The sequence below is a fragment of the Rattus norvegicus genome, chromosome 2 (genome assembly GCF_021556685.1).
Source record: "Rattus norvegicus strain SHRSP/BbbUtx chromosome 2, alternate assembly SHRSP_T2T, whole genome shotgun sequence".
Lineage (NCBI taxonomy): Eukaryota > Metazoa > Chordata > Mammalia > Rodentia > Muridae > Rattus > Rattus norvegicus.
Window position 1 is genome coordinate 48702279 of NC_141535.1, and position 288358 is coordinate 48990636.

A 288358-nucleotide genomic window follows, 5' to 3' on the forward strand; every position below is an offset into this window, starting at 1 on the left:
ATGTGATATATGATGTATGATGTATGATTATGACATATGACATATGATATATGATGATATATGATATATGATATATAATAAATATATAATATATAATGTCTTCTCTCTATAACAAATAAGTGTGAAACACTGCCTCCCTGTGATTTCAATGTGTGCTTCTCTAATCACTAATGGGATTACTTTTACACCCCTATCAGGCACTCTATGTTGAAATGCATTTATCTTTTGACCATTTTTTTTAACTTGAATCTCTTTTTACTGTGGATGAATGAGAGCAGAGTACCTATGAGAATGCCACAACGAAACCTTTATACACTGACTGAGAATGACCAAGAAAGAAACAATGGTGTCATAATTGGGAAAGGGTGGCTTTCTTTGGAGATCATCTATGGTCAATGGAATCTGGAGAGATGACTCTTAGATGCCTCACAAAGACTTAGTGTATATTCTACTGTATGTGTGGACAAAGAAGCAACAGGTGTTCTAACTAGTGCTTCACACATGAAGAGCAGTGTGAGCTATGATGATGGTACCTAACTCCCAGGGTAAGGATTATCCTAGAGGAGTCATGTAATGGGGAAATAACTGTAACATATGTGTTTTCTTAGGGAGCTTGTGTCCTCTGGGTTCCACTTTTGACTTTTGGGATGTGCTTAGTTGAATCTTGCTTGGCATTTTCTCAGGTACATTTACTTTGGTACATGCTCCGAAGAAGACTCTATTCTCTCAGGGATAGGAAAATGTATTAAAAATTAAATCAATTTCTTCTTTTCTGGAATAATGGTTTGCTGAAGTGAAATATTATTGACTAATATTGAATTTGCAGATAATCTTTGGAAGTGTTTATTGCATTGAAAGCATATTGGTTAAAAGTTGACCAAAAAATGATGCCATGCATTTACTTTTTTAAATTTAAAAAATGTTTAAATTTTAAAATGTTTAAAAATTTAAAGTTTAATTATATTAAAGTTTGTATGTCTAAGTGCGGCTATATTTGTGCGCTGTCTGCATGTCTATTGCCTGATGAGGTCAGCACATAGCATTAGATGACCCAGAACTGGAGTTACAGATGAATGTAGATCCCATATGTGTGCTGGGAATTGAACTCTGGTTTTCTGCAGGAGCAACAAGTGCTCTTAACTACTGAGCCACTCTCCAGTCCTTACATTTTTATTTGTAATAGCCACTAACGTTCAGCAGATAATAATTAATTTATGCCATTGTCATTCACTCTTTACCTATAAAGATGGAGCTTTATAAAAAGCCATTGTGGTGCAGCCCTGCTTAATGTAATTTTATTCCTATGCACCTCTTGCCTCTCTTTATAGACATCTCTCTCACTGATACCTATACACAGTTAGGAGACTCTCAGACAAGGACTTGTAATCTTACCCTGCTCTATCATGCAGGTTACATCAATGTCTGGAGAAACATGATTTTTCCAAGTGGTTTTATATTTAATCTATGTTTCTGGATGAACGATAATTAATTTGGAAGTGTGTATTATTCTTTTCAACGTCTCTATTTGTCAGGGAAACATAGATTTAATCAGGAAGGAGGTTGTTATTAATGCCTACTGCACTGAATTGTTAAATAAAAGCAGAAAGCATCTGTGTCTGATAATTTGTATTTGGAAATGAAACTCCTTGAAGGTAAATGTGAATATTTAGGCAGGTTTGCTTAACTCAATCAATTTATGAAGGCATTCTTATGCTCAAATGGAAACTTACAGTGGATGGGGCTTACAGAACAAAAGCCTGTCATTACAGAGTGTGTAAAACTTCATAGCTGTCTCGGGGAATGTGATCTGATTTTGTAGCTAGTACCTCCCTGTCTCATAATTTTCTAAGCGTCATTAACACATTTCAGAAATGCAACTATATTTTATGTTTAAAATGCTTTTATTTAGAACAAAATACGGAAAAGGAAGGAAGGTAGGAAGAAAGGAAAACCAATTCTACTATTAGGAATGAGGTAAAGAAAAAGCATTTCTTAACATGTAGAGCCACATGCCATAATTGTGGCAGTGCTGCCAAGGGTTGCTATTATGTTTGAACGTAAGAAAATATGTCCCACTAGACTAGAAATCCCTACATGTTCAGCACACTAGACATCACAAATGCTGCTGTGCTATTAGGAGCAAATCCATGTCCTTTGTGCTGCTCCAGGTTATCCTGAAGTGCTTGAACTTTGATCACATGACAGTTTTAAACCCACAAGAAACTTGAACTGGTAGCTAAGTAGCTGGTGGCAGGGGCACGTCCCCCACCTTTGGCCTTTCACTCTCACCTTTCTATTTCCCTGACCCCTTGAGCTTTCCCTGAAAAAGTTAGAGCTTATGGCACACAATGGGATGCTATGGAAGGTTGTTGGGAAGGACAAGTTCCCAGTGTAGCCCGATAAAGGATCTGTGATGCTAAACCCAAGGACAGATGCCACCCTTCACCCGTATACTTTTCTTTTTTATGAAGGAAATATTTCACTTCTTATAACAAAGGCTGTAGAGAATTAACATCTCCAAATTTGCTCCACAGTTAAATGCTGGCATAAAAGGAACATTAAACTGTCTGATGCATTTTAGATGACAAAAAAATTGTTTGAAACTTTCTAAAATCTGTTTATATGAAATTGGGTTTAATTTTTCTAGATTCCATTCAATAGAACATAAAAAGATAATATAATTTCATGAGAATTTCGTATATGTTCATATTTATTCCCCGCCTCATCTCCTAACTCCCCCAGATCTATTCCCCACTTTTCTCTCCCTTTCTAATCCACATAGTTCAATTTGTACTGCCCAGGTACTTGTCAGTGTTGTTGGGTCATCCCCTGGTACATACTCTTTAGAATTTTATTATCAGTGTAGCTGGCTAAATAAATGTCATCTGCCTAAAAATGGACTTCCTGGCTATGAGCAGTCATTAGTAGGATTTCCTTAGTTATCAGACCCTTGGGAAGATCATTTGGCACAACTGGCTGTTGTGGGTGAGGCAAGGTTGTGTTTCAACCTTAGACAGACCTTAGATCTAAATTACTTAAGACAACAGAAATGATGTTTTACTCATTCAAAGCATGCTAGGAAACCGGGTAAGCATATCAACTAATGCTAGATGCTCATCCTCTTCTCTATAACACGTGGCCCATCTTTTGGATGTCTGGACTGCTGATCAGTTGCTTGGTGATGCTTCTGCTCATCCTTGCTTTACTTGGAATTGACAAACCATTTCCACTATTAACCCACTGCTCAGACTTAGTATTGCACCTTTGTTTCCCTGTAAAATGGTTGAAAACTGATGGCAAAGAGATCTGTAGTCTGTGGCAAGCATGCGAATTACACGCCACAGGCAGGAGTTAATTAATTACTCACTCTAAGCAAAGAGCTAGAACAGAGCTGTTTTAGAGAGAAAGAAGGGTGGTTTATCAGTACAGAGAACTTCTATTTGAAATGTTCTGTTTTTTGAGAAGGAATTACCTTGATTTGTTTCAGGTTGAAGATCTGGCAGTTATGGTTGTGTGAGAATTGGTTGGTCCCAAGAATATCTCCCTGTAAAACTGTGTCAGTTTCATTCCTCCCAGAGTAAGAGTGCTTACAAGGACATAATTGTCTCTGCTTTCATGCCATCTGACCTGAGTGGTTGGACGTACCGGCCCTCCGGTGAAGGTACAGTCTAGAGTTGAGCTCCTCTTGATGTTCATGACTGTTATGGTCAAGTTGCTTTGATATTTTTCATAGTTCCACCCTTGAAAAGTTTTCTACACATTTTTCTATCTTGTCTAGACTGATTTTCTACCAACCTAAATGATATCATTTTAATTGTGAAAAGAATACATTCTCTTGTTTTTTTTATATATTTGTGAGCACAAATATATTATATATTCATAGATTCAACATTTTTGACCATCTTCCTTGAAGCTAAACACACTCAAAAATCTTGTTTTTATATAAGTCATCCATCTGAGGCAAAATTAAAAGAAGAAGAATAGGACTCTGAAAATTATAAATAAAATCTGTAAGAATCTAGGAATTTTGAAAAATAAATCAAATGAACAACTGGATAATTTTAGAAATAATGTATTTAATCCTTAAAAACATAACTTATATGTTAAACATTTGAAAAGGAACAAAATAAGAATCAGTACGTTTAAGATTAAAAGACTGAAATCATTAAGAAACATACCTTTCACATTTAGAAATGAAACAAAGGCAATTTAAGAAATAATTAAATAATTGATAATTTTAAAACATGTGTCTAAAAATCCTAGTCAAAAAGCAATCAGTGTAGAAAGTTAGGACATTCTAAATATGATAAAAATAAAAATACATGCTAAAACCTTTCCCAAGAGCCAAGCCCAGTTATGGACAGCACTGAGCACTCAGATGAGAGAAACTGAAAGGCTCCTAGTTAGTAAGTTATCCATTCACTCTGAGACGTGCAAAACACATTTTAAAAGGAAATTAAATGTAAGGCTTGGCAGAAGAAGAAAATATTTAATTCCAAACAGAAATTAATAAAATATAAGGGGCTGGGGATTTAGCTCAGTGGTAGAGCGCTTACCTAGGAAGCGCAAGGCCCTGGGTTCGGTCCCCAGCTCCGAAAAAGAGAACCAAAAAAAAAAAAAAATAAGGGAAAGAGTTTAAATTGCAATATCTAGATTCAGTGTCTTTTTCTAAAGGGATAGAAAAATAATGATTTGGTCATCTCAATAAGTGAACAAAATAGCCATTGACAAAGTAAACTGATACCTGACAATTGTCACACAAAATTCCTAAAGAGACAACAAGGATGATACTCACATGAGTTGGGAACATGAGAATGGTGTCCCTGTTCACTACCAGTATTAAAAAAAATGTGTTGACATTTATTCTGGAAGTGCAAATCAAAGCTAGAATGTGACTATTGTTGTAAACATATAAAAAATAAAACAGTCTTTTACCTGCTCTAGGTCCGGCACCACAGTGCCCCAAGATGTCTGCTGGATATCTTAGTCTCAATCAACAAAGTGTCTCACCCACTCTGCTCCATCCCATATCACTGCCAAAGGCCTCTCTCTGAGCCTGGCCGCAATTTCTCAACCTATCTAGTTCCCAAGCTGGGTTTCTATGCCAGAAACACACATCCCAACTCCATGGCATCCCACACACTCTCACAAATTTAATTCTCTACATGAAAGAACACACAACACAATAACCTCTGATCCAATTGATAAGATACAATTGCCCACCTAAACATACAAAGCCCGATACACATCCATGCCTTAAGAACATTCGTAACAACCTGGAAATACAGAGTGGAATCTTAACATCAGCCTCCATGCTCTCTCCACCGCGGCGTCTCTCCATTCCTCCTGTCTCTTCCTCCTTTCCATTCCAGTCTCCTCCCCTTCTCTCAAACTTTTCTCCAGCCCATCCTTCCTTTTCATCCAATGACAGGCCTCATTCTATCTTGTACCCGTCTCACCTGTGTGTGACATCATCCCACAAATGAGACCATCTTACATCCAATAAAATGACTACCAGAGAAAGGAAGGTGCTAAAAAAAAAAAAGAAAGTGTTGAAGAGGTGTTGTAGATTTGGAGACACTGGAACTCACAGTTGGTCAGAATTTAGACAGAGCCTCTGTAAAAATAGAGAATGTCTGTATAATTCAGCAGTTCTCCTCTTGGAATTTATGTAATATAGTTGAAATCAAAATCTCAATGACAGCTTTATGCCACAACAATCCTATCAGCGTTGTTCACGAGTGTCCAGAATTTTAACTTGTTCTGAAACTTCCAATTTGGATCTGTCTTGGAGGATTTCTAAGAAGGTGCTGTATCCTACTAATGAGTGTCTGAAGGTGGTCGACTTACGTTACATTGATCTTGAAAAAAAGTCTTCTGTTTTCTTGTCAATCAATGGTACATGTTCTGTGGACCATTGCCCATAGAGTACAGGAAGTGTCCTGTCCCCATATTGAATACTTCTTCCTTCATTTACATCAGTATCCAGTTCCTGTCTTCCTAAAAGAGCGATCCTCCTCATCATAAGATCATTTTGGCCCAGGAAACATTTTCGTCCTGAGGATAATTTGTGTGGCATTTAAAGAAGATTTCAGATTTCATTTGACATTTCATAGTTAATACAAACCAACACAAACAACAAGAGTGAAAACCCTGATTTGTGTTCTTATCTTGATACATATAATTGGACCTCCTTTTACATTCCTTTTGGCAATTTGCCTTCCCAATGGAATGTATAGTCTATTTACCTTCAACCTAATTATGGAGAAAGCAGAATTCGCATTGGACACTTTTCTGTATTTCTTATGAACTTGGTCTATTTTGATTTATTTGCCCATGATTGTTATTATTTCTTTTCCTTCTTCTTCTTCTTCTTCTTCTTCTTCTTCTTCTTCTTCTTCTTCTTCTTCTTCTTCTTCTTCTTCTTCTTCTTCTTCATCATCATCATTGTTAAATGTTATGAGTATATACTTGTTTTTGTTGCTGCTCATGCTATGACATGTATGTGGAGGCCAGAGTACAGTCCTGAGGGAAATACTCTCTCTTGTTGACTCCTTATGTGACTTCCAGGAATTGAACTCAGGTTATTAGATTTGTGCATTAGGTGCTTTTTCTTGCTGAACCATTTTGCCTCCCCCTAATTCCTTTCTCTTTTTAAAATTAAGTCTATATTTTCTTGGGTACCATTTTATTAACTTTGCCATTTCACTTTTTCTTGAGTGAAATTCTTAGTGCTCTATTCATGAATTACACTCAACATTCGCCTAGAAAGATGTTACTTGGAATTAATGGAAATGAACACGGGTATTGAAAAGGAATCTCTTTGATGTGCCTTTGTTCTTCCTTCCTACTATGACTACTATTCAAAGAGTACCTTTGCATATGTGCACAACACAGTTAAATAATTGCCTCTTTACACAGCACTTTTTTTTTTGGTTCTTTTTTTCGGAGCTGGGGACCGAACCCAGGGCCTTGGGGTTCCTAGGTAAGCTCTCTACCACTGAGCTAAATCCCCAGCCCCTTACACAGCACTTTTTAAATCACACAAAATATGGAAAATAATAAATAAAGTTATACTCATAGCTGAGGCCTTAACTTTACACAAAGAATTATGTAGAACTGAGATAAATACAGTAGTGAAAAAGAGGGCATGACTTTGAGGGAGAGCAGGGATGAGGTGGAAGGAGAAATGGGAAGAGAGAAATATAATGAAATTACAATTAAAGAAAACAAAAATCCATTCATTATGCATAATGGTCAATGTATTAAAATGAGGACACTGGTCACCTAAAATTATATTAATAGGATATTTTAATTTATTTATATAATTGTCTTATTGCTGCTTTTCATTTCCTTATGTAGAAACCAGTTATCATGTGATAACTTGAGAACTAATGTTGGCTTAAGAATGACCTATAATCCTTCTTGTAGAAAGTAAATAATTTAAAGAAACTGACATGTACTTCATGCATACAAAATTTGGGAATGATTTGTTTGTTTTATTTTTCTCAATATGCTTTTTCTGAATTACGGAATTAATAGTTGCCAATTGTTTGTTCGCCAACATTCTTAAGTGGCCTGTTCCTTTTTGTCCATGATTCCTTTCTCTTTCTTTGGCCTTTTTAAAAAAATATTATTGGATAATTTTTATTTACATTTTAAATGTTAATCCCTTCCCTGGTTTCCTGGCCATAAGCCTCCTATCCCATTCCCCTCCCTTTCTTCTATAAGGGTATTCCCCTTTCTCAACCACTCCTCCCTTCTTGCTTCCCTGCCCTGACATTCCCCTACACTGGGGGAGTCCAGCCTTGGCAGGACCAAGGGCTTCTCCTCCCATTGGTTTCCAATAAGACCATCCTCTGCACATATATCGCTGGAGCCGTGGAAGTCAGGATGTCATTGTTTTTGATAGCTGAGTAGTACTCCATTGTGTAGATGTACCACATTTTCTGTATCCATTCCTCTGTTGAAGGGCATCTGGGTTCTTTCCAGCTTCTGGCTATTATAAATAAGGCTGCGATGAACATAGTGGAGCACGTGTCTTTTTTATATGTTGGAGCATCTTTTGGGTATATGCCCAAGAGAGGTATAGCTGGGTCCTCAGGTAGTGCAATGTCCAATTTTCTGAGGAACCTCCAGACTGATTTCCAGAGTGGTTGTATCCGTTTGCATTCCCACCAACAAGAAGACATTTTACTTACAAAGATCCCTGGCATGTGATAAGTTGCCTATTCTTGCCGGCTTCCTAGAAACTGTCTTTGTCTCTGATCTTTATCAGTTTAGCTGAGATATTACAGATCTCTTTCATTTTATCCAAGTTAGAATTGGTTGAGAATCTTGGGTATCTTAACAAAAGAAGGAAGAGGAGTAAGAGCAGGAGGGGGAGGAGCAGGAGGGGGAGGAGCAGGAGGAGGAGGAGCAGGAGGGGGAGGAGCAGGAGGAGGAGGAGCAGGAGGAGGAAGAAGAGCAGGAGGAGTAAGAGCAGGAGGGGGAGGAAGATGAGCAGGAGGAGGAGGAGCAGGAGGAGGAAGAAGAGCAGGAGGAGGAGGAATCTCTTACTGGCTTGGAACTCACTGAGGCCTATCTCTCCAGTGAACAACAGGCGTAGGAGTGAGTGGGTGGTGGGTGGTATAGGGAGTGGGAGATGGGGTGGGGTGGTGTTGGAAATCCCCTTGTTTATGCTTCACAGTGAGGAGATTACAAGCATGTTCATCACAGCCGGTTTTCTCACATGAATACTGGGAATTAAACTCAACTCCAGCTTCTTGAACACTAAACGTGTTCCATGAAACTGATGGGAACCTTCATAGACTGGGTTGTCTTCTCTGTTTTCTTTGGGAATTTCTGAAGTTTATTTTTGCATGTATATTAATATCCCATGTGTTCCCTTTCCTTAACTTTCCTTTTTCTAAGTGTCTAATACAGTTGGACCTATCCTTGTTAGCACTAACTAGAGCTATACAAAATGTCTTACCAACGTGCCAACATCATGGCCTAAACATGAACTAAAGAAAGGATGGTAACTGTGGCCATTTCAAGTGGAAGGTGGAAAGGCCATGAGGCTTCAAGCCTACGAAGGAGCTGCTGAGAGCAAGAGAACTAACTTGCCCAGGGAAGAGCACACCAATTGGTTACCAAATGCTAACTGGACAGTCCTGAAAACATACATGTGAGAAACATAGTACTGATTGACTAGGTTGCATTTATATATTAGAAATACTTATGAATATACATTCACATTTAAAAGCAATTAATAAAAAAGAGGCCGTAAATTTGAACTGTATCTAGGAGGGGGTATATATATGAAGGTTTACAGGGAGGGAAAGGAGAAATGACGCAATTATAACCTCAAAATAAAAGGAAAACAAAGTACTATGAATAAATGAAAGCAAACAAATGCATTTTTATTTCCTAAAGTCCACTCTAGAACAGCCAGGTCTTCTCTGCTTATGTAAAACTGCCATTAGGATATTATTGCAATTCCATATGCTGTTATCAAAATACTTGGGAGCATATCCTAGAGCTGAACTTACAGGGAGTTATGAACTACTCCCGACAATTAAACTTTTTGACGAAAGGAATTCAGCTTCTATGTAGATACAGCAAAGTTCCTAAGCATAGAATAACTTGGAAATGCTTAAAAGGAATCGAAGGGATAAGAACATTTCATTCGTCATAGAGAGATTCTTCTGGGTTGCAAGTTGTGAAGGTTCACTGGAGGAGATAGGTCACAGGTCCTGGCTGGCCAGGGACTCTGGCTTTATCCCTGGTAACTTACTGTGAAGGGCTCAGAACTTTAAAATACCTTTCATAGCAGGGATTCCTGCTTTCACCGTGGCATGATAATAGAAGAGATAGCTCTTCTTAATGTGGCGATGACAACAGTTAGTGAATCACTGAAAACCTCGGCAAACCTCACTGAGATCCAAAAGTCCTTCTTATCCAGAGATGCCTTAAATGTTTAAATAACCTGGAGAAGACTCAGAGTGTTGAGAAAAATGAACAGTAATCAATAGGAAAATCTTTTCTTCTCACCTGGGGAAATGGTAGCCTTGAAGCAAAAGATAAATGACAAAAATACAGGCAGGTTGGGTGACTGATGGAGGCTGCTAATCTCAGCCTCCAGGAGCTGAAGCAGGAGGGCTGTGAGTTCAAGGACAGTCTAGGCTACTAGAAAGACAATGTCTCAGGAGAGGAGAGAGAGGAGTGGTGGTGGGGGGGGAAGAGAGTGAGAGTGAGAGAGAGAGAGAGAGAGAGAGAGAGAGAAGAGAAAGAAGAAGAGGAAGAAGAAGAAGAAGAAGAAGAAGAAGAAGAAGAAGAAGAAGAAGAAGAAGAAGAAGAAGAAGAAGAAGAAGAGGAAGAGAGGAGAGGAGAGGAGAACTAGAAAGAAGGAAAGGAATGAAAAAAGATAGGGCTGGAGGAAATAAGGAAAGAAGGAAGGAAGGAAGGAAGGAAGGGAGGGAGGGAGGGAGGAAGGAAGGAAGGAAGGAAGGAAGGAAGGAAGGAAAGAAGAAAAGGAAAACCAAGACAGTTTTTTCAACCTTCTGTAAACAGTCTGATGTCTTTGCCTTCATACGTTAGTGGGGGAAGCTTCTGCTACTCTACAGCTTCCAAGATGCTCTCCTGAACTGCTGCAGAGCACTGTGGGAAATCATAACCTGTTCTCCACAAAGTACAATGCTCATGCAGATATACTCTGACAGTGTTAGCACAAGACTTACACTGTCACATTGTGATAGAGCTTGATGACACTTCCCTGCAAACAGTGATGCTCAGAACAACACCATAGACGAGACATTTAGTGCCAACATAAGAAGTTCAACTCACACAAAACAGATGCATCATCTCACTTTGTTATGTCAAATTGGCCAACCAGAATAAACGAAATGAAACAAAACTAAAGCAAAAACCTGAAAGCAGCATATGTTGGTCGGATTTCTTCAAGGTGTAGATTGGGGATTAGGAAGAGTGAGTCTTAAATATTACCCCTTCCACCTGCTTTCTCTTTGGTCTTTAACTCTTTCCTGTGGTTTCTTCAATTGTTAAATGGTACTAATAAATGTTAAACTATTTATTTATGTTTTTATAGTGATCAGAAGTTTACTGATGTACTGTTTCTCTCCTTGGTGGTCATTCCTATTAGGATTAGTATCTTAGTCTTATGTCTGAAACACTAATTTTCAACAAATAATAGTTTCTTGTCATTATATTATATCCATTAGTTCTAACGAGTAAAGTATGAGTTATCAAATGGACCACATCAGTGAAGTACTAGATATGAGCATACTTATTTTTATATCCACCATGGCCCCTGGTTGAGGGATTGGGCTACCCACTCATTTCCAATATTTAACCCAGAATTGCTCCTGTCTAAAGGAAATATGAGGACAAAGAGTAGAGCAGGCTGAAGGAAAGGCCATCCAGAGACTACCCGATCTGGGAATCCATCCCATATGCAGACATCAAACCCAGACACTATTGCTGATGTCAAGAAGGGCTTGCTGACAGGAGTGTGGTATAGCTGTCCTTTGAGAGGCTTCGCCAAAACTTGACCAATACAGATGCGGATGCTCACAGCCAGTCAGGGACTGAGCAGTGAGACCCCAATGGAGGAGTGAGAGGAAGGACTGAAGGAGCTGAAGGGGTTTGCAACACCATAGGAAGAACAACAATATCAACCAACCAGACCCTCCAGAGTTCCCAGGGACTAAACCACCAACCAAAGAATACACATGGAGGGACCCACGGCTCCAGCTGCATATGTAGCAGAGGATGGCCTTTTTGGGCATCACTGGGAGGGGAGGCTCTTGATCCTATGAATGCATGCCCCAGTGTAGGGGAATGCTAGGGAGGTGAGGTGGGAATGAGTTGGTGGGTGAGGGAGCATCCTCATAGAAGCAGGGGGAGGGAGGATGGGAGAGGAGGTTTGTGGAGGGGAAACTGGGAAAGGGAATAACAACTGCAATGTAAATAAAAATATCCAATAAAAATTGTTGTGGAATAACAAATGTACTCATCATTGATATTTCAAAAGGGAATTTTTAAAATCTGTTACCTTAAAATGTCTTTGTATATGACATTTTATTTTTCTATCATGTGTTTTCCTCTAAAAATTAGAATTTAAATTTTGAAAAAAGAAAACAGAAAACAAATGATGTGATTCGAAAACCAACCTTATCCCCTGAATCTTATTGGATCACATAGTAATGCATATCAAATATGTGTGTTATGAAGTCAGTTCTGGTTTATTTAAAACAAGTAAAGGTAAACACACACACACACACACACACACACACACACACACACACACACACACGCAAGAAAAGCACATCTAATTCTTTGAACATAATTGCTACTTCCCTTCATCGGACTTACTGTATGCCTAACTAGAATCCTATAGAACAGAATGACTTATATTACCTGACAAGTCTTCAGAGCCAATGCAATATGACCTTGAGGACTGCCTGAGAACCAGCAGCTTAAACAATGCAGCCAAATTTCTATAAATAAACAAAGGTGTGGATGGGTAAGGGCATTCTCAACAGCTTACTAATGTTTCAAGGATCCCCGTCCTGTGTTTTCATTTTCCTTATTTATTGGAATTGGATTGTCCTTGTGCATGGTCATCAGGAGAACTTGAGTTCTGAGCCTCAAACCTCTATAGAAAACAAAGAAATGAACGTGAAATTAGGGAAAAGCTTCTCTGTGCGTGTGCATGTTTGCATATGTGAACATATATGAAGACCAGAGGTTGATGTTGAGTATTTTTATATGTCAATCTCCACCTTACAATTTTGTTTTTTAGGTTAAGTTTTTCACTGATTCTTGGGTTCACCATTTTTGTCAAACTGGATGGCCAGTGAGCTCACAAGCTCTGCATGCCTCCACTCATCCATTGAGTTATTCATGCACACACACAGTGCTTGGCTTTTACTTAACTGTTGGGGATTAAAACTCAGGTGCTCATGTTTGTACTGGAAGCACTTTACCTCCATTTAGCTTTTCTTTCTAGTTTAGTTGCCCATAATTGAATTTTATATGTAGTCTGCATAAGTCCCTGAGTAAAAGAGAATAAGAAGGCAAAATATGAATATTCTCTGGGGTTATTACTTGACCACAGAATCTACACTGGGCTTCTAGTAAGGAAGAGAAGGCAATGCTTTTTGAGTTGTCACCATGAGGGACCCTCAGAAGCTGGTGGTGAGCCCCTTCCTGGGAAGAAACTCAATCTCTGTAGCAAGGATGTCAAAACATTGTCTTGGGCATCAGGTAGCATAGAGAAAGCCCCAGAAGGTCAGTATGTTTGATCTCTGTTCTGACCTATGAACAGAAATGGGCCATGCTGGGATCATGAGACCCCTGCCTTAAGATAAGGAACTCTCAATTCTCCATTTCACATTCCCTACCTGTGTCCTCTACACATTATCACCTCTCTTTAAGGCTCTCATTCTCAGGCACCATGCTGGTATACTGCCTAAGTAATAGATGGTAATTTTCCACATTTCAGTTATAGGAAAGTATGCTTAAAGCATCAAGATTTCAATAAGGATTGGTGCAGGTTCCCAACCTCACCAGAAGGGTATCTTTGTGCAATGGATAGTGGGTAAGGAAGAAAGTCACAATTGGTCACAGTGCAGATAAATGGGATATCACTACCCACCCCCCTCAGTACGCAGAAGCCATTTCTGAATAGGGAAGGCAGAAGGATTGTAAGATCCAGAGAGTAACAGTGGCTTGTGGATCTGACAGAATCCCCATCCTCCTGTACTTACAGCAGCCGTGGTTGCAGACATAAGACCTTCACAAGATCAAACCAGTCATTATCCTAGCATGTAGGGGATGGGAACATATGAGTCCACATATGTAACCTGGGAGCTAAGGAAAGTTGATGGTTTCTGGGGAAGAGAGAGTCAGTATACTTTTGTGGCCTCTGATAGGTTGACTGCTCCAGCAGATGACTGCACATCCCTGAGTTTCAGGGAAGCATTGGATGTATTAAAAGGAAAAGGGTATACAGAGGTGGAGCATGGTGTTGGGAAGTGACAGTGGATCTTGGTGGAGTTAGATGGAGAAGTGGGAGATTAATGTGATCAAAATATTATGTATGGAGTTCTTAAGGAATAAAATCAATATATCAATTCTCGCTGTCCATCATTAACTCCTTTGATCAATCTGAGGTCTCAAAGCAGAAAACCTGTTTTTACAGAAAAGGATAGACATTTTGTCTGCTCTTTGTGGGTCTTGGGTGTGGATTGGCTGCATAACATTTCCCCCACCTCTGCTCTTCACATGAACTTCCTTTAGATGCACCCTGGTAGTTTTCTCTGCTGTTACATTTGTGAATGGTGAGAGATGCTCTCCATTCCTGGAATCTGCTTCTGCTTCTCAATCTCCATGCTCATCTTTCCAGTTTCTCTCTCACATCAGAATTCTGGCAAAGGCTAAGGATTGCCAAAATCCACTCCTTGGTGCTTTTTGGAAGACATAAGGAATGGACACACCACATCACATTTGCCAACATCAATAAGAACTGGTTGATTACAGATAGTGGCCAATAATAGAATGAAGGGAGGAATCAAGTAGCTGACCTTGAGGACGAATGCTGAAATGCTGACGACCTGGATTTCTCAGGTGCATGGGAAGTTACACACACATGCACACACACACACACACACACACCACACACACACCACACACACACACACCACACACACACACCACACACATACATATACACACCACACACACACACCACACACATGCACAACACACACACACACATACACACACACACCACATGCACACACACACATACACACACACACATACACACACACCACACACACATATACACACATGCACACACACCACACACACACATACACACACAGACACACACCACACACACACACCACACCACACACACACCACACACACACAACACACACATGCACAACACACACACATACACACACACACACCACATGCACACACACAGACACACACACCACACACACATATACACACATGCACACACATACCACACACACACAGACACACACACACACACACCACACACACACACACACCACACCACACACACACACCACACACACGCACCACACACATGCACAACACACACACATACACACACAGACACACACACCATACACACATGCACACACACACACACCACACACACATGCACACACACACACACACAGATTTAATTTTTTCTGAACTGAAAAGCTGTAGAAATGTCTTACTTATCTCTGTAAGAATCTGAAATTACTCCACAAAAAAACATGCCTACTGATCTGCAGAGCTTCAAGGTTGCCCTGTTTCTGTTTGAGATCATTCGCCATAGACATTTGTCAGCTGCTATATTTACTTGTGTTTTAAATACCCCAAATCGCTATTAGTTCTTACCCTGAATTTTCAAGATCATTTTATGTTATGTGTTTCTTTTATACAAAATCAATGCAAGCGATCTAGGCATGAAGCTAATTTCTTTTCACAAGTTAACTTTTTAACCAGCTCCCTTCCCCAGGTACTGTTGATTCCCTTTGTCATGTGTAGTGTTTTACCTTACTTTCATCAGGCAGTTTTAATCTTAACCCTAACACTTAAATTCTATCGTCTATTTTTCCTTTTGTCATTCAGATATTCCATTCTTTAAGTATAGCAGACAATCTAAAGAACCACAGAAATATATTAAATCTAAAACAATACAATGCAATGCACAAAGAAATATAAAAATAAAAAATACAAACAAATTGGCATTTCCCTTATATTCTCATTTTCCCGATTCTTAATTGTTTAAAGTATAAAATACTCTGAAAGTAATGTCTGAAATGCATGTTTAAGCGCCAGCATTTGATAATAGAGCATTAAAAGAGATAAACACTAACAACAAGGAATAAATCAAATTTCATTTTTTTACCTTCACTTCATAGAACTTTGACTTTTTTTTGTTATGAGTGGAGAATTTAATATGGCTATTGTAGAATTGCCAATCTCTCGTAGAAAGCAATATATATACATAACTAAAAACATTTATTCAATAAAGTAATTTAGAATTTTCATTAGATTTAGACTACTGTAGAAGCAAATATATGCAATGAGGTCATTCTGTCTAGACAATCTCTATTTAATTTTCTTACCCCAAATCAAGCAAATTACTTATCTATAGATCTAGGTTCGCTCTTCAATATCCACCTGGGTATTTTGACTCCCACACAATCCCATAGTTTAGCTTCAGTCATACCTTGTCATGATGACCCTCTTTGCAACATCTTTGTTATGTAAAAATTAGGCCTCTGATAATACAACTTTAGTCAGTGAGTTGATAATTTTTCCTCAACATCTGTGTCAATACATTGAGTCGTTCTTCTGAAATAACCACTAATGAACAAATTGTGTGGGCATTTATATCATATACATTTGCATATACATGTAAAAATATTAAATGAGATAAGGTTTGAAATATCAGTAAATATATTCACATGATAAGTAGTTTTGATGTAGACATCTTAAAACTGTGAAATAATATCAAATTGGGCCTTAGAACAATACTCAAGTGACGATTATTGATTTTAATTTTTTATTAGGAATGGAGATAACTGTGTATTTTAATGACTATAATCTATTTACATCCAATCTATATTAAAAGCGATTGGTCCTTGCTGTTGTTGGGAATTATTGACAGTTGTTCTTGAAATGTTTTAATGAGGCCAAGAATTTAACTTTTTTTTCCTCTATTTTGGGAATTACTAAGGTGATTTTTTTCCACACAGGAGGTTACGGGCAGTAATTTCTGCAACCCTTAGGGAAAAAGTTTAATTCTGTGAAAAAGGATTTCTTTAAAGTTCTTTGAAAATGATGTAAAAAAAAAAAACCAAAAAAAACCAGGGTTGTCTCAGCACTAATTCTTCTTCAGCCTGAAGATTTGGGGTCACGTTGGTGTTGCTTCAAATCCAGTAATGCCTTTGTTTGCTGTTTGAGACTTGCGTGCTAGGAGGATTTCATGAGGATCCATATAAATAATCTTTCCTAGAGTTGCGAACAATTTCTCCCCAAATGAGGTCATGCTGCTGAGGAATCTGACAGGCACTGTGTTCACCTGATGTTGTCCATCTCAGCAAAGCACAGACAGACAGTGCATTTTGTTTATTTTTGTTGCCATTGGCTTGTCTGTAGTAGGAAGAAAGGTTAATATTCTCAGACGCATTATCTACCCTTAGAAGCCTCTACCGACTCACCGAGCATTTGCTTACCACCTTGATGGGCAGTGATAATTTTGATACGACTTTACATTTCCCAAATGGGTCTAAGTATGATAGAAATGAAAATATACTCAATGTTCCTCTTCGTTATGGTATATTTAAGGTTTGCTCTGGGTTTTTCATAATTGAATAAAATGTTTCAAAAAACAATCATGTACAAGTCTGTTTCATTTTATATACAAATTTGCACTTAAATAAGTATTTTAAGGCTTACATGACAACTCATACATTGATGAGAAGGTGAGTATTGTCGTTGTTGAACTATCACCTAATCTGGATTCTACAAGTACTTGAAGCAAATATACTTTTATTTAGTATGACACTAATTCTTTGCTAACTTAATTTGTGTGACTCCATCAAATTAAAATGATTCTCCATTTATTTTCTTAGCCAAAAAAAAAAAAAATAGGTTGATTGACGGCAATGCTTTTGTTTCCTCAGCAGTGTGGCAAGATAGAGAGGACAGTAAAATGCCCAGTCAAAATAAAACATGCTTCACTTATTCCAAAAGAGGGCAGCACAAGTCTGGTTTATAGACATCTGATATGGATTTATGTCTTTTGGTTTCTGTTTCTCTCTCTCTCTCTCTTCTCTCTCTCTCTCTCTCTCTCTCTTCTGAGTAATCATTCCTATTTTAATATCATGCATTCTGTTTCACTGCTAAAGTATAAAGAAAACAAATATACAAGAAATAACAGACACTGGTGAAAATGTTTAGAAGAGAGAAACAGTAATGTTACTACAGCAGGAAATACAAAGGGGTCAGAGGACAAAACCTCTCCACGTTAGGATTTTCTTTGGTACACAGCAATTAAATTCAATCAAAGCTGAAATACTTTGACTTCATTTTTCTCTATTTTCACATTATTAAAATAAGTAGTCACTGAGAAGATAACCTGGATATCCATGAACAATCAACGTCATGTCCTGTAAAACTAGCCCTGTATTTTTTATTTTTTCATCAGGGTGAATATACTTTTTAGCAAAATTTTATCATGACAAAGAGAAAACTTTTTAAAGTGACATGTCAACTCTGAATTTCCACCTGTGTGGAAGTGTGTCAGATGTGTGAAGATCAGAAGTCTGTGGGGCATCTACGCTTTGCCGAATTTCTTCTGAGCAAATCTAGACCGGAACTGACTGACAGGAAAAGAGGAAGCAGCAGGTACTTTTCACATTTTCCCCACGCACAGGCTATGCTTCAAACTCTTCTCCTTTCGACACTTGAAGACTTATTCTCCTATACTTTGGTGCAATGGCTAATATTAAAAAACACCAGACCTTGCAGTTACACAGCTTGTTAGTCTTGGATTTGAAATGAATGAGAAGTAGGACAAATGCTTCATCAGGCTCCTGTCAGCTTGCACTCCTTGTCTCAGAATTTTTGTGAAAATAATAAACGAAAAAGAAAAAAAATACAAAATGTCAAGTCCTTTGAGGTTTGGAGAAGTGACATAAGTTTTATTGTCACTGAGTCTTAGATTAAAAGTGGATTAAGACGAAGTTGGCTATAAGTGCAGGCCGTGCCCGCAGTGGAGGGTCAACGTGAAATGCACTCAGTGATATCTTTGAAGTTTTGTTTTAACCTTACATGTCTTTTGCTATAGAATGGTTTCCAGTTTTGTGTTCCTGTGAGCTTGCCGTTTGTGAGAAAGTGTGTGACTCTCTGCACTTGTCTATGTGTGTTTTGCTTTTTCTGTGGCTAATTTTATGTTTGTTAGTGTTACTTTATGACTTTTTTTCTAATGAGAGAGAGCAGGAAAGAGCGTGGATTTGAGAGGATGGGGAAGTAGGGAGGATCTGGGAAAAGTTCAGGGAGGGGAACTGTAATCATAAAAATTGTATTAAAGATCTATATTCAATAATTAAAAGACATTAAAAGATTATGAAGTAATTTATGTCTTTATGACATATGTCTTCATGACAATGTCTTTATGACAATGGTATTTTATACAGACACCATGTATATTGCTAAGAATACAGTCAAATTGTCATAATAAGAGATACCATTGCTCTCAATTTTAATTTTAATTTTTATAACTTTTTAGACTCATGTTCAAAAAGTTCTCGGTTTGGAGCCTAATATAAAACAATCCTTAGATTACATGCTTTGTGAAGTAACTATTGTGTATGAAGCTATGACTGCCCCGCGCACTTACACATTCTTTGCTACCATTATTGCTTTCAAACCACCATCTTCTACCCCAGCATAAAAACCTGCTTCCATAAGTCATCACTAACAGTCATGTGTTACAACATCAAGAGAGCATGAGGTAGGACGGCTGGTCTGACAGAACCATTTTGCAGAGCCAGAAGCACAGGGAGCACAGACCTTTACTGAATGCCTATCATGAGAAAGCAGAATGTTCAGTGTGTTGTGTGGAATCATTTTACTTCGTCCTTAGGGGGGTAAAACTGAGGCCCAATAGGAGAGTAGCTGTTGGTCATGATGGGAAAAGAGTGATCGCCACACTTTTTTAAAGCAAGAGCTCCTCATTCAATTGACATAGTAGCTAAGAATGCTTATCTCAGTCCATTCTAAAAAACAAAAACAAAACCAAAAACTGTTTTGTTTTCTCTCTTCCCACTCCATGCCACGTGCTTAAAGCTGTATCTCCTTTATAGGCATCGTCTTCAGTGTACTTTCTTAAGAAAGACTAAAACTGTGGCATGCCCCTTGAAGGGTGGGTTCATCATCCTGGAATCTATATTTTAAAATGTATCCAGCATTGTTATTTGAAAAATTTGTCATCAATTATGGGATTTCTAATGTCAACAAGCATAAGGCACACAGAGAGGATTTGGCAGTACGGGTCTAGGAACAACCTGTTCTTTCTGGGATCTTCAAACAAAAATGTGTGCATTAGTTCTGTGGGAACTAGATATTTATACAGCCAAGCCCAGCAACGTTGGCTTTGGCGCATGCTGAGTTTCAGTTCAGATGTCGTGGACCAAACCCAGTCTATATCCTAAGTTCTTTCTCTACCACCGTGCTGGTTTGAGTAGAATCGGCCCCCATACGCTCATAGTTTTGAATGCTTGGTCACCAAGAAGTAGCATTAGTACAAGGTACGGTCGTGTTGGAGTAAGTAAGCCTTGTTGAAGGAAATGTGGCACTGGCGGTGGGGCCTTAGGGTTTCAAATGCTCAAGTCAGGCCCAGTGCCTCTCTTTTGCTACCGCCCACCACTCCGGAAGTAGAACTCTCAGCTTCCTTCGTGCAGCATACTTCCTGCCATGGTGATAATGGACTAAACCTCTGAATCTATAAGCCATATTCCAGCAAATGTTCCTTTACAAGAGTCGCCGTGGTCATGGTGTTGTCTATTCACGGCAGTACAGCATTGGCTGCAGCAACCCCTGAGTTATACGCCAGACCTTTATATTGTCAAATGAGGTAAACGTGGGCCATCTTTCAGAAAGTGAAAGACAACCCAGAGATTAACCCTATGAACTAAATGCTGTTCTTAACTTCTTCCCACTTTACAACACGGAATCCTGAAGTCCTGGGTGTAGTCACATGGTCAATGATATAGAAGACTACAACAGATGCTGTCAATCTGACTTTGGGTTCTAATGATTTCCTATGTCTCCCATTTTCTGCTTTACCTCTATTTTCTTTATCAAAGTTTGCTCTCACCCTCATTAGTCTTCAGTGCCTACATTCTGTCTGAAAAACATCACTTTATTCTTTGATGACAGCCTGGTAAGTAGGGAAAATATGTTTGAACCTTTGTATAAACTTCATACCCTAATTTCAAGCATAACAACATCTCATAGGTCTCTCAAGACTTCTCAACTTTAATAAGTCACAAAAATTATTATTTCACAGCCATCAATACTTTTCTCCTGTGCTCCCTATTTAAAATGCTCTCCATTCATCACTAGGTTAAGTAACAAAGTTGCTATTAATTCTTCTCAACATCATATTTGATTATCAACTCTTTTCTTTTTATTTATTTATTTATTTTTTTATTAACTTGAGTATTTCTTATATACATTTCGAGTGTTATTCCCTTTCCCGGTTTCCGGGCAAACATCCCCCTAATCCCTCCCCCTCCCCTTCCTTATGGGTGTTCCCCTCCTCATCCTCCCCCCATTGCCGCCCTCCCCCCAACAATCTAGTTCACTGGGGGTTCAGTCTTAGCAGGACCCAGGGCTTCTTTTCTTTTTAGAGAGAACCATTTTCATATCTTAGGTTAGTCTCAAATTCTTGATGTAGTTGAGAATTGCCTCTGACTTCTGGTCTTCCTGACTATCAAAATATATGCATTAAACTCTCATTTAAAAATTAAAAAGAGAAAAGCATAAAAAATGTTTGAATGAATTTTAACAGAGACACATGCAATGGTTTCAATGGGATGGCCCCCATAAATCTTTGACATTTGAAGACTTGGGCCATGGCTAGTATGTTTTTAGGAAGAATTAGGAAATGTATGTGCCCTTGTTGTAGACGTGTACCACTGGATGGGGAGTAACGAGGGGGGCTGAGGTTTCAAAAACCTCCCTCCATTGTAAATTCATGATTCATGTTGCAGTTGTAAATTCTCAGCTGTTTCTTCCACCAAGCATTTTCTGCCCCCTCTTTTTCTGACACCATAGATTCTGCTAACCGTTTGGAACCAAGAGCCCAGTTAAATGCCTTTTAAATATATGCCTTGGCCATAGCATTTTTTCACAGCAATAGAAAGGAAACTAAGACAGCGCAAATGTCCAAAACATGCTTATTAAATGTGGAATCTTTTCCCAAAACACTTCCATTTGACAAGAGTGATTTAGTATTCGAGAAGGTGTATAAATATAGTAAAAGGCACTTTATCATCATGTCAGTCGCAATGAGACAGACTTCATCCTGCACCTTCTGACTGGTTCCAGCCTCTCGCCTAACACTTCCTCCCATCCCTCGCTTAGTGCCATGCTCTCCCTCGTGTTTAGATGCTGGTTCCTTTGATTTGCTGTGTTTTCCTGGAAGAGGAAGTCATCTTTTTACCACTCCCAAAATTTCATGGCATCCCTACCTTACATTTTTAGGGAAAATACACTTGGTTTAGTTAAGCTATGCTAATTGTTAATACCCTACCTGCCATTACAGAAGGGTAGCTTTTAAACATTTACCAGTTTACAAAAGGAAGTCATAAACATTTAGTTTTATGACATTTGTCATATGCTATTTTGATTCCAGAAACACTATTCACATTGTCTTTTGTGGATGGACCCTGCTAAATTGTAAAAAATCTCTCAGGTAAAATTACAACTGTACATTGTATTTCTTTTGTGTTTTCACCATTTTGGTAAAAGATAAATTTATATTATAAAGGAAAGTATCCTGTGCTTATAAAGATTCATTTTTTGCAAACACACCTATATGATAATGCTTGTGTAAGTCTTATTCTGTGTGAACAGATGATTGTGTGAGGTTATTCATTAAGCCCATTTAATTGGTGATGGAAGGATGTTATGAGCAAATAATCCATTTTGTTCATGGTGCCTGGAATTTTATATTGGCTCAGAGTTTTATTAATAATAGTTACTGAAGTTCAGATGAATTAATTTCTATCCCCACTGAAATGATTTACTAATCATTTCATAAAGCCCCACTATTGAACATACCATGATTTCTTAGGTATTGACTTTTATCCAGAAACTATTCTCTGGTATCTTATACAAGATGGACTCTATATTTTTTAAGATGTTTAAAATTTATAAACATAACCAAACAAATTGTTTACTTCTTTGTGTCCTCTAATACAATGACTGGCACAACGCATAATGTCTATACCCCTGAAAATACAGGAATTATGATAAACAGAAATGGGAAGTTCTCCATACATTGCAAATTAAGTTTTCTGACAGATTAAAGCATTTGACCATCTCACGAAGAAAACAATCATCAAGAATCCATAGATCCTGAGTGAGGAAGAAAAGTAGGCTCCTCTTAGACACAGTGCCTTATAAGATTTTACTCTAAGACTTCGGGTGGTTTTATTCTCACTTGAGACTTCCTTTGATTAAATCGGAAGAAGCGTGCGCACCAGCTTTTACAGAGGCTAATTATGTAGCTGGATGTGGCCCACATACAGAATCTTGAATGTTTACAGACTCATTTTGTCAGCAGTTTTCTATGCTCTCTAAAAGATCAGCATCTAATGGGATTAAGCTGGATAATCAAATAACAAACAGACCTGGGTACACAGTTTGCTGTTTGTGGAAGACTTCCTTGAGGATTATAAATGACAACTGTCTTTGGTTAGGGGCAGAAGTCACTGTGCTACTCTGCAGGACATTTCTGCTAAGTCAGCATCTTAACTTGAACTTGAGACTCAGCTGGAGGAGTGAATGAAGAAGAGACACGGGGGCTTTGCTTTACTGGATTAGAAAATATCACATGCTACTTTCAGCCAACAGCAGATTTTGAAGTAATGAAAGGGAAAAACAGAACCAAACTAATGCCTAGGATCATGGCAAGATAAGTCTTTAATTTCTCAACAGAATGTACTCTGGGCCAACCCTTTGGGCATAACAATGAAGTTTGACTTGTGTTCCAAAGAGTGCTTGTTTTTCCTCCACATGGTATATGCTAAAGCTGTTTTCGTTTACTAGGTTGAGCTGCTATTTTGTCTTTGCGAAGAGTTATTATTACTATTTTCTGTGTGAAACTGACCAATTATGTACAGTTGTTTTACTTAGCATGTAGATTTGAAGTCATTTGAATCACGAGTCAAAAAGTTCATCTGTTTGCCCCATGCAGTTGCCGTATACTGCCTAATGTATATGTGCCTGCAGATGTATTTACAATATGCAATAGCTTTCGAATGTACTCCTGTTTTCTTGCACTAGACCCCAAAACTTGATTTTATTTTTGCAGTTGGGAATGTAGTCAAGGTAGGGTCTGAACCTCATATCACAGGCTTGCCTTGGAGTCATAGCAATCCTCCTGTCTCAGCTTCCTGAGTGCAAAGATTTTACTGCTGTACCCAGGCTAAAGTTTGTCATTTTTAAACATTTTTATTGGGTATTTTATCTATTTACATTTCAAATGTTAACTCCCTTCCAGGTTTCCCCTCTGCAAACCCCCTATCCTATCCTCCCTCCCTCTCCTTCTATGAGGGTGTTCCTCACCCACCAACCCACTCCTGCCTCATCACCCTAGCATTCCCCTTCACTGGGGCATCGAGCCTTCAGAGGACCAAGGGCCTCTCCTCCCATTGATGCCCAACAAGACCATCCTCTGCTACATATGTGGCTGGAGCCATGATCCCCACATCTGTACTCTTTGGTTGGTGGTTTAGTCCCTGGGAGCTCTAGGGAATCTGGTTGGTTGATATTGTTGTTCCTTCCATGGGCTCGCAAACCCCTTCAGCTCCTTCAGTCCCTTCTCTAATTACTCCATTGGGGACCCTGTGCTCAGTCCAGTGGTTGGCTGCGAGCATCCGCCTCTGTATTGGTCAGGCTCTGGCAGAACCTCTCATTGCTTTATGGCAATGATTTTGGCCATAAATAATATAATATCAAGAGTCCCCTTATAATATCAAGAGACAGACCCATGGCTTTTCTCCTTCTGGGCAAAGGCTGTAGCCCTGAGATGTGCTCCCTGCTCCTTATGCCATGCCCTCTATTAAGTCATTTATTAATTGCTGGCTTTATCATTTGTTTTTGCGTTTTTGTTGTTGTTTGACCTCACAGCATCCAAAACTATGGTATCCATTAGCATTATCATAGGCTGAAACTTGTATAGGGTGATATGGCAACAAAGATAAAGGCTTTCTTGGATTCCCCACATCCTTGTATAAGATTTTATTTCCTTCTAACACTGGGGGTTAGATTCAAATTCAAGTTAATATATGATATATTTTACATAACATATATGTAACGATATAAAAGATTAATTATCTAAGACAAGAAAACCATGTACAGTAAGCACAAATTAGTAGTGTGATCATTCTATATTCTTTAAGAGGTACTTACAAATCATGTAGTTTCATATAAATGGAATTCATCTTTAATTAGGAATTTAAGTAGCTTAGAAAATTGCTGATTCACTGTAAATGTCACCCATGAAATATATATAGGGTTGATCAGTCTCTTTATTTTTACTAACCTAAATGTTGATTCTCGATACATATTTAAGCATTTGTGTGCTTTCAGATGGACTCGTCTTTTTAAAAATTTAATAAAAATCCACTCCACTGAGTGAACCATATTTGTCTGACAACTTGTTAACCAGCTGCACATTTAACAGCCATAATAAAACATACATTCTCCAAGGTTATTCAGGGACCTCCAGTCCTCTTTCATTCCTGGAAAAATAATATGTCATGACAGGGCATCTTAGAGCTGGGTCTAGGTCCTTCAGAGCTGAGCTAAGAGAGAGTTCCTTTGTTGTCATTGTTGTCACAATCCTAAATAATTTTAAAACGCTGTTGCTAATACACAGCATATAGAAGTACTGTTTGAAAGACCAGCACTTCAATTCACTTCTAATATAATTATTGTCAAAAGAAAAGTATAAAAGACAAAAGAAATAAAATTATTGTATACATGAGATTTACAAATTCTTACTCAGAAAGAAAAACAGGTTCTATAATATGGATATAGTCACATACCAAATTCTCTGGCTCAAAGATGGTTGGAATAAGAATTCCCCAACCCACATAGCTCATATATTTGAATGCTTAGCCTTGGGGAATGGACCTGTTTGAAAAGATTAGAAGGATTATGGGATGTGGCCTTGTTGCAACAGGTGTGACCTTCTTGGAGGAAATGGGTCACTAGAGGTAGGTTTTGAAGTTTCAAAAGCCCACACCAGACCCAGGTTCTCTCTCTGTGTTTCTACTGCCTGTAAATTAGGATGTATAACACTCAGCTACCACACCGGCACCCTGTCTGCCTACCTGATGCCATGAACCCATCATGGTACTGGACTAAGAATCTCCAAAACTCTAAGCAAGCTCCATCTTAAATGCATCATCAGAGTTGCTTTGATCATGATGTCTCTTCACAGCAATAGAACAAGGACTCGGATCCTGGCATATTAAGATTATTGTGATTAATTTCTAAAACCTTATATATATATATATAGTTATAAAAACAGACGTGAACTTTGTCTTTTCACTAGCTTTGGCTACATACCTTCTTACAGGCCTTCTTAGTACATACCCTTAGTTAGATAACGCTCAAAGGTACCCCAGGAGTGATCCAAAAATAGTCATATTTAGGTTTTTTAATATTATTCAGTGATGGATCTACTCCAATGCAAAATTGAAATTAAGTATTTTATATAACATTACATTTATGTCTTCAATTTATGGGCACAATCTTTTAAAATAGAAGCACTATAAATCAATTTCTAAGTGTAATTTTTGTTTGAGATAGGATCTCAGCTGAGTGTTCTACATCATAATCTAATACAACTTTGTAGCCCAGGTTGTATTAAAGCTAACTCTGTAGCTCTTCTAACTTAAAATTCATCATCACCTTACTGGTTAGTACATTTCGGCTAGACTCAGTTCTAAATAGGATGTCTCTAAAAGACACAGAGATAAAGCCCTAACTAACATCTCTCACCATAAAATAAAATCTCCAGTGCTAGGAATGGGTTACATGTAATTGAGTTATTGACCCAGGGTTCCCAATGGACACCCCCACACACCCCAGACTATTACCAAGACTATTTGTTGCTCTTCTTAAAGTGATAATAAGGCTATACTGAACTCTTTGAACATGGAGACATTGAGCTAGTGCTTATCTAGAACCCTCACTCCAGTTGACTTGTGTTCAGGGTACTGGAAAGTACTCTGCATGACCTCAATGAAAACGTTAAATACTAACTCAGCTGCAAACTCATCAGTCTACCACAGTGACCTGCCTGTCAGATGGGCTGGAGCAATAGCAGTACAAAGCTCGTGGGAATAACCAACCAATATCTAATTGGGTTTAAGGTCCACTCTATTATATGGAACTCATATCCAACACTGCTTGAGTTGCCAAGAATATAAAATGAAATAGGTCATGGATCTAGAGGAATACCAAACAATACTGTTCTGCTAAAGGGACATAACAATAAAATGACTCCTAAGGACATTCTTCTATAGTCATGGATCAATGTCTTGCTCAGCAACCATCAGAGAAGCTTCCCTTGTAATAGATGTGAGCGAATACGAGGGCCCACAACTGGACAATGTGCATGGAGTGAGGCACCTTGGAACATTCTGTCTTAAACAGAATGTCTTCACCAATCCTGCTCCATCCCCAACCCCCAGAGCTCAGGGAACTCTGTGGAAGAGGAAGCAGAAAAATTGTAAAAGCCAGTAGGAATGGACGACACCAAGGAAACAAGCAACTCCAGATACAACAGGACTGACACACATGAATCCACAGAGTCGGTGTGCACAGGTCTAAGCCAAATGGAGTCCCAGTGCTGCAAGCAGAGGTAGACACATGCACCCATGGCTAACCCAGAAGCTATCGTCAGTTGATAACCAAACAAACAAAATTGCTTTCCTTCAAAGGAATCTACCTGGGTATACAAACCACACATAAAGCCAGGCCCCAACCCCAGAAGTAGATAGAGAACACCAAGCAAAATCAGTGGTATTTTGTTTTACAGTGCTTTGTAAGTGGTTGTTTATTTATTCATTTATTTATTACCTTACAAATATAGTGCATTCCGACTTTTAATGGGTTTTCTGTGAGTGAAAATATATGTGTCTTGACCTTTGTTGTGTTTCTCATCTTAAGGATGTAAATCACACTTTACACTTAACATTTCTTGTTTTTGGGAGTTTCAGTGCCTTGTATTGAGGAAACACAATCAGTCACAATGAGGCAAGCATATGATGGATGAGTGATGTGCCTTGCCAACATTATATCACATCTTGGGTCATGTGAACATAACATCAGAGAACTGGGTCTTCTAGACCCAGTTGAGTGGCCCCAGCTGATGTCATAAATGGCAAGAAAGAATAGTTCCTTTCAAGCTCAACTCATTTTTCAAAATTATAAGCAAATGAGTGATTATGTTATTTAAGTCATAGAGGGCTTGGGCACCCTGTTATGAAACAATAGATAATAGAAACCATGGAGATGATGTTGCAGAAGAAGATTAGAAAATGTGGCGCTTCCAATTCACATTAAGAAGTACTGCTTTGCAAAGGAAAATGTCAGATGATATGATTTGCAATTTGAAACTGTTATGATTGCATGGTGTTTAACAGATTGGAACTGTCATTTAAGGGTAGAGAGGCAGATCTAGGAGGATGAGTTATCAAGATGCTGTGTTTCTCTGGTGAAAGGTGATACAGGATCAACATAGCAAGTTGATGTAATGGAGTCAGGGATATATCATTTTGTCCAATATACCCACAATAAAACAGTGCATCACAATTTTTCTGAGAATGTGGATAATTCAAAAGCTAACTTGTTTTAGTTACTGACTACCTTTGGATTGGTCTGATTTTCCCACTTGTTTCTCTAAAGATTCATTGCCAGGGGAATCAGAAAGCATTCTTAGATGCACCGACAATTTTGTTTTTTGTTTTTTTTTTTACTGTATAGCATCCAGTGTATCCTATCCATATCTGAATTCCTCACATGGGGTAATGAGTGAGGGACAAAGAAAAAGACGGAAGCTATTCTGGATGAGGCAGAGAACCAGTTTGTTACATGTCTTGGTTTATCGAAGGTGGTTCAATTCAATCTCATGAGTGTATTAGACATGTGCTTTAGCTAGCAGGTAAGAAGCTTTTATAGCAACCTCTATTTGAGTCTGTAAGTATGATGCTGGAATATTAGGTGAAAAAGATAAACCAAGTTTCATATAATCCTAAACGTCTAGTTTCTGTCTACTGACTGCACGCTTGCTTAAAACATTTTACCATTTGCTTAAGAATACATTGAATCATCCAGCAAGAACACACTAAACTTGCTACTTTTACTAAGAGCTGTGTCTATCATGTGAGTGTGTTTATGTGCTGTGTGTACACGTGTGTATATATGCTCATGCTCTCTCTCTCTCTATCTCTCTCTCTCTCTCTCTCTCTCTCTCTCTCTGTGTGTGTGTGTGTGTGTGTGTGTGTGTGTGTGCACGCAGTCCTTAATAACATCATCCTTTGTGGCCTTCATATATTTGAAATTTGGAGAAAGAAGTGCATTATTTAAATTGAAAATCTAAATGAGTTATGGTACAAGTCAGATGTGTAAAGAAGACCAATTCAAATAATTTTAATGTTTGGGTTTATCCAAAGCCTCGCTATCCCTCTCAAAAACATTAAACATTATTGCTAGCAGAGAGTTCGTAATTTTCAATTTCTAATAGGTAAGTGTCTTTGATGTTCAAAGGTCCTGGAAAATGCCATTTGCCCTGAGCCCCATTAATCTGTTACTTAGCGAAAGAGCCATAGACCAAACACCTGGGTGCTAGCCCACCTGTCTCTGCTGCCTGCAGCCTTCAATGCATTAAGCGAGTCACAATCTCCTGTCCTGCTCCTTTTGTTTGTTTGTTTCTCCAATCTTGTAACCATCTGGCTTCGTTATTGGTCCACATCATACAGTAGATTAAGGGAGATGGCCGTGAATATGAAGGGTCTGCAGAGGAAAAGTCTCTAAAGGACAGTTTCAAATGGTTTATATCTATTTTAAATGTCATAATGTGAGGAATCATATATAATATACACTTACTACAAAATATATGCATATTCTTTGTTTTAGTATCAATGTTAAAGGTCATGTTTAAGTGATTTTTTTTACTTTACAAGAATAATGAGGTGGGCTTACAAATTAATCCTGTTTTCATTTGGGTTAGAGTTTAGAAGAATCACGACTGGATAGATTTGATAAAGGTGGGGTATGACTGTGTGCTTTTGGACAAAGGGTTTCACTGAGAGCAAAACTTTACAATGCGGGAATTTCTGAATATTAATTTAAAGTGGCAGGGTTTCAATACTCCAGAAAATGAGGGGTTTTTTTTGTTTTTGTTTTGTTTGTTCTTTTTTTGTGAAGTAGCATCTGCTGGTACTGAGGACACAGGGGCTTTTTCTCAAACTCCTGTGCACGTTTCCTAGTGAGCAGCACTCTGGATTAAGTATCCTGTGTTTTTCTTTCCCAGTTCGCATGGTTAAAAGTGTTTTCAGCAAGGTAGGGTTAGCTACGTTTCTGATATCAATTAGAAAGTCATTTTATACCACACACCTGTAGTGACTTAGTACACAATTATGGACTAAGGCTCATTCTCTACCTTTTCCTAAACTACATTTATGATATTTTTGCTGTTGTTGTTGTTGTTGTTTAAAGAGAACTAAGATTCGCTAATGTTCCCAGGGAGTGAGGTTGCGGGTCGTGCCTCTTTAATGGTCTACTACTCTTGTGAGAAAAGAATGAGTTCTTTATTCCCTTTTTTCCTACAGGAAATCTGACCCTGTCACTAAATAAGAGACTTGGAGTTGTGAAGCCTGAGGACATAGAGATAAATATATTCCTGCAACTCTGATGACGTCATGGGTACTTGAAAAGGAATGTTTTTTTTTTTCAGACCTTAAATTGGTTGAGAAAGTGAAACATATGTTATTCTGTAAAACAGTGGGCATTTTATTGCTAATCAGAGGTGAAACTATATTTTGAATTCAGCTGAAATGTCACAATAATCTTCTCCTGGTGACACAGCCCACCATCAAGTGCAGGAGATTTGGATGTTATTTATGTATAATTGACCCATGTTTTGTTTTAGTTCAAAAGATAAAAATAAAAGGCTATTATTAAGAGTTTTTAATCAATATCCCTTATTTTCAACTATAATACCAAAGTATTAGGCTTTACCTCTAACAATTATTTGTGTATAGTTGATATTGTATTTTCAAATAATTATTTCATGAGAACATTCTGATAGATCCCCAACAGAAGGATATATACTTTCCAAGGGTTTCCATTCTCTTAAATGCTATAAATTTGAGAAATGGATGCTCAATTTTGTAAACTTAGATTGTAACTTCAATTTTTTTAAAATCTAAGTTTGTTGTTGTTTACTATAATTTACTGCACAGCCTTGTTTTAATTAGATAATCAACCTAAATAATTATTAACAACATTGATAATATTATAATTTTGTTTGTTTGCTTTTAATTCAATATCCAAATACAAGATCAAGTCACAAACAACAAGATGGTTGGATTATGCTTAGATGAGATAAAAGGCAAATTTCCATCCCTGAAGCACTGTGATGTATTCACAGTATATTTCCATTTATTCTTTGCAAATCGGTTCAGGTTTTTCTTTTACCATTTCTGACATAGTAACTGGTTTTCCTTCTGCCCCACTCTCTAGTCTTTCCCTTCTATGGTTTTGCGTATCTATGAAAGCACACATCAGCCTGAGCTATTTCTTATTGGAATTTTGTACAAATCCTGTGTTAAGAGTTCTTAGGTGTTAGGGATGTTCAATGTAGAAATAGTATTTGCCATTACTTTATTTAAAAACTTCATTAACAATGTTCATTCATGTCTGTAAAGTATTGATTTTTTCCCCCACTACCATAAGACTTGCGTTGTCTTGTCGACTGACATGGGTCACTGAGAATTCAGGACTTTGGAATATTTGGTCATTATTGACCTGAAGAATTTAAAAGGAACCTTAAAGAGGTTGTCTTCATTTCCTATTAAGGATTCAGTGTTTATCTCTATGAATGTCCTTAGGTTTCAGTACAGAAAAGGGCTTCGCTGATGATAATCTGTTCTCATTCCTTATCTAATGAAAAAATCAATTCTGGTTTCATGCATGTGTGCCTGTGTATATGGAGAGTCTATTGTATTTGGTATAAAAACGAATGAAAGCATTGTCCTCATTTAACCATTGCTATTCAAGTAACCTGCAACATACAACTTTTCAGTCAACTGACTTAATGGTTCTTAACTTCCAAACAGGCTAAGTGAAGATCCAAGGTCCCAGTTATATATAGACACATTTTCAGTGTTCAAATATAAGTCATATTATTGGTCAATAATAAATGACCCCCTTGCTTTGCTGTTTCGGGTTTAACTTATTTATTTTCACAAAAATACAGACATTCCTATGTAGCTAATAGTCTACATAATAAATATATAGTAAGAAACTGCCCTAAACACCCGTGTTTGGGCACCATTTCAAAACAATGAGGTTATGATCTCTGGGGATGGGGTCCTATTGTAGGTAGACTACCTCTAAATTTTTATGGTACCACGATTCAGAAATCCACCAGTTCTCCAAATAGCACACAGAGACAGGAACAAAAACTAAACGAAAGACAGTAAAAGATTTAATACACAAATGGCTTCTTCCAAATAAAATCCCTTTAATTTATGAAATACTTTTTAAAAAAAATTTTTTAGGATGACCCAAAGAATACAAGATCCTCTAAATCAACATAATCAACGCATATGACTTCAGGCAGCATGCAGAGTTTACATGGGTCTGCAGCAGTGTATATCTTAGTGATGAAAGGCAAAGTGAAGACATGCCCCAGACCTCACCCAGACATTCTCTCCGATTGGAAATCAGTTTGAAATAGAAATTTAGTTTCCTCCAAGGGAATCTTACTGGGGAAACAACCTGCTCTTAAGGTTAAGCTGGGAGCCCATGCAATGGCAACTTTGGAGGTTTTCAGTCTTATAATATCATGTCAGGATCTTCCTTTTTGTTAAAAAATTTATATAATATATTACATATATTTCGTTAAATATATATGAAACCAATCTTCTTTTTACCCCCCAGGTCCTTTGCTTGTATTCGTCCTTCCAGTTTATTGGTTTTACATTCTCCTGGGTGTGTGGAGAAGTGGGTCTTTGTTACTTGTGCCTTTTTTCTTTCCTTGGACTCTTTTCCTTCTGATTGTTTTGTTCAATTCCAACATGTTATTTTTTAATCTCATTATATTATACTTTATTATCAACCCGTAGAAGCCTGTTTGTTTTCTGATGAGAGAAAGGGATGGAGTCACGTGGTTGGGTAGGTGAGAGGAGCTGGGAGGTGTAAGAAGAGAGGAAAGCATGGTCTTAATATTAACATATCAATGTTAATGTGAGGAAACAATATCCACTTTTCACTGCAAAATTACTGCAAAAAGTTGGCTTGGGATTAGGGTGGCTTCTAGATAAATTTTCATAGGTATTGGCCACCACTGTAGATAAGTTATTCAGGCACAGTATTTAACTTAGGAAGATCAGTCAACTCGTAAAGGCCATGCACATTGGTGCAGGAATACTCTGTGACAGCCATGAGAAGAGTAAGTGTAAAGCCTTCTATTTAATCGCTGGATTATCTTCATGCCCCCTACACATTGATTTTCCAAAACAGCTATTACTTTCAATATATCTCTGCATTTGGCCATTAAAATGCCTGTCTAAAGAAAATACAGGGACAAAGAGTGCAGCAAAAACTGAAAGGAAAGGTCATTCAGAGTCTGCCCCACATGGGGATCCATCTCATATGCAGCCACCAACACAGTCACTATTGCTGATGCCAAGAAATGCTTACTGTTAGGAGCCTGATATGGGTGTCTCCTGAGTGGCTCTGCCAGAGCCCTACTGATACAGATGAGGATGTTTGCAGCTAACCATCAGACTAAGCACAGGGACCCCAAGGGAAGAGTAAAAGAAAGGACTGAAGGAGCTCAAGGGGTTTGCAACCCCATAGGAAGAACAACAATATCAACCAACCAGACCTTCCAGTGCTCCCAGGGACTAAACCACCAACCAATGAGTATACACGGAAGGCCCCATGCCTTCAGCCACATACGTAGGAGAAGATGGCATTGTCTGGTACCAACATGAGTAGAAGCCCTTGGTCCTGTGAAGGCTGAATACCCCAGTGTAGGGAATGCCAAGGCAATGAGGTAGGAGTGGAGGGCATGAGTGGGAGCATCCTCAAAGAAGCAGGGGGAGGGGTGATGGGAGAGGGAGAACCAGGAAAGGGGATTACATTTGAAATATAAATACATAAAAATATCCAATAAAAAACCAAACCAAAACAAACAAGAAAAGATGCCTACACAAATAATATTTACTAGCTCTTGAAATGAATGTGCTGATCTCCTATAAAGTAAATGCCACACGGTGAGCTGTAGTTACGTTTGCTGATACCCGTCATCTTGTTATTTGATCTTCTCTAGTGTTTAACAGAAACCGATGCAGATGAAGTTCTTGGAGCCATGGTTTAACAAAATAGCCAGAAAAACATTAGAAAAGGACATTCTTTCCATTACAATGGTCATGGGCTCCAAGCATTCAGATGACGAGAGTTTCTAGAACTGCACTTCTTTGCTAGGTATGACAACTCTCCATACTGTTCAATCTTCTACAACTCATGCTTCAGTGGTAAAATTGCAATTTCCCTTTTTATAGCACCTGTGGAAAAATTGAATGCAGAAACATGTGTGAAGAAATCTTGGCATGTAACTACAACTCAGGCACTGTGCACATAGAGAGAGCTACAGTTGACATTTTGTTGTAGAGCCTGGGTCTTAGTGGTGCCTGGGTCTGGTCCATTGTACTGTATGTACTGTTGCTGTTGGTCCCTGGTACCAATTAGACAAAGCACCATTTTCAAGTTATTGTCAAAACATTAACTGACAGTGTCCAAAGCTCACTCGACATTTTCTAGTTTAAGGAAAAACAGCACAAAAATCACGAGGAGGCCAAACAGAGAGAGACAAAGGTGCCTCAGGGTTTGCCCTAGACCACAGTGACATGGAAATAAAGTCTTTACAAGGAAACAAAAACCAAAAGTTAATATTGTTCTATTAAGGCTGGAGAGATGGCTTGGCATTTAAGGACACTTTTTACTCTTTTAAAGGACCTGGGTTTGACTGCTAACACCCATACGGTGAATTGCAAGCATTTGTGACTCTATTTCTAGAGGACTAGACATCTTCCTCTTATCCCAGAGGGAAACAGTCATGCCCATGGTATGCATATGTGTGTGTGTATGCATGCATGCATGCATATATGTATGTATGCAAAACTCATACAAGTAAAATGAATAAATATTTTAAAAAGTTGCTATCGTAGCTATGATCAAATCATAGCTATGGTCTGGCATCTCCTATTCATGCATTGTTAGAAAGAGAAAAATATTAGCACAACAAGAGAAACTTGAAAATGGCATTAGCAGAACTTAAATCTGGACAACTAAGGGCATGAGTTTTAGAATGTAATTGTTTAACTGTTTTCAATCAGGGAGCCTTTTCCTACTTCTTGAAGTTGTGCAATAAAGTAATTATCACAATGATTTTCTGAAAACTCTCTCTCCTCTCTCTCTCTCTATCTCTCTCTCTCTATATATATACATGTATATATATGTATATATGTATGTATATATACATATGTATATGTATATATATATATGTATGTATATATATGTATACATATATATGTGTGTGTACATATATGTATATGTGCGTATGCATATATATTCATGCACACAAATAATTTTTCTGTATTAAGTACTCACAATTCACATTTTATTGCTAAGACCATTATAAATAGGATTGGCTGCAACAAAAGATCCATGTCATTACTGCAGTGTATAACATATGTTGATTTTTTTTTTGTAAAGGCAAAAGGACCTAGAAATATTGGAGCAATAGCAGCATGCATTGAACATATTGGCTGCTGTCTCCCCAGTGATGGAAACATGAGCACTGAAAGGGTTAATGGAAGCTTTAAAACAATACTTGCCTTAAGTGTCAGTGGTTTTTATGGCTTGCTGGAGCCTGAAGCTCTATCATTCTATTTCCCTTGTGTCTTGTCCATGTAGTCTAGGAACTCCAGCCCTCTACCTTGGATTAGCAAACACGAATTAACAATGCTTCAGTTGACCTCAAGATGTCCTACATAAAAACCAATACAAATAATACCTTTTACTTTTCTAGCTATCAAGTTTTAGCAGAGTGTTATTTTTGGCAGCAAGTGGCCTTTGACATTACTTTGGAACGGCTTTCTTTGGTTGAATCAACCTCAGGTCACTGGAGAAGAACAGAAGCTTTGAGGCTGACAGAAAGAAAGAGGTGACTCGTGGGCCAGCTTCAAAGCACGGAGCAGGTGCTTATGAAAAGCCATGTCCTCCAACTGGTACTCTAAGCCCACGTTTCATTACTTTGAGGGGACCATCGTGTTCACAAAGCATGAAAAGCCTTCAGTCTGTTTCTGATATATTTTTTAAAAAGCATCTTAAATTAATAATTTCTCCCCAATGCCCAATTTCTTTATTTAGGATGAAGTAGATAATTATAATTAAATGACAATAGTAATAAAAACTATTTCATTTTGTTATAATATTAACTGGCAGGGCTTTTTGTATGTTTTACTATAATTCTGGATTTTTGAGGGGGAAGGGTTTGCTTGGTTTTTAAGAAATTAAATTGTGGTTGCTTTGCTTTTTTTTCAAATACATTCTGATCAAAATTATATCTGTTGAGAGCTAGAGTTTTTAAAAAATCCTTAGTGCACTAAAATTTGAGGCTGCACATCAGATTATATTATTAAATTGATACTTTTCTGTCTCAAATATAAAAAAGAGCCAGCAGATTATCTGAGGACAGAGAAAATTCCTTTTATTTTTATGAACTAATATTAATAAGTGCTATATCACTGGGGCTGATGGTGTATGAAAGTGTAATGGTTTACTATTACATCATATTCACTTTTGCTGAATACATGAAGTTGGGCATTTAAAGCAATGATTAACAACCATTAATCAATAGTCAGTTTTTCTGTATGGTATGCTCTGTTAGCTTTTTTCCACAACTGTGAAATGTCCTTTACCTAATTGTGACACTTGTCTTCACCAGTTTTTTATCCTCAAATTGGCTTGTCCTAAGAGATTAGAATAGATACCTCCTTCCTGTCCTTTGGAAGGAGCTCTTGTGATGCCCACATTTTAGGTGGCACAGGCTTAACACAATCTGATGCTGGCATCCAGTTGTGAATCTTCCCATTCAACTGCATAACCCACGACAGGGCACTGTGCTTAGATTTCTGTGGTGCAGATACTTGGGGTTTCTGATCCTAAGTTTCATGCTAAACAAAATTTGCTCAGTAAATTTTTTTTAAACTCATCATCGTGTCTGTAAGGAGCAATTTATTCAGTGCCTGAGAGAATTCAGACACCAGACAGTTATATAGATCAAAAACCAAAACCAAAACCAAAAAACCAAAACAAAGAACCTGGTCAAGGTCATTTTTGCTCACTTCATCAATCTGCTTGTAATTTGTTTGCAAAGCCAAAGTTTATGTTTTTACAGTATCTGTTTTAGAAAGAGTTTCAAACAAGAATATTGTGTAAATAATTTTTCTTTGAGTAAATCTAGACCTCACCAAGTTGATGAGTTCTCTTCTCTTAGTGTTGTTTCTTTTCCTTACTAACACTGTTCTTTTGCTCAAACATTTTTCTCCATGTTTTTAAGAGTCAGGTCAACTGTTGCACATCTTCATTTTTTAAATAAAATGTAATTGTTTTAAGATTAAATTATTCTAGCAATATAATTTTCTATAAGGTAAATGATTATAAATATTTTTTATAAAATTTAGTTAGTGCAGACTTTTCACATATAAAGTTTGCAATTAGTCAAAAATCATAATCTGTTTGTCATACTGTTTGTCAACAACCTATCTTTCAAATCATCACCATCTATCTGTCTGTCCACCTACATATCTAGCTATCTGTTAGTCTGTTTGCCTATCTATCTATCTATCTATCTATCTATCTATCTATCTATCTATCTATCTATCATCTGTCTGTCTGTCTATCTATAATCTACTTATCCATTATTTATCATATATATATATATATCCATATATATTCTACCCCTCAGAGCATTACAGTTGCTCAGGAATTTTATCATAGACTGAAATGTAAATATTTTCCCTTTAATGATGCTTAATCATGATTTTATTTTATCTTGGCTTCTTTACATTAAATTTCAGCACATTTTAAAACTCCAGAGGAAGAGCATTATATTAATTGATGGTTTCTAGTGTTTGAGATTCATACTACTGTGTTGTGGTAGATAACTTTTTAGACTAGCAGCTGCCAGTGGGCTGACAGCTGACTACTCCATGTAGTTTTGTGACCCAAGGTCTCTGATGAACAGAATGCTGCTGCTTGAAGTATATATATATATATATATATATATATATATATATATATATATATATATATATATATATTTTCTCTTTTGATTTATTTATAAACTGGTAGAGATTAGAACTTCTGATTTAATGTAAACTTTCCATTATAGCTCAAACTTTATACTAAAAAGTCACTTTGTAAGGAGTGATTTCACAATATTTATTTTAATAATGAGATTTCATTCGAGTTCCAGACACTTGCTCAGAATGAAGAGTTTGTGAGTTGCCTTTCTGTTATGCATTCTGAACTTATATTAAAAAGTATTAGCTAGTTACATAGTTTCACTACACTAATATGAGAGTGGCTTGTTAAGGGCTCCCTTCTTCATATGTGTTGCAGCAACTTTTAGTTTTCTAAAAGAGCTTATCATGCAGTAGGAAACACTTTTCTACCTCTCCCTTCTGTGAAAAGGAAACAACTAGGCTGTGTGTCTGAGTTTTGTGAATCTTCAATGAGTATACTCAATGAAAATGCAAGCTAGCTTTTAGAGCAGACTAATCTAAAAATGCAACCAGACATGTTCACTCTTCTGTCAGAAGAAAACAATACTTGTTATTGTAAAGAAGTCAGAGCTGCCAGGAATGGCGCTAGGGTAATGAGATTATGTCTACCTTAGTTGTTAAAGGACACAGAAACATATTCCTATATGCTTACTGTTGTTTTGTAAGGACATCCAGGAATATGGTGACAAAGACAAAGTTTGTGTTCTCCTTTCAAGAGCGATGCTAATTTTATAGCGTGTCACATAAGCTACTTTCATTTTCAAAGGGCTACTATTTTAAAACAGCCTTCGGTATAAACAGGAATTTTATTTCACGAGTCAAGTATATTTAAGTTTTGTAATCTAGATAAATTAAGAAGAACATCTCAGATGGTGAAAACATTTCAGATGTTTTCATGTCTTCTTTTTATTAAATGAGACTTGACAACATAGTCTCTATCTTATCATTGAAAGACAGTCCTTTTAGTTTCACTGCGGTAATATGAGATTTGAATGCTACTCTGTTTCCAGCTTTTATATGCTAGGCAAACAAAGCAAAATGACTACTGTAAGTTTGACTCACTTCGACAGTACACATACAAATATAGCTTGTATCTTTCAATCTTTGCAAATGACATCAGATAAACAATAAAAATTGTACTTCAAATATATCGATGTCTTAAAATGCAAAAGGTTCCGATTTCACCTAATAATGCTACCCACTGGCACTCATTGACTTATAAATGATTTATAATATGTTTTATAACAAAAAATGTAAATCAATATATAGCAAGTTGACATTAGTCATGAATGAATTCATTATTCATAAGCTAGCTCAGGAATGGAGACCTCAGTGAACTTATTGATTAAGGTAATTATTATTGGTTTCAGTAAAGATCTGAATACCCTCAAATGTAAACACAATGAACGTGATCCGGCTGCGTTGTAGTTGTATGGCTGTGATAGCAGACTAGGCTGACAGTCAGTAAATGAGAGGAGGTTGTTCCAGGAATGGCTTGTGCCCAAGAGATGTATTTGATCCAGAATTGCACCACATAAAACAGGGTCATTGATGTTTGGAGGCATCGTCAGACTGAAAGTAAAGTTATATCGATTGGGCCTGCGATATCAGAGGCTGGAGAGGCGACTAAGTGGCTTCCTGGAGAATTACAGCAATGCAGGACTTCTGAAGAACTGCAGACGTTTCTAGACTCAGAAGAGCAGCGTCCACATTTAGAACACAGCACTCCCTGTTAAATTTCTTTCTTCTTGCATCCTCTTCCTCAGTTACAACTCCTTAGGCATAGGTTGTCTCAGTAGAGCAAAGAAAGGGAAGCAGACACAGGACAGAGGGAAAAGAAACAAAACCGATGTTCTTTCTCATCACAGCATTTGAACCCAGGACCAATAATTACAGCAAAAGTGAGTGCTTCTTTACTTGTGGGATGAAAAAGCTTGTGAACTAAATGTTATTGGAAGAATTTGTGGTCTGTGAAAATAATAACCGACTTTGGGACACAGTGAAGATTTGGGACAAAAGGGAAGAGAAGAATCATCATGTATGAGGGAGTTGGAACATGCTGTGTTGGGAAAAGATGTGTTTATTTCACGCTGTGTCTCCCGGGGTGACGTTTTCCAGCATCACACCATGGAACAATTTTTGACGCTTAAAACCACAAACACCTAGTTTTTATTATTTTGTGATTTGTGTAGTCACTGGTAGAGTAAATAGATCAGCGTTAACCAATGACCCACAGACACTAAATGGTTCAGAGAAGAGGCATTTAGATTGTGAGTTCTGGGTAATCTGAGTTGTGATAGGTACCTACTCTCCCCCTTCCTCATGAACTCATCATCTTCTCTGTGTATAACCAATAATCATCCCTTTCTAGGTTGTTTCTCTCTCTCTGTAGATCTACTTGAGACATTTAGTTCAGTGCTTGGCCCAGTATGGACACATGGCAGGAGCTTAAGAAGTGCATGTTTAATGCCAACCAACCAGAGCTTCCAGGGACTAAGCCACTACCCAAAGACTATACATGGACTGACCCTGGGCTCCAACCTCATAGGTAGCAATGAATAGCCTAGTAAGAGCACCAGTGGAAGGGGAAGCCCTTGGTCCTGCCAAGACTGAACCCCCAGTGAACGTGATTGTTGGGGGGAGGGCAGTAATGGGGGGAGGACGGGGAGGGGAACACCCATAGAGAAGGGAAGGGGAAGGGGATGTTGGCCCGGAAACCGGGAAAGGGAATAACAATCGAAACATAAATAAGAAATACTCAAGTTAATAAAGGAAAAAAAGAAACGCATGTTTAATAAACAACTACACCAATAAATACATGTGAAACCTATGTCTAGGAAACATGCAATTGAGGGTGTTGCATTTAGTGTCTTCATCCATCGAAGAACACATTCTACAAGAACACATTTTTTCCTAAAGAAGATAATTTGCACCTTTTTGTCTCTCCTCCTATATGTGATGCAGCAAGTACTGAGTTTGAAGTTATTGTTACTTTGTTTTGCTGAAAAAAAATGCTTGCCTTTCTTTGAGAGGATAATTGGTTATCAGAATTAAGAAACTCGGAGCGTCATAGTGATTAGAAATTTTATTTTCATAGTGGTTGGCATTAACACAGAGGCTGAATCTGGCTGTGGTGTCACCTGTCTATAATGGCATTTGCGAGGCAGAGTTGAGAAACAAGTGATCGAAGACAATCCAGCCTATAACCTGTAGAGTGAGATTCTGTCTCAAGAGTACAGGAACTCTTTTATTCTTTAGATTTAGTTTGTTATCCACAATTTGAAACACTCGATAGTCTCAAAAACTTGAAATCCCAACCCCCATTCTCTACAAGAGTAAATGTGTAAGAAAATAGGAAATGAGATCTCACATATCCTCTCGCAGCTGTTCACTCCCCCTGTGACTTTGGCAAACATTTTTTGTTCTATTCACTTGTACTAGTCAGGAAGTTGTCATAAACACTAATTGAATTATGATTATATCTTCATTTTGGATATGCTAATCTGTGTTGAGTTTGAATTTTCTACCTTAATATCACACATTGCTTGAAAAATGGAGCTAAATGAATTGAGAAACTGTGTGACTGTAACATAGTAACTGTTGCTAGGGAAATAATTCCGTTGTAAACATTTTGGTGATAGGTGAATTGGAGTAAAGGTAGTTTTCAAAGAGAAATGATAATATTAAATTAAGCATATAGTTCTTTCTGTAAATGCAAAATCAAATGATGTGTACTATAAGCATTATGGCAAAGTTTAGGGACCTATTAAGTCAAATCTACAATTAAATAGTTACAGTTCCTTTTTGTATATGTTACAGAATGGGCAAATTATTCAAACAAATTAAGTAGCCTTCCACATATGCTAATAATTTAATGAATGTGAATATTTAGGAAAGAAAGAATTTAAATAATATGTATAAGAATGCCAAGAGATAAGAGTGATGTGTGCTCAGTCCTTATTGTCTATTCTTTTTACACAGCCTTCTTCTGGTAATAATAAGTCTAACACAGTGTGCAAGAAAAAGGAAGTTTGCAAAAATATACAAACATAAAAGTATGAAAGTATCTTAAATAAAGTCTCCTCCTAAAAATGGGACAACGCTTCTGCTGAATAGCATAGGCTATCAAATAAAAAGAATGCTCAGTGTGAGGTATGGGTTACCCATTTTTGAGTCCCATAGAGTTTTCTCCCTAAAAACATTACAGACATGATAGTCTGTTGAGTACATGAACTTCTAGAGGCTGTGGACAGATGTTCAAAGCACATAAAACATTATATCTTTTGAAACCCTATCATGGAAGCTGGATGGCCTCAGGAAACTCCACCCTTAGCTGAGGATATATTGGAAACCGAAGGCTACTGGTAGAAAGAATGTCTAAACACAGTAGGACTGACCCACATGTGAACTCACAGAGACTTGAGCAGCATGCACAGGACCTGCATGGGTTTGTACTATATAGGGTCCAAGAGCTGAAAGGACAATTAGACACAGGCTCTCATCCTTAACCCACAAGCTATCTTCCAATAATACCCACATGCACATAAACAATTTTCTCCAGGGAGTCTCAAAGGGGGATGCAAACAACCTATTCTTGAAGGTAGGCCATATCCCCAGCACTAGATGGCCAACAGTAAAAGAACTCAATGGCTGTAATACAGCAATCTGAATTTTACAAGAACAATAATTATAATAAGCAATTCTAGGCTTTTCAACTTCAAGGGGAGAAGCTTTGACTATGTCTAGCCCATCATTTCAAGAATATATAATTTTCAGCATGTTTGTAATATAGCAATGTGAATTTTATAAGGACAATAGCTATTGTCACTGTTACTCATTAAATTCCAGAAACCGGAGTTTAAAAATTAAGGGTATTAATTTTTAAGCACAGTGATTTATGTAACAGTGAATATTAGTGGCAACGATGGAAACAGAAAAGCCAGTTAGCAACTCATGATTTACTATACGACATGGAAACATTTGGTGAAGGCTGGGTAAGAGAATGGACATTACCAAATGTTGTCAATCAACCCAATTCTTCATAATATAAAAGGTGATGAGGCAGTATGGTGGCACGTATCTGTAATCCTGTGTCCGAGAGACTGATGATGAATGGCAATTCCACAATGGACAATGCAGGGAGGCATTCTGTCAAAACAACAACATCCACCCAACAAACAATGAAAGGGCACCATTGTTAAGGTAAAGGGAGTTTTGAAATGTTAGAGACAAGAGACACTTTTGTCGTAGGCTTCATAAGATAATCAAGAAATTCAACAAAGAAACTTGAGCAATTCTGTGATTACCACGTATTTTGGACAATCCAGTGAAGTTCAGGATGTTTTATTTCATGTTTTTAAATGCTTTATGCAGTTTGACAGCAAAAACAAGTTAGTGACCGCCAGAAGGATATTTGAAGATAAGATTTTTAAGGCGGTAGCTAAAGTGTCCATGGGAATTAATAACTCAAATTATAAAGTAAGAACAAAATAGCATATTTATAATGACTAAAATAAAACCAGTGTCCTTGGATTGAATGTTGTGTAGGACCATTGCAAATTAAGAACATAAATATTAATAAATCTGTCATTTTATATTTGAATGTATATAGGAACATACACATGGATCATTTTCTCATTTGCATGTTTATATGCAAAGACAAAGTGAATTAATACAGAGTGGCTGCTTAGCTTTTAAAATACTGCATAAATGGAAAACTAAAAACCATTAACAATAGATCAATTGCATACACTATATAAAATAATCTGCCATTATTTGAAAGCTACTATGTATAAAATAATGAAGTTGGCTTCAAATGCAGAAATGAAAGCCATAAATTGGTATAGCTTTTATCAAAATACTTTAAAAAATTTAAAAATACAGAGTAGAGTTGTCTAAATTGAAGAAAAGGATGCTAATATGTGAAATATGTACATGTTGAACATCAATAAATTTAAGTGCATTTCTGAAATGAATATGGCATATTTTTATATAAAGAGAAAGATACTCATTTTACTATTTTAAAGTCATATTTATAAACACATTATTCACTTATCTCCAAGAAAAGTAACAAGAATATATTTCTTTTACTAATGATGTATTCGATAGTATATTGGTACAATTTTTCCAGAGGGTTTAGTGATGAAAGACTTCCTTCATAAATTTTATTTCCTTTGTGTTATTGGACAAACTAAGCCTCCATAAGCCAGAAATATACAAGGCAAAGTAAATGTATATTCAGTTGAGATTTTCTAAATTCATATGCATGAATGAGAAGTGATGAAATGAAGTTAAAATCAAGAAACTGACTTTAATCATTTCCCCAGGCAGAGTTTGTCTTCCCTGTCAACTTCAGCCACTGAACGTATTTCCTTCCTCACTGTATTATATGTTCTAAAATCCCAAAAGGCTTTTTGTTCGCTCAAACTGTATTTATCTAATGCCTAGCATACGTCGGGCACCCTACTAGGTGTTAGAAAGGCTGCTAATATTATGACATGTACTTCTAAGCTCCAGAAATTTGACTTTTACTAGCAAAAGAAAGTACATGTGTTTGCTCCTGGTGGGCTAGAGGCAGCCATTTACTTCCTATTTATGAACAGTTTTCAAGGTTGATTTCTTTACAGCTCAAAATTTGACCTCTGTCTGTGGTTATAATTGTGGTTTTCTCCTCTATCGAAATTATAGATACTTCCGTGGAAGAAATTAGGACAGAGATGTTTATCTAGGCCTCCTTTTCTTCTTCTGAACAAGGCTTTTCCTCTAAATGCCTACTATGACACAATTGTGTATATGTCTCATATAGAAGGGTGTGTTTAATTAGATACCATGAATTTTCTCTCTCAGCAATATTTTTAGTGCATGCTATAGAGAACTTCTCTAGAAGATCTCCAGGTTACATGATGGTTCCTCTGAATTTTCCCTGTTTCTTCTCCCAAGCATATGGTAAAAACCATTCTAGAGTCTCTGTAAGTTTATTCAGGTATTTTTTAAATAAATAAAGCCAGCATTAGTCTTTTTTTCTTTTAAAAATAGTTTTGGATATATATATTTATTTTATGCCATTGAGTTTTACTTGCTTGAGTGTTGTTCCTGGTGCTGGCAGAGATCAAAAGAGAGCTCAGACCCCATGTGACTAGAGTTACAGATAGTTAATAAGTTGCCCTGTGGGTACTGAGAACTGAATCTAGGTTCCCTGCAAAAGCAAGTGCCATCTCTCTAGCTTGCATTTGTCTGTTTTCCCAACGCTTTCCAAATTAGTCTCTGAATACTTCATCCAGGCTGCACTCTACATGGGAACTCTTCCTCTGCCATAGCGAACATGTACTCCAATATGTGTATACACCACGTATTCCTTAAGCATTCATTCATGAGTTTGGTTTCCACTTTCCCTGAGCTACTGTGAACCATGTGGCAATGGACATGGGATTCAAATATTTGAAGTCCTGACTATCATTATTTTGTGCAAGTTCCTAGAAATGAGACCAGGGACTCCCAGGTCTACTTTGAACTAATTATAAGAATGTTGACACTGTTTTATCTGGTAAGTATGTTGTTTTTACCCCACTAACATGGATTGAAGAATTAGTAGAGGGTATTAATTTATGAAACTCTTAGACAAAATGCCTAGGCAAAAATACATATTGGGTGATGAAACCCCAATACCAACTTTGTAGAACAACCCCACAGAAAAGAAAAGAAAAGAAAGGAAAAAGAAAAGAAAAAACGTCGTAACTTTGTGTCCTCTGGAAAAGAAACTTCTAGTTTTGCTATTGTGATTTGTAGAAGAGGTAACTAGAGTGTCCTTTTCTTGTCTACTGTGGAGTTATGGCGCTGTTATTGAAAATCATTTGCCTTTATATGCACAGACTTATTTCTAGACACCATTTCCTTACACTTGGTTGTACTTCTGTCCGTATTCGTTTAAACTGGTGTGGCTTACTGTGTCTTCACAGTAGATTTTAAAACTCAGAAGTGTAAGAACTCGGTCTTCATTCTATCTCAAGATTATTTAGGCTAGTGAGGCATGAGGGGACACATGTTTAATCCAAGCACTCAAGAGACAGAGGCCAGTCTGGTCTGCAAAGCAAATTCTAGGATAGCTGGGATTACACAGAGAAAACCTGTCTTGAAAAACAAACTGAGTCACACAAACAAAACAAAAAACTACAAGCAAACAAGATTATTTAGCCTAATTAGAGCCCATCATAGTGCCAATTAAATTGAAGGAATTATTTCTATATAAATAATTATAGCATTTTAATTTAAACAGAAACATTTTATAAATTTGAGGTAATGTAGATATTTAAAAAATAATTCTTTCATGAATACAGAATTTCTTTTTATTTCTTCAGCCCTTGTTCACTCTTGTAGGCTTTGTTTTTTTTTTTTTTATTATCTTGAGTATTTCTTATATACATTTCAAGTGTTATTCCCTTTCCCGGTTTCCGGACAGACATCACCCTCCCCCCTCCCCTTCCTTGTGGGTGTTCCCCTCCCAAACCTCCCCCCATTGCCACCCTCCCCGCATAGTCTAGTTCACTGGGGGTTCAGTCTTAGCAGGACCCAGGGCTTCCCATTCCACTGGTGCTCTTACTAGGATATTCATTGCTACCTATGGGGACAGAGTCCAGGGTCAGTCCATGTATAGTCTTTAGGTAGTGGCTTAGTCCCTGGAAGCTCTGGTTGCTTGACATTGTTGTACTTTTGGGGTCTCGAGCACCTTCAAGCTCTTCCAGTTCTTTCTCTGATTCCTTCAACGGGGGACCTATTCTCAGTTCAGTGGTTTGCTGCTGGCATTCGCCTCTGTATTTGCTGTATTCTGGCTGTGTCTCTCAGGAGCGATCTACATCCGGCTCCTGTCGGTCTGCACTTCTTTGCTTCATCCATCTTGTCTAATTGGGTGGCTGTATATGTATGGGCCACCTGTGGGGCAGGCTCTGAATGGGTGTTCCTTCAGTCTCTGTTTTAATCTTTGCCTCTCCCTTCCCTGCCAAGGGTATTCTTTTTCCTCATTTAAAGAAGGAGTGAAGCATTCACATTTTGATCATCCGTCTTGAGTTTCGTTTGTTCTAGGGATCTAGGGTAATTCAAGCATTTGGGCTAATAGCCACTTATCAATGAGTGCATACCATGTATGTCTTTCTGTGAGTGGGTTAGCTCACTCAGGATGATATTTTCCAGTTCCAACCATTTGCCTACGAATTTCATAAACTCGTTGTTTTTGATAGCTGAGTAATATTCCATTGTGTAGATGTACCACATTTTCTGTATCCATTCCTCTGTTGAAGGGCATCTGGGTTCTTTCCAGTTTCTGGCTATTATAAATAAGGCTGCGATGAACATAGTGGAGCACGTGTCTCTTTTATATGTTGAGGCATCTTTTGGGTATATGCCCAAGAGAGGTATGGCTGGATCCTCAGGCAGTTCAATGTCCAATTTTCTGAGGAACCTCCAGACTGATTTCCAGAATGGTTTTACCAGTCTGCAATCCCACCAACAATGGAGGAGTGTTCCTCTTTCTCCACATCCTCGCCAGCATCTGCTGTCACCTGAGTTTTTGATCTTAGCCATTCTCACTGGTGTGAGGTGAAATCTCAGGGTTGTTTTGATTTGCATTTCCCTTATGACTAAAGATGTTGAACATTTCTTTAGGTGTTTCTCAGCCATTCGGCATTCCTCAGCTGTGAATTCTTTGTTCAGCTCTGAACCCCATTTTTTAATAGGGTTATTTGTTTCCCTGCGGTCTAACTTCTTGAGTTCTTTGTATATTTTGGATATAAGGCCTCTATCTGTTATAGGATTGGTGAAGATCTTTTCCCAATCTGTTGGTTGTCGTTTTGTCCTAACCACAGTGTCCTTTGCCTTACAGAAGCTTTGCAGTATTATGAGATCCCATTTGTCGATTCTTGATCTTAGAGCATAAGCCATTGGTGTTTTGTTCAGGAAATTTTTTCCAGTGCCCATGTGTTCCAGATGCTTCCCTAGTTTTTCTTCTATTAGTTTGAGTGTGTCTGGTTTGATGTGGAGGTCCTTGATCCACTTGGACTTAAGCTTTGTACAGGGTGATAAGGATGGATCGATCTGCATTCTTCTACATGTTGCCCTCCAGTTGAACCAGCACCATTTGCTGAAAATGCTATCTTTTTTCCATTGGATGGTTTTGGCTCCTTTGTCAAAAATCAAGTGACCATAGGTGTGTGGGTTCATTTCTGGGTCTTCAATTCTATTCCATTGGTCTATCTGTCTGTCTCTGTACCAATACCATGCAGTTTTTATCACTATTGCTCTGTAATACTGCTTGAGTTCAGGGATAGTGATTCCCCCTGAAGTCCTCTTATTGTTGAGGATAGCTTTAGCTATCCTGGGTTTTTTGTTATTCCAGATGAATTTGCAAATTGTTCTGTCTAACTCTTTGAAGAATTGGATTGGTATTTTGATTGGGATTGCATTGAATCTGTAGATTGCTTTTGGTAAAATGGCCATTTTTACTATATTAATCCTGCCAATCCATGAGCATGGGAGATCTTTCCATCTTCTGAGGTCTTCTTCAATTTCTTTCCTCAGTGTCTTGAAGTTCTTATTGTACAGATCTTTTACTTGCTTGGTTAAAGTCACACCGAGGTACTTTATATTATTTGGGTCTATTATGAAGGGTGTCGTTTCCCTAATTTCTTTCTCGGCTTGTTTCTCTTTTGTATAGAGGAAGGCAACTGATTTATTTGAGTTAATTTTATACCCAGCCACTTTGCTGAAGTTGTTTATCAGCTTTAGTAGTTCTCTGGTGGAACTTTTGGGATCACTTAAATATACTATCATGTCGTCTGCAAATAGTGATATTTTGACCTCTTCTTTTCCGATCTGTATCCCCTTGATCTCCTTTTGTTGTCTGATTGCTCTGGCTAGAACTTCAAGAACTATATTGAATAAGTAGGGAGAGAGTGGGCAGCCTTGTCTAGTCCCTGATTTTAGTGGGATTGCTTCAAGTTTCTCTCCATTTAGTTTAATGTTAGCAACTGGTTTGCTGTATATGGCTTTTACTATGTTTAGGTATGGGCCTTGAATACCTATTCTTTCCAGGACTTTTATCATGAAGGGGTGTTGAATTTTGTCAAATGCTTTCTCAGCATCTAATGAAATGATCATGTGGTTCTGTTCTTTCAGTTTGTTTATATGATGGATCACGTTGATGGTTTTCCTTATATTAAACCATCCCTGCATGCCTGGGATGAAGCCTACTTGATCATGGTGGATGATTGTTTTGATGTGCTCTTGAATTCGGTTTGCCAGAATTTTATTGAGTATTTTTGCGTCGATATTCATAAGGGAAATTGGTCTGAAGTTCTCTTTCTTTGTTGGGTCTTTGTGTGGTTTAGGTATAAGAGTAATTGTGGCTTCATAGAAGGAATTCGGTAGTGATCCATCTGTTTCAATTTTGTGGAATAGTTTGGATAATATTGGTAAAAGGTCTTCTATGAAGGTTTGATAGAATTCTGCACTAAACCCGTCTGGACCTGGGCTCTTTTTGGTTGGGAGACCTTTAATGACTGCTTCTATTTCCTTAGGAGTTATGGGGTTGTTTAACTGGTTTATCTGTTCCTGATTTAACTTCGATACCTGGTATCTGTCTAGGAAATTGTCCATTTCCTGAAGATTTTCAAGTTTTGTTGAATATAGGTTTTTATAGTAAGATCTGATGATTTTTTGAATTTCCTCTGAATCTGTAGTTATGTCTCCCTTTTCATTTCTGATTTTGTTAATTTGGACGCACTCTCTGTGTCCTCTCGTTAGTCTGGCTAAGGGTTTATCTATCTTGTTGATTTTCTCAAAGAACCAACTTTTGGTTCTGTTGATTCTTTCTATGGTCCTTTTTGTTTCTACTTGGTTGATTTCAGCTCTGAGTTTGATTATTTCCTGCCTTCTACTCCTCCTGGGTGTATTTGCTTCTTTTTGTTCTAGAGCTTTTAGGTGTGCTGTCAAGCTGCTGACATATGCTCTTTCCTGTTTCTTTCTGCAGGCACTCAGCGCTATGAGTTTTCCTCTTAGCACAGCTTTCATTGTGTCCCATAAGTTTGGGTATGTTGTACCTTCATTTTCATTAAATTCTAAAAAGTTTTTAATTTCTTTCTTTATTTCTTCCTTGACCAGGTTATCATTGAGTAGAGCATTGTTCAATTTCCACGTATATGTGGGCATTCTTCCCTTATTGTTATTGAAGACCAGTTTTAGGCCGTGGTGGTCCGATAACACGCATGGGATTATTTCTATCTTTCTGTACCTGTTGAGGCCCGTTTTTTGACCAATTATATGGTCAATTTTGGAGAAAGTACCATGAGGAGCTGAGAAGAAGGTATATCCTTTTGCTTTAGGATAGAATGTTCTATAAATATCCGTTAAGTCCATTTGGCTCATGACTTCTCTTAGTCTGTCTACATCTCTGTTTAATTTCTGTTTCCATGATCTGTCCATTGATGAGAGTGGGGTGTTGAAATCTCCCACTATTATTGTGTGAGGTGCAATGTGTGTTTTGAGCTTTAGTAAGGTTTCTTTTACATATGTAGGTGCCCTTGTATTTGGGGCATAGATATTTAGGATTGAGAGTTCATCTTGGTGGATTTTTCCTTTGATGAATATGAAGTGTCCTTCCTTATCTTTTTTGATGACTTTTAGTTGAAAATTGATTTTATTTGATATTAGAATGGCTACTCCAGCTTGCTTCTTCTGACCATTTGCTTGGAAAATTGTTTTCCAGCCTTTCACTCTGAGGTAATGTCTGTCTTTGTCTCTGAGGTGTGTTTCCTGTAGGCAGCAGAATGCAGGGTCCTCGTTGCGTATCCAGTTTGTTAATCTATGTCTTTTTATTGGGGAGTTGAGGCCATTGATGTTGAGAGATATTAAGGAATAGTGATTATTGCTTCCCGTTATATTCATATTTGGAAGTGAGGTTATGTTTGTGTGCTTTCATTCTCTTTGTTTTGTTGCCAAGATGATTAGTTTCTTGCTTCTAGGGTATAGCTTGCCTCCTTATGTTGGGCTTTACCCTTTATTATCCTTTGTAGTGCTGGATTTGTAGAAAGATATTGTGTAAATTTGGTTTTGTCATGGAATATCTTGGTTTCTCCATCTATGTTAATTGAGAGTTTTGCAGGTACAGTAACCTGGGCTGGCATTTGTGTTCTCTTAGGGTCTGTATGACATCTGTCCAGGATCTTCTGGCCTTCATAGTTTCTGGCGAAAAGTCTGGTGTGATTCTGATAGGTCTGCCTTTATATGTTACTTGACCTTTTTCCCTTACTGCTTTTAATATTCTTTCTTTATTTCGTGCGTTTGGTGTTTTGACAATTATGTGACGGGAGGTGTTTCTTTTCTGGTCCAATCTATTTGGAGTTCTGTAGGCTTCTTGTATGCCTATGGGTATCTCTTTTTTTAGGTTAGGGAAGTTTTCTTCTATGATTTTGTTGAAGATATTTACTGGTCCTTTGAGCTGGGAGTCTTCACTCTCTTCTATACTTATTATCCTTAGGTTTGATCTTCTCATTGAGTCCTGGATTTCCTGTATGTTTTGGACCAGTAGCTTTTTCCGCTTTACATTATCTTTGACAGTTGAGTCAATGATTTCTATGGAATCTTCTGCTCCCGAGATTCTCTCTTCCATCTCTTGAATTCTGTTGGTGAAGCTTGTATCTACAGCTCCTTGTCTTTTCTTTTGATTTTCTATGTCCAGGGTTGTTTCCATGTGTTCTTTCTTGATTGCTTCTATTTCCATTTTTAATTCCTTCAGCTGTTTGATTGTGTTTTCCTGGAATTCTTTCAGGGATTTTTGCGATTCCTCTCTGTAGGCTTCTACTTGTTCTCTAAGGGAGTTCTTTATGTCTTTCTTGAAGTCCTCCAGCATCATGATCAAATATGATTTTGAAACTAGGTCTTGCTTTTCTGGTGTGTTTGGATATTCCATGTTTGCTTTGGTGGGAGAATTGGGCTCCGATGATGCCATGTAATCTTGGTTTCTGTTGCTTGGGTTCCTGCGCTTGCCTCTCGCCATCAGATTATCTCTAGTGTTACTTTGTTCTGCTATTTCTGACAGTGGCTAGACTGTCCTATAACCTGTGTGTCAGGAGTGCTGTAGACCTGTTTTCCTGTTTTCTTTCAGCCAGTTATGGGGACAGAGTGTTCTGCTTTCGGGCGTGTAGTTTTTCCTCTCTACAGGTCTTCAGCTGTTCCTGTGGGCCTGTGTCTTGAGTTCACCAGGCAGGTTTCTTGCAGGGGAAAAGTTGGTCCCACCTGTGGTTCCAAGGCTCAAGTTTGCTCGTGGGGTACTGCCTAAGTCCTCTCCGCTGTGGCAGCAACCGGGAAAATCTGTGCCGCTCCTTCCGGGAGCCTCCGTGCACCAGGGTTTCAGATGACGTTTGGTGTTTTCCTCTGGCGCCTGGATGTGCACAGAGTGCAGTCTCTTCTGGTTTCCCAGGCGTGTCTGCCTGTCTGAAGGTTCAGCTCTCCCTCCCACGGGATTTGGTTGCAGAGAACTGTTTATCCGGTCTGTTTCCTTCAGGTTCCGGCAGTGTCTCAGACGCAGGGGTCCTGCCGCTCCCGGGCCCTCCCCTATGGGAACCCAGAGGCCTTATACAGTTGCCTCTTGGGCCAGGGATGTGGGCAGGGGTGGGCAGTGTTGGTGGTCTCCTCCGCTCTGCAGCCTCAGGAGTGCCCACCTGATCAGGCGGTGAGGTCTCTCTCCCACGGGGTTTGGGAGCAGAGAGCTGCTGCGGTCCGGGATCCGCCGGTGTGGGACTTCCGGTAAACACAGGAAGTGCCCGGCCTTAGAGGAATTTTGCCTCTGTGTGTCCTGAGTTCACCAGGCAGGTTTCTTGCAGGGGAAAAGTTGGTCCTACCTGCAGTTCCAAGGCTCAAGTTTGCTCGTGGGGTACTGCCTAAGTCCTCTCCGCTGTGGCAGCAACCGGGAAGATCTGCGCCGCTCTTTCCAGGAGCCTCCATGCACCAGGGTTCCAGATGGCGTTTGGTGTTTTCCTCTGGCGCCTGGATGTGCACAGAGTGCAGTCTCTTCTGGTTTCCCAGGCGTGTCCGCCTCTCTGAAGGTTCAGATCTCCCTCCCACGGGATTTGGGTGCAGAGAACTGTTTATCCGGTCTGTTTCCTTCAGGTTCCGGCAGTGTCTCAGGCGCAGGGGTCCTGCCGCTCCCGGGCCCTCCCCTACGGGAACCCAGAGGCCTTATACAGTTGCCTCTTGGGCCAGGGATGTGGGCAGGGGTGGGCAGTGTTGGTGGTCTCCTCCGCTCTGCAGCCTCAGGAGTGCCCACTTGATCAGGCGGTGAGGTCTCTCTCTTGTAGGCTTTGTAATATAAGAGTTTCACGTCCTTGGCCAAATTTATTCCTAACCATTCAATTATGTTGATTCGATTATCATTGTTACTGCTTCTTTGATTTTATTCCTGTTGTTATTGAGTGAGTGTACAATAGACTCTTATAATTGAAACTTTGCTGAATTTATTAACCTCTAAATTTTATTTTTAGAAACTACATTTAAGTTTATATAATCTGTAAGCAAAGATGATTTAGGCGGTTTTTTTTCTATTATTCTTCTGGTGCTATGCTGAATAGTGAGAGTTGGCATCCTGTATAAACCTAAAGGAAATGGTTTAATTTTTCATCATGGAGTATAATGTTAGTATTTGGTTTTAAATATATATCACTCATTATGCTGAGATGAATTTCTTTTGTCCGTAGTTTATTGACCGCTTTTATCATGAGAGATTATTTAAGTATGACAAGTTTTTCTAAATGTATTTGTAGGTTTATATAATTTTTATTCTTACTTCTGTAATATAATTTATCATAGTTATATATATATATATGTAATTATGAATCATCCTTGCATTTTGGGGACAAATTTTAATTAGTTGATGTGGGTGATCTTTTTAAAACTCACCTGAGTGAGTGTCTATGTTTACAGCTTGTTTGTCCCATCAATAAGCTTATTGACAGGTAAACTCATTATTTCCTTAAATGATTTACACATTTTCACTCACTCTACACAGTACACGGTGAGGCTGATGGCTATATAGATGAGAAAACTTTTTTTTTAATTTTTCTGTCAATTTCATGCACATAGCTATACATTTTGTTATGGTCATGTTTACCTACCCATCACTCTATTGTATCTTCTCACCCCTACTACTGATAACCTTCTGCTTGTCAAACTTGTTCTTCCATTTTTGCGTCTAACCAGGTCTTGGTTAGGGAACCACAACATCTCCCAGTTCAAGAATGCTATAGTCCTGTCATATCTAGGGGACAGGCAAAGCTATAATAGTAATAATAACAACAACAACAACAATAGAAAAAGAGAAAGAGAGAGAGAAGCCAAAGTCCTTGTTCCTACTGGATTCATTTTTTTTCTTATTCATAAAAATCTCGACTTGTGAATGTTCTGATTAGGATGATCCATTCCATAGATGGAAAGATGTTTCCTTCCATCCATTCCTTTCTTCAGCTGGAGGTAGAACCCCTGTGTTGTGCACCTTAGTCTTGCTGTTGATAGCAAAGTCACTTACAACTTTCCTGCCATGACAGTGGTCCATGGTCATCCAAACCATTAAGCTGTACTTCTTTCATTTCCTAAATGAGGTAAGACAGAACTCAGTTCCTCAGTCTACAGTCTCTAAGGACATAATGTTGAATGCATAGTTCCCTTTTATCTTCCTCTCTTGGGATGAGTCTCATGCCTAGTATTGTCTCCTGTAATGACTTGTGATGCTTTAGTTAAGCAGTTGATGTAAGCACCATGCAATGAATAGCCCTTCTGTCCATTTCAATTTGGTAGCTCTTGGATTTGTGGTCATCCAAGACACTGTCTCTTCTATGAATTCTCATATATTTATACTGATGCATGTCTAATTCTTTAATTTTTATTTCTGTGGACAACTTGGTCGAAGACTTCATGTTTTACTATCTTGCTGGATCTTGCTGGATATTGTTCAGGAAGGATATACTGTCATTAGACGTTACATGACTCTCAGTTCAGTAGCTCTGACAGTGTCATAGTACTATTATTTTATATTAGTTCAAATTCAATTTTTGACTATTGTTCATAAACATTTCCTTGTAGCCTTTAAATTAATCTTCTGGAAAACTAGAGTTGCTTCAACCTTTGCATTTTATTTATGAGGCTGACAGTTGGGGGAGTGTGCTGTCTTGGCATCCACTCTGTGAGGATTAAGTCTTGGCCAAGCTTGTTGGTTTCTGGTTCTTTTCTTCATAGTTCCTCCACGTGATTCCTTCAGGTGTCTCATACAACAGAGAAGGTCCTGGAGGTAGTCTCTCTGTGGGACAGTTAAATAAACCCTACGTGAGTAGTCCTGAAAATTCTTATAGCCCACCTGGACAGGTCACCAGAGTGACCACCCCTGGGTCAGAGTGGAAAATGTGAAACATGTGCTTCTTTACTTGAAGCATATGAACTAAAAATACTGGCATTTGTGTCAATCTCTCTCAGTGCATTTCTCTCTTTTCACGTATATACCACATGTTGCTAAATAACTGAGAACTACAAGTAGTAAAATATTGATTTCTATTACCTATCTCTCCAATGGGGTTGGGGATATAGCTCAGTGGTAGAGCGCTTGCCTAGCAAGCTCAAGGTCCAGGGTTCGGTCCTCAGCTCCAGAAAAAACAAACAAACAAACAAACAAACAAACAAACAAAAACCCAAAAGATCTGGGCTTCCTGTCTGCTCCTAGATGGGGAGTATAGAGATCTGGTTTCTAATATCTATCTCTCCAAAACATTGAAAGACTTATCTCCATGTAAATCTTAGAATAAAATGTCATGTTGTAGTTTCATACTATTTCTGTATAGCACTGGACTGTGAGGCTATTTCCTCTAGCCACTTATATCCTTACATATATAATACTTATATGCATGGTCATAAAGTATTTCTCCTTATAAATTCACATTCTTCATAAATTGGTGGTTTGCATCCTACTTATTAAAACTTTCTTGTTCAAATACTTCTAGTTTTGGTAGATGAAAACCTTACAAGATGGCCCATGTGTCATGTTGATGTGATATGTGATATTACTTTATTATTTTCAGAAATATATATATTCAATAAGAAAGAGATATTAGAACAAGGAGTGGCTGTGAGAGGTGAGGAGGACACATTGAGTAGCAGTGTTGCTGTTCCCTAAGCCTCTTTCTAGCATGGACACCAGCCCCTGCACTGGACCATCTGAATTCATCTTAATAACTCACTTTTAACTTGATTATCTCTTCTGAAAGCTCTACTCCAAAACCTATAAGATTTTCGTGTCTAAACTGTTAGTGATGTCACGTCTTCATTTTTTATTTTGAGATGCAATCAATACTACAACTTTATTCATCCATTCTATATTCGTTATGTGTCAATACTGTGAGATCTTTCTACATTTCCAATTCTGTTATTCGTGTATTCCCATGGACATGTTGATAATATTAAGAATGCAAACCTATAAGCAGTTTATGAATCATTGTTTTTATAATAACTTTCATGTCCAAATCGTTATGGATTTGTTTGGTTATGGCCCTTTTCAAAGTGAATTTGGTGTCATGTTAATATGAACCCTCATTCACAGAGCAGTTGCTGTTTTCAGGAAAATGTACTCTAGCTTATCTTGTACTTAACCTACTGTATGCCTGGACTCATTCACTTTTTAGAAGAATCCTGATTCATGAAGGGTAAGGTAAGCATCTGAGCTCACTCATAGATATTCAGTAATATATAAAACCCAAACTAAGATTAAGTCTAATGTCATTAAATGCACATTAGATAAGTTCATACAATAAGTCCAAAATTATTGAAACATGGAATTCTAGCAGAAAATGCTGAACCATTTTATCATTATTTAAAAACACTATGGAATGAATTAGTATTAGACTACATTAGAAACTCATGGGATATTGTTTTTCAAATGTAAATTATTGAAGTGCAAAGTCACCCACAATATTTTCCCTATGGGTATATGTGCAGAGAATATACTTTTCTTAGAGTGTTTTTTTTTTCTTCAGGCTCCTAAATGATTTCTTGGAAAATCAAGTTATAAATGACCTTTGGAGTAGTGTGTAACAATCAGAAATAAAATGAAAGGATAAATTCAAATTCTGCTGGATGAACGGGGCATATTGCTGACATAAGTTGTTAATAATGGAAAAACTGACCAGCAAAGAGACTCAGTGATGTAGAATATGTCTGAAAGCATATTGATTCTTCAGTACATTAATCCCTTATAGATAAGAATTAATGTCAAAGCGTGAGCCATGGGCCAAAGGATAAGATACTTTCAAATGCATTTTCTGTGCTCACAGTATGCTCCTCTGTGTCAACCCCTGGTTGTTAAACAAGTCAGATATTTTCTATTTCTTGAATGTACGGTGCATCAGGGGGAAAAAGTAGATTTAAAAGGAACTATTCCACTTCAGCATTTTAAAGAGGAAAGGAAGCAATTAGTAGTCTGGGAAGAAGTAATTTATCATTTCAAGTAAGAATGGTTTTAACGAGAAGCACACATGTTATGACCTTGAAGTCTCTCGTGTAGCGTATCGGGCACTGCATGTTGCAGTGAGTTTTTCAGTCATCATGCTTGGTAGTCATTGTTACTGCCACTTTGTACTTGTGTCAGATTAGTTCTGAGATGCAAGTTATTTTGATTATTCAGTACAGTTTAAGCCAAAGAAGATCCAGGACTAAAATTAAAAGAAAATGCTTAACTCGAAAATTCTGCACATTTTATGACTTGGTATCATTATCCCTTGTACCAAATCTAGATCTAGATTATTTATTCCAAAGTATAAAAATGATCCAAACAAACCATGGCTAAGACCATGGATTGTTCAGCATGTTGATATGGAATTAAATATCAGCTATTACACATAACAGTGATTTCCAATTGTGGGAGAGTAGTGCAGATCTACCTTTCATGTTCTTTGAGCCACTAAAGATTCTGGATATTATATAAAACAGAAATGTAGTTTATAAAAGCGAAAATGGCTAATGAGATTGAAATGGCAATGGCTGATGGGAAGGCTAGGCTTTCTCATTTCTTCTGGAGATCAGAGTTTAGTGTACTGGATGCTGACAGGATGATCGAGGGCAACAGGAAGGTCAAGAAGGGCGTTATATCCGGAAGCACGGGCCAGGCAGGCCGGCCCACCAGTGTTGAACACTTTGTGTAGTGTCTGTTACACTCTTTCTGAGCAGTACTGAAAACACTTCATGGCTACCCCACCCTCAGCAGCAGAGGTCAGATGCAGAACCTAGATTTGTACTTTTTCTAGGATGCAATAAAATACCATGGACCTTCTAATGGTGGTGTTGGAATTCAGGCTCAAAGCCAGACTTGATTTTATCCAACAGATAGTAATACTCCATACTCTGAAGAATAGACTGAGAGCAGTCTGGACTTTAGCCCAAAGCCATGTTTGTTGATGCTTTATAAGAGGAAGTCTAGCAGAATTTCCCATGACACCATAGCAATGAAGAAAACACATACTATGGAGACCATAGAGGGAACCATGTAGACAAACTTCTCTTCCCAGTAGTGGGTTGCCTGATCTCTATCATATCCATTAGCAATCAGGAGCCCATCTGTCTTTCCGAGTCAGTGAATGAAAGTAAACTTGGGGATCTGGGTTCCCATCGAAGTGAGCAGCAACTCACCTAACACACCACTCTCCACACCATAGTATTGTCAGAGGAAGTCGGCTGAGACAGGAGATTCAATGATATCCAGAATTTATATACCAAACATCCCCACACATCAATTGTCTGTTATACCAAGAATGAGAAAAATCTTAACTCGACTGAGAATAGATAATCAGTATATATTTAAAACAAAGTGATAGGGCTATTATTTTGCAAAGGACTTAAAGCAGCAACGATGTTCAATGGCAATTAGCTGTTGCGGGAGGATTAAAAGGGAACGTTTTCTATCAGTTCCCGGGAGCTGGATCCGCTCACTCTGGCTGCTACTCTACCATGCAGTCAGCAAGCCGCCTCTCCAGGCTGTCTCCCTTTAGCCATGCTCTCTGCCAGGTCCCCTAGGCGGTAGTTATCATGCCAGGCGCGCGCGCACATGTGCGCATACACAAACACACACACACACACACACACACACACACACACACACACACACACACACCCCTCTCGTTCTGCAGGCCCTTGTGCGTTCTCACTCCCTGAGTGCAACAGAACCAGATTCAAATGCTCCAGCTGCTTTTCTTTCACATGATGTCCTCTTTAGCCTCATAAATCAAAGTTCCAGAAATTTGTAATTTAGCAATTAGATTTACTTGTTAAATTCCCAATCCACAATACATCTGCACCACAAATTCACTACCAATTAATAAAGATGTAAACCGCCCACCTAGACAGGACAAAATCGACCCAGTCCACCAGGATCTGGATCATCCTGCTCTGTTGTCTCCGTCTTGATTTTTCTCCTGTTCTTCCTCTTCCTCCTCCCTCCTTCCTAGATTTTTTCCTGCCTACCCTTCCTTCTCATCCAATAATAGGCTACACCTTATCCTGGACCCACCTTGCTGTGTAATGACCTCATCCTGCAATTAGCACTACCTGTGAAACAAATAAAAATAGCGAAGAAATAAAACATGTAGATAAAAATTTTAAAAAGGGAGTTTCTTTTAACTGAGAAATGGAATAATCCAGTTGGAAATATTTGTGGATTATCAAAGAATGCCAGCCTCTGCCAGGTTGAGCTTGGGTAGTGGCAGCCAGAAAGTCAAACACGCTGTGTCCTCTCATTTGTGTGTCCTAGATTTATATAAAGATAGCTAAAATCACCTATGCCAACGTGACACGAAAGTGGAAGTGAAATTATCTAGGAGATCAGAGGAACATGTTGAGAGGGGATAGTAAGAAAGGAGAGAAAAGGTATGTCATTATTTAATTCCAGAGGACTACCTTGCCCTGGCGTCTGTCTGCTACGTTCTAGTCAGGGCTTCTTGGAATTTCTCGGACTCTGCTGTGGCCTCTTTACCCCTTTGTAGCCATTCCATAACCTGCATATATATATATGGGTACAGACATATTTGATGTGTCTGATCTGAGGATCAGCTGTAGTGGTTGAGAGTGGAATTCCTGAGCGTCTGTTCACTCAGGTTAGCTATCACTGGAAATCAGGACCATTTGGCAAATAGTAGCTAGCCACAGATACTAATGCAACTTCTCCATTCACTTCTAGTCAACACATTCTGACATCATGGAAAGACACAAGCAGATTTATCTATATTCTTGGCCTAGTGATCTCATGACAGTGTGATAAATTATTAATTGAATGTTCAATAACTTCCTTGAAACATTAGAAGCCGATACCCTTTAAAATTACATAAAATGCCTCAGATCTTAATGGTTTTTTTTAAAATAAAAAGTGCTAAATAATTACAGTTCCTTTTACTGAAGTTTCTTTTTAAAGTGAACTGTTTCACCCAAAAAAAGTACAATTTAATAATACAGATTCGCATCCAATCCATATGCATTTCAAGCAAGCTGCTACGACTTTAAATAGAAATAACAAAGAAATAAGTACCTTTTAACATAATGTGTCGCTTGCTGTTCTTTTTCCATATTAAAAATATAAATACAAGTTGCAAATGAAATAAGTACCTTTTAGCATAATGTGTTGTGGGAGTATTTCATTTCCCTTTTCTCTTGAGTGATTTCTTCTCTTGTTTTTGTTGTGGACTTTTTCTTTTCATACTTTGTAAATTGTATCTTATTAATACCTCATTGTTCTACCATGTATTTCTTTATTAACATCAAGCTTTAATAGGGTGCTTCATTTTGGAGCTGTATTTAACTTGATTTATTTTCTTTCTTTCCTTCTTTCTTTGTCTTTGTCCTTTTAGATCTGGAACCTGGCTGTAGTTTTTACAATTGGATCTTCGTTCTGTGATCCATGTAAAACAAAAAGGACCATTGTGTGAAAAGATTAAATTATTATTTCTAGACAACTACTTTTGGCTACTCCTTGTTGATAAATGGTACTTGCTTACACACATTTGTTGCCCAAAGCTACCTAAGTGATGAGGATTGAGCCTGTGCAGTGACTGTCAAATTAGCTTGGGAGAATTGTTGTCCTCTGAAACTTGGCATAACTATCTGTGCTGGATGAGTCTCATTAAATATATTGCATTTAAATATTTTCTGGAGACAAACAAGTTTTTTATTGGATATTTTATGTATTTACATTTCAAAAGTTATCCCCTTTCTCCCCTCTCCACATCTCTCCTTCTCCCTCCCCCTGCTTCTATGAGGATGACTCCACTCCTGCCCACCCACTCCCACCTCAACAGCCTGCCATTCCCCTACACTGGGGAAATGAGCTTTAACAGGAGCAAGGACTTCTACTCTTGATGCCAGACAGTGCCTTCCTCTGCTACATATGCAGCTGGAGTCATGAGTCTCTCTCTGTGTACTCGACAGAGAAGTTCTTAAATACTGTGTTCCACTTTCTGAAGTTTTCAAAATGGTGGATTATGTTTTATTTTGTTGTTCAAAATCAAACGAATTTTGTAACTTTAAAATTCATCAGTTGAGACTGCTAGAAGAGTCTACACAATCTTGTGATGGATCTTTTGGCTTCTAAGTTACAAATGCTTTTCGTTACGCCTTTGCTCTCTTTCTTTTTTCCTTCCTTCCTTCCTTCCTTCCTTCCTTCCTTCCTTCCTTCCTTCCTTCCTTCCTTCCTTCCTTCTCCTCCTCCTTCTCCTTCTCTTCCTCCTCTTCCCTGTCCTCCTCCTCCTTCTCCTTTTTTTTTTCAGTTTTATTTTAAAAACCAACAAGGCCTGAAGAGCTAGGTCAGCAGTTAAGAGCACTTACTGGCCTCTTTGGGTTCAGACATCCATGTGGTACATACAAGTGCACTCAGGCAAAACACATACACATTTAAAAGTAATTTTTAAAAGTAAGAAGAGCCAGGTAGTGGTGACACCTTTAAAAGCAGCATGTGGGAGGCAGAGGCAGGCAGATCTCTGCCAGTTTGAGGCCAGCCTGGTCTACAGAATGAGTTTCAGGACAGTCAGGGTTACATAGTGAGAAGACCATCATCATCATTATTTTATCATCATCGTTGCATCATCATCGACATCATCATCATCATCATCATCATCATCATCATCATCATCATCATCATCATCATCATCATTAAAAAGAAAAACCAAAAACTGTCCTCTGAAGTTTTGCTACCTCTAACTAATTCTATTTTCCCACTGACAGCTTGTTTGGGAAGTGTGAATGCTTGATCAGATTTTGGGTTGAAAATTTTAAAGATATTTCAGATGCCAATTTTTATCAGGGAGCTAACAAATTATACGGTTGTGTTTCATTTTGTACGGCCCTTTTTTTTTCTCTCCTAACATGGCCTGGAAAACAGACATATTCTTGTTTTATAGTTCTTTCTCTGTTTATTAGCTGGGGTATTTCTGTGTGAAGACATACCCTCTGGGGAATTGTTTGGTTATTTGTGGACACAGTTTTGATGGAAAAAGGAAGTACAAATGCTGGCTTAGTTTTCATTGTTAGTCAAAATTCAAACTTGTTTGATGAAATACCAGTTGCTTGTTTAAAAAGTAAACAGGTATTTTCTGTAGTGTTCATTTCTCTATAAATAAAAATGAAAAATTTTAAAAGTTTTGTCAAAACTTTAAAAGCTAACCTTACAAGGTGAAACTAAATAGAGTTTTGTTTTTTGTTTTTGTTTTTTTTGTTTTTTTAATTTCCTGGATGAGAAAGGTTGTTCAGGCTTTCGATTCTGCTGTGGTTCTGGATGGTCCTGCCCTGGGAGAGCCTTTATCCCTGGTCCTATGTCTGGAGATAAGGCCTCCCATAAGGCTGTGTCCATCACTCCATGGCTAGCAAGCTTTAAATCATGCCCAAAGCACAAACCAATGTTCATCTTCCTGGCTGTGTGCTTTGTAGTTTAAAGAAATTTATTTGCAAATAATTCACTTAGGTCAAAGATAACAATTTTAAAAGCCGGAGACTCTGTTCAGATGGCCGAGATGTTGGTGTTTTAGACAAATGGTAACATTTTAGGTGGGACCAGCCAGAAACCTTGCATTTTGGCTGCTGCAAGAATGAAGATGATCATTTGCAATCACGATCATTTTAAGAGACGACAGCCCAAGAGAAAGAATACAAACCACACAAACATACAAGCACAACAATAACAACAACCCTTCCCCCTCCCCGGAAAAACCAAACAGCCTACCAACCAACTGACTGACTTGAGGATGTCTACAAGGCCTCTTTAGCCCATAGGTGGATGAGTTCTTGAGAACCAGTGACTGAATGAACACAAGTACAAATGCAATTCGCTAGCAACATAATGTTGGTCATGTAAATGTAAGTGTTTTAGCTTTCCACCTCAGCATATGTGATCTCCAATGACCGAAAGTTCTGTTTTATGAAACCTGTACATCCGAGCTGCAGAGCAGTTCTATTTGCGTGCAGGACCTCGGTAGTTTGGAACGGTGTGCAGCTCTTTGTCTTTTTTTATTTATGATGGTGGAACCCAATGGGTGCATCAAATCGGCATTCTTAGCAAGGAAATTCTTAGCAAGGTGCTGTTCTCTTTAAGCTTTATGATGAATTGTTACACAAGCAACTACACCTTCAGGAGATGCCCTGTATGCTGAGGTAATGTGCTGGTATTTGAATATAAAAATCAGTCATTCATATTCATGGGGGTGTGCGACTGGGTACAGAGGCAGAGAAGTCACTAAACATCAGAAAGCTTATACACCCAGCCCACCCTACAGCAGCAGGTCAAAGGAACTTTTAGCTTTGTCTCCCAGGATTTCTTTCTATTACAAATATGAAAGGGTGAGGGGGGTTGCTTAAAGAAAGGGTCTGGAATTTAATAATAATATAAATGCTGTCCAAGACCGTGTACTGCTTGATGGCTCCAGAGAGTAGAAAGAGATTACGTTAAGGCATAAATGGAGCTTTAACATTTTTAAATCCAGGAGGTCTAATCTAATCTAATCCTCTTCAATCCAATTTTTAAAACTGCAGCCTAGACATCAGATTAAAGTGAGTGCTTTACTTTCTAGGCCATTTTAAACAGACTCAGCATCTGTGCTTCTGAGCATCCATGAAGGGCTTTAAAAAACAAAACAAAACAAAACACTGATTTAGAAGAAACAAAAATAGAATCAATCACAGACACGTGAGCACATACACACATGTGTATAGAGGTATGCACCCATGATTTTGCTAAGACTTATTAAAGAATGGTTGCTATATACTCATGAGTGCACTGACATGACCAATAGCTTAGAGGACACTGTACAGATAATACCACCGTACGGTCTGAGTCAATGGCGTCTGTTTCACCTTGTGCCCAGTGCCCGGTGCCCATTGCTGCTTCATTTTACATCAAGTTCACTTCCCATCTGAGGGCTGGAGGCCCACATGTAGTTTAGCAAAGCTGGCTCCACTTCCAGCCATTTTCAGTTTGCTTGAATTATCCCTTATGTGAAAGCTACTGCTGGGTTAATTAACTTTAATTCTCTTTCTCGCAATCCCCCAGCCAACACAGGCCTGGAGTCCTTAGAGGCTCACACACCAGGCTCCCCTTCCACCCTGCTGCCTGCTCTTTAAAATCAGCCTTCTGCTCTCTCCTTGCATCTTCCGTGTTTATTACAGGGGAAAAAACAAAAAGAATAAAACCTTTGCCATATGACTTTTCTTATATTTGTCCTGAAAACCTTTTATACTCAACTTGAAATTACGATACATTTCCTGAATGAATAAACTCCTAGGACCTTTCCCGCATCACCCTCTAGTAGTTTAGTCTAAAATTCAGTCCCATTGCTTTCTGTGATTTCAATTAAAATAATTTACTTGGGTGAAGTTTGAATTCTATTATTTTTTGTCCTTTCCCCCCCTTGTGGCCAACTGTGCCGTACCCATTTCTAAAAGACGGATTTATTCAAATCCAGATGTTTAAGGCAGGGGTGGGAGGATGATAATCTTGCTAAATTTTGACACACATTCTGAAAATTATTGAACAGCATGCCACAGCCATTCACTGGTTCCTGAATGACTGCACTCTCCAGTTGCAAAGCTGGAGTCTAGACCCAGGAGTCGCAATTTGCTGCTGCAGGGTTGCAGGGTGCTTTGTTCATTCTGCTGGTAGCTGCTTCCTGTGGTGACTCATACTCTAGGACACTCTGTAACACTGGGATCCTAACAGTAAGGCAGACTCCCAGACCTTAGACACTACCTCAGAAACCCACATCTTCATAGAACCTTCAGGCAAATTGTGTATACATTAAAGTTGGAGAAGCAGGTTTCTAAAGTACCACCAGTCCTTCTTCAAGGACAGTTGGCAGGCTATCTCAAATGCATCAATGCTGTGTTGAAGCCATGTACTTACATAAACTTAAACTCCAGTTTCAATTTCTGTGCTTAAAAACAAATCACTCGCTGATTTCATGTGTGTGTATGAAAGCTATCTTTAATATATGCATGCATATAATATGTATTCAATTACATAAACACACATATATTTACACACAAAAGACACACATAAAGACTGTAATTTATACTTTACTGCGTGTATAATACATACACATATTTGAAAAGTAGTTCATCTGAAATAACTCACCTACATTTTTAGTACAATAAACGACAGTGATATGTCACGAAATAAGCAAAGATTAACTAAGCTCCACTAAAGCCTTCAGCTGCTGCCCTCCTTATGGATTCCTGTGTACTTATGAAACCTGCTTCAGGGTCTGTTTAAGCGCTAGAATAGCACTGAAGAGAATTACCTTCCGAGGTGACAGGATGTTAACAAAGGAATTCCATGCAGAGGGCTGGTTTGCCAAGCTAACTTTTTGCTTCTTCTCAGACAAGCAACTTTCTCTGGAACAGAAACGATCTCAACCCTCAGTGTGTTTCTATTTGTAATGTCGACTCTCACATGAGTCACTTCTGTATTAAAGTTCTTTCAGCATTTACCTCTTTAAAATACAACCCCTTGCTTTACCTTTTACATTTCACTTCACATCATTGTAGGCAAATGGGAGATCCCCACCCTTTTATCTAAATAAGGAACCCATTCAACATCTCCCACTTCTCCCAGTTTCTCCTGTGTAGATTCTTTTCTACAAGAGACACCAACAGCACCCAGGTTACGCATCCATCCTCAAATCTGAACATTGGCTGACGTCTCTCAAGGTCAGTGGTCCTCAACCATCCTAACGCTTCGATCCTTTAATACATTTTTCATGTTGTGGTGACCCTCAACCATAAAATTATTTCCATTCTTACTTCATAGCTGTAATCTTCTTCCTGTTATGAATCATAGTGTAAATGTTGGGTCTGCAGGATATTTGATATGTGACCCCTGTGAAAGGGTTCTTGATCCCAGAGGGAGTCATGACTCACCAGTTGAGGACCACTGCTCTAGGTTCTTTCTGAGCATAATCGGTCATCCATGTCCTGGGTTTCTCCACAGTATCTGATGGTCTGTTTATTCTAAAGTAACTGTGATTATCACATTTGCCATTCTTCAAGGCATGTGCAGGATGAATAATTTTCTGACCACAACTTACTTCCTTGTCTCTGGACTTCCTGGGTCCTTTCTCCTCATCTTCCTTGTCCTATCATCCTCTCCTACACACAAATCCATTCATTCCAACTCATCCAGTTTCCCAAATACTCACTGCTCTTCCTCTTTGTGATAGCATTAAAATGACCTCTCTAGAAGCTGAAAACTAGCAGACTTACTGAACAAAACTTCTCCAGAATGCCATTGACCAACTTCACGGTTTGAGCAGTTTAAAAGAATGAGTTTATGAGTCCCACACCCGCGGATCCCGGCCCGCAGCAGCTCTCTGCTCCCAGACCCGGTGAGAGAGAGACCCAACCGCCTGGTCAGGTGGGCACTCCTGAGGCTGCAGAGCGGAAGAGACCACCAACACTGCTCACCCCTGCCCACATCCCTGGCCCAAGAGGAAACTGTATAAGGCCTCTGGGCTCCCGTGGGGGAGGGCCCAGGAGCGGCAGGACACCGGCCTGAAACACCGCCGGAACCTGAAAGAAACAGACCGGATAAACAGTTCTCTGCACCCAAATCCCGTGGGAGGGAGAGCTAAACCTTCAGAGAGGCAGACAAGCCTGGGAAACCAGAAGAGACTGCTCCCTGCACACACATCTCGGACGCCAGAGGAAAAAGCCAAAGACCATCTGGAACCCTGGTGCACTGAAGTTCCCGGAAGGGGCAGCACAGGTCTTCCTGGTTGCTGCCGGTGCAGAGAGCCCCTGGGCAGCACCCCACGAGCGAACCTGAGCCTCGGGACCACAGGTAAGACCAAATTTTCTGCTGCAAGAAAGCTGCCTGGTGAGCTTGGGACACACGGAAGCAGAATTTCTCTAAGACCGGGCACGTTCTGTGTTTACCGGAAGTCCCACACCCGCGGATCCCGGCCCGCAGCAGCTCTCTGCTCCCAGACCCGGTGAGAGAGAGACCCAACCGCCTGGTCAGGTGGGCACTCCTGAGGCTGCAGAGCGGAAGAGACCACCAACACTGCTCACCCCTGCCCACATCCCTGGCCCAAGAGGAAACTGTATAAGGCCTCTGGGCTCCCGTGGGGGAGGGCCCAGGAGCGGCAGGACACCGGCCTGAGACACCACCGGAACCTGAAAGAAACAGACCGGATAAACAGTTCTCTGCACCCAAACCCCGTGGGAGGGAGAGCTAAACCTTCAGAGAGGCAGACAAGCCTGGGAAACCAGAAGAGACTGCTCCCTGCACACACATCTCGGACGCCAGAGGAAAAAGCCAAAGACCATCTGGAACCCTGGTGCACTGAAGCTCCCGGAAGGGGCGGCACAGGTCTTCCTGGTTGCTGCCGCTGCAGAGAGCCCCTGGGCAGCACCCCACGAGCGTACTTGAGCCTCAGGACCACAGGTAAGACCAAATTTTCTGCTGCAAGAAAGCTGCCTGGTGAACTCAAGACACAGGCCCACAGGAACAGCTGAAGACCTATAGAGAGGAAAAACTACACACCCGAAAGCAGAACACTCTGTCCCCATAACTGACTGAAAGAGAGGAAAACAGGTCTACAGCACTCCTGACACACAGGCTTATAGGACAGTCTAGCCACTGTCAGAAATAGCAGAACAAAGTAACACTAGAGATAATCTGATGGCGAGAGGCAAGCGCAGGAACCCAAGCAACAGAAACCAAGACTACAATGCATCATCGGAGCCCAATTCTCCCACCAAAACAAACATGGAATATCCAAACACACCAGAAAAGCAAGATCTAGTTTCAAAATCATATTTGATCATGATGCTGGAGGACTTCAAGAAAGACATGAACACACTTAGGGAAACACAGGAAAACATTAATAAACAAGTAGAAGCCTACAGAGAGGAATCGCAAAAATCCCTGAAAGAATTCCAGGAAAACACAATCAAACAGCTGAAGGAATTAAAAATGGAAATAGAAGCAATCAAGAAAGAACACATGGAAACAACCCTGGATATAGAAAACCAAAAGAAGAGACAAGGAGCTGTAGATACAAGCTTCACCAACAGAATACAAGAGATGGAAGAGAGAATCTCAGGAGCAGAAGATTCCATAGAAATCATTGACTCAACTGTCAAAGATAATGTAAAGCGGAAAAAGCTACTGGTCCAAAACATACAGGAAATCCAGGACTCAATGAGAAGATCAAACCTAAGGATAATAGGTATAGAAGAGAGTGAAGACTCCCAGCTCAAAGGACCAGTAAATATCTTCAACAAAATCATAGAAGAAAACTTCCCTAACCTAAAAAAAGAGATACCCATAGACATACAAGAAGCCTACAGAACTCCAAATAGATTGGACCAGAAAAGAAACACCTCCCGTCACATAATTGTCAAAACACCAAACGCACAAAATAAAGAAAGAATATTAAAAGCAGTAAGGGAAAAAGGTCAAGTAACATATAAAGGGAGACCTATCAGAATCACACCAGACTTCTCGCCAGAAACTATGAAGGCCAGAAGATCCTGGACTGATGTCATACAGACCCTAAGAGAACACAAATGCCAGCCCAGGTTACTGTATCCAGCAAAACTCGCAATTAACATTGATGGAGAAACCAAGATATTCCATGACAAAACCAAATTTACACAATATCTTTCTACAAATCCAGCACTACAAAGGATAATAAATGGTAAAGCCCACCATAAGGAGGCAAGCTATACCCTAGAAGGAGCAAGAAACTAATCGTCTTGGCAACAAAACAAAGAGAATGAAAGCACACAAACATAACCTCACATCCAAATATGAATATAAAGGGAAACAATAATCACTATTCCTTAATATCTCTCAATATCAATGGCCTCAACTCCCCAATAAAAAGACATAGATTAACAAACTGGATACGCAACGAGGACCCTGCATTCTGCTGCCTACAGGAAACACACCTCAGAGACAAAGACAGACACTACCTCAGAGTGAAAGGCTGGAAAACAACTTTCCAAGCAAATGGTCAGAAGAAGCAAGCTGGAGTAGCCATTCTAATATCAAATAAAATCAATTTCCAACTAAAAGTCATCAAAAAAGATAAGGAAGGACACTTCATATTCATCAAAGGAAAAATCCACCAAGATGAACTCTCAATCCTAAATATCTATGCCCCAAATATAAGGGCACCTACATACGTAAAAGAAACCTTACTAAAGCTCAAAACACACATTGCACCTCACACAATAATAGTGGGAGATTTCAACACCCCACTCTCATCAATGGACAGATCATGGAAACAGAAATTAAACAGTGATGTCGACAGACTAAGAGAAGTCATGAGCCAAATGGACTTAACGGATATTTATAGAACATTCTATCCTAAAGCAAAAGGATATACCTTCTTCTCAGCTCCTCATGGTACTTTCTCCAAAATTGACCATATAATTGGTCAAAAAACGGGCCTCAACAGGTACAGAAAGATAGAAATAATCCCATGCGTGTTATCGGACCACCACGGCCTAAAACTGGTCTTCAATAACAATAAGGGAAGAATGCCCACATATACTTGGAAATTGAACAATGCTCTACTCAATGATAACCTGGTCAAGGAAGAAATAAAGAAAGAAATTAAAAACTTTTTAGAATTTAATGAAAATGAAGATACAACATACTCAAACTTATGGGACACAATGAAAGCTGTGCTAAGAGGAAAACTCATAGCGCTGAGTGCCTGCAGAAAGAAACAGGAAAGAGCATATGTCAGCAGCTTGACAGCACACCTAAAAGCTCTAGAACAAAAAGAAGCAAATACACCCAGGAGGAGCAGAAGGCAGGAAATAATCAAACTCAGAGCTGAAATCAACCAAGTAGAAACAAAAAGGACCATAGAAAGAATCAACAGAACCAAAAGTTGGTTCTTTGAGAAAATCAACAAGATAGATAAACCCTTAGCCAGACTAACGAGAGGACACAGAGAGTGCGTCCAAATTAACAAAATCAGAAATGAAAAGGGAGACATAACTACAGATTCAGAGGAAATTCAAAAAATCATCAGATCTTACTATAAAAACCTATATTCAACAAAATTTGAAAATCTTCAGGAAATGGACAATTTCCTAGACAGATACCAGGTATCGAAGTTAAATCAGGAACAGATAAACCAGTTAAACAACCCCATAACTCCTAAGGAAATAGAAGCAGTCATTAAAGGTCTCCCAACCAAAAAGAGTCCAGGTCCAGACGGGTTTAGTGCAGAATTCTATCAAACCTTCATAGAAGACCTCATACCAATATTATCCAAACTATTCCACAAAATTGAAACAGATGGAGCCCTACCGAATTCCTTCTACGAAGCCACAATTACTCTTATACCTAAACCACACAAAGACACAACAAAGAAAGAGAACTTCAGACCAATTTCCCTTATGAATATCGACGCAAAAATACTCAATAAAATTCTGGCAAACCGAATTCAAGAGCACATCAAAACAATCATCCACCATGATCAAGTAGGCTTCATCCCAGGCATGCAGGGATGGTTTAATATACGGAAAACCATCAACGTGATCCATTATATAAACAAACTGAAAGAACAGAACCACATGATCATTTCATTAGATGCTGAGAAAGCATTTGACAAAATTCAACACCCCTTCATGATAAAAGTCCTGGAAAGAATAGGAATTCAAGGCCCATACCTGAACATAGTAAAAGCCATATACAGCAAACCAGTTGCTAACATTAAACTAAATGGAGAGAAACTTGAAGCAATCCCACTAAAATCAGGGACTAGACAAGGGTGCCCACTCTCTCCCTACTTATTCAATATAGTTCTTGAAGTTCTAGCCAGAACAATCAGACAACAAAAGGAGATCAAGGGGCTACAGATCGGAAAAGAAGAGGTCAAAATATCACTATTTGCAGATGACATGATAGTATATTTAAGTGATCCCAAAAGTTCCACCAGAGAACTACTAAAGCTGATAAACAACTTCAGCAAAGTGGCTGGGTATAAAATTAACTCTAATAAATCAGTAGCCTTCCTCTATACAAAAGAGAAACAAGCCGAGAAAGAAATTAGGGAAACGACACCCTTCATAATAGACCCAAATAATATAAAGTACCTCGGTGTGACTTTAACCAAGCAAGTAAAAGATCTGTACAATAAGAACTTCAAGACTCTGAAGAAAGAAATTGAAGAAGACCTCAGAAGATGGAAAGATCTCCCATGCTCATGGATTGGCAGGATTAATATAGTAAAAATGGCCATTTTACCAAAAGCAATTTACAGATTCAATGCAATCCCCATCAAAATACCAATCCAATTCTTCAAAGAGTTAGACAGAACAATTTGCAAATTCATCTGGAATAACAAAAAACCCAGGATAGCTAAAGCTATCCTCAACAATAAAAGGACTTCAGGGGGAATCACTATCCCTGAACTCAAGCAGTATTACAGAGCAATAGTGATAAAAACTGCATGGTATTGGTACAGAGACAGACAGATAGACCAATGGAATAGAATTGAAGACCCAGAAATGAACCCACACACCTATGGTCACTTGATTTTTGACAAAGGAGCCAAAACCATCCAATGGAAAAAAGATAGCATTTTCAGCAAATGGTGCTGGTTCAACTGGAGGTCAACATGTAGAAGAATGCAGATCGATCCATGCTTATCACCCTGTACAAAGCTTAAGTCCAAGTGGATCAAGGACCTCCACATCAAACCAGACACACTCAAACTAATAGAAGAAAAACTAGGGAAGCATCTGGAACACATGGGCACTGGAAAAAATTTCCTGAACAAAACACCAATGGCTTATGCTCTAAGATCAAGAATCGACAAATGGGATCTCATAAAACTGCAAAGCTTCTGTAAGGCAAAGGACACTGTGCTTAGGACAAAACGGCAACCAACAGATTGGGAAAAGATCTTTACCAATCCTACAACAGATAGAGGCCTTATATCCAAAATATACAAAGAACTCAAGAAGTTAGACCGCAGGGAAACAAATAACCCTATTAAAAAATGGGGTTCAGAGCTAAACAAAGAATTCACAGCTGAGGAATGCCGAATGGCTGAGAAACACCTAAAGAAATGTTCAACATCTTTAGTCATAAGGGAAATGCAAATCAAAACAACCCTGAGATTTCACCTCACACCAGTGAGAATGGCTAAGATCAAAAACTCAGGTGACAGCAGATGCTGGCGAGGATGTGGAGAAAGAGGAACACTCCTCCATTGTTGGTGGGATTGCAGACTAGTAAAACCATTCTGGAAATCAGTCTGGAGGTTCCTCAGAAAATTGGACATTGAACTGCCTGAGGATCCAGCTATACCTCTCTTGGGCATATACCCAAAAGATGCCTCAACATATAAAAGAGACACGTGCTCCACTATGTTCATCGCAGCCTTATTTATAATAGCCAGAAAATGGAAAGAACCCAGATGCCCTTCAACAGAGGAATGGATACAGAAAATGTGGTACATCTACACAATGGAATATTACTCAGCTATCAAAAACAACGAGTTTATGAAATTCGTAGGCAAATGGTTGGAACTGGAAAATATCATCCTGAGTGAGCTAACCCAATCACAGAAAGACATACATGGTATGCACTCATTGATAAGTGGCTATTAGCCCAAATGCTTGAATTACCCTAGATCCCTAGAACAAACGAAACTCAAGACGGATGATCAAAATGTGAATGCTTCACTCCTTCTTTAAATGAGGAAAAAGAATACCCTTGGCAGGGAAGGGAGAGGCAAAGATTAAAACAGAGACTGAAGGAACACCCATTCAGAGCCTGCCCCACATGTGGCCCATACATATACAGCCACCCAATTAGACAAGATGGATGAAGCAAAGAAGTGCAGACCGACAGGAGCCGGATGTAGATCGCTCCTGAGAGACACAGCCAGAATACAGCAAATACAGAGGCGAATGCCAGCAGCAAACCACTTAACTGAGAATAGGTCCCCTATTGAAGGAATCAGAGAAAGAACTGGAAGAGCTTGAAGGGGCTCGAGACCCCAAAAGTACAACAATGCCAAGCAACCAGAGCTTCCAGGGACTAAGCCACTACCTAAAGACTATACATGGACTGACCCTGGACTCTGACCCCATAGGTAGCAATGAATATCCTAGTAAGAGCACCAGTGGAAGGGGAAGCCCTGGGTCCTGCTAAGACTGAACCCCCCGTGAACTAGTCTATGGGGGGAGGGTGGCAATGGGGGGAGGGTTGAGAGGGGGACACCCATAAGGAAGGGGAGGGGGGAGGGGGATGTTTGTCCGGAAACCGGGAAAGGGAATAACACTCGAAATGTATATAAGAAATACTCAAGTTAATAAAAAAAAAAATAAAATAAAAGGAAAAAAAAAGAATGAGTTTATTAATATATATCAGAAAATTTTATGCAGAGGGCTCAATTTTTTTAAAATAATACATTGTACAGCAAGTGTTTTCTATACCTTGGCAGCATTGTTACTGTGGCCAAGGCCCTAACTGAATGCTATAATCTACAATCTGCCATCATAACTTTTGGAAAGTTTTGTGACTCTTCTTTTAAACTATAATCCTCACGCCTTACAGATTATATCTATATTATAACTTTTGTTAGTAGTCAGTTCTCTTTTATGGTTCAATTCAAGAAGTGCTGTCCAGTTTTAGAGGCGAAGGTTCAGTGTTACGGTATTCAGAATAGAAACAAACAAATAAAAACACTGCTCATTTTGTAATGCAATTTAGTTAGCTAAGTTAATTCTATACTTAAATGACTCAGAATACCGATAATCTTCAGTCTCCAGGTATCTTAAACCCACGAGTGCTTAAATCCTAAGACACAAAATACACAACTTAAATTTCAGATGTGCAAAGTTTATTTCTTTATTTGTTAATTTATGAGTGTTAGACACTACCTGACTATAGGTATTTAACCTGCTGATTAATAAAAGTATTAACATTTGTTAAATGTTTAATTGAAGATTCAGTCATCTCCATCCTCGTGCCACAACCCTGGTGTTTGAGAAACTGTGGCTGGGGAATACAGTGGAGAAGGTCCTGAGGGTTTTGGGCGAAAGCTTCTGAAGTAGTTTGAAATGAAATGAATATTGGCAAAGGGGAAGACTGAGGATCTCATAAGGCCAAAACCAGCCTGTGTACTGGTACCAGTGCAGAGACACCACCAAGAGTCCAGAGGCGACCTATGTCTTGCCATAGTCCCAAAAAGTAATCACACCCTGAATGAAGCTTCTACTTAGGGTTGTACATTGACTTGCCTGAAACAGAGAGCATTATGAAAATTTTGGACTTACACAAATCAGACAGAAATCCCATAAAGAGTAGAGACAGAAAGTCCATACTATGGGATCAAAAGCCAGATCCATTTTGTAACAGTGCCATTTGCACTGTGAATCTCCTTTTGCTCTTGACCTCCCTCTCCCCCGAGAGTGTATCTTTTCCTGCTAAGTGATCTTTCTTGGCTTGCTACTACTATTAGTTGAGGGCGAAGAACCTGGGACCCTTGCACAGGTTCTCTTTGAATCCAAAAAGTGGCCAATGTCAAGAGTTCCAGACCGCGATGCTGGGAAGATGTGAGGAGGTGGAGACAGGAGACAGTCGAGACCCGTTAAACGGGAGCTGCTCTCAGCAGAAGGTAAGCAGCATGGAAACCATTGCCATGCTTGTGGATACACGTCTAAGAATAGACACTTTCATTTGCTTAGACCTCTCATTCTTCCAGCTGAGAGTCCCAGTCGCATCCAGAAACCAGAATGCGAAGAAGCCAGGCAGCAGATTTTAATGGAGCTACTTGCCAGTTCCCGGGAGGACAGCTGGACCACAACATGTTTTTGCCCCATAATGGAGTAGTTTTTGTGAGACTTTGCATTGGATTCTTCTAAGCTGATCATTCCCTATCTGCAAGATCCCCGTAACTACCTCTGCAGGGGACTGAGAACGGGAATCACCCACTCCTCTCCCAGCCCGGGAATCGTCGTCCTGCTCCACCACTTAACTGTCCAGACGTCATTATCCTCAGTTTTGCTAAGCCTGCGGCTTGCATGAGGAGCCAATCATAAAGCTGCTTGCGAAGAGCCCGGTAGACTTGCGAAGAGCTGGTAGAGACTTGCCAAACTCGACCCGGCTCTTAAATACTTACAGCCCTTCCTTGGGGGAAATTGACAGTCGTTACATGTCCTCACTAGGAGGGTGCAGCTCTTCCAGAGAAGGGTACGGTGACCCTGGCATGCTGTACTGAATGAAGAATGACAGCCATGACTTACCAAAGCCACATTCCCATGAGAAGAAGAGTGCATTACCTGGAAATGCCAGGGCTTTCTGGGCTGTTGGAAGTTTTCAGGACCATCCTCCCAAAGGGAGTAGTGTGGGCGGAAAAGAACCGTGTGCCCTCGGACTACAGAAAAGAGCTACCGCCCAGTCTTTCTGTTCTGCGCTCTGTAATGGACTTTGCTGAGTCTGTCCCTCACCAGCCGCGCAGCTCCGTGTGCGCAACCTCCAAGATCCCTTTCAAGTCCGCGATGCTGTGATTTTTCTCGTGATAGCTTTCTCTAAATGTGCGGATCCTATCTGGCTTATTTGAATGGAAAAATGGGGTTTTGGGGTCTCTTGGTCTGTTTTGGTGATCTTTAAAAGGAGAGCGAAACTGTGTGATCAGGGAGAGGAAATCTTCTCTGACGCTAATGGAAGTCCAACAGTAACTCTCCCGTTGTCCACTGATGATAGAGGAATGCTATCTACACGTGGGCTAATTTTGTTCGCTGCTGAACTGGAACAGATGCAGTAAACCCTGCCTGCCTTAATGTCCACCTTCATGTAAGAGGCAGAATAAGGAGAAGCAGAGGTCTCTGTAGCAAGTAGCACTATGTCTATTCATATGCTGTTGTTTTAAAGATTTTCATAAAAAATATATAGATAGCTATGGTGTGGTTTGGGGAGTTACAGTTGATAGAAGAAAAAAGAAAACAAAAAAATAAGAACCAAGATTTGGAAGTTCAAATCAGGATTGAGAAGTTTGATATGCATATTAATATTATTGTTTAATCATGTTACCTCAATTAAATATTAATATGCATGTTAATAAAATTAAGGCTTCAAAATTAAAGTTAATATGATAAAGTTAAAAAAAAAAAAGAGTTCCAGACCGCGTTGGATTTGAGTGAGACTGCGTCTTGAAAAAAAAAAAAAACGAAACAAAATGAAATGAAAATAATCTACATGTATTAAGTAGATTTGCTATAATTCACTTCCTCCGAGGGAACTTGGTAGAAATGTAGTACCCTTCTCTTTTAATAGTAATATATAATATGGGGAAAAAATCTTAGGTGTGGAAGGGTAGAGGGAGAAGTCTCTGAAGAGACTTCAATAGAACATTTTATTTCTTGGCTCAAAGCTATAGTTAAAAAAGAAACATGAGTAGACAAAGAAAGGCCCTTTCCTTCTAACACCATTGAATACCATGACACTCTTAGGATGGGTGTGTGAACTCTATTCCAGTAAACAGTCAACATAAAAATGTTAATGGAGCACTTAAAGAGATGGTGGAAAATGCCATTCACCAATGACTAGAAATAACGCACACTGGTTAATTGTTAATACATTTACCTAAACGATAGATGTCAAGCAAATAAAATCCAAGTAATGTGAGGAATAAAAATATTTTGACCCTTACAAAATGCCTTTGCACATTTTTTTACCCACAGCACCCTCTCTCCCCACTGGCAGTTTGACAAGACTTTGGACCCCCATCTGTTAATTAACTCAGCTGTCATACTCTCCCCACCCCTACCCTTGTTTGCCACCTGCGGGGTCTGCTGCCAGGCTCATGACATAAGATGTAAACTCACACCCCTGGAGAGGATTCTGAATGCTGCTGGGTAGAGAGAAACAATATTTTAAGGTTCAAGGCCAAATGATCCAGGATGGGAGCAGCCTGCTCTGCCTACCTGGGAGGTTTGGGGGTAAAATCAAACTCAGCATGAATTCTTTGTGGTTCCTTCCACTCCATGGTGTGGGAACTTTGGTCAAAGGAAATGAATGAGAGAGTCATCAAGATGACAGGAAATATAGCAAAGACCAAGAAGGTAGGGTTCCTAAGTAGAGAAATAAGACACGTAAGTGTCCTGTGATTCATTCTGGCATGACGTGTTTGCTAGAGTGGAAGAAAGTGGGGAGGAATTGCTGGACAAAGGGACGCCTTCGAACAACCATCCCCAAGGGAAACAATGAAGGCGACTCTTACTTCCTTGGTTGCAGGTTAAGATGTTTATTTTTCACAGCACAGACAAAAGAAAGAAAGATTTGCCCCTGCCAAAAAAAAAAAAGTGATTTGCTCTGCTAAACAGAAACACTTAGAATAAGAAGAGAAGGCTCGAGAAATCAGAAAGCAAACAGAGATCACTGCTGCATCAACTACCTGGGATCTTAATTTCCTACACGTCCAGTTAGACAATAGACCACAACTGAAAAGCACTGGCAAAAGAGAGAGAGGCAGGCTCTGAAGTTGAGAAGGTTATTCAAACAGGAGGCCTTGAGAATTTGGGAAGTTTGGAGAACATACTGTAATTTGTTTTTCTTTTTGCCTTTAGAACCATTTTGTTAGCACCGTGGACCGGGGATGTACCTAAGCCCACGCACATATGTTGAACATAAAGTTGGCTTGGATCCCGGGAGGTGAGAGCTATTACCGTCTCTGGCTCACATGGCAGCTTTGGAGGGGGCTGTTTGGAGAGGGAATGCGTGGGGCTGCTGTGTACGGAAAAGACACGGAAGAAATATAGCAAGCGCCAAGGTTTACACTCTGTAGCATGAGGGCTGCACTTCCTTGTAGCTGCAGTAAGGTTTAAACTAAACTTGAGAGCATAATTCATTACGTTCTCAGTCAGAATGAAAATACCTAGTGAATGAAATTATGACAAAAAATTTTTTAAACGGGGATTCTAAAAAATAACGATTAACACATACTGAGAATGGGTTGCCTTGCTGTACCTCCCGCCGGTAAACTTTGGATCTATCAATTTATTTAATGGTCACATCCTCATAATCAAAACCACACTTATTCTCATATTAAGTGAGAAAACCAACTGAGAAAAACTTGATACTTGGGATTATGACATACCAATTTTCATTACAAATCACAAAATTGCAACTAAATTCAGATGAAATGAATTTTAGCTACCATATTGTATTTCTATCTATTCCAAAGCATTATTTTCATCTATTCATCCAACATTATTCTGTTTTACTTCATCTGGCTCTAAAATGGGGTACAATCCACAGGAACATTATCTAAAGGAAATATAATATTAAGAACATGTTAATATGTTCCTGGTCAGTGGACATGCTGTGTCATAAAAGGCTTGAATAGCTTAGCCCCATCACAGTTTAATTGTAAACGCTGGAAATTTGACTTCTACATATGTATCTTCAGAAGACCACTTGTGATAATTGGGTAGCATTGAAAAGACCTTTGTACTACTAGCCATTTTGCTATATGTTAAACACTTATCAGAGTTTGTGAGCAGTAGTATAAGAACCCAGCAAATGAAAGTCAAGATTGAGATTCAAATATGGCAGCTCCTGGAGTTCTACCAAATAGCCTAGGGTTTGAGAGCTTTATTGGAAGATGCTGTCTTTCAAATTTGGAGAAACAAGGAATTTAATGAGCATATAAAGTTCTAGACTTACTGTTTAATACAGAGTGAAGTGAGAAGCTACTTCTGGACGTCTGAAGTTGTCCAACTCTGTGACTCTCTCCATTCTTGCTTTTGCACTGGCATAGCTCATTTAAAAGATTCCTGCTGAAATTAGTGATGGTGGCTATGATAATATCTTGGTTTGGACTCCTTAGATAGGGATTGAGGAAGGAGTCTGGTGCACATGAAGTTTGAAGGAAATGCTCTTTCTAGAAAATAAGGGAGACAGAATAATCAAAGGACACATTAAAGACGTTTCAGCAGCCAACCATTGGACTAAGAATGGGGTCTCCATTGGAGGAGTTAGAGAAAGGTTTGAAGGAGCTGAAGGGGTTTGCAACCCCATAAGAACAACAATACCAACCAACCAGAGCTCCTAGGGGCCAAATCACCACCCAAAGAGTACACATGGACCGACCCATGGCTCCAGCTGCATATGTAGCAGAGGATGGCCTTGTTGGGCACCAATGGGAGGAGAAGCCCTTGGTCCTGCCAAGGCTGCCCCCCCCAGTATAGGGGAATGTCAGGGCAGGGAGGAAGGAAGCGGGGTAGTTGAGGAGGGGGAACACCCTTATAGAAGAAGGCAGAGAGGTATGGAATAGGGTGCTTGTGGACAGGAAAGCAGGAAAGGGAATAATACTTAAAACGTAAATAGAGAATGTTTAATAATAAAAAGCTGTAGCTTAGGTAAAATATAGTGCTTATGTGATGTGTAAGTTGAACATTAGAGGTGGACTGCCCTCTGGTAGTAAGCTGCGGTGTGGCAACCAACCCACATGAAGCCCTGTATGTGGCAGTCCTTGACTGTGGAACATCAAAGGCTTAACTTTCTCAGTACCCTTGGTTGCAATGGTTCCTATGAGGTAAGGACAATTCTTTGGAGGAGGTGAGACATAAGAATATTCCGGAGAAAGGGAGGGTCTGTGGAGGTCAACAGCAGCCTCTACCAATGGGAACTAGTAAGATCCACTCAAGGAAATCACATTACCAAACAGGAAGCAACAAACAGCCGGAAGTGTAATGGCGGCGGTAATCACACTGTGGTGAAAGGTTTCCCGGAAATACAACCAACATAGAGTGTGAGCTGAGATTACGATGGCTTATTCAGCCGAACGTGGCAGGATTCCTGAGCAGGTAAAGGTGCGCTGTGTGATGAAGCAAAAGAACGGACTTGTTGGCTTCTGTGGGTTATGCTCAGTAGTTGGTGCTGAGTGTGAGGTTGAGCCGTGGGCGAGCAGTTTGTATTTCAGTCCGACAGAACCTGCATTTCTAACTACCTGGATATAATGGAGTACTTTCTTTTTTAGAACCAAAATATGCAAATGGCAGTATCTATCTAGACTCTAGAGCCTTGGTATTCGAAGCTGGACGGAGGCAAGCTACAGAAATTGGAGAGAGCCTCTTCTTCGAGCCGTTAGGCCAACATAACTAATCTTTAACTAGATACTAAAGATGGAGTAGAGACTCGGAACTTGAAGGTGCCTTTGATGCAGTAAAAATAAAAAAGGCAGTTGGATGAATTCCCGCGAGTACCCTGGCGGTCTTGCTCCCTAGCTAGGTCCCTGGGGCCAGTGGAACGAGCACCAATTTATCTCAGACTAGTATGTCTCCCTGGTGGCTCTCTTCTAGCCGCGAACTCTCTGGTTCCAGCTTCCCAGTAAAATCAGGGCTCTGGAAGTCCAGCAGCGCGCCTATAGTCCAGGGCTGGCCTATTGTGGCTCCCTGACACAGGCCATGCCCACACTCCCAGCGAACGCCCCCTGGTAGTTAAAGTATAAGCTCCCAACTACCCGGTTAAATCACAGCTCAACAATCTGTAGCCCAACAATCAGATTTTATGTCAAATTCTCAATCCGCAATACATCCACTCAACAAATTCACTGCCAGTTAGTAAAGATATAAACCGCCCACCTAGACAAGATAAAATTGACCTAGTCCGTTCCTAGGATCTGGATTCATCCTGCTCTGTCGTCCGCATCTTGATTTTTTTGCTTCTTCTCCTCCTCTCTTCTTCCTAGACTTTTCCCCACCTACTCCTCCTTCTCATCCAATGATAGGCTTTGCCTTATCCTGGACCTGCCTTGCTGCATAATGACGTCATCCTCCATGTCTTCAGTGTCTAAATGCTATTACTTACTTTATTATTACGTTTGTATTACTATATGTATCTGAATATTTTGCCTCATATATGCTCATGCATCACTCGTATGCCTGCTGTCCACAGAGGCCAGAGGAGGGCACTGAATCCCCTGGAACCTGGAGTTCCGTATGGTTGTGACGAGCCATGTATGTGCCTTTTTTAGAGTTTACTCATCACTGAGATACAGCATTTAACCTTCTATGCCTGACTAATTTCACTTATTTTGAATATTTTGAGGATTCAGTAGGCCCGAAACACCTGAGTACAAATAAGGCCTAAGTCACCACAATGACTCGTTTAACCTAAAATACAGAAGGCCTTGGGTTTAATGTGAAATAAAGCGAAACTAACCAACTGAACAAATTCTTCTGAAGTACAGTCAAATATCAGAAATATAACGGCAAACAGTGTAGTCAAGATAAGGTTCGAGGTCATTTTTGAGAGATATTGAAGGCAACTCATAATGCGATTACTGATTTATGTCTCACGTTATCACAATGTAAATATCAATAAATGTACAATTAGATCAGTGATGAAGTAATTTACACTAAATCAGAAAAATGATCGATGAGAAAGATAAAAAGGCGAAGCTCAGAGTGTGATTATCACGTAGGGAATACACATGAAGTTCAGTAAAACGAACTGTATCTCTTGGTAATACCAAGTACAAGTGTGTTTTAAGTGGTGAGTTATAACATAAACATAAGAAAAAAATGGTTTCACCGTAAATAATCGTTTTTTCTTTCCAACAGAGGACCCCACAGTGAAGTCACATCTTTCCCAGCCTCATCTGCTAAACTTGGAAATTGCTTTCTTAATTAATGAAGAGGAGGACAGCTGACTTAGGCAAAAGTGTGTCAAATTGTAGCCTTCCACGGCATCGCGCATGGACAGTGTTATAGGCAGCCAGATTGGTGAGGAAGGAATGCGTGGTTTTAATGACGGTGCTTTTTATTGCCTGAATTCCAAACTCTTTAAGGTCCACCTTCCATCCACTTTTAAACCGTGCTTGGCTACCACCCTTAGAACCGTCATGGCTGTTTACACAAAGTCCAGAACTTGTTTGTCCCATCAAACCTCTCCTCTCCCTCTGTTTGTCTTTGATAATGTGTGGTAAATGTGGCATAACAAAGTACACACTGCTTATAAAATCTACTTCCTTCTTGCCCTGAAAATTTATGCTCAAGAGAGTTTAGACCCATCACCTCCCTCCTGGAACTGCGAGCATAGCTGGCAGTGACTGTCCCTCTTGCCATTAGCAATTATACGAACGATCTCAGGCTCTCAGAATCCCAAATTTGTATCCAAGTTCACTTGGGCTGTTACTACCTGACAGGAAGCAAAGGCATAGTATAAATTGCTGAAATTAATCAAGACCCCCACACCTGGGGAAAAGCGTCACTGAAGCACTTGAGCCGTGAAACCAGATGGTACGCTGTGTTTATAGAAGCTGTTTGCCCAGAAACTGGACCAGATTTGTAAACACTAAATCAATATTTGAAGGGCGGGAGCCAGCTGTTTTTCAGGATGCCGTTAAGTGACTGGAGCTCCTCGGCTGGCCTCCAGTGCGAGGCACCTTTGCAGCCTGGCCGCTGTACCTGCATTCCTCTGTTTCACGGCAGCCATGCACGTCTTTCAGCCATTTCCACCGGGCTTTACAAACCTAACACAGATTGTCGCCGCACTGTTGTGATTTTTTTTCTCAATAGTTTTATTCATTTAGTGCTGGCAATAACTAACTAATGGACCGGCTGTTTATTTGCTTGGCGCCCCTTCCTGAATGCTCGTTGACCAGGGATTCACTTCTCCTTACATGTGGCTTTGGTTTAATTTGCCATTTTCCTGTTGCCAGGAACCTAAAGGTTTACACTTGCCACGCACCAATAAACTTGCTTTTTATAATTGGAGAGATCTGTGGTGCTCCCCAGTGACACATGGCAGAGGGACCTTAAAAGCTAATTAATAATAAAAGCAATTAAATGAGTACTTTTGCAAATTATTTGTTTGGCGAAACGGCTGCAATCCATATATGAAATTTAACTCTCACAATAAAACAATAAAAAGATCATAACTGTGGTTTCTACCTCATCAAACTAAATATTTCAGTCTAAGCTGACATAGTTTTCAAGCTTTTACGTTTAGCTCTACTAAACTTGAATCGAACTTAATCCTGGACCTCATGTATACATTTCTTATCCTATTAAATGAGAGCTCCACGGATAACAGGAAGTTTTTGTATACAGAGGAGTCTTGAAAAATTGTCCGTTTTACCAGCAAATCATCTGGCCCCTCATAATACATTGTTCATCTAAAATGGTACAAAAAACTGAGGATGAGAGTTGACTAAAACAACACAAAAATTCAGTAATGTGCGCTAAGTTAATAAATTACTCTATTACTAATATCAGAATTGAATGCCTTACATATATGGCCATGGCAAGATCTTAATGAGACTGTACGCTAGGCTTGTATTTGGCATGCTATATCTGTGATATTGGCTGTCCATTAAATAATTTACAAATGTGTAGAAGTAACAGTTTTTCTTCAGATTTAGAATTGTTTCATCAAAATAACAGTTCTGGGCTGGGGGAAAATGTTGAAGTAAATTTAGGGTTACAGAGACTGTCATCACACATTTATATGACTGATTAATATGGTAAAGAAATCTCAGATCCATTTGACAAGCAAATAAGGTTTGTTGCAGCATTAATATACAACATGAAAATAGTTAAAACTAGTTTAGATTTGGTGTTTGAATTAGCAGAATTGGAAAAAAAACTAGCATGTATGAAACATGAGGTATAAAAATAGTCATAGTAGAAAATTAATTAATAAATGTCTCACCATAATTAAGGCTGTGACAACAGATCTGTGGCTTCCTACCTCAGATCCTACGGTTCCTCCTGTATTAAAGAAACATGTCTCAGGTGTGAACATAAGTACAAGTTTTAAAGAAAATTCAGAGTGTTAAAATGTTGCTAAAGACAACTACTCTCTAAAATAATTTTGTGGAAAAATGAGCTTTTTTTGATCCTTTACAAATAAGAGCTAATATAGTAACTTATTTAAACCTAATTCACAAATAGTGAGACATTTAGAAAATGCAGTGGGAGAGGGAGGCCAAGGAAAAAGACACAGACTCAGAACGTAAATACAGGGAGCTTACAAGTCTATCACATGATTGTTGTACATATTTAAAAGGTCATAAGATAATGCATTTCTGTTTTCAAAATAGCACAGACTTTCAAATTTATTTTAAATCAAAATGTGAAGTTTGTGCATTCATAGAACTCACAGTTCACATACACCAATGAGCCATTTTCTTCCATGCCCAGTTCTTCAAATCAACTGCAGAAGACCATCAATGTTAGTAATTAATTTTGTGTGTGGAAGGTTTTTTTTTTTTATCATGTATTGTTTTTATTGATTTTGAATCTTAATTTTAATGAAGTCACGGTCATGGTTTGTGAGGAAGATTTGGAGGGGGGCAGTGTTAAGATGACATCACAGAAAATAATTTGTCTTTCCAAGAGTTAATATTTTAAATTGTGAATCCATTCATTTTCACTCCTTTTAGGAATATATCGGAAAGCCGTAATCAGAGACATGAACAAAGGCTTGTAAATTGACATTTACATTGTATTTATAACGGAAAGAGACTGAAACAAGGTTAGTATATAAACAGCTATTTGAAACCAGGCTTAGTTGGTAGAGTAAGTCAGTAGCCTCAGAGATCTTATTTATTGAAAGAAATAAAGCAAAATGGAGGGGTGGAGAAGGAAAAGCAAGAACACCGAGGGGAGAGAAGAGGGGAAGGGCTTGTAGCCACTCATTGCTGTCCCTCAATTTATTTATTTGTTAATTTATTTGTCTCCTAATCACATACCTCTATTAACACCCAGCAAAAATCTCCTCACTGGGATATGGATCAGTGAGAAAAGGAAAACATTCCTGTGACACTGAAGAAGTATTCTTTACTGTATCATCTATGATGGTGACTTGACATTTCTGGAGATATTTCCTGGCAACATACATTTTTAAATCGTGCTAAGTATTTCTCATGACAACAAATAAAACTGCAAAGAGCATAAAAATGCAAATGCTATCGAAACTCCTCACAGTTCCACCACAATCATTGCTAATTGCTTACTTTGTCTGTTTATGCAGGAACATGGTGTTACCAAATTTAAGTCCTAACTCAATTCATAACTTTATTTGTACATGTGATTTCTCCCAAAGCGTTAATTTTACTTCAATGAGTGCAATCCTTTCTGGGGGATGGGAAGGGGGTTCTCTGGCCATCTTGGAACTCACTATGGGGACGAGTCTGGCCAAAACTTAGAAATCTACCAGCCTTTGCTCCCCAATGCTGGGGCATGCACCATCACTGCCAAGTGATGGTAAATCAAATGAAAATATTTATTAAAATGAAATTATAAAAGGCTATTTTAAAATTTGCATTTATGGTGGCATTTTGAACAAACAAGAAGTACAAAAAGATAAAGGGAAAATTGATGAGGCACACATAAACTAAGAATTTTAAGTAAATTCAGTTGATAGAATATCATTAAAAAGAAAGCAAGGACTGTCATCATTTAAGTTCTATTTTATGATAAGAAATTAATAGGTAACCTCAAGAACGATTAGGAGCTATAGAGAGATACCCTTCTCAAAAAACCAAACAATAGTAAAAACAAAATAAGAATAATAATAGATAATAATTCGTTATACAACCAATGGCTTACAGAAGAGGAAATGAATGGCTCTATGTCATTTATTCCTAACACAAAGTAAAACATGAATAATAAAAAATGTATACCTGTGTGAATATCATCTGTAGGCTAGTAACAGATAAATCAGTGGTCTTGTACACTGGTGGAAACATAAGTGGCTATGATCATTGTGAATTGACTTATTAATGTCATTACATTTATGACATAATATTACATATGTAAACAAACCTAATCAATTTAATTTGAAATTTTATCTTGAGTTGTTTAAGTCAATCCACAAAAATATGAGCAATACTACATCATCTTTTATGGAATTATGGTCCTTTCAACAAAATAATTTAAATTTCTATGTTAACCTAAAGATGTTCACAATGTACACAAAGGGAGAAATGCAAATTGCAAGGAAAATTATCAAGTATGAGCCAAAGAAGTAGACCACTGCTGCCTCTTCTAGGTCAAACATGTGGAGTTGATTTAGGTGGATGTAGACAAAGTTTCTCAAAATGTGTACACAAACCACTCAGGATGTTAGAAATAGCAAAGCGACATAGAGATATTATTCTTCTTTTGAATAATTGTATATATTTTATATTAGCTAATTGTACTTTCAAATAAACATTTTAGAATTTGTAGGTCAGCTACATGTTTCTGAAATACAAATAATTTTGCTTAAGAATGGAACTTCCTGTGTCTATATTTTTGGCAGTTCTAGAGCTTGTTGTGTAGACCAAAGTGGTCTGGATATCAGAGATTTTCCTGCCTTTGTCTCCTGAGTACTGGGATTCAAGGCATGCACCATATGACATGCTTAAGATAATTTTTTCCTTTGAGACTGTAATATAGTTATGTAATTTTCCACCTACTGTCCCTGCCCCTATGAATCTTCCTTGTCTTTGTCCTAATTCATGGCCTCATATATATATATATATATATATATATATATATATATATATATATATAAATTGTGATTACCTGTGTTATGGGACTCTTTCCTGCAATAAGCATTCCAACACCAATGAGATTGGAAGCGAGGAGACCTCTAAACAAAGTCAGCATTGCTCCTGAGAGGCTTTGGTTCCAGATCCAGTTTTATTCCAAAACCACAAGGTGGGTGCAGCAGCCAGCAAGACTATACAGAAGCATAGAGGGTAGCCAGCAGGTTGCTAAGAGCCATGGGCACTTATTGCAACTTTGTCCCCTGGTCATTCTAATCCATGTTGCAGTGAAGTCATGTTTGGTAAATAGGCAGTACAAGTAGCGTTTGGGGTAAATTGGGCAAATTACTAAATCACTCAGTCATTATAAAATAATTGGCCTTTCTTTCCTTATTCTACTGCACACACACACACACACACACACACACACACACACACACACACACACACACAGTCACACAGGTTTCTAAATATAACCTGTTTCTCAGTCTATATGTCACTTGGATATATACTCAGGGCTGACTATTTGGTCCTGGATAACCAGATGGTATGCTCTTTCTTGAGGAAAAACATTTATCCTAGTCATAGCATTCTTTAGTTGCCTTAGAACTTTGTGCAGTGGTTAGGCTTAAAATTAAAAAAAAATCGTGTAGTACTAATATTACATTTATTTTACAAACAATAATCTCACCATTCATATCTTTCATGCAACAAAGTAAATGCATGATAAAATGTAAAATAGCTTTATCATTTAATACAAAGTCTTCTTACAGTGCTGTTCTTGTTCGATGTCATGAAGAAACTTTACATCTCGTCTATCCAAGAATACATTTACATTCACAATTTTTCAGTGAAATTTATTCTCTATCTCCTTTTCCTCAAACAGAACAACAAGTACCATTTTCAACTTCATTTCCCAGCGACATAGCCAATTAAACAGTTCATTTCAACTGTCTGATGAAAGGGTTGGAGCAGTGTGGGTCTCAATGTGTTTATGTACTTGGAACTTTCAGTCCATCAATTTCCTGAGGTAAGGAAGTCATGGGATAGATGGAAAGTAGTTGGCGGTGCTACCTGAAAAAAGCCCATACCTTTCCACATGCTGGGCACAACTGTGGATGAAGAGAAGACATCCTTTGAGACACAAATGTTTCAGAAAATCAGAATGACAAAACAAAATAGAAACAAAACAGCGGCCAAAATATATCTGCCCTCTCTCATTTAGTTGCTTAGGAAACCCTGGCATTTCATTATATTTTATGTTTGAAGAAAAACTTGTTATTTGTTTAGTTCTCCACATAATAAATAATGATTATTCATACAGCTGGTGAGGAATACAATGCTTTTCAAGTCTTTGGTCTTAATTTTTTTATATTCAAGACTCCCAGATAACTTTTTAACTCATTAATTGATACAATGTCTATTTAAAATATTAATTAAAGAATAATTAATTCATTGATTCAGTAAATGACAAAATGTATCAGTACATAATAACATGACCCATTTTTTATAAAAATAACTAGGTTCTCAGGACAGAAAATTAAATTTTAAGTGTCTACAAATTTCTTTAAGAATTAACAGTAATGGTTGCCATAGAGTGGGACATGCTTCAGTTTATGGAGACCATTCCACTTTATAGAGACAAGAGTTACTTTATAGTAGTATTATAAATGATTTCGTTATTATGGTCCTAAATAAACCTCTCAAATACCAGCCCATACGTTGATACTGTTGGCCTGGAATATCAGTTTGCTATCTCTGTGGAAATAAGAAATAGACTATGCAATAATGTGAACTACTTGTCTAATCCATGCGGTTTCATATCCTGAAAAGTGTTGCTATCAGAAGAAAGATGAGCTGATTAATTCTGATTTGGGTTAGAGAGGAGTGGGTGGAAGTTAATAATGAGCTGGGAGGCCCTGTCAGGACCCTGCTCTCTAATTGTTCTCTCTTTATCTTTGATTTCAAGATTCTTTTTGCTTTGTTTTTCTTTTCCCTTGACATTTACAATAGACTACATCACTTCCCTTCCCTTTCGTACTACCAGAGCCTCCCATAAATCCCTCTTATTTCATTAATGCATATATATATTTATGTATATATATATACATAAAAATCTTAGAAGAAATATTTAAATACTTTTCGATACATTTAGGTATGTTTAAAGCATCTATTAGTTGGATATGAGATTTGGGGCCATTAGAAGGAGAGTTGTGTAAAACATGGAAATGGTATTTAATATACTTATTTTATCTTAATTAAAATTTAATTTATCAAACATTTTAACTCACATTCTACTTATGTGTTAAGGCAAACGTAAAGTTTTTCTTTTACCTACATCAAGTGGGTTAGGTTAAACAGTATTGTGAGACTTTTATTTATAGAATAATAGTTTTGCTTTCCAAAAGGATAGCCTGAATATCAAAAAAGTCAGTAATCGGGACTGACAATGATTGCTTTTTAATTTTCAGAAATGTTAGCTGTCTGGCCAAATGCTAAGAACTTCAGAGCTGAGTGAAGAGTATGTGGGGATGTTTGCAATTCTTACTCTGAGGGATTGAAATTTTACAAGAAAACAACTGTATCATTATAAATGACCCAGTGACTTGGAATAATCAATGAAAAAAATGAACTGTATGTGAAGATTAAATGTGTTTTGAAGTGTATGTAGGGGATAAATTCACACCTATGGCATTTTATATAAAATAATAGGAAGATTTTCTGTCAGTAATTTTTTGATGAAAGGTAGGACTTACAAAATCAATGTTTAACCGATGGGCAAAACTTAACAGAAGACCAGAGGGATGTGGGAAAGCGCGATGTGAGTATTAACCATGGAGTGAGAAATACTGGCTTGTGTCATAAAGAAATGAAGGACCACAGAAAGGAGAGTCACAGGGTCATGGCAGGGATGGAAAATAAATGATAGTACCCCATAGGGAGAGGAAATGCTCCAAAATATTAACAGATTTAAATCACATAATTCACAGGGAAACCAATTGTTTTGAGACCTAACATGGCTTGTCTTTAATGTGACCAAAATTACTTTTCTACATCTGAGATCCATTCTTCTTTGTAAGACTTCATTTCAGCACTCTCTTGGTAGTTTCTATACCGTGAGGAGGTTAGCAGTCAATAAATTATTAAGTGAACACTCTCTATATACAGACTTACAAATAACTTTATTACTTTTATGGAAGAATTGGGTAAACCAGAATTGGCAGAGGTAAGGAATAGAATCTGAATTATTCAGGAAAAGACACTGTAAGTTACATGAAACTAAGTACAGATTCCTGTGCTTTGGAAGGTTTCTGTAGTTTGCTGGGCCAACATGGCTCCCATGCTATATGAGATATAAGATAAAATTGATAGACTGCTCAGAGTTTGGCCTTTTGGTTCTCAAATGCTTTTTTTTTATTGGATTTTTTAAATTTACATTTCAAATGTTATTCCCTTTCCTGATTTCCCATCCACAATCTCCCTAACCCATCCCTCTCCCCTTCTATAAGGGTGCTCCCCCTCCCCAACCACCCCCTCTTTTCACATCCTTGCCCTGACATTCCCCTACACTGGGGGGGTCCAGCTTTGGCAGGACCAAGGGCTTCTCCTCCCATTGGTGCCCAACAAGGTCATCCTCTGCTACATATGCAGCTGGAGTCATGAGTCTGTCCATGTGTACTCTTTGGGTAGTGGTTTAGTTCCTGAAAGCTCTGGTTGGTTGGTATTGTTGTTCTTATGGGGTTGTAAATCCCTTCAGCTCCTTCAATCCTTTCTCTAACTCCTCCAATGGGGATCCTGTTCTCAGTTCAATGGTTTGCTGCTAGCATTTGCCTCTGTATTTGACATGCTCTGGCTGAGCCTCTCAGGAGACAGCTATGTCAGGCTCCTGTTAGCATGCACTTCTTGGCTTCATCAGCATTGTCTAGTTTTGGTGGAGATTATATATATATATATATATATATATATATATATATGTCAGGTGGGGCAGGTTCTGAATGACCATTCCTTCACCTCTTTTCCAAACTTTGTCTCCATATCCCCTCCTATGAATATTTTTGTTTCCCTTTTAAGAAGGACTGAAGCATCTGCACTTTGGTTGTCCTTCTTCTTGAGCTTCATGTGGTTTGTGGATTGTATCTTGGGTAATCTGAGCTTTTAGGCTAATATCCATTTATCAGTGAATACATACCATGTGTGTTTTTGGGTTACCTCACTCCAGTTCCATCCATTTGCCTATGAATTTCATAAAGTCATTGTTTTTGATAGCTGAGTAGTATTCCATTGTGTCGATGGACCGCATTTTCTGTATCCATTCCTCTGTTGAAGGGCATCTGGGTTCTTTCCAGCTTCTGGCTATTATAAATAAGGCTGCGATGAACATAGTGGAGCACGTGTCTTTGTTATATGTTGGGGCATCTTTTGGGTATATGCCCAGGAGAGGTATTGCTGTGTCTTCAGGTAGTGGAATGTTCAATTTTCTGAGAAACCTCCAGACTGATTTCCTGCTTTCTATTTATGTAAAAATATTTTGGGATTGTTTTTGTTTTTAACTCCCCCCTTCATTGTCTCCTTCCTCTTTCTCTTCCTCTCCCTTTCCCTCTCCCTCTCCCTTTCCCTCTCCCTCTCTCTTTCCTTCTCCCTCCCCCCCCATGTGTGTGTGTGTTTGTGTGTGTGTTTGTGTGTGTGTGTGTGTGTGTGTGTGTGTTGGTATATACCTGTAAGTGTAAATGCTCCTAGAGACCAGTATCATTGGATTCTCTTTTAGTTGGTGATACAAAAAGATGAAATAGAGACAAAGGGAATGGCCAACCAATGACTGGTCCACCCTGAGATCCATCTCATGGGCAAGAACCAATCTCTGACACTATTAATGATACTCTTTTATGGTTGCAGACAGGAACATAACTGTCCTCTGAAAGCTCTACCCAGCTGACTCAGACAGATATAGACACCCACAGACAAACATTAGACAGAGCTTGGGAATTCTTGTCGATGAGTGGGAGGAAGGACTGAGGAACCTGACTAGAATAAGGACTCCACAAGAAGACCAACAGTGTCAACTAACCTGGACCCTTGAGACTCCCAAAGACTTAACCACCAACCAAAGAGCATATAAGAGCTGGACCTTAGCCCTCGCCATACCACCTACCACACATTGTAGGAGATATGAAGTTTGGTTTTTACAGGGCTCCCCAACAACCGAAATGGGAATTTACTCTGACTCTGTTGCCTGCTTGTGGCTACTGTTCCCCTAACCGGGTTGTCTTGTCTGACATCAGTGGGAGTGGATGTACCTAGTCCTAGAGTGACTTGAAGTGCTAGGGGTGGGTTGGTACCCAAGAGGGACTGCCCCCTTCTCAGAGATGAAGGGATGGGGGAGAGGCCCTGTAAAGGAGGGGGACTGGGAGGAATTGGCGGCTGTGAATTGAATGTAAAGTGAATAAATAAATAATGGAAAAATAAATTCTGTTAATCAACTGATGGATAAAATTAAATGAAATTGCTAAATTTAATAAAATAGTTAAAATAAAATTGCTACAAGGAAAAAATAAAAGGTGGTTGTGAGCCACCAGATGTGGGTACTGGAAATGAAACTTTAGTCCTCTGAAAGAATAGCACAAGCTCTTACACTGAGTTATCTCAGCAGCCTCTCAATTACCTTTAAGATAAAATACAATTTTAATATAAACCCAGAACTTTTGAAGAAATCTGGTTGGCACCTATTCATAGCTAATATGAGTCATATGCAGATGACAAACAACCTGTGGTATTAAGATTTAAGACCACTCCTTAAGTATATTGCATGCCTGTTATCATTCACTGGGCCAAAACCAACATGGCTGGATAGGTTCTAGGACCCAGGGGAGTCCTAACACTGGTAAATGGATGAGGCAGTGAAATGTGAGTGTAAGTGTAAGTGTAAATGCTCCTAGAGATCAGTATCATTGGATTTTCTTTTAGTTGGCGATACAAAACATTGAAGTAGAGACAAAGGGAATGGCCAACCAATGACTGGTCCACCCTGCGCTCTATCGCACGGGCAAGAATCCTCTGACACTATTAATGATACTCTTTTATGGTTGCAGACAGGAACATAACTGTCCTCTGAAAGTATGTGTAAAAATAATTAAAGAAAAAAATAAGAAAGCATGAGAAAGAAAGCATAATTATGATTTTTCTTTAACTTTCCTGTCATAGCAAACTGGGGTGGGATTTACCTGCCTCAATAAATACATTTGTTAGCCAGAAGATGATATGGCCACTTCAGGAGATCTATAAAAGTTCATGCGCCTTAACTTGTAAATGCTAACGCATCTACTCATTCAGTCCAATTCAGAGCTGCTATGCAAGAACTCTTACCAACTTGAGGTTTCCATACTCTGAGCATAAAGACAAAGAAGAGACAATTTAACGTACCGTGTACCATTCAATCCCAACTGGACACAAGGCTTGGCTCACACTCACACAGATACCACACAAGACAGTGAAAAAAGAAAAAAACCTCCAGATGACTGCAGTTTTCATTTGTTCAGAGCCTCTGACCATAAACATTGTAGAAATGAAACAAAAAAAGAATCCATCACTATTAAGCCTTTCTGGGTTCCTGGATTTAAGCTGGAGGGGAAAAGGGAAAGGAAGAAGCCAGAAAGAACAAATCAGAACACAAGAAAGCATAACAGAGAAAGGGAAGAATGAAATGAGGATATAAGAGAAGGAAGAGGAGAAAAAAAGAGAAAGAAGGGTCTCATTTTTCATAATATTTTGAGGTCAGAAAGTCAGGTCAGTGGGTCCAATAGCTACTGCTGCCGTGCTGTTAAGTTGATCATTTGGGACACATTGTAGAAAGGAAGAACTGATTCTCACAACTACTCCTGTGCATACATTTTCCTGGCACAGGCACTCACACATACACACATATGCACAGGCACCTTTATATATAATATGTATAAGTGTGTGTGTGTGCGTGTGTGTGTGTACGCACGTGCGCACACGTGCATGTGCATGCATGCATGCTATGAGTCTGTGTCTGGGTGTGTGTGTGTATCTGTGTGTCTATGTGTCTGTCTGTCTGTGTGTGTCTCAATATGTTCACTTGGCTGTCCTAGATCGTCCTAGGTAGATCGTGTTGGCCTCAAACTCACAGAGCTATCATTTGTTTCTTTGAGTCTTTGAGTGCTGGGATTAAAGACTGCCTTCTCTCAGCCAATAAATAAGCAGATAAATAAGCAGATGTGTATTTTTTTAAAGGATTTCCAAAAGAAAAAGTACTTGCAACTTTCCCCTTATGCCCATGTGTTTTAACTAGTAACGAAGCAGGAACTAGTAAGTCATGAATTACTGAATTACATTTCATAGCTGACAGTGGATGGGAAGGCGGCACATGCCCTGGACCAGAGGAATGACTACCAGGGAACTCACTCTTCGCAAAAGGACTGACAAAATGTCTGGCACACATCCGAGGTTAGCCACATGTTGTATCAATAAATAGAGACATAAGAGCGAGGCTCCCAACATCATTTCGACACTGTCGATTTCTCAGTTCAGTGGTTTTGATGCTGATAGAGACAGACTTCCCGTGACAGTGCAGCGAGCTGCATGTCTTGTGATCGGCGTCTAGTGCTGCCCAGTGTCAGTACAGACCAGTATTGTTCCTGAAACTAGCAGGAGGCAGGTTCTTTAATTCGTTCTGAAATAGTATCCCTCAGCTCTTTGAGGGTGTGACATTATCTTGCTAATGAACCTCAACTGTTTATAGCTATTATTGTCTGCCTAATGGAGAATTAGGAAGACATTCTGCAAAAGGACCGTATGCTTTCTGTTGCATTTCAAACTCTACAAAGTACTAAGGTGACATGACTGTCACTTCAAATGTATTAGTATTGAAATTGTAGCACTTCACAATTGAAGTGTATTACACACTCGAGATACAGTAAACGGCTGTATTTGAATCGAATCACACAATCATAGATATTAGAGCCGGAAAACTCCTATTAGGTTATCATGTCCATCCACTGCCATTTGGCATTCTTATTTACAACATATTGTAGCATCTACAGTTAAATGCCTCAAGCAATAGACTTCTACCACTGTGCCAAGAATATTTCCTTTTCTTTCCCCTTTTTTTGTCTAAAGGACTTTGCTCATCATAACAATTTTTCTGATATTCAGCTGAAATTTATTTTTTGCTCAATTTCACTCCAGTGCTGTCATACCCTAATCCCATTCCTTAATCTTTTTTCTATTTTATCTCTCTTCACAGTGTCACTATTTTGAAAATGGGACCATTTAAAGATCATTCTTTAAACTTTGAAATTGTGATTTCCTTCTTGAACAAATACATGATACCTTTTAGGTTGGCTTCTCCGAGAAATAGACACTGAGGCGCATAGGACTACAGATAATTTTTTTTCCTAAGACTTGTTGAAAAATAGAAATGGAAAGGGGATATGGAAGAGAAGAAAGGTATTGAAATTCATAATATCATGAAGGCCAAATTAAAAAAAAATCAGATTTCACATCATACTGTGAAAAATAGAAAGTTTTAATTCCAAGATCAGGAAAAAGGGAATGTAGAAGAAAATGTAGATGAAACCAATTCTTTTTTTGTGAAAATGATCATTAATCTTGCCGTGACCTCTGATAATTCACACAAATGTAACTCAGAGAGACTAGAGATTCAAGGTACATATTACTCAAACTGTTATCAGTCAGTTGCAGGTTGTTTCTTAAAAAATGTCAATTTCTTGGCACTTCTGGTTGCCTTCCATGGGTCTAACTAGGTTATTAGGTTCTGGATGTCCAAAGAGGTTTCCAGAGCACAGACCATTAGCACTGCCAATAGTAAAACTTGAGAGGTTATGACACGGAATCTTCAAAAAGTTGAATCCAATCAGTTGATAATTTCTTCGTATAATGCTTATACTTTATTGCTAATTAAGTCGGTATTTTCTCATGACTACAGATTTTTTTGTTACATAATACTAGAAGTAATTCCGACGTTTTCCTTATTCCTGTAGAAGATCCATATTTAATTGAAAGCGTGTGTGGTGTTATTTTCAACTATGTCTGCTTCCAACGTCAGGGAAACGAGCCTAGCCTGGTTTTTAACTAAAAAGACAGCAAGTCAAGATTAAATAATACACTTCAGAAACATTTAACTTTTGTAGAGAAAAACCTTAAAAATAGGAATACAAAAGTATTGTAATGTTCTAAGTCCATGTACTTACTCTCTATGGGAAACTTTCAGAGAAAAGCTGCTGACTTGGTGTGGAATTAGCCCTGGAGAAAAAAAGTGTGTTGCAGTCAAGAAAACTGAAAGGGATTTTGGGAACCTGAGAGAGCTTTGATGGACATCAGACATGGAGACGCCTAGTTTGGAGTTCGGCTAGTTTTAGGTTTTGTGTTTTTCACTACGATCCGTTTTGAATGGCAATGTATATTTTGTGCCGTTGTATGTTAGAAGTGTGGGATCTACTTGGTTTTACCGGGGATAACAGTTAAGAGACTGCCATGAGTCTCAGAAGAGACTTTGGACCTTGGGATTTTAAATAGCTTTAGAGGGTTACAGTTTACAAGAGACTTTTGATTTTGGACCCAATTCATAGTTGGATTGATTGGTTTTTGTTTGTCTGTTTCACATTATGATATGACTATAAGCCTATGGGAGCCAGAAAGGGGAATATGGTGGTTTGAATAGGAATGGCCCTCATAGACGCATCTACTAGGATACTTAGTCATTAGGGGATGGGCTACTTCAGAGTAGAGTGTGTCGCTTTGGTATTTTAAGAGCCCATGCCAGTTATTGTATCTCTCTTCCTACTGCCTGTAGATCTAGATGTAGAATTCTCATCTCCTTCTTCAGTACTCTGCCTGAGTGATACCATGTTTCCTGCCATGTTGATGGTGTGGTACACCTCTGAGACTATAAGCAAGCTCCATTAAATGCTTGTCTTTTTAAGATTTTCTGTGGTTATACTGTCTCTTAAAAGCAATAGAACATTAAGACACCACATCAGGATATTTTGAGGTTACTACTGCATTTTCTACAATAGAACCAAATTCACAGAGTTCTCTGCTTCTGGCTCATCAACAAAGATATGTGAATTGGTATTTATCAAGTAGTAATGATTCTTGAAAGTTATGTCAAATCCAGGTATTTTGGCTAATAAGATAAGGGTCTTTTCAAATAAAAAGGATGGGTAGTGGCTTAGTCCCTGGAAGCTCTGGTTGGTTGGCATTCCTGCTAAGACTGAACCCCCAGTGAACATGATTGTTGGGGGGAGGGCAGCAATGGGGGAAGGATGGAGAGGGGAATACTCATATAGAAGAGGAGGGGGAAGGGTTGGGGGATGTTGGCCCGGAAACTGGGAAAGGGAGTAACAATTGAAATGTAAATAAGAAATACTCAAGTTAATAAAGAAAAAAAAAAGAAAAAAAAGAAAAAGGATGGAATCTTTGTTTTCTGTAAAGCTTACCCATCAGAGATGACTTACCTTAGTAAACTATGTGGGAGGCAGAATTAAAGTTTCCCCAGATGCTCACATCCATTCACTGGAACAAGTATGGCAGTCATGGGTAGACACTTAGCATTTGTGATTAAGTTGGATGATATTAGGGGGAGCATTATTCTATGAGGTTACTTAATGTAGTGACAAGAATCTTCACATTATAATAAAGAGGCAGGAACTACAGAAGGAAGCTACATGACATTGAGAGAATGGGATGTTGACAGTCTGAGTAAGTATAAGGAGGAAATGGTTCCTCTCTGTAGCCTTCAGATGAAATTGACCTGATGACCTGATTTTTGGCTATCCATGGCATTTCAGTCAATCACTCCCCAAAAATGAAACAGAATGAAGTTGGAATATTTGAAAACATTAAATGTGTAGTAGTTTTTATAAGGCTAGTTTAAATATTATTTTGAGTGAGGAACGCAGACTCAAAAGGACATAGATAATATGTAATCACTGGTAAGCGGATATTAGCCAAAAAGTACAGAATACCCATGATATACACCACAGACTGTAAAAACTTAAAACAAGAAGGAATTCCAAAGTAAAAATGCTTCAATCTCACTCAGAAGGGGAACAAAATAATCATGGGAGACAGAGGGGTTGAGAGACATGGGTGAGAGAGGGGATGGGGAAGGAAAAGGAAGGCAGAATCAGGTATTGGGGGAGACCGTAAAGAAGTCCAGGGGTCCAGGAGAATAAATAGAAATATGCTGCTCCTGGGGGTACAGAGTGGGCAAAACGTCCCAAAGAGCCAGGATGAAGAAGGCTCCCAGGACTCAATGTGAGCAAACTGTAGCCCAAATGCCCAGTAGTAGGGAGACGGAACCTAAAAAGGCCTCCTCCAGTAGACAGACAGGGCCCCAGTGGAGGGATGGGACACCAACCTGCTGTCAAAAAATTTGATCCAAAATTGTTCTAGACTAAAATAAATGCACAGACAAAATCAGAGTAGAGACTGAAGGAAAGGCCATCTAGTGATAGATCCAACTTGGAATCCATCTCCTGGGCTGGCACCAAACCCTGACACTATTACTGATGCTATCTATGTTGTGCTTGTAGTCAGGAGCCTAGCATGGCTATCTCTGAGAGTCTCTACCAGCAGCTGACTGAGACAGATACCCACACTTATAGCCAAGCAGTACATTTAGGTCAGGGACCCTTATGGAAGAGTTATGGGAAGGATTGAAGGAACTGAGGGGTATTGCAAGCCAGTAAGAAGACCAAGAGTATCAACTAACCTGGAGACCTGGGAGATCCCAGAGACCAAGCTACCAACCAAAGAGCATTAATGGGCTAGTCTAAGGCCCCTAGCACATATGTAACAGAGGACTTCCATGTCTGACCTTAGTGGGAGAAGACATATCTAATTCTGGAGAGTCCTCATGCCCCAGGGAATGGGGATTGGCTGGGGCACCCTCTCAGGGGCAAAGGGGAAGGAGATGAGAGGAGGAGAGAACACTGTAAGGGGTGACAGCAAGAGAGGTAATATTTTTCTATTGCCTTGAAGATACACCATGATGAAGGCAACTTATAAGAGAAAGAATTTAATTGAGGGCATGATTACAGTTTCAGAGGGTGATTTCATGACCCTCACAGATGTGTGCACTATGGCAGGCAGCCCGGTATAGCACAGGAGCAGAAGCTGAGAACTCATCTTGAGAGATAACCAGAGACAGAGAGAGGCAACGCTGGGAAGAGAGTGGGCTTTTGAGACTACAACGACCATCCCTAGTGACACATATCCTCCAACAAAGCCACAGCTCCCAATCCTTTCCAATCAGTTCTGTCAACTGGAGACCAAGCATTCACACATTTGAACCTATGAAGACTGAAGACCATTCACATCTAAGCCAACACATCCTTGAGTGTAAATAATTTTTTCTTTGTAGTGTGTCCCTAAACTCTGGTTCCTTAAAACTTTTTACTTTCTCTGTATACAGAGCATGGTAAAATGGGGGTGCTGGTAGAATCTGTTATAGGGGAACTAGAGAATTTAAACCAAGAAGGCTTTGTTTGGTTGGCTAGGGAGTTTAGGTAAATAGGCTTTTGTTTGTTCGTTTGCTTGCTTGCTTGATTCACTATACAAAGTGGATTCCAAGAATACTTAAACAAAGGAGTGGCCAAATTTTATATACAGTCTATGTGCTTTGTGAGTCTATAAGCAAAATCAAGATTATTGTATAAGTGCTTATATAACAGAAGAAATACTCCTAAATGTGCTTTATTCTGAGATTTTATACTAGTTATTTAGTATATTTTATAGTTCATGACTAGAAGAATTTTCTTAGTTTTCTAGTGGGGGGTACATAATATGATTCACTTCTTTAAGGTTAATACTATCAAAATGATTTGCAGATGGTCACGGTTCTAAGTGGGCAGTGACTTGCATTTATAAGTCTGACTAAATTACTTTCAATTTTCTGCTGTTTCATCTAGAGTCCTTTCCTCTACACCACTTCTATTTGTGTGTCTCTCTGTGTTCAGTTGTTAGTTATCACTAAATCACTTCGCATTCCAGTTTTCTTTGCTTACTCACTCATTTATTTATTTGAGATTGGGTCTTTCTTCAGAGTCCTGTCCTGAAACTTAGGTGCAGATTAGACTGGTCTTGAACTTACAGAGATCTGCGTTCATTGCTTGTCCAGTGCTGGGAATAAAGGTGTGTGCTGCCATTCCTGTTCTTAATTAGTTTTGAATTCGCAGTCTAACACACATTCAATGCCATTTTTTAATGCATTTTTTCCTGGATGCTTTGTTAAGCCTACTATTGTGTGGTAAAGCCTATTTTCATTATTCCTGCTACAAGAAGACATGTAGCACTACTAGATTTTAAACACACATTCATTGTAATTCAGAATAGTAATTCATAATGTGTGCCTCAAGAGAATATAGATGTAGACACATATGCAAATGCCTATGTGCCATTAAAATGCATGCTTTTATTATAATTCACCATCAGTGGTTAAAGGCTATTTTGAATTCCTGAATTCATGGATTTGTAATATGTCTTCTATAAATGTTTAATTCTTCTCCTGCAAATCAAAGAAATGCTGTGTGTGATTCAAAGCACAATCTTGAAGTGACTTTATTTTAACCATTTATACTACTATTTATATATTGATCAGTTGCTAGGAATCACACTAAGAGAAAAGAGGGGAAATAACGAGTATCCCCTTTGAGAGCCAACCTGCATGGATTATGTTTCTGAAAACTGCAAACTAAAATGGCTTAAAAATAAGCTACACTATGGATTCAGCATGCTGTGTGTATATTTTATATGTATATATAGATGTCCATTGTACAATAATTGAAGAAGGAGGAGGAGAAGGAGAAGGAGGAGGAAGAGGAGGAAAAGGAGGAGGAGGAGAAGAAGGAGGAGAAGAAGGAGGAGGAGGAGGAGGAGAAGAAGGAGGAGGAGGAGGAGAAGAAGCAGAGAAGAAGAAGGAGGAGGAGGAGGAGGAGGAGGAGAAGGAGGAGAAGAAGGAGGAGAAGAAGGAGGAGGAGGAGAAGATGAAGGAGGAGAAGAAGGAGGAGAAGAAGGAGGAGGAGGAGAGGAGGAGGAGGAGGAGAGGAGAAGGAAGAGGAGGAGGAGGAGGAGGAGGAAGAGGAGGAGGAGGAGAAGAAGAAGAAGAAGAAGAAGAAGAAGAAGAAGAAGAAGAAGAAGAAGAAGAAGAAGAAGAAGAAGAAGAAGAAGAAGAAGAAGAAGAAGAAGAAGAAGGAAGAGGAGGAGGAGGAGAAGGAGGAGGAGGAGGAGAAGGAGAAGGAGGAGGAGGAGAAGAAGGAGGAGAAGAAGAAGGAGGAAGAGGAGGAGGAGGAAGAGGAGGAGGAGGAGAAGGAGAAGGAGAAGGAGGAGGAGGAGGAGAAGGAGAAGGAGAAGGAGAAGGAGAAGGAGAAGGAGAAGGAGAAGGAGAAGGAGAAGGAGAAGGAGAAGGAGAAGGAGAAGGAGTTCTTAAAGGGAACACATGCAAGGTTGTTGGGACCACAGGGGATTGGAAAGGGTATAAATACAGTGTTCATCTATGAAATTCTCAAACTGTTTACATTGATGTCTGAGGAATAGTAATAGTTTAACATACAGAATACAGAATGATGCTTTCTTGGGGCTAAGAAGAAGGGAAAGTGAGGCGTCCAGCCAGTTTACTGGTATGAACGTCTACTCCTACTTTGAGAAAGGAAGATAACAACAAAACCAGATCTACTATCTCACAGAAAAGTAATTCTGATAGAAGCATTACAGGTTTCAAAACTCCGTGTCATGACTTTGTCTCACGCAGGCACTTCCTTCCAAGCTCACACGTCTGCTGTGCTTCGTATTCCGTCATTGACCCCGAGCCTGACCCTGTGCCTGGAGAGTAACTGTCATACTGAACAGGTGTCGCTGTTTCACATGAACGATAAATGGTTTTTAAACTCAGTCTTAATTTTTGGTCTTTTTAATAATTGGAGAGAAAAACCTTCTTACATGTTTCTTAGGAATGAAAAGTTAAGAATAGATATATTAGTGATATCTTTTATATAGATTGAATATACAACAGATCTACATTATCATGCTTTAATCTTTTTTTCTATTCTTACTGGTTCACGTAAGACAGCCACCATGTGCCCCAAGTGGCTGATGCTGGAAGGGGAATAGGAAAGAATGACAAAGAGGGGCAGGAAACTTAAGGCCACAGAGAGAGATTTAACTACTGTGGCAACGTTTTCTCTGTTCTGGTCTTCCAACCACATTCTAAAACTAAAACATTTCTTATTTTAATTTTCTAAAATTTACATTGGCTATTGTCCAATAAAGCACTTTAGAATCCCAAAGATTATTCTAGTCCTGGGGGAAACTAAGGATTAATCTCTAATAAATTTTGTCTAAAAAGTCTCTCTCCATTTAGGAAATCATAGCTACATTTTAATTTAACTTGTAAAAGTGGCTTTCTCATTAGTTTTAACATGTAGGCAGTCTTTTCTTTCTGCTTGCTCCAACATACCATTTACTACAGTCATCTTCTGTTTCAGTTTTGGGGTCTTTCATGTTATTGCCATACCCAATCGATTCTGAATATATGTTTAATTAACCTTATGTAATACTATTATTATTATTATCTTTATTTTGTTCCCATGTGATGCATGCCAAATTTGGTTCCTCCCCAATCTCAGAAAATAGAACTCAAATATAACAGCTTCTACAGAAGTCCAAGTCTTTTTTAGACCTCTTCATGGAATCTGTGAACTAGCTCTCAATTACTTTGTCAATATGACTATATCCTGAGGATCTCTTGATTTCTTCCACTTACACTGCTATGATAATACTCATTAGAACTGCCCTTGCTTGAGGAATCACAGAAGACAGCCAGTGAGTGCATACCTAATTGTTTACCCTTGTTGACTATCACACGTAATCTTCCTCATAGCTAGATCTAACCAAGAAAGCCTAACCACATGACAGCTTTTCCTCTTTTCCATATTTTGTTTTCTTCCTGTGTTGCTTTAAAAGCCTTTCAGCTAATTTTTTTTAAAATAATTCTTGCTATAAACATTCCTAGGGCGTAGCCAACATTATACTAACTGAAGGTCCGTGTCTTTTTTTCTCCTCGAATTCATATCTACCTTTTCTCTTCTATCCACAATTGCTCTTGCTGGGTTCCCAGTTCCTATGTAAAGGAAAAAGTCCCCATAACTGCTTCATTTAGATGAAAATTGGTTGTTTGTTCTATACTGTCTCAATGGTGAATTCTTTAATGTTTCCTTTAACCATTCTGTAAAAGTCAAATTACTACCTTTTGCTTCCATGGCATTATGTGTCTATTCTTCCCTTTTTCATAGTTATATATTTAATTATTGATTATTTTATATTTTACAATATTATAAATTATTTTATATAAACTTATTATATATTTCACTATATTATAAATTCCACAACAAACATTATTATGCATCTTTCGTGGTTGATGCTAACTCCCTATTTTGAAGGGAAAGAAGTGGGCCGTTCTTTAAGGAAGAATAAAGTCCAATCCTGTCTGCCAGCCTTTTAAGGTTGTTCACAATGCACTGCTCCCATTTGAAATGGAGGTCACAGTAGATGTGTGTGTGTGTTCCCTTTGGGTGTCAAACATAGCTTTAGTAGGTTGAAGACAATATTTGAATATCATGCCCTCAAAATAAAAAAAATGGAAAAAGCTATTTCTGATAGTACCTTGTATGTTTCAGGAATTTAGAGATAATTTTGAGGAATACAAAAAGATAAAAGAAATAGGACAGTATCAGTTTACAATATACGATGACTAGAATATTCTATGCACACAAAGGGTCCTGGATGGTTTTGAAATAATGATTGTTCTTACATACCTTAGTAGAAACTGAAAAAATTTGCCTGGTAACATATTTTAATATTTTTCATCAATTGAAATGTTTAAGTATTCCAGTTATTACACATACTTCAATTAAATATGCTAAGATTTCCCTTTCTTTCTTTTATATTTTGTAATACCTTGTCATCTGATGGTCCTGAGAGTCAGGGATTGAAATTTTTCTTAGTCTACGAGATAGAGTATGCAATAGAAATACTTAAAATAAAACCCTAGACAAGGCACTGTTAAAGAGACAGTAGTGTGTGTGTGTGTGTGTGTGTGTGTGTGTGTGTGTGTGTGTGATTTGAAGATGTTTACAAGGCATTAGTACTGAAAGATACAGAGCTAGAGCGAATTTCAGGGAGGTAAGTGTCAACAGTACAATAGTGTCTTTTGCTCTTGGGTTAAAGAAGGCTTTAAAGTTCATCACACATATCTTCATTCACTGGCTGTAAGAAAAGGAATGTGGTAAGCTAGTAATTCATTCATATTTGGATCATCATAATTCAGAAATAATCAGAAGTGGCGATCTCTTTGTCAGTGTTAATGAATACTCCCATAAATATCCTCATGTTGTGTCTTGATCTTTGATTTTATTCTCTACCTTATTTTCTGATCAAATTGGAGTATTTTCTCAAATTAAAAAGAATGGAAGGCATAATGCACCTTTAAGTTGGATAGTTTTCCTTCAGAATATTCTTTCTACTGAAAGCGAAGGTACTAATTCATGATAAATTTTACAAATGGATTCTTTGAAAACAGCACACATGTTAAGTAAGATAATGAACAAATTAGAAGTGTAAAGCATCTTTGAATATAGTTTATAACTATAATACTGTGGCAGATGACAATTTATTGAATTATTTTTCTTTCTTAATTTAAAAATATTATTTATTTTATTTTTGAGATTATATTATAATTACAGCATTTTCCCTTCCCTTTCCTCCCTCCAAAACCAATAACCTTCCATAACATCTTCTTATTCAAATATGTAGACACACACACACACACACACACATATATATATATATATATATATATATGATCCCTCTTCTACAATGTTCCCCAAACCTTAGATGTGAATGTTTTGCAGATTTATTAGCAATGAGCTTCATAAGTCTGTTATACACACACACACACACACACACACACACACACACACACACACACATATACATATATATATATTTCTAAATATATGGAATTACTTGATCCATATAATTCTACTTGTATATTTTTCAGGGGTGACCATATGGCACTGGACAACCAATTGGTGTCCTGTTCTCTGGCAAAGATAACCACTTTGATTTCACATCCATTCTGAGTTGTCCTCACTTGCCTATAGTTCTTTATGTAGAGTTATGGCTTTTTGGCCTTTTCAGACTCAGTTTGGCCCATTCAGTGTTATCACCCTTGTTCAGCTTCCACTCAGCCAGCCATGTTGATGAGACTTTACAAGTAAAGCTTCTGATACTAGTAGAAGATACGATCTCACAATAAGTTCCCTAATCCTCTGACTTTTGCAACATTTCTCCTCCCTCTTATCCAATATTCCCTGAACCTAGGTGTAAGAGTATTTTGCAGATTCATCTATTAGCACTGGGCTTCTGAACTCTGCATTTTGATTGGCTGTGATTTTCTATAGTACTGTTTTTCTATTGCAAAGAGAAATTTCCTTTGTCAGATGTGAAAACTACAAATGTCTGTGGGTATAAGGACAAATGTTTATAGGTTGTTGGTAGACATTATGCTACCTTAGTAAACTAATAGTTTTAGATTCTTCTCCAATAACTATGATTTCAACAGCTCCTAGCAGCTATGATAAAACTCTATGATTAAAGCAAGCTGGAAAGAAAGGTTGGCTTACAATTCCAAATCACAGTACATCATCAAAGGAAGTCAGGACAGGAGCTCAAAGAGGACTGGGACCTGGAGGTAGGAGCTGATGCAGAAGCCATGGATGGGTGCTGCTTACTGGATTGGTCACCGTATCTGGCTTCACCTGCTTTCTTATAGAAGCCAGGACCACCATCCTAGGGATGTTACCACACACATTTGGGCTGAGTCATTTGCATTCACCAATAATTAAGAAAATGCCCTATGACTGAATATTAGAGGCATTTTCTCAGTTGATAACTCTTATTTACTGTCAAGAGCACATAACAGTAAACAGCACTAAACAGCATAGCTAAGTTTCCAGTACCAGGTATGTTTTCCTTCTTGTCAAGTGGGTACATCCAATTAAAGAGTTGTTGGTTACCTCCAAAATAGGGTTGTTACTACTACATACTCAGGGTAATCATAACATGCCACTCATTAATGTGGCTTATAGGGGTCAAACCTGGGTAAGACTGTTAGTTTCCTTCCTCATTTAGAAGCTTACACGGTACTATGAAAGCTAATCCTCAGGGAGGGGCATTTGCATCCTAACCTGCTCCAGGCTTTCTGGGCCCTGTTTCTGAAGTGCTTGAAGTCTTCTTACCCTTAATATAAGAAACACAATATCTCTGTTCATCTGTGTCTCAGAAATATGACTATGGGGTATTTTTCAAAGGCAGTTCAAGTGGAGGAGAAGAAATTAAGGGATGATGCTAAAATTATTTACTGATTGGTAGGTTAGGAGAGTGACAAAACACTCTGAACCTCCAGAGTCATGTTCTTGTTCAGTTAAAATCTCCCATGACAGATTTTAGCTACTCTATTCCTGCTAGACAGAGTGAACATTGTTTCCCATGGATCTGTGGTAGACACTAATAAAGGGAATCAAATTGGGTTCCAATAAGCAAATGATTAGGAAAATAGAGAATGCTACTGTCTGATACAAATTTTAGATTTCTTTCTTCTTAATGGAGTGAAGGTTCCCAGGAGAGAACATAAATACTATATACCAGAGTAGGCCAATTTTGCCACATTAAACCTATCAAAAATAAGTGGTATACCTGTCCTCTTAGCTTTAAATTTTTGATGCAATCTTGAGTTCGTTTTTATTTAAATTTGAATATGAATGCCACGGTATTTTGAAAGTTAAAGTAAACACACTATTCTCAAACAGAAACATCATATGAAAGAATCTGTCAAGAATCCATACAAATCTAAAGTGAACCTGGAAGTTTAAGGTGTTATTTTTGCCTTGAAAAATGAAAACACAAGAGGAATTGGCTATAAAAGATGCTAAAATACAGTTAAAATGAGACACATAAGATATTTATTCTCTACTGGATAATCATGCTTTTAGTATCAATCATATAATAACTTGCATACAAAATCTGGAGAAAATTTTGTACTTTCTCAGGAAATTGCAGCATATTTTATGTATTTTTTATGTTGGGAAGGTCATACATGAGCAAGGCATCTGCTTCATTCCCATGTCCTACTCCAACTCCTCCCATGACCCCTCTCCCATATTAATGACCTCATATTCTTTAGTTCCTATTATTTTTGAAAATTATTTTAAAACATAATATCTATGTATGTCTATGTATATCTGTATCTTACTATCATCTATCAATCTCTATATCTCTCTATCCATCCATCCATCCATGTCTCCACCAATCCATTCACATGTTTATGCAACCTATGTCTGTATCTGTGTAAGTCTATACCATGTATGTACAGGTGCTCATGTAACTCAAGTTAAAGCAGTTGGTCCTTGGCGCTGGAGTATCAGGTGATTATATGGCACACAATGTGGATGCTCACAATGAAATTCCAGTTCTTTCTAAGAGAAGCAAGCCTTAAGCGATCTCTCCAGCCTCAGTCCCACCTTATTTCTTAAAAAAACTGTCCATATAAATACAGGTTGAGTCCATTTTCTAGCTCAGCAGCCATTTTATCCTCTGTGTACTATATAGGTGCTTCTGATCTACAGTTTGAAATTAGCTGAGGAAGGACAGAGCACAGGAAGCTAAAGACAAGTAAGGTAAATCAAGCAAGCACACTACCAAGTTCAGTAAGCAAGTGTGTAATACTTGCTATTATCAAAGGGACATGAATGGCTCTGCAAAGCTCAAGGTGACAGCCCCCTTGTCCTTTGAGTCCTTGGGCTTCATTAGTCAATGACAAAAGTACTTCAGAGAAATTTAGTCAAGGGTAGTGACATCCTCCATGTATCAGAAATGTGAAAGGTTATAAAATATAGGCTTCAGCATGTGGTGGCAGTGTTAATTATTAGATGGGAAAACTGCTGTGAGGGCTGGATCCTCTCACTGAGTTTATGAGGGGGATGAAAGTAAGCAGAGGGATACAGTGAAGTGTAAGAGGCACGGAGCCTCATAAGCTGTGCATTTATAGACCACTTCAAGGTGGAGCCTTTCTTACAAGTTCTCATGTGATACTTTTCATAGTCCCCATGAGACTAAAACTGCAGGTGTAGGGTATTATTTCTATTTCATGCTTGAAGCAATTGAGAAATGGGGAGATTAATGGAATTGCCTCAGGTCAAACAATTTCTTAAGTGACAGCCAGAGACTAGGGAACACAGAGCACTTCTTTTATCACCCTTGTGGAGTTCAGCTCAGTTCCAGCACTGAGCCCTGGTAGTCCCTATGTTTCATCATGAAATTTCTTGAAAATCTTGAACGATGATTTTTGCTGGTATTAATGGGGACAGACGGACAGACAAACACACACACAGAGAGAGAGAGAGAGAGAGAGAGAGAGAGAGAGAGAGAGAGAGAGAGAAGGAAAAAAAGCGGGAGGAACAGGGGAGAGCAGTGCTTCATGTACTATGAAATGCATAGAACCAACCCATCCTGATGTCAGTAAAGACACTCTCTGGACAGCTAAATCTCACACCCTGTATAACTGGCTCTCTGACTAGTTCCTTCCTCATGGAGTCAGAGACACGAAGTCCAGAGTGGCTGCTTTCTCAGTCATAAGGTAGCTCTCTGTCATGGTCTAGAAATGAAGGCAATACATGACATGTTATAGTCTGAGATTTGGAAATCAGCAACTTAGCTTACTAAGTTTAGTTTTAGTTTACTTTCTTTTCCCACTGCTGCAATAAGGATATCCAGACAAAAACAACCACAAGGGATTATGTACTTCCAAAGTCCAGCTCACAGACCAGTACTCTGAGAGGACAAAATGACAGGCATTTACATTTGTCCACGGTTAAAGCAGAGAGCAGTGGATGAATGCAGACGTGTGGTTGGGTGACTCTCTTCTTCTCAGGTGATTCTAGACTACATTCCCCTGGCAATTAAAACTAGCTTACATACCACTTAGATTGGATTGTTGATTAAATGTCATCTGATATATGTAGCTACATAATTTGAGATGCATTTGTTTTTACACACTGAGGTCAAAGGTAATACTCATTAATGTTCTACGTACTGGTTATAATGGCACCATCATGGATTTAGAATTTTATTTGTTTGAAGTATCTTGCACACTTTGCATTAGTTAAAAAGATTCACAAGATTTAACACTGTGAATTTTATTGATGTCTATACTGTTTGCAAAGTATGAATGTGGAGTGGGTTGTGCCTTTGGGTAGAACATGTGCATAGTATGCTGAAGATCCTTGGTTCCACATCTAGCACTATAACATAAAAATAAATCATACTAAAATATAAGTATACTAAATGTCCTAAAGAGTATGTATTTATGTAAAAATATATTAATAATTACAATTAAAAATAATATATTATGTAGATATACTGAGTAGAATATATTTGTGTGAGTATATATTAATAATTTAAAAATTATAATAGAAATTATATAATTATATAATTATAACTTATATTATGATAATATAAATTATATAATATACTAAAATATAATATACAAAATGTAATAAAATAATATAAAAAATAAATATACAAAAAGTATGAAGTTGTATTAACCAGCATTTCTCTTGACTTTCAGTTATGTTTATTTATGCTAGAGACTATAATCTGTCGTGCCTATAGTGATTTAAAATTTATTTTAACTTTTAGACACTAAATCACTATTGTTCCCTTTTGAGAGAGAAGTACTTGGCTTTCTTGCTAGTGAAAGGAAAACCGAAAGGCTGCTTTCTTGATTCCAAGCCCAGTCTCGAGACGGTCAGACTGAACCATCCTCTAATCTTAGTCCTTCTCTCTCCATTCCTCTACCCCGTTTCCTCTTTCCCCTGGGAAACTTCACATTAAATAAAAATTAAGAAAGTGTGCCCAAGGAGAAGTTTTCCTGAATTTTCTGTTCCCCTGCCCACTAAACATGTGAATGGTGAAAATATTTGACATTTTTTAATTTATGGTATTTGTATCCAGAGTGGTGAACATTTGAACTTCTTACATCATCAAACTGAACTCCTGACCTTTTTCTGAGAGCCTGTAAACTTGAAGAGAGAGCTGCATGAAATTGCTCTCCGCGGGCCCCCTCGGTGTTCATGTAGTGCACTACATTCTTGACTGAAGAGTAAAAGTGCTTTGACACGAAACGCGATGTGAAAAGGACAGGTCTAAGCACTTCCAGTAAGATGCCTAGCTTTTCTACAGCCTCGCATTTTGCTAGTGAAAGTTGGTGCGTAATGTATCCCTTTGAAATTTGGTAGAGCGCTTTGGGGAATTGTTCATGCTGACTCCCATGTGAAATCCATAAAAGGCTTTGGGCTTCTTGGAGATCTCCATGTAAATGCAATTATCTCATGACTTTGCTACGAGCACCGCACCATGTGTCCAATGTCACCAGCCTTATTGCTTGCTATGGAAACTCGCATGGCATTTATAATAGGCTGTTGGAGTGAGTGTACAGTTGACATCCTTCAAATACTTGCTTAAGTCCTGCTTCACCGAGACTCAGAGGGTCATGAACAGTTTTATTCACACTTCTTTATGTTTCCAACTTCATAGTAAAGTGGTCCTCGCCCTGAGACTGACCTTTAACTTCAAAGCTGAAATCGTTATGTAACTCAAAACAGTTAAATGATATTGCAAGTGAAGAAATAAAACAGCTTTCAGTTACCCTGGGAAAATTTAAAAATACCCTACTTATGCATATATATATATATATATATATATATATATACTCTAACTTTGCAAGTATATAGTAATAACATTTCAATTTATATAGTATATAATATAAAATTTATATTTAATAAATATAAAACTATACATATATTTATAATATACATATATGAATATAAATAGATTAAATAATATTTATATTTATATACTATATAATACAAATTTTACAGATATACTAGCAAATATAGAGTATATATATGTATGTGTATTTATATATATTTATTTATATAAAAAATCTTAAGTAGGGTTGTTTTTAATTTTCCCAGGGTAATTTAAAGCTGTTTTATTTCTGCACATTGCAATATCAGTTTAGCTGTTTTGAGTTACATAATGATTTTCTAGTATATATGTAACAGTTGTATATTTATATAATATAAAGCTGTTACATATATACTAGCAAATATAGAGTATTGTAGGGAAATACTGTAGCGTGGAAACCATATTTATATTTTTTAACATTACCAACCAACCAGAACTCCCAGGGACCAAACCACCACCCAAAGAGTACACATGGACAGACCCATGGCTTCAGCTGCATATGTAGCAGAGGATGGCCTTGCTGGGCACCAATGGGAGGAGAAGCCCTTGGTCCTGCCAAGGCTGGACCCCTCAGTGTAGGGGAATGTCAGGGTGGGAAGGAAGGGTAGTTGGGTAGGGGGAACATCCTCATAGAAGAAGGGGGAGAGGGGATGGAATAGGGGCTTATGAATGGGAAACTGGTAAAGGAGATAATATTTGAAATGTAAATAAAAAATATCCAACAAAAATAATAACAACAAAAACCTCAAACAAAAAAATAAATATGAGTATTTTCTAAACAGTAAAGGCAAAATAAGTTTATCAATGTGAATGATAAATTCCCAGGAGCAGATATTGTTATTTTTCTTTGCATGGCTATACCATTTATAAGTGGAAATATAATTATGGAAGATTAACTGCATTGTATGTAACATTAAATGTTTATTTAGGCATTGAAAATTAATTTATCCTAACCAACAAAATATTGCCTGCCTAGGGACTATTAGAATTTTCCAGCCATTGTCTGCATAAAGAACAAGGAGCAATGGAGAGTTGAATATTTGTCAGTGTCCTTCTATGGAGAGGTATACAGTTAGTGTTGAAGATTGCTACAGTCATTGTATTTCATTCATGTTAATCTAAGATAATTAACACATGTACAAAATGCATTGGAAATAATAAGTAATGGAAGAAAACTCATGAAGTTATTATATTTTGTATTGAATTATTATAGTTATTGTTGCTTTTGAATTTACAATTTATAAACTAATTATTTTAACTATTAAGTATTATAGTAATTATGTCAACTGTTGTAAATAATTAATATCGTAAGCCACAATAAGTAAAATAATTATAAATATAATTATAAAGTTGTTCTGGGTCATAATCAAGAAGAAAATACCTTGTCTACTCAACTCCAGTCAGAGAACTCTGGAATAATTTATGGAAGTGTATCTTTTTATGAACTCATAGAGCAATATTTTATGAGAAGCTCATTATTGATTTACTATTAGAACATGATTGCTGTCATTGAACAAAACTGCAAATCGAGTCCATCAGGCAGTATTCCCCAGGTATTATTATTCCCTTCTCTTCTGTGAAACTAAAATGGCACACTCATTATTCTGAAAGTTCACAAAATAAACAACAAATAAATTTGTGAGTTTCTGAGTTTGCTTATATTCAATTTTAGAATGATTCATTTACTTGATTACCTTAAATTTCAAGACTATTGATTAGCCTAGTTAAGAAGACATAGAATTACTTAGGTCAGCTTCCAAATCGCAGCTACCACATTGACCCTTCAGGCTGCCACAGCCTCTGCAAGTGAGAAGTTACCTCATTGGCTTATATGGCAAAAATCGTATATATAATGTACAATTATGTACATATTGTATATACTATATATCATACATCCAGTATATATTATATATAATTGTGACTATTTCTATGAATTTTATATAAGATATAATGACAAAGATTTTTCTATTCCTCACTTTGATTCATTAAATATTTATATAAAGATTTTTGATGGGCATAAAGTGACTGATAGATGATAGATAGATAGATAGATAGATAGACAGACAGACAGACAGATAGATCGATCACAGATAAATGTGGAAAGGTAAAATTATGTGCACTAATACCATTTTCGACATTGCTCAGTATTCACATATTCAGATCCTTCTAGGGCCTGTTGTTAAGCAAGTAACAGAAATGAGAGAACTTGAATTTGAATGGATGTGATCAACATAGCATGACTGGCTCTAAAGGGTAGGACAGAGAAGGTGAGCTCTCACCTATTCTAAGTCACTTTCCCCTGTCAGTTGCCACGCTGAAAGTATATTGGAGTTTCCAAGAGTACCCGGAATTTGTGTTTGCTTGACTTTTTCTTAACGTGTTCTGAGGTTTTCTTTTTTAATCCAAACAGGACGTGATTGATTTCTAGAGATGTTGCTATCCGATATGTGTTACCCAATATCTTCTGCTCCAGAAGGTGGTTAATCCAAAGGTATCCTGTGGACTTTCTCTTCAGGAGGAAATGGACAAGGCATGGGTGGAGAGCTTTGCAAGAACTGGAGCAACAGCTGGAAACTAGTAGGAGGAAATAGGAAATAACAAAAGAACCACTTTAGAGGGAAGACTGTGGGGTAGTCAGCCAACAGCAGAGAGGACTAAGGAAGAGGCCCATACTCTCATACATGAGCTCTGGAAGGGACCTAGGAAAAGAAAGAAAGAAAATTTTCCCCTGAGAATTGAAAGGAAATGCATTTTCCTATTTTACAGTTTTGACTTCAAGTATCAATGAATATGTTCCTATGAAAATAATAACAGAACTTAGGTCATAGAGAGAATCCCACCAACCTAGAGACGTGGAAGGACGAAAGTGCTAGCTTCTGATCATCCTATTTACGATTCTGTTGAATTCTTGTGAAGATAATGGGCAAGGTAATTTTTTTTAAATCTAGGTTTTTTTTTATTTAAAAAATAGTCATTTAACAGTAACACTTTTAGCCTTGAAATAATAAGATTTTAGTCATCATTAGACAAAAATCGTGTTGAATGTCAACACTGTCTATTTTCTCCATGTCTTCATATTTGTATGCAGCATTTGTCAGCATGGCAGCCTTGGACGATGATAAAGTGCATTTTTCTGCTTGGGTGGTTAGCCCTTTCATTTTTTACAAGTGACAAAATAAAAATCTGCTGAAGAGTGAACATGCTGCTTTCACTGTGTCATCTCAGCCCTGCGGGTCATTTTATTATAAAAATGTAAAAATCCAGTCAATTTTATTTAATCAGCTGAAAAGGAAAAGTGTTTCCAGGTCATTAATCAAGTGCTCCTTCTCTGTGGGACTTGTCTCTTCAGAAACTACCATATGAATCATTAATAAAGCTGGCAAGACTTTTTTTTTTTTTGCCAGCAGGATTTTAAGAAACATGGATGTTATTAATATAACAGAAGTAAAGTAATTTTAGATCAACAAATAAAGACTTCTGTAGCCATCGCCTACAGAACAGTGCCTATGTTATTAAAAGCATTAATTCTTTACTTTCTAAACATTTAATTGTTAGAAATGTTGGGAAATTTTCAGCTGTTTAGACTGTATATGATTACATATTCCATAATTATATGTTTTCTTGAACGTTACCTAACCTTATATTTACAGCAAACTTTTATTATATCAATTGATCAAAACATAATGAGACAGTGGGAAGAGATAATTACCACTGGATGTATAATAATAATAATGATAGTAATTAAACACAGCGAACTGCATTCATAAAATGTCAAGCTTGTGCTTAAACCCTTAAAAGCAAGTAGTGCAAAGGACCTTGAAATTCCCTCCTGACTTTTGCCTCTTGTGTTGATATTGGTTCATGGGGCTCTGTTTTGAAAAGAAGTCTTGATTTATTTAGAGGACCTTCTAGTGCTTAACTAGGGACTCTGAAGATCATGGCAAATGAAGTTTTAATTAAAACTAGTCCTTGCGGAGCAGTAGAGGATGACTCGTGACTTTGAAAGACTTTGAATCTTTCTTCTATGACAAGAATAATAGACATCGAAAACTTACAGCTTCATTAAAATTTCTGTATTCCTTCGAATGGTGAATTATTTGTGGGAATTAAGTGGCTATTAGCCATAAAGTACAGGATGACCATGCTACAATCCAAAGACACAAAGTAGCATAACTGTCTTCTGTGAGCCTTCATCCAGAAGCTGATGGATACAAATGCAGAGATCCACAGGCAAACAAAGTTGGGCTCTGGGAGTCTTGTGGAAGAGTAGGGGGAACCAATGAGGGGCCTGAGGGTTCAAGACCATCTTAAGAAGACATGCAGAGTCAACTAACCCGGGGCCATGGAGGCTCACAGAGACTGAACCACCAACCAAAGAATATGCATGGGCCAGACCCAAGGCTCTTACACATTTGTAACAGGTGTGCAGCTTGGTCTTCATGTGTGTACCCTAACAACTGGAGCAGGGGCTGCCTCTGACTCTGTTGTGTGCATTTGGATCTATTTCCCACAGCTGGGATGCCTTGCTGGGCCTCAGTCAGAGAGGAAGCACTTAGTTCTACTGCAAGTGGATGTACCAGAGTAGGTGGGTACCCATGGGGAATGACTCTCCTCAGAAAAGAGGAGGGGGAAATGGGGTTATAAAGAGGGATTGGGAGGGAAGGAGGAAGGGGAACTGAGATCAGGCAGTAAAGTGGGTAAATTAATATCAAATTTATAAGGAATAGATCAATAAATATCATCTCCAAATTTTCTCATTGGCAGTGCAGAGCATTATTCAATAATTTGTAGGAAGTTGTTGTTTTGGGTGGTCTATAGATGAAAACTTATTTTCTATCAGATTATGTTTCAAGATCTATCATAAATGCATTTGCTTATATTCAAACTCCTAGAGATTTCTTTTAAAAACAGCAGGATGACTCATTCTTCTTATTACATGATCATAGTCTCATATTTTATATATGAACGGAGCATCCATACGGGGTGCTCATTAAATGCAGAGGGCACACACATGTCACCCATTTCAGTGTTGTTTTAGACACTAGTTGAACAGTACATACACACAAAATTACAAATAATTCAAAAGAGTCAAAAATTTTTCTACAATGCAATCACACTAATAAGCAAATTCAACTTAGACGTTTTTTTTTTTTTTTTTTTTTTTTTTTTTTTTTTTTTTCCTTTTTTTTTTTTTTTTTTTTTTATTAACTTGAGTATTTCTTATATACATTTCGAGTGTTATTCCCTTTCCCGGTTTCCGGGCAAACATCCCCCTCCCCCTTCCCCTTCCTTATGGGTGTTCCCCTCCCAACCCTCCCCCCATTGCCGCCCTCCCCCCATAGACTAGTTCACTGGGGGTTCAGTCTTAGCAGGACCCAGGGCTTCCCCTTCCACTGGTGCTCTTACTAGGATATTCATTGCTACCTATGGGGTCAGAGTCCAGGGTCAGTCCATGTATAGTCTTTAGGTAGTGGCTTAGTCCCTGGAAGCTCTGGTTGCTTGGCATTGTTGTACTTTTGGGGTCTCGAGTCCCTTCAAGCTCTTCCAGTTCTTTCTCTGATTCCTTCAATAGGGGACCTATTCTCAGTTCAGTGGTTTGCTGCTGGCATTCGCCTCTGTATTTGCTGTATTTTGGCTGTGTCTCTCAGGAGCGATCTACATCCGGCTCCTGTCGGTCTGCACTTCTTTGCTTCATCCATCTTGTCTAATTGGGTGGCTGTATATGTATGGGCCACATGTGGGGCAGGCTCTGAATGGGTGTTCGTTCAGTCTCTGTTTTAATCTTTGCCTCTCCCTTCCCTGCCAAGGGTATTCTTTTTCCTCATTTAAAGAAGGAGTGAAGCATTCACATTTTGATCATCCGTCTTGAGTTTCGTTTGTTCTAGGCATCTAGGGTAATTCAAGCATTTGGGCTAATAGCCACTTATCAATGAGTGCATACCATGTATGTCTTTCTGTGATTGGGTTAGCTCACTCAGGATGATATTTTCCAGTTCCAACCATTTGCCTACGAATTTCATAAACTCGTTGTTTTTGATAGCTGAGTAATATTCCATTGTGTAGATGTACCACATTTTCTGTATCCATTCCTCTGTTGAAGGGCATCTGGGTTCTTTCCATTTTCTGGCTATTATAAATAAGGCTGCGATGAACATAGTGGAGCACGTGTCTCTTTTATATGTTGAGGCATCTTTTGGGTATATGCCCAAGAGAGGTATAGCTGGATCCTCAGGCAGTTCAATGTCCAATTTTCTGAGGAACCTCCAGACTGATTTCCAGAATGGTTTTACCAGTCTGCAATCCCACCAACAATGGAGGAGTGTTCCTCTTTCTCCACATCCTCGCCAGCATCTGCTGTCACCTGAGTTTTTGATCTTAGCCAATCGCACTGGTGTGAGGTGAAATCTCAGGGTTGTTTTGATTTGCATTTCCCTTATGACTAAAGATGTTGAACATTTCTTTAGGTGTTTCTCAGCCATTCGGCATTCCTCAGCTGTGAATTCTTTGTTTAGCTCTGAACCCCATTTTTTAATAGGGTTATTTGTTTCCCTGCGGTCTAACTTCTTGAGTTCTTTGTATATTTTGGATATAAGGCCTCTATCTGTTGTAGGATTGGTAAAGATCTTTTCCCAATCTGTTGGTTGCCGTTTTGTCCTAACCACAGTGTCCTTTGCCTTACAGAAGCTTTGCAGTTTTATGAGATCCCATTTGTCGATTCTTGATCTTAGAGCATAAGCCATTGGTGTTTTGTTCAGGAAATTTTTTCCAGTGCCCATGTGTTCCAGATGCTTCCCTAGTTTTTCTTCTATTAGTTTGAGTGTGTCTGGTTTGATGTGGAGGTCCTTGATCCACTTGGACTTAAGCTTTGTACAGGGTGATAAGGATGGATCGATCTGCATTCTTCTACATGTTGCCCTCCAGTTGAACCAGCACCATTTGCTGAAAATGCTATCTTTTTTCCATTTGATGGTTTTGGCTCCTTTGTCAAAAATCAAGTGACCATAGGTGTGTGGGTTCATTTCTGGGTCTTCAATTCTATTCCATTGGTCTATCTGTCTGTCTCTGTACCAATACCATGCAGTTTTTATCACTATTGCTCTGTAATACTGCTTGAGTTCAGGGATAGTGATTCCCCCTGAAGTCCTTTTATTGTTGAGGATAGCTTTAGCTATCCTGGGTTTTTTGTTATTCCAGATGAATTTGCAAATTGTTCTGTCTAACTCTTTGAAGAATTGGATTGGTATTTTGATGGGGATTGCATTGAATCTGTAGATTGCTTTTGGTAAAATGGCCATTTTTACTATATTAATCCTGCCAATCCATGAGCATGGGAGATCTTTCCATCTTCTGAGGTCTTCTTCAATTTCTTTCCTCAGTGTCTTGAAGTTCTTATTGTACAGATCTTTTACTTGCTTGGTTAAAGTCACACCGAGGTACTTTATATTATTTGGGTCTATTATGAAGGGTGTCGTTTCCCTAATTTCTTTCTCGGCTTGTTTCTCTTTTGTATAGAGGAAGGCAACTGATTTATTTGAGTTAATTTTATACCCAGCCACTTTGCTGAAGTTGTTTATCAGCTTTAGTAGTTCTCTGGTGGAACTTTTGGGATCACTTAAATATACTATCATGTCTTCTGCAAATAGTGATATTTTGACTTCTTCTTTTCCGATCTGTATCCCTTTGATCTCCTTTTGTTGTCTGATTGCTCTGGCTAGAACTTCAAGAACTATATTGAATAAGTAGGGAGAGAGTGGGCAGCCTTGTCTAGTCCCTGATTTTAGTGGGATTGCTTCAAGTTTCTCTCCATTTAGTTTAATGTTAGCAACTGGTTTGCTGTATATGGCTTTTACTATGTTTAGGTATGGGCCTTGAATTCCTATTCTTTCCAGGACTTTTATCATGAAGGGGTGTTGAATTTTGTCAAATGCTTTCTCAGCATCTAATGAAATGATCATGTGGTTCTGTTCTTTCAGTTTGTTTATATAATGGATCACGTTGATGGTTTTCCGTATATTAAACCATCCCTGCATGCCTGGGATGAAGCCTACTTGATCATGATGGATGATTGTTTTTATGTGCTCTTGAATTCGGTTTGCCAGAATTTTATTGAGTATTTTTGCGTCGATATTCATAAGGGAAATTGGTCTGAAGTTCTCTTTCTTTGTTGTGTCTTTGTGTGGTTTAGGTATAAGAGTAATTGTGGCTTCGTAGAAGGAATTTGGTAGGGCTCCATCTGTTTCAATTTTGTGGAATAGTTTGGATAATATTGGTATGAGGTCTTCTATGAAGGTTTGATAGAATTCTGCACTAAACCCGTCTGGACCTGGGCTCTTTTTGGTTGGGAGACCTTTAATGACTGCTTCTATTTCCTTAGGAGTTATGGGGTTGTTTAACTGGTTTATCTGTTCCTGATTTAACTTCGATACCTGGTATCTGTCTAGGAAATTGTCCATTTCCTGAAGATTTTCAAATTTTGTTGAATATAGGTTTTTATAGTAAGATCTGATGATTTTTTGAATTTCCTCCGAATCTGTAGTTATGTCTCCCTTTTCATTTCTGATTTTGTTAATTTGGACACACTCTCTGTGTCCTCTCGTTAGTCTGGCTAAGGGTTTATCTATCTTGTTGATTTTCTCAAAGAACCAACTTTTGGTTCTGTTGATTCTTTCTATGGTCCTTTTTGTTTCTACTTGGTTGATTTCAGCTCTGAGTTTGATTATTTCCTGCCTTCTACTCCTCCTGGGTGTATTTGCTTCTTTTTGTTCTAGAGCTTTTAGGTGTGCTGTCAAGCTGCTGACATATGCTCTTTCCTGTTTCTTTCTGCAGGCACTCAGCGCTATGAGTTTTCCTCTTAGCACAGCTTTCATTGTGTCCCATAAGTTTGAGTATGTTGTATCTTCATTTTCATTAAATTCTAAAAAGTTTTTAATTTCTTTCTTTATTTCTTCCTTGACCAGGTTATCATTGAGTAGAGCATTGTTCAATTTCCACGTATATGTGGGCATTCTTCCCTTATTGTTATTGAAGACCAGTTTTAGGCCGTGGTGGTCCGATAGCACGCATGGGATTATTTCTATCTTTCTGTACCTGTTGAGGCCCGTTTTTTGACCAATTATATGGTCAATTTTGGAGAAAGTACCATGAGGAGCTGAGAAGAAGGTATATCCTTTTGCTTTAGGATAGAATGTTCTATAAATATCCGTTAAGTCCATTTGGCTCATGACTTCTCTTAGTCTGTCTACATCACTGTTTAATTTCTGTTTCCATGATCTGTCCATTGATGAGAGTGGGGTGTTGAAATCTCCCACTATTATTGTGTGAGGTGCAATGTGTGTTTTGAGCTTTAGTAAGGTTTCTTTTACGTATGTAGGTGCCCTTGTATTTGGGGCATAGATATTTAGGATTGAGAGTTCATCTTGGTGGATTTTTCCTTTGATGAATATGAAGTGTCCTTCCTTATCTTTTTTGATGACTTTTAGTTGGAAATTGATTTTATTTGATATTAGAATGGCTACTCCAGCTTTCTTCTTCTGACCATTTGCTTGGAAAGTTGTTTTCCAGCCTTTCACTCTGAGGTAGTGTCTGTCTTTGTCTCTGAGGTGTGTTTCCTGTAGGCAGCAGAATGCAGGGTCCTCGTTGCGTATCCAGTTTGTTAATCTATGTCTTTTTATTGGGGAGTTGAGGCCATTGATATTGAGAGATATTAAGGAATAGTGATTATTGCTTCCCGTTATATTCATATTTGATGTGAGGTTATGTTTGTGTGCTTTCATTCTCTTTGTTTTGTTGCCAAGACGATTAGTTTCTTGCTTCTTCTAGGGTATAGCTTGCCTCCTTATGTTGGGCTTTACCATTTATTATCCTTTGTAGTGCTGGATTTGTAGAAAGATATTGTGTAAATTTGGTTTTGTCATGGAATATCTTGGTTTCTCCATCAATGTTAATTGAGAGTTTTGCTGGATACAGTAACCTGGGCTGGCATTTGTGTTCTCTTAGGGTCTGTATGACATCAGTCCAGGATCTTCTGGCCTTCATAGTTTCTGGCGAGAAGTCTGGTGTGATTCTGATAGGTCTCCCTTTATATGTTACTTGACCTTTTTCCCTTACTGCTTTTAATATTCTTTCTTTATTTTGTGCGTTTGGTGTTTTGACAATTATGTGACGGGAGGTGTTTCTTTTCTGGTCCAATCTATTTGGAGTTCTGTAGGCTTCTTGTATGTCTATGGGTATCTCTTTTTTTAGGTTAGGGAAGTTTTCTTCTATGATTTTGTTGAAGATATTTACTGGTCCTTTGAGCTGGGAGTCTTCACTCTCTTCTATACCTATTATCCTTAGGTTTGATCTTCTCATTGAGTCCTGGATTTCCTGTATGTTTTGGACCAGTAGCTTTTTCCGCTTTACATTATCTTTGACAGTTGAGTCAATGATTTCTATGGAATCTTCTGCTCCTGAGATTCTCTCTTCCATCTCTTGTATTCTGTTGGTGAAGCTTGTATCTACAGCTCCTTGTCTCTTCTTTTGGTTTTCTATATCCAGGGTTGTTTCCATGTGTTCTTTCTTGATTGCTTCTATTTCCATTTTTAATTCCTTCAACTGTTTGATTGTGTTTTCCTGGAATTCTTTCAGGGATTTTTGCGATTCCTCTCTGTAGGCTTTTACTTGTTTATTAATGTTTTCCTGTGCTTCCCTAAGTGTGTTCATGTCTTTCTTGAAGTCCTCCAGCATCATGATCAAATATGATTTTGAAACTAGATCTTGCTTTTCTGGTGTGTTTGGATATTCCATGTTTGTTTTGGTGGGAGAATTGGGCTCCGATGATGGCATGTAGTCTTGGTTTCTGTTGCTTGGGTTCCTGCGCTTGCCTCTCGCCATCAGATTATCTCTAGTGTTACTTTGTTCTGCTGTTTCTGACAGTGGCTAGACTGTCCTATAAGCCTGTGTGTCAGGAGTGCTGTAGACCTGTTTTCCTCTCTTTCAGTCAGTTATGGGGACAGAGTGTTCTGCTTTCGGGCGTGTGGTTTTTCCTCTCTACAGGTCTTCAGCTGTTCCTGTGGGCCTGTGTCTTGAGTTCACCAGGCAGCTTTCTTGCAGCAGAAAAGTTGGTCTTACCTGTGGTCCCGAGGCTCAAGTTCGCTCGTGGGGTGCTGCCCACGGGCTCTCTGCAGCGGCAGCAACCAGGAAGACCTGTGCCGCCCCTTCCGGGAGCTTCAGTGCACCAGGGTTCCAGATGGTCTTTGGCTTTTTCCTCTGGCGTCCGAGATGTGTGTGCAGGGAGCAGTCTCTTCTGGTTTCCCAGGCTTGTCCGCCTCTCTGAAGGTTTAGCTCTCCCTCCCACGGGATTTGGGTGCAGAGAACTGTTTATCTGGTCTGTTTCCTTCAGGGTCCGGCGGGGTCCTGCCGCTCCTGGGTCCTCCCCCACGGGAGCCCAGAGGCCTTATACAGTTTCCTCTTGGGCCAGGGATGTGGGCAGGGGTGAGCAGTGTTGGTGGTCTCTTCCGCTCTGCAGCCTCAGGAGTGCCCACCTGACCAGGCGGTTGGGTTTCTCTCTCACCGGGTCTGGGAGCAGAGAGCTGCTGCGGGCCGGGATCCGCGGGTGGGGGAACTTAGACTTTTTTGGAATGAGTTTTTTCTATAATTTTTTCTTAAGTCTAAAAACAAAAAAGTATGTTTTGTGGTTACTAAAATAGTAGTCACAAAAATTGAACAATTGATCTGTGGATCATATTACAGCAAAATCTGACTATAATTTACTTGAAAACAAATGAAAATAAAACATACAAAGGGGTGATTTAAAAATAAACATTAAATGTAGATGTAGTAAGGTTTTTCTTGACAGATTAGAGATGAATTCATCCCGTGAAGGGAGTGCCTAAGGATGTGGCATCCAATTTATGATGTGACAGCATATAGAAACATATTTAAGCCAATCTTCAAGCAAGAGGGGCCAGGACATACTTACTGAATCAGGTCATAATTGCATTGAGTCATATGGGACATTATCTATGAGAATTAAAGTGGGAAGTGAACAGAGATAAACCCTGTATATTCAAAGCTCCAAAATATGAAAAGCACTGTTGCATGAGCAGATTCAAGTAGTAGTCAAATTAAATATTTTATGAGAGCACTGATTATGTATATGGCAAGAATATTATGCCATATATTCATGGTACTGTCGTTATGCTCTCTTCTTTAAAACTGTCTGAATCTATTGCTGACCCAGCAAGGGTTGGGGAAGAGACTACAAGTTCTGTGAATGCCAAGCATATATGTGTCCTGAAGAACTTTGGATACCTAGGATGCCATCTAGAAGGCATTAGGTTTGATATATGGAGCTCTGTGAAAGAATTAAGTGGACATACATAGATAAAGTAGGTAGCTGGGATGTGAAGAGGAGGGCAAGACAGATAAACGTAGCTTCTGAAGTAGGAGGTTATGTCACAAACAAAGAGCAATAAACTAAGTGGCCATCAGTTTGAACTACATTAACTAAATGAATTTACGATAGACAGTTTAGAGAAATCTCAAAAATATAATATTAGTTTCCATTTTATACATATCGTCTTGGCAACTATAGAGGGAAAAGAGATTTATTAACTGTCGTTACTGGAGTACATTGGAGCTATGCTCCAATATCATAGAGGTAGCCTCTGCATTTCCTTGTATACAATAAACTCGCCAATGGCAGCATTAACAGCAATGTAGAGAGAAGCTGGGCAGAGGCAGATACTACATCCTTCTGGATGTATTCGGCCTTGCTCTAATCTTATGCTCATGGCATCGTTGTTCAAATCTTTGGGCTAATGGAGTGGTGTTTGTGCCCATAATTTTATTTCTTTTTTATTTAGAATTTTTCATGAAGATGAATTAAAAATTGTTTAAGGGAACTTTTGTTGCTGCGTCTGCTCACAGTTGGCTTTTTATACGCAGTGTATTATTCACTCAATAATTCTCAGTTATTGAACTGAACTAATTCCCCATGGCAAAAGGTCGCATAAGTTATTAGTCATTTACTAATCAAGTTTATTTTCTGCCTTCTAAATGCAGAAAATTTGTCTTAGTTTCTCATTTACTTTTATAAGGTAATACTCAATTGTGTTTAATTCTTATAACCACACAGGATGCACATCATCAGATAATGAAATGAAAATGAGCTCTGTTCTCGATCTTATCTCTTCCTGAAATCCAGGAATCTAAAATTTAGCATGACATTTTAATACACAAAAGACAGATAGACATGTACATTGTACAAGTTATGTGGTAGGTTTGACAGAAAAAAAGAATTTGAAAACATTCACTGCAGCGTGAATCCACAATTCACAATTTAAATACTTAAAGAAATTTGAAATTTTTACTTCTAGCAACTTCAACTGTTTGAAAGTAAGAGAGGCTAAAACTCAAATTGCTTACTATTCTTATAGTGCTATGGTCTATATCACACACACACATACACACATACACAGATATACACACTCTCACACACACCTGACATGATAAGCCATGATAAGCAGTGGTTGGTAGATTTTAAATATTCTTACTAACAAAGTATATGATGTAACACATACACCAATTAAATTACCTTAATCTAGTAATTTCTGAGTGTACACATAGTTCAAAATATCATGCTATTGAAATACACACAGATAATTTTCACTTAACCATAAAATATATTAGTTGATAAAAGTAATAGAAAATAATAAAATGCTTTAATCTTTTAAGGATGTGGTTATTTTGCTTAATTGTTATCTCACACTTAAAACTTATTATCTGTGACATTACCATTTTTTTACAAAAGAGAAACACTGAGAGTTTTACTTACCAGTCTGAAGATTGCAAGTTTAGCCATCCCATGCAGGTATACATGTAGATACTAAGACCCTAGAAATTCAACCATGTGACTAACTAAATAATTGGGACATCAAGTGAAATGCATTTCTTTTGTCATAAGACCCATTAGGCCTAATTTTTTTCATATGTACTTTTATGGAGCAAATGAATAAAGGGATCTGAAACAACCAAATTCTCTAGTCAGGTGGGACAGAGAAGTGGAATGAAGCATCCAATCTCTCATGGGTCGGTAGCACTATCAGAAGATATTTATATCCTGATAGAATAAAAGAGCAGAGAGCACTAGATCTTTGTTTTACGATTATTAGGAATACAAAAGAGAACATAGTTTTGGTTTTGTAATATGCATGTAATATGATGTGGTGCATTAATCAGAGAAAGGAAGCATTGATAGTTGCCATGGAGATGAATTGGTAGGTAAAGGTGACTGCCTCCAAGCTTGGTGATCTGAGTTTGATCACTGTGACAGCCCACCCTTTCCAACACACCACATGAAGGAAGGAGAGAAGCAAGAAACGTTCTTTTACTTGTCCTCTGAGTTCTGCCCATGTGCCACTGCCCTTCTCCCTAAAATAATTAAAATATCAAATGTAAATATATTGTTATCTTCGATTTTCTTAGGAACCACCAGATTGATTTACAGAGTGGTTGTACCAGTTTGTAATCCCACCAACAATGGAGGAGTGTTCCTCTTTCTCCACATTCTTGAGAGCATGTGCTGTCACTTGAGTTATTGATCCTGGCCATCAGATTAGTATGAGGTGGGATCTCAGGGTCATTCTGATTTGCATTTCCCTGATGACTAAGGATGTTCAACATCCTTTATGTGTTTCTTGGTCATTTGAGTTCCTCTATTGCGAATTCTCTGTTTATCTCTGTACCCCATTTTTCAATTGGTTTTTAGGAGTCTAACACCTTGAATTATATAATATATATGATACTGGCCCTCTTTGGATAGAGGAAGATCTATTAGTGAAGATCTTTTCCCAATCTGTAGATTGCTGTTTGGTTCTATTGACAGTGAACTTGCCTTACAGAAGCTTTTCGGTTTCATGAGGTCCCATTTGTTAATTGCTGACCTTAAAGCCTGAGCCATTGGTGTCTGTTCAAGGGAATTTACCTTGTGTCAATGAGTTGGAGGATATTTTCTCTTCTATTAGATTCAGTGTATCTGGTTTTATGTTGAGGTTCTTGATCTACTTTGGCTTGAGCTTTGTGCAGGGTGGTAATGAATTTATTTTTATTCTCATACATATAGACCAGCAGTTAGGCCAGCATCACTTATTGAAGATGCTTTCTTTTTCCACTGTATGGTTTTGGCTTCTTTGTCAAAGATCAAGTGCCCATAGGTGTGTGGGTTTATTTCTGAGTCTTCACTGACTGACCTGTCTGTTTCAGTACCAAAACCACGCAATTTTTATCACTATTGCTCTTTAGTACAACTTGAAGTCAGGGATGGTGATTCCACCGAAAGTTCTTTCATTGTTTTCGCTATCCTGGGTGTTTTGTTTTTCCACATGAAAGTTGAGAATTTATCTTTCCATGTCTTTGAAGAATTGTGATGGATTTTGATGCAGATTGCATTGAATCTATAGATTGCTTTTGGTGCGATGGCCATCTTCGCTACGTTTATCTTACCAATCCATAAGTGTGGGAGATCTTCCTATTTTCGGTCATCTTCAATTTCTTTCTTTAGGTATTTGAAGTCCTTGTCACACAGATCTTTCCCTTGCTTTGTTATAGTTATACCAAGATATTTTGTCTTATTTGTGGTTATTGTGAAGGGTATTATTTCCCTAATTTCTTCATTTCTATGTGGAGACCCAGCTATACTCCTCCTGGGCATATACCCAAAAGATGCTGCACCATTCCACAAGGTCACATCCTCTACTATTCATTGTAGCCATATTCATAGTAGCTAGAAGCTAGAAACAACCCAGATGTCCCTCACCTGAAGAACAGATATGGAAAATATGATTCACTTACACAATTCAGCTATTAAAAATGAAGGACATCATGAAATTTGCAGGCAAATAGATAGAACTAGAAACTATCACCCTGACTGAAAATGACATGCATGACAGGAGCCTAGCATGTCTGTCCTTCAGAGTTTATATCAGCAGCTGACAGAGACAAATGGAGACACAGTCAACCATTGGACTGAGATCAGGGACTCCTACGGACGAGTTAGGAGAAGGATTGAAGGAGCTGAAGGGGATGGCAACCCCATAGGAAGGCCAGCAGTGTCAAGTAACCCTGGAGCACCCAGAGACTGAACCAGCAGCCAGAGCATATAGGGGCTGGTCCATGGCTCCCAACACTTATATGGCAAAGGACTGCCTTTTCTGGCTTCAGTGGGAGAGGAGGGGCCTAGTCCTTTAGAGACTTGATACTCCATGGAAGGGGGAGACCCAGGTAGGTTGGTAGGTTGGGGAGCACCTTCTCAGTGGTAAAGCAGAGGGGGAAGGGGTGACTGGGAAGAGGCAACATTTGGAATGTAAATAAGTAAAAATTAAAATGTTTTAAAAGAAGCCTCATTATAGTTAGGCAACACTGATGATATTACCAGGTGAGGGAAAGAATGAAAATGTATTATAGTTCCTAATAATGATTATGGAAAGTTGATTTTGGGGTGTTGCTTACTTCCAAAACTAAGCATTGACCTAAGGGGACATCTGTCTGGGGAAATGGGTAGAGAAGCATATGAGACATGGCTAAACTGACAACATCATAGCACATAATTTGAAACTACATCCAATGTGGGAGTCACAACCAGCATGTCATACCACTGAGTTGCCTCAATTCAAACATCAATCTCATCTAACAACTACTAGTATTTCACGAATTTTATTAGCACTAAAGTGTAGTCACTGTAACTCAGTGGGGGAAAGGTCATCTTCTTTTTTGTATTCTCCCATGACAGGAGCATTCCCTTATTCTTGCTACCTACTAGCTCCCGATATGCTCTAATTTTCTACTATCTCCTTCTTGTGTACCAACTAATAATTTGTTTCCAACTATTATGTCTTCCTGACAGCTTCGTCAGTACAGCAAATCTCCCCTTTTCTTCTCACTGCCATGTCAAAGACTACCTATCCTAGTCACCCACAATTCTCCAGTCCGTGAGAAGAGGGGCACGAAGGTGACTTGTTAGAGTAGGGCTTTAGTTATTATTTCAAGACAGCCTTTAATTGAATCTCTGTCAATGTTAAGTTGACTGGTAACTTTGTTCCAGTGCAATTATTCAATCTACGATCTCAGTTTCTTTTCTTTCTATTTTCTTCATAACAACTAATCAATTTTAAAGCTAAGCAATTTTACCTGTTATATTTACCTATCTTTTGCAACAAAATCATCCAAGGTAGATTCTCTACTTACATTATTTTATTGTTTACTCTCTTTTTTTCTCATGTCTATCTAGGCTTTACGATGGACTAGGAAACATCATCATGTGTAAATTGCCTTCTACATATAATTAATAAGAAGAAAACAATTACATGCATTCAACTGGCTGAATTTAAAAATGTGGCACATAAATTACAGATTCCATTTATTGCTCAAACTATACACAGAGGCATAATGATGACCTTGTAGAAAAAAATGAGACCCCGGTAAATTCACAATATGAAACACAAGCAATTCTCAAAAGAACTAGGGGATATCTCTATTTACTGGTATAGAATGAACTTCAAGATGTGTTTTTAACATAAAAACACTATCCCACTAGTAAAATGGCAAGAAATATTAAAATGTGCATGCATTCATTTATATTACCAAAATAAAATGATGAATGAATAAGCTAAAATATAGTAAAATGTATCATTTATAGGAAGACTTCAGAAATCCATAACAGAGGAAATAAAATAAAGGCTTCTGGGTATGTAGATTGATCCAACTATTTGATTTTGCTTTGAATTATCTTGAGTGGTATTGAAATTTGAACATAGGGCCTCATACGTGCTAGGCAAGTTCTGTACCACTGATCTATATTCCTAGTCTTATCTTTTTGATTTGGCATTGTTATATGTTCTATAAAATAAAATAAATTTAAAAAGAAACCTGCAAAATTGAAATCAATCAAAATAACTAAATTGAGTTATGTAATAAATCTTTATAGAAGCTACCAAGTGAAAGAATTATTGCAGACTATTTACAATTTTCTATATTTAATCATATAGCCGAGTGTAACATGAAGGGAGACAGAAGTAAACAACAGAAAATAAAGTTGGTTCAAACCTTTTAAGCTCCATTTAAATACCCTTATTTTTAAGGTATTGATCTGAAAATATCATACACAAAATATAGGGTAATTTTAATATAGCTAGAACTAAACATCTTATATAAAACAAATATGGTAAGCAATCATATTCTTTTCCTTATGACTCAGGTAAATTTATTTTTTTCCTTTTTAAAACTTATTTATATACATTCCAAATACTACCTTTCTTCCTGGTCCCCCTTCCAAGAGCTCTTCATGCCATCCCACCTCTCTTTTGCCTACTCGATCCCCCATCCCATCCCTCCATCCCCCTTCCATGGTACATCAATTCTCTACAGGATTAGGGGCATGCTGTCCTGTTGAGGTGCCTAATCCTGCAAACAATCATATTCTAACCTGCCGGTTTGTTAGTAAACTCCTTTGTTGGAAGGAGCTAATAATGAACTTTGGATTCTTATAAAATATTACATTTATATAGAAATAGTGTAATATATATATGTATGTATACATGTCTTAAGAACATAGGACATTTTATTGGTGTATCTGTGTATGTGTGTGTGCACATATGTATGCACGCATGTATATTCATGCGCAAGTGGGGATGAGAGTTTGATGTTATGGGTTCTTTACTATCTCTCTTCACTTTAGTTTTTGATACACATCTCCAACTGAATGTGGAACTCATTGATTCTGCCAAACTGATGTTTTAGCCACTGATATCCTTCTGTGTCTACTTCCACAGCAGATGTGAACACTGCATCTGACTCCTTTACATGGGTGCTAGAGAATGAACTCAAGTCTTCATGATTTGTACAAGCTCATGATTAACTGAGATATGTCCCCAGTCCCATAAATACAATCTAATATTTGAAGTCAAACGATCAGTTCAAACTCAAGATTTTCCCACGAAATTTGTAGATCTCCATTTCTGTCCACTGAAAGTCATAGAATAAAGTGACAGTGCCATTCTAATAAACAATCTTTATGCCTAGATTTTAGCTTTGGAATATCATTTCGACTGTTGAGAAGCCAGGAAGATCCCTGTGGATCACTGGCCAACAAGTCTTACCTTCCTGCCTACCAAGCAAACTTATGGTCAGTGAGAGACCCCAATTCTTAACAAGATGAATGCACAGTAAGATAGATAGATGGGCAGGTGAACAGATATATTAGATATATGGGTATATGGATGGTGGGTACATGATAGATGATAGATAGAAAGATAGATGATTGATAGTAAGTATATAGATAGATAATGATAGTAAATAAAAAGATATTTGGTACATAGGAAGAGATAGAAAGATAAATAGATAGATAGATAGATAGATAGATAGATAGATAGATGATAGATAGATGATAGACAGACAGACAGACAGACAGATGATAGATACACAGATAAATAGATGTGGATGACTTGAGACAATGGAGCAAAGACACCCAAAGTACTGCATAAGCATATGAACACATATACTCATACAACACAACACACTCATACACCACAACACACACACACACACACAGAGAGACACACAGACACACACACAGACACACACAGACACACACAGACACACACAGACACACACAGACACACACACAGATACACACACACATTATGGAACATTTAGCTACAGAAATAAATGTAGCTTTGTAAAGTTTCTGCCTATGTTAATTTGTGATTCTCTTCCTCTGTTATTTTCTGTGTCCCTGTCTGTCTCTGTCTCTGTCTCTGTCTCTGTCTCTGTCTCTGTCTCTGTCTCTGTCTCTCTCTCTCTCTCTCTCTCTCTCTCTCTCTGTGAGTGTGTTTAATTCCTGAACGTGAAATAGAAATAGAAGATTTAACAAAGAAGCTTTCTTACCTTTGTGATTATTTATTCTATGTGATAAACATCTGAAAGATGATCTGATATCATCAAAGTCTCCCACCTCTACAATCTCCTGACCACCAATGTTTGTTTTTTTCTCCCAAAACTCTGCCTCCGGGATCTAGCAAAATGAATCTGAGTGGACCTTCTCCCACTCCTGAGGTGATCTCACTGAATTCTTTCTCATTAAGATCATAATAGAGTTGGAATTTCTGTCCTTTAACTTATGAACAGATGTCTGGAAGTTTTGAAGAATTCTCCGTTCTTTCTCGCATAAGAAGCCTCTCCTTAAGCATGTGTGGATCTAGCATTTCAGGAATTGACACCTTTATCCATTATTCTCGTTCTCTCCTATATACTCTGGTCCACTTCCAAATCATTTGCATTCCTACATATTCGAGAATCATGTTGGCGATTATTGGGTTGGTTCAACTTTTTCCTTTCAGAACTTAGTTCCACATTCCTCAGTATCTCATGATGGGCTGTTCCTCATCACCTTCAAGACTTCACTATGTAACCCAACAGCAAGAAGTTAAAAGTTTACTAATTTCTATTATCTGATATTAAAAATGTGACTGTATAATGAACAATGAAGTGGTATTATAATCTTATTAACCTTGGCAAGTTTTTTTCGCTAGCATATTATTAGGAGAGAATATTATATAAGAGATACTAAGTTTGGGTTAATATAACTTTGAGAAGAAGCATTCCCTGAAACTGTCACCCCATTTTGCAATATTTGCTCAGAAGTTAAGTCTCTATAGACTCCCGGAACCACTGGTAGATAGATACCAGTGCTCTCCGCACAGCAGACTAGTGATTAATTCCATCTCCATTCTCAAAAGAAGTGTTTTTAGTCAATCATGGCACTTATTATTTAAGTAGTAAATGATACCTTTTCAATCCTGGTAAATTTTATAATTTATCATACTTGTCATAATCTGTATTTACAGACCATTTAAACAACAGCCAACAATGCATTCTTTAGAATGCAAGCTTTTATTTTGCTTTTAAAATAAATAGGTGTGCATGCATCCATTTGTGCAAGCACCACTTGCTCCACTTCGTTGCTATTCCTGTGACAGCAGTATGCAGGACTATTCTTTACATGATTATATTCTGATGGGGAGACAGCCAAACAAAAATTGTCAGCTATTTCATATCTTTTTGAAAGCTATTTAGAAATACAAATTAACATCTAATGTGAAGATCTATAACTATGGGAGAGTAATGTGCTGTAAATATATGTTTTATTTTCTCAGCTTCTCAATGCTTCTGACAAAGCATAATGAAACTTGCATGCTGAATTTCTTAAAGGTAGATGGTATGTATTTGTAGAATTGACATGTGAATTATTACATTGTAATTGAACTGTCCTATAATTAAAATCATGGATAAAGGAGGCTTATAACATAAGACAAAACCTTCATTTTAAATATTTAAAATAATTCCATTTCAATTAAATCATTTCTTAGCTTATAAGCTAAGAAAAAATATACTGGACAAAAAAAATAACTGACTCATCTCTCATGGTCTTATAGGTCTCATGGCTCAGCTTCTGATGACCCTAATGTGAGCTGGAAGGTGCCTCAACCTTGTTCTTTTTGGATGAAGGAAATGAGAATTTCTAATAAAGACAAATCTCATTTTTTCTATTTGTTTATAATTGTTAGCCTTTTAATGGGTGTAATTTATAAATAGCAAATCATTAATATGCTGAGTAGTTCAAAGAGCTTTTAAAGCCACTTGAGAGTGGTGTAAGAGAGTTGTTCTTGTTTACTTGCTGTGACAAAGGACTGAAGGGAACAGTAGCTGCAAACACCTTGGAAGAAGCATTGCACACTTATTCCTGCTTTCTCCACATGTGTGGGTTGTTGTTTTTCAAAGAGTGGAGACTTTAATTTCCTGTCTGTATAAAGACAAGCAGAATTTTCTTATTTCTAGCAAATACAATCTGGATATTATTCTCAAAACTTAATGCCTTCAGACAATGTCAGGGAGCTAAGATTTAAGGATCTATACAGTTTACAAGTGTTTTATGTAATTACCAGTATTGTACTGGTATGACCAGATATCAAGTTCTACTAGGAAAACCAAGTATTTTTTGTTCACTGCTAGATAATACTATCATGTCTGTGTCAATTATGAGGACATGACATCAATTTGGATGTTTCTTTTGTATATGACAATTTGTATAGGTCAATTCTTTTGTACATGACCATTATAGATGCATCCTAGGTATATTCCTTATGTCAAATTTTTTTCCTGTAGGGAGTACTTGTGAATTCCTAGGCTTTTAAAATATTTTGAAGAACATGAATGTTTTTTAATGAGCAATATAAAAATTAAGTTTCCTTGGTATCTAGTTTTGAGATGGGAAAACAATCTTGAATACACAAGAGCACTCAAGCTCAGAATCATGTTCTCAGGTTTGTTGATTTCTGTCACCTTTTGATATTACAAGATTAAGCCAACTTACAAAGGTTTTCATATACCTGCACTCCTCACACCCATCTTTGCTCTATTTTAATTAATTTCCTAGACATAACTAGAAGGGGTCAATAGAACTTCTCCTAGCTAACATTCCATAATCAAAAGATTTTCATGACTTTGTATTGCTACTAGGACAAAGTCCAAATCCCACCATGTATGGCCCGACACTTGCTCTTACCTGGTTTTCGATTCTCTCTGACGAGTACGTATGTGCCCCACCCTCACCCCTTCGTCTTTGCTCATCAGCACTGACCTTGAGACTTGTGTGCCATATTCCTTCTGCTTGGAATCTGTTTATGCATTCCTTTTTTAATTTGTTCTCACTAACCTTTACCACTTGTTTGTGTGTGTGTGTGTGTGTGTGTGTGTGTGTGTGTGTGTGTGTGTGTGTGTGTGTTTGTGTCCCCGCATGTGCAGGCACTTTAGTTAGTCTAAACTTCCTATATAGTTGAAGATACCCTTGAAATTCAGAATGGTCTTTTCCTACCTCCCAAGTTCTGGGATTATGGAAGTCTGTGGCTACGCCTGGTAGAGTGTTTGCCTGGCAATCACAGAGCTCTGAATTCCATCCTGCCATTAAAATACTCTACCAAAGAGACCTCCCTGCTTCAGCATCTGAAGCATCAATATTCTCTGTGGACAAGAAACCATGTCTTAATCCATGTAAATGCACATCATGATTGTACATGTTTTGTTTCTTGTAAAAATGATACTCAGGCAGGTCAAGTCTCTAGTCTTTACTATAAAGTTTTGTGACAGGCTAAGACAGTGCAGACATTTCTCCATCACATATTCTTGCTGAGCCCAAACCAGGTTTAACTAGATTTTGATCTCCTTTATGGGGAATCCAATGGAAAATTAACCAACTCTATTCTAGGGACCTTGGGGTCAAGGTGCCCTAGCTAACTCAGCTTAGCTTCTGTCAAACTTCATGCTTATGCTAAACCTTTTCCCGAAGCTTCTGAACTAGATATCAGAATGTGGTTCTAGTGTTTAAAATTTTTTACCCTAAATACCCAGAGCTCTACTTTGGTCTTAAACACCTTACTGTAGTCTCAGATGGCACAGTATCCCTCTGTCTTCCTTCCCTTCCCTCTCTTCCTGCCTTTAAAAATAAAGAACCAATAACATCTTAAAGTACTTCTTTTATAACATCTTGACAATTTTTGTAACAGATATCTCATGATAGCCTATGTGGAGAGCACTTGATATGAACTGGAAACAAGAATTAGAGTGGAAATGTATGGGTAGGAAATTACATAAAAGGATTAATGTTATGATAAAAAATGAGTAAAAAGAAATTACCAGTGGACATTCTTCCCCTTAGAGAGTTGTGTACAAACATTTCTGTTCATGCAAACAGATGTTTCACATGGCCATAGAAGAAAGCTTTACTTTGGACATTGCTATACTGGGAACACCTTTAAATATATTATGGAAATATTGAGTGAGAGAAACATCAGTATAAGAGAGTGTGACAGAAATTAAAATAAGCTTTATGGAAGCCAAAAGAGGGTATTGATGGATATTCTCAATTAAGCAGGAAGCTCAGTAAAATACCCATATAAAAAGACAACTAGAATTTGTCAACCCTTAAGTCAATTATTATTTTGGGGAGAACTTTTTGTTTCTCTGAGAAGAATAAACCAGAATTAAGTAAATATGCTTTTTCAGTCAAGCAAGCTTTTATATGCAAATACCATAGACTGAATGACTAAAGTAAGATCTGGGATCTGGAGCCTGGGACTTCCAACCCACTCATTCTAGAGCAGATTATTTTGACTGAAAGAGTTAGTTGCTCATTTCCTGATGTTGTACGGACTTTCTGGAAGTGGGTGTGTATGAGGAGATTCATTTATTTTATGGGTCTTCTTATCTACAAAAGTGTGCATTCTTCCATGGGAGAAATGAAGAATGGGGTATCCTATTCATAGTGTTTCCCATTTGTAGTCTAAATACCCATCAAGGACTTGTATTCTAGTCCTTTCACATTGAAAATTACATTGAGGTGTGTAAAATTTCAACAGTCAAGAGCATTTAAGCTATAACACCTGGTCAATTATATCTTAGACTCTATTGCTGAGTTCACTGTCTCTAATCTAAACTTTCCGTTTTTCTTTATCTCCAGCCTCACCTTGTCTGTATTACTCTAATATTGAATGGTGGTCATAACCTAGATGGAAGATACAGTACATTTGATTATCCAAACATCATTACTGATACAATAAAGGAGAGAATGGTTGCGAGAATGAAGAGCCTTTCTCCACTCACCTGTACCACAATTATGGTTTCCTTTCTCATCCTCTTTTCAAGTTAGCCCCTTCGCTATTTCTTTCAGCCTCCTCACTATTTTCTCTGTCATTTAGTCTGATCTCTGCCTTGACAAATTTAAAAATATATATTTATTGACTTTTATTTTATGTGTGTTTTGGTTTAATCCATATATGTGTACAATGAACCTGCCTGGTACATGAGGTTACCATAAGATAGAGCCAGTTTCCCTAGAGCTAGAGTGCCAGATAGTTGTGAGTTGCCATGTGGGTGCAAGGAAGTGAATCTGGATCCTCTGCAAGATCAACAAGGGCTCTTAGTTCCTGAGCCATCTCTCCAGCTCCACGGATATATTCTTAAGGGAAAAACTAGAAAGGGGATAATCTATCCCTACAAACAAAAACTAAAGGAGATCACCTATTAATTATTTAGTTTTTAAAAATTATCACTGTTGGTTCAACCCAAAGTTATTGCTCACCTGCTGTGTATTAAGCAAAGTAAGAGCAGTAGAGAGATTCACATGCACAGAGTACTGTCGCAACATGTTGCAGTTTTTACTCTAGAGCAGGGTTCTCAACTTTCTAATGCTGCAACCCTTCAATACAGTCCCTCATGCTGTGGTGTCCTCCCATCATAAAATTAATTTCATTGCTACTTCCTAACTGTAACTTTACTACTGTTATGTATTAGAATGTACGAATCTTTGTTTTCTGATGGTTTGTGGTAACCCCTGGGAAAAGATTACTTGATGCCTAAGGTGGTAGTTACCCACAGGTTAAGAACCAATGGTCTAGAGTGACCAGAAACAGAGGCCACAGAAAAATTGTGTCCAGCTGTAGCGCACAGCTGCAGGGGAACATACACACAGTGGCAAAAAGGATGTCCTACTGGGGATATTAGAGCTCTGTCTGAAAATAGTCTAGGTCTGTCTGATCTCTAAACTTTAATGTGCTTTACTGTCTGCTAAATAATTAAATATGTTCCTCAGCAATACTCAGACACGTGAAATACGTCTCATAGCTGACACAATATTCAGCAGAATTCCCTGAGTTTGTCATTGTTAATAAATCCCCCAATGTTGGATCCTAGTAGGAACTTAGGAAGTACTTTTTCATTCATTAAATTTTCCTTCCTAAAACAAACATGCGCACAAGCACACAAGCAAACATGCGAACACAAATACACATCCACAAATGTGCATGCGCACAAACACACAAAAGATTCATTTGTGTTCCTATTTTTCATATATTACACTCATGCTAACTATATGGCACCAGGTAGAACATTATTTGTCAGATCTTAAACAACTTAGAGTTATTACTTGTTATAATAACATATACACAAAGACCCAGCCAAATATTAACACAGCATTGCAATGTGGCCTTGGGGAAAAATAATTATCCAATTTAATACTATTGTTTGCCAATTGTTTTTAAAGCGATGATTTTAGTGTATGTAGATGTGTGTATGACTGTATTTGTAAGCTTGTTGAAAAAGCAAGGAGTTAAAAAAATTGATTACCATTACTCATGATTTTAACAGCAGCTCTTAAGGCTGATTATGCTTTGGACACCTTAGGATGTCAATCCTCCCCTCAGGCAGTCTGCTGTATACCGGGGAGCCAAGAGGAAATACCTTGATTATAAAGTTATCCAGGTTATTTTCAAATAATTGCAAGTAAACAGGAAGCAGGGAACCGACATTCTCAAATATTAAAAGAAAAGAAAAAAAGATAAAAATTAAAGCCCTATTGTTTCTGTGATTTTTTTTCAAAGTTACCGTAGCAATTACTGCTTGTTTATTCAAGGGCTGCTTAATTTTAACAAGCAAACTTTCTTTCGCTTCTGCTTGCAGAGAGGTAGCGCCTATCTGTGCAGCTTGGAGAGTGCACTGCACAGAGGCTCGCCATAAAATAGAGTGCACATTTCATTCAGGGTTAGTCTACCCACTCGATCCTCTGTGTCTTGAAATAAGATGCACCTGCTGCTAAGGTCAGACGACTTCGATTTATAATGGTGGGAAAAAGCCTACAGAGCTTAATCTAAGTGATAGCTCGCCATTTCCCCTATGTTTAAGGCCTGTCTGTGGGAGGATATTGACATCCCTGTCAGGCCTGCATGTTCATCTGTGACAAGAAGACAAAGAATACAAAACCACATGGAAATTCTCTACTTAGTCTTGACTATCTCATCACCAGAGTGAAGTGTTCAAACTTCAATTTTATAGGCTTGACAGGCACTTTTAAGATGAAAACTTACCAAGGTCTAACATTTAAAGTGTTTAATCATAAAAGATAGACTCCGTCATTTAAGCTGATTAAAATACCTATATTTATGTCAAAATACTTCCTACTATGCACCCTGTTTTCTCAGTACCCAACAAATTGTTGGCACTGAGAAGGAAAACAACTCAAGATCATTGCTTAGTCTTAAACTAACTCAGTTATCCTCGACAAACAGATTTCCACACACCTTGGCTTCTCAAGTCATCTGAAATAAGCATGTTTGGTGTCTTTGGGGGAAAATATCCAACTTTCTTCACCTGCCTCACGTTGAACTATAAGTGAGATGGCCATGGTAGAGCACAGAATTAATACTTCCTGATGCATATGTTGTATATACATATAGTATATGTGGCATATACCTGATGAAATTATGACTGTGCTGCTCCCTTCTAGTATCCCTTAAAACAAACCATCATTTGCTAGATGACTTCATCTGACTGTCACAGAAAAATCTGGCTATGCTTTTCCATCCAATCTCCATAGGACGGAGATTGGATTCTCCATACAAATGAAGGACCTAGTGCAGGGCCTCTTTGGAGGTTCCTTGTCTCATATTGTGATATCAGGGCTTTTTCCTTTTGTTCTTTCCTTTTTTCTTTTACAAAAAACTAATCTTTATAAAAGTTTTCATTTTTGTTTTTTTAACTTTTTTTTGGAATATATGTTATGGCTTTCAGTTTTGTGCTCTTAGGGGATTTCTGAATGTGCAAGTGAATATTTCTCATCCTTTTTCTTGTTCGTTTTCTTGGGATTTTTTCTTCTGTTTCCTTTGTCCTATTCTAATTCGTTTGCTTTACCATATTACATAAATTAATATTATTATCTCTTGGAAGCCTGTTTGCTGTCTAATGAGAGACCAAAAGAGAGTGGGTCCAGATGGAAGGAAAAGTAGAAAGAAACAGAGGGAATAGAAGGAGAGGAAACTATAATCAGTATACATTGCCTGAAAAAATTATTTTTGATAAAATAAAACCCTCCTTCATCAGCACTTGGATTAAGCTTTGTTAGGGAATCAAAACTTGATTTTGGCAATGTAATTTTTCTCAGTTTTGATCATGCTTAAAAACTTTATTCAATGATAAAAGTAACAATTAGAGATTATTTTTAAATGAGATGAAATGGTGGGTGTGTGTGCCTGCATGACTCTCTGTGTGCTTGGGTGTGCCTTTGTGTGGGGTTATGTGTATGTGTGTATGTTTAACTATTCATTCATCTTTTTCATTATTGAACAAAATATTTTAAAGTCTGATTTGATCTAGAGATTGGCATCGTGCAATTTGAATGTATGGCATATGTTTTCATGGCTCAGGGATTCCTGACAAATTATGACTTAGTAATAGCCTAACTAAAGGTCTTAAAAATAATTTTAAGATTGAGAAATTATAAGGAACAGGACTGAGTGCTGTCAGAACTGGTTTCAGTGCGAGGCTCTGTCTCTACTGGAAGAGGCCATCTTGTTCAGTCCAGATAGAACCTTTATTTTCTGTGGATGCCAAGACAGCTGTCTCTCTCCTTCTTTTAAGAAGACCTACCTTGAGATCAAAGCCTAACACCATGAAATGATACTTAGCACAAAGGCTTGTTTGGTTGGTTCATTGTTTTTTTTTGTTTGTTTGTTTATTTTGTTTTGGTAAAAGCACATGTATGTGCTTCTGCGTACTACAGAATACAGAATGAAAATAACTCAATATCATTTATGTGGCTCCTCCTTTGTGTTAGAAATGGACAAGTCTGTTATCCCCCCTTGAGTATCATGTACTGTGGAGAGAACAACCAATGAACTAGTATTTATCTAGAGTTGAACATTTGTCACATGCTTCCCCCTGCCCCATGAATGAAAGATGTGAGACCCCCACATCAAGAATGCCTGACAGTGTTTGTTACAAATCATGACACTTGAGCATTCAACTAAAAGTTAGAAGTTCATATGTGTATCTGTATTTTTGACTTCATATTTTCTTAGTGATTAATTTTTTTTCTAATTTGTTTTGTAGTGATTCTTAAATTTAAAAAATATGTAGAACTTTGGGGGTAGAGACTTGATTCAACTATTCAACATGCCTGCAGCACTTTTAAAGGTGCCATGTTTCTATCTCAGCTCTTGCATGGCAGTTAGCAAGTACCTGCCATTTCACCTCCAGAAGACTCAATGCCATCTTCTTACCTGTATGGCCTTCTACACAAACAGGACACACACACATATACTCAAGCACCCATATACAGAAAAGATGAAAACAAACCTTTAAAAAATTTTAGAAATAAAATTGTCAACTTTTTGAACATTTCTATAACTCGCTGTCCTCAAATTTTCTAAATGATGGGTTCAGGATACCACAGAATCATGCAGTGGTAAGTAAAACACTCATTCAACATGAAAAATTGACATAAAACTCTTGATAACAATACAGAACAGCCACTTTTATAGCTATAGAGTCCACATTGCAAATAACTATCAGAAATGACCACAGAGTTACTTTTGTAGAGTATTAGCAATATCAGGTTTCAAGTAATATCAAGTTTCAAGTTTTACACTTAAAGATGTAAAAATCATATTTACTCTGAGCCTTTGGGAGCCCCATTATAATCAACATATAATTGTCAATTTTGAAAAAAATGAAATTTTGTATCTATAGGATTTCTTAAAAATGTCTTGTGGAAGAATGCAGACACCTTTTACTGAGTATACATGAGTTAGAATAAGAAAAAGAAGGATGAGACATTGCAAGTTCTTGAGTCTCTGTTGCCTAAGGATTATTCTTGCCTTTTGTTCTCCACCATGGATTGACCACTCATGGTAAGAAAATCATGACTGGATCTCATCCTCTTTCTTTGCATCGCTGTCCTCTTCACTAGCATGAGGTTTGGCCATTTTGCTATAAATCCTGTGTACATTCCTCTCCATCAGCTCTAAAACTGAAATAATCAGCCAGGGGCCTCCAGTGTCTCAATGCTAAGAGAACTTTTGTAAATCGCTTGGAGAACACAATTACTTCCTATGGTATTTGAGTGCGTGGACTGGTCAGAAAGGGCACACATATAATTTAAGCCTCTGTCAGCCTTTCTCTGCATCCTGAAATGTCCATCTCATCACAAGGAGGAATCATATTAAGGTGTGAGAATAGTAAGAGGATTCATTTCCAGTTTGATGAAGTCCTTGTGAAAACACTGTGTCCAAACAAAAAAAATATTTCCTTAATTTCTCCAAAAATATATTTTGCTCTTTTGTTGTAAAAATGTTATGTGTTAGAAGGGTGACTAGTCTACTTTTAAATATATTGTCAAATTATGAGTTGTTATCCCCACCCCCTGTCTCCATGGTAATATTGATTTTATTTTAACTGCATTGGAAGCACTGGTTGTGAGTTTTCTTTTTCTTTTTCTTTTTTTTATCCTAGGAATTCTACTCTTTTTTTATCCACTCTTTCTTGCATAGTCAAGAAGTTGGAAGAGAGAGAAGAATCTGGCTTCCTGCAAATGCATGGAGTACCTTCGTGTGAGAAATATTGGAGAGAAAGGGACACCCCAGATCAGAATGCTTTGGGGGTCTCCCAGGAAGGTCAGAAGCACTGAGTGTGTAATAAGTGGGGTGCAATACAGCAGCCATTATCTTGCCTTTGACAGAGCGGCTCACTGACCTGGCATGCTGGCAAATGGAGAGGAAAACTCTGCTAGGAGAAGTAAATCCCCATGCAGGTCCCCCATGAATATCCTGTCTCCGGGATTCAAGCCAGTGACCTGGAAAACAAGGTTTCTCCCCAATCAAAATGACAGACAGAGCTGGTTTCCTGTTAGGAAGACTACGAAGTGTGTAAAAAAAATTATGATTTCTGAGGGGGAAAAATGAGATGTCACACAGAGCAAAATATTACTTTCAAATGGTCCTCTGCAGTTCTTTTGAATGGCAGCTGTTAAGAATTCAATTGTATGTGTGACACGCTGGAATCCAGACTAGAAGTTCTGTTGGGGGCAGGAATGAATAGAAAATTCCAATTTAAATACTCATTTGAGTATATTTGAATATCTGTCATTCTTTGTAGCCTAAAGGTTAATTCTTGAAAAAATAATTTCCATTAGTAACACAAATTCTAACCTTGTCAAATCTTCTTATGTAGCACACCGGTGTTTGAAGGCCTACTTTTGCAAAACTGTAAATTGTACTATGGAATATATAACCCTGGTGTGTAGATATTGCTTTCCTACAGAAGTTTCACTGAATCCATAGGTGGGTAATTAATAAAGACATGGTCCTTTTTATTGATTGTATCATGTATCATCAATTTTCAATATGGAAACTATTAAAAATTTTGAAAAACACTCAGTATATACATTTCAATGAAAACTATATCTAAAATGTATGCAGAAATATAGGTCTGCTATAAAGTAATTCATTAGATTTTATTTATATTTTGAACACCATATCTAAAATGTTCATATTATTTTTAAAATACCTTTCTCCTAGTTTAAAGTATTAAATTCCAGAACAATAATTAAATATGAATGGAGCATTCTATTATATAATTAACTTAGAAAAAGTGGAGGGCCAATAAAATAGAATTTAACACAGCTTTGAGAGTTATAGTTTGTACAGAAAATCTTTAACAGAACACAATCCTGTATTTTAAAAGAATCCTGTTATTGTACAAAAAATATACAATATTTTAAATCATGTTTTTATTCTCCAAGTTCCCCCTTTTTAAGTCATTCAAACATAAAATTATTGCTATCTACGATGTATGGTATTCTTTGATACATATGTGCATCAGAGAATAGATTTCCCCAGCTATTCGACATATGCATTACCTCGTACATGTGTCCTTATTTTGAGGTGAGAATATATTAAATCTCTCACTATTTTATGGTATACAAAAGCGTGCCTTATCAGGGCTACAGAATTCTATCTGAAAAAAAGAATAAACAAGTAGTTTAGGAGGTGTAACTAAGAATTCCATAACACAAATATGTACACATGCAGAGAGAGACAGAGAAAGAGAGACAGAGAGACAGAGAGACACAGAGATGAGACTCACAATATATTAGTTTTTATTATACAATTTATATGCAAATTATATTTGGAAGATGAACCTACATTGAGTTGGCAATCATATTCAAACATCTACCTTGTGGAAATCTTTGAGCTCTTCCATTGGTAAAAGAATGGTTCGTTTGATGGATTGGGTTTGTTATGAGATTTCTGTGGAAGACTACAATTTAAATTTGCACACAGACCTTGGATGCAATGAATATGTTAATGAGCTCCAGCCATGAGTTGCACACGCAAATTATCATCAATTGTGCATGAAATTTTTCCAGGCTACTTGTTTTGAAAATAAGTGCTAAATTATGCATTCAAGTTAGATTTGGTTATAAAAATAGGCTTTCACCAATATTTTCAGATGACAATTTCTGTGTGTGCAAATCTTATATAGTCCTGTTATATGGCATTTTTATTTAGTTTGATCAAAAGCCACATATAAACATGGGCATTTACCGTCACAAAAATACTGGTAGATTTCCTGTCACTATTTAATTGTATACCCTAAGCTACTAAGATTCCCTGTTTCTAATGAAACTAAGAATAGGAATAAAAGTGAAAATAAGTATGACTTCCATTTCTTTCAGTGTCATGAAAATGTCCCTTCAATTTAAGGACATGTAGCTAAGCATCCTTTTCGGTGACACTGTCATGACTCTGTCTCCGTAGGCTTTACATTTTCCAAGGGATTTTTAAATCAGGGTCAGACGCATCACCTTGACTTCTGCACAGCTCTGAATTAAAGGATGGTTTTCTAATTGACAATGTAGAAGGATTTGATATCAAAGGAACAAAAGAGCTAGATTTAGAGTTTTATTCCAACTTTGTGGATTTTATTGATAAATTAACTACTTGATGGTAGCCAAATAATAAATATTTCTTTATTGGAGGGTGGTTCTTCATTCTTTCTGAGTATGGTAGAATTTAGACATAAAGACAGCTTTTTTGTTCTTTTAGGGATACAGAACTTATGACTGAGCCTAAAAGAATCATTTTATTGTGACTTCATTTATGCGTTTAAGGAAGGGCCTTGAAGTTGAAACAGATGAACACTGACTTCTGGTTTCCATGAGCAGGTGAGAGCATGGATTACTGGGTGTCTTTTATGGTTAGAATTACAGACCTTGCATGCTCTTTGGAAGGGTGTTAATTGGCCCTATTATTGGGGAATATTTAAACAAGAAAGGACCCTAAAGAGAAAATGCTGATTTCATGTGCTCATTAATGGTGTAGGAGGCTCCACTGTTGTTGTACAGTGTGTACATTTGTTGCACATGTGTGACTTTGGGGCCTTCGCAATAAGCATTTTTGTATTTCAGATCGTTTATTAAGGTTTACTACATTAAAATGGGGAAATACAGCCATAATGTAGTTATGCAATGACAACTAGTTAAAAGAAATAAGCTAATCTCTACAATGGATTGAAACAAAGCATCTCCTAATTCACTGTAGAGACTTGATACTACATGGATGTACTTACAAGGGACTCTCACTGCTCATGGATATTATGTGTTTAAATTATGAAAGGAGGCAGATTTTGACATTGCCACCATCTTTTCTTTACAACTTGCAGATCCTTTCTCCAAATTCTGAGTGTGAAGTTCTCCTTTTAACTTTTCTCTTTCTTTTTCCAAATGTAAGTATGTTACATAAGACATATAGTCAACAGGCCATTTTCAAAGTCAGCCCATTCTATGATATGCTCATCCTCCACCTGGATTAAAGTGAATCCCTGGGTATCTGTCTTTGCCAAGGATTGTTTGATTGCAAGGAACCGAAATCTATCTCAACTAATCCATGCAAATGGGAATAGCCATCAGTCCAGCAGCAAGAGCCATCTATAAGAGAAAGATTTGTTTTTCTCTGGGTGTATAAAATATTTACATCTATTTTCCATTCTATCTTTAGTGTCCTCTTCTTACTGTAAAGAGTGAGTCATCTTGATTTATTTTGCAAAAGTGACCTCTATGATCTTTGAGATGCTAATAGTACATCAGCTGTGTATCTGATTTTGATTGCCTTGTCTCTAAATTGACCAATGATCAGCTTCTCAGAGAAATGAATAAGTAAGGGCTCAGCATGCATTATGTGTGCATCTCTGAAGGATTGGCATCAGTAAAAGAGTAATGTGATACAATTAATGCTGAGGGATAATGCATGAAGTTGGATTGTCTTGAAAGTCAACCTGAAATTTGTTTTTTTTTTCCTGTGCACATTTGATGCCTTAAAAACATGCAGGCAACTATCTGCAGAGGGGAATATTAACTGTTTGGGGTAAGTAATTCATATGCAACATATGCATATTACAAATCGCCCAAGAATCCCCACTTAAAGGAACTATCCCACGTGTTCTATTTTGATATTCTCAAGGAAAAGGTTTGCTACTATTCATGAAAGTGATTTTCATTGTAATTTCATTAATTACCATCATTAATATTTGGGGGAAGTTGAGACTATAATACAGACATTTTCCACAGTTTATAAGGAGAAGTTCTGTATCCAAGATGTGAATTTAACCCCAGCTTTGTCATAGACAATTTTTAAGATTTAACTTAAGGGTCTTGTTTCCAAAGGATCATGAGGAAAAGTAATGGTGAAAAGGTTTACAAACCTGGTGGTTCAGGGATATAGAGATGACTGATTGCTTAAGTGTTCTGGCTTCTCTTCTGAGGACTCATTTAATTCCCAGCACTCAAAAGGCAGCTCACCATTGTCCTTAATTCCAGTTCAAAGAGCTGGCACCTTCCTAGAGGCCTTTAGGCAGACAAACATCATCAATTCACACAAAAATAAGTAAATCTTAAACACACACACACACACACACACACACACACACACACACACACACACACACACACACCAAACAAGCAAACAACAACAAAACAAAGCACAACAAACAAACCAAAAAACCAAACCTGGCAGCTCTTCAGAATAACTTGTGGTGGAGAGGAATTGGGTAATAGGCCAAGGACGATTTGGGAGCAGGGCCCAGGAGGGTGCGCCTTTCAGTTTTAGTGTAGTTAATGGTGATGGTCAAGTAGGAAACTGAGTTCTCTTCAATATGATGTTGAAAGAGACCAATATTGTATGATTGGCTTTTTCTCTTTGAAACGGAATATGGATCTCCATGTTGAGTAAAACCAGGCTTTCTTTGAGGAAAGTCGACACATCTGGTATAATTTTCCTCAGGAGTTTAAAATAAGAGGTATTTGTTTTCCTTCTGATTAAGGATTATCTGACTGAGGATCAATCAACCATTTTCTTCTTCAACCATGAGCTTTCAAATCTTGGTTCTATTAAGTCACTTTCATTTTGATATTTTGTAATGTTACAATGTCTGTTAATGTTTTTTTCTTAAAAAAAACTGTTCAGTTTTGTGTCTAAAACTTTACCAATATTAATATATCAATTAATTAACTAATTAATTTCAGTAACTCTTGTGTTCCAAATTTTCCTGCATGTTTCCTTATGTGTTACATAATTATTCACAGTTCATAGAACAAGTTTGCCTTATTTTTCTGTATCTTTTAATAATTAAAATTTATTTGAACCTTGCAGTACTAGATGCCATTATCTATCACTGGTGTTTAAAAACCATTACCTATAAAAAAAGCCATGGGAGTTTACATGATGTGTAAATTTTTAAATTGAAAATCCATTGCAACATCAACAATCTGCATGATTTCACACATATATAATCACACACACACACGCACACACGTGTGGGTGTCTACTCGTATAAAAGAACTTTGACTATTTTCATTTATTTTTCAAAAATTCAATGGGAGGTAGTTCCATGTTTCTTATTCCTCCTTTTATCCAATGTCAGAGATTTGGGCATGGAATGAAATAAATGGACCGAGGTCAGGGTGTTGGAAAGAAGCACAGGCAGTCTAAATCTAATCTGACTTTGAAGACCAAGGTCTCGGCCACAAAGATATATTCCTTCCAACATTCACTGTAGTTGCTCTGCAGTCTGGAGTAAAGATTTGTTGAGCTGCTTTGGAGTCAAGGTCGCCAAATTATTCACAAAAAGAGGAGTAAGAAAGACACTTGCAGCTTGCCAATCAGAGCTCATACAAACCTAGATTTTGTGTCCTTGTCTTCTTCTTCCCTTTTCTCCCTCACTACACAGATGTATTTATGTGCAAGCTCTGGTCAAGGCAATGTCACAGTCTTTCTCATTTACATTGTGAAAATCAGGGGGAAATGTACTATTCTGCTAGTAATAAAAATATCACCCAGTGTATTAAAACAACAAATCCAGCACATCAAACACACATACACCTGCCTCCGTATGAGCATCATAGCTCCTTAGACAGGGACTATATATGGTAGCTAATGAAAGTATTTAGCATTATTGTGTTACAAATGTACAAATGGACATCTATGTTAACTATTGATAGTCTTGGATGCATGGTTTTGATTGATTAGCACACCTTAAAATAGTCCACTGATAACTGAGGTAAGCTTTTCATATTTTCAGCTCTGTGTTTGTTCCTATTTCAGTCTTGTATGTACATGGGATTCACATATAATATCACGAGCAGGAACACCAGCAGAAGTATACTTTGTGTCATGAGCCTTGTATATTATCTCGTCCCATTCTTAAAATGTAGTAAATGCAAGCCATTCTTCATTCATAATGAAGGGCCTTGAGGCCTAGGGAGATCACATAATTCAGCATTAACATGTAGCTGATAAGTGGGAGGAATAAAATCCAAACAAATGTCTATCTGATTGCAAAGACTGTGATACTGGTAAAGCCACTGTCCTTCTACCGTTGTACTCCATTCTCTTGTGCTCGTGGCTGAATTGCTTTCCACTTACCCACATGACCTTCTGCACAGCATTCAGAAACCAGACCAAGAGCTGTTCTGCTACACAGACATCCTGCCTTTTTCTCAAACATTCTACCGACTTAACTGAGTCTTTGCCTTCTTATTTTGCAACATTAAACTCGTGTTTAATTTTGTCTTCAAGGCATTGTGACTTCCCCAAGGATCAGAACGTTTCCTTAGCTTCCATTGTCTGTAAAATTGGCTAACTTGCCACGGATATATATGACCTAGAAAATAGAAATGTTAAGAAGTGTAACAGCATATGTCCTTAAAACACATTTATTTCACTTATCTGCAACCTAACAGGAGAGTTGGAAAATAGGATTAAGATTCGATATCAGTCTTCATTTAGATTCATTGAATATTATATATGATAAATTAGTTTACGAAGTTTCTACTTTTGTATCTCTTTTCATTTCCTCATACATTGTTTATACATTTATAAGAGATAATGGGGTCTAGATCCTAGTCTATTTATAAGTAAATATTATACACATACACATACACACACACATATAAACACATACAAGCACACACATAACAAACACACATACACACACATACACCCACACTACTGCACACACTACTGCACACACACAAACACACATACACCCACACTACTACACACACACAAACACACATAAACACATACACACACAAACACATAAAAGCACACATACACAAACACACAAACACATACATACACTACTACGCACACACAAACACACACATAAACACACACACACCAACACACAAACACACACACATACACACAAAGAGCGAGCGACTGAGAGTGAGAGAGTGAGAGAGAGACAGATAGACAGACACAGAGACAGAGAGACAGAAATATGGAGAAACAGAGAGCCTTACTGGACCCTTAAATCTTAAATATGGGGGTGAGTACATGCTAAACACATAGATATTTGAACAGTCAACAAGATAAAATTCAGATTTGTTTATTCATGAGTGTTTTGTTCACATGCCTGTGTGTGCAGCAGATGTGTGACCAGCATTCTTGCAGGTCAGAAAGTGCTATTGGGTACCCTGAGACTAGAGTTGTAGACAGTCAAGAGCCACCATGTGTTTGCTGGGAATCAAACTCAGCCCCTCTTCAAAAGGAAGTACTCTTGCCTGCAGAGACATCTGTCCAGCCCAATACTAATCACGTTTAGCAATGATTTTAAAATAATACAACCATTACAGGATTGTAAGCGACTATTTCAAACACTGACTGCTTCTAACGATGTCACTTAGGAGTGTGTATCTATTTCTGGGTCCTTGTTACCATTAGCCCTCACCTTTTAGTCTCATTTCATTGAGAACTCTGCTTCGGTCATTCTCCATCCCACAACTCCATCCCATCTTACTGAGCATCTCAACATGCATTAGTGTTCGTGCCAAAAATATTGTTAAGATCATTGATAGTTTTGTAATATTTCATATTTTGTTCATATTCAGAATATTCAGAATATTACAAATTTAATTTGAACATACTTACCATAATATTACAAGTATTACAATATTTGTATGTATTGTAATATGTAACAATACACTATATAATACTGTAATATAATATTTTACATGATTAATTTCAATATATGATTTTGACTAACTGACAAACGTCATTCACTGTGGTACCTAATATCTGAAGGAATTTCTGTTTTTTACAGTACTGATATTTTGGCATATTACTAGTAATGCCAATATATTTTGCCATTTCCTTAAAGTGATTTTTTTTTTTGTTTTCATTTGAGAAATGTAGTGAACTTTTTTCTGAAGTAAATATGTGGTATGTAAGAGGAAGTACACAGAAGTATTTTTTTCCTATTTGTTTGCAATTTTCGTTGGAGTCAGTACCCAGGCTATTTGGTAGATGGGGATTTTCCAATTGCATAAACCCTTGGACATTCTCAGATATTAGTCTTTTTCGAAGAATCGTTTCTTTCTTCTTTATTAATTGGTTTTAACATATGCTCAGATTTTATTTTAGTCAATGTTTTCTTAGCTCTATGAACATTTAAAATTATAAACATTTTTTTTTAGCTAGTAGAAAGTATTCACGCTATATTTATTTTTCTTGCTGAATTGAAAATTTTCCATGGTTTGTTCTATGTTTTAAAATTTTCTTTTGTTGTGTATATACATTTTATAAGAATGTAAAGACCAAATAATTCTTTGGTGTTAAGAGTTCTAGAGTGCTGATAAATAATTTACCCACCTGCAGGCTCTTTATTAATGTTCCTTAAGCAACTACGGCTAGTTGGAAATCGCTCACCTTAATCTCGGAGTAAGTACTAAATTTGACTCCCCAACATTGGCCCTGTTAAGGTTTCCTCCTTCTCTATCTCAGGAGAGATGGTTACAGTCATTTTTACCAGCGAGCTTCTGGTTATGTTTGACTTTTGAATCTCTTTTGGCCAAGTCAACATCTTAAATTAGTGTCACTTTCCTTTAAAATCCTCCATGTTACCCATGGTGATATGCTCTGCCTCCAAACAAAGACACCAGCATGAACGTGAGGTACAAAGAAGCTAGGAGGGATTTACCCATTGTTCTTCTCTCCCAACCACTGCAAAGGGGAATCATAACCTCACAGTCACCTAGTAAAAAGAGGTCATTCCAATTCTATGATTTGGGTCCTTTGGGGTACCAAAGGCGTGTGTGTCCAGAGCTGTGGAAGTCCCTTCTGAATGGGCAAATACAATTACCTAGCCTGAATGGATTTGGCTGTTACAGTTTTGGGTTCACTGGTTCCTGGTCCCCTCACTATTGCAACCCCCATGCCAGGTCTTTGTCTTGCTAAGCTCATCACAGAGAAGTGCCCCAGATAACACCAATTTAAAAATGCTTGGCTGAATTTGTTCAGCAAGCTGGGGTCTCTATCAAGTTCTTATTTAAAACGTGTGTGCCCAACTGGAACATTTATTTATCTCAGATTGATAAGCAAGCATTGGCTTGTTTTCATCAACTCCAAATCAGCTTTGACTTAGAAATGTTGACACTACAACCTGGGCTTAAATTTGATCACATGCTTTTACAGAACGGGTGGCTAGTGTAGGATTCCTCTAAACTGACAGTTCTTGGACATACTCTATGGCTTTAAATATAATAGCATTTGAAAGGTTTGCTCTGCACTAAGAGGGGTTGTATCGTTCTTGAACACATGCAGTTTTAAGTACTGTTCTGTGCTCTCCTCAGAAAGGTAAAACAGAAAAGGAAGGCTGTTGCTGCTCTGTTCAAAATCCACAAAGAAGTGAACCTTTTAGTCATCTTCCAACAGAAAAGGAAATGATATGAATTTTTTCTCTAGCATGTTGCTCTCTTTCCTCGCCTACTTTCATTATGCAAGTCACTTTTTCTGATTAGTCATAAAGTAATACAAAGATATAAAAAGAAAATTTTGATTACATTTGTTTCATTTCTATCGAACTGTATTCTGATAGAGCTTCCTGTGACAAGCAAAGGGACATTAAAGAGCTGACACCTGCTCTTAAGTTGGAATTTTTGATGAGGTTCAAAGACGGTTCTCTATGACCTGGAAAAATAAATCAAGGTCACCAATTGACTCATGCAAAGTCTTTTCAGCCATTTATATTACAACGTAATTATAGAAAGCTGATGTACGAGCCTGAAAAGCTATAAGTCAGCCACACTGATACATATGCATTGTGTGAGAAGTAAATGAAAGAAGAAAAGAATTATCAACCAAGGGAATTGTCCAGATTACATAGCTTGAGGGGGTGTGGCTTGCTGTTTGGGCTTCTTAAATGTGAATGTCTGAATCCCCATCTTTCCATGGTACTCAAATAGTTTTTAACTAATATTAATTTTGTTCGAATCCAGTCTTTAAAATTATCACTTGCACTTATCATAGAATTCTATTATCTTGAAATAAATATTATTTCAGAACCGACATCCTTCTGCTCATAATTTTTTAAAACATAAAAGTGCTTTGGTATGCTTTGCTCCAAATACTCAGGTTTCATTTGCTGCAGCGACTTGGTAAATTTCAAATTTCTGGAAGGTCCTTTTGCCATCTAGGTCAGATTTAGAGTCGGTGCCCTTAAGTCAGATAGCCGGTCCCCACACCACGAATGCATACATGCCTCTCAAAAGAAAAATGGCACACAGGGTTATGTGAGTCATGAATAGAATCTCTTATTTATAGTATTGTGTTTCCTAGATGAAAGGGGAAATGTTGATCGGCAAGATTCTTGACAGATACGTGATGGAGAATAATAATGACATTGTTAGGTGAGGAGTTGAATAAGGTAGCTGACTGACTTTTTTATTGGTCTAAAGAGTGACTATTGACCCGACCGCCTGGTCAGGTGGGCACTCCTGAGGCTGCAGAGCGGAAGAGACCACCAACACTGCCCACCCCTGCCCATATCCCTGGCCCAAGAGGAAACTGTATAAGGCCTCTGGGCTCCCGTGGGGGAGGGCCCAGGAGCGGCAGGACCCCTGCCTGAGACACCGCCAGAACCTGAAGGAAACAGACCAGATAAACAGTTCTCTGCACCCAAATCCCGTGGGAGGGAGAGCTAAACCTTCAGAGAGGCAGACAAGCCTGGGAAACCAGAAGAGACTGCACTCTGTACATACATCTCGGACGCCAGAGGAAAACACCAAAGGCCATCTGGAACCCTGGTGCACTGAAGCTCCCGGAAGGGGCGGCACAGGTCTTCCTGGTTGCTGCCAGCGCAGAGAGCCCGTGGGCAGCACCGCACAAGCAAACTTGAGGCTCGGGACCACAGGTAAGACCAACTTTTCTGCTGCAAGAGAGCTGCCTGGTGAGATCGGGACACACAGAGGCAGAGTTCATCTAGGACCGGGCACGTCCTGTGTTTACCGGAAGTCCCACACACGCGGATCCCGGCCCGCAGCAGCTCTCTGCTCCCAGACCCCGTGGGAAAGAGACCTCACCGACTGGTCAGGTGGGCACTCCTGAGGCTGCATAAGCTCCCGGAAGGGGCGGCACAGGTCTTCCTGGTTGCTGCCGCCGCAAAGAGCCCGTGGGCAGCACCCCGCGAGCGAACTTGAGCCTCGGGACCACAGGTAAGACCAACTTTTCTGCTGCAAGAAAGCTGCCTGGTGAACTCAAGACACAGGCCCACAGGAACAGCTGAAGACCTGTAGAGAGGAAAAACTACACGCCCGAAAGCTGAACACTCTGTCCCCATAACTGACTGAAAGCGAGGAAAACAGGTCTACAGCACTCCTGACACACAGGCTTATAGGACAGTCTAGCCACTGTCAGAAATAGCAGAACAAAGTAACACTAGAGATAATCTGATGGCGAGAGGCAAGCACAGGAACACAAGCAACAGAAACCAAGACTACATGGCATCATTGGAGCCCAATTCTCCCACCAAAATAAACATGGAATATCCAAACACACCAGAAAAGCAAGATCTAGTTTCACAGTCATATTTGATCATGATGCTGGAGGACTTCAAGAAAGACGTGAAGAACTCCCTTAGGGAAACACAGGAAAACATTAATAAACAAGTAGAAGCCTACAGAGAGGAATCGCAAAAATCCCTGAAAGAATCGCAAAAATCCCTGAAAGAATTCCAGGAAAACACAATCAAACAGTTGAAGGAATTAAAAATGGAAATAGAAGCAATCAAGAAAGAACACATGGAAACAACCCTGGATATAGAAAACCAAAAGAAGAGACAAGGAGCTGTAGATACAAGCTTCACCAACAGAATACAAGAGATGGAAGAGAGAATCTCAGGAGCAGAAGATTCCATAGAAATAATTGACTCAACTGTCAAAGATAATGTAAAGTGGAAAAAGCTACTGGTCCAAAACATACAGGAAATCCAGGACTCAATGAGAAGATCAAACCTAAGGATAATAGGTATAGAAGAGAGTGAAGACTCCCAGCTCAAATGTCTTCAACAAAATCATAGAAGAAAACTTCCCTAACCTAAAAAAAGAGATACCCATAGACATACAAGAAGCCTACAGAACTCCAAATAGATTGGACCAGAAAAGAAACACCTCCCGTCACATAATTGTCAAAACACCAAACGCACAAAATAAAGAAAGAATATTAAAAGCAGTAAGGGAAAATGGTCAAGTAACATATAAAGGCAGACCTATCAGAATCACACCAGACTTCTTGCCAGAAACTATGAAGGCCAGAAGATCCTGGACTGATGTCATACAGACCCTAAGAGAACACAAATGCCAGCCCAGGTTACCGTATCCTGCAAAACTCTCAATTAACATAGATGGAGAAACCAAGATATTCCATGACAAAACCAAATTTACATAATATCTTTCTACAAATCCAGCACTACAAAGGACAATAAATGGTAAAGCCCAACAGAAGGAGGCAAGCTATACCCTAAAAGAAGCAAGAAACTAATCATCTTTGCAACAAAACAAAGAGAGTGAAAGCACACAAACATAACCTCACATCCAAATATGAATATAACGGGAAGCAATAATCACTATTCCTTAATATCTCTCAACATCAATGGCCTCAACTCCCCAATAAAAAGAAATAGATTAACACACTGGATACGCAACGAGGACCCTGCATTCTGCTGCCTGTAGGAAACACACCTCAGAGACAAAGACAGACACTACCTCAGAGTGAAAGGCTGGAAAACAAATTTCCAAGCAAATGGTCAGAAGAAGCAAGATGGAGTAGCCATTCTAATATCAAATAAAATCAATTTTCAACCAAAAGTCATCAAAAAAGATAAGGAAGGACACTTCATATTCATCAAAGGAAAAATCCACCAAGATGAACTCTCAATCCTAAATATCTATGCCCCAAATACAAGGGCACCTACATATGTAAAAGAAACCTTACTAAAGCTCAAAACACACATTGCACCTCACACAATAATAGTGGGAGATTTCAACACCCCACTCTCATCAATGGACAGATCATGGAAACAGAAATTAAACAGTGATGTCGACAGACTAAGAGAAGTCATGAGCCAAATGGACTTAACGGATATTTAAGAACATTCTATCCTAAAGCAAAAGGATATACCTTCTTCTCAGCTCCTCATGGTACTTTCTCCAAAATTGACCATATAATTGGTCAAAAAACGGGCCTCAACAGGTACAGAAAGATAGAAATAATCCCATGCGTGCTATCAGAACACCACGGCCTAAAACTGGTCTTCAATAACAATAAGGGAAGAATGCCCACATATACGTGGAAATTGAACAATGCTCTACTCAATGATAACCTGGTCAAGGAAGAAATAAAGAAAGAAATTAAAAACTTTTTAGAATTTAATGAAAATGAAGGTACAACATACCCAAACTTATGGGACACAATGAAAGCTGTGCTAAGAGGAAAACTCATAGCGCTGAGTGCCTGCAGAAAGAAACAGGAAAGAGCATATGTCAGCAGCTTGACAGCACACCTAAAAGCTCTAGAACAAAAAGAAGCAAATACACCCAGGAGAAGTAGAAGGCAGGAAATAATCAAACTCAGAGCTGAAATCAACCAAGGAGAAACAAAAAGGACCATAGAAAGAATCAACAGAACCTAAAGTTTGTTCTTTGAGAAAATCAACAAGATAGATAAACCCTTAGCCAGACTAACGAGAGGACACAGAGAGTGCGTCCAAATTAACAAAATCAGAAATGAAAAGGGAGACATAACTACAGATTCAGAGGAAATTCAAAAAATCATCAGATCTTACTATAAAAACCTATATTCAACAAAACTTGAAAATCTTCAGGAAATGGACAATTTCCTAGACAGATACCAGGTATCAAAGTTAAATCAGGAACAGATAAACCAGTTAAACAACCCCATACCTCCTAAGGAAATAGAAGCAGTCATTAAAGGTCTCCCAACCAAAAAGAGCCCAGGTCCAGACGGGTTTAGTGCAGAATTCTATCAGACCTTCATAGAAGACCTCATACCAATATTATCCAAACTATTCCACAAAATTGAAACAGATGGATCACTACCGAATACCTTCTACGAAGCCACAATTACTCTTATACCTAAACCACACAAAGACACAACAAAGAAAGAGAACTTCAGACCAATTTCCCTTATGAATATCGACGCAAAAATAGTCAACAAAATTCTGGGAAACCGAATTCAAGAGCACATCAAAACAATCATCCACCATGATCAAGTAGGCTTCATCCCAGGCATGCAGGGATGGTTTAATATATGGAAAACCATCAGCGTGATCCATTATATCAACAAACTGAAAGAACAGAACCACATGATCATTTCATTAGATGCTGAGAAAGCATTTGACAAAATTCAACACCCCTTCATGATAAAAGTCCTGGAAAGAATAGGAATTCAAGGCCCATACCTAAACATAGTAAAAGCCATATACAGCAAACCAGTTGCTAACATTAAACTAAATGGAGAGAAACTTGAAGCAATCCCACTAAAATCAGGACTAGACAAGGCTGCCCACTCTCTCCCTACTTATTCAATATAGTTCTTGAAGTTCCAGCCAGAGCAATCAGACAACAAAAGGAGATCAAGGGGATACAGATCGGAAAAGAAGAGGTCAAAATATCACTATTTGCAGATGATATGATAGTATATTTAAGTGATCCCAAAAGTTCCACCAGAGAACTACTAAAGCTGATAAACAACTTCAGCAAAGTGGCTGGGTATAAAATTAACTCGAATAAATCAGTTGCCTTCCTCTATACAAAAGAGAAACAAGCCGAGAAAGTAATTAGGGAAACGACACCCTTCATAATAGACCCAAATAATATAAAGTACCTCGGTGTGACTTTAACCAAGCAAGTAAAAGATCTGTACAATAAGAACTTCAAGACACTGAGGAAAGAAATTGAAGAAGACCTCAGAAGATGGATTGGCAGGATTAATGTAGTAAAAATGGCCATTTTACCAAAAGCAATCTACAGATTCAATGCAATCCCCATCAAAATACCAATCCAATTCTTCAAAGAGTTAGACAGAACAATTTGCAAATTCATCTGGAATAACAAAAAGCCCAGGATAGCTAAAGCTATCCTCAACAATAAAAGGACTTCAGGGGGAATCACTATCCCTGAACTCAAGCAGTATTACAGAGCAATAGTGATAAAAACTGCATGGTATTGGTACAGAGACAGACCAATGGAATAGAATTGAAGACCCAGAAATGAACCCACACACCTATGGTCACTTGATTTTTGACAAAGGAGCCATAACCATCCAATGGAAAAAAGATAGCATTTTCAGCAAATGGTGCTGGTTCAACTGGAGGTCAACATGTAGAAGAATGCAGATGGATCCATGCTTATCACCCTGTACAAAGCTTAAGTCCAAGTGGATCAAGGACCTCCACATCAAACCCGACACACTCAAAGTAATAGAAGAAAAACTAGGGAAGCATCTGGAACACATGGGCACTGGAAAAAATTTCCTGAACAAAACACCAATGGCTTATGCCCTAAGATCAAGAATCGACAAATGGGATCTCATAAAACTGCAAAGCTTCTGTAAGGCAAAGGACACTGTGGTTAGGACAAAACGGCAACCAACAGATTGGGAAAAGATCTTTACCAATCCTACAACAGATAGAAGGCTTATATCCAAAATATACAAAGAACTCAAGAAGTTAGACCGCAGGGAAACAAATAACCCTATTAAAAATGGGGTTCAGAGCTAAACAAAGAATTCACAGCTGAGGAATGCCGAATGGCTGAGAAACACCTAAAGAAATGTTCAACATCTTTAGTCATAAGGGAAATGCAAATCAAAACAACCCTGAGATTTCACCTCACACCAGTGAGAATGGCTAAGATCAAAAACTCAGGTGACAGCAGATGCTGGCGAGGATGTGGAGAAAGAGGAACACTCCTCCATTGTTGGTGGGATTGCAGACTGGTACAACCATTCTGGAAATCAGTCTGGAGGTTCCTCAGAAAATTGGACATATGAGGATCCAGCTATACCTCTCTTGGGCATATACCCAAAAGATGCCTCAACATATAAAAGAGACACGTCTTCCACTATGTTCATTGCAGCCTTATTTATAATAGCCAGAAACTGGAAAGAACCCAGATGCCCTTCAACAGAGGAATGGATACAGAAAATGTGGTACATCTACACAACGGAATATTACTCAGCTATCAAAAACAACGAGTTTATGAAATTCGTAGGCAAATGGTTGGAACTGGAAAATATCATCCTGAGTGAGCTAACCCAATCACAGAAAGACATACATGGTATGCACTCATTGATAAGTGGCTATTAGCCCAAATGCTTGAATTACCCTAGATCCCTAGAATAAACGAAACTCAAGACGGAGGATCAAAATGTGAATGCTTCACTCCTTCTTTAAATGAGGAAAAAGAATACCCTTGGCAGGGAAGGGAGAGGCAAAGATTAAAACAGAGACTGAAGGAACACCCATTCAGAGCCTGCCCCACATGTGGCCCATACATATACAGCCACCCAATTAGACAAGATGGATGAAGCAAAGAAGTGCAGACCGACAGGAGCCGGATGTAGATCGCTCCTGAGAGACACAGCCCGAATACAGCAAATACAGAGGCGAATGCCAGCAGCAAACCACTGAACTGAGAATAGGTCCCCCGTTGAAGGAATCAGAGAAAGAACTGGAAGAGCTTGAAGGGGCTCGAGACCCCATATGTACAACAATGTCAAGCAACCAGAGCTTCCAGGGACTAAGCCACTACCTAAAGACTATACATGGACTGACCCTGGACTCTGACCGCATAGGTAGCAATGAATATCCTAGTAAGAGCACCAGTGGAAGGGGAAGCCCTGGGTCCTGCTAAGACTGAACCCCCAGTTAACTAGACTATGGGGGGGAGGGTGGCAATGGGGGGAGGGTTGGGAGGGGAACACCCATAAGGAAGGGGAGGGGGGAGGGGGATGTTTGCCCGGAAACCGGGAAAGGGAATAACACTCGAAAGGTATATAAGAAATACTCAAGTTAATAAAAAAACAAAAGAGTGACTATTACTTTAATAATTCCTTGGAGGTAACAAACAAAAAATAAAAGTACTTGAAATGCCAAAACAATGAAGAAACAGATATGGGAAATGAACATTGTGACAAAGTTCCTGTGTCTGACCAGCCAAGAGAGCATTGGAAGACACAGGAAGGCAGAGCCTTTCCTCAGTCCTCTCTATTTTAGTGTTCAATTTTACTTAGTGGGTCAGTGTAACACTTGACAATAGGATGTGCGTTGAACACTCTTGCACCAAATCTCCTTTTCACTGGCACCCGAAAGATACATAACAGAAAGCTATGTTCCGTAACTACTTATAAGAGAAATTTTCTTCCAATAAACAGGGATTTTTCTAATCTCAAGGTATTTGAGTATGTCCTAGAACTGTGTCTGTTCAAGGTTTACAGGGGTCTGCTTGATCTAGGATTCTGTTATGTTTTCTATGCCTGCTTAATATTAGACAAATTTGAATGGGTGTATCCGTGTAGATATTTAGGTATATGAATTATGCTTCAGAAGAAAAATGTACTAGTATGACTACCTTCTCATGAAGGTTAGTTATATTTGTCATTCATTCATCCTTTTTGAAAAAAAAACCTCAATTGCTAATTACTGAATTAAAGTATACAAACACAACACAAAGAGAGAAGAGAGGAAGAGGGAGGGATGAAGGGAGGGAGGGAAAGAGGGAGACAGAGAGAGTCAAAGCTTAGTACTGCGGTTCGCCTGTAACTGAAGATCCTTCCCTTCTGCCTCTGAGTCCCTGAGAACCGGGTGAAAGGCCTCTATCGCCATGCCAGATTAAAATAGTCTTATTTTATAGTTTCTTCATATTTTTTTCTAAGCAAAAATGTTTTACTTAACATAATTTATGAAGAAAATAGACCAAACATTTTCAAGAAAGAGTTCGGAATCTATTATTATTTCTGGAAATGAACAGTTCACTGAAATGAAACGAAACTCACTTTTCTGGCTTATTGCAATGAAACCTAGATGATAAAAAGAAAAAGTAATTTAGCTTTAATTTTGTATTAATCACATTTTAGTGTCGTGCCAGCCTTAGTTGTTGACTGTGATTTCAAACATGCATTCTTATCTCATGAAGACTATTCTGAGTGGCCTTGAATGTTCTAACTGATGCCATGGCCACACTAGATAGGAGAATGGAGGTAACCGATCATTTCCTCATAAAAATTCGTAATCCAGGGGACACCACATTTAATAGCAACTTAAAAAATAAACTGCAGCCACTGGAAGAATAAAATGAGTTTTCAGTTTTACAAATGCTTACGTGTTCAGATGTGTAATGGAAAGTGTCCTAAAGTTTGATTTAGTGGAACATTCATCCTCAGGTAGGTGATGCAATCTCATATGTAAAAAGCTGATGAGAAGAAAACAAATCGCGTCAGATACTGTAGAGTAAGGTGAGTGGGATTGTTGCCCTGTGCATTTTCCACGGTTCGTTTGCACACAGGGCACTTTCCTGGGATTAGTTTGGCTCCTGTACAATCTCAGCAGCAACAATATCAAAGCTCTAGTACAGTTGCATAAGTAGAGAATCACCATATTACCAGAATTACGTTAGCGTGTTTCTAGAAGGCACCTTTACGGTATATTGTTACCTTGCATTGAAACATATTCCTGACTTTTTCCCCATAGAAAAAATGAGCTTGCTAGTTGCGTGAGGAATTACAGACATCTTGGTTATAATAATTCTGTTGAGTACCCTTTACATTTTTTTTTAGGGTTTATATCATAAGGGAGGTTTAATGTGTTGCCAAAATTCATTCTTAAAAACTGAAGATTAAATGTTCGTTGACAGGATAGTTTTCATTTTTTAAATTTGACTTAATGTTTCTGCTTATTCACTTTACATCCCACTCGCTGCCCTGCTCCATTCATCCCCTCCCACAACCCTTCCCTAGCCACTCTCCTCCCAGTCTCCTCTGACTGAGTGGGGACTCCCCTGGGTATTTCCCCACCCTGGCATATGTGGGCGACTAGGCACCTCCTCTCCCACTGAAGCCAGGCAAGACAGCCCAGCTTGAAGAACATATCCCATGCCCAGGCAACTGCTTTTGGGAGAGCCCTTACTCCAGTTACTTAATACCCACATGAAGACCAAGCCTCACATCTGCTACACATGTGTAAGAAGGTCTAGGTTCAGCCTATGTATGTTCTTAGGTTGGTGGTTCAGACTATCTCATTCCCAAGGGTACCTTTTACACTTTTAAAAGGAAAAAATTCATTTCTTTATCAACATAACACAAAGTATTGACCTGTTTTTTCCAAATGGCATTTGTTTGGACACACTGGATGTGCATTCTTCTTTAAACCTCACATCTACACATTATAACTGTCTTCCTTCCCTGTTTTCAGCCATGTCGGTATAACAAACAGTGGCCGCTACTCACATTGCTTCTACAGCTTGTCCCTTTTGCTCCTGACTCGCCTGCAATTTTCCTTTTCAGATTTGGCACCGGGTATATAAAAATTAGAATATCTGCCACTACTCTGTAGACTTTGCCAGACAGAACTCTCAATGTGAAAAAGGGGGGGGGGACCTATCATGCCTTTCGTAGATCACCCTCAGCCGTCACAGTGACAGAATAATTGTAGGACCAGTAGATTAGTCAGACCACATGGGCACAGGACACCGGAGACTGTGACAGAGGCAAATGTACTATTAAGAAAGTAGCCAAGTAAGGGCGTGCTGGTCTGACACCATTTGTGCTTCCTGGGAACGGAGAATGCCTTCTTTGACTGAATGTCAGGGCACAGTGATTACCATAATTAAAACACACATATAGGGCACATTTCTAACTGTTTAAAGTTCCACCAAGTAAAGATTAATCACAACTCGACATAGGCATAGTGACTAGGGCCAAAAGCACCACCGAGTTCAGGTATTAGAGGTAACGCCCGTTCACAGCAAGCACAGCCCTCAATAGAGCACTGTTTGCCTGTGAAGATAAGGTCCCAGAATCTATTTACTCACTGAGTGATTTTGAAAGAAAATACAAACCTATTGGCCTCAAACCATTCTTTTTTTCTAACCAGGCAGCAGAGACTGAGAGGCTTTGGGCCGTATGCTTTATAGAGAAGCCAGCACACATTTCTCCCTCTGTGAGACCCTAGCAATAAAACAGCCTGGAAAGTCTCATTAATTACTATGCAGGGAAGGTTGAATTGGCAAGCATCACGTCGACTGCTTCCTGGCCTTACACTGAAATTTCAATATACCAGCACCGCGGATAGCTATCGTAGTTAGCTGCATCCTGTAGATTATGGAAGTTCGTGTCTTCTCAGCATCTGGAAATTTTAGTTGTATAAATGTGTTGTATAATTGATTACACTGACTCTAAATTTAGCGGTAGGCACAAAGGAAAACGTCTGTCTCTCTTTGACTCCTCCCTTTCTCTCTGTGTATGTGTGTTGCGGGTGTGTTTGGGTCTGACAAAAACATAATTTACTCATTTACCCAAGGTTAAACCATATTATAGATGAGCAGTGGCTAACAGATTAATTAAGTAACTAAGAAAATTGCATGGGCTAGAGGAAAGATATTGTAAAACAAAAGTATCTTGATCATATCTGAACAATGGTTATGTCTTAAGGAGAGAAAGAGAGCAGTGATGGGATGGGGATTCTCCTTCAGGAGAGGAAACAGACGTACAGGTTCATAAAATTATAGAGTACCAATCCCACGAGGGGTGAAGTTGTATTTTTCAATACATTTTCTGCTGTTTTGTAAGTATGTAATGTTTTGCAGCTTTTAAAAAGAAGGTCTCACTCTAACCTTAGCTGTCCAGGAATTTTCTAGGAAGAACATTTTATAAAGATCTTCCTCTCTCTGCCTTCTGAATGTTGGAAACAAAGGGATACCTGCATTTTAATGGGTTTTAGACAAAACCATTTCAAATAGCTAACTGATTAATGTGTCTTTTGTTGAGAGGGCATCTGGGAAAATCTGTCATACGGACATTGTTATTTTCTGATGATACCTAGCAGAGGTTTTCAGCATACCCGGGTCAAAGACAAACAAGCATATATGCTGTTCTGCATTTTTTGAGATTTAAGGTGATCAGTGACCTGTCATCAATGTGATTCTTAGTCAGTGCTGTCCAAAGATTTATTAGGCATGAAGTATACCAGGTACTGTGCTGTGAATTCAATTATATGCAATGTCAGAGCGAATCTCTGCCTTCACATACATATCACTCTCATACAAAACAATATCCCATTATCCTAAATAATGGGGAGGAGCCTTAGGAACAGGAGTTCCAGCGACAGGTTCAAAGTGGGATCCAGCTCAAAGGGAGGCCTCAAGGCCTGACATCATTACTGAGGCTATGGAGTGCTCATAAAAAAGGGACCTATCATGACTGCCTTCCGAAAGGCCCAACAAGCAGCTGAGAGAGTTAGATGTAGATATTTACACCCAACCAATGGACAGAAGCTGCTGACCCTTGTGGTTGAATTAGGGAAAAGCTGGAAGAAGCTGAGGAGGAGCGCAACCCTGTAGGAGGATCAGCAGTCTCAACTAACCTGGACCCCTGAGATCTCTCAGACACTGGACCACCAACCAGGAAGCATCCACCAGCTGAGATGAGGCCCTCAACACATATACAACAGAGGACTCCCGGGGCTGGGTTCAGTCAAGAAGATGCACCTAACCCTCAAGAGAGTGGAGACCCGAGGGAGTGGAGAGGTCTGTTGGGGTCAGGGGCTCTGATGGGGACATCCTCATGTAGGGGAGGAGGAGGTATTGGATGGGGAAGAGTTAGAGAGTGGACTAGGAGGGAAATAAAATCTGGAGTGTAAAAAAATTAAATAAAATTAAAAAGTCAATTAGATGGTATCCTTCTATTTGGAAGTACTGTAGATAATATGAACTGGAGCACATTAAGTGCATCTTATACTTACAAATACAAATAAAATATAAATCAATGTCTACCCAACAAAAACATACACTTGCACAATTCATGAAGCAATGTTACTTTGTGTGAACATATGACCCATATTAAAAGTCCATGAATGGATCCAGAGAGATATTTGTGCAATGATATGATGTTGTATTAAAGAAGGGTTTTGCTTTGAGAGAAGTGGTGTGGGGATAAGAAAATGACCAAATTTGTCTTTTGAGCATTATGTTTGGGTACAGTATGGGGAAGTGAATCTGTTAAGAGACATTGTTCAAAGGGGAAATGTGTGTTACTCTGAAAACAATACATTTCCAAGAGATTTTGATAAATCTGGACCGAAAGGTAGAGAAATGGAGAATGCCTGCCCCTGCCCTTTTTTCGTTGATAGAGCTAGATAGATTGGTAAGTAGGTGGCATACACTTGAAGTGGGACAAGTAGAAGATCAGTCTTAATAGGTAAGTTCTGTGGTTTGGGACAGATGAGATTGAGCAGCCATCGAAACACTGTAAAGAAGATATCAGTAGACATTGGAATTTATTACCGAATCTGGTGATTTGAGGCATAAATGCTAATTATAGATCATTCTCAATGAATAGCATTACTGGACCTGGAGGTGTAGGGTGGGACAAGAAGCTTGAAAGGGGCATAGAACATCTTGAGAGGTAGACGGGAACCAATAAAGATGTCATCCTAGCAACCAACAAAGAACATTCTTTAAAAAACGTTAACTGACAATTGTTCTGAAGGGACAGCAGGAAAAGGAAAACATGCCTTTTCATTTTTAATCAAGGAAGTGAAGGCAAGTTAAAGTTGTACCATACATTGTAATATTATCCATTGCTTATTTATTATCTAATTTTACTATTCTTCAACATAGGATTTAGACTATTTTCTAGACTTGATAAGAATATTTTCTGAAATAAATAAGATTCATTAGCTAAAATTACAGCAGGACAGAGTTAGGTTTAAACTTTCTCCATTTCCAAACCTCAACCAAGAGAAATTGAACTTCTCATTACTAAATTTAAAAGGAAGTTACATCTGAATAATAGAATTTTATCTCTCTACTCTAGACTGGGTTTCCAGTAATTCCAGTAACTAGTGGTTTGGATATTGACTGGTTTAGAGGAGGTTACAGTGAATCGATATTTATTGCAGAGTAATAGGGGATGAAATAGTGGCTTTACGTTGGAGAACTTTCCAGATTACTCTTTACAGTATCATTTACTCCAACATGTCTGCTGGTTAGCATTCCTTCCTCCTCCTCTCTCCCTGGTTGGTCATGGTGATTTCAAGTTGATGTACAATCAAATGTCGATTTGACATTATTCTCTGTTACTAATGATCATTTGCTTTGCCCCATAAAATTACTGCATGGCTTAGCTGCTTTACTATATTGTATTTCCATTTTTCTTGTGATAAAGTGTAGATTTTGGCCTAATAAATAAATTTTCTTCTCTAAGATTTATTTATGTGTTTTATATGTGTGTGTACCTGAGTCTCTGTGTGTTTACCACGTCCATGTAGGTGACTGCAGAGGCTAGAAGAGGACCTTTGATCCCTATGGAACTGTAAATACAGGAGGCTGGTAGCTGTGTGATATACGTGTTGAGGGCTGAACCTGGTAGTCTTCAAGAGCAATAGGTACACTTAACTGCTGAAACAAATTTCTAGCTCCAATGGAAAAATTCCTTATTAAAGTTATACACACACACACACACACACACACACACACACACACACACACACACGAACTTTTGTTTAGATGCAGTGAGACAAATCTGATGTCATGTATGATTCAACTGTACTTTCTAAGTATTAACAACTCATGGTGGTTGGTCTCTGTACATTTAGTATCCATAGAAATCGCCTGGGAACCTGTTTTAAAACTCCAATCTTAGTCTTCACTGTCAATGTCTTATTTGTAGAAATTTCAATTAAAATAAACAATGAACCAAACACGTCTAAAGTTGTTGGTAGTTGGTAGCCACTAAAGGAGGGAGAGGCAGTTTTCTTTAGAGATGTGGTTCCTGATAGATTTTCCAAGTGGCCAGTGGTGTAGTGTATTATACCCATGCACTTACTGAAGGGACTAATTGGGGTCAGTAGTTTGGAGAAGAATATGAATGCTGGAAGGAAGAAGTAGTAAGAGAAGCATAGGAAAAGCCAAAAGAGTGGGGAGGGATTTGATTAAAACATTGTTTATTTGTATGACATCCTTAACCAATGAATAAGAAATACAAGAAGCCACCAGAAACATCTTCATATATACTGAACACTTACTACAAGTGTAATGCTTTAGTTTAGTGTTTACATGGACATACTGGATATGAATTCTAGATCTATCACTTAGTAGGTGTGAGACATTAGATAAATAATGTAAGCTTTAGGTTTCTTTTATGTAAAATCAGATTCAAAATATTAGCTGGTTATATCCATTTTGCTATAACAATTACATGAATTAATAATGTAAAATACTTACCATAGTGGCAGGCACAGGCTACATGCTTTTGTTAGGCTTAAGCCCAAATTTTGATTTCCGTTCTTCAAAAGACTGATATTAGGAAATAAAGAATAAAGAAAAGAGGGTGAGGGGCAGAGGATGGGGAGGGAGGGGCAGATGTGGAAAAAAATAGAGGGAGAAGACAGAGAAGGAAACAAAACAGACAGAATGGAAGGCAGGCAGCGATAGGAAGGTGAAAGGGGAGACAGGAATGAAAAAGAGTTGAAAAGAAGAGGAGAGGGAAATGCTAGAAGGCAAATTAACCCATTGTCACCACTGGTTCTGTATTACAGAGGGCTGCTGAGAGGTGTTTCGGGTTTTTCTAACAGGCAAAAGGCAGAGACTGAGTATCATATTCCTTTACTTATGTATCCTGTTTGTTCAAAGTCACTATAGACAATGTCTTGTACATATTTCTGGGCTATGCAACACTGCTCTGCCTTCACTGGCTCTAGAGAAAGCCTGAAGGCTTAAAGCAGAAACATCAGTGGCTGCGTCATATGGCTCAGGGAAGGGAACACAGTTGGGAGGCAGAAGTGGACTCTAGGAGAGGACTCATTGGGACGATTTCAGGCGATAACTAGTAAACTCAAACACATACTGTGAGCTAAGTGAATGTCAGGAGTGACTGAGCTGCATTTTTTGGCCCGTGTATTTATTTCATTTACTGACAGGAAAACACTTTGAGTTGCTACTATGTCATTTTTGTTGAAACTGACACGCAGGAAAGGTTAGCTAAAACCATGGTGCCATGTCGTGATGTTTTGAATGAGAAACATGTCCCACAGACTCAGGCTTTTGAATGTATTTTTCCCAGTTGGTGGCTGTATTTGGAGAGGTCATGGAAAGGTGCAAGCTTTCTGGCAAAAGATTGTCACTGGGAGTGGACCATGAGAATTTAATGCTTCATGCCTCTTCTGATTGTCCATGCAGATGACAATTTGAGGTCTCAGCTGTTGCTCTTGTCCCATACCTGCCTTTTGTTGTCATGTCTTCAACATCCTTAGTCATCAGGGACATGCAAATCAAAACAACCCTTAGATACCCCCTCACACCAGTCAGAATGACTAGGGTCAAAAACTCAGGTGACAGCAGATGCTGGCGAGGATGTGGAGAAAGAGGAAGACTCCTCCATTGTTGGTGGGATTGCAGACTGGTACAACCTCTCTTCCATCTGGAACCATAAGGTAAAATGAACTCTCTTTTACTTAAATTACCTTTGCTTCAGGTGTTTTACTATAGCAACAGAAAAGTAACCACACAGAAATCTAGACCAGCGGGATAATATTTTGTTGTTATCTCAATTGGTGAAGATAAGTCTGAACTATGGAGAAAAATTGTGTTCACAATATACTCATCAAAACCAGATACACTCAAACTAAGAGAAGAAAAAGTAGGGAAGAGCCTTGAACACATGGGCACTGGCAAAAATTTTCCTGAACAGAACATTAATGGCTTATGCTCTAAGATCAAAAGTTGAGAAGAGGAACCTCATAAAATTGCAAAGCTTCTAGAAGGCAAAGGATACTGTCATTAGGACAAAACAGCAACCAACAGATTGGGAAAAGATCTTTACTAATCCTACATCTGGTAGAGGGCTAATATCCAATATATACAAAGAATTTAAGAAGTTAGACTCCAGACAATCAAATAACCCTATTAAAAATGGGATGCAGAGCTAAACAAAAATTTTTCAACTGAGGAATAATGAATGGCTATGAATCACCTAAAGAAATGTTCAACATCCTTAGTCATCAGGGAAATGCAAATCAAAACAACCCTGAGAAAACCACCTCACTCTAGTCAGAATGGCTAAGATCAAAAATTCAGGTGATAACAGATGCTGGTGAGGATGTGGAGAAAGAGGAACCCTCCTCCATTGTTGGTGGGATTGCAAACTGGTACAACCACTCTGGAAATCAGTCTGGAGGTTCCTCAGAAAATTGGACATTTCACTACCTGAGGACCCAGCCATACCTCTTCTGAGCATATACCCAAATGATGCTCCAACATATAACAAGGACACATGCTCCACTATGTTCATAGCAGCCTTATTTATAATAGCCAGAAGCTGGAAAGAACCCAGATGTCTCTCAACAGAAGAATGGATACAGAAAATGTGGTACATCTACACAATAGAGTACTACTCATCTATTAAAAACAATGACTTCATGAAATTCATAGGCAAATGGATGGAACTAGAAAATATTATGCTGAGTGAGGTACCCAAACACACACACACACACACACACACACACACACACACACACACACACAAAAACCACATATGGTATGCACTCACTCATAAGTGGATATTAGCCCAAAAGGTTGGATTACTACAGACCACATCAAACTCAAGAAGTAGGACGACCAAAGTGCTGAGGCTTCAGTCCTTCTTAGAAAGGGAATAAAAATTTTCATAGGAGGAAATACGGGACAAAGTTTGGAGTAGAGACTGAAGGAAAGGCCATCCAGTGACTGCCCCATCTGGGGATCCAGCCCATATACACACAGCCACCAAACCCAGTCACTATTGCTGATTCCAAGAAGTGCATGATGATAGGAGCCTGATATAGCTGTATCCTGAGAGGCTCTGCCAGAGCATGATAAATACAGAGGCAGACATTCACAGCCAACCGTTGAACTGAGAACGGAGTCTCCATTGGAGGAGTTAGAGAAAGGTTTGAAGGAGCTGAAGGGGTTTGCAACCCCATAAGAACAACAATAACAACCAACCAGAGCTCCCAGGGACTAAACTACCAATCAAAGAGTACACATGGACAAACTCATGTCTCCAGCTGCACTTGTAGCAGAGGATGGCCTTGTTGGGCATCAATGGGAGAAGAAGTCCTTCCCATTGATGGAAGAGGAGGAGGGGGATGGCATAGGGGTTTTATGGATGGGAAACCAGGAAAAGAGATAACATTTGAAATGTAAATAAAAAATATCCAATAAAAAAAACAAAAACAGCAACAACAAAAAGAAAGTGGCAGAAGCTTCATGTACTTGAAAAAGCTAAGAATTATTAGGAAATATTTACATATCAAAAGCCCATCTAATTGTTATTCCAACCTTTTCCCAATCAACTCTTCTGTATGTGCACACATGAGTGTGTTCGTGTGTGATTGTGTGTGTGTGTTTGTGTGTGTGTGTTCATGTGTGTGTATTAAGTCACACCAGAAGAACTCAGCTATTTGAACACTCATTTTTATTCTCTTCGAATATCACCAACAATTATGTCGTTCTCTCATTACTGAAATTTGGGTCTAGATAGTTTTCTAAGGCAAGAACTCTCAACTTGATTTAATGCAAATGAATATGAAGATTTTTCTGGCTGAATTTGTCAACAAGTTTTGGAAAGTATAGAATTTCAGAATTACCTTTGTCTTAAAGGTCATATAATTTCTTTAGTTCCTGATGTTTACACATTTTTTTCTCTCAGGACGTTTAAGGACTCAGGTGCTGACATTAGTGATCAAATTATTTCAAAAGTAATAAAATTTCAAGACAGTTGTCATTAAGGTCTAGTGATTTTTCTCAGACATTGACAAGAAATAATTTATTATGACCATTTTTGCAATCTAGAAGCTTGATAGAGTGCATGTAAACATGTGAGAAGCCTGGCTTTACCAATCAGTGTGAACAAAATGTAATTACTTAAAAGTCCTGCTTGTTTAACATCATGCAAACAATATAAGGCAACTTATATCCCAGGAGACTCTTGTGTATTCCAACGTGGAGATGAAACAATAGGCAGGAGGAACATTTTTCTTAAAAGATAATATTTTGCTAAGATTAAGTGGTGAAATTCCTGATATGCTGAGGAGTGATTTGTGAAGTGGGACTCGGTGCTGTGCATGCACTTGGGCTACGCAGGCCAGCTGTGCAAGTTGTTCTGTGGCATGGAGCACATGCTGAGAGAGGAGCTGGCATGTGTCCCTTGATTTCTTGAATTACCATATTCTCATAATCAGTTCCTGAGCCATGACACCATAATGAAGACTGAAACACTGGGTTCCAGCAGAGTTTGTGGGGCATGCAGCTTGAAGTGGAATCTTTTATTTAGCCTCTTGGCATTCAATGTAGTGCGTGCGTCTATGTGAATTCTCTCACCTATGTATATACACATACACTTTTGTGTTGATGTTACCTGAGCCATGAGCCTCCTCCGATAAATCAGCCTAATGAGGTTGCAGACCTCCCAATGGTCTCCAAGATATTTTGTTAAAAGTATCCCATCACTGAAGACATACGAAGACATGAATAAGTCTGGATTGTGCATATACTAATAGATGGGGGAAAGTGATGTCTTATGTGCACTCAACAGAGTCCCAAACATAGATGCACTTTTAACTGAGAGACAGTGAAAAGACTGTCTCTGCACAATTTAGTGAATGCCTTTCTTTATGTGAGGATGGAAAGATGAAGTGACCTTGTTTATACTAAGCACGGTTTAAAATGATTAATACATGCTAATCATTATCTATTGGATCATTAGACCTAATGATCCTCTCTCTTTCCAATATTTCCTAGTCATTAGTTGCCAGTTTAGCCCATGGCGTCTACTCACAGAGGTGGTATGGGCATTTTACAGTGAGTCAGAATTCCAAATTTTCAGCCTATGGACCAAGCATTATTGATGTTCAGAATGCTAACTCATACATTATAGAATTTTGATTGCAATAAATAGTATGGACTGTCTTCTCTGGGTCCATATTTTGCAGTTACAATTATTGATGAGACTAAGCTGATGATTTCTGACAACAACAGTTTGGAGCATAGGTGACATGGAAGATGACACAGTGACCTACAGAGATGTGGCGTGTTGAGGAGGAGACCATGTTGAAGGAGAATCTCATGCTCAGTTTGTAGCATGTAGGGTGTGAAGCGGCCTGAGACTCTCGTGTGGAGAATCTGCAGGTTGTTTTTATGCTTTGCTGAGCATAGTGCTATGACTGACTCTAGCAAATTAATCAAGACTACTTTCTGTTTTTATTGACTTTATACATTTACGATAGTATTTAAATTCATTTGGTGATTTTAATAGAATTTCATACAACAGCAAGTAACAAACAAAAATGTCTCAGCTGTCCACATGAAAGCTCTGAACTACCTCCGAGGTGATAGCTTTAAAGTAGTTTTAGTCAAAATTGTCCCCCAAGGGCTGATACCTGCACGTCTATATTTCAAAGCATGTATCTATAACCAATTGAACAAGCCTATGTAAGTGTTCACATTATCGATGTAAAACGCGTGATAAAGAACAAATTACTTTCTTATAACCCACTGCTGGGTCCTCTTGTATGCTTTATCTCAGTAAATCACCTTGAATCCTAGAAAATCAGCACTCCAGAAAATGTGTACTTTAAAACTTGTGGTCCCTAATTTTAAAAAGACCACATAAGCAGAATGTTTCTTTATTTCTTTATGTTCATTTTCATTTGGAAATGGTGCCCAAAATTGGTCAGCCAGTCATAATTTCTTATTTTTTACTCGATGTAATTGTTAGGGACTGAGTTTATGGATTTTAAACCCATCACACCTAAGGAAGAGTCTTGTGTGCTTCTTACCTCTGATCCGTGCCTAAGCACACAGAGCAAAATAAAAATTACACTTTAAAGAACCACAATCATGTGTTAATAGTCAGAATTTATCACTGCAATGAGTTCTGCTGCTCTATACAGACCAAGTATAAAATTGATCATTTTGATAATTAAACATGGGGAAGACATTTTTGTTTTAATTAGGTCTTTGCTTAGTTCTAAGTTCAATGCCTGCCATTTCTCTGAGTCTATTTCAACAGAACAATTAATTTATAAGTTTAAGAGTCACAATCTAGGCACTGCAGTGATAATATCTAGACTCAGTTCAGGCTCTCAGAACAACGCAAAACAGGGCTCACGGCTTCCCAATTTAAACTTATTTCAGCGTAAGGGAGGAATGCCAGAGGCAGACACACTCCAAAATGAGGGAAAAAACATTATGTTTAAACATTTTAAAAACCTCATCGAGCTAAGATGGTCTGAACTCAAATATATTGGAAACATAAGCTATCTGCACATTATTTGCTTATTTTTCTGTAAAATGAGATTATTTACTGTAATGTATTTCAATCAACTCAAACCGACAGTGAACTTCCCACTAACAAAATATTAGCACTGTTACTTTAAAAGCATATTTGTGTGTTGCCTACAGCTGATGGATGAATCAGTGAGCAGATTCCTGTCTGTTTCACAGGAGTCATCAGCCTTACAGTCCACTATATAAAAAGTAACAATTGTTTTCGTCAAGTCATCCAGTTAAAAATAGGGTGCCGGGGTGGGGGGTTGGGGGAAAGAAAGACAAAAAAAGGGGGTTGGGGATTTAGCTCAGTGGTAGAGCACTTGCCTAGCAAGCGCAAGGCTCTGGGTTAGGTCCCCAGCTCCGGGGCGGGGGGGGGGGGGATAAAAATAGGGTGCCGAGAGTTTAGCCAGGTGTTTAATTATGACACAGTCTACTTTCTCTTCATATCTGCATATGTATGTATATATGCAAAGACAAGAAAGGTGTGGGTTCACCTTCAAACATTCAAGTCAATGTCAGAGGTCTTTGCCTTTAGCTCTTCCCTTTCATTTCATTCTTATCATTGTTGTTTTATTGTTTTGATATAATATCCCTCACTGAACCCCACCTTGAGGAGACTGGGTGACCTGAGCACCTGTCTATTTCTGTCCCACAGTACTGGAGAGGCCAGTGTGTGCTCACGAGCGAGTGGGTTTTCTCTTCTTTTTGGTTATTGTTGTTTAACACAAATTTTAGGGATGGGAAGTACGGTCTTTGTGTTATAGCAATGAGCACTTTCCATAGTGGGCGGTCTTTCCAGATCTACTAGGACTTTCTAAAAATATTTTATGGTATCAACTCAAAGCTAGAACAAACACACTTAATGTGCTTCTCTAATAGTCCTTGACTCCTTAGGAAGAAGCAAGCAAGAGCACAAATTTAACTGGTCTCCTGTTTGGACTGGTTTTATACTCTTGCTGTCACATTTTAAGTCTTTATTGGTGACAGCGTTTCAATATATTTACGTTCAACTTTTCCTTTACCATACACCCAACCTTTAAGCTTGTTAGTCGTAAACATCCCATTTAAGTTATTTTTATGGTTATAAACAATATGAGGTTTTGAATAAAACGTTTAGAAAGGGCATATCAGAAATGAAGGTTTTTATATTATAATGTAGACTCCGTACTTTTCTTCAACAATTTATTTTAATTTTCAATTATACGATTATAATGTAACAAGAATTACAGTGTAAAGGAAGAATATAAAATTCAGAGTTCGTTGATGTTTTGAGATCTGTGCCACTAGCTCGATGGGAAGCTTGAGAAAATGATCTAACTTGCCACATTCTGGTTTCCCTAAATAATGAGTGGAGATAATAAAGCTTAAATATCGCAGTGTCTAAGGATTAGAGACGGCACGCAGACACACCCACTCCTTTAACGGCTCTCCAAGCCAACCTTACTGTAGGGTGGCAATTATTTTCCAATCTAAGCTACTTTTCTGCTGTGCTCCATTTTCCTAGCATGCTGCAAGGTCCTGGCAGATGCCTTTTGTATTTATCTGATGTCACGCTATTCTGCTACAAGACCTTCAGTGTCCTAGTACAGGAAGTTCACTGGACTGCCTGCTGCCTAGGCTGTTGCTATGGTAGCACGTGTTTTCTGAACTGCAGTCACTCTGTTGCTTAATTTCTTCACATTGTATCGTGCATTAGATTGCTATCACCAACCCCAAAGTGTTTTCTTCTATTTTTTTGACGACATATTATAAGGTGGATCTGTTTTTTTCTAAAAACAAAAACAAAAAAACAAAAAAACAAAAGTTTTGATTTTGGATTTGGCAGTTACATTATTTGATCTTTTGTATTTCGTTTTGTTGAAGGATATATCTCGTTTAGAAACCAAGTAAATCAGAAGACAATAAAAGATATGAAGCACCACTTTATACATACCACCTAGCAATCACTAATTTCATTAATGGATTTCTTTATATACACATAAAAATATGCATACATACACACACATATGCAAGCTTACACGCACACACACACACACATACACACACACACAAGCACAGTGCATGTGGACTACACAGTGGTTCTTAATCTGTGGATGGGCACCTCTTTGGCACATTTAAGATATCCTGCATATCAGATATTTATATTGCCATTCATATCAGTAGCAAAATTACTGTTCTGAAGTACCAATGAGATAATCTTATGGTTGGGGTGGGTGCGGGCACCACAGCATGATGAACTATATTAAAGATCTACAGAATTAGGAAGGTTGAGAACCACTGAACTAAAGGGTAATTTAGTGGAATCAGACAGGTTTATACATAGTCTAAATAAGAAAAGCCCCATACAAATTCAAATTGACTATGAATTATTTTAAAATGGAGTAGAACAAAATTATAAGTTCCAGGAAGTCAGAGAAGGTAAAAGCAGGTCTCTGCCTTGTATATGTTTTAGGAGTTCTTTCCTATCAACAATATATTTTTTTTCTAGAAGTATTCGGTATTAATGTGAAATGTCACAAAATCTTTGGGGTCCTTTTCCAACTACTTCCCCAGTCCCTAGAGGAACATACATGGTGCTCATAATTCAAGGCCCCGAGGTTGCAAAATACCAAAATGTGCTAACTGAAGATCATCTTTCTCTTTTTGTCTCATCTGTTCTCATTTTCAGCCAGTGAGAATTTTATTCGATATACTTTGTTTTCAGCTGTGCGCCTAAAAGCGCTTGTAATAATTTATACATCTCTCTGTTATGTGTTGATGTGGAGGGCTTGGGACTATTTGATCTTCCCTTATAATAAAGATGAATTTCTACATCAAATTTTCATCTCGGGTTTTTCGATGAAGGCCTTTGATGCCTGTTCTGTTTTGGATGCATTGATTCGGAATCTCAGTCAGAATATTTGTGAATTATCAGTGTTTTATTCTTGTTCACTCCACTAGTATATTAGTTACAAATTTTTCAGGACACTCATCCATTTCTTTAGGAGCGTGTTTGAAAATTAAATTAGGGTTATGTTGATGGAGAGGAAGAAAACGTAAGGTTGCATTGCTTTAAAACCAGACCCTTCCTCTCTTCCTCTAAGGTCTGGAGTGACAGCTCCTGAGTTCCATATTAATTCACTTCTAAGAGACGCATTTCTTCCATCCCATCACTTCTGAAAAACGATAGTAGCTACTGCTTTAGCCACCGCGTTAGCTTTCTTGACTCTAGAACAGAACAGGAGTGGAATAGTGTTTAAGATGTAAAAAGACCACACAATAATATTTTTATAAGAAATGTTGATAAAGAACTGGAAGAGCTTGAAGGGGCTCGAGACCCCATATGAACAACAATGTCAAGCAACCAGAGCTTCCAGGGACTAAGCCACTACCTAAAGACTATACATGGACTGACCGTGGACTCTGACCTCATAGGTAGCAATGAATAGCCCAGTAAGAGCACCAGTAGAAGGGGAAGCCCTGGGTCCTGCTAAGACTGAACCCCCAGTGAACTAGACTATGGGGGGAGGGCGGCAATGGGGGGAGGGTTGGGAGGGGAACACCCATAAGGAAGGGGAGGGGGGAGGGGGATGTTTGCCCGGAAACCGGGAAAGGGAATAACACTCGAAATGTATATAAGAAATACTCAAGTTAATAATAAAAAAAATAAAGAAAAAAAGAAAAGCAGCACAAGTATGTAATAATAATGGGCTCTAAGTTTCCAAATACAGGGCACCTAGAGTCCCATTTCACAGCATAAAAAAAAAGTATGACCTAAAAATAAAGACAAAATTTCCATATGTAAAAAAAAAAGAAATGTTGATAAACATGTCAAGTTGTCATGTTGTTTGATGTATTATTAAACAGAACTGATCTGTGTCTTGCCACAGAGCATATTATTTACCCTCTGGGAAAAAGTTATAATTTTATTTCCAACCAAAAGAAAAAAAATAAAGGACTGGTGGAAATAAATAACTTTGCTGTGTTGCTCTTATGAAAAGAAGTGTTCTTGACCTACACACAAAGTCAAAGAGGATACCATAGGTTCACCCTAGCCATGAGGAAAACTCTACTTCTTGGATGCTTTGTTGGACTCATTTTCTTTTTCAGATTCTTTCACTCCTTGGGCTGGAAATCAGTATGAAACCTAAGCTGCCCTTGGACTTACACGGTCGTCCTGCTTTAGCCTCCTGAATGCTGAGCCTTCAAGCCTGAGACGGCGTGCCTGATACAGACTAGTGACTCAGCCTGTGTTTGCACAGAGTTTTGCAAGACTGACACAGACAATGTACGTCTCAGACTGTGACGCCCAATGAAGGCATCCACAGAGGTTTAACTGCATCGACCAGTAACAACTGAATCATTCAAACGACGTATCCCTGAGCTTAGTGAGATGAAATGCTGGCACCTTGATTCCTTCTCTTCTTTTCCCTCTGTGATTCTCACCTGGGTGACCACACTCTGGAGGGCACAGATTCCCTTCATTTCAGAAGTGGGGTGGCAATAAGCATCATTGGCTGAAAACTAAGATTTCATTTAAAAGGCTTATTAAATAATACCAGGGATGGAAAGACGTGTTTTCCCCACACGGATCTGGGTAACTCTTCTGCAGACTCTGGAATTAGTTCATTTCACCTGCTATAGAGGGATTAATAGGCTGAAACATTTTACAGCCAGTAATAAAGCACCCCACAGACAACTGTTACACAGAGTCCTACTCTGAAGCCCAAGGTCATAAGGCTGACTGGACCTGTCCACTTTGACAGGACGTAATTCTGAAACTAAAAAGAAAAACAAAAACCAGAGATTTTTTTTCATATATTGTCTGAAGGTTAACATGGCATCAATTTCTAACTTTATATAAATATGTGAGAAACCTGATGTTTACACAGCTTCCTGTCTCTAAGTGTATAAAAAAAGAAAAAGAAAAAAGGAAAAGAAAAGGAAGATAACAACCACCGGTCTAAGTTTCCGATTTGATTAGTCACCTGGCAGAGGCTTATGGAGCACCTCTGCTCAGGGGGTACCTTTTAATGTGCCATCTTCAAATGATTTAATGTGTTTTCCATGATTATCTTTGATACTTTGAATAATTAACAGACATTTATAATTTTCAAAAGTGCTGAGAAAATTTGAAAGGTTGAAAATGATGACCACCATCGGACTGGATAGGGAGTGGCCTTGTAGTCATCCTTTGTGGGTATTGCTTGGTAAGAGGAAAAACGACACAAAACATTTCTTAATTGGCTTAGTTTATATATAAAACTATATGTTTGCTCATAATTTACACGTAATTTAAGTCTTAATTGACCCCTTAAATTAACTGACAGATTAATTACCGAAATATATTTATGAAACATGTTATGTATTCTAATATATCTGTATCTATATCTATCATGGAGTTGTAGAAGTCTGTTGGTCCCTACCATAACTGAAGAGATGCTCAATGGATGGCTCCTGGAGAAAGGAGAAACAGTTTACTTCAGGGTGTGTTCTTTAAGGTCACATGCTCTAGTGGACAGGCTAACATCCAAGACCACATGAGCACACAAATTATATTTGATGTGTTATTAGAGAGACAGACAGACAGACAGATACACACACAGAGAGACAGAAAGACAGAGAGACAGAGAGACAGAGAGAGACAGAGAGAGAAATATTGGGGTGAATCTGGTAGGAAGAAGAGGTTTGAGAGGTTAATATGATAAAAGTATCTTGTATGATATTCTCAAAGAATCAATGATATTACAAATATATAAAGCATTCCTTAAGATTACAGAAGAATGCTTTTAAGCATGTTGAAACACTCATGGCAATACAGCAATCAGCAGCGTCATTTCTGGGCTCTGATCATCACCGTGGTGAGAGGGTTTTCTGTTCTGTAGAGGTTTGTAGTTTGTGAATGTGCTAAGCTATAGCTTCTTTTTTCTTTCTTTTTTCTAAGCTATAGCTTTCCTTGTCTTATTAGAGATGTAAAAATTAAAGGAGATATGAGGTGCTGCAAACTTGGGTATTCCCCATGACGTCACAGGGCTTCTGTGAAGTTCACTGAGCTGGCAGTTCTCTCTGCCTTGGTGCCACTGGGATTTATAAACCAGAGGGGAGAGGACACTGCATGTGCAGTACAGTAAGCATCCATGGGTACACAAACAAGCACACGATCATGAATCTAGCAGGGCAACGGTTGCATCTGAGTAATTTTGATCAGGTCTATAGAAGGCTGGGAAATTAAAGTCCTCTGGAATCAGCTGTGGGGTCTGGCAACAGATTGTGGCAGAGTTAGACAAGTCCCCCTGGAGGCCATGATACTTCCACCTACCATATGGCAGGAAAGGGCCCTTCATATGTCACATTGTGCAGTGGGCACGTGTGGCTAATCTTCAGATACATTCTTAACCCCATGAACCTAATTATCTGTGAAGGACAGTTTAAGGGGTCCACCTTAAAAATTATCTATACTTGTCCCTGCACTTTTATCCTGGGTGTATCTGCCTCTCATTATACAGTGATTACATTTTGGCTGGGAGAAAGTATTCTAAGAAGGATGAAAAGGATTATGCATCTCCATGGCGATCTGTGCAGTCATTCCTGCTTACAAACACAAACATTCGGCTGGCTCATGATTTCAGAGTCCTTTAGCTTTACGGATATGGAAAATGCTCATGTTTCACCATGCTCAACAAACAGCATAAAATACTGAATTATCTGGGTATAAGACACTTTGACCTGGGAAAACGGCAAAGCAAAAGCCACACCTGGTCTCATATTGAACATCCTATAAAGGAAACATGTTTTGGGTTTCCTTTCTCTGTAACAAGCATGACCTCCAAGGCGACTGGCCATTTTGGTTAAAATAGTTGCTGACCTGATGCTAGTTTATTTATCAGAAGATGTGATATGTTACTGAAGAGGGAGTAGACTCATATAGCACTCCATCCGTCCTTCACAGAGAAGCCTGCTTTTCAACTTAGCATAGATAATGACATAGTATAATATGTCAAAGGAAAAATGCAACTCTTGTTTGTTAAGAGACAAATAATCCTGTCTCTTAGCGTGCAAATATCCAAGGGGTAAATTAACAAAAGAAATACAAATCTGAAATTTTTGGAATCCTGAATTTAAGTTTGTGAAAGTGTTTCACCTATGATTAAAGTTGTAAAACTCCATTATTTTTGCACTCGATCATACAGCATATTGTTTCTAATGAATTGTTCACTCAAAACACCTTCTTTCTGTGCGATTACATAAGGTGCTAGGTGATAATTCAAATGAAGATGTATCCTACAAAATAATAATAAAAAAAGACAAAATACTAAAATGCATCCTGCAGGTAGCAAGTACAGCAGTTAAGTGCCTTAAGTAGCCTCTGACTTAGCTTGTGTCATTCTGCCTGCAATCGTGCCTCAAGAAACAATACCTTCTGGAAAATTGGGAGAAACCACGAGGATGATGGGTACTAAATGTACATTTTCAGAATATCATCTTCATAAAGTAGCAGGCACAATCGGGAGAGCTAATGAGGGATTCCATCAGAAACATAGAACTGCTTCAGGGGAGGAGTCACAGTAAGATCTCTGGATCTAAATCACTGTACACATCACTCTGATACTCATCCTGTCCTACCTCTCCTTCTTAAAAGGAACCTTTAATAGGGTCATTTGGTAATGGGCTGAAGCAGGGAAATGTCTTGAACCCCAGCTGCACTGCTCATTCACCTGCGCGAACAACTTGAACTCGACTTCTCTCCAAATGCTTCACTGGTAATCTTCCCAATGTACAGCTGCCATATATACGCGGCATGAATTATAGCGAAGAGCATCCTGCTGTGTTGTGAATCGCAGTGCACTCGACCACACATTAGCAGGTTGTGGGATGAAAAGAAGAAAATGTCTGCAAACTTCGTCTTCTTTCTCTTTTTCCAGCTGGTAAAAATCAATGCAAACAGCGTTGCGGAATGCTTTCTTCCCTATGAAGTGGTACCAGACCCATCCCATCCTCTTCCCATGCTTTAGTATACAAATACATGCTAAGGACGTCTTTCCTTTCTTGAGGCACTGGGGGCCAAATCAATTGCCTAATCAAGTGAAGACAGCACATCTGTGGTGGATGAAAGGCAGGGCAGCTTTCTCTGGAGATTTTTATAAACTGATTAAGTCAGAGCACCACTAATCCCCCATCCTGCATTCACTGTTACACTGACAAAGGAGATTAGAATGAAAAGATAATGGCTGTGTCATGAGCTTGTAGTAAACAGTCTGTGAGCGCCAGCAAGGTTCGGAAATGTTCCCATTGTGAATGGAAACGTGAACTTTGGCTTCTGGGCTAAAGGATGCTGCAAAAGCCACCTGCCTATGTGCCAGACAGACACAAAGCAAGGGAGAAAAAGAAAAAGAATCAGAAAAGCTTCTTCTATGGCAAAAAAATATAGTCATTTCTATGTCTTCATTATACTAAGTTTAGCATTTACCCAAATCATATAATAGCATTTATGCAACTCAATTTTAGAGTTGCTCTGCACACTTAGAGTCTCTCTCTCTCTCTCTCTCTCTCTCTCTCTCTCTCTCTCTCTCTTTCTCTCTCTCTGTATGTGTGTGTGTCTGTCTTTGTCTGTGTCTGTCTCTCTGTCTTTGTTTGTCTGTCTCTCTGTGTGTGTGTGTGAGAGAGAGAGTCTCTGTCTCTGTCTCTCTCTCTCTCTCTCTTTCTCTCTCTCTCTTTCTCTCTCTCTTTCTCTCTCTCTGTCTGTATGTGTGTGTGTCTGTCTTTGTCTGTCTGTGTCTGTCTCTCTCTCTCTCTCTCTCTGTGTCTGTCTGTCTCTGTCTCTGTCTCTCTGTGTGTGTGTGTGAGAGAGAGAGTCTCTCTCTCTTTCTCTCTCTCTATCTGTGTGTGTGTGTGTGTGTGTGTGTGTGAGAGAGAGAGAGAGAGAGAAAGAGAGAGAGAGATAGATTTGAAAGGAGCCAACTTGCAGAGAAAGGAATTTAATGGGAAAAAGCTCCTATCAGAGCTGCTAACAGGATCCAGAACATACTTGGAAAGACCATGGATTTGAGTTCACATGTATTTTTTCAGCTAAACTTAAGCAGTAGCATAATGAAATGTTCTGCACGCAAATTCCTCAAGTTTTAGAATTCACTTAAAATGCTGCCTTTATATTCAAGATTGCTTCTGATTTTTAAGTTACTTCTATCTTCTGTTCCAACTTACTAGGTGTATGAAGTTTTTTTTTTGAAACACATTTTCACTTGGAGCAAACAATAAAATCTAAGAGATGGTATTCTTAAGATGAGAAAAGATCAGCTGAAAAGAATGCATGCATTCTTGTGAAAGGAATATCAAAATTCAATTTGTCATCTTTTCTGGTCATTCAGGAGACTTTGGAATGGAAGATTATCACTTCTAATACAACACCCAGAGCAAACCTCAAGATACATAAGGGAAAAGATAAAACTGTAGCCAGATGTAAGGATTTGGCTTCAAAGAATTGTCAAAATATCTATAGAGGAGAACAAAGTGAATTTTCCCCCTAAATTTGAGAAGAGGGATAAACCTATAACAATAATGGGTTATCAAAGTGCAGGGAGAGAGAACAGAGGTCTCCAAGGGAAGCCAAGGAATAGACAAAATAATTTAGAGAAACAGGAAAGGAAGGACTGATATTTGAGGTCTGCTTGGAAATGTCATAATAAAGAAGTTAAATGGCACGTCATCTAAGGAAGTCAGAGATGCCGCACTGCACCCATGGACACATGATGAGATGAGATGTGAGTCCTTCAGTAGTTTATAGGGATTGCCTCGCAGAGTGACGGGGAACTTCAAAAAGCAGGCATTGGAGGCAGGCATTTATCACCTTCCTCATTATGGACCTGGTACTTCTTTCTGAGATGTAGGTATTATAAAGTGTCAAGCACATAAAAATTATTCTTGTATTGCATGGGAGGAATTGGTCAATAGTGAAGCACATAGACAATGTTGTTCCTGTGTAACTACACTGGAGTTTATGTTATCCTTTTGTTGGTGGTGTGGTAGCTAATGATAACACAGTGACGACAGGCATCTTTACCTATCTGTGGCAACCTGTCAGTAACATAGCTGTATGGCATTTACGATTGTGCATGGGACTTGATAATGACAATAAACCACTGTCACTGTTTTATGCGCTTACTGTCCTGTAGTTTTGTCACTATTCTGGGAGACATTTATTTATTTATTTATTTTTTATTAACTTGAGTATTTCTTATATACATTTCGAGTGTTATTCCCTTTCCCGGTTTCCGGTCAAACATCCCCCTCCCCCCTCCCCTTCCTTATGGGTGTTCCCCTCCCAACCCTCCCCCCATTGCCGCCCTCCCCCCCACAGTCTAGTTCACTGGGGGTTCAGTCTTAGCAGGACCCAGGGCTTCCCCTTCCACTGGTGCTCTTACTAGGATATTCATTGCTACCTATGAGGTCAGAGTCCAGGGTCAGTCCATGTATAGTCTTTAGGTAGTGGCTTAGTCCCTGGAAGCTCTGGTTGCTTGGCATTGTTGTACATATGGGGTCTTGAGCCCCTTCAAGCTCTTCCAGTTCTTTCTCTGATTCCTTCAACGGGGGTCCTATTCTCAGTTCAGTGGTTTGCTGCTGGCATTCGCCTCTGTATTTGCTGTATTCTGGCTGTGTCTCTCAGGAGCGATCTACATCCGGCTCCTGTCAGTCTGCACTTCTTTGCTTCATCCATCTTGTCTAATTGGGTGGCTGTATATGTATGGGCCACATGTGGGGCAGGCTCTGAATGGGTGTTCCTTCAGTCTCTGTTTTAATCTTTGCCTCTCCCTTCCCTGCCAAGGGTATTCTTTTTCCTCATTTAAAGAAGGAGTGAAGCATTCACATTTTGATCATCCGTCTTGAGTTTCGTTTGTTCTAGGGATCTAGGGTAATTCAAGCATTTGGGCTAATAGCCACTTATCAATGAGTGCATACCATGTATGTCTTTCTGTGATTGGGTTAGCTCACTCAGGATGATATTATCCAGTTCAACCATTTGCCTACGAATTTCATAAACTCGTTGTTTTTGATAGCTGAGTAATATTCCGTTGTGTAGATGTACCACATTTTCTGTATCCATTCCTCTGTTGAAGGGCATCTGGGTTCTTTCCAGTTTCTGGCTATTATAAATAAGGCTGCGATGAACATAGTGGAGGACGTGTCTCTTTTATATGTTGAGGCATCTTTTGGGTATATGCCCAAGAGAGGTATAGCTGGATCCTCAGGCAGTTCAATGTCCAATTTTCTGAGGAACCTCCAGACTGATTTTCAGAATGGTTTTACTAGTCTGCAATCTGGGAGACATTTATAACTCCTTCTAGGCCAAACTGAGGTGCTATTGGCCCTATTCATCTCATTGACTGAGCCGAAATATCTTATGCCATTTAGGCATGCTCTATGGGATTCTAAATCACCATTTCACAGAATATGTCCCTGTCATTTAATGATAGGTGACAAAACTTTGTATTTGTTGAATGCATATATGAAATGCTCTTTCACACATGGATTTGGACCAACTTTTTTTTAACGTGGGGTATTGGCAGTATGGAGACTGGGCAGAGTGCTCAATGGTCCATGGAAATGGACTGCTTAGTAACTGGGTACATGGCTGAGGCAAGAAATGGTGAAGATGTGAACTTCAGAGAGGCCATGATCAGAAATGTCAGTATATTTATAGAGTATCCTGTCAGTGCAACCCAAGAAGCTGAGGCTTTAATGCCAAAACCCAACACCAAAATACCAAGTGGCTTCAGGTATATTCAGCTTCCCTGAGCAGGCTAGCCGAGTAGAGTGAGTACTGTTCTGCACACTCATGGAACGTCTGCAACCAAGATAAGGGCTTGAGAAGCCTGGGATGGGCCAGTTCTCGATGCAACCTGTCAGCTCACCTGCGTATACATGTGCGGGACCACAACACAGTTCAAGTCACTTTTCCCAGGAGGTTTTGCAAATGGAGCTATTAGCAGATACCTTTAATTGAAGACAACTTCATCACAAGGGTGCAACTTACAGGGGACAACAAAATAGAATTAGAAATTTAACTTCAAGACGAAAAATGATGGTATTAGGCATTGGTTCTTTGTGGTAAGATTATGAAGTTAGTGCTTCCTAAAAAGGACACAGAGTAGCCATCTCCCTTTAGCTATAGGAGAGAACAGCAAGTGAGCATGTATATTTATATAATCTGTTAGTCAGACAATATCAGTTGCCTCTGGAATATTTAGAGTCTACTTTTTAGCAATTTCAAAATGTCTATTATGCTGTTCTTAGTGTTACCACTCTATAAGTTTCAGAATCTGATTCCACTTGTCCCACTGAAACTATACACTTTGATCCACATCTTTTCTCTTCCTTTACCTTCAATCAGGCCTGGATGTCTTGGAGCCACCTTTAGTCTCTATTTGTAACCTGTGTCAGAGTCCACCAGTCACTGAATTATATGCTCTGTTTACATGTTTGGACTAATTCAATTAACATAATGTCAACTTAATGTGTAAAACAAAGAGAACTCTTTAGATGATTAAATTTAAGAATTCAAATGATACCAGACATCTTGGTGTATGCCTGCAATCCCAGAACTTAGGAGGCAGTGGAGGAAAAGGGAGTCCAAGACTGTATGCAATTGGCTAGATAGATGTAGATATTAGATCTATAGTGAGCCCATAGTACACATGGGCTTCACAGCCCAGAGTTCAACCAACCAGTAACTGAAAACAATAAATACAAACCGCCTATGTAGTGAAGATGTATAGACTTTTGACATTATCCTGTATGCAATATAGTATTGCCGAGTGAGGGCATTGTATTGGGAATTGCTGCCATGATAAAAATTGGAGAACAGGATGCCTAGAATCAGATAGTATCTCTAAGATGTGACAGGAAAACTGGACTTATGCAATCTCAACAGAAATTTTGCTTCTTCAAAAAGATTTGCACAAGTACACCAGCTGACATACTAGTGTGAATGGGGAAAATCTCACAAGGTCCCACCCAATCCTATGTAAAAATCTATAGACAATTATTGGATGTGAGAGAGGGAGAATTAGTTTTCTACAGAGATCAAGTTCCTAATAGGCTATCCAATCGTGACTTGTCAGCCAGAAATACATGTACACATCGGAATAACACAAATGGACTCAGTAAAATATGCCTGAGTATCTATGTGTATATTGATAAGACATGGAGTGATGTAAATACAGTATCTATATATACACATTTTAAAAAATTAAAAATTAAAAATATGGTACATTCTGTATAGGTTTACTGCAAATACCAAACAATTTTATATAAGGGATTTGAGCATCAGCAAATATCCTCTTTAAGTTCTAAAAGAAAATGATAAATGTATGCATTTATGTGTGCAAATAGATCATTAAATATCTACATATCCATATATTAGGTTTCAGGATAATTTGTATAGAATTATGAAATTTCTAAAGATTACATGGTTTTATATCATAAATAAGTACATTACATTTAATTTACATTAGAACAGTATGGACAACCTAAAGTTCTTCTCAAGATAATTATATTTTGCCAAAAAAATAATTATTTTGATTGGTGAGTTGGGTTAAGTATAGTTTTAAAATGTGAGGTTCAAATCAATGTGAGTGTATCCTGTGCAGAGTAATTCTCAATTGTTATAAAAATTATGTCCATTATGCTACTTGCTGGGATGCTAGTAATCATGTAAATTCCATAAAACTTAAATTTTCAAATTATCCTCAGTAATTTAAATGTGTTATTAGGCCTTTCATGAAGCATTTTTCTTCTTTGAAGAAAACAAGCAAAGTTTCTCAAAAGCACGGCAGGATAAGTTGTAAGTGACTTTCACTGGTAATTTGCAGATGGCGTAATAGGAAATTTCCTTTTACCTCCACCTAAGTCCAAGCTTTTTGCATTCTAATTTGCAAGTAAAAAAAGTTACTGTAGAACTTTGATAGAGAAGTTTGCAAGGACACCAAGAGACTTAATGTATATTTTCACAGAGGAGTCAGGAATTGGACATGGAAATCAAGATGTAATTTCCAAAAAAAAATAAAAAAGGTAGGAAGAGCAGAGTGAGGGAGGGAGACTAAGTGCCATCCATGAGACACCTTACTCGTTAGAAGCATCATTTTTGGTTTGCATATTTTATATAAAAGTGTGTAAATTAGCCTCTAACCTGGTTTATTTTTGTAAGATAGGTAATAAAGTGTCAACATATTTCTCTAGAGGGAAAACATGTTCAAATTTATATTCCCTGTGAATATTGGTGGTTCAAATGTCATACTTAAGACAGTGAGTACCCCAGTGTTACCAAAGGTATTCTCTAGATGACACTACCGTACACTAAAGCATATACTGGTAAAGGATGATAGTAGTAGTGTTAAACCCTACTGATATTTTAATTATGAGTTAGAAATTCATGTTGAATAGTTGAGTAAAATCTGTAAGTGCTAAACCCTTCCCAGAAATAGCAGAGCTTAAGAATTTATACCACCACCATGTAGAAACGATTGCCGACGGTGGGACTTGGTGTTGTTTAACATAAGTGGATATTCAACAAGCTGAAAAATCAGAAAGAGAAAAAAATTAGGTTTGGTGTTAAGAGGTAGTGCCTTAGGGCTGAGGATACTGAGGTGAATCTTAAGAATTTGGTAATCAAGATCGTACAGCCAAAGCTCCCTTCCAACTTCATTTATAACCGGCCCTCTCACTCAACTGTGTCAAAAATGGGGGACATAAGATACTTACCTCTTCTGAGTGTTTGAATGAGTAGGAAGCACAGAATGCCCAGCATACTAAATATAAACTGCTAGCTTTCATTATTATGAAGTATCTTTATAACCATTAGTGTAAGGCAAACAATGAAGGGGAATAGAAGAGGGTTTTGTGTTGTTTTATTGCTATATCAAGTCAACCTAATTACAAACGGTTTATTCCATTTTATCTTAGGGAAAGAGATTAAGATAATGGATGAGGGATATTTATGAATAGCATGTTTTTAAATGTCGCCATGATGTAATTTACATCAGCACCAAAATACATGCATATGTGGGTAAAGAAACACACATACTATTTTAGAGTGGAAATAGATTATTATATTGCTCTCTTGGAATCATTTGCTTTTAAAGATGGACTTTAAATTCTGTTGCAATAAATTTTCCTGAAGTATAGCTCATATTACAGTAAAGGGGAAAATAGATATGTGATGTGGGTTGAAAGAAAAACCCCGCAATAATTGTCATGGCTATAACATGCAATATTTAGTAGCTGTGATTTGGTGGATTAACAAAAGAAAGCTCTAAATGAATCAATTAGGTTTTTAACAAAGGAAACATATTTCTGCAGTTTGCACTGTAGCAATTTCCATACATGGTGGCAATTTACAACAAGGATTAATAATACAAATTTGAGTTTCCTGGAAGGGGTCCACATGCCGAGTGTTTCTTTGCCACACAGTTCTCACAAACAATAGGCAACTATTCATTACTTTTGCTGTGTATTATTATTGCCTCAGTTTAAGAGGGGGACAGCAAGATCGTCCAAATTGGATATGGCCTATAAGGCTTGAAAGAACAATGCTTCCAAATGATCCTTATTGTATATCAGAAGTCATGGTATGTCCAAAGAGAGTGTGAAGCTGAAGGTGGGCTTGGAAGGAGCCCCAGGAGAATGCTCGGTGAGTATCGCCCACTGACATACAATTACATGGCTTTGAATCTGATCCATGACACAATCTGTGGTGATTACACTACTCACAGAAGCCAAAAGACAGATGAAAATGCTTAATTTGCTTATTCTCAAATGTGGCAATTTGCCTAATGAATGAAATTGACTTCATAAAATGTCAAGGTTATCTTTTAGTTTCAAATTTAGAAATACAAGCGTAGCTGTATCGTGGATTTGAGTGCTTGCATCTATAATGGATTCAAAGTGAAGTACAAGGGAGTGCTATGTGGCTTTAATCCTACTCAGAGAGGTCAAAATAAACAGTATAGTTGGTCTGAACAAAGGTCTTGATAACAGAGAATAAAGCGAGTCTCAAATGCTGGTCAACCGTGATTGCATTTAAACACTTACATAAGAGCTTCTGGAGCACAATTTTAACCACTTCCTTTCATGCCAGCATCTGCCAATAATAGGTTTTATTGTCAGAATGTCTTATGAATCCTGTGAAATGTTAAAGGTAGGATTAATATTTCTATTTACTGTGAGAAGAAAAACCCTAGAATACAGAAGAGAAAGTCTATATATAGATCACATTGGTACCAGGTGAATGTCATGGTAGACTAGGAAAAGACGAAATTTTACTGGTAGTGAAGCATTGATTTCCGAAGGCCTTACTATTAGCTGGAGTCATAACGTTTTATAAAGTCCTTTACTTTGGTTGAAATGGAACAACACCCACAATTACAGACATTTGCTTTCTAGAAGAAAAGTGACTTACGTCTCTAGATTCTAGTCTTTTCTGCCCTTTGCAGCACGAACAATGGCCAGTTGGGAAAGATGTTTGTTGAACATACTGGATATTCTTTAATTCATTAATCACTGCTTCGCATTAGCAAAGATCGACTATGGAAAACTGTTCAACCTCAACTCTCCCCTTTCTGCCCATCTTGTGAACTTTCCCCTAAGAAGATCTGCATGCTCTGCGAATTGACTTTCCTTCTCATGGATCAAGCATTGTGGATACCATGCTTGGCCCCGCCTCAAAGCCTCAGTAGAGCAGTCTCAGCCGCTGGATGTTGGTGCTCTGTGCCTGTGATCGCCTGTGTTAGCTGTCAAGCTTGGGTACTAACGAAAAACACCTTTTCCATAGATATTTATCATTTGGGGAGAAAGTTTATTTCTGTTGGGAAACTGCATGAGTGAAATCTACTATAGAATTCAAGTGAGCATTTTGCATATAGGTAAATAAAGAATCAGGGAGAGACAAAATTCGTTTTTTCCTCATTGTGGAAAGGTTGTCGTTGTATTATTCAAATGCTGATTTCTAGCGGAGAGTCCAGTACAGACCAGACTCTGGTATTGATTGCTATTTTTACGAAGCATCAATTGTCTCAGTGTTTTGTAAACTTCCTTCGCCATCTTGTCCTGATTGGCTTAATAAAGAGTTGGTCAGCCAATTAGCTGGGCAATAGAGAATAGGGTGGGACTTCTGATACTTAGGAGTCTTAGGCTCCTAAAGGAGCCAAGAAGATATTGAAGGACCACAGGGAGACAGAGGTGTGGAGAGAACATGAGGAGTTACCAAGAGCAGGTTGCTAAGGGAGTCTGCGTGAGGAGACACACGACCAGAGTGAGTGAGGACAAGTCTTAAGTTGAAGGCAGAGGACTAGGAGGCTGGGAAATAGGTAGCCTTACAGGGTCAGAGTAGTTCAGAACCTGACCAGCTTAGGCTTGAAGTGTGTTAATAAAAGTACTAGATCTCTGAGCCTTTATTTGGGAACTAAAATGGGCTAGAACAAGTGTAAAAACTCCCAGGATTATTTGAGGAAAAAAGGGGGACATAAAAATCTCCCAAGAATTATTTACAATCAATATATTTGGGGAGAATGATTAATACTATATGAGAATGAGTCGCACATCTTCTTTTTCAAAACTGAAGTCGTGAGTGAGCAAGTAAAAAAATAGAAACAAGGAAAAGTAGGTCACATTTATCTAGGCTTTTATACAATTATTTCTGAATAAATCTTCAAATTCATGAAGTTAAGCTTAAAAGATTAGGATTCATTAGCAGGTAGAATACTGAATGAACAGAGGTGAGTCCAGCCCCAGCCACAGCAAGGCCTGGTATGCAGGGAGGGAGCATACTCTATCCCTAGCTTTATGTTGCTATCAGTTAGTAGGTATTGTCTGATACCCTCCTCCTCCTCCTCCTCCTCCTCCTCCTCCTCCTCCTCCTCCTCCTCTTCCTCCTCCTCCTCCTCCTCCTTCTCTCTCCTTTCTTTTTCTTCTTTCCTTCCTTTCTTACCCTCCCTTCCTTCCTCCCTCTCTCTTTCTCTCTTTTTTCTATCCTTCATTTCTTTTCTTTTTTTCTTTCCTTTTCATTCTTCATTTTTACATAGACATTTATTACTTTTTAACATGAAGAAAGGGTCAAAAACTTCTGATCATTGAATTTAGATAAAACGGTAAATATCAAAATCATACTTTGGAGACTTTCTGTGAAGAATCAAATGGTAAATATTTCTGGGCCTCAGGCTTGACATACATACATATATACATACATACATACATATACATATACACATACATATACACACACATATATATATATATATACATATATATATATATACACACACACACATACAGTCTTTCATGTTTTTCATACCTTATAATCTACAAACAATCTCTCTCTGTATCCTGAGGCTATAAGTTCATTCTGATCTTCTAGTTTTAGCACTGAACCCCCAAGTTTGCATGAGATGCCCGATACTGTCACATGAGACAGTACTGTGCAACAGCATGCTGATGGGCATGCTCTGAGCACAGCTAAGACAGCCAGGCTATTCCATGATGTTTCAACGGTTGAATGAATTAAGCAACTTACCAACCTGGGATGTTTTTATGTTGTGATGGAGCTATTCAGAAATAAGCACACTGTAAGTCAAGCAAAGACTGTGTTTTGGGTCTGTGGGCCATTGGCTTTTATTACATCAACATGCTCTATAAATCCCAAGTACACACAATACCTGTGCATGTGAATAGGATCGTTTGATTTTCAATAAAACCTATTTACAAAACAATTAGTGGACCCTAGAAGTCTGCCTGTGTTCTGGTTATTGCTTAGTCCTCATTAGTACTGACTGTTATGTATAAAAACAAAAACAAAAAACAAAAGGAAATTCCTGGCAATAAGGCCTTTGTTTTCCTCTGTGATAATTGTTGCCTTTGTAGTTTTCATGTAAATAACCTAATCTTTTCCATTGATGTATTAATGAAAATGCCAACTCCATAGAAAATCAAGAGTATGTGTGCACTCTGGTACGTGTGTTGCATATGTTATTACCTATAAATTAATTGTGTTTGTGTGTTTGTGTGTGTGTGTGTGTGTGTGTGTGTGTGTAAGAGAGAGAGTGTGTGGGGAGGGAGAGGGAGACTATCTCTATGTATGTTTCCTTGGTCACTCTCCATCTGTCTCCATCTGCACTATTTTACTTTGAAATTATTTTTCTTTTATTGAAAATTGATTTGTTTTTGCACCATATATTCTGATTAGAGGTTCCCGCCTCCCCAAACTCCTCTCAGCTTGTCACCACCTTCCTTGCAGTCCATATCCACACCCTTTCTCTCTCTCTTTAGAAACAGATCTTTAAATCCAACACTTTGAGGCAAATGTAGGTGATCTGTAAGTTCTAGGCCAGCCTGGTCAAGATAATGAGTTTTAGAACAGCCAGGGCTAAGTAGAAAATAAATAAATAGGCCTCTAAGGAATAATAATAAAATAAGATAAAAGAAAAGCTAACAAGTCAGAGTAGGAAAAAACGGAAGAAAACGAGCCAAAGAAAAAGCATGGGAAACACGCAAGAATGACGACACACACCAATTTACACATGAATGGAATCCCATGAAGACACAAAACTGGAAGGCATAACATATACACACAAGACTCCTACGGTTAAAATAACAACAAAAAATCCTGTCATGTCATTGTAAGACAAACTACCTCCAAAGGTGCCATTGAGTTTAAGAAATGGGCACACTCCCTGTCCCTAACCCAGATGCTGGCTCCAATTGAAAACCACTTGTAAATAAAAAATTGATATTCTCTAAGATAGTCTCACTGAGGAAACAAACGACACTTAAGGGTAGCCTTGCTCCCCATGCCTACCAGTAAATGACCACCACAAAAACAAAGTCCTCCTTTACTTTTTGAAATAGGATCTCAATAATCCTGAAGCTCCCTGATTGTGCTAGATTGACTGCTCTGTGGGCTTCAGGGCTCCTCCTTGTATTCGTGTCTATAGAACATTATAGGTGTATGTCATGTGCTCAACATTTCACATGGATTTCTTGAAATCAGGTCCCTGGGTTACATCAGCTGTTTTACCAAATGAAGCATCCATGCAACTCCTAGAAAAGCCAAATATTAACTGTGTGTCCCAAGAATCCTCTTAGAAGAATGATTATTCAAAACCTGGTTAGAATAAAACAGGTTTTGTGTGCCGTGATTAAAACTATCCATCTTTCTATCTAGACTATGAAATAACAGTTATATTCATTCACTAAGTGGAGGCTAAGAAAGAGGCTAAGACTCTAGTGTTTATTTTTAAATAGATTATTATTAAAATCAATATTCTTGCCCACTGCTTATGTATGTGTATTATAATGAAAGGAAAGCAAGAGGCACAGGCTGAATCCTATTTTTTTCAGGAATAAAAGGCTTGTTCTTATGGGGTTGCAAACTCCTTCAGCTCCTTTAATCCTTTTTCTAACTCCTCCAATGGAACAACACCAACCACCAGAGCTTCCAGGGACTAAACCACCATCCAAAGAGTACACACGGACAGACCCATGGCTTCAGCTGCATATGTAGCAGAGGATGGCCTTGTTGGACACCAAAGGGAGGAGAAGCCCTGGGTCCTGCTAAGGCTGTACCCCCCAGAATAGGGGAATGTCAGGGCAGTGGAGCAGGAACAGGTGGGTGGTTGAGGAGGGGGAACAGAAGAAGGGTAGAGGGTAGGGGATAGGGGACTCATGGACAGGAAACCGGGAATGGGAATAACTTTTGAAATGTAATAAAAAAAGTCCAATAAGAAAGGCTTGTTATTCTAGGTCTGTTCTCTGTGTAAAGCTTCTAAACTCATTCCTTAACTTTCGACCTGGTATCCCCTTACATTAACAAGGTAAGTGTCTGTTCTCTGGAGTTAGGATATGTGTTTCCACACGTTCTGGAGGAGGGATTCACTGAGAAATAGCCTCCATTACTGATGATGCGCTCTACAAACACTGGCACGCCGTTTGACTGCCTGATGATGGTCCAATCTGGTGACAACTGGCATGTGTTTTATTTCGTCTCACCTTCCACATCCTTGATTTATTCTAATATACGGAAGGAAGGAAACTGCACTGGCTGGTTTTGTGCTAACTCGACACAAGCTGGAGTTATCAGAGAGAAAGAATCCACCCTTGAGGAAATGCCTCCCATGAGATTCAGCTGTAATTTTCTCAGTTAGTGATCAAGGGTGGGAGGGCACATTGTGGGTGGTGCCATCTCTGGGCTGGTGGTCTTGGGTTCTATAAGAGAGCAAGCTGAGCAAGCCAGGGGAGCAAGCCAGTAAGTAACATCCCTCCATGGCCTCTGCACCAGCTCCTGCTTCCTGACCTGCGTGAGTTCCAGTCCTGACTTCCTTTGGTGATGAACAGCAATGTGGAAGTGTAAGCTGAATAAACCCTTTCCTCCTCAAGTTTCTTCTTGGTCATGATGTTTGTGCAGGAGAGAAACCCTGACTAAGACAGAAGCTGTGGGTTGTTAAAAGGAATAAAATGATGAATAGAAACTGTAAAATATAAGTCATGCAAATATAACTAACAAAGGCTTTATCATCTATAGGATAATCAATAATATATGTCTTTTGAAGCTGTATTGACCTAAAACATTAGCTCCTGGACACTGTACAATACCAAATGCTCATTGCAGCCAAGTTTGTGATTGAAAATATTAATAGGAAGAAACAAATTTTGTAAATTAATTTGCTCCCTGAGCTCCAATTCTTAAAGGTACAGATTGTAAATTTTATATAAATTCTGAGTGAGCCATACATATTATGATTGTATCTTTATATTACTATATTATTTAAACCACGTATTTTAAACACTATAACTATATTTTATAATTTTAACGCCTGGCCTTAGTCATTTTAAATTCATTTAGTAGCATTACCAAAGTTATAACATGAACTAAATCTGCCTCTGACTTCAGAACCATAAAGTATACAAACACACACACACACATACATACATATATGTATATTTACAAAGATTTGTTTTTGAATTTTAATATGGGTATGTATGTGGGTCTGTGTATGAACATGTGCACATGAGTGTCAAAGTACTAAGGCCAGAAACATGAGATCCCTCTGGATCTGGAGATGGTGCAAGAACACAACACATTGTCCAAGTATATTTTTCTTTTAATGCGAGCAGCATAAGAATAAGAATATACAACTTATGGAAAAGCTTATAAGATGGTAAATAATTTTGTTTCTGAGAATATTTATAATAAAAACAACATTTAGTAGCACTGAGTTCAAGTATATTAATATGTGGCTATAAGAAATTTTAGGCTATGGGGAGATCATTTTGGAAATATTTTCTTGCTGAACCATAACCTTACTCTCTTTTCCTGTGACATTGTGTATAATACAGCCATCTATGGAAGCGGTAACTTGGTATTTTTCTATTTTCTGCTTCATTTTGGAGATAAACTTAGAAGGCCAAGGTCTTTTTCCTGACTCTGTATAAACAGTAATCAAGCTAAAAGAGGGAAGGACCAGTAAAGTTAGCAACAGTAATTATGATCCTGACTGCAAACTGAGGCATGCCTACTGTATACATTCATGCTTTGTTTTGTGTGTGTGTGTGTGTATGTGTGTGTTGGTGTGTGTGTGTTCTTGTGTACATGCTTAAGCAGTTTGCTTTTATATAAAGCACAAATTCCTTTTAGACTTAGAATGATATTTATTTACTAGTTATTTTTGCGTGCCGTGCCCCTGAGCATTTGAGATAGGATAGACAAAAAAATGTTTCTTGTCACTACCCATGTTCTTCCCTCAAAGTGGTCTTTAGGGCTCTGGGTTAGCTTGTCTGGCAGACCAGACAGAGTAGCTCTCAATCATTTTAAACATCCATGGGTTGTTTTGTTCTCTCCCAATATCATTTAGACAATCAATATGTATTTAGTCTCCTTAGCACGTAAACCAGTGATGGCCAAGCCTTCACGGCTACTTGAACTCACCAGCATATTTATCTATTAATGAGAGGATGAAAAACAATCACATGGTTTCCAGAAGCAGCACCATCGGTTATGACAGGATTCTCACCTCTGAGCTCATGATTCAGCATCTTTATGCGGTCCACCAAAACCAGCAAGGTATTCTTTAATGTCGTCATGTCATAACCGCATCCTTTTAGTTGCGGCGTGTCGCTCTGCATGCGTATTTTTCTTTGGTTCCATTGTACATATTCTAAAGATGACAGACAAGTGAGTAGTACAGGGTAAATATTTTCAAACCATGTGTGGAAAAAGGGTACATATTTAATCCAATTACATAATGCTTTAATGAATTATCAAATAATAATATAGATCATATTGGTGTATACATTCTATATTTTATACATTAAAATACTTTCTCCAAACTTACTAACATAAATATTAGCCATTTATTTATTTTTCAATTTGTAGCACATTATTTTGGGCAGAACTTCCTGATGCTGGTTGTAAACATGATTCCATTTCATAGCCCAGGTAGACTGGCTGGGGGCTGCTTCGTCTGTGATGACCTTGGATGTGATACTGAGTGTGGCTCTGCGTTTTATCTGCTGACAGGATGGAAAGGCATGGCTCCTAGGGTTTCATGTTCCACTGCAAGGAGAACACACACTCCATGGAAAAGTGGTATTTACACTCACTTATATTTGCCTGACAGGGTGAAACTTTTAATCCATGTGCAAATTGGGCTCACAGTCATATCTAGAGGCAATTTGGGAATTTAGTCACCAAAGTGTAAAGATAGAAGGGAGATATAAACAAGTACACTACTATCACACAGCAAATTTATGAATGTTGACTATCAAAGGTCACTGTACAAAATACCGTGTTATCTAAGTAGCAATGTTTGAAGCAATGATCAAATCACAGTTTGTCCAAGTCAATTAAGAATATATGTAAATATTTTTTTCATTTATTCCCTTTGTAAGTACTTGTATGTATGTGTGAGCATGGGTATGTGCATACGGTTGAGATAAGAAGACAACTTCCAAGAGCATGTCCTCTCCTCGTAACATTTGCATTCAAGGGTTCAACTTAGATCCCCAAGTTTGGTGGCAAATACATCATTACCTACAATACCATTTTATAAGACCCTGATTATTTTTTAAATTTTATTTGACAATGTCATAAATTTATATAATGTATTATAATTAATCTCTCCTTCACCCCCCCAGTTCCCTCCTATCTTTATTAATACAACTCCCTAACCCCACACCTCCCTTTCCAATATTAACGACTTTTAATCTCATTTGGTGGCCCATTTAGTGCAACCATTGGCTTGAAGCTGTCAATTGGGACCGTTCAATCAGCATCGGGTATATAACTGGAGTTATTAATTAGAAAATTATCAGTAAATAATTGTCAGTGAATCTATCAGTATCTATCAGCTGAACAATGAGGAGTAAGACTTATGAGCCCCTCCTCAATCTACATGTGATCATTGATGGGACCAATCTTGTTTAGACACAGTGTAGGTATCCATAGCTGCTGTGAGTTTGTGATTCCAATGGCTGAACCAGAAGATGACATTTTGTAGCCTTTCTCCTTATTTTGCAGCTCTTACATTCTTTCTACTCCTTTTTCTGCAATGTTACCTGAACCTAACAGGAGATGAGCATACATTTTTAGTTTAGTGCTGAGCTGACATATATCTGTCATTTATTATCTGCACTGTGCTTAGCCACAAATCTGCACATGATCTTAGCCAAAAGGCCGAGAAGCGATTAGCCACAAATCTGTATCCATCGAATTTCACTAGAGAGGTTTCTTTGGTTAAAGCCAAGAATAGCATTTGTTTATTAGTGTAAACATAAATATTCAGAAGGCAGTCTGATTCTATTTCTGTTTAGCTGAATAAAGGCCTCACGTTCATGCCTGTGATCTGCCCTGCTGTAAGTTTCTGGCCAGTTTACAGTGCTCTGAAAACATTTTTTTCTTGTGGAGCATGTCTCAAATCCTATTAGAGAGCAGTTGTTTACTCCCATAACAACACTGCTGCTATTTTACTAGCCCATGTACCTTGGATTGTATTTTGCTCTCATAAAGAAACGAGATTTACAGCTATATAAAACCACTGTCTCCTTTTCACTCTTGGTAGCCTGGCTTGAACTTACCAGAGCTATGAAAGCTAGCCATCTTGGATCTGTTATAGCTTGTTTTCTCTATATCATGCATCCAAGGTATGTAGTGCCTTCAGAAAGAGGATTTCATCTACATGTGTTGGTCAAACATTGAGAATCACATGAACCTATATTGAAGGACTTTAGTACCACTTCATCCAAAAATTCATGAGGAGGAACTCTTTTAGTACTAGGGTTTATGTTTAATAACGTTTGGCTTCGGGAAACAACCTTTTTCTATATATGCAGGATATCTCCTTTCACATTGTTTTCTTTAGTTTTTATTTCAAAAATTTATATTTTAATTTGGATATATGATAGCAAGTTTCCATTTTGTTTGTTTGTTCCATAACCTTCATTTTAGTTAACCCCTCTCAAGGCTCCTAAGCTTCACTATTACCATTTCCTGACCAGACCCCAGTATTCTCAGGGTTTATATCTGTTACCTGTGTGAAGAAAGTAGTTTTCTGTAGGATGATGTCATTATACAAGATAGAACAAGACCTGTCATTGGACGAGAAGGAAGGATGGACAGGAGAAAAGTTTTAGAGAGGAGGAGGAGACTGGGGCAAGAGGGCAGGAGAGGCAGCCGAGAGAACATGGAGGCTGATGTTAAGGTTCCTCTCTGCACATTTACAGGTCGTTATGAATATTTTTAAGGGATGGATGTGTACAGGGCTTTGTATGTCTAGGTGGGCAATTATTTGTTATCAATTGGATCAGAGGTTATTGTGTTGTGTGTTCTTTCATGTGGTGATTTAATTGAATTCAAGAGAGTGTGTGATGGTTTGAGACACCGGGCTGCCATGGAATTGGGATGTGTATGGCTGGCATGGTGGCAACCTGCCTTGGGAACTGGATGGGTAGAGAGATTATTGCCAGGCTCAGAGAGTAGCCATGGACAGTGTGATATGGGATGAAGCAAAGCGGGCGAGAGGCTTTGCTGACTGAGATGAAAATATCAAACAGATGTCATGGGGCACTGTGGTGCCGGATCTAGTGCAGGATAAAAGCAGCACTATTTTAATTTTACCACAACAGTTTTCAATACCATCTCTTCTGTTATAGTCAGTAATATTCTATTAGGAACCAGTTGAAAATTCTAAAATTGTGAAGAATCAAAAGTGAGTAATAATAATCTAAGATCTTATAAGATGAAATATATACTATTTTGGGAACATTGAGAAATATATTCCTAAGAAATGTGAAAAAATATGAAAAAACTTAGTTATGAAATATATTTTATTAAATAATTGATACGTACTTATTGGATTTCAGGTAGCATTGTTTTGACCACAGAATTCTAGATCAATCATGATGTCTCCGTATGGATCTTAGTGTAGGAATGTAGAAAGAGAAATTTAAAAAGGAGCATTAAGAAATGAACATTAAGGGGTTGGGGATTTAGCTCAGTGGTAGAGCGCTTGCCTAGCAAGTGCAAGGCCCTGGGTTCGGTCCCCAGCTCCGGAAAAAAAGAAAAAAAAAAAGAAATGAACATTAAACACAGAATTAAAAATCAAAAGATCTGGAGGTGTTGCTAAGTTCAAACCCTGGATAGATTCCCCATGACTGGAACCATAGAAGCTGAAAGAGTTTAAACCCTGGATAGACTCCCCATGACTGGAAACATAGAAGCTGAAAGGGAAGAGACAAAAAGAGATGTTTCCCAAGGTGGGACAAAGATACTCTGACCTTCTTCCAAATGCTTATTCTCCTATTGTGCTTCCATTTATCACACATAGCAAGTATGCCAAGAGAGGGAAGGAAATATGGTTTTGAGGAAAGAAAAATCCAATAAACTGATGAAAACTGAAGGGCAATATTTCATATAGTTTTATCTCACTCTACTATAATAAGAGAAAAGATTGAGAACAGACTCTTGCTGAGAATGAAGACAATAAGAAGAAATAAAATTTAAACCTTATATGCAATGTGTAAGAATTCTTACAATCTCGACTCACCCCTTTAGAGATTTTCCAGGTTCTTTAATCCTACCTTTTAACCTACATCATTAAGATTTTAAAGCTTTTTGTTTTGTTTTGTTTTAAAGATTTCTTCTTATTTCAATTACATACGTCTCTGTGTGGGTATAGGCAGATTAGTTTGGGTGCGAGTGAAGTTCAGAAGATGGGTTGCATCCACTGGAGGTAGAGTTATAGGTAGCCTCAAGCTAGTGGATATTAATGTTAAGAATCTAATCTTGTCTCCTTCAAGAGCTGTATTTGATTTTAACTACTGGGCTATTTCTGAAGTTCCCTTTGTTTAGTTTGTAAATGCTATGGGAAGTTGAAAAAATTATATATATCAACAAGATACTATTTAATATTTCAATATATGTATGTAGTATGCAATTTCTAACTAGTATCAAAGATACCGATATTTTCAAACTTCCCTTTTTTCTTAAAGATTGAAGTTAGTGCCTCATGCTTGCTAAACGGGCACTGTGCCACTGAGTCATAAATAATAACCCTCATGCTATTTGTATTTTCAGATAATGACTCACCATGTTGATCAGACTAGCCTGAAACCTACTCTGTAGCAAAGGGGGCTTTGAACTTACAGTCCTCTTCCCTACCCTCTCCATGTCTGTGGCTACCAGTGTGTGGCATGAGGCTAGGTTCATTTATCAGTTCTTCTTGGCAAAATTTTTAGTACACTTATTCTTATGTTTTTGAAATGTAGAGTCCATTTTGGTCAACTGGGTCACCATGCTGAACAATCACCCAGGAGTGCTTCCTATTCTTATCCAACTGTAATTTAGTATCTATTGATTAGACTTTCCTCATCACATCCCCATACTACTTTCTTTCTTAAACATTTGTAAGGTGCACAGCACACCCCTGTTATCTGTAGCAGCTCCACTGGGCAGAAGTGTGGGAAGAGGACTCGAGAACAGCATGAAGTCTGATTTCAGTATGAGCATTCCCCAGCAGAGTAGTCTAATTGGGCCTGTTGTCCACTTGAATTACCTGTGAGGCTGAAGTTATAAGTAACAAAGATAAATCAAAGAGGAATATTATTAAAACAAAGACCCTTCTTATTGCTGTCATGAGTTGCAGCAAAAGAAAATAAAGAGCATTAAGACGATCTGGGTATAAAATATGACTTAAAGGGTAAGAGCCAGATAAGGGCTGGTTAGATGATGAAGCTGGGATTTGCTTTTGCTATCCAGGTTGGAAATCTAGGAGAAAGTTTGCCGTCTAGTGCCTCCACTAAAATTGACTTACATGTACATACAGATAGTAAAGTAATTAGAAAAATATCAATATTGGTGTCCTCAAGCTTTCTCCTGACCCAAGACTGGGCCAGGTCCTAGAAGAGTCAATTTGCAAAGGTTTCCATACATCCTGGCAGTTGGGGCAAAGGGTGAGGGATACAGCTTTGGCTCAAGACAAAGCTTATAAATAAAAGCTGAACAGCGGTACTTTTATCATTTGCTAACACTAGATTTTGCTACTTATTTATTTAAAATACATCATTCTTACAGCAATTTAGGTAAAGCAAATTTATGTGGTAATGCCACACCGTTTTTCTGAGACTGTGTCGTCTATATCTCAGGTTCTCAGTCTGGTTGTGGTGCTTCTCTCTGCCCTTGCTACAGCCAGTTCTTCCAAAGCTTTGTCTACATTCCTACCACCACTGTTTCCAGGGTTCTGAAGTAATCCTCTCCCACTCCCTCAGTGGAGTTGCCTATCCTTGCTCAGTACTCTTTACAGAGAGAAGTCTCAAGTAAACGTGTATTACTGCTGAGTCTTGCATCAAGGACTCCAATGCCTCAGACCCATGAGTATGGCTTGGCCTTCCATAGGTCAAAGTATAGATACAGATAGTGTGTGCAGAAAAAAACAACCACAGCTTCGTTTCCCAGGATAACTGCAGCCTGAGATTGCTTGCAAAAGAAGGTGCCCCCACCCCATCAAGATTTGTTAAAACTACCTTCTCCTTGTGCTGTATATAATAAATGCATTGAGTTTCTGGGATGCTGCCCCCCCCTCTCTCATTTTTCCATTGCTTGTTGCCTCTGTCTGGTCAGTTAGAAAGTCATGTGGGTCAGAGCAACTCTTAGAATACTATGACTCTCTCTGATGACTCCTACTAAATGTACAGCATCACTCTTGTTTATGCTGACGATTAATATTCTACTACACGTTTAGGAGATTGTATTCACCTTGACCTAGCTCAACACCTAGCTGGAAAGTCAGTTACACAGTATTGAGTTGGGATATGAATGAAAGAGGAAGTAAATGATAGAAATAAAGAATGCCTGCTAAGGTATGAAGTTCATTAGTGCATGAACTTTTCCTGCATTTGAGAACGACTTATGCTGTTCAATTTCTCTTTCAAGAATTAGAGCATAAAAACATCATTTGTCAACAGTTCTTTTGAAAATTATTGTCATTTCCATGCCTTGCTTTCTGGAAAAATATCAATGTTGAGGTCCTTCCATTATAATGTTTTAATGAGCACATGCATTATTCTATATCATTAATATTTAACATTTTTAAATGTTCAATTTTTATATATGATTCTTCTACATGTCAAATCTCACCTATTTTCATAATTTTTTTTAAAAAACACTAACCTAATATTCTACCTCTTAAATTACTGCTACTCAATTGTTGTCAAGGAAACAAGGTAGCCAAACTTTTTAAAAAAGATAGTTGAAACATAAATCAATAAGGAATTGAGTATAAACTGTAGAGTTAATGCTAAGCATTAGAGAGATGCTTATTAGAATGATTTCAAATATACAGATGATTTTTAAAGTTAGTTTTTCAGCTTATAGACATTTAAAAGTTATTGCATTTTCTGAAATCCAAATCAAAGAAAAGCTGCTTAATTTAAAATGGAAAATTATTCTAGCATATTTGGTTTTTTCTTTTCATGTCCACTTATATATCTGGCATTCATAGTATTAGGTTGCATTATGGACTTTGCATGCAAAGTTTGTTAAAGGTGATGCTCTCTCTCATCTCTTGTCCATTTCCATGCTCTCCGTGGTACACATCATTTTGCAGCTTCCTCTGTGCTGTTATATCCTGTCACACATGTTCTACTGCTCTCGCCAGGCTTCAATACTACTTGTTTTTTTGTTTTTTTGTTTTTGTCTCATGGTTCCATTTCTAAAAACACCATTTTTTAAATTAGTATTTTGAGTGAGAAGTTCAATCCTAAGAATGGCATAAAGTTGAACCTTCACTCCATAAATTAAGGACTTTCTCCTCTTGCTAAAGACTTGCATTGACAAGAACACCTACTCGCAATTTCCCTCCATTTTTTTTCAATTTTCTGACATGCAGTGATGAATTCAAAAGCACTAAATACAAGCCCAGCCATGTTTTTGAGATACTTTTCTATCAGGACGCCCTGTAACCTAAGCAAGTAACCTGGGAGCTCTGGTTGGTCGGAATTATTGTTCTTATGGGGTTGCAAGCCCCTTCAGCTCTTTCAATCCTTCCTCAATTCCCCCAAAGGGGGTCCTGTTCTCAGCTCAGTGGTTTGCTGCTAGCTTTTGCCTCTGTATTGGACATGCTCTGGCTGTGTCTCTCAGGAGAGATCTATAGCCGGTTCCAGTCAGCATGCACTTCCTAGCTTTATCAATCTTCTCTAGTTTTGTGGCTCTATATGTATGGGTCACATGTGGCATAGGCTCTGAATGGCCATTCCTTCAGACTCTGCTTTAAACTTTGTCTAAAGTTTGTATGATATTTTCTAGTTCAATCCATTTGCCTATGAATTTCATGAAGTCATTGTTTTTGATAGCTGAGTAATAGTCCATTGTGTAGATGGACCGCATTTTCTGTATCCATTCTTCTGTTGAAGGGCATTTGGGTTCTTTCTAGCTTCTGGCTATTATAAATAAGGCTGCTATGAACATATCTTTTGAGTATATGCCTCAGAGAGATATAGTTGGGTCCTCAGGTAGTGCAATGTTCAGTTTTCTGAGGAACTTCCAGACTGATTTCCAGAATGGTTGTACTAGTTTGCAATCCCACCAACAATGGAGGAGTGTTCCTCTTTCTCCACATCCTCACCAGCATCTGCTGTCACCTGAGATTTTTATCTTAGCATATTTGATTTTTTAAAAGGTGAGAAAAATTCTATGGGGACCATAGAATGAAAATAAGAACTATTTTGGATTGACCACCATTAGTGCAATCTGAAGACTAACTTAAGACAAAGCAAGAAAGATCTTTATTACTTTGTTAGTCTGTGTTCCTCAGAGAGAAAGAAACCATAAAATCATGTACAAAATAAAGCAGTGATTTATTATGCTGGATTACTCTAGCCCACATTGGACTGTAGAGCTTGAAAATCTGTTTGATATTCTCCAATCAATAAGTTGGAGGTCTTGGGACAAGATACACCAATGGTGTTAAAAACAGACTGAAGTAGAAGATCTGGGTGTCCTCAGTGAGAGTCAGTGTTTCCTGGAGAGGTCTGCTTGTATAAACTAAGTAATCTAAAGTCTATGTGTACAGTTAATAATAGAAGCCAGCAATGCACACACTCAGGAACATACACTTACATGTACCTGGACACGTGCCCTTCCTATTACTTTCGATCCTTCCATGTTCTCAGCAGGCATTGCTCACGGTCATGGTACATTTGATTTATTCAGCCTTCTTTTTCTGTCACAATATCAGACTAAAGAGGGGGGCATTTATAAGCCTTAAAGCTAATGATTTCCTAAGTGTTCCCAGGTTGGATTCAGTTTGAATTATCATTCTTTTTTTTTTTTTTTTTTTTTCCGGAGCTGGGGACCGAACCCAGGGCCTTGCGCTTCCTAGGCAAGCGCTCTACCACTGAGCTAAATCCCCAACCCTGAATTATCATTCTTAAGTGTGAATGTGGGATATGTAGGAATTCTTTTATGTGGTGAAATATTTCTGTGGCATTATGGGAGTTGGCTTATTTTTCAGATTACTTTGGGACATATACATTATGAATCAGTTCACTCAATTAGAATGAGAATCTCATTCTGCTCATTCATTGAGCTGTTCATCATGTTCTATTTTAGAATGTTAGTGAATTTAAAGGTTAAAGTGTAAGGTATCATTCAAATCCTCCTTTTACATTCAGTATAAGCAACAATCTAAAATGTTAAATTATAGACATCAGAAAGAAACGAGATTAATATTAAAGGATGTTAAGAATGTTGAACTTTGGCCCAATAAATCTTGAGTATTCTGGACTATTATATATATATATATATATATATATATATACACATATATATATACACATATATATATATATATTATTTGTGTGTGTGTGTGTGTGTGTGTGTGTGTGTGTGTGTGTGTGTATTAGTACTATGGTGGAAACTAACATAGCCAAAAAATGAGTGTGTGAAACTGAGATTTTTCAACATTGGTTATCATTATTATTTTTATGTAAAAACTCTTGGTCAGCTTTCGTTTTTGATTCAACAAGATAATATATATAGTACACAAAACATTAATGTGTAAGACGGGCAATATCTTTTTCATCAGTTTATTTTTTAATGTAATTAAATATAATTTTCCATATTCTCTTTTCTTTTGTATGTGCCTGTTCTTGTTTTTGGGTACATGTGTGTTCACATACATCATGGCCAGAGGACAGTCTCCTCCAGAGATTACCATTTCTTCCTTAAATATAGAATCTCTCACTTGCAATTAGACCTCCAAGATTAGGCCTTTTTTTCCATCACAAGGTACAGCCACCTCACAAAGTAACGTCACAATACAGAAAAATATATCTTAAAATTTTAGAATCTGTTTAAATCCATTTCTCTACTACTGTCATAGAAACAAGTGAGTATCGTATCCTTCTTCAGAGATGGGCTAAAACATACATTTCTAAGCAGCAATGAGAAGTTGTCACTGTTGTTCTATGTTGTAAATATCTGTTTGAGGCATCATCACCCCTACTGTCGATGTTCACAGTTGAGCTATATGTGCAGCTGTGTGATTAATTCAGGGTGAATGATTTTTCTTTTGCCTTGTGATCCTCTCACATCTTGATATTGTTGTTCTCTGTAATTTTCCTGAAGATGCTTTTTATAAAAGTCCACGGACAGTATGAGTTCCGAGAAAAAAACCCATATATTTAAAAAGCTAAGGCATTGTTGCTATTTCATAATGGCTAATGTTGTCTCATGCAACCATGAGAGTGATTGCTTGGTATGAAACCCGTTGCTATTTTACACACACATCTGTTAATTGATGTGTTTATTTAGGAATAGCCCCAATGTATATACTCTACAGTATTAAATACAGTGAATGATTTCTTCTCTCGTTTATTAGGTAGCTACTGCTGACCAAAAATCTTGATATTATCCATATCCATAATGAAGCAGTTATGTTCAAGTGGAAAAGGTCACTAACGAATGAGAACATACATGAAAATTAGTGAATTTAAAATAAAGCGAATAGGGATTGTGATAAAGAATATCAAACTAGGGGATAAAGAGTAGGGATTTATCTTCCATGGGTCAGTCCAAGGGGAGGCACGCATGTCCTTTATCAGAATGGAAAACCAGGCACTATGGAGACGCCTCAGAGGGCAGAGAGAACAGTAAATACAAAAGGAAGAGACAAAAGATGCTTAGATGATGGAGAGCTGAGGCTGGGGCGTCTGACGATGTTGGGTGGAATCAGTGTAAGGAGAGATGCAGGGAATGATTCAATGGGATCCTAAAGATAACAATTGGCTCTGATAAATTATCAATATTCTCTCTTGAACTCCTGTATAACAAACGGCTTACTTAGGCAAAATGCTTTACTTTAGTCAATGATTGAGCGCAGAGAAGAATGTATTTGTACAGAGTAGTCTGGCTATTAGATAATCAATGAACAGCTCTGATTGTTGACATCCTATTCTTTCAACAGACTCAAATAAACGGGTTACCGAACAGTATCATCTACATACAAGAAACAATCTATTATAGCACATTGTTAGTAATAGCTGATTTAGTGTTTCTGTATTGATTTATATTCTTCATTTTCATGATAAAAGATTACATTTATTTCAATGCATTCAGTACATTAGATGTAAGTGTATCTTTTATAAAGGTTTATAAAGATTAAAAAGGAGGATCCTTCTGCTAGAATTCTCTTTAGGATTCTAATTTGAGTTGTTTTGCAAATCTGTACAAGGGAAAATACAATAGCATTTTTAAAAAATCAACTTTTACTATATTTGCTTGATGATCAGCAACTAAGATCAAAACTTGTCTGCAAAGGTGTTGTACAGGAGACAGAATCATACAGTTTGACTAATTATCATACAATAATTGAGAGGTTTTTTTGTACTTGATAAAATCCATTGTTATTTGATTTATTTTGAATAACATGTGGCCAAAACTTAACACTAGAATGAGATCCATTTTAAATAAATTCCTCTGGCTTTATTTAATAATGTATAATTAATTAGTTAATGTATAGATCTTTGGACATTTAATGAGACCCAGTTTTTAATGAATTGAAGTAGTAAGATGTAGATCATAGCCAGTGTACACACCCTAGAGCAGTGATTCTCAACTTCTGGATCCTGACTCTCAAAGAGCTTCAGAAAACATACTTACATTATGGTTCATAACTGTAACAAAATGAAAATTATGAAGTATTAATGCAAATGTTTATATGGGCCACCACCACATGAGGTGTATTCAACTGTATTAAAAGGTCTCAGTATTAGAAACACTGAGAACTACTGGCTAGAAGGAATGTCCTTCCATCTGCAACTCATGAGTACAATGATCAGTGAAGTAGAGTGTGTCAGGTAATTGGAAGCAAGTCATCAACACCCTTAGGATACTCGGAAATAGTAAATAACTGAACAGATGATGTTGGTGAGAAGCCATGCACATTCAATTGCTGACTTGTACATTATATTTCACTTAGTATTATTTTTATAATTTGTTTGTATGTGCATGCACGTGTACACACATGTGAACATGCTTCAGTGCAAATGTTCAAGTCACAGAACATGTCCAGGGAGTCAGCTCTCTTCTACCACTTGAGTTCTGGAGATCAAACTCATTTGGCTGCACAGCAAATGCCTTTACTGGCTGATCCATCCTGCTGGTCCATGTATAATATGAATACATAAGAAAATTACATCCCTATAAAATATGAATTTACTTAATTTTAAATTGCTTAATGTAGACATGCAGTGAATTTCAATATACTTATGACATATGTAGACATGCGGGCCTCAGATTATACGTTAAAACCACAGGGCTAACTTCTGTTGCCTGAATTCTGAGACTGACATTTTGATTTAGCATTAAATTTTTCATTGTCTCAAGTGTGTTTCCCCTCCTCCTCCTCCTCCTCCTCCTCCTCCTCCTCCCCCTCCTCCTCCTCCTCTTCCTCCTCCTCCTCATCCTCCTCCTCTCCTCCTCCTCTTTTTCTTCTTCTTCTTCTTCTTCTTCTTCTTCTTCTTCTTCTTCTTCTTCTTCTTCTTCTTCTTCTTCTTCTTCTTCTTCTTCTTCTTCTTCTTCCAATAAGCAGTACAGCAAGGGTTAAGGTTAGAAGCTTCTATACCAGTTTCATGCTATAAAGGCTAAAGAATCATAAATTTGACTACAATGAAACTAATATTATAACTATGCTATTTAAATTGATTTTATTATTCAACAGGTAATTATTCAACAATTACTGCCTGCAGCACCAGTGCTTTGTGTTAGGAACTGTTCTGTAATTCATACTCTGTGTTTTCCAGATTTTGCTTAATCAGTTTCCTATAAGTAAAGCACAAGCTACTACATGTTCTTTAATTGGAGTGGCCCAGTAGATAACTTTCTTGATTATATTCTCTAAAAGTCCATTCTCTCAGATCCCTAATATATGCTCAAAAATTGCAGCCTATCTTTTTTTATGTGTGCAGATTATTCTCATCACACAGTAAACAACAACTTATCACTCAAAGACCGTGTGAGGAACTGGGACCATGTTAGGAAGGCTGTTCTTAATGGGCTCAGCACATTCTTAATGGCCACGCCACACAGTGGTCTCTGCTCTTCCAAGACCACATCTAAATTGATCTTTGAGGGATTTATGACAACAGGGAAGATAAGACATAAACTAAGCAGGAGAGTTTTCATTGGTGTATCTATCCATTATTCTGTCCGTTTAACTTCTAAGTCTTCCTTCCTATTGAGTCCACTTTCTATTTCTTCCTGTTTTCAGAAACACCAACTTTAGTCCAGAGTTTAACAAAAATGCTCTCAATCAAATTATCATTCTGCTTTGTGAGAAAAATGTTTTCTAAAATGAAACCCATTTTCAGATTTTTTTTGTTTCCACCATCTGTGTAAGTCATATTCCCATAATTTTGGTAATAGAAAATGAAATTACAACTTTGGTTTATGCTTTGTTTACCTTTGAAGTTGTTCTGAACTAGAAACCTGATGTGATCTTTTATTTTGCAGGTATTTGGTTTAAAATTAAATTAATTAAGAGGGGTTCCACTTTTTCACAACTGAATGTCAAAAAGCCTGGTGAAAAGAGCAATGTGAGATTTAGTGATGCCAGAGGACAAAGTCTGGTGGATCTGTAATGGCTTTAACAGTTTCTTAAATATTGAACCATAGCTTAAAATCAAACCCAACTGTATTATAAATCACTTATAGGTTACAAGTATAAAAACCCTACAAGTAACTATAATCTGGGTGTATCATGTAATTACAACACCCAGAACAGGTTAAGGTGAATAAAAATGAGTTTTAAATATATATGTGTTTGTTGAAAAAAGCTTTAAGGCATGTGTGTGTGCGTGTGTGTGTGTGTGTGCGTGTGTGTGTGTGTGCGTGCGTGTGTGTGTAAACGCACGTGTTTGTATGCATTCTACACTGAGCCATCCTCCTAGCAATCTTTCTCTTACAAAATGTATCAAAGTGCATCCAAGACTCATCTACTACCCTGGTTTATCCTACAAAAGTGTATGCATTCTTTACTTCAAATGAAAGACTTTTCTTCAGCGCATAACAAATAACCACTGACAGCACTGTAGGGAAGGGAAGCTCTGGCTCACATTCGCGTTTTAGTAGCCTCAAGAGGACAAAGCCCTACACATCTGAAGGGCTTCAGAATGGTTTTGTTAATCGTCAATTTTTTTTTTCAAATCCAGACAAAATTACATTAGATGTTCATGGACAGATTGGCAACACTTAAAAAAAAATGGGCAAACTAGGGTTCTACCTTAACTCTATAGTTTAAGAAACACAATAAATCAGAAAATTAGCAAAAAAGTGGACTGAACTGATTAATAACCATTTGAGTAGACATAAGAAATAAGTGAATGTAGCATATCCAGTATCTGCACAGAGTTTCTGATCTCACCATAAGCTCCAGGTTTACTTATAACAATTTTACTAGCCTTGAACAGTAGGGGACGATATTTCACTAGTTTATAGAAAATCACAGCGACATTTAAAAGGAGAAAAAAAATCCCATTAATAGGGTCAAACAGCTAGCCAAAAGCAAAGACAAATTTGATTTTGTTGTTGTTAAAGATTGAATTAAACTCACTTTGTTTAAAAATGTTTCTTTTCACTTGTGTTTCAGGACCAGCTTGTGGGTGTTTGGGTGTTTCTCCCCAGCTGTTTTATGCTCATGTCTTACTGGGGAGGAAAGATTTATCATTTATGCTGTTTCTATCTCTGTAATAACAACTCACCATGGGGGCGAATATGCATGCAAAAAAGACTGACTTCTAGGAGAAGCATTTTGCTTGCTAACTTTGCCACAAAAATGAAAACAGTTAAAAACTCAATGCCCTACCAAAAAGGAGAAGTAAGCCATCTACAGAGTTTACAATAGTGGTCTCTATTGGATTCTGTGCAATGCTCTGGGGAGTAAGGGTTAGAAAAAGCCTTGTCAAATGTGCTTACTCCAATGATGTTCTCAGGGGGAGATTCATTTTTGTCATGGAACAGTTCTAGAGTATATTATAGCGGAAGGTGAGTCTCACAAAAATGAATAGAAGTTAAACCGTATTTGTATATATGAAGAAAAACAAAGTATGGAAGGAAACATACTTTGAGTAGATTTAGTACATTTTTCAGGTTTGGTAAAAATCAAAATTTCTACACTAATGTTTCCCTAAAGGTGCCAAACAGATAATGTGTGTATGATTGGTGGAACTGATGTGGATCTAATATCAAGTCTTTTTATTTTATGTGTCAGTGAACTATTACAGTTGATAAGTAGTATGTGATTCTTATTTAATGATTCATATTTCTAGTTTTCTTCTTGTGGTTCTTTCTACTCATTGCTTTGCTAAGTGATACTTTAGAACTAGTGGCAATCAAAGATTAATATGTGTCATTTATTATTATTATTTTTAATTAAGATCTTACTTTTTTTCTCTTGAAGACAATGTCTATGGAAATCTAGTAATCCAATGCTTACAACATTCCTGGTGGTGTTTTTCAATAGTCTGTTATTAGATAAATCACAAAAGCTCCGTAAGTAATAAATGAAGACATAGAAATCAAACACAAACTTACCTAGTTTATAAATGTATCAATGGCTTTATTTTTGCAAGTAAATAATATTTTCTTAGAAAATATGATTTAGGTATGCAGATCTCTGAGTTCAAAGCCAGCCTGTTCTACAGAGTGAGTTTCAGGATAGTCAGGGCTACACAAAGAAACTCTGTCTTGAACAACAACAATAACACCACCACCACCACCACCACCACCATCACCACCACCACCACCACCACCACCACCACCACCACCACCACCAACAACAACAACAACAACAGCATTAACAAAAGCAGCAGCAGCAAATTTACAGAAACACATGAATATGTAATGCACAGAAAATTAAAATGTAGGACGGTAATGGCTAAAGAATAATTTCTCATACAGATCTGAGCTCAGGAAATATTTAAGCTCTGAAAATCAGCTCTAAGCATAGCAATATGTAGCTCTTGGATACAACCCAAACAAAGAGAAGAATACATGCAACAGGACAAGCCAGGGTAAAAGAGATAAATAAGTAAAAAAGAACTTCTGAAAATATCTCTAGTAGATTGTGAGAGGTTTCCAAACAGAATCCAAACACAAGTTCTCTCACTCCTCAAGACTGTACTAAGAAGAGGTAATCAAGTGTAAATTATTGGTCTGTGTAAGACTGACTTTTACCATAAAACTTACCCTGACAAACACTGCCATAGAGTTTGTATTAAGCTTTGATGGTCTTGGTGGCCGCACTCTCACTTAATAAAACATTGTGTTTTTAGACATGTTTTCTGTGCCAGGGTCCTACATTCCGAATTCCATACAAAAGCAGGATGTTTATGAAAAACAGAATCTTCTCTATCTGTTGAGATGTCATGGAAATGTAAGGCCTAAAAAGTATAGGATAATTTGTTGAATAGACGCAAGTTGAATAAATATAAAAAATGCCTAGGGAGCTGTGTAAATTACAAATTTTCAGCATGAGCAAAATGTGACAACCATATAAGATTGCCTTCTCCACACTAGTGACAAGAGTCATGTGATTAAGACTGTATGAAACACAAGAATAAGCACCATCCATATTGACAATCTAACACACAGATCACAACACTGCAATAATGTCACATCTACTGCAAATAACTAGCTCTTGAACATCGGTATAATTTCCCATATCCATATCTCCATCTTCTCCATAACTCACAGAGGTAAGGCGTGATCCAAATGAAGATGAGAGTCTGGTTCCTTCTCTGTGGCCAGTGCCTTTCCAGATGATTCTGTGCTCTGACCACATTTGTGTTGAATACTTTCAACTCCACTCTTACAGTGTTCTTAATGAAATCAAATTGCAATTTTCAAAAATGTGTAACTAAATGTTGATTTACATCGGGACTCTTATAGAATGAAGAAAGAGGCAATTATACATGAATTGGGATTTTTATATTTACACACTTAACATTTTTAATTTTTTTTATTAACATTGTGTTTACCGAAGAGAGATTCAGTATTGGAAAATCACTCCTCTTTTGGTTAGTTTTCTAAATAAAGCTAAGATTATTTTATATGGTAAAATATTTCTCTTGATTTTAGGGCTCTTAGGATGAGATTGTTTTGATTAATCGCTAAGTGGTAAAATAATAAACATGCTAAGCAGTGGGATCTCTTGAAACAAAACAAAATGAAGATAGGCCTACAGAAGTCCGATTGGACTGTGTAAGATCACAAGTCAGTCACTCAAACACTCTTTCCTTACTCAAATTTACTTGTTATACATACACATTTTTAGGATGTTGTTATGGAGCTATAAAACTCATGGCTAAGAGCTTTGGACTGATCTTGATTTTCTAAAATTTGGTTCTCTGAAGCTGCAACCGTGAATTAGCTTAGGTGAGATTGTGTCTTGATGCCCAAAGACGTTGGGAAGTCATACGTTTATATTTCAGATGACAAGATTAACATGGCTTGTGAATTGTTTTTCCTCTAAGGAGTACAAGACTTTAATCTGTCACCTTCATAATCTTATCTTACGGTTATCATCACCTATAGAAGGCACTCTTAAAGTTGCATACTATAGACTTTTAGTTTCATTTTAGAAGAATACAAACCTATGCAGAATATGACTTGAAAAGCATCGAATCCTGTAAAAATAGCTTTTGTTCACCACATGTAATTGTTGTCTTGGAGGCCTATGCTGAATAAGCTCACTCTTTCTAGTTCTTTCTGAACACTGGCTGCCTTGTTTAATTTAGCGGTTCTGGGTCCAACTCTGAGATTCTCAAAGCTGACTGATTCAATTTGGCTCCTCTTGGCTTCTCACCGGGTTGCACTGTTGATCACACAGATGAAACATTTACATATCTGTAAATATGTATATCACTGATTTGCCTTTTTTGAGAAGTGCAACTGATATAAAATTAGATTTCCAGCTAATTATTTGATACAGACAATCAAGGGAATGGATGGAAAGTATATTTTGTCGGTTTTTATGGGCTAGGACACAGGATGGTTAGCTATGGTCTCACATCACCCAGGTTAAATTGTTTGTGGCCATGTATGTAAAAGACTGTCTTGATTGATGATTGATGAAGACCTGTCAAGACCACTATGACCACTATGTTAGATGCAATTCTTGGGTATTTCAACATAGAAGCTGGCTGACCGTGAGCCAAAAAACCAAGTAGTAAGCAGTCTTCTTCCATGGTTCCTATTTCTAGTTTCCTGCTTTGAGATTCTGGCCTGACAACCTCAATGATGGATGAGACCTGTAAAAAAAATCCTTTTCTCTCAAAGTTGTTTTTGTCAGAGTGTTCCTTGCAACAACAGAAAGATACTAAAACACATTCCCAATGATGTGAGTTTTAATTGTTAACTTGGACATGATCTTGAATCATTTGAAAAGAAAAGTCTCTCTGAAGAATTACCTAGGTTAGTGTGGCCCCTGAGAATACTTGTGATTCTCCTAATTGAGTTAATTGAGGTGGAAAGACCCACAGACCACTGTGTATTCCATAAGCAAGGAATCCTGAACTTTGTAAGAGAGGAGAAAGTTAACTGAGCACAAGCATGCACAAAAATATTATTCTGTGTTATCACATCCCTGATCTGTTGCATGATAAGAAGGAACCATGAGCTAAAATAAATGTTTTCATCCATAAATTGCTTTTGTATTAACTATTCAGTGAAAAAATAGGATATTTAGAATCAAGGATGTGTATACAACAGAAATATAGGAAGGTTCACTTCTAAATAGATTAATTGTAGGAAACAAGGAATACTAAACTAAACCTTTCATAAATGTGACTAAAAGTAGAAGGCATTTATGTAATATAGACTAGAAGCCGTAATATGTAAACAGTGAGGAAATAAAATAACAGAATAAGTTCAAATGGGGATGACTGAGAAGCCTGCCAAATCTAGCATGTAGTAGAGATAGAGAGGTTGTATTTGTTTTGGAAACTGTTAGAAATGTCATAGTTATATTAACATAACTGATAAATTTGAGGATCTCTTTTGTTATTTGAAAAATAAACATAAGAAAAGGAGAAAAGTCTGTCAGTGAAGAATACTCAGAGAATCTCAGAACTCATTGCAAAACAGAGGCATTAATTTTATAGTTCTGAAGCTAGCCGCACTGAGACAGAAGAACATTCGCATTTTGCCTTTTATAGCTACTCTCCAGGTCTTGATTGACACTGGAAGAGAGCCCTCCCACTCAGTAGCAGGCACGGAGTAAGCTGTTTCCCTGCATTCTTAATTACTTGAGGGATGTTCAAGGTATCTAATGTGTCTTACCTGACCGAGGGTTTTGACGCAGGAGGTCTGCTCTGGATTCCTGCTGGACAATAAGAACAATGAACAGTATGATGTATCCTGGTGTAAGAACAAACTAGCTTCCAGTACTTCATGCAAATCAAATGGTGAGGAGGAGAGATGACGACTCGGAAAAAGTATGGACACCTCTTGACTGAGGCAAATTTATAAAGAAGTTGAGAGATGTATTTTTATCAATAACAGGGAACATGTCCACATGTCTTATACAATGAAACAAGAGAGGATGATGGCCTCACAAGGAAGAGAAGAAATTGATAAAAATTACCAATACTGATTTTAAATATTTGAACATTTAGAATTACATGAAAATTCAAAATAATGATCATAAAATATTCACCATTTCCAAAAAAGTTACAGGACAAATTTCATTATCTACATAGAAAAAGTACAAAAATAAAAATTAGAGTGAGTAAATTTAACAATTGAACTGATAAAGTATACTGTGATTTTAAGCTGAAGAATCAATCACCTTAAAGAAAGGCCACTTAGAACAATGCATCAAAAAGTAAAGAGTCAAGAACACATAAGAGCTTATGGGACATCATCAGGTAGACCATTGAACATAGCATGGTGTCCATAAGAGATAAAAGGGAGAGAAACATGGAGAATACCTAATATTAACAAAGATGTAGTAACCAGAATGTTTTATTCAAAGTCTAGCAGAAGAAAATATACTTGAGAACTTAATAGTTGAGCTTGGCAAAAGGACTAGGAATGAATTTCATATAATTCAAGAAATTGACAGTGTTCAGAGAGAATCACAAACCTAAATACATAATTAGCATCTGGAAATCAAAGGAAACCAGACAACTTAAAAGTAACGAAAGAAAAGTGATTCGTCACATTTTTAGGAACCACACATGACATGAACCAGAGGACAGTAGCAAAATGTAATATATGTGTGTAAAAGAAAAACTTACAAAGAATACTATGCCTAGCAAAAGTGTACTTTAAGGGAGAATAAAGACATTTATGAGTATGCTAGATCTTACAGAATTAATTCCTAATAGATCTCCCTTCCAAAGAATACTAAAGAGAGGCAAAGTGTTTGAAGTTGACAAAATAATTCTGAGGAATGATTTAAAAATGCATAAAGTCTTTCAGAGCAATGGATTTAGACAAAACAGGTCATGGTTAGGTAAAAATGCTGATCTATCTGTCTGTCTATCTATCTATCTATCTATCTATCTATCTATCATCTATCTATGTTAAATTACAGTATAGAATTAGAGGCAAAATGTGAAATTAACTATGAATAACATAAAATCTCACATTAAACGTATAAACTGTGTGAGAGACTTGACTGAAAGACATAGAGTATGTGTATGTGATTGAAGTTATCAGTTTAGAATATGTGAGTATAACCATGATCTATTTACATAAGGCCCATGGTAACTATAAGAATGTATAACATAGACAGGAATAAATGAGAAAAGAATCAAATCATGTCAGCATAAAGGAACAACATATAGAAAAGGTACCATAAAAGGAAAAAAATATTCAAGTGGTGAAAAAAAGTAGACAAAAAAGCAGTGAACAAATGGCAATAGTAAGCCTTTACCAGTATTTAATTTATGGGTAAATAAACTCCTAAAAAATGTCACAGAATGGATGAATACATTAAGAAGTGCTGTGCACAGGCATCTTAAATTTAATTTTGAAATGCATCAACCTAAATGTTGAAGAGCAAAAGTCGTACTGAAAAAATGATGACTAAGAGATCAGAATTGACCATATGTGTATCAAATAAAATACACTTTCCACCAAAAACTGTCAAATAATGAAGGAACATCATGTAAATATAAAGTAGTAAACTAACTATGATAATATAAAAATTAGCATTATATATGCACGTCAAACACTTAGCTTTATCAAGTAAGGATTGACAGAATGGAAAAGGTGTTAATACAAAATAATTCATTAACTCACTTTGAACAATGAGGGAAAGATCTAGACACACATCAGTAAGAAAACAAGGCTATATGTTTTGGGGTGTGTGTGTGTGTGTACTTGTTTATATATATGGACATATATAATATAGTTATTTTTAAAAAAATTATCATTCATATATTATATGCATGGTCACCAGATGTATGCAGAATATGCCACTAACAGTAGCATATATGGTCTCTAGACACAACATATATTAACTAAGGTTAAAATCCTGCAGCATATCTTTTCCAAGAAGATTATATTAAAAATATAAATTGATAATTGGAGGGAAAATGAAAAAGAAACCAAGGGAAGTTGAAGGATCAGAGTCTACAGAATTAGTGGTAGAAAAGTACTTGACTAGTGTATAGTGATGAGAAGCTGGCGTGTTTCCTCAAGTGGAAGGAGTTCACACATGCTGCTAATATTTAGGAACCAGCAGAAAATGTAGACTGTCCAGAATTAATTAAAACGTGTCTTAATTTTCAAAAACCTGGTAAAGAAAAAGATGATACAAAAAGGAAATCTTTATCTGACAGCAAATCTGATGATGGGAACTCATCAGAAGAAGAGAAATGATGTTGCTGACAAACCGAGGGGCTTTGCCATACATATGGATCCTGAAGTAGTTGGTGGCAGTGGGGAATGAATGATTCTCAGGAAATGGAATGACTTTAGGTGAAGATCTTGGATTTTTAATTACTTGTGTGAAAATAGTAGCACCAATTTGATATCAAAGTGTCATCTTAGCCCTAGTATTTCTAAAATTATTTTTATATTTTGATGAATCTATATACACATGTAATGTATTTTGCACACATCCAGCTCCCATTTCTTAACTTCTAAACCCTTCCACGTCTCTTAATCAATTTTCCTGCTCAATTTCCTATGCTAATTTGTGATCTACTCAATGCTGTCGTTTTGACCATAGATGTAACACCATTTACTAGAGAATGAGTAACCTCCCACTGGAAACAGAGAAAACTGCCTTTTCTAGGGGGTATCAGTTTCTAAAATCTCCTCAGAAGTGGTAGGGTTCTCATGGGGCCCTACCCCTCCTGGTGAGAGTTTCGAGGCGCTGATTTTGTTCAGCTCTCTTTTAAATCTTTACAGCCACTGTGAGTTCATGTATCTAACCACACTGCCATGTCCACCAAATGCTATCTCTGGCTCTTATACTTCCTGGCCTAGTATTTATGATGAGTAAGGAGCTACAGAAACTTGAAATTGTTACTTACTATATCACGAAGAAGACACTCCTCAGGCACATGCGTGTTAAAATGAAGAGTAATGTGGAATCTGCTGGAGAAGATAAAATCTTTAATTATAGCTTAATTTTTAATTATATTTTGGGCCTTTTAACTGACTCAGTCTAGAAGCAAGTACTAGCAATACGATTGCAGACTTACATTCCATCCCTCTGCCTTTCTCTCCTTCCCTTCCTTCCCTTTCTTTATATCCCTGGTTTCCTTCCTTATTTAATCTTATTTTGAATTCATCTTTTCCTCTCCCTGTCTTATAAGTGGCCATATAAGAAAACTATGATACATTAAATGTGAAATGCTGTGATCTGGGAAAAAACATAGATTCTTCAGGGATATAGTAAAACATTGTATAAGATATTACATTGTTTCTTTCTGAATACCTATATATATATATATATATATATGTATGTATATATATAATTAACTTGAGTATTTCTTATTTACATTTCAAATGTTATTCCCTTTCCCGGTTTCCGGGCCAACATCCTCCTAACCCCTCCCCTCCCCTTCCCTATGGGTGTTCCCCTCCCCATCCTCCCCCCATTGCCGCCCTCCTCCCAACAGTCACATTCACTGGGGGTTCAGTCTTAGCAGGACCAAGGGCTTCCCCTTCCACTGGTGCTCTTACTAGGATATTCACTGCTACCTATGAGGTCAGAGTCCAGGGTCAGTCCATGTATAGTCTTTAGGTAGTGGCTTAGTCCCTGGAAGCTCTGGTTGCTTGGCATTGTTGTTCATATGGGGTCTCAAGCCCCTTCAAGCTCTTCCAGTCCTTTCTCTGATTCCTTCAGTGGGGGTCCTGTTCTCAGTTCAGTGGTTTGCTGCTGGCATTCGCCTCTGTATTTGCTACTGAATACCTATTCTTCATTATTTTATGTCACCTGGGTGACTAAACCATATACATCTCATCATATAGTAGCCTTATTAACAGCTTCTAATTACATTAGCTCAATGGAGGTCTCTAGTAGGATTCTTTTCCTCTCTTCACTGTATAACTCTGTTCTTAAACATTTAAAGCTAGGTTCTTTGTTACATGTTCTTCTCTGGTTCAGTGCTACCCCTCTTGAATTCTAGTGATCTCTATTTCTGTCTTTTCTCCCTTCCTTCTTTCTCTCTCTCTCTCTCTCTCTCTCTCTCTCTCTCTCTCTCTCCCTCGCTCTTTTTCTCTTTATCCCTCTCTCTTTCTTCCTTCCTTTCTCCTCCTCCTCCTCCTCCTCCTCTCCTTTTCTTCATCTTTCTTGTAGCCAGGAATCAGTACCGTTTTTTGTTTAATTTAATCCACCCCTACACATCAATAGCCTGTTCTTTTAAGAATGCCCTCCCTCACCATGCTGTTCAAATTAATTTTTCTTAATGCAAAGATTCTGACTAATTAAAAAAACTGAAGTAATAGCTTTGGTGGCTACATTTTGCGCTCCATTTGGAACCTTGGATATCCTAAGTAGGCAGTATCACTTCAGAATCTCTTCCAATCAGTGCATAAGACCTTAAGGATGATTGAACACATCCTTTGCTTGTTTTTTTTCTTTTTTCTTTTTTCTTTTTTCTTTTTTTCGGAGCTGGGAACCAAACCCAGGGTCTTAAGCTTGCTAGGCAAGTGCTCTACCACTGAGCTAAATCCCCAACCCACCCCTTTTAAAAAATATAGTACATAGCACTATGAAATCAGAAAAAAACTTTGTTGAACTCCATTATCTTTTACTTATTGACTAAGTATTATTTTGTCTTTTCTCACTCGAGACAAAGTGAAACCACACCTTTTCTGAGAAGTCCTGAAAATAATTAATCATGCATTTCTTTAAAGCCTATGGAAAACACAAAATAATATGGCACATAGTCTGAAAGGAATATGCTTAAGGTACCAACCAAAGTAAATATACATGGGCTAGGCATTCATCTTTAATAATAAAAAGTTATATTGAATTTTGCACTTATAAATACTATTTAGGGAGATGATTTACTGATTTTTATATTCAACTACTCCAAATGTACTTCTTGCTTAATCATCAATACCTCCTCCCATCTATTTGCTAATAAATTTATTGTTTTTCTAATAAGATTACCCTATATTTTTTCCTATGCAACCCAACAATTACTTTCCCTTGGCCTTGTTCCATCTTCTGAAGGGGAAAAATCCCTTTCATGTTCTTTTTATCCCAAATCAGAATTTGGAACAGACTTTAAGCTCAAACAAATGGTACCATGGTTGTTGGCAAGGAGAGAAGAATGACGCAGTGATGCACAGTAACAGTGAAACAGAAAACACTCCGAAGCATGTCTAGCAGGTGGTGCCACCTGTATCCATCTAATTCCTGCCCTGACTGTCTGCCACCCACTTGTGAAAAGGCCAGAGAACTTGATACTAGCTCAATCCTCATAAGGAAAAGGGGGCTATGGCTCTAACTCAAGGACAAAGTCAGATTTGGAGGAGAGGATTATTACTATTAGTGGCAGCGGATCATTGTCTTTCAGTGGAACAACTGTGGGGAGCCCCTCTACAAATCCAGCTTTTATTTTGGCAAGCTATCAGACATGAGAATGGACACCTGTGTACTAGACATTCCCAGCTGCACTTGTTGCCCCACAGCCTACTGTTCCAGCTGGCTGGCATTTCCTTACAAGGAATACGGAAAAGTATCTGGAAAAAAAAGGGAGAATAATCCACTAGAAAAGTTTGTTCTGATCTGAAATGAAAAAACATACATTAGGAGAGAATTTGAAGGATGCTCTCTTCAGGATTCTATAGAACAAAACACTAAAGGTAGCGTCACTCAGGAATCTCTAGATTGTTCCTCCTTTCAGCACCATTATGTCAAAGTGCCACATGACTGTCCTGAGAGTCGAAATAGTGGAAATCATGTTGAATGAATAAGTGCCTGGATCAATGTGTAAGTGTCATGTATTTTTCCTAAAGCCAGACATCATAAGCAGGTATGGACGCAGTATTGCTCTGTCTCTCTTTATTCCATATGTTATTCTTAGAAAAGTTACTTTGCCTGCTTGCTATTGATTGAAAAATGTAATTTAGTATGGCTACTAGTGCCTCCATGCTTGTTGAATTACTTTATAATGACTTAAAGATTCCTCACCTTCTAATATTTTTCTACATAACTACATAAGAATTGTAGCAATAAAAGAAATTTTTGTGATAACTTTTCCAACCCATTGTAGAAGCCAGTTACCTCAGAAATATAATCTTCATCTGAGGCTATCCTTTTCCAAAAATTGGAATTACAGCATTTGAGTAGATCTGAGTGGAGACTGTGTTCCTCAAAAGTCATCGATTCAATTAATCATCTTCAACTTTGAGTAAGATCATGGTATGGGCCAGGTTTTAACACGGTCTTGCCCCTTTCAGTCCTTGTGAACTCTTTGGTCAGTGAAAGCAGAGGAATTGATCCATAATGGTTGTAATGTCTTTCAGTGCTAATTTAGCTCTGAGATATCCATTTTCCAAACACAGGGTCATTTATGGACATGGGATACTTACGTCATACCATCCAGCTACCTAGGTGTTGAGTGTGGTATCCATTATGGCTTCTGTGGCCATAATTATCTAACAATACAGCTAATCCATTGAATTATCTCATCACCTCTACTAGGGAGAAGTAACAGGCCAAAGATGTCTCTTGAAATAGGTAAAGTAGCTACCCTTACAAGAGCAATTATTGACAGCTACATGAGTTATCCAGGTTTGAGATAGTTAAAATTGTCTTTTCTAAGGTAATGTGATTTTCTGCTATTAAGTCATTTTGCTATTACATGTGTTCCAGTCTCAGAGAAGGAAAGGCCTGATAGCTCCAGTGGTGTCAGGTCCATAGTAGGCTCCTAAATTCCCTTTAGAAACCCAGACTTCCCTCAAGAAAAATGAACACTTACACTGCAGTATCTTTATGGATCAAAGTGGCCTGTAATTTGTATAAAACATCTCTACATAAGGCAACATCTCAAAGTTTCATAGTTAAAAAAAAAAGAAGAAATCTGGAGACCAGGATCACAAGAATAATATTGATATAAATGTGCCAGGGTTTTTCCAGGCAATGTACTCAGGCAGTCTGGTGGGAAACAGCATTCAGCACCAGCTTGAATCTCACCAAACAGAATACCAAGTGAGTGTCAGCAAATGAGATGTACTAATGATGCTTACCTGTTCTGAGACTTGGCTTTCTAATATACTCAGGAGTTTACTAATAGCTTACAGAGACACTGGCTTGTCTACTGGCCATTCTCCTTGTCATTTTCACAGTGCGTGTCTGTACTATTTTCATTCTCTAGCACCTTATGATCCATGATGATTACTTTCTTTAACACTTAGAGGAAATAAGAAAAGCTCAGAGTTAGGCGTGAAAGTTATTATGCAAAACACTGAATTAACACAATGTTTTGACATTTCACTGAAATAAGACTGTTGAGTATACTAAATTCTTAGCATTTGGGTATTAAATATTGATGTAAATATTACAAATTAATCATACATCAAATTCATGCACTGTTTGGCATATGCCAATGGAGTCCAGCTGTGTTCTTTAGGAATGATTATTTATGATACTTGTGATATGTTGGTCATGACATGATCACCTACATTTCCAATCATCTCCACTATAGTCTTAATTTCCTTGTTCATTTAACGATTTTTAGAAATGCAAATGAGGCTATTCTTTTTTTGTGTGTGAAGACTTAGAGTTTTATATCCGGATTCATTTAAATAATACATTTTACTTCAGGTGTTTTTGTACCTTGAAGGAAGAGTATTATTTATAAAATTCTTTCATTTTTCATCTAAACAAGTCAATGCTTACCTAGAGGCATTCAAGAAATGTGACAGGCCCATTCTTTTATTCCACAGACAATGCTTAGTTTAACACCAGCTTACTTGTACACAGCAGGGATGTTAGAGAACAGAGAAGATGAGAGAGGGCTTAACCTATCCCCTGGTAGTCCAGCATGAATTATTATCTGGGGACCTCAGCTTTAGTTTTACTTCTTTAAAAAGCTGCTTTGAGATTTGACCTTTATTTGAAAAAAAAAAAACTAAGTTACAGAATTTTCATGCAACACAACCCACATGAGTATATGTGAACTATAGCATTAAAAAGAACCATTTAGTTGATTTCACACAATTCCTGTTATTTCTTGTTTAAAATATGTTTTTTAAAATTATACTATCACATCATTTCTGCTTTCTCCTCCCCTCCCTTTCATTCCCGTCCCATCCGTCCCTCCAACTCTTAACATGTACTCCCTTTGTGCTTTCTCATATTCATGGACTCTTTTCTTTAACTGTTGCTGACCTTGTCTCTGAGTTTTATCATAAATGCAAAAAAATATAACCAGCTTAGTTCAATATACATATATATGATTTTGTGGCTATCCACTTGATGTTGGATAGCCAGTCCTAGGGGGTCTTCTCAGGAGTCTAGAAGGTATTTTGTAAATATCCATGAGATTCTTAAAAAGGTATTAATGTTTGAAATATCCACAAGCCAAAGTAACAGTGTCATTGGAGCTGCTGTATAAAGTGTTGGTGTTTTATAAAAAATCTCCCTCAAGTTATTCTACACTGAAGACTGTTGAAAACCAAAGCTTTCAATGTAGGATGGCCTGTGATGATTAAATGCTGCTGATGTGTTAATCTGAAAAGGGCAGAGCAATCAGGAAAGGTGATTTTGTTAAAACATGATACTCAGTGCTGTGAAGTTTACTTCTTGGTAATTGCAAGCCAGTGAATGATTTCAGGCCAGAAACCAGGATCAAATTTCTATTTAAACATGGTTACATTAGGAAGTGTAGGGACATTCAACAGGCATTCCAGAAAGCAATTAGTTTTTTCAATGGGCTTTTAACCTAAGGTAAAACATTAGGAAATTTTGCATATATGTATGCAGTTTTCTTAGAGAATAGTTTCCTTTTGTTGCAGACTCAAAGGAATATTTAAGGTAAAGCAGTTTATGACTTTTCTTTTTTCTTTTTCGCTACATTGGTAGGAATCTGGAGACGGTCAAATAAATTAAGCTTTTTGTAATTCTTATGGTGTTTTTCATTTGTTTTTGTAGATAAACTAATACAGTAATGTTTCACTTCTGCTTCTGTTTAATCAACAGAAAGAATTTCTATGGACTTACACAATAAGTTCATAAGGTAAAGGTGTTTGTTGCCAAGCCTTGAAACCCAATGGCATGGATTCAATCATAGAAACCTATTTGGTGGAAAGGGAAGAACCACCTGTGAAAGCTGTGCTCGGACCCCCGCCCCCCCCACACACATAAAAGTTATGGAATAAAAGGGGGCAAGGGGTATGGCATGCAATACGTCTGGTATAAAGAGCTCTCTCTCTCTCTCTCTCTCTCTCTCTCTCTCTCTCTCTCTCCCCACACACACACACAAAGTTTTGTGTTTCAGTACCATTCCTCTTTAGAAATGAGAAGACAGCAATGAGGTTTACATGGAAAAATTGTTTTTGGCAATTGCTATGGTTTTAATGTTACATAAAAATAATGACTGAAATTATTTTGAAAATGTTTACTATTATTTATTGTGTACATACATGTTTATATGAGTGTTTGTGTGTTTGTATGGTGTTAGTGGTGTGTACATGGGTATGTAAGCACAGTGTGTGGATGGAGGTGAAAAGACAAATCTCTTGAAGGTCTTCTCCCTTTCCATTGTATGGGTCCTGGAAATAGAACTCTGGTCTCCCTTACCGTCTGAGCCAACTTAATATTCAGTGTTCGAACAGACCCTGTCAAACAGCTCCCTGCACTCAAATTCCATAGTGGGGAGAGCTAGACCTTCAGAGGGGCAGACACTACTGGGAAACCAGAGGAGACTACTCTCTGCCCACATTTCCTGACTCTAGAGGAAAACACCTAGCACCATCAGGGTCCCCTGCTCACAGGGACCTAGAAGTAGGGGCAGGCCCTTCTGGTTGCTGCCCTCATGGAGAGCTGACACCTAGCCCTAAGGAGCAACTTCAGGCCCGAGACCAGAGGTAAGACTAACTTTACTGCTCCAAGTGACCTGCCTGGTGGACTCAGGACATACGCCCACAGAAACAGCTGAAAGCCAGTGGAAAGGGATGACTACACGCCTGAAAGCAGAACACTCTGCTCCCATAACTGGCTGAAAGAGAACAGGAAAACAGGTCTATAGCACTCCTGACACACAGGCCTATAGGACAGTCAAGCCACTGTCAGAAATAGCAGAACAAGCTAACTCCAGAGACAACCTGATGGCAAGAGGCAAGCGCAGGACCACCAAACAACAGAAACCAAGACTACATGGCATCAGCAGAGCCCAATTCTCTCACCAAAGCAAACACTGAATATTCAAACACACCAGAAAAGCAAGATTTAGATTTTAAATCACATTTGATCATGATGATGGAGGACTTTAAGAAAGACATAAAGAACTCCCTTAGAGATATGCAGGAAAACGCAGGTAAACGAGTAGAATCCCTTAGAGAGGAAACAAAAAAATCTCTGAAAGAATAGAGGAAAACACAATCAAGCAGGTGAAAAAATTGAAAATGGAAATAGTAACAGTAAAGAAAGCACAAAGGGAGACAACCCTAGATATATAAAACCAAAGGAAGAGACAAGGAGCTGTAGATACAAGCATCACCAACAGAATACAAGAGATAGAAAAGAGAATCCCAGGAGTAGAAGATTCCATAGAAATCATCGACACAACTGTCAAAGATAATGGAAAATGGAAAAAGTTACTGGCCCAAAACATACAGGAAATCCAGGACACAATGAGAAGACCAACCCTAAGGATAATAGGTATAGAAGAGAGTAAAGACTCCCAACTCAAAGGACCAGTAAATATCTTCAACAAAATCATAGGAAAAAACTTCCCTAACCTAAAGAAAGAGATACCCATAAACATAAAAGAAGCCTACTGAATTCCAAATAGATTGGACCAGAAAAGAAACTCCTCCCATCACATAATAGTCAAAACACCAAATGCACAAAACAAAGAAAGATTATTAAAAGCAATAAGGGGAAAAGGTCAAGTAACATATAAAGGTAGACCTATCAGAATTACACCCGACTTCTCACCAGAGACTATGAAAGCCAGAAGATCCTGGAAAGATATCATACAGACCCTAAGAGAACACAAATGCCAGCCCAGGTTACTGAATCCAGCAAAACTCTCAAGTAACAGATAGAGAAACCAAGATACTCCATGACAAAACCAAATTTACACAATATCTTTCTAAAAATCCAGTCCTACAATGGATAGTAAATGGTAAAGCCCAACACATGGAGACAAGCTACACTCTAGAAAAAGCAAGAAACTAATTGTTTTGCAACAAAACAAAGAGAAGACAAGAACACAAACATAATCTCACCTGCAAATACGAGGATAACAGGAAGCAACAATTACTATTCCTTAATAGCTCTCAACATCAATGGACTCAATTCCCTAATAAAAAGACACAGATTAACAAACTGGATATATAATGAGGTCCCAGCATTTTGCAGCCTACAGGAAACATACCTCAGAGACAAGGACAGACACTACCTCAGAGTAAAAGGCTGGAAAAAACTTTCTAAGCAAATGGTCTGAACAAGCAAGCTTGTGTAGCTTTTCTAATATCAAATAAAATCGATTTTCAACCAAAAGTCATCAAAAAAGATAAGGAAGGACACTTCATATTCATCAAAGGAAAAATCCAGCAAGATGAACTCTCAATCCTAGATACCTATGCCCCAAATACAAGGGCACCTACATACATAAAAGAAACCTCACTAAAGCTCAAAGCACACCCCACTCTCAGCAGTGGACAGATCATGGAAACAGAAATTAAACAGAGACATAGACAGATTAAGAGAAGTCATGAACCAAATGGAATTAACAGATATTTATACAACATTCTATCCTAAAACAAAAGGATACACTTTCTTCTCACCATCTCATGGTACTTTCTCCAAAATTGACCATATAATCAGGCAAAAATCAGGCCTCAACAAATAGAAAAAGATAGAAATAATCCCATGCGTCCTATCAGACCACCACGGGCTAAAGCTGGTCTTCAATAACAATAAGGGAAGAAGACACATATATGCATGGAAGTTGAACAATGCTATACTCAATGATAACCTTGTCAAGGAAGAAATAAAGAATGAAATTAAAGACTTCTTAGAATTTAATGAAAACGAAGGTACAACATACCCAAAATTATGGGACACAATGAAAGCTGTGCTAAGAGGAAAACTCATAGCTCTGAGTGTCTGCAGAAAGAAATAGGGGAGAGCATATTGAGCAGCTTGACAGCACACCTAAAAGCTCTAGAACAAAAAGAAGCAAATATACCCAGGAGGAGTAGAAGGTAGGAAATAATCAAACTCAGAGCTGAAATCAAACAAGTAGAAACAAAAAGGACTATACAAAGAATCAACAGAACCAAAAGCTGGTTCTTTCAGAAAATTAACAAGATAGATAAAACCTTAGCCAGACTAACCAGAGGACACAGAGAGTGTGTCCAAATTAACAAAATCAGAAATGAAAAGGGAGACATAATAACAGAATCAGAGGAAATTCAAAAAATCATCAGATCCTACTACAAAAGCCTATATTCAACAAAACTTGAAAATCTGGAGGAAATAGACAATTTCCTAGAGAGATACTAGGTACCAAAGTTAAATCAGGATAAACCATTTAAACAACCCACACACCTATTGTCACTTGATTTTTGACAAAGGAGCCAAAACCATCAAATGGAAAAAAGATAGCATTTTCAGCAAATGGTGTTGGTTCAACTGGAGGTCAACATGTAGAAGAATGCAGATCGATCCATGCTTCTCACCCTGTACAAAGCTTAAGTCCAAGTGGATCAAGGACCTCCACATCAAACCAGATACACTCAAACTAATAGAAGAAAAAGTGGGGAAGCATCTCGAACTCATGGGCACTGGAAAAAATTTCCTGAACAAAATACCAATGGCTTATGCTCTAAGATCAAGAATCAACAAATGGGATCTCATAAAACTACAAAGCTTCTGTAAGGCAAAGGACACTATTGTTAGGACAAAATGGCAACCAACAGATAGGGAAAAGATGTTTACAACTGATAGAGTGCCTATATCCAAAATATACAAAGAACTCAAGAAGTTAGACTGTGGAAGACAAGTAACCCTATTGAAAAATGGGGTTCAGAGCTAAACAAAGAATTCACAGCTGAGGAATGCCGAATGGCTGAGAAACTCCTAAAGAAATGTTCAACATCTTTAGCCATAAGGGAAATGCAAATCAAAACAACCCTGAGATTTCACCTCACACCAGTGAGAATGGCTAAGGTCAAAAACTCCAGCGACAGCAGATGCTGGCAAGGATGTGGAGAAAGAGGAACACGCCTCCATTGTTGGTGGGATTGCAGACTGGTACAACAATTCTGGAAATCAGTGTGGAGGTTCCTCAGAAAATTGGACATTGAACTACCTGAGGACCCAGCTATACCTCTCTTGGGCATATACCCAAAAGATTCTCCAACATATAACAAAAGACATGTGCTCCACTATGTTCATAGCAGCCTTCTTTATAATAACCAGAAGCTGGAAAGAACCCAGATACTTTCAACAGAGGAATTGATACAGAAAATGTGGTACATCTGCACAATGGAATATTACTCCGCTATCAAAAACAATGACCTTATGAAATTCATAGGCAACTGAGTGGAACTGGAAAACATCATCCTGAGTGAGGTAACCCAATCACAGAAAAACATACATGGTATGCACTCATTGATAACTGGATATTAGCTCAAATGCTTGAATTACCCTCAATGCATAGAACACATGCAACTCAAGAAGTATGACCAAGATGTGAATGCTTCACTCCTTCTTTAAAAGGGGAACAAGAATACTCTTGGGAGGGGAGAGGGAGGTAAAGTTTAGAACAGAGGCAGAAGGAATACCCATTCAGAGCCTGCCCCACATGTGGCCCATACATATACAGCCATCCAATTAGACAAGATGGATGAAGCAAAGAAGTGCAGGCTGACAGGAACCGGATGTAGATCTCTCCTTAGAGACACAGCCAAAATACGGCAAATACATAGGTGAATGCCAGCAGCAAACCACTGAACTGAGAACGGGACTCTCGTTGAAGGAATCAGAGAAAGGACTGAAAGAGCTGAAGGGGCTTGAGACCCCATATGTACAACAATGCCAAGCAACCAGAGCATCCAGGGACTAAGCCACTACCTAAAGACTATACATGGACTGACCCTGGACTCCAAATGCGTAGGTAGCAATGAATAGCCTAGTAAGAGCACCAGTGGAAGGGGAAGCCCTTGGTCCTGCTAAGAATGGACCCCTAGGGAAAGGGATTCTTGGGGGGACTGCAGTAATGGGGGGAGGATGGGAAGGGGAACACCCATATAGAAGGGGAGGTGGAGGGATTAGGGAGATGTTGGCCTGGAAACCAGGAAAGGGAATAACAATTGAAATGTTAATAAGAAATACCCAATGTAATAATGAAGGAAAAAGTAAAGAAATAAAAAAATGACCTATGAGGCTTATAATAATTGTGCCCCCATTATTTCAGCTGTAGCTATAACTTTTTGATTTTGCTGCCTATTGGCATCTTAGAAATGCATTCATAATTCTAAAACTAATTTCCTTTATGCAGCTAATACTTTGAGCTCAAATATTTTAATCACACGTATATTGGCAGATTCACTGTCTTCCATATCTCATTGCTTTCTCCTCGATGGGCACTCTTTTGTGATTTTTTTTTTTATGGCACGGAATCTCGGACACTTAGAAATGTCAGAGACTTGGTAAAGTGTCCCTGTATTAATAGGTAAAATCAACTCTGATAGAGCAGCAGGAAGTATATTGCTAAGAATGAAAATGAATATGATAACTTTTCTGGATGCAGCTGGTTTTAAAACAACTCCTAATACCTTGTTTTTATACCCATACATCTGTGCCTCTCTCAACTCTCATCAGTGAACCTTCTTGCAATAGATGATACTTAGAATAAACACCAAAAAGTGGTAAAATGTAGAGAATGGGAAACTATGGGGTGTTTGACTCTAAATGGGATGTTCATACCATAGCCGTTCCTCTAAGGTCTAGGGATCTTCCTATAAGAAGGGATAGAGAGGTTGCTTTAAGAAAAGTGTTTTTCACATACAACAAGGCCGTTGTACATATGAGTTTATCCTATTGTGATGGTGTGCACAATACTTGAACATGCTGAAGTCAGGCAAAATCCTAGCATTTGGGGAAGGTGGGCATGAAATTAGCTTAGGAGCTGTTGGTATTTGATGGCTACTGAGAGAGATATGATCAGATTTATTTAATATTATGACCCTTGGTAGGTTAACCATGCTTGAGGGCAGGCCTGAATATCAAAAGTAATTGAGGAATACAAACTCCCATGTGAGATGGGTGAGTGTAGAGGTGAGGGCAAAGTTGGTGCACATGCAAGGGGTCAGAAGAAATTGAGTATGATTAAAATGCATTGTATGAAACTCATAAACAGCTAAAAAATACATTACCAAAAAGGATAAAAACTATCTATCCACCACTAGCATGTGTATGAATATTGCAATTTAACAAAATTATTTGTAACTTGGTTTCTTCATGTGGAAGCAGATCTTACTAGTAATGTCTGCAATGCGATTAAAGGTTAGTTGACTTGGTACAGAATTTTAAAGGTGTTCTGGCATATATATCATGTTACCAGTAGCATAAATGTGTTATAATTTAGACAAAAGACATCCTTTTGTGTGTTGTTAACAGATATTTAATAAATGGACTACATCGATGACAGAGCCAAGAAGCCAATAACCACAAGGTAGAGCAAAATGGAGACGACAATGGGATGCTAATCTCATCAGAAGGCTCCCACTTTAGGGACACTGGGCGGAGAGCTAAGCAGGTCAGTGAAGTTTAGCAATAAGTCAGCCAGGTCACTGGAGATGAAATCATGGCGAGTACGTGGTTGTGGCTGATGCACTTGGTTACATATGTCAGGCAAGAAACCCAGAATATATGGCTAACTGTGGTGCTTATAAGCACACAAAGTGCGCATTGCCCACAAGGCTCTCTCAGCAAGTACCTGTTAGAGTCATCCTGAGTGCCAAACCCCATCAATACCCTAAACCTCTCCTACCCAAAAGTTTTTGTTCTTTTCCTCTAGCTTATTTTTCCTATATAAGTATGAATTTTGGCTGCGGTTTCTTGTGTTGTACTTGGCTCTCTTCCTCAACTCTCTTCTCTTCCTCTCCTTCTCTCATGGCCTGGTTTAGTCAGGGCCCTTTCAGATGCCTTTCTCTCTCATGTGTCTACAATAAAATCCTCCTCACTATTACCTGGGAGCAATTTTGCCTTCATTGTCATTCAACATCATGATTTAGTTTCACCTTAACAGCTGGTCATTTCCAAAAATAGCTCGCCATATATAACTGGTAGATTCTACATTTTATGTCTGATTAGTTAACCATAACAACAGCTTTTTGGATAAAGACTGGGTGGTTCACATCTCCTTATTATAAATATATATGTGATCATTGCATGTGTATACTATTTAATAAAATACTGACAAGAGTGATAACTACCATTTCAAATTTTACTGTCTAAATAATAATAATAATTTTACATATTAGTAGGATATTTTTGATTCCATGTTTGCCATTGTAATAGTAATTTTACAGATAAAAAACTGCCTCCCAAATTTGTATATTAATTTTTCAATCAAATATGATAAAAAGAAAATATACCAATCTTCTAAAATTTGGGGAAACAAATTATAAATTTTATAAATTTATTTTAAAAGTGTTAATTGTTATTTATATATTTAAAAGATGCACGATAACTGCCATTTGGATAAAAACAACTTGAATATATCCCAAAATTCAGTGATAAAAATGCTCCCATTTAAAGATAATTTTCTTACATGTGTATCTACAAGAACAGTGTTCCCCAAGTGTTTCCTCTCTTTCTTCCCTATCTCCACTTTTTTTTGCCGGGGGTTGATTGTGTGTGTGTGTGTGTGTGTGTGTGTGTGTGTATGTGTACACGCGTAAACTATCTTAGGTTTTCAGGAAGTAAAAAGAGAATTTACACTCATAAAACAAATGTTGTAGAACTGCTCAGTGTTCATGTCATTGGCTAAATTAAAACTGATAGGGCCAGTAAGTCTGGAGATTGTCACCACTGGTGTGATTATCTTGAAGTATTTTGTCTCCTTGGAATTGCTCTGGCTCCATTTCCCAAGGAAGTTAATTCCATGTTAATCCGACTCATTCACACAGGTTTTAAATAGTTTGTGTCCAGCCCTCGGGAGGGAATGTCTCTCTAAGGACTGCTAGGCCATTTAGCCACCAAGGTACCCTCCTGTCCTTAGGAAAGAATGCTAATTACAACAAGAGACTGCTCTTGTCTTAACATAGCCCTGAGTTGAAAGAGTCAATTCCTTCTGTAGGGTTTGTGGAAGAGGTTAAAGAGTATGCCCTCCCGGAGTCTTTGAACTGAGGATTGCCATATGCAGAGAAGTAGCTTGGAAGGATGATTAAATACACACACCTATTTTCATTGCCCATCACCGCTCTACAGGCAGTCTGGTACGTGGTTGACTTCAGGGAACTGGGATCTTTATCATAATACATTTGGTGCAAATTGTTTAATCTTTTAATCAAAACCACTTTCTATATGTGCCGTTGAGGTATATACCTATGAAGATTTGAAGTTTTACTTCTGTTTGCTTCCAAGATGACAATATCGATGTGGCCTGGCATGCGTACTTCACCACTCATGGGCTTTGAAAGGTTAATGTTAAACTGAAATAACAAACATTACATAAATGTAAGTTGGGCATATCATATGTACTTTCGACGAATTATTTTTGAAATAAATTGCTATTAAGAAAAAGATAAGTGTTGTTAATAATTAGGACCCAAATGCTACATGATAAGTTTTAAGGGACTAAAACTTTGTTTAATAGCAACTAAGTGTCTCTGACCTATAAAGCAGGTTTCACTTGGAAGCAATGCTTTTATATCACTTAGTTTTTCAATAAATTTAATTTTTAGATTATTTTTGTGATAATGATCTGATTTTTGTAATTGTATGTCAATGTGACTATGAAAAAGCTGTCGGGCAAGATAAAAAGCAGTGCTAAGTAATTCATTGGCCTAAGTCTGTGGTGGTGTGCGTGACACTTTTACAGAGCATAGGTAGTAGCTGGTTTCTAATACATTTTTAGATGAGTTTATTATGTTTCTCACCTGTGACTGTTTATGCTTACTAACACACATGCGCGCGCGCGCGCGCGCGCACACACACACACACACACACACACACACACACACACACACACACACACACACACACACAAAGAAAAAGCAAAGTGAAAACCAACAACAACCAAAAGCAAAAAACAACAAAACAAAACAAAACAAAAAAGCCCACCAAGAAAACAAAAAAAAAAGAAAGAAAAAAGAAAAGCAATAACAGCAACAGCTACACCTGAACGGAAACAATCCAAAACAAAAACACCTCTCATGAGACATATTCTCAGAGAGGCTCTTAGTAAACAATAGTAAGGGCACTTTGACTCAACTATGTGTAAGAAACTGTAAAAGCTGCTATTCCTTCTTGGGAACTAGTTTTCAACTAGAGAGCAATTTGAGATGCTGTTGGTACATTCCAGAACTCCCCTTGGTCCTAATTAGAACAATTGAAAGAAACTGTTAATTTTGATCAGCTGGGGAGAAACCCCGCTGTTGCCATCACTCATTTCTATGGAGTTCAACTTTCAAGTTCATAAGCGAAAGGGTTAGATTAAAGGGTTTTTTCCTCCCAGTAAATCGTTAGCACAAATGCATCATTTCAAAATTAATACTTTAAGATTGAGCTGTATTTTAAGGTTATAAAGTTGTTAGTTTAAAATCTGACACACAATGGATGAGTAATTCATTTCGCAGTGGGTAGTATATTTTTAGTTTCCATATTTAGAGCTAAATAGAATATTTTAATTTGTTGAAAAGCCATCTTTTTTTGGGAACATGGAGTTACCAGTATTTATGCTATACATATATAAGGATGAGAAAAATTGTCTGAAAGCATTTTAACATATGCAGGGTAGATAGGAATGGGGACACGGTAGAAGTGAGAGGTAAAGTAAAAATGTGGTAGGGGAGGGGCTGCTGTTTATGAGAGAACATGAGTCAGTGAGGAGAATAAGCAAGAGAAAACACTGCTCACAGTTATCTACAACCAAAGATAGTTACGCAAGAATCTGCCTGGAGAGGACAGGAATGTGTTCTGCCCAGACCTATGGGACTAATGCTGGACAGCTTTTCACGCATGGGACTAGCGATAGACGACTTCCCATGCTTGAATTGTTGGTTTCCTTCACTGTCTGTCTTGGAGGTGGCTTCTTCAGTGGCTGCTGCTCCCCAAGTCTAGTTTCTTTGATAACCCTTAGAAGATAACGTGTTGGGATCCAGAAGGAATACCTTGAAATTTGTGTATGTAATTACCTGCCTTATCTCATATTCATTTAAAATAAACTTTTATATTACTCTATGAGCTGATGGACTGTATGGCTTTATATATTAAGATGAATATATTCTTTATGTATTACATGAATATGACAGGGTATAACCAAAGGAATTTGGAGAGTACACTACCAAAATGTTTTCAATAGTTGTCATGAGCTTTTATTCTAAGCAGGAGGTATACAATTCTATATATTATCATTATTCTTTCCTCCACAGAAGGAAGTAAATGATATCTATTAGCTATTTAGAAATATAGTTAATTAAATGTTTCTATCCATGTATGTTCGCCATCTTAATAACAGTTCATCTGAACACCACAGTTCTTATCTTCATCATCACTACTGGGATTTCAGGATGTTATAAGGGGTTGTGGGCATAGATTCATTTGCATGCACACCTCAGAAAATGTAGTCTTTTTGACCACTTACTAAAAAATCCAATAAAACCTCAACAAACCTCTATTCTTAATACTAAGAAGGAAGAGGTTACCTAAAAAGTTACAGCTACTCAATGAATGGACCAAATATAAAGGCCAAGAAGAAACAGAGACTTGGTATCAGAAAGAAGCACAAGAAAGTGCTCAAATTCTTATCAGCAGGAGGATTCATCAGTGGGCTATCTCAAGGTCTGGAGTCTTGGAAGTCACCGTCAAACAATGTAGTCTAGAATAAAACAGAAAAACAAAAATCCAAATCCTTAACAGACAACAAAACCAGGTGGAAATTCGCTGCTGCACTTCTCAGTGTCTAGAACTGTGAGAAAATGCACTTCTCTTTTGTTTTAAAATGAACTTTATTATTAAAAGCTTGCAAATAAAATAAACATCACTTAGCAAAATGAAGCAGACCCAGAGTCTACACGTCTCAATAAATTTCTTTTTGATTAGCACAACCACTCTTTCATTATCAAGTATATTTTTATGTACTTATCCACGATTTCCAATCCTGATTAAACTGGTGTCAAGTATTAGAATCCTGCAGGTTGGCTAGCACAGTGTCAATCATCTGCAATACTTCATTGTAAACCTGTATTTGTCAAGAGGTAGCTTGTATAGGTTAGGACCATGGAAACAACAATAGGAATGGCACTTATATGCAATGATGAGAATTAGCATTAGTTTGATTAGGGAGACAGTTCACAATTTGTACATTTATCAACACATCCCTTACAAACTTCAAATGCCTGCAATTTCTATTTGTTAGGTGCCTTGCTGAGTGCAAGACAAAGAGAAGTATCACTTGACGATTCACAGAGGAAGTGCGTATGGACTGGCCACACTGGTGTTGAAGATGTGAAGGAAGAGACAGAAGACCATGAGGAGCCCAGAGGAAAGAACTGAAAGATGGGTCTATTAAAACATCATCACTTAACCTGTTGTGAGGCTCACCATGGAGCTTGGAATAGAACCTGAGGGTTAGATGGTGAAGTGAGGTTATTAGGAAAATAAACAAATGCAAGGAAGCGAATGTGATCTCTTCCCCCACCTCCTCAAATTCCCTTAGTGTAGCTTAGTGTACTAACTGACATGGCAGGAGAAAGTTTTGTCGCTTCGCTTTTCTCATGATATAAGTTTGACACAACCAAGGGTCACAGGTGGATAGCAGTCTCAAATGAGGGATTATACAGTGCAGAATGGCCTGTGGCCATATTGTGGTGAACTATGTTGGTTGTGGATCAATGGATTTAGTGCCACCCCTGGGCAGGAGGTGACATCTTTCCCTCTCCAGCTGATGGTGATCACAGAGCTTATCAAAGGAACATCAGGCAAACTAGAAGAGCGGTTTAGATAAATCTTTACTCCAGTTTTTCAAAGCCAAGTAGGAGGATACGATTGATATTATTACTAATAGGCAAGTGTATTTATTAAACAGTTACCTCAAGTAGAAACAAATAAGTCATATACCTATGCTAGTGATAATTGGAATGAAATATGGTGACTAAAATGTGGAGCATGCTAGAATTTGTAATGGACTTGTGTCTTGTATCATAAAGTCACCTTTCTACTTGCTTTGAGTCCCTCAAGGATTTTCACTTTGCTGCTTTGATTTCCAGTGCCTGTGGAGAGACCAAGAAATTTCCCTTTCCCTCTCTCTTGTAGTTCTATTCATGAATATTGTTTTTTTACTGAAAACCTTTTTCATGTACTATATTCTGATTACAGTTATCCAACTGTGACTCCTCTGAGATTCTCCCAAAATTCCTTCCCACCTAAATCCTCATATTTTTATTCTCTCTCTCTCAGAATGCAGATATCTAGAAAAACACATAAAATAAAAACAAAACAAAATAGGATAAAACAAACAAACAGACAGAGAAACAAACAGAACAAAATAGTCAAGAAACACATGTAGACACAGATATATACTCAAATATCTCATAAAAGCACAAACCTGAAAAATATATGTGCACAATGGACCTGATACAAAAACAAATGAATGAATAAATGAATATGACAAAGACTTATGAGACAAGGAAACTCCAAAAACTCCATTGAGTTCATTTTGTGTAGGCCATCTACTACTGGACATGAGACCTGACCTTAAGTCTTTCTTGTGAGATTTCTAACAGTCAGACTGGGGTGTTCTCTGACTCTTTTGTCTGCTCTCGGGACCCTTTCCCTCTTACTTGGTTGCCTCTCCCAGCCTTAATATGAAGGTTTGTGCTTAGTCTTATTGTAACTTGTTATGCCATGTTTGGTTGATATCCCCAGGAGGCCAGCTAGTTTCTGAAGGGAACCTGAGGAGGAGTAAATCTGGAAGAGAGGGGAGGTAGGGGAGGGAACTGGGAAGAGCAGAAGGAATGGAAACTGTGGTGAGATGTAATATTTGAGAGAAGAATAAATTAAGAAAAATAAAGGATGGCTTGTATACAAGTGGCTCCATTGGGAAAAATGATTTTTTTTTTCATTTTCAAGTATTAATCAATTGGAGATCACACCTGAATTGGTGATGTGGCTTCTGTCTAACTTCCTTCTCATCCGTGGTACTACATCTGATCCAGACCTGTCCATGTCTTGCGCATGCTGCCATAGTCTCTTCAGTTTCACATGTATGTTGCTTGTGATTTCTTGAAAAGTCCCTGTTATCTTGGTAACATCAAATTCCATTCCGCTCTTAGAATCTTTCCATTTCCTCTCCTGCAAGATCCCCAGAGGTCTGAAGGGAATGATTTGATGGAGAAATTCCCCTTCAGACGGACTCCTTCCAGGTCTCTTACTCTGCATAAGAGTGGGTTTCTGCACACGGTCTGGCTGTTGTATTTGTTTCCGTCTACTGCACGAAGCACCTTCCTTGATGATGGTTGAGCAAGACACTGATAGACGAATATAACAGAATGTCCTTGACAGTAATTGAATTGCTACATTTCTTAAGCAGAACAGCAGTATTTGGTTTCACACTTAGTCCTTGACCAATCTAATCTCAGGTTCTTGGCCCCTGAGCAGTGTCAGGAGTGGGTTTCATTTTATGTTGTAGGCCTCAAAAGCTTTGTTCCACTCTTGCATTAATGTATTAGTCTCTAGACTTCTCTAGAGTCGCAGAACTTAGGGGATGCCTCTTTGTATTAAGGGAGAGTGATAGCCTGCAGTCCAACTATCCCAACAGTGGTTAAGTCCAAGCATCTAGCCACGAGGCGAGGCTAGTTGTTTTAGCTAGTCTTCTATATAAACTAGAATTCTGACGAAATAAGTTCCAACAGATATGCATGAAAATAAGTGCAGAAGAATGAGTCTTCCTTATTCCAATGTCCTAATATAGATCTACAGCAGAAGCTGTGGTCCAGATTAAAGGTGTGTACCACCATGCCTGGATATGCAACTTGTTTGTCCCAGGCTGGCCTTGAACTCAGAGTTCTGCTTGTCTCAGTCTCCTGGGATTAAAGGTGTGTACTACCTTGCCTGTGTGTAAGCTTTTCATGGCCACATCTGGAGGGACAGGGAGAGAAGCCATGGCAGGACAATATGGCAGGTGACGTTAAGATTCCGCTCTGTGTATTTACAGAACAATCTTTGAATTTAAGGATGCTGCTTTTCCACTTAGATTCAACATTATCAGCTTACCTAGCTTCATAATCATTTCGGACCAACAGGAGATGCTGCGAGATAGACAGGAAGTGTGGTTCTGCCTTTGAATCTTTCACTATGTTTAAAATAATCTGGAAAACTTCACCAAAGTCAGTAGAAAAAAGGACAGGCTAAGGAAATCAAGTAATTAGAAGAGGTTTGAGAGGTTGCTTGCTCAACCAACAGAAGCTAAAAGAAAGTATTAAGATACCACTTCTTCCTAAAACATCACTAGTTCCTTCAACCAAGAGTGGCACTGTCCACAGACACAGGATTCTAGTATACATACTGAAGAAACTGAAAATAGAACCACATCAAAGTCACTTGTGGCAGGTAGGCAACTGTGTAATAGTATTATTGCTTGTCAGTCCAAAGGGCTCTACATACCACTGCACATCTCAGGAAGTCATCGCGCTGTAGGAGGCGTACAGAGATTTGGATGGACGCCTTAGGATGTGGGAACAATGTGACTAAAATATGTTATGTTAGCACTTGAGTGGCTGCCAGACTGACGAGTACCTTTATGTTAAAGAAATCACCTTTCTTAGCTTTCCTGGTCTATGCTGAAGTAAATAAAGCTGACAGCAATATGTAGACATAGCTTTATGTATTAAAAATAAATATATATTTTTTGAGACAGACTCTCACTGTGTAGGCTTAGCTGGCCTGGCTGGAGTTCACTATGCAGACCAGGCCGGCTACAAACTCAAAAGAGATCCCGTCTTTGCCTCCTGAGTGCTAGGAGATGAATTCAAGGCATGTGCCACCACTCCCAGTCTTAGGCCCTATTCAAGACATCACTCTCCACACTATTCCATACATTCAGCCTGTAAGTAAATGCATCATCTGTCCTGAACTCAGTCATCAGTCATAAAAGGATATTCCATCTCCATGCGGATATCATCCAGTCATCCCTTCAGATCGAAGAAATCTTCATCCCCTTGTTCATCAAACACGGCGAGCTGTACTCGCATATCATCATTATCAATCTCTCGAAGCTCCAGTCAATGACAGCAAGTAGTGAGAGAACACAAGTCCAAGCTTTCCGACATGGTGTTTAAGTTGAAAACCAGAATCATCTCAGAGATGACCAGGGCTGGAAGAGCAGGAGGGAAGTGCAGCCTTCCTAAGGAAAAGTTCCATCTTACCTACAACACTTGATACAGTCCCAAGCGCATTAGCTCACTTCAGATGTGAACCCGGAAGTCAAGTTCCTCAGCGGGAGTGATGAGAGCATTGATCAGCTGTAGGTATCCCACCTGAAACAAGCAAATTGAGCTGCTACGTCAGCCTCCTTATGGATAAGAAGTCCACTATTTATATACACTCTGGAGCTCCATAAAAGATACAGAATAAAAACTACAGAGAGGAAGTTCATACTAGAGCAACAAAACCTCGCTGAACACAAATCTGGAGAATTTAGGCATCTAAATGAATCCAAGGACATAACATGTTACTACAGAACCTCCATTTTCCTAAGGTACTAATAAGTAGCTGGTTTATCCCACCAACATCACAAGGAGAAAAGTAGTTCTCTGTATTTTAGAGAAAAAAATCATTTTTCTTTAGAAAAAACACCTAAAATGTAAAAAGTATAGCTGAGAACATTATGTATTTTAATAAAGACTTAAAATTTGAAAAAAAAAAGGATCTCCACATCTAGATTCTGGTTAGAAGCCTGTGCCTTCCAGCCTCAAGATCTGGACTACGCGTATATCCTCCATTTTTGGATTATAGTTCATTTCAGATGTAGTCAAGTTGACAAGCAGGAATAGCCATCACAACTCATTTTGAAGGGAGGTAACCACTTTAGATAGAAGGGTAACTTGCCTTTCTCCTTTGGTAACATGCACAGTACCTTCTAGTACCCTGAATACAAGTCAGTAGGTTGAAGGCTCTAGGTAGGTATCTGCTCATCTTCTCCATGTTCAATGAGTTGTGTAGCAATCAATTTGTGCTAAAAACCTTTGGAAGAGCCTAGACTGTTTATGGATTCCCACAGGGGCCCTCTGGCCAACAACACAGTTAGATGTAACCCATTCCAGGAACTAGGGTCTTAAATTGGTGATGGAGGGTCTCTAGCTCAGGTTCTGTCTGCCCCATTATTTGGTGATTCCATTTACATCACCTTCCTATATGCATATGTTTTAGAAATCTCCTACTGAATTAAGTTGACATAATATTCCCCAAATGGCTCTTTGTTTTAGCCATCTCTCCTGATATTCTCTCCCTTACCTCATCTTCCTTTGCACTTCTTTTCTGATGCTCCAGTTCCAGTCTTCCACACAGAGGCCACTCTAACTTTATATTATATTTTACTTTCTTAGGGAGTTTCAGCCCTCTCCACTAGTCCCTTACTCCATATCTAACTTCTGTGTTTATATGGATTTTGGTTGTTTGTTGAAGACTTAACAGTTATCACTCACATATAGGTAAATACATATCATATTTGTTCTTTTACTTATAGGCTACCTCATTCAGGATTATTTTAATCTTAGCTTCATTAGTTTTACTTGCAAATTTCTTGACTTCATTTGTTTTAACAGCTGAATAATATTTCACTGTATAAATGTATCAGATTTTCTTTATCCAACCATTAACAGACATCTAGTCTTTTTTCTAATTCCTGGCTAATATGGTTGATCTAGTGTCCCTGTAATAGTTGGAGAATCCTTTGGGTATATTCCGCAGAGTGGCTTACTGGATCTTGAGGTAATATCTACTCTTGACTTCTGGAGGAATGGCCCCATACAATGTGGCTGTATAAGTTTGTGTTCTCAACAGCACTGTATGAGTTTCCTTTATCACATATTTTTGCCAGCCTAAGGTGTCAGTTTTTTTTTTATCTTAGCCATTCTGACTGGTGTATGTTGAAATCTCAAAGTAGTTTTGATTTGAATTTCTGTGATGGCGAAAGATATTTCTTGACCATTTGACTTTCGTCTTTTGAGAATTCTCTGTTTAGATCTGTACTCCATTTTATTTTGAGCTATTTGTGTTCTTGATGTTTAGTTTTTTACTTATTTATATATTTTAGATATTAGCACACTCTTAGATGTATAGTTGATAAATTCTTTCTACATTAGATGGGCTGTCTCATTTATTCTGATTGGTGGTACTCTTTGCCATACAGAAACTTTTCAGTCGCATGAGGTCCTATTTATTAATTTTTATTCTTAGTACCAGTGTTCTGCTTAGAAGGTCTTTTCCTGTGCCAGTGAGTTCAAGAGTATTCCTTGCTTTCTCTCTTTGAGAAACTCAGGGTTTTCTGACTTTATGCTGAAATCTTTGATTCATTTAGGAGTTGAAATTTGTGCAGGGTGATACGTGTGGATCTATTTTCATTCTTCTGTGAACAGCTATCCAGTGGAACAGAACTATTGGTTGAAAATGCTGTCTTTTTTTCCAATTATATTTCTGGGTTCTTTACAAAAAGTTTGCCATCCATAGGTGTGTATGCCTGGGTCCTCAATTTGAGTCCTTCGGTCAATGTGTTTGTTTTCATGCTGATGCCACACTGTTTTACTTGTAGCTCTGTATTACAGCAGAAATTGTGGCTGCCTGTATTAGAAATAGTTCTGTTATTATTCAGTATTGGTATGAAGCTGAAAATTGTTCTTTCATGTTCTGTGAAATTTTGATGGGGATTGCAATTAAATTTGTAGGTTGATTTTGGTAGGATGGTCATTTTTACTATATTAATTCTCTCAATCCATGTGTATGAGAGAGCTTTCCATAGTCTGATATTTTCTTCAATTTCTTTATCCAGTATATGCCTTTCACTCACTTGGATAGAGATGTTACTCTGAAATACTTTTTGAGGCTATTAGAAGTGGTATTTATTCCTTGATTTTTTTCCTCAGTCCATTTTCCATTTGTACTGATTTTTCTGTTTTGATTTTGTGTCTGGCAACTCCACTGAAATGTTTAGCAGCTACAGGAATTATCTGCTAAAGAAGATTCTTTAATCCCCCTTCCTAGTCTAGCTCCTTGATCTCCTTCATTAGTTTTACTGTTGTAGCAAAGTCTTCCAATACTATATTGAATAGGTGTACAACTTTGCAAAGGGCACGATATTTTCTCATTCCTGATTTTAAAGGAAATGCTTTAATGTTTCTCTGCATATACATTGATGTGGGCTGTGGGCTCAGTGAAAATTACCTTTTTTATTTTGAGGTATGTCCACTCTAACCAAAGTCTAAGAGAGAAGATTATTTTGGAGAAAAATTACGCATACACTCAGATGCTGTATGTTATTTCCTTTCTCTTGAGATTTGCAGGTGTGAGAACTGTGTCCATTTTGTATCTTCACTTCAAGTGTTGTACCTAAATGGGCCACTTCACCTTGATAAAACTGTCCCCAATTCAGACTCACCTGTGATAGGTATTCAGTCTAGCAAGACCCGCCAACAAGGTGAGGGCAAGACACTGTCAATAGTTTTAACCTTAGGAATAGCACTGTTCTTTGAGTTCTTCCTTTAATTGGGAAAGGTGGGAACCATAGTTGTAGATTTCTGTCAGAACTTAATTATAATTTGACATTTCTGTATATGGAAAGCCTTCTGCCAGTCTTTTCTGCCTCTTACCCACCCTATTTCGTACTTGTGATTTAGTCAAAGACTTTCATCTGGTTTTCTATTTGAAGACACTGTTCTCCAAAAACAAGATCATGAAACTCGTAAATTAAGCAGATTCAAAAAATAATTAAAATATGATAATTTCCTTCTTTTCTCTGTTACCTACAGTCCTACCCCATCCCAAATCTCTTCCTTACAACTCCCTCCCGCATCCCCTGACTCCCTCTCAAGTTCATGGTCCCTTTTTATTTTATCATTATTGTTACATACATACACATATGTATGTATATGTATAGTTCTTTGCCTAGGGGTAGGACCCTGCAAAATTTCCTCATTTACACTGGGATGTCAACTTCTTTTGGAATTATTCTTGCTCTGATTGACATCCATATTGTTTATGTTTAAGTGTTTCCAGTCATATCTAGGAAATACACTCACAGCAAAATCCTTGTTCCTTTGGTTCTTATAATCTTTTTGCCTGTTTACATAATTTTCCTCTGACTCTTTAGTTGCAAGAGTTGTTTGTATAGATATGCCAACTGGGGCGAATCACCCTATAATCAGTTGATTTCTGTATTGCAAATTCTAAAAGTTATCCGGGTCTGTAACTTGGTTGTCTCCCAAAAATTGAAGGTAAGGCCTTATTGTTGAAGACACCATGCCTTTCCAACACAGGAATGTAAGACTGGAGCTGGATCTGACCTGAATGCTTCCTTCTAAGGTTTTGTTTTCATAGTGGTAGAAAGAGATAAGCAGCCAATAGTGCTACCTAGATGTAATACCCATGGACCACAACAGTAATCAGCATGGCGAGATATCATCAAAAGTGCAATGATGGGAATCAAATATTGGATGCCATCAAAAAGTGTCTAATCAGATGTAGGACCTATGCAAAGAGGAGGGAAATCATACCTGATGGTAAAAATCTAGCCAACTACCCAGGGCTAGGAAGGCCATGGATCTTTTTCCATCACTTGTGCCGTGTAATCCTTCACTGCCTCTCTCTCTCTCTCTCTCTCTCTCTCTCTCTATATATATATATATATATATATATATACATACATATATATATATATATATATATATATATATATATATATATGTATGTAAAATTAAATGGTGGTTCCTAAGAACCAAATAAGGAGAACTTTGAGCTGAGGCTGGATTAATAAACTTTGAATAATTAAGGAAAAAAATGTTAGCTTTGAAATTTTGAGCATACCTGACTTTTCACTACCTTTGGTACAATTCTATTTAATGAATAACACTAACTATGAGTTTAAAAGCTGTATGTTTACTATTGATAGATAATGTAGTGATATTTTGGTAGCTAAAGAGTAAGTTGATAATGAAATAATGCAGTTTACTGTGCTACATTTCTTTACTGATACTCATGCAAAGGAATTCATATCTTTCCAAAGTTTTGACTGTGGGCGTCCATGTCATAAGCACAAGCACAGCTGTCAGTCATAGTTATGATGTAGCAGAGACCAGTGAGTTGAGGAGATAGAAATTTGATGGTGCTCCCGAAGAATCAGGTAAGGAGAACCCAGAGGCTGCCCCGTGAATGCTATCTAACATAAAATCTAAGGCTGCTAAATATAAACATGTGCCTGTGTCCAAAAGGCCAGGAATTATATACATAACTTTTAAGACAATTTTTGTCTTAAAATCAGAATAAGAGATTGAGATTTTAAAAGCTATAGTCACGAAATTGCTGGATTAAAACTGTAAACAATAAAACTAACAAATATAATACATCTAGGCTGTAGATTTAAATCCTAAAGCTACTTTCTACTCACTAGAAGCTGGTCCCCCATTAACAAACAGTCAGTAAACGAATGAAACTAACTGTAACAAATAAAAGGGAGAGGAGAAGAGGAGAAGGTTTCTAGGCAGTCAGAAATGGGAAAATGTTTTCATAGCAGTCATAAACAAAGTGAGCCAAGTTTTCTGAGCATATTCCAGTGTTTATTTTTTGAGTTGAATGCGTTCAATATGATTATGGAAGAAACCCACTGCTTCTTCCTATCTCCTCTTCCTGCTATAATTTCCTTTTCCTGGTGGAGCAATCAGCTTCATGACACTGATAGAGGCAGATACTCATCAATTACTTGTTTAGGTTTTATACACTGAACAGATCTCTCAAACGATCCTTATTTTACTTAGAATTCAAAAGATTCATTATGTTATTGGACACATGATGATTTCTCATTAAATGATGGACATTTAAGTTTTTCTCTACCATAAATTTTTTTTTGATAGTAGAGCCTGCTAGGAGAGAATTAGGAGAGCATTCGGTTGTAAGTCAGTTAAGTGGATACATTTCCATAGTGGGTTCAAGTGGTCACATGAGGATTATTTTTATTTTTACCAGTAGTAGTGCAAACTCATTTTTTCTTGGCTACAGCCATTTGTACTCTTTAGTTTCAGTCACGACCCGAGGCCATAAGAAGACAATGTATTTCCCTAAATATCTTCTCTCGAGCTACATTAAAACCTATTATCTATGAATTGCAGTAGTAATTTGAATTTAATTTATTTCTCAAGCAGAATAATTTTATATAAACCTATCCCAGTGGGTAACTGAAGATTGATGATCCGCACTATAGTTAAATAACAGAAAAATTCTGATTCTGATCAGCATGAGAGTACAGGCAGGAACACTGATCACCAACTGGCAACATCTGAGGTATGACGCAAAGTAATTCATTTGGACCTGAGATGTACCTTAAAAGAAAACCCTATATATAAATGTGAATTTTATATGTGCTTTTACTATTATAATATGTATGAATGAAGAATAGAAAGAGAAAAAATATCAGAACATATAATGAAGTTTAGAAGAGATGCCATGAGCATATGTATTTAAAAATTACTTGCCTCTAAGTTAAGATCCTCACATATCTATCATTTCAGAAATGATACAATAAAAACTGTGAAAATGTTTACTGATTATTAAATAGCGGTTTAAATGTAGAGTGCACCATGTTTGCATTAGGAAAAATGGTTTCAGAATTATTTAATGCATCAAAAATAATTTCTCCATCGAGATACTTTATACAATCAAAATAAAAAGGATAGTCCAGTGACTATGAGTGTAATGTGCATGCTTCAGAAATTCTCCAAAGGTATATGTAAGAGATGTCTTGTAAGCATGTGGGACTTAGAGGACAGTGAATGAGAGAGGACTGGAATCTTATACGTGGTCTAAAAAGCACTTTCATTTCCCACTTTTACCCCTAGTAAATGAAGACAGGATGAACAGCTAAGATTACTAATTGGTTTTCTGATCAGTTGTACTTTGTTTGATTGATTTGCAATTAATTCTGGCTTGTGGTGCACTGCAGAAGACGGTTGGCGCCAACCTTTGAAAGAGCTGATACTTAAGACCTTGGTGGAGACTTTTAAGAAAGGGTATCAGACTTCCATGTGGAGACTGCATCCCAAGTCTTTCAGGAAGAATTGTGTGCCGAATAATCATCATAAGGAGCATGGAATCTCCCACTGTAAAAGGAAAAATGAAAGATGTCTATTTTACTTTGATCTTGTATCATTAGGTGCAAAAACAGCATATTAAAACTAAAATTGAGAATATCAGATCTTTTTACCTTAATTTCTCAATTTCTTTTTCTTCTATTCATACCAAAAGTTCCATACGAAGTCAATCATGTAGTGACATATATGCTTTAAAGTGTTCTTGCTTGAACATACTCAACTATTCACTAATACACATACATACCCATTTTCAACTTCTGAAGAGAATTAGATTAACTTAGTCTTACTGAAGGAATCATAATTTTTTAAAAATGAATCTTAACCTTTATAGGTCAATTTCAAATCCAATTTTCATCTTAAAATCAGAATAAGAGATTGAGATTATAAAAATCTATAATCATGAAATTGAATTTTTAAGGAAATTAATGAATTAAAACTGTAAATAATAAAACTAACTTCTTACTCTTCATAACATTGTATTTGTTGATTCTCATGTTAATTTCTTTCGACATCGGCAAATGGCCTTCTTTAGTATTATCTTCAGGAAAAAGGTCAATGAATAGATACAGAATTCAGTTGTCATTTATATAAAATAAATATTGTTTTATTAAAGCCAACATCTGCATTTGTGACACAAATTTCTATTTTAGTAGTTTGCTTTACTTTACTTGGCTTTACTTATCTCCCTTTTGAGGTCTGCTTTTCCTTGGAAAAATGTTCAAAACATTTTTTCTTCTATTTATTCACTTTACCTTTTGGACTTGGTATAACTGTTTAATTATGCTAGTTATATGTTGGGGATTGGTTCTAATGCTTTGTCTTAATTTGTCTCCCAAAAGCCAAGTTTTCAGCCACTGAAGGTCCCTGCCACCAGCTGGCTTTGATTGGTAATAACGAATTGCAGTACAGCCAATGGCTGGGCAGGGAGACAGAGGTGGGAATTTTAGACTGAACAGCTGGTGTGAGGGAGAGGAAGGCAGAGGGATCAGATTTAAGACTTGCAGGAGAGAAATCATCCAGGAAGGTAGGTGAAAATGGAAAGTGGCCCTATGGGGGTACTGCCTAGAAGGTAACAGGACAGCAAAGATAAAATACAGGTTTAGAAGGTGTTAACCAAGGAATACCAGAAGGGAGTATGTGCTAGCCATGGGGAAGATTAGAAGTGCGGAGCTATTGATCTAGTCAAAGCATATAAAAATTAACTGGTGTGTGTGTGTGTGTGTGTGTGTGTGTGTGTGTGTGTGTGTGTGCCTTTTATTTGTGAATCCAGAGCTTTAGGCCTGGTACAGTGAGCATGTGACCCTCCAGGAGTCAAAGCAGATTAACTATTCATGGGTACAGTTATATATATAAACCATAGATATAGATAGATGATATAGATAGGTAGAGATCATATAAAATATATACTTTTGAGTATATAATTTAATTGTCCACAAATGTATTAGATGATAATTAAGCATCTTTTTTGCATTTCAATGGTTTCCTTAGTGCCATAAAATTCATATCAAAGCCATCCGTGGGAACAAGTAATTCTACAAGACACACCTTAAGGAGGATAATTAAAGTCACATTCAATATAGTAGGATCTATGAATCAAGGAAGCAGAGTAGAACTGTGTAGAGGCAACAATAAAGATAAATCCCACACAACCAAAGAGCAAGGTAATGTGTAAAAAGTTAAGGAATCCCAATGTGATTCATAAACACCGAGGAGATTATAATGGGACAGGCCTTTGTCTGCTGGGAATGGGGGTGATGGGAGTGAGTATTGCATCCAAGGGGGAGCGTTATGTTGGAAGCATGAAGTTAGAGGCCCAACAAAAATCAAACCGGAAAGTTCTTGTAACTTTCACTAAATAATTTTATTTGTGAAATAAACTTTGTCTTGCTCTGTAGAAATATGTAAACCTAGTAGAGACATTTTTATTTATGAGTACAATGTACTTCAAAAGCATCTATATCCCATTAACCACCACCACCATTTGTGTTGGTCCTCCTCATCCTCCTGGATGCCCTGCCTTTCCTTCAGAGGCTCTCGCTTCTATTGTCACGTTTCGTTCATTTGGGGATTAAGGTAAGATGTGTGATACAAGCCTTTTGAATTGTTTAGTCAGGAGCCCAGGAGGAATGGTATGCAGGAGTTTGGAAGTGTTGAATTTTACAGGAAGTTTACATACACATATGCCCTGTACTTGTGTTTTGTTTTTCTTGTGGTTTATTTCTTTGGTGTGTGTGTGTGTGTGTGTGTGTGTGTGTGTGTGTGTGTGTGTCTTGCTCTTAGAGAAGTGGTTAAGAGAAGTATCTGTAGGCTGTGAAGGGATAACTGATAAGTGAATGTCAGGAAATGACCACATTCACCTTTCACCTGGGAGAAAGAATGTAGCAAGGATCAAGCCGTACACAATGATAAAACTCTGAACCGACAACCAGAGCTTTACGGAGGACAACAATAAAACGTTGTTTAAAAGCTAAAAGGAACCCCAGATGAAAAGTGTTATAGAAGGTAGAAGGGGCATTTTAGAATGGTAAAAAGTAACCATAATGGCAATGAGATACTATTTGTCTTAGTCAGGGTTTCTCTTCCTTCACAAAGCATCATGACCAGGAAGCACCTTGGGGAGGGCTTCATTCAGCTTAAATGTCCATCACCATTGCTGTTCATCACCAAAGGAAGTCAGGACTGGAACTTAAGCAGGTCAGGAAGCAGGAGCTGATGCAGAGGCCATGGAGGGATGTTACTTACTGGCTTGCTAGCTTGTTCTTTTATAGAACCCAAGACTACCAGCCCAGAGACAACACCACCCACAATGGGCTGGGTCCTCTCCCCTTGATCAATAGTTGAGAAAATGCCTTACAGTTGGGTCTCATGGAGGCATTTCCTCAACTGAGGCTCCTTTTTCTGTGATAACTTCAGCTTGTGTCAAGTTGACACATAAAACCAACCAGTAAAATTGACATCTTGTTAACTTGACACGCAAACACATCACTATCAAGCCTCAACCCTTACTTTCTTATTTATCCCCAAGATCTAAATAACTCTAAGAGTCCCACAGTCTTTACAAATTCTTACATATTAAAATTTCAATCTCTTTAAAATATCCAATCTCTTTTAAAATTCAAGGTCTCTTAACTGTGAGTCCACTAAAATACTTTCTTCCACCAAGAGGGAAAAATATAAGGGCATAGTCACAATCAAGAGTGAAATCAAACTCTAACTGTCCAATGTTTAGGATCCACTCACGATCTTTTGGGCTCCTCCAAGGGCTTGGGTACTTCTCCAGCTCTGCCCTTTTTGGCACAAACCTTGTCTTCTAGGCTTCAGATGCATTTACTCCACTGCTGATGTTGTTCTTGGTGGTCATCTCATGGTACTGGCATCTCCAAAACACTGCTGTCTTCTGTTGCAACTAGGCTTCACCAATAGCCTTCATAGGCTCTCTTCATGGTGCCAAGCCTCACCTCCTTTGCATGACTCCTTCAGTCCTGGGCCATCAACTGCAACTGGGGCTGCACCTTCACCAATGGCCTTCCATGGCCTCTCAGAGTCCCCAGCATCAGCAGCTCTTTGTGATCCCTTTATGCCTTCAAATCAGTACCACCTGGGTGACTCTTACCCATTACCAAGTTCAGCTACAGCATGAGATACAACCTTAGCTATCTCTGGAACATAACTCTCAGAAACACTTCCCAGAAGATTTTACCTCAATGATTCTGGTCTTTTCTTAATCACCACTAATTACTTAGCTCTATCTGACCAGCATCAATAGTCCCAGTAATGCAAATGTTTTGCTTCAGTAGTTCTGGTATCTCCTTAATCACAGCTGATTCTTCACCCCCAGCTAACCAAAACCACAGAATCTTCGCAATCAAAACAGCAACAGCCCCGAAAAGAGTCTTTAGCCTTCCCTCTGAAATTTCACAAGCCAGGCCTTCATCTTCTGCACTCTTCTCAACATTATCTTCCAAGCTCCGGTAGAACATCCCACAGAGCTCTTAACATCCCAATGGCTCTTCTAGCTCAAAGTTCCAAAGTCCTTCCACAGTCAACCCCATGGTCAGGTTCTCAGAGGAATACCACACTATGCTGGTACCAATTTGTCTTTGATCTATCATTTTAGCTCATTTTTAAGTTTTAAATCTTTCTTAAATTTTAGAGAACCAGTTTTGTAGAGCTTTTGATATTGAATGCACTGCCTTGTTTTTGTTTCTGTTTAATAAAAATGACTTTATTAGAGCAAAAGTGAATTCATTAGAGGAAGGAATTGCTTGGGATTTCTTCTCTGGTAGCATATCATCTTTATTTTGTTAGCATATTTTTTGTAGCCATTTACAGAGAGGCTGCATACCAAGCAGTCTCTTGGTTATCATTCCTTAGTTACTATTCACTGTAATTTTTGAGACAGGGTTTCTCACTGTCCCGGTTTTCACCAAGTAAGCTGATCAATGAGCTGTAAAGGGTGTCTCATCTTTGTCCCCCAGTTCTGGGATCACAAGCACATCCATCACTCCTAGCATATTCACATGAGTTCTAGGAATTAAAATCAGGTCCCTGTGCTTGTATTGCAAGTACTTAAGTAATGGAGCTGCCTCCCCATCTCTAACACAATCATTAAAGAGGATGATATGACCATGGTTATAGTCATACGGACTTCCCTGCAAATTCAGTTTTAAATCCTGATATTTGATACTGAGACTAACTCCGTCATATTTTTTCAGAAGCAGAATTTAAGATGTCAAGTGTTTTAATTCATCTTTGCTTCTTATTGATCAACAGTCTTACCCACCAGGAGTACCTTTTACAGGAAAATCCAATTTACATTACTATAGTCCTACGATGCATTTGATTTCATCTACTCTAAGGTTGAGTCTTGCTCTCTTATAAATTATCAGCACTACTAATGAAGATCTCTTTAGTAAATGGATATCTGCTTCTTTTCCTTGGGCATTTATAAGAATATTATGTATGACATAAATAAACAGCCATGAGAAGACAAAACAGCAAACAATGATACTAGGATTTAGTGGAGCTAAACGGTTTAGCTACTTGATTAGACGTATTGGGTAACAGAGAAAAGAAGCAAGATTTCAGAGTGTATGCTAGTCGAGAGGGTGATTTTTTTCCTACGGTAGTATTCTTGTTTCTGCTACTGAATGAGTTTCCAGCTTCATTTAAAACTAGCTACATTTATTGAAGGTAATCACTCCCATGAGATGGATCACAAGGGTTTCCTGACTGCAGAGTTAGAAAGGAATCTGTCACTTTACCTGGGTTAGCTTTCTTAACTGACTCCCCGCATGCTTATGTAAGAATGATGTCTTGCATTTGTCCTCAGCAGAAACTCCCATGGGCAATATGTAAAGCAGGATGTGGGAGAGCAAACCCTGCAGAATGAGTAAGGTGAGACATGTGACCTTTTATTTCATTTATAGGTTGTGATATTTACCCATACAACTCCTGGATTTGGAGACCAAGATCATTGATGGGAATAATTTAGTGACATGTCACCTTATTTATGTGTCATTAACCAAGGATGCCAATAATGAATCTTACATCTATAGCTCCACTGGTTGAAAAAAAAGAAAAAGAACTGCATGCTCCTACACTTAAATAAGCCATAATTCAAGCAATGTAATCAATGGAGATAATGAAACGTAACAAGTAGTTCCTATGCCTAGGAAGTAATGATTATTATTTCATATGGCATTCTTACAACTGTTCAAGTGCTCCCCCCAAAAAAAACTGATAAAATTCCCATGAAGATGAAGAACAAAAGTATCAGAGTGAAAAAAGTGTGTGTGTGTGTATGTGTGTGTGTGTGAGAGAGAGAGAGCATTAATAAAATAAAGCATTAATAAAAACACATCACATGTCTATTTCACACTAGCTGAAGTTAGGAGGAAAAGCCTGAGTGCAAAAGCATTCCAAAAAATGTAAATGCAGTTGTCTGCCAGAGCAGGCTAAGATAAGCAATGAAATTCTCAAATTTGACAGACAGGAGAAAGGAGTACATTTCATGTAGGGTTTCAAAAGAAGGGGTGAGAAGTGCATCTCAATCTGAACAATCATCACTGAAGCTGATGACACCATTCATTAGCTAAAGCTTTAGGTTCTGCTGACTGCCAAATGATACATAGTGGTACCACACCAAGGACCACAGTGGAGTGACCCCAAGTGTGGGAATAATTCCATGGAGAAGCTAATCAGTGAGCTTCTAAATAAATATGTTAGATGGCTATTTTACACAAGGTTATGAGAAGTATTAAAAACACCTATAAATTAAATGGTTTACACCAAGCATGTCAGGGTCACTAGGACTCTCTCTTAGATTTAAGACTTTACCCCCAGTTGATCAACCAACTTCCGACAATAATTCGACTGTGTTCTACTCTCTTTATACCTTAGACTCCAGAGTTTTCTTTTGTATGAAGCATTTTCATTCCCCCATTTTCTCTTACATGGCTGCTTCATCTCACATTTTTCTTTTTCCGAGTCTTGCCCCAAGATCATCTCATCAGGAAAACTAAAGACCAGCAGTTCTCAACCTGTGGATAACAACCCCTCTGGCAAACCAGTATCTCCAGAAGTATTTACATTACAATTCACAACAGCAGCAAGATTACAGTTATAAGGTAACGACAAGATAGTTTTATGGCTGGGGCTCACCACAGCATGAAGAAGGGTACTAAAGAGCTGCAGCATTAGGAAGGTAGAGAAGCACTTCTAGAGAGCACACCGTATGAAATGCCTAACACTTATTAACCTACTTTGCCTATAGTAATTGTTTAATTAGTGCTATCACATTAAAGAACACGCCTTCATTTTCTTTTCCCTTTACAAATAAAATTATATCACAATTATACCTAAACATTTTTCTCTTCAATTAGAAGAGTCAGGCTTCTTACTTTCCAATGCTAATCCCTCAAAGGAACACTTCCAGGCCTTCCCCAAACTCCTTTAACACAGACCCATCTTCATCTCTTTGTACATAGCATTCTAACATTTTCTGTAACATCCGCACATGGTTTTCAGCATGTTAAATGGGGTCTTTGTTCTACAGACTCCCAGAAAGTAAATGAGAACCAAACAAACCTTACATTTTCTGTTAGTCTAAAACCACCATGATTCTGTGCTTCCTTTCAAGGCCAGGACCCAACTGAGTATTGAATCCAGCTGCTTGTGATAGAATAAGAAATACACAGGGGAAGAAGGGATGTGCTGCCTTTCTAAATAGATAGAAACATTTAAGAGAAGGCACAATGGTGTGCAAATACCACAGTATATACATTCTGTTATTCAATGTTCGAAGAGAAGAGAGGTAAAATGGAGTTCAGAAGCAAGCAGTGCAGGAAGCATTTCAAAGGTGAAGCAAGTAAAGCTTATGTGTGGGGACGATAGATAGGAAAAAACAAAATGAGAAGTGCATACTGTTCTCCCTCCTAGCATCCCTCATGACTAGCAATGCAGGTGTCACAACTGGAAGGACCCGGGAAAGAAGCTCAACGCAGAGCACTGGTGGTATTTATTTAATGGACTTGTGGAGCTCATAGGCTGTGACTATATTATTTTCCTGAAACTAATACGTCATGCACCTACCGAAACAGAGGCAAGAGTGCTAAGCTATCACCCTCGTCTCTTGCTCATTCTTTGGAACCTTCTAATACTAAAACCACACAGACGATTCGTGAATCTGTGTCCTTGAGAAGTTGTTTTCCTCAACAAAACCATCATTCATCATGACCCTTGTGCTTGCATAGAGAGTGCTGGGAGCTATGACTGAGAATAGTCTTTAAATAGGAGAAATTTAGAGACTGTGTATTTGTTCCGTGAACTGGCACTGGGACTGTTATTTGTTCATTTGAATAAGATTTATCAATTCTGGTTTGAATTTCTCCTTTTTTATTTTTGATACTATTATTTAGTTACAACATGTCTCCTTTCTTTACCACCCTTCTACATCCCCTTTCTACTTTCCTTCAGATTATTGTTCTTTCTCTCTCTTTACTAGTTCTTATTACACATATCTCTGTATATACTTATATATTACTAAATATAGATTTTTCAGTCTGTACAATGCTGGCTGTTCATAGTTTTCTGTTACTTAAATATAATATCACAATCAAAAGCCATTTAAGGGAGAAGCATTTTATTTTTGTTTTCTATTAAAGAGAGATAAATTCCATAATCTATGGCAACAGAAAGATGAGGCTGGCTGATTATATTTTATCCTCACAAAAGAAATTGAGAGAATGTATTGGGGCAAAGATGTAAACACTTAAAGGAGTCTCCTACTGGCATACTTTTCTGTAATAAATACCCAATAAACACCTCATAAGCTCCCAAATCAAAGCTAATAGGGGACTGAGACTCAAATATAACTGATGTATTTGATAGCATCACATGTGAAGTGCCTGAATTCACATGGTTGGTCTTTTGTTTCAGTTCTGTATCAGTTATGAGTCTTTGAAAACATTTGATCCAAGAATGCATTTTAAGGTTAATGGTTTGTAGGCTAGAAGTAACAAAAGAAAAAGAAAAGAAAAATCTCAACTGTGATGGCAAAAAGACAAACAGATACCCATGATATTTTGCTACAATCACACATGAGCAGACAGTGACAGCTATATCATAACCAAATATTTTGGCTGTCAGATGACACATTTCTTTGGAATGGATCATAAAAACTTTCCTGTCAGGGGTTGGGGATTTAGCTCAGTGGTAGAGCGCTTGCCTAGGAAGCGCAAGGCCCTGGGTTCGGTCCCCAGCTCCGAAAAAAAAAAAAAAAGAACCAAAAAAAAAAAACCTTTCCTGTCTCAAAGAAGATAACATGATAAGAGGTATATGACAAATTGAAGAGTCAAGAGCTACCATTTATTCATGGTATTTTGTATGCAAGATCTTTTGAGTTTGTGATTTTTTGCATACTTTCTATATATCATATCACTTAATCTTCAGAAAATTGTCTAAGGGTATTATGAAATTATACCTTTTCCCTCATGGCAACTTTGCAATTAGCAATCAAGATACCTAGTCTGTCATCCAGGACTATGATCCAGCAGGAATGAAGTTTGAGGCCTTGAGAATTAGGATGTTGTCTCTCTATGAGAACATTCCTAATCACAGAAGCCACACAACTTTAGATTCTTAAGTAGATTTAGGAAGCTTGTCAGTACAATCCCAGATTTTCCTGTATAAATCCACCACTATTTTCTACATTGTCTTAGAACTTTCTGCTTCTGTATTTATCAGTCCACATAGATTATGAATTTGATTAAACCAAGGACTGTACTTTCTTGATTCCACTTGCCATTGAAGGAGAACCAAGAGCTTCAGACTCAAAAGAGAAAATAGACCGTGAAACAATTCTCTTCTTGTTGTTACATACATTGCTGTTTCTGCAGGTGAAGCACACATTTCCTCACTGAGTTTGGTGCTATAATAGTGTTAGTAAACCAGGTCATGCCTAGAGTAGGGGAAAGATGAGATAGTCCTTGTCTCCATGACCTCGTGGTCCTGAAAAGGCATTGGGTTAGTAGAGATTGGAGTCTTCTGCCCTATCTCTTATTTTGAAATAATATATATCATTAAGTTATTCATTTGATTCTTTGATTTATTGCCAAATGCCTTGTAACTGTTCTGTATAGACCAATGCAATAGTTGTTTTAGAGAAATCTTGACATAACAAGTTATGCATGGATAGTTCCAGTTAAAATGAGTTTCTGGAAGTTTTATTTTATGAAGAACTTCTATCCTGGTTACACTGAATGCCCAGTTTTGAGTTCCATAAATGATGTGTGGTTACTTTAATGATTATTTTCTTTGACGTGTAGAAGATCTTGAATTTCAGGCAATCCTGGCACTCTGTGTGTTGAATTTGTATCAGTGTTTTTGGAGTGCTTTTCAAACAGTCATCGTCAGTGACTGTATTTTGATGGGCTTCATTTTTCTCTAGCAGTTTATAATCTTCAGATCTTACAATAGGATCTTTGATCCATTTTGAATTGATTTTTTGACTATTGTAGATGCAAGAGATACAGATATAATTTTGTGCTCTTAATAGGAACAGTGACGTTTACTGAAGGAGCTGCCGAGTTTTAAAGCAAACTTTCACTATACAGTTTGCTTGGGTGGGAACTCCCTATATGGACCTGACTGGCCTTGAACTCAGAGATGAGCTGGCCTCCGCCTTTCATGCAATATGATTAAACTTGTGAATCATCATGTCTAGCGAGAGGCTGACCTTTTACTAATTTTTTTGATGCTTTTACTGAAAATTAGGTGGCATTGCTTGTGGTTTATTTCTGTAATTGGAAGTAGTTATATTTGAATCCTCTATCCTATTATACTGGTCTACATGTACTCTTCATGCTTCCGGTTACTACTGTTGTTGTCAGTGTCATAGTGTTTGATGCTATGTCTCTGTTTTACAATTTGAGGTTAGATAATGTGATGTTTCCTACATTGTTCATTTGATATATATATATATATATATATATACATATATATATATATATCTCACATATATGTCTTTTTTGCTTCATGCATTCCATAGCACATACATGCACTTATACACACACACATCATTCAAGCATACAGGTAAGAAAATAAAAGGTGACCCAGAAGCAGAAATGATCCTATTTGGATAGAGAAAAGGGTAAGAGTAAGCTAAGACAAAGGAAGGACAATGGGTAGAGAAACACAGAAGAGTATTGATTTACATGTATGACAATGTCATTATGAAACCCATTTCTTTGTTTGCAAACTAAAATATGATACAAAATAAACATTCTATGGCTTAGAAAATTAAATGGATTTCTTTAATGAATAACACATCCTATTATGTGGGTAATCTGTTCTAAATTCCATAACTTGTCTTGGAGGCTAAATAATATTGCTGCCCAATGTTACAGTCTGTTTCTAAGAATATGTATCAACAAACACTGAAGATCGATATTCACCTTTTGGCACACTGTGCCTTTCTAAACAAAGATGTTTCAAAGAAATCACATTTTATCCAAAACAGACAGTCAGATGGATTCCATTGGTTCTCAGTTCTCTTTCTCCAGGTACTTTTTCAGCTCTTGGGATTGAATGATCTTACTGCCTCAGCCTGCTGACGGTTGGAGAAAGAAGCATGTGTCGGTGCACTTAGCTCATAGTTAGACATGATAATAAATGATCCTGGAGTTTTTATCTAGCAGAAAACATTAGTTAATTCACAATCTTGCAGCTGTTTATCAACTCATTCTCTCATGAATTTACTCAATATGCATGCATATATTGAATATTATGAACTATAGTTTAATAAGAGATTGAAAAGATAAAATGCTGATGTATTTGACTAAATTTTTAAGTGTATAAATGTTATATACCCATGAAGTTACATGAAAAAATATTTTTAGTCCTTTAAGTTTGTGGATGACATATTTCTCCAAACAAAGGTTGCAGAGTTAATCAGGAACATGAGAAAAGCTAAGTAAAACCTGGGAGGCAATATCAATAGTGATAAGAATTTCCATCTTTGAGGAATGTCAACATTCTAGAAAGTGGCATGGAATTTACCTATCCTAAAGTGATGATTAAACAAGCAAGGAACTTAGAATACTGTACATTCACAGTATTAGATAGTCAATCTCAATGGGTCATAACATAGATTATTGACAGGCTATGGTCTACAGCAGTATAAATGGTTCAAGAGCAGTGGTCTGTTTTCCCCAATATGTAAGGACTAAAGGTGACATATGGATCATAAAATGAATGGCCTTTCATCAGAAGTCTGCATGGTAATAGTGGAATCAGGGGTGAGAGCCTGACACCTATTATAGCAGGCAGGAATCCCGCATTTGCACCTGTCTTAGAGGAAGAGCTTTCACATGATAGTCACTGATCACACTGTAGTTGACCACTTAATTATCTTGACTATTAGTGGCAAAATGCATCAGAGGATGTGGAAACTAGAAATAAACACTATAGTCACCAAAATGTGTATGGAAATTTTGGGAACAATGACAGATTTCTCCTCCTACAGTTAGAATTCTGGGATTCAAAGAAATACTTTTAACTATATTTTAACTATATCAATTACAGAATATACTCATGAACTCATGATATTTTTTAAGTGTAGTGTTTTAATGGTGTCAACCACATTCATGAAATTGCTTAGTATTGGTCTTGGCATATTACAAATGCTGTACAGTGTTTGCTTTTATTACTATGAATGTGGTGATATTTCACTATCTAGACAAAAGAATGAACATGATTCTGATGCTTAAACTACACTTATGGTTTCCTCAGAGGTAACCATGTATAAGGAGCTGACTTTGAAAACAAAACCCAAATAAAGGAATATGAAAATTGTCTCCCAACATGTACAAGCCCCAAGATCCTATGCTGAGAGACCATTAATATACTTTTATTTTCCAGCAAACAATTAGTGAAATCTGCTCTGGGGTATATAAAATGCTTCCCATTCATAGTTTAAAATGATCAGTACTTTCTGTGTGAAGTTTTTCATTATTGCTCAGCCTCATCAATGTGTGTGTGTGTGTGTGTGTGTGTGTGTGTGTGTGTGTGTGTGTGTGTGTATTTGGGTAAGGACCCAGCTTTACCCCTTAAAATCTGATCATTTATTTTCTTCTATTATGTGAAATATTGCATTTCATACTATTCTAGACACGTTACTCCTAATAATAATGACGATAAATTCACTTAAGGTCATAAAGCCAATGTGTGGTTTCATGTCTGATGTAAAAGCTTATGCACAACATTTGCTTGGTTTTAGACATTCAGTCTTACTATGTAGACCTGGCTTTTCTGGGTCTTACATGTAGACCAGGCTGACCTCTAATTCAGAGATTCATCTGAATCTGCCTTCTGCATGACAGAATTATCACCAGGCTCACCTTTACAATAATTATTGTGAATAGACTCAATTATTCAAATTCTGGAGATTAACATAAGCAACATGAAGATATAATGAAGATGTGTCATTATTACTTTATGTTATAGCTAAGAAAACCAAGGGATAGAAAAAACAAGTAGGTGGTTCAGAGTCAATCTACTATTATGATACTAGCCGGTGATATAAACATCTGGACTTGCCTAGATGTCTGGACATAAGAATTTACATTACCCAGCACTGAAGAAGAAGGAGGAGGAAGAGGAGGAGGAGGAAGAGGAGGAAGAGGAGGAGGAGGAAGAGGAGGAGGAGGAGGAGGAGGAAGAGGAGGAGGAGGAAGAGGAGGAGGAGGAGGAGGAGGAAGAGGAGGAAGAGGAGGAGGAGGAAGAGGAGGAAGAGGAGGAGGAGGAAGAGGAGGAAGAGGAGGAGGAAGAGGAGGAGGAGGAAGAAGAAGAAGGAGAAGAAGCAGCAGCAGCAACATGTTGGGCAAGCAGATGATTTATCCATAAATGTTACCTACTATATTATAGATATAACTTAGTCATTTGTGCACTAGTGTTCACGATGGGTAAATGATTGCTTAATGAGCAAATCATATTAAACGGCTTCCGGTGTGTTTACAACCACAGCATCAGTGACCCAGTCGCTGACCTGGAAGTTTGGTGTCAAAAGTTCTTGGTGATATCTAACCATGCGTGTCTTATAGATCACCAGTCTTAAAGGGGCTTGATAGATTTATAGATTTATTTATTGTAAATTACTTACTGGAGAGAGACATTTCATTGTAAAACACCCTCGGCTATTGATTCAGTAAAATGAGGGTGTCATCGTTAAACAAATCTTCCTGTATGCCCATGCTATTAAAGCTAATTGACCGTGATTTCTCTCAGAAGTTGGCTGTACACTTCTAAGGAAGGTTTTATTTCATGTTTCTACCATTTACTCATCATCGCAGGGCTGTTCCTCTTACTCAAGCTTTGTGAAAACTGTTTACTTTTTTTAGAAGAAATAAAATAATATGGAAATACTAAAACAAATATGCCTTCTGAAATTATTTTTGCTTTAATATATACCCGGAATCTTCTGAATTTTGAGAAAAAATCTCTTTCTTTCTTTCTTTCTTTCTTTCTTTATTTATTTATTTAATGTATATGAGTACACTGCTGCTCTCTTCAGACACACAAGAAGAGGACATTGAATTCCATTACAAATAGTTGTGAAACACCATGTGGTTGTTGGGAATTGAGCACAGGACCTTGGGAAGAGTAGTGGCTCTTAGCTACTGAGCCATCTCTCCAGTCCTTCATCATTTTATTAGTAGTATTTTCTTTGTCAGCATCTGGAATTTTGTTTTCAATACTATAATCATTGCTCAAACACCTTGTATTAACTTATTTTTTCCACTAATGATTAACATTTTGGTTACTATCCTCCATAAATGTACTTTTTTCTTTAGATTTTTATTTTCCAATTTTCACAGTATGATATACTTCCAATACCCTGGCTTTTATTTTTGTTTTTTAAACCTATCTATATCCATAAAGTTACATGGAGAATGATATTAACATTTGAGATTTCCATATCAGATCATTGAAAACCTCTTATTCAAAAACCTAGCCTGTACTATAGATCAATAATTCAACCATTCTTACTAGGACCTTTTCTGGACTTTTTGTCTAAACTAAATATGGGCAGTATAGAAATGAATTCTTGTTTCTTCTTGATTCTGCTAACCCAATGACTCTGAACAAATGAGTATATTTTGTAAAAACAAAACAAAATGCAAAACAAACAAAAACAGGAAGATCCAAGATCTACTTCCATTAATCTTGAAATTCTGGGCATGGTGCTTATGTTGGTTTCTCTTTCTGGCCAACATTCCATCTTGTCAAGTCTCCCAGGGATTGGATGAATGGTGGGGATTGGATGAATGGTGGCGTAAGTGTAAGGTTGATGATGGAGCTAGGAATGACGGTCATCTAGCAAAGTAACAGGAACTGATTCTTAAATCCATGGTGTCCCTAAAGGGGGAAGAATATTGTAAAAGCTAGGAAATCCTCTGTAAAACAGTCATTCCTACAAACGGCTCTGTACTCAGAACCAGAACAATGACAATATCAATGGACAGAGTAACATTGATAGAGTTTTGTGGAGTTCCCCATAAACAAAATCTACATGTAATTCCTGGGAAATGTAGAATTACCTTTTCCTGGGAATAAGGTGCTTATTGGTTATCCAATGCAGAGTGGCTTGCTTTGATATGTTATATGATTATAATTTGATATATTAGATGACTTATCCATAAATGTTATCTAATATTTTATAGATATAACTTTTTTGAGAAGAAAAATTTATTTTTGTAATCATTGCTGTTAACCCTAGACACCCATAAAAAGCAGTGGATACTAAGTTCAGACAAAGAAGACTGCAATTATAAGAAAAACAAACTGACCATAAATCATAGACAAATGCTAATGGAAACTCCAGATCTAGAACATACTATATAAGAAAATTAGTAAAAACAACCACTATGATTTACATATCACACAAAATAAAAAGCAGTAAATTAAAGTTCATTAAGATTGAAACACCGTGTTAAAGACACCATAGACAAAATGAGAAGATCGTCCCCTTATTAGGGGAAGATCTTACAAAGTAAATATCAGACAATATTTTATAATTCTCAAAATTTTTATAATTCTCAAAATGCAACAATAATAAACCATATTTATGATTTTTTGATAAAATTTGCTATGATAAACTAGTATTAAGATTTTTTAATCTGTGTAATTTGATTTGGTTGTAATGGGTTTTTTTTTCTAGTTTTGCATGTAATATTTCTTTATTTCAAAACAAGTATTTCATTGATATTGTAAAATTTTGGAACGATTCATAATTGAGCCACTAAACTCTCCAGCAGTAACAGTAGAAGAATGTTGATACAACTTTCATTAATGATTTTGACTTTGTATGATAGTTATATCAAGTGTATTTGTTCACCTTTACATTTGCAAAACCAGGAATATTTCTGAAATTTTTAAATTACAAAAAAGTAGATATAATTATTACATACCTTGATTTTAAAATTATATTTTGAAAACTTGTAAGATTAAAAAGTATTCACACAATTTTTAGATCTTTCAAAATATATTTTAAGTACAACTTTAAGGTATGAACCAGTCTTCTCAAGTAAATTGTAGACAACTGTGCAACAGGGTGCAACTAACCAGGAAATGCTTCATGGACTGATATTTTTAAGTCTTTTTTTTTCTTTCAAACACATAGCTCTGAAAAGCTTGAGCCATCTTTATTTATACAAATTTCCAAGGCATTTAAGCCCACACAGTTTCAATTAATTTTTTCTTTTGTCATTTTTCATAGACCATTCACATTTACCCATTTTTGTTTCCTTTCATCTCTGTGTGAACAGTAGTTATAGTCTTATTCTTCATATAGTCTCAGAATGGCAATGATTCATGCCTAGCTCTTAACTGTTGGTACCAAGTTTCTATTCTTTTTTTTTTAATTTTCTATTAGATATATTTCTTTACTTACATTTCAAATGTTATTCCTCTTCCCGGTTTCCTGTTCCTAAGCCCCCATCCCCTCCCCCATACGGGTATTCTCCCCATACATCCCCATTACTTCCCCACCCCATATTCCCCTGCACTGGCAGTCCAACCTTGGCAGGACCAAGGGCTTCTCCTTCCACTGGTGCCCCAACAGGGCTATTCTGCACTACATATGCAATTGGAACCCTGGGTCAGTCCATGTATAGTCCTTCAGTAGTGGTTTAGTTCTTGGAAGCTCTGGTTGGTTGGCATTGTTGTTTTTATGGAGTTGCAGACTTCTTCAACTCTTTCAATACTTCCTCTAATTCCCCCCAAGAGGGTCCTGTTCTCAGTTCAGTGACTTGCTGCTAACATTGACCTGTGTATTGGACATGCTCTGGATGTGTCTCACAGGAGAGATCTATATCTGGTCCCTTTCAGCATGCATTTTTTAGCTTCATCAATGGTGGCTGTATATATATATGGGCCACATGTGGGGCAGGCTCTGAATGGTTGTTCCTTCAGTCACAGCTCTGAACTTTGCTTCCATATCCCCTCCTATAGATATTTGTTTCCCCCTTTTAAGAAGGAGTGGGAGTATTCGCATTTTGGTCATCCTTCTTCTTGAGCTTCCTGTGGTCTGTGGATTGCATCTTTGGTAATTCAAGCTTTTTGGCTAATATTCACTTATTAGTGAGTACATACCAAGTGTGTTTTTCTGTGATTGGCTTACCTCACTCAGGATATTTTCCAGTTCCATCCATTTGCCTATGAATTTCATAAAGTCATTGTTTTTGATAGCTGAGTAATATTCCATTGTGTAGATGTACCACATTTTTTTAATCCATTCCTCTGTTGAAGGCCATTTGGGTTTTTTCCATCTTCTGGTTATTATAAATTAGGATGCTATGAACATAGTGGAGCATGTGTCTTTGTTGTATGTTGGAGCATCCTTTGGGTATATGCTCAAGAGAGGTATAGCTGGGTCCTCAGGTAGTGGAATGTCCAATTTTCTGAGGAAACTCCAGACTGATTTCCAGAGTGGTTGTACCAGTTTGCAATCCCACCAACAATGGAGGAGTGTTCCTGTTTCTCCACATCCTTGCCAGCATCTGCTGTCACCTGAATTTTTTTATCTTAGTCATTCTGACTGGTGTGAGGTGGAATCTCAGGGTTGTTTTGATTTGCATTTCCCTGATGACTAAGGATGTTGAACATTTCTTTAGGTGCTTTTTGGTCATTCGATAATCCTCAGCTCAGAATGTTTTATTTAGCTCTGTACCCCATTATTAATAGGGTTATTTGGCTCTCTGGAGTCTAACTTCTTGAGTTCTTTGTATATTTTGGATATTAGCCCTCTATCAGATGTAGGATTGGTAAAGATCATATCCCAATCTGTTGGTTGCCATTTTGTCCTAATGACAGTGTTTTTGCCTTACAGAAGCTTTGCAGTTTTATGAGGTTCCATTTGTCTATTCTTGATCTTAGAGCATAAGCCATTGGTGTTTTTGTTCAGGAAATTTTCCCCAGTTCCCATGTGTCAGAGACTTTTCCCCATTTTTTTCTTCTATTAGTTTGAGTGTATCTGGTTTGATGTGTAGGTCCTTGATCTACTTGGACATAACCTTTGTACAGGGTGATAAGAATGGATTGATCTGCATTCTTCTACATGCTGCCCTCCAGTTGAACCAGAACCATTTGTTGAAAATGCTATCTTTCTTCCATTGGATGGTTTTAGCTCCTTTGTAACAGATCAAGTGACCATAGGTGTGTGGGTTCATTTCTGGGTCTTCAATTCTGTTCCACTGATGTATCTTCCTGTCACTGTACCAATACCATACAGTTTTTATCACTATTGCTCTGTAGTGCTGCTTGAAGTCAGGGATAGTGATTCCCCCAAAAGTTCTTTTATTGTTGAGCATGGTTTTCACTATCCTGGTTTTTTTTTGTTATTACAAATGAATTTGCAAATTGCTCTTTCTTCCTCTATAAAGAATTGAGTAGGAATTTTGATGGGGATTGCATTGAATTTGTAGATTGCTTTTGACAAAATGACCATTTTTACTATATTAATCCTGCCAATCCATGAGCATGGGAGATCTTTCCATCTTCTGAGATCTCCCTCAATCTTTTTTCAGACACTTGAAGTTCTTGTCATACAGATCTTTCACTTACTTTGTTAAAGTCACACCAAGATAATTTATATCATTTGGGACTATTGTGAAGGGTGTCATTTCCCTAATTTCTTTCTCAGCCTGTTTATCCTTTGAGTAGAGGGAGACTACTGATTTGTTTGAATTAATTTTATACCCCTACACTTTGCAGAACTTGTTTATCAGTTAAGTAGTTCTCTGGTGGAACTTTTGGTGTCACTTAAGTACACTATCCTATCATCTGAAAATAGTGATATTTTTATTTCTTCCTTTCCAATTTGTATCCTTTTGACAGCCTTTTACTGTCTGATTGCTCTGGCTAGGACTTCATGTTTTCATTTTCATTTATGATATAAGTGTGCATTTGCATGTGTATGTGTGTGTCTGGTGACTGTGAAGGCAGAAGACGTGTGAGAGCCTCCAGAACTAGAGTGATAACAGGTTGTAAGCTACTGTGTGAATGCTGGATCTGAACCCAGGACTCCTGGAAGAGCAGCAAGTGCCCAACTCTAATTCTGCTTGTGTCATGCTCTAGCCATGCTATCTCATTTGTCTATTGAAATGATAGAGACAGCACACTGCATTAGGAAAAAAGGACTAGAATGTAATTTTTTCTGCTTCCAAGAAAGATATTCCCAAATCAACGATAGACACTGTCTCAGGGTAAAAAGTCTGGAAAAAGGTATTCCTTGCATATGTAGCCAAGAGTCCAAGAAGAAGGATGACTAAAATGTCGGTGCTTCTCTCCTTAAAATGGGGAAAAATATTCATAGGAGGGGATATGGAGGCAAAGTTTTAGAGTAGAGACTCAAGGAATGGCCATTCAGAGTCTGCCTCACATGTGGCCATTTATATCCAATCACCAAAACTAGATAAGATTGATGAAGCTAAGAAGTGCATGCTGACAGGAAGTGGATATAGATCTCTCCTGAGAGACGCAGCCAGAGCATGTCAAATAGAGAGGCGAATGCTAGCAGCAAACTGCTGAACTGAGAATGGAACCCCTGTTGGAGGAATTAGAGAAAGGACTGAAAAAGCTGAAGAAGCTTGCAACACCATAAGAACAATGCCAACCAACCAGAGCTTCCAGGGATTAAACCACTACCCAAAGAGTATACGTGGTCTGACCCATGGCTCCAACTGCATATATAGCAGAGGATGACCTCGTTGGGCACCAATTGAAGGAGAAGCCCTTGGTCCTGCCAAGGTTGGACCCCCAATGTAAGGGATATGAGTTAGCCATTTGTGCACTGGTTTTCACAATGGATAAATGATTGCTTAATGAGGAAATCATTTTAAATGGCTTCCCATGTGTTTACAACACAGCTCAGTCACACACACACACACACACACACACACACACACACAGACACACACCCATCCCACAAAATTAACTCACCATGTTTTATTTATTTAATTATTTATCTAGTTATTTATTTCCTTTTTGTTGAAACTAGATTCTTTTCTTACATATTATATCCTGATTATATTTTCCCCTTACTCTATTTTTCCTAGTTCCTTCCAACCTTCTTTCCACTTTCGGATCCACTCCTTTTCTGTCTCTCAATCCTGAGGAGATTGAGAACACCAGGAGAGCAAAGCCAGAAGGGATGGAGAACATTAGAAGAACAAGGTCCTTTGAGTCAATTAAACAAGCGACGTATGAACTCACGGAGACTGAAGGAGCAAGGACAGGGCCTACATGCATCTGCAGCAGGTTGTTCTTATACATTTACTCTTGTACACAGATCCACACATGTATGTATATAACAGTGATAATGTTACAAGTATCTTAACTTGAGAGTTTTGAGCGAACATAGATGGTGTTTGGAGGCACTGGATCGATTCATTAGAAGGAAAGTGACCTTACTGTTATACACATATTTAAAAAGCAAAAATTAAAAACTGGTGGTATGGAACCTATCTTTTTCCGGAAGATCAAAGGAAACAAACAAAAAAATCCAAACAGATTTTGTTCCTACTATAAAGAACCAGTGATATATCAAACACACACACACACACACACACACACACACACATGCGCACACGCATGCACACACACACACACACACAGAGAGAGAGAGAGAGAGAGAGAGAGAGAGAGAGAGAGAGAGAGAGAGCACTCTTTTTTCCTTTTTAAATACATATTGAATGATATCAGGCTCAAAATGGTATAGTGCTTTACTAAAATCACATGGTATTTTATTACTGATTAAATTATATTTATGGTTGCTTGGTCAGTGGGACTTTGACTTTCAGATAAAGGAATGAATTTATTCCCAACTTTCTGAGATAGACAAGAACTAGGAAACCAGAATGGTGACACCTGGCATTCACCTCACTGAGGTTTACAGATCACTGTGCCACCTCCCTAGAACTTTAAGAGGCAAAGGAATATCTCCAGGAAAAAGTGTAGACTAATTTTTAAACAGTCCTCTGTTACACACATTATATAGAGCAAAGTTGAATGTGAATGATGGGAGAGGAAAAAATAAACAAGAGTTTCAAGGAAAGTTTATGCTAAGGATGAAGGTATACAATGAGAGAAAGGGGTATGGAGTGTGTATGTATGGCCATTCAAATCTATGAAACAAGGGGGAGTAGACAAAGCGAAGAAAATTCCACTTTTCTGCATGCTATCTCATGAGAATCTTGGATATTCCTTGAAGAACTGCAGGCAATTAGTGACTAAAGAGAAGGAGAATTAGCCTCTCTCATATATAAGCTCCCTGATAAATAATGTGGGTGATGTGTATGCTATAGAATTCTAGTCTTTCAAAAGATACACAGGAGCAGGGTAGTGACTCCCCATTATCCTTCTGCAGTGCTGTGGTAGAAGCGAAGAGATTGGCTTATTTAAGAGTTGCCATTTTGCTTTTCGTTGTTTTCCTACTGGTCAAAGTTATAGGAAGACTTAGGTGCTGTCAGCCTGAGCTGAATCTCTGGAAGACCAAGTATAGTAACACATAGTCTCTCCCTTCTTCACATCCTCACTGCCTACACCAGTAACAAGCACCAATAAACTAGTTCTTAGAAAAAATAAAGAAGGTCTGTCTTATGTGGATACTCATGACTTGCTCAGGTAAGGCAATCCTTTTCCTGGTAATAATTTTAACTCAAGTCTGTTGGCTCCCGAAACAAGACAGGATCAGCAGCCCACCCTCCCCCGCCCTTAGTCTCTTTTAGGCTATTCATTACTATGCTCAGGAGAAGGACAGAACTATATTGTTCCTGGTCACCTTTCTTGTCTACAAATTTATTTGCTATTAAATTCATCCATATTGGCTTCCACTCACCCTGAGAATTTTCTCAAAGTTAGTTATCTTCACATCAGTTATTATGTCTACATGTTTTTGACTCTTCCATAAACTGGCGCGCTTACTGGTATCCCCCCTTACCCTTCCCCCTCCCCTTCTCTATGGGTGTGGAACTGTTGGAAGCCCTGGGTCCTGCTAAGACTGAATCCTCAGTGAACTAGATTGTTGGGGGGAGGGCGGCAAGGGGGGGAGGATGGGGAGGGGAACACCCATAAAGAAGGGGGAGGGGGGAGGGGGATGTTTGCCCGGAAACCCGGAAAGGGAATAACACTCGAAATGTATATAAGAAATACTCAAGTTAATAAAAAAAAAAAAGAAAGAATGACGTTGTTCGTCCCATGAGGTTGCAAACCTCTTGAGCTCTTACAGTCCTTACCGTAAAATTGTCAGCCAACCAGAACCATCAAAGTTCCCACCAATCAAAGAGTGCACAGAGGTACCCATGGCTCCAGCTGGATAGGTAGAAGAGGATTCCCTTATCTGGCATCACTGGGAGGGGAGCCCCTTGGTCCTGTGGAGGCTTGATGACACAGGATAAGGAAATTCTAGGCCCCTGAGGCAATAGTGGTTGGGCGAGTAGGGGAGCACCCTCATAAGGCAGAGGGAGGGAGGAGGGGATAGGGAGCTTGTGGAGAGGAATCTGGGAACATTTGAAATGTAAATAAATAAAATAACTAATAAAAAAACAGAAACAAGGACAAGTGTTGGTATCAGTATTGTGCATTACGGAGTACCAAGTTCCTTGTGAGTAGGAGTGCACACAGAAACACACTAGAATGTTTTTCAAATAGATTTACATGAAAAAGGAATACACTGAAAGGGAAATTGTGAAGGGAAACAAATTATAGCAGCAGCGGTCACAACTTAGGAAGGCAGCTATGCTCACCACTATACCACCAACGCAGGTTGGTCACAACTTAATAAGCAGCCTCTCATTGTTGATGTTGTGTAATGTTGTGGATAGAAAAACATTTCATTTTGGTCACTCTACATTATTATAGTATTTACTTTATCTTTAAGAAATGTCAGAACAGTAATGATGGTATCAATATGATGACATAAACTTTGGATATTTTCATTTAGGGTAAAATATTTACAATAAAATTATCACTTAGAACATGAGTGTGTGTGTGTGTGTGTGTGTGTGTGTGTGTGTGTGTGTGTGTGTAAACCATATAACACATTGCATCATGCCATTTCATAAAATATAATTACCGTGATAGTAAAGGAAATGAACGGCCATCTTCCTGATACCACATTTTTTATTTCCTTGGGAGGATTATATTAATAAAATAATCTCTTCCATCAAGATTAGAGGAGATTCTCTATCAATTTAATTATGTAAACCTGCCTGTGGATTGTCTTTTGGGATGAGGAGTACTTATGAATTTGATGTATCCTTTCACATGACTGGCACCTGCCAGAGGTGTGAGGTCAGTCCTCAGCCTTCGTCGTCGCACCCGAAGTGAAGGAGAAATGGAAGCACGATGGGAATAGACTTCATTTGCCCATTTTGAGCTTAATAAGACACCTTCACACGGATGTTTAGGGCTCTTTAGAGCTGCAGTGGTCCTAATTAATGCTCACCACCTAACATCTCTGAGCTGAAGAATGAAAGCAAGAGAATCTCCAGAGGAGAAAGGTGAATTCAGAAACAAAATGCCTGAGCGACATAACACATAAGATACTTTATAAAATGTCCCCAAACCAAAAAGGCTTATTTTCACGAATATGCTCATACTCCTCTTATTCTTGTTGAATAATTATCTGCAAAAAAGGGAAGGGCCACCATTCTTTTTATGCTTGATGCAGATGCTGAAGGCAAGTCACATTTTAATTTCATACTTGATGCTTTCAGCTTGTGCTGTGTTTTGGGTTAGTGCTGGCCTATTAAGCTGCTAATTTATCTACTGTCATGAAGGCCTCTGGAAATGCTGTTCCATAAATAATAGAGCACTGATCCATAACCACCTCCCATGTAACAGCATCGAGCCTACTGCAGCTAATAGGACCGAGGAGCCGTTGCTAGGTGCCAAAATGCCGCTCGCTTATTTAGGAACTGATACAGCTCTGTCTCCCCGCTAAGATGACAAAACTGTAATTAGAGATTAATCAAGAGCTACATTACTGCCACGGTTTCCTGCAGCCTGACTTTTGTTGCCCACCAGCAGTTAAGTGCATCTGCCTATGTTTACCAGTTCTCTGGAGATTTAGAAATTTATTGTCATATTTACAGGAACAGCTGCCATCCAAGTAGTCAAATTATAAAGAAAGAACTCAAAAGAATGCATATAATTAATGACTTTGTCTTTAGTCTATTAATTTCTTAAATGACATCTCATTGAAAAGGATTAAGTACCATATTGCATAACCTGCTTTTTCCGACTTTGGTTTTGTTACTTTTCATTAAAATATTTCACCATCTATACAGTAGTTTACACAGGGTGAGGACCGATTCCAATATGAGCAGGACAGCCAATACGGTGTAATAGTGGAATCAACCTGAACCGTGGGATTTGTTCTCTATTGGGATGGTGCTGGGTATTAGCATCCTGTAGAGTCCCATGCTACCACCACTGTCTTAATAAAGTGTAGTGTATGGAATTTTCCTATCTGAGGTTATTTTTCCATTCTTTTAGATGTTCGTTCAGTCTGCTTCATTGTGACTTCTTCCTCCTACTATGGTATTTACATATGCCACTGTTTTCCAAATATGTTCAAAAATATTTAAAAACATTATCACAGATATTTAAATTGATTGAACCTTATACTCCTAGAGAATGGTTTCTTTGAATTTGTTGATACCAATAGCAAATATAGTATCAAGACCAACAGTATAATGATCTCAATAATCTAGAATATAAGCAATGCATCATGGCTAATATGCTGATGCATTCTTTTATATAGCTAATGTGTAATACATTTATAGCTGAAGTGAATGTAAATATGTATTTATTTTTCATCTTAGTTGCTGTATAAATAGTTACAAATGAAATTATTGAAAATATATATTATAATTTCACAGAGTACTTTAAGGTCATGTATACGTCACACATGTAGACATCTTTAAATGTTTATATAAATTGGTGATTAAAAATAAGCATGATGTTATTTTGGTTTTATAGATTGGACCACAATTTTATGGGAACAGATTTTCTTCTTGTTATCAATTTGTTCATACAACTGCCACTGGAACTCGTGAAATCTTTAAACACATTATGTCATTAAAACTTATTTCAGAGTGAAAGATTTTTCCATTCAGATTCTAAATAATAATATGATGTCAAATGGGATGTATTACTGAAGTGTTAGAGCCACAAGTAGGAATAAGCATATTTTGCTGAGTGTGCATGCCAAGATCCTTCACACATTCTTTCTAAATATTAAGTAAAATATCTACTCTTATTGCCGTTACTTTCATTTCTCTGAAATTATATTTACAATATATTATGCATACATATGCTCATGTACTCTGATCAAGGAATAAAGAATGATGATAAAATAAGTCTGCATACTGAACAATTTGTGCTGAAGCTTTTCAAAGTTTATTTTTATTTTTTATCGATTGATTTGTTTTATTTTTTTTTTGCCTTTCATTGTAATGTAGCAAACTCTTATTTCCAAAAACAGGAGATATGTTTATTATTTAGCAAGCAATGTTGAAACAGACAAAACTGAAGTTTAGAATTCATTATGCATTCCTTACTGGATCATCTCTGTGAGGAATGGCAGGGACTTCGTGGGTTCCATCCCATTCAACGTTTTGCATGCAGCTCAAAAGAACTCTCTTTTTTGCTGTAGACAGTTTCTGAAGAGGTTCTACTTCTGAATTTTGCCACTAAATATTCCGAAGCCAATATTTTGATAAATACATGTCCAACATATGTATGCTATAGTTAAAGTAAAAACATGGAATTATGAGGTTACATATTCATTTTTAATCATGCAGTTTGTTAACTAATGCAAAAATTGAAGGCAGGAAATTGTAAAATTAAAAGTAAACTCTGAACTACGGTGTTGTGGAAGTAAATCATATCAAATCTAGGTTAGAGTAAGTAGTAAGAAATAGTACCCCTTCCTCATATGTTAGCTCCCATTTAAAGATGGTTGGAAGTATTCTCCACAGTTTTAAAGGAAGCCCCACAAACTACTCCTGTTTATTATAAGCAGGCCAGATATGGGATAATTCCAAAAATGAATTTTATATAACAAGTCTTTATGGATAAAAAATGGACAGTAATAGATTAAGTAGGCTTTATTTGCTAATTTATGCATTTCTTTCCATCATTACATGTTTTAATTTCCAGATTATTTTTAAAAATATCAGTAATGGAGTAGGAGAGATGTCTTGGTGCTAAATAGAACTTGTTGCTTTTATAGTGAATGACAGTTTGGGTACCAACATTGGAGAGACTAGCTCCAGGAACGTCTGACGCCTTCTGGCATCCATAGGCATCTTCACTGGCTTGTGTGAACACATTCACATGCACACACACACACACGCACACAAACACACACATGTGTGCACACACACACACACGTGCACACACACACACGCACACAAACACACACATGTGTGCACACACACACGCGCACACACACACGCGCACACACACACGCACACAAACACACACATGTGTGCATGCACACACATACACACACATGCGCACACACACATGCACATACACACTCAAAACGAACAACAAAGACAAGAGAAAAGAAGCCTAGTAATGACAATTTGTTATTTGTCTTTGAATAAACATAACAAACCTTGTACAAAATAGGAAATCTGTCCTTACTGAATTAATCACTCCAATAGTGTGCTGGGTTCAACTGAGAATAAATATTCCCTATAATTTTTATATGCTTCATTAGATTATCTATTGGTACAATAATCTAAGTAAAATTTATGGACTAGTTTTCAGTAGTTTTGGACAAGAGTAAACTTCTTGGAGCACAGCCCACTGTAATTCTCTTGTGCTACATTTTCATTTTACAGTGTCAGACAAACTATTGTCTGTTTTAGTTTCTCCATCTGAATAAAGGAAGAAATAAATTTTATATTTGAGGACAGTTTGAGATTCTTTTTAGTATTTCAAAATCTTAAAATCCTAAGTGTATAATGTAATTTCAAATACACTTTAACAAATCAAACAGGCAAATACTAAAATAAAAACAAATGTGCCTTCGTGCAAGGTTGAGACCTTGCGATCTTCCTACCATGCCTATTACTGTGGTGGTTAGAGCTGTCTTCTAAAGATCATGTTTAGGCTGCCATGTTGGACAGACATATGTACAAAGCTCCTAGGAGACATAGACTCACATCAAATTCATGCTCCTCTGGCTTAGGGAAATTGTGTAATTATATTAAAATTGAAGGAAAATAAAAGAAATATTCACTTTAAAGACCCCCAAACTATATATAGATTAAAACAAAGAAAAACAAAAAAACCCATCTTCTTCTTTATCAAATACCTTGGGATTCCTCACCTTCTATAAAGCCATGAGTATTACTAATTAACTTTACATCCCTACCACAGCTTCCCCTCCTTCTTCTTCTTCCAATCCCTACTTCTCCTCTTCCCTTCCCTTCCCATTTCTTTCTCCTCAGAGAAAAAGAGGCCTCCCATGGATGTCACCTACCCTTGGCATATCAAGCAGCAGTCGGACTAGGAACATCTTTAACTATTATGGGTAGACAAGGGAGGCCAATTAGGGGAAATGGATCCAAATACAGGCACCTGAGTCAGAGACACCACTTGCTCCCGCTGTTAGGAGTCCCACAAGAAAACTCAGCTGCATAACTGTTAAACGCGTGATTTCTGGTTGGTGCCGTTCAGTCTCTGTGGGCCTCTCTGGGCCCAGGTTAGTTGAGTCTGTAGTCTTTCTTTTGGCGTCTTTGATCCTTCTGGCTCCTACAATTCTTCCCTCTCTGCTTCCACAGGATTCCCAAACTCTGCCTAATTTTTGGCTGTGGGTTAGAGCTATTTTTTAAAAAAAATGTCAACCATTTTTTCCTAAGATACTTTCCTCCATAGGAGACACTACGATAATTATCTCTCATAAGACCTTCTTAGATATTAGCTTAACACCACAGGTAGCTATTGTTACCTCAATGTCTATGTAAACTTTGAGAGTCTAGCTGTATGTAATGTCCATGGCAGTGAAGAGCTGAGGTCAGTTCTACAGAGCTATTAGCCCATAGGCTATCTATTTTCTTAGTAATAGTAGATAATTATTTTCAAAAGAGTTTCACTTTACAAATGCTATATGAACAAAATAATATTGATGGCTTTAATATATGTATTATATATTTTTGTATATCATATACAACACACACACATATTCTCACCTCATTTTTTCTAAGAAAGTATTAGTATTAACTTACCAATTTCTAATTGTGTCAGTGAAGCCAATTGTTTCAGTGGCTTCTCATATAATCCACCTTTTTGTTTGTTTTTCTGAAAGTTAGTCTGAGACTATTCAACATGAATTCAAATCGTAATGGAGCAAACCCTCCTTTCTAATCTATAGGGCACAAAATGTCCAAGATAGCATATGTTTTCTACTTTTGGCTCATGAACTGTAAGCTTTTCAAAATTTTAACAACTGTACCCCAACACAAAATTGTAAACTTATCTAAAACTACATGCGTTTACTCTCTCATTTTCTGGTATGGTGTTTGAGTATCCCCTTTATAAATGCCAATATCATGTAATGATGTCAAATGACAGAATTAATGGTTAAGCATGAGCTCAGAAATCTGCTACTTTCCACTTGAAAGCACTATCGAAACCCTCAACACAGCCTTCCCAAAACTTCACAATACCCGGATTACACAAGTAGCCTTTGAAAGGCAATATTGGGCATGCATTTGCTGACATTTAATGAATTTGAATAGTTGATTTTAACCTGGATAATTTTGTTTTTCACCTAACTCAAATCTCCAAATATACACCATTCAGTAATTCTCAAATTCAGGAATAGTCTTCAGAATAATAATTACAATAATTCAAAATATAACCACAGTTAACACTTAATCGGACGATTGCTGTCTGTCTGTTATTATTGTGTTAAACTGCACTGACTTTGCGAAATTGAGTCTCAGTTTGTCTTACAGTTTGAACAGGTGTTATCGATACCGTTTTGTGAATGACTGGAAATGAAACTAGAAACAATGCACTGCTACCATCTCATGGGTGCTTTCTACAGCAACTCATTTTTGCACGAGTAGTACTCGATTTCTCTCAATGTCTCTTCGGCCCCACCACTGATGCTCTAGAATTCACTTTGTGTAGCTGAAATCCCAATGAGAAGTGACTTGCTCCTCAGCCTTTGTATATATTTCTGAAGAGGTTTCAATTCTTTATATTCGAACCACGACACCGAGCTGCATCTTTTACTTTTGATCCCAAGAGGAAAAGTGGTCTCTATGGCAACAGAAAAGTAGAAGTGTGGTTCCTGACAGGGTTTTTGTGTGACAGAAATGACAGCCATCTTTGTTAAGTAGTGCTGTGTTAAGATGCTATCTTTTGTGTCAAATTTACTGTGATATCCAAAATTGGGGACTTACAACTTTAAAGATGAGATAGCTCAGCAATTAAAGCGTGCATTATCGTGTCCTCAGAAGGAACTTCCTGTGGCCTGCTTTTCCGTTTGATGCCTGATTTATGAAGCACTGTGGACTGGTTTTTCCAAAATCATGATTAGTTAATTAGAAGGTGTCAGTTTTCATGTCACAATACATATTGCAGCATGAATTGTTTTATGCTTTAAAGTGGACACATGAAAATTTCAGTGTTCAAAAACTGTGGTAAGTAAAATTTAGTCAATATTGCCAGTGGCTCTGATCTTTTTGTTTTCCTCAAATGAATAACTAGAAATCTTTGTCCCCTCCACCAGGCCCCCCCCACACACACACAAGGCTCAAAAAAGGTACATATTTACTTTTTGTTAAAATATCAGCTGGTGATTTTCAAAATTGCAATGAAATACCTGACACGAGCTTTCCATGTGCTGTTGGGTGACGGCCCATCGGGTACATTAATATTGTTGTGCTTCTGTTAGGGTCACCCATATATAAAAGTTCTTTTCACTGTGTTGAGCAACCTTTCCTTCCCCAAACCATGTCCTAGCTTTCTTTCTTGATGCTTGACTCTTGGAGGCACCAAATGCAAATGAAACCACTTGTTCCCATTTAACTGGCTTATTTTTATGAGCATGAAGTCCTCCGTGTTCATAAACATTGTAGCCTTTGTCAGAATGCCCTCCTCCTTTAAAGCTTAATCACATTTCTATGTATGCATGTACCACTTTGTTTACTCATTTACCCAATGATGATGATGGTGGATACTTTTACATTTTAGCTTTTGTGAGAAGACCATGGACACGGATTTGCAAAAGTTTCTTAGGATCTCTGCTTTCATTTTGTTCTTGCACAGCATAGAAGCTAAGTCATTTGATCTTTTAGCAATACTTTTGAATTCATGAAGATTCACCATATGGTTTTCCATGAATCTTCTCACTGAATATTCTTATTACTAATACACGAAGATGACAGCTTCTCTATATTTCTGTCAACACTTGTTAAGTTTTTTGGCACCATACTTTAAATATCACCCCAATAATCAGGATAATGCAATTCTTGAAAATATATATTCTAGTGTCAAAATGCCTAGGCTTAAAAGGCAGATCTTATGACACCAGACAGTATATAACTTCTTTAACTTCAGTTTTCTGTGAATGAATAAAAATGGCAATAAATTGGATAATTCTTTTCTGATATGAAAATGGCATATAGCATTTGAAATATTGAACAAAGTTGCTACTATTTAGTCTTGAATAGAGATTAGTTATATTGTCATTAAACTCTTCAAAAAAGTATATAGCAAATGTAACCATTTTATTTATCTTACCTTTTAAACTTCATACATGAGCATTGCATCTACATCACTCCAGGTCCTCACTCCCCTTTTAACTCCCCCTGAATCTCACATTCCTCCTAAATCCATCATATCTTCTTTATTATTATTGTTTACATGTATATAAACATGCCTATGTATGGACTCTGGTGTGAAATATGGCCTACTAAGACCATGTAGAATTGCCTGTGTGCACGTGTCTAGAGCTGACCAGCTGGGATTGAAGAACCAGTGAGGGAGTGCATCCCTGGAGAAAACTGATTTTATCTCTCTTAGCAGTTACTGAACAACTATAGTTCTTCATCTAGGGTGAGACCACGTGAAGTTTCCTTGTCCACGTTGGTGAGTCAACTGATGATATCACTATGCAAGTCTTGTTCAAAGAACACATTGTTGAAATTTCATGGATGCACTTATCTATGTCATTCCCAAAGGCCTGCAGAATCTTTCTGCTCCATCTTCTGCTATTTCCCCGAGTCTTAGGTGTAGAGGTTTTCTTCCTGTTATATCATTGGAACTGAGAACCTCAAAGTCACTTTTTCTCTACTTTATTGTCAGCTTTCTTTCTCTGTCTCTCGGTCTTTCTTTTTCTTTTCCTATTTATTTGTTTGTTATTTGTTTATTTGCATATTTATTTATTTGTTTGGCTGTTCAAGAGGAGTTTGTTTGTGTCACCCTGGCTGTGCTGAAACCTGCCCTGTAGACCAGGCTGGCCTTAAACTCAGAGATTCACCTATGTCTGCTAGGATTAAAGTCATGTGCATCAGTGCCCAGCATCAGCTGTGTTTCTTAGAAATAGTCCTCATCTCTTAGGAAATGGATCTGTTAATGAGGGGCTCAAGCTACAGTTTTCTGTGGGTATAGAAATAATGAAAACATAATGCATGTCCCCAGTTGAATAGTGTTCAGTTGTAAAAAAAAAAAAAAGAAATTTCAGGAACTAAAAAAATACTGTAGTGAGTAAGGTAACCCAGAAATACAAATACAGCATTTTCTACTTGATTTACAGATTCTATCTCTAAATCTTTGGATGTATGTATATAAGCTGAAGTGTCCAAAGAGGTCAGAAAACTAGAAAGGGGTCATTTGGGAGAGAGTGGAGAAGAGCTCCGGGGAGGGTGACAGTCAGAGAAGATGCTACTGGAGGAGAGAATGGGAATAGAGTGAGCGATCCTCACCAAGGAGCAAGGAGAGAGGGAAATAATGGGGAGAGGGAAGCAGAAGAGAGACACTGAAGATGTTTGTAAATCACAGAGCTTACTGAAAAAACATGTACATGTGGGCACTGGGGAGGGTGTTATATCACAAAGAGGTAGGGTAATGGTTCTCCCACTAAGAGCTATGCATACCTACGTACTGGAGTCCCAGGCAGGAGAAAGCTGTTTTGACATTGTTGCTCATCAGAATACGAAAGTCTATTTAAACAACACTGGTTGAGAAATGTAGTTAGTAATTATGTATTTTTGCACCAAATAATGGGTAATGATGAAGAATTTACTTTTAGATATCTTGAAAGTCTATTTAAACAACACGGGTTGACAAATGTAGTTAGTAATTATGTATTTTTGCACCAAATAATGGGTAATGATGAAGAATTTACTTTAAGATATCTTAATGATACACAAATATATGTACTCTGATAGATTATCGAATATTTCATATGGGCAGAAGAAACAAACAAAGGTTCAATGATTAAATTTTCAAACCCTCAATCACAACATCCCTCAGAAACCCAAAGGTCTCCATTCTGCAAATGATAGTAACGTTTTTATTTTGACATAATGATAAATTCACAATCAATCAACCTTTATTAACAAGATATAGCATGCATTTATAACATGTAGAAAACCTCAGCTAAATGTTAGGAAGAAAGAACATTTGCAATCATTCAAAAGGTACAAAATACTTAAAATGTCTGCTGAAGACCTGCAGAAACTAGCTTCACCATAGTAAAATTTGGAATCACACTGAAATGCCATGAGATATACTAGTTTCTACTGAGTTTTTGGCTTCTTATTCTGCTGGGAAAAACAAAATCATTGTGAGGTTGTTATGAAAATATTTTTAAATAAAGAGAACCATGGGAAATGGGAAGAACACTTGTATCCACATAAGATCAGAAGTCACTTGGGATCAAACACAAAATTCAAAAGGCAGCCACAAAGTACAGACGAACGATTTTGTTCTCCACAATTACCATGATTGTAGATAATCTGATTTGCTCGCCAAGGATGTGTGTTCGTGCGTGTGCTCACATGTATGTATGTCTAATCTCATATAAGAGTTGGTGCCTTTGGTGGCTGAATTAGGTCAAAATACAAAACACAAAATAGCTAATAAGTACAAAATATTATAGAGATTTTAAGTCTACAATTGTACTCTATTTTCCCAAGCCCGGAGCTTTGATGAAAATTGTTTGTTACATGGCTAAGTTCGTATCTAGGAGGCTTCTTCTGGGCTTTGAAGATTTTTTTTTTAACCATAGTCTTAGAAATAAAAAAAAAATTGGGCAAATTGCAGTGCTTTTCTGTAATTTTGTAAAACAGGGTGTTTCAAGATAAATTATACCAGTGGACTGTATCTGTCTTGTACCACAAAACACATGTAAAATACCTGTAATTTAGTCATTTCAAGGCATGCATGAAAAGGGTAATAAACACAAACACAGACATCCTAGTTTACAGACATGCAGACTTCACAACTCAGAAAGATCTCAGGCTTACTAAATATCAAAGATGAAATCTTACTGCACACCAAACTACGGAAAATTGCCTTCAAATTTAAGGTACAATTTGTTTCAAATGGGGCAAAGTTGTAGCTGGAAGCATTGAAGCAGATAGAGATACACCTAGATTTATTCTTTTATAGTTAGAGTTCAAAGTTGTACACACACACACACACACACACGCACACACACACACACACACACACACACATCCCACATATAAGCAATATGTGCCCTCCAAATAATAGTTTTGCAGTTTAGTTTGTAACAAATAATGTTAACATTTATTTTAAGATATCTTTATTACAAAGCGTAGTCGGGGGAGAGCTCTTGGGCAGCACCCCACGAGCAAACTTGAGCCTCAGGACCACAGGTAAGACCAACTTTTCTGCTGCAAGAGACCTGTCTGGTGATCTCGGGACACACAGAGGCAGAATTCCTCTAGGACCGGGCACCTCCTGTGTTTACCAGGAGTCCCACAACCGCGGAACCCGGCCTGCAGCAGCTCTCTGCTCCCAGACACCTTGGGAGAGAGACCCGACCGCCTGGTCAGGTGGGCACTCCTGAGGCTGCAGAGCGGAGGAGACCACCAACACTGCCCACCCCTGCCCATATCCCTGGCCCAAGAGGAAACTGTATAAGGCCTCTCGGCTCCCGTGGGGGAGGGCCCAGGAGCGTCAGGACCACTGCATCTGAGACACCGCCGTAACCTGAAGGAAACAGACCGGATAAACAGTTCTCTGCACCCAAATTCCGTGGGAGGGAGAGCTAAACCCTCAGAGAGGCAGACAAGCCTGGGAAACCAGAAGAGACTGCTCTCTGCACACACAACCCTGGATATAGAAAACCAAAAGAAGAGACAAGGAGCTGTAGATACAAGCTTCACCAACAGAATACAGGAGATGGAAGAGAGAATCTCGGGAGCAGAAGATTCCATAGAAATCATTGACTCAACTGTCAAAGATAATGTAAAGCAGAAAAAGCTACTGGTCCAAAACATACAGGAAATCCAGGACTCAATGAGAAGATCAAACCTAAGGATAATAGGTATAGAAGAGAGTGAAGACTCCCAGCTCAAAGGACCAGTAAATATCTTCAACAAAATCATAGAAGAAAACTTCCCTAACCTAAAAAAAGAGATACCCATAGGCATACAAGAAGCCTACAGAACTCCAAATAGATTGGACCAGAAAAGAAACACCTCCCGTCACATAATAGTCAAAACACCAAACGCACAAAATAAAGAAAGAATATTAAAAGCAGTAAGGGAAAAAGGTCAAGTAACATATAAAGGTAGACCTATCAGAATCACACCGGACTTTTTGCCAGAAACTATGAAGGCCAGAAGATCCTGGACAGATGTCATACAGACCCTAAGAGAACACAAATGCCAGCCCAGGTTACTGTATCCTGCAAAACTCTCAATTAACATAGATGGAGAAACCAAGATATTCCATGACAAAAACAAATTTACACAATATCTTTCTACAAATCAAGCACTACAAAGGATAATAAATGGTAAAGAACAACATAAGCAGGCAAGCTATACCCTAGAAGAAGCAAGAAATTAATCGTCTTGGCAACAAAACAAAGAGAAGAAAAGCACACAAACATAACCTCACATCCAAATATGAATACGACAGGAAGCAATAATCACTATTCCTTAATATCTCTCAACATCAATGGCCTCAACTCCCCAATAAAGAGACATAGATTAACAAACTGGATACACAACGAGGACCCTGCATTCTGCTGCCTACAGGAAACACACCTCAGAGACAAAGACAGACACTACCTCAGAGTGAAAGGCTGGAAACAACTTTCCAAGCAAATGGTCGGAAGAAGCAAGCTGGAGTTGCCATTCTAATATCAGATAAAATTAATTTTCAACTAAAAGTCATCAAAAAAGATAAGGAAGGACACTTCATATTCATCAAAGTAAAAATCCACCAAGATGAACTCTCAATCCTAAATATCTATGCCCCAAATACAAGGGCACCTACATACATAAAAGAAACCTTACTAAAGCTCAAAACACACATTGCACCTCACACAATAATAGTGGGAGATTTCAACACCCCACTCTCATCAATGGACAGATCATGGAAACAGAAATTAAACAGAGACGTAGACAGACTAAGAGAAGTCATGAGCCAAATGGACTTAACGGATATTTATAGAACATTCTATCCTAAAGCAAAAGAATATACCTTCTTCTCAGCTCCTCATGGTACTTTCTCCAAAATTGACCATATAATTGGTCAAAAAACGGGCCTCAACAGGTACAGAAAGATAGAAATAATCCCATGCGTGCTATCGGACCACCACGGCCTAAAACTGGTCTTCAATAACAATAAGGGAAGAATGCCCACATATACGTGGAAATTGAACAATGCTCTACTCAATGATAACCTGGTCAAGGAAGAAATAAAGAAAGAAATTAAAGACTTTTTAGAATTTAATGAAAATGAAGGTACAACATACCCAAACTTATGGGACACAATGAAAGCTGTGCTAAGAGGAAAATTCATAGCGCTGAGTGCCTGCAGAAAGAAACAGGAAAGAGCATATGTCAGCAGCTTGACAGCACACCTAAAAGCTCTAGAACAAAAAGAAGCAAATACACCCAGGAGGAGTAGAAGGCAGGAAATAATCAAACTCAGAGCTGCAATTAACCAAGTAGAAACAAAAAGGATCATAGAAAGAATCAACAGAACCAAAAGTTGGTTCTTTGAGAAAATCAACAAGATAGATAAACCCTTAGCCAGACTAACTAGAGGACACAGAGAGTGTGTCCAAATTAACAAAATCAGAAATGAAAAGGGAGACATAACTACAGATTCAGAGGAAATTCAAAAAATCATCAGATCTTACTATAAAAGCCTATATTCAACAAAACTAAAAAATCTGCAGGAAATGGACAATTTCCTAGACAGATACCAGGTACCGAAGTTAAATCAGGAACAGATAAACCAGTTAAACAACCCCATAACTCCTAAGGAAATAGAAGCAGTCATTAAAGGTCTCCCAACCAAAAAGAGCCCATGTCCAGACGGGTTTAGTGCAGAATTCTATCAGACCTTCATAGAAGACCTCATACCATTATTATCCAAACTATTCCACATAATTGAAACAGGTGGAGCACTACCGAATTCCTTCTATGAAGCCACAATTACTCTTATACCTAAACCACACAAAGACCCAACAAAGAAAGAGAACTTCAGACCAAGTTCCCTTATGAATATCGACGCAAAAATACTCAATAAAATTCTGGCAACCGAATCCAAGAGCACATCAAAACAATCATCCACCATGATCAAGTAGGCTTCATCCCAGGCATGCAGGGATGGTTTAATATACGGAAAACCATTAACGTGATCCATTATATAAACAAACTGAAAGAACAAAACCACATGATCATTTCATTAGATGCTGAGAAAGAATTTGACAAAATTCAACACCCCTTCATGATAAAAGTCCTGGAAAGAATAGGAATTCAAGGCCCATACCTAAACATAGTAAAAGTCATATACAGCAAACCAGTTGCTAACATTAAACTAAATGGAGAGAAACTTGAAGCAATCCCACTAAAATCAGGGTCTAGACAAGGCTGCCCACTCTCTCCCTACTTATTCAATATAGTTCTTGATGTTCTAGCCAGAGCAATCAGACAACAAAAGGAGGTCAAGCGGATACAGATCGGAAAAGAAGAAGTCAAAATATCACTATTTGCAGATGATATGATAGTATATTTAAGCGATCACAAAAGTTCCACCAGAGAACTACTAAAGCTGATAAACAACTTCAGCAAAGTGGCTGGGTATAAAATTAACTCAAATAAATCAGTAGCCTTCCTCTACACAAAAGAGAAACAAGCCGAGAAAGAAATTAGGGAAACGACACCCTTCATAATAGACCCAAATAATATAAAGTACCTCGGTGTGACTTTAACCAAGCAAGTAAAAGATCTGTACAATAAGAACTTCAAGACACTGAAGAAAGAAGTTGAAGAAGACCTTGGAAGATGGAAAGATCTCCCATGCTCATGGATTGGCAGGATTAATATAGTAAAAATGGCCATTTTACCAAAAGCAATCTACAGATTCAATGCAATCCCCATCAAAATACCAATCCAATTCTTCAAAGAGTTAGACAGAACAATTTGCAAATTCATCTGGAATAACTAAAAACCCAGGATAGCTAAAACTATCCTCAACAATAAACGGACTTCAGGGGGAATCACTATCCCTGAACTCAAGCAGTATTACAGAGCAATAGTGATAAAAACTGCATGGTATTGGTACAGAGACAGACAGATAGACCAATGGAATAGAATTGAAGACCCAGAAATGAACCCACACACCTATGGTCACTTGATTTTTGACAAAGGAGCCAAAACCATCAAATGGAAAAAAGATAGCTTTTTCAGCAAATGGTGCTGGTTCAACTGGAGGTCAATATGTAGAAGAATGCAGATTGATCCATGCTTATCACCCTGTACAAAGCTCAAGTCCAAGTGGATCAAGGACCTCCACATCAAACCAGACACACTCAAACTAATAGAAGAAAAACTAGGGAAGCATCTGGAACACATGGGCACTGGAAAAAATTTCCTGAAGAAAACACCAATGGCTTATGCTCTAAGATCAAGAATCAACAAATGGGATCTCATAAAACTGCAAAGCTTCTGTAAGGCAAAGGACACTGTGGATATGACAAAATGGCAACCAACAGATTGGGAAAAGATCTTTACCAATCCTACAACAGATAGAGGCCTTATATCCAAAATATACAAAGAACTCAAGAAGTTAGACCGCAGGGAGACAAATAACCCTATTAAAAAATGGGGTTCAGAGCTAAACAGACAATTCACAGCTGAGGAATGCCGAATGGCTGAGAAACACTTAAGAAATGTTCAACATCTTTAGTCATAAGGGAAATGCAAATCAAAACAAACCTGAGATTTCATCTCACACCAGTGAGAATGGCTAAGATTAAAAACTCAGGTGACAGCAGATGTTGGCGAGGATGCGGAGAAAGAGGAACACTCCTCCATTGTTGGTGGGATTGCAGACTGGTACAACCATTCTGGAAATCAGTCTGGAGGTTCCTCAGAAAATTGGACATTGAACTGCCTGAGCATCCACCTATACCTCTCTTGGGCATATACCCAAAAGATGCCCCAACATATAAAACAGATACGTGCTCCACTATGTTCATCGCAGCCTTATTTATAATAGCCAGAAGCTGGAAAGAACCCAGATGCCCTTCAACAGAGGAATGGATACAGAAAATGTGGTACATCTACACAATGGAATATTACTCAGCTATCAAAAACAACGGCTTTATGAAATTCATAGGCAAATGGTTGGAACTGGAAAATATCATTCTGAGTGAGCTAACCCAATCACAGAAAGACATACATGGTATGCACTCATTGATAAGTGGCTATTAGCCCAAATGCTTGAATTACCCTAGATGCACAGAACACATGAAACTCAAGAAGGATGACCAAAATGCAAATGCTTCACTCCTTCTTTAAAAGGGGAACAAGAATACCCTTGGCAGGGAATAGAGAGGCAAAGATTAAAACAGAGACTGAAGTAACACCCATTCAGAGCCTGCCCCACATGTGGCCCATACATATACAGCCACCCAATTAGACAAGATGGATGAAGCAAAGAAGTGCAGGCCGACAGGAGCCGGATGTAGATCGCTCCTGAGAGACACAGCCAGAATACAGCAAATACAGAGGCGAATGCCAGCAGCAAACCACTGAACTGAGAATAGGACCCCCGTTGAAGGAATCAGAGAGAGAACTGGAAGAGCTTGAAGGGGCTCGAGACCCCATATGTACAACAATGCTAAGCAACCAGAGCTTCCAGGGACTAAGCCACTACCTAAAGACTATACATGGACTGACCCTGGACTCTGACCTCATAGGTAGCAATGAATATCCTAGTAAGAGCACCAGTGGAAGGGGAAGCCCTGGGTCCTGCTAAGACTGAACCCCCAGTGAACTAGACTGTTGGGGGGAGGGCGGCAATGGGGGGAGGGTTGGGAGGCGAATACCCATAAGGAAGGGGAGGGGGAGGGGGGAGGAGGACTTTTGCCTGGAAACCGGGAAAGGGAATAACACTCGAAATGTATATAAGAAATACTCAAGTTAATAAAAAAAAAAAGCGTAGTCAGCACCCACAAGTTTTTGAATGCTAAATTTTCTCAATACTCCTTTTTTTGTCATCTACACATATTTCCTAGGAGTAAAATCCTTCCTGTAGTTGCTATGTTCAAGGCTCTCTTGTCTGTGACACTCAACAGAATATCAACACCGTTTTATAAATTAGAAAAATGCATTTTCAATTGGTCAGTAATGCTTCAAACTCAGGCTGAAAGCACTTGAAAAGTAAGTCTAGTAGACTACTGCTCTGTTATTCAGATCCCTCTTATTTTTTCTATGACACTATGGTAGTATAAGGCCCTATAGTCACCTGTCTTGATGATAAATCAGAAGATTTCTAGTGATTTACTTTCCCCCCATATGTCAGCAAGATATGTAAAAGTTTTTGAGAAGGCCCCAAACTGCAATATGAATACGGCTTTAAATGGCCAACTAGGTATAAATAGAACATCAACCTTGAGCTAAGGGAACTAAACTTCTCTTTATATATATTTTTTCTCCATCTTTATTAAATTGGGTATTTCTTATTTATATTTCAATTGTTATTCCCTTTCCCGGTTTCCAGGCCAACATCCCCCAACCCCCCCCCCTCCCCTTCTATATGAGTGTTCCCCTCCCCATCCTCCCTCCATTGCCGCCCTCCCCCCCAACAATCACGTTCACTGGGGGTTCAGTCTTGGCAGGACCAAGGGCTTCTCCATCCACTGGTGCCCTTACTAGGCTATTCATTGCTACCTATGCAGTTGGAGTCCAGGTTCAGTCCATGTATATATAGTCTTTGGGAAGTGACTTAGTCCCTGGGTCACCTCAATTGACTCCTGTTAGGATGATCTCTGTATGAATCTGATAACAGCTGAAGTTTTTATGCTTGTTTGATCATGGGTAGGTAACATCAACATCTGTGACATCATGTGTGTAATTTCATGTGAGGTCAAGAGGACAGCGTTCACTACATCTCCTTACCCCCTGGCTTTCACATTTTTTTCTACCCACCCTATAAAGTTATTCCATGACCCTTGTAGGGTGCTTAATGTAGATCTCCCATCCATGGAAGAGCAATCGCAGTGGCTTGTTTCTAGCATCTTGGATAGTAGTGTGTCTCTGTGTAAAGCATTACCCACTGTAATAAGAATTCACTCTGACTAAAGTTAGGAGCAGCATAAATATATGGACAGAAATATAAATATTAAGAATGCAGTTTTGCAACATTACTTATAAAAATAGTATCAGCAGGTTTTCCTATAGGGCTATGGCATCTCTAGCCATTGATTTTGACCATGTTTGCAGTACCAGGTATGAATTTTATCCCAAGGAGCCAGCCTTGCCTCCAATCAAGACAATTGTTGTTAACTCCATAAACATTCTTGTCACTGTGTTACTGGTAGAAACATCTTGCTTGGCAGGTCAATATCATAGTACACAGTATCTGGCACTTGAAAAGATCACCGAAATAGCCAAACTTAACTCTAGCTTTACTAAAGCTTAGCATGGATCTATCCCTGGTTGGTCACACTGATTTTGCTGTAGCCTAAAACCAAAGTGTATGGTTTCTGCCACAGAAGGATCTAAAAATCTAACTATGGCAGAGAACCAAGAGCAATGGCAGTGCTGTGTCTTACTTGGGGATGCTTTTAGGTCCTCTCCGGTCAATTACACTTGGGGAGATAATCAATGTATAGCACTGATAT

At 38.0% G+C, this 288358-nt stretch overlaps 2 long non-coding RNA genes across 7 annotated transcripts; both read left to right on the top strand.

The window, feature by feature from the left end:
- The first annotated feature begins 17819 nt into the window (after positions 1-17819).
- Positions 17820-145680, top strand: LOC147996079 (uncharacterized). Of its 6 annotated transcripts, none has more exons than XR_015670865.1 (9): positions 40084-40336; positions 78585-78669; positions 82584-82745; positions 85409-85500; positions 88386-88529; positions 141770-141930; positions 144364-144482; positions 144980-145042; positions 145645-145680. It is a non-coding gene; the product is annotated as an uncharacterized LOC147996079 (long non-coding RNA). The 6 variants fall into 6 exon arrangements; XR_015670859.1 differs by lacking the exon at positions 145645-145680 and adding an exon at positions 142487-142596 and having other exon boundaries at positions 144980-145050; XR_015670873.1 differs by lacking the exons at positions 40084-40336; positions 144364-144482; positions 144980-145042; positions 145645-145680 and adding an exon at positions 17820-18450 and having other exon boundaries at positions 141770-141891.
- Positions 75479-77672, top strand: LOC147996080 (uncharacterized). The gene is made up of 2 exons (XR_015670885.1): positions 75479-75634; positions 75722-77672. It is a non-coding gene; the product is annotated as an uncharacterized LOC147996080 (long non-coding RNA).
- Positions 145681-288358: the final 142678 nt, after the last annotated feature.